Source organism: Rissa tridactyla, chromosome Z, assembly GCF_028500815.1.
Source record: "Rissa tridactyla isolate bRisTri1 chromosome Z, bRisTri1.patW.cur.20221130, whole genome shotgun sequence".
NCBI classification, from domain to species: domain Eukaryota; kingdom Metazoa; phylum Chordata; class Aves; order Charadriiformes; family Laridae; genus Rissa; species Rissa tridactyla.
In genome coordinates this window covers 52,162,508-52,450,865 of record NC_071497.1, presented here as the reverse complement: position 1 = coordinate 52,450,865, position 288,358 = coordinate 52,162,508, and the positions used below count along the sequence as shown (strand labels likewise).

The following is a 288,358-nucleotide window of genomic DNA, read 5'->3' as shown; positions in this document are numbered from 1 at the left end:
CTTCCCTGCATTCAGAAAGTACAGAAGCAATCACAAGTAGCAAACATAATTTAAATTAAATACTCCCTGCAGGTATGACACCCTCACTGAAGGCACGTATCAACATCCACCTTTGAGAAGATAATGAAGTCCGTGCAAAGCAGTGTAGGAAGGCAGTTATAATCAGAAAGCTGCCTTCTGTCCAGGCACTGGGACGTGCTATTCACTGGTGCTCCCCAGACCCACCGCCCAAGAATAAAGTGCCTATTGTCTCAGCACTGTACTAATTCTGAAAAAGCAGCCCATGCAGTAAGCATAATAATTATCCGGACAAACAAGCAAAGGCAATCAATGAAGGAATGAAAAGGGTAAAAATACACGACCAGACAAAGCAACCCAAGAATGAAATTAATATTCATAATGGAATGCTAGCCAGCAGAAGGTCCCTTTCATGGCATGGCTATTGCATACAAGAGACCATTGTCCACACGCAACAAAATCAGTATATGGAGAAAACTTCACGTGGCTCTGCTGAGGAGAAAAGCTTTTCGTTCCCAAAACACTTGCTCCTGGTCCCAATGTTTTGAAATAAAGTTTTGGGCTCCTTTGCCCAGCAACATTAAAAAAGTTGTCTCCCAGGGTCCACCCTTCCCTGAGCTCTGTAAGCTTTCTTTTTTTTTCCACCTCCCCGCTTTCATTTGCAGCTGTATAAATATGAACAAAAAAGCCATGCTCGTACAAACAAAGAAAAAATGGACTGAATATGCATATCCTCATTAACTAAATTTAATTATGACAAGCGGCATATTAATCAGTAGTTGCTCCAGTTACTGCATTCATTGGAAGGGAGGAGGACTCCAAATTAAGGGGAAGCGTGGGGGACAATTGCATACTGATTAGGAGGCTGCTCACAACATGATACAATACACTTTCTAAATAATTATTCAGAGGAAACAGAATAAAGAGGCAGATTGCTCTATTTTTAAGACCAACTCAAGAACAATTAGCCAAGAGCATGATGACAAGGCTGCTTGCTTTTTTCCCGTGACTGCTTCCACCTCCACATTCTCACACCAACTAGCTTGGCAAGCACTGCAAAATTTGCATTTCACAGGGGAGAGAAACAAAAAAAAAAAAAAAAAGACGACAGAGACAGAGGAAGAAGAAGAAAAAGGAGAAAGAAAAACCCCACGCTGTCCTTGCTACTGTTTTAAAAAGATGGCCCATGCCACTACAACAGCGGAGAAACCCTATCTATCTGAGCATGGTGTTTAGGAGCTCCACGGAGCCACTGAGACGGAGCTGGAAACTTTGCATGCTCTGAACTTTGCAGCACGTGCACTGCAACAGTGAAGGAGGAGTTCAGAAAGGGGAAAAGGAAGAAAAAAAAAAAGCTTCCAGGGAGTGGGGAAAGAAAAAAAGTTATCACACCAACTTACCATCCACCAGGTCCTGGCTGACATGTCATAGCAAAGCTGCCATTTTATGGAGCTGTCGGATGCTTTCCCTGCCATTACGCTGTCAGCAACCTTCATCAGATGCAGCTCAATGGAAGATAAGACACCTAATCAAGAAAACATCAGCAGTGGCTTGCTGGGCTACATGTAGGCCAATCCTTATCACACTGCATCATGGGAAAAGCTCCTTTATTAGCAAGAACTCCAACCTCACTGATATAAAGACAAGGATCAGGTTTTTTCCCCTTTTTTTTTTCTTTTTTTTTTTTTTTCCTTTTTGTCTGAAGGGATTGGTGAAACTAGCCAGCGTTCTCCGTGTATCATGTGTACACCAGTTTAGTATCTCGCAAGTGGGCGGCTAGCTGCATTGCCGGGCTACGCAGCCTTAAGTTTATTTGCATTCTTCTGGGTTGTGTATTGTTTGACATGGTTCGTGGTCAGCTAAGAAAGGAGGGGAAGGAAACTGCTGTGAATTAGTATCTCCCCCCAACAAGGGTGGACGGGGTTTCGGAGGGGGGGCATGGTCCCAATGGCAGGAGCACACGTGCGTGTGCAGGGGCACCCACGCACACCCCCACACATGCACCCACGGCCACACACACCCCCACACACCCCCACCCACACCCCCACAGCCACGCCAGCACCGGCGGACACCCCCGGGAACACACAGGTAGCAGCTGCAGCTGGGTGCAGCAGGGGTTGCCAAAGGCTACAAACTCCATTCTGGAACTGGACATATGGAAACAGTTTTAACTCTTCGCAAGCAGCCGTTAAGGAGGAATAGGAAGGCTGGTAAGTCGGCAGGAGGAGCAGGGGAGGGGGTGCCGTTACGATTTCAGTGCCACAGACTTTTCCTCCTGCCTCTGCGTCCCTTCCCATGGATGCTCACTATCTCCTCTGCTCTGGATGGTCTAGCTGGGAAGGGGGAGGCAAGGGGGTGGGGAACTATCTCAGTCCCTGCTTCCTTCTGCTCCATAGCTTTGGGTCATCTGCCTGTTGTACCTACCACCAGCAGGGAGAGAAGGCATTCCTCCTCCTGCAAGGTTTTTCCACGCAAGGCTTTTTCCCCAATGGAAGATTTGTGATTCCCTGAAGGAAGGGCTGGCTTAGAAGAACAAATAATTCTGACTTTATTTTAAGCGGCAGAAAAAAATGAAAAGTATGTATATAAGCGCATAGAGGAAATCAATAAACCCTGGCTCACATTAAAGGGGATAGACAGAAAGAACAGGATTCGCTCGTCCGGGCTGAAGCGATCAACATGAGTTTTACCGCTGCGTTGCGGATTCTATGTGTGCTTTAGCTACAAGTCCCCTCTTTAGCAAAAAAACCAGCCACAATTCAGAAACTGTCTTTTTAAAATTATCACATTAAAATAGCAACTGTAAACAAGCAAGTATTTCACAAACTTTGAATCTCTCTACTGTTTGTGTTTTCGGTTCATGATCTTCCAAATTTGCTCTGTATTTTACACTTGAAAAGTCTTTGCAATTGGCAGGCTCCTCACGCCTATTTGCCATGCGCCGTAAGTAAGAATCCAGGACTGCTGCCAGAGGGAGGTGCCACACTATGGCACACACAGCCCCCACCAGTTCTTTCCCATGGCTGTGTTTGCCTCTCCTTCCACTCTCTCCAACCCTTTTCCCTTCCATGAAGACCACCTCCAGAGTTTATCACTGCTGCAGCTGAGAGCCCACCGTAGCTGCCCCCACCGCAGCAGTGCAGCATTGATGGCACTGATGAATGGGGGTACCCAGGCATGCACCCCGTTGCTGTGGGATGGGCAGCAGGACTCTGGCATGGACCTACCGCCTTCAGCTAACTGTCAGAGCTGGCATGCATGGCCCGTTTAATTAGGTCCTGAAACAATGACAGCACCTAAAGAAATGACTCTCTGAGCAAGTCCAGAGCTCCGGCAACAGAACAGCCCCGTAGCAACACCAGGTGCATCAAAAGATTAAAATTGTTTTCCCTTCTCCATGAGCTTGCTGCCTCAGTTTCTTGTTTTAAATACACTGATGAGGCCAGCATCAAAAAAGCCAGGCACTGAATTAGTGGAGGCTCCGGACCTCCTAGTCGCCTAAATTTATATAACCCTTTTTCTAGAAAAAACTCTGTACAACAGATGAGGATGTTTCCTTCTTTCTCGCTTCAGCTAGGTCACAGTGATGAATAGGAAACTGAGAAAAATTTGGATTATCGGAAGTTCTGCCTATGGTCAGGTGCTGTGGGATGGCTCAGCACACTTACAGAGCACAGGAGGTGCTCACTCCCTCTGGCTCAGTCCCTGGTTTGACATCCTGGTCAAACAGCCTGGCTTTGTGGTAAACGTTATAAGGTATGGAGAGCACCAGCAGCAGAGTTTTATCCAGTTGTCGGTAGGCAGTGTACAGTCAGATGTCCTAAATGGTCCCAGCCTGAATCCCACTAACCGGCTCCTCATCATGGTGGGACTGCACACAGCAGTCAACTGCCGGTGTGAGATAAACCTCGGACAAGAAGGGAACTACTGTTCTCTTTCACACAATAACCCCTAGCCCCAGCTAACAAACTGCAAGGAAGCCTGGGACTACTGCGAAGAGGTGGATTTTCTGTGGTTTCTCATCCACTGAAGTCTGATCGCAGGTGAAGAGGCCAACTGCTTCAGCCGCTAATCTGCCTTACCAGGGCAATTCACAAATCCCCAGCAGCACTGTGACGGCTGGGAGTGGGAGCCCACGCTTTAGGTAATCATGAGCCAGTTCGCGGCGCTTAAAAGAGGATAAAAGTTTTATCGCGCTTATAGCTAGCTGAGAGATCCCAGGATGCTCTCAGACGCCCAGCCCACAGCAGATCCGATCTTGCAGCATCCGCTTCCACCAAGCCCCACGCGATCAGTGGAGCCGCTCCATCCCAGAGGAACACAGCTTCCCGAAGCTTCAGGAAGATTATGGTGCACCTCCTGTAGGCACAAACACCACATGGATATTCTCTTCTTGCGCAGCCAGGGAAGACAGAGTTAACGATGAGCCCTCCCTTCTGTTGCTGCCTGTTGCCTACTTGCATTAGCTGAGGGCAGAAGGGGGGTTTCTGGCACCCAGAAGAAGAACCTGCAGGGCTGGTCCGTGTGTGCCTCCTGTATGGAAGTGCAGCTCCCGTGCCTCCTCCTGCCTGCCGGGAGGTCTGCCTTTCTCCCGGCCATGCCTGTTTCACGGATGGGATTTTTTTAAATGCTGTAACGTGTAGGAAGAGATCCCATTTCCTACGCAGCTTGAAGACAACAGTCATACACAACACAGGGAGGAATAAGTAATTGGACAAAATTTTTCAGATGACCTTTTTTTTATCCTGTCAGGAAAAGACAAATTTGTGAGGAAAGCGTATGGTATTGCTCGTTACATAATAGCAATGCATTTCAAGGTTATTCAAACTTCCATTTTGGAAGAAGGTGTGGGGGGGGGGTTAACTGGAATAAATTAAATTTTTGAAGTGAATTAGATCTTTCAAGTGAATTTTTCAAGTGAATTTGAATGAACTATTTGCTCTGTCTGACACCATTTTTTTTGGGGTAAGCATCTTTTCACACATTTTCAATGGAACAAAAGAAGACATCAAAATCTAAAATTTCATAGAACAAAAATCTGGTTCTTATTTACGTAAGATCAGATGCAAGCAAGCTCATCCATTTCTAGATACCCGTCTTCATAACACATTAAGAAAATAATTGCCCGCCTGACTTTTCCACAAGGGTTTCAGTTTTTGTCAGGTTTGTTTTCTCCAGACTGGCTCAGATTTTGACTCTACTCAAGGGGACATTCCCATTTCATATCCAGGAGGGAGCTAATGAAGACCACCACACATAATGAGCCCTCAGGAATCAATTAGTTTCTTTCCATAAGGTCCCGACACCTACTAACACAGAGGCTCAAACAAAGAACTCACAGTACGCTGCTCTGGAGGATACGCAGTGCTGGCATAGCGAGACCCAAACCGGTAATGTAGATTTAAATAATTACAGAGAACAGGATCAATGTTCGGCTTTTGGGATGATCCTGAAATTTTTGCTTTTTGGGGTTTTTTGTTTGTTCGGTTGGTTGGTTGGGTTTTTTTAATCCACTACTAGAGAAGTCCTTAATTGTCTTTAAAAAGAAAATAAAACAACCCAGTGGTTATGAAAAACTCCTCCTGTTACGGTAATTCTAGAGCAGCATTTTTTTCTCTGGTGGATAGAGACAGCTTAGTGTCCTGAGGCTATCCACGGCATGCAGAGACCCTTCCAGTGCTGGCAATTCCCTTCCCACGACAGTCAACACGCCTGTGGGCAGACACAGATCACGGCTCGTATTTCCTAGGAAACTTTTTATTAAGCCAGCCATTAGTGGAGCCAAGCCGTTGGTATTAACAGCAGACCACAGCTATAACCACAGACCACGTTCGCCCACTGCCTCCCGCACTTGCACGCAGGCATCGCTGCCGGGCTGAGGCTGGGAGACCATCCCCAGATCTTTACTCAGGCGTGGGACGTTGCACTGACGCACCAGAGGTTTTTCGGGTAGGTTTGGGAATCCCCTCCAGTGATCCCTTTTTTCACCAGGTGCGCATATGGCCCTGCCTCAGCCCTTCATGGGAGCCCAAAAGGACTGCTGGTCTCCAGAGTCTAACAGCTCTCGGGAGACTTTCACACACTGCCCCGCACCACGTACATTTCCTCTCTCCTCAGCTGTTTTCAGGTAAATATTTTCCGTCCATAGTCATTGGCACCTACAGAACCCATTCGCATAAACTTACACAGAGAGGTCCTTTATGGCACCAGGATTTTTCATTTCTGTTAAGGGAGCAGTACGTGGCTTCAGAAGCCTGACAATCCACTGCTTCCCACTGAGTTATGTCCCCCGGAAAACAACAATTCGATGATTCCTTCGTAATGTGGCAGTGGTGGTGGTGGGGAATAATTGCTATTAACTTTGCTTAGCCTTTCTATTTTTCACATTAGTAAAGAGACAAATAAGGCTTTTTAAAATGAAAAAAATTCAAATAATAAAACCATGGCAGCATTTGTCCAAGAAACTTCTTTGCTGACAGCTAGAGTGATGAAAGCCAGTGTTCTGGTGAACTCCTTTACTGGGCATTTTATAGCCAGACATTTCCACCTTAGGACCTTCCTTCTTGTGGATAGACATACTTCCTCTCTTCTGGTGCTCTAGAGTACCCAAGAAGTGGCAGGGTACCTCCAGGAATGTGGAGATCTCCATAGGCAAATCACAAACAGTCCTGGCTAAGAGGAGCCAGCAGCAGCAGCAGCAGCAGCAGCAGTGGCTTCACTGAAAGTAATAAAAAAAAGGCTGACATGGGCGCTGACTGGTAGTGTCTTTCCAGTATCCCTCCTTTTGCTCCCATCATGAGTGCCTAGTAGTCTTCCAGGCAGAACACAACACTTTTTGGGAGAGGCAGAAAACGGCAGGTGGCAGGTGCCACCTGGGGGTGGACAAGCTGGCTTCCAAAAGGCCAAAGACCCGGTTCCCAGGCTGGTGACGTTCGGGAAAGAAACTAATGCTAAACCATTGTTTGCAAGTAACTTTTTGAAGTCATAAATGCTAAGTGGCAACTAGCAAAGCAGATATTGCAAAACGGTTAAGTGAAAACTACTTTCTAAAAGCACACATCAGTCAAACTCAGAGGCAAATGTAATGGTATGATTTCAATATGTCCACAAAACTGCTGCAGCTTGGGTGTACACTTGTGTGCTATCATAACTTGCAACATGGGCAGGAGACAGCCAGTGGTGGAGACATGCCCAAAACTGGAGGGTTCAATTGTTCATTCTAAATCAGCCCCAGACAATGCTTCATTTGCATTATTGCCATTGAAGTAATTAATGCACAATAATGGAGCCAAGGCACAATAAATCAAAATGCTAAAATTCTAGCATTCTGTTAAATTTATTTTTAAAAATAGCTTATGAAATTCAATATATGACTTTTTTTCATTTCTAAAAATCTTCCCCATAGTAAAAGCATTATTCAAAGATGGAGGTGAAGTTACGCTTGCCGCTTTCAAGAAAAAAATTGTTTGATATTTAAGAATTGCGTGTCTCACACAAGTGTTCTTTATTTGCTAAGTGCCCTGTTTCATGAGGAGGGTGGCCATTAGTGTTTGTAGGATAACACTGCATCCATCTCATTTGTGGATTGCATTTCATCCCCATGAGCCATGCAAGAATCATGGAAATCTGAATTGTATCCCCTGAGATTCAGTGCTATGAAGCCCAGTAATAAATGGAAGTCATTATGCTGCTTGTTCACAGTCTCCTTAGAAGAAGGGACAGATTCTTTTCACCGTCTCTTTGAAGGGAGGGGCATACTGATAGGCTTCATCAAATACACTGCACTTTTGTAATTGGATGTGGAGCAAGCACTTTGCTTGCAGCACCTCTCCAGATCAGGGCCTGCAGAAACAACCTTATCTGCCAGGACCAAACCCCCGACTTGGTGCTCACTGTGAGCCGGCAAGAACAGTACAATCCAGAGGTCTCTAGGGAAATCAGTGCCCTTCCCCCAGACTTCACTGCAAATCTGGCCAAAAGCAAAAAAAAAAAAAAAAAAAAAAGAACAAACCTGATTGCTCCCCTTTCTTAGGGCGTCTTAGGGGTGATGGGGACGCTGCTACCCCTCAAAGCCAGCACCCACCTCTAGGGCAGGCATGCCGCTTGTCCTAGTCAGAAACCTTATATGCCACACAAATATCATTTCCCAGCTGGCACAACTGCCGCTGTTGTCTCAACTAGCTCTATCCCATTTCTTGCACATCTCACAATTTTTAACCAGTTCTTGACTTCTCCAGCATAACGCAGTTTATTACTGGACATATCAAATGCTATAAAGAAGTCTAGATGGTTTTCCTTTATTTCACATGCCTTGGAAATCAACTATCTGAGTTGGCTAAGAGGCTAAAAGTAGCTAAGAGATCTTCTTGCTTTGACACATCCCCATTGCGTTTTAGTTCCGTTTTGCATTCACTTTCACAGCATTAATTGTTCACAATGTATCTTTTTACATTTAGCATAAGTAGTGGTTTGACACTGTCCCACCTTGTGAGACCCCACGTGGAGCATTGTGTACAGCTTTGGAGTCCTCAGCACAAGAAGGACATGGACCTGTTGGAACAGGTCCAGAGGAGGGCCATGAAGATGATCAAAGGGCTGGAGCAACTCTCCTATGAAGATAGGCTGAGAGAGTTGAGGCTGTGCAGCCTGGAGAAGGCTCCAGGGAGACCTTATAGTGGCCTTCCAGTACCTGAAGGGCGTCTACAGGAAAGATGGGGAGGGACTCTTTATCAGGGAGTGTAGTGATAGGACGAGGGGTAACGGTTTACAACTGAAAGAGGGGAGATTTAGATTAGATATGAGGAAGAAATTCTTTACTGTGAGGGTGGTGAGGCACTGGAACATGTTGCCCAGGGAAGTTGCAGATGCCCCATCCCTGGAAGCGTTACAGTGCAGGCTGGATGAGGCTTTGAGCAGCCTGGTCTAGTGGGAGGTGTCCCTGCCCATGGCAGGGGGGTTGGAACTAGATGATTTTTAAGGTCCCTTCCAACCCAAACCATTCTGTGATTCTATGACGTGAGAGGAGGCTAGCTCCGAGACCTTTGCTGCCTTTTCTTCCCTTTTAACTGAGGTGTTCCCTTTGGTTGTAACCAGTCAGAGGTGGCAACCTTTTGCTCCCAGTTTGATAGGCTTAAGAACATTGCTACTCATTTTGCAATTCTGTGTGTGGGCTTCAGGGGCAGCTCTCCCTAAAGCAAGCAGGTCTGACCCTGAATCCATAGTCACCACATATGTTGCTGCTTTTCTTCTATCAGATGGTTAGGTGTGACAACTACTTATTCTTGGGTAAAGAGATGTGGGGTTCATTCAGGACCAGCAATCACTACTCCTTATCTAGGGATCGTCCAGCTATCCTCGTGGTACGGCAGACCATAACTGGGATGGGAAGAACAAGATGGGCAACTGGCTGAAGGACAGGGATATTCCCATGTTGCTGCGCACCAGCTCCCGGCCCTGACAGCAAATGCTCGGTGCTCCCAGGGCAGATGGATTGGATGTGGTGGGTGTCTTGGTTTGAGTGCTGGGCAGTGACTGGTGAGGGCACAGCTGGAGCAGGGAATATAGTCTCCGCCAGTTTTACTTGATGAAACAAAACTCCTCAGGAAACAAAAGACAGAGAAAGGAGAAGACACTGTTCCACCTTCCATCTGGTTTCTTCCAAGAATATTTTTATTTAGATTCTGTATTTCATTCCAATGTTTTTGCTGAAATGACATAAAATGGGTTTGATTTTGGTTAGATCTGTGACACAGATAATAGAGTCTCCTTCATCTGGGGGGCTTCATGTAACTGCGTGGCTGAGAATAACCTAGGGATATTACTGTAGCTACTGGCTTATGTCTGAGTAAGATTTATGATTATCTTCATTCCACCTGGCTGCGCGGGTAGTAATGGTTAATGATTTCCCCATGATGATCATTTTCATGCTCTTTCACATCCTCCTGCAGTTCACAGTCTGAAAGCCTGTTTTGGTTGCAAAGAGAAAACTACAGAGGCGGGGGTTCAGCTGTATGTAGCGTTTGGCATCATTGCATGGCTGCAATTGACCTCACCCAGTTATATTACATAGTAGAGGTGAGAAAAAGGGGAGAATAAGCCAGGACTGGGAGAAAAATCTCATATGTGAAAGATCTAGGAGTTCCATTTTCTACTAATTCCCCTGGACTGATTAATGTTCTTGACAGCATCTTCCAGCGAAACAGTCACAGAGGTTGTGCTATTCAGGAACTGAGCACATACGCCTTCCTCAGCATAAGGATGATTCTTCTTTGGTCCCCCAGTAGATCACTACTATCCCATGCAGGAGGTATAGAAGCAATCTCTGTGCATGAATTTTGCTTGCAGTGTCTTGGCAGGTTTTTTTTGTGCCAAAGTGTCTGCCCAGTTGTTAAAAGGTTTGCACCTGCCATGATCCTCTCTTCAATGGGGTGGGTGCCAACACATTCCCTCCTCCTCACTTCTGGTCAGCAGCTGGTAGGTTGGCACAGTCCTGCCTGACAGACAAGCTGACTTTAGCCTGCTGGAGCCTGCGGTAGGCAAGCCAGGTGAGCAAGGGTCAACGCAGATGTATTTTGCCTGGAGTTTTGGTGCAGGATCACTGGACCTCAGTTACCTGTCTCGTGCCAGAGGGGAGGGCTGAGCTTTCCCAAAGCAAGCACTACCTGGACTGAGTAGTCTTCAGTATACCCCGTGACTACAGGCATGTGATTTATGTACCCATCCATATCTGCTGAATGTCAGCAAGGCCTGGTACTGTACTATTGTGATCTGATCCAAGTTTTGGACTGCTTGGTTTTTTGTTTTGTTTTGTTTTCCCTTATGCATGTGTTTCTGTGTCTTTCTTTCGTCCAGTTTTACCATAGAAAAGTTAGCAAACTGTGGAGAGAGCATGAAGTCACCCAACAAATTGAAAAATCCACTGCTGCCGTATTAGATACCCCAAACCTGCAGGAATCAGCACAAATGGTGGATGAGAAGTTCACAGGGAGCTCAGCAAGCCAGCATTAGGAGAAGCTAGCCTCATTTCTTTCCGTTCATCATCCTTCCGTGCCCCAGTGGAGCACAAAACTGCAAGCTATGACAGAGAACAGCAAGCTATGCATAAACGGAAAGAAGTGTAAAACTTAACTCAGTTCCCACCTGGGAAAATTATTATCTGTCTGCAAACGGCTCTGGGGTGTCAGCAGAGACTATTTTTTAAAGCTTTTTTCTGAAAGGCCTTTATGTAATAATGCAGCTCTATTGACCTACACAACTTACAATTCCAAGGACTTATTAGACAAATTGGATGAATCATTTCAACCACCTAGCCAGCACCTGTGGGTGATAAATGATACAGATTCTTGCCTTCAAATGCCCATTGGCCTTTGTGAAATAATTACACAAAACGTATAGATAGAGACAGCATATCCTGCAAAGAGCTCACCAAACTAGTGGAACTGCAGTTGCTGTCCTCCTCACATACTAAATTTCCAGCGCTTTTTTGCCATCTATTTTATATGAGAAATAAACAGAGATCAGATTACATAGCGCTGGTTTTCTGCTCAACTCAACCATTGTAATACAACACAGACCTTCACATTAAAAAACTTTTAGAATTATACCTGAGAGTCCATTTAAGATACATTTGCCAAAACCTTTATGAGACCCAACAATGACAAGTGGACATGTGGAGTAATAGAACAGCCTCATCAGATTTCTCCTAGATGTAGTCATACTGCCTTCCCTTCTGCCACCTTTTAAGTCATACATTAATGTTGTTTATCCCATGTCTTCTATAAGCAAGCAAATTTCTCTTCCACGCACAGTCCTAATTTTTCTCCTAAAATGTGAACTGAAACAATATGCAAAAAAACCAATGATTTCTTCCTTTACTCAGAATCAGCCACAAATTACTGTAAGAAAACCTGCTGTTGTTGACTTTCTCAAACAAAAGAGACGTAATCCTTGAGATAGTGTTTTGACTAATACTACTCTGTATCATCTGCCTTTCAGCCTAAGTCAAGATCTACTTGGAAGAGTAGAGGTTTTGTGTCAGACTTCTCCAACACTGTGGAAGTGTTCATATGCATCCATACATGCACACTAATTTCAAGTGTGGCAGAGAATTTTTTCTAATTCTTTTTCTAAACACTTAAAATAGGGTATCTAGAGAGTGACACATCTTAGATGTAACATTAACCTCTGCTTTTTCAATTGTCTTTGAGTTCATTTTTAAGAAAACAGCAGCTACAGTTTAATGGGAAGACTCTCTGCAGTGTACAGATACCAATTTGGCTTGCTAGTACATTCAAACAAAGAAATTAACAAAGAAAGGCTGAGGGACTTGGATCTTTTTAGCCTGGAAAAAAGAAGACTGAGGGGGGATCTTATCAGTGCTTACAAATACTTAAAGGGTGGGTGTCAGGAGGATGGCGCCAGGCTCTTTTCAGTGGTGCCCAGTGACAGGGCAAGAGGTAATGGGCACAAACTTGAGCATAGGAAGTTCCACCTAAACATGAGGAGGAACTTCTTTACTTTGAGGGTTACAGAGCACTGGAACAGGCTGCCCAGAGAGGTGGTGGAGTCTCCGTCTCTGGAGACATTCAAAACCCGCCTGGACGCGTTCCTGTGCAACCTGCTCTGGGTGACCCTGCTCTGGCAGGGGGGTTGGACTAGATGATCTCCAGAGGTCCCTTCCAACCCTACCATTCTGTGATTCAGTGACTCTGTGTAATAGTCTTGCTGTTTTGAAAAAGGCACACATGGGAAATCTGATCAATCGGACACAACTGTGGCTGAAGTTCAGAAATTCCATCAACGATCTTTTAATTTCATTCACCAATCTTTTTCTTTTAAGTATCTGTAGTTTTGCCTGACTTGAAATGTCTAGTTTTTGAAAATTCAGATCTCTAGGGATTTTGCAGGAAGACTTGGGAAAAGTGGACTGCACCCATTCATAACTCAGCGATTCCATGGGGAACCTCCAAGGAGTTGTGCTTAACAGAACAAAAGCACCTGAACTGACAGTAGCAGAAAGGATGAAGGGACTAATCTTCACATGAAGGCTTGCCAACTATGCCACTGATTCTTGCATCTCTCATTACCACTCTGAACAAGAGTCCTTTTGATTTGGAAAGAATTCGGAGTCACACCTTGGAGGAACATCTCTTTATGTCTCACTCAGGAAAATGAAATCAAACTAGACATGCACCTTCATCCCTCATGTATCTAAATTCCTATCCAGATTTACTTTTATGGTTGCTATGAATATATGGCTAGCCTGCACACCTTCCTGCCATGTTTTGGGAAGGATTTATCAAAACTTCTTCTGTAATAATGCTGCACTTTCTTCTTTCTTACATACTGCAGGGAACAGTACAAGAACCAACACCACTGATAGAAAGTTTTTGGTAATATGTTTGCCCTCAGTTGAAATGTATAGTCAGAATTCTGGCTTCAAGTGCCAAAATCAAAATGGGGCGGACAAGACACTTCACATTTTGAAATCTTTCTTTGCCAATTATTAGGGTTTACGCAGGTAATTTCAAGCAATCCTGTTACAACAGATTAAATATATGCTATTTGCTTCCTGACCTCCAGTAGTGGACCGTGATCCTAATCTAGCCCGTGTCTGAAGTAATGACATTCCTGCCAGTTTTGGACATCTCACCACTTTTATGGTTACTTTTCATTTTAAATATAAACTAATATCCGCACATAAATAAATTTCTTACTTGAATAGCATTATATTATCTCCCTTTACATTTGACTGATTAGAAACAAAACGTTACTCCTTTCATAAATCAATGCATCATTTAAAAGGTTAGTGGAAACTGATGCACTATTTTTAATAGCTTTATTCCTTACAAACAACTTAGTGAATATGAATCTTTTTTAACCAAAACTGCTGGTGCTTGCAAGTGACAAAAAGATGAATTTAGTCACAAAAAGATCACTGTTTTTACCAATAAATAGCTTTTACAGAAAAATCATTCTAACATATTTCATTGTGGCCTGCTATTAACTTGACAAACCTATCCCGTGGCACTAAGTTATTGACTTTCATGCCCCATGCAATACCACCGGAGACAAACTAATAAAGAGACAGGGAGTATCAGTGATAGTGAAGACAAAGGCGTACTGAAATAACACAAGCATGGCTGCAGCGCTGTTGAAAACAATGGATTTTGGCAACTTGAGATCTGTGGGCTGCAAAAATGTCATTTCAGAACTCTTTGCCAACAGCAGAGCCATGTGCCTAAGTAAAGATTCAAAAAAAATACCGAACAGAAAGTCACTTTCAGTGAGAAACCAGAGTGAAATGGCCTTGATTAAAAAATGTGAAAAATATTGTGTTGAAAAATTTTTCAAAACCAAACATTTTCTTGTAAAAAAAAGTCCAATTTAAGCTCTCATTTTCTAATGAAAAGGCCTATTGTTTATACTTTCCATCTAGAGCGAATCAGCACAAAATTTAGATGTTCAATAGCATTCTGATTTCACTGAATAGTCATAAATCAGGTCCTGAAAAATTATTTATTTAATTCACTTACTGAGTGAATATTTAATTCACTTACTGAGGTTCAGAGGTATCTTTACCCTGGAGAGCTGCAAGTAAACCCATGTTTATACAGCAGATACTCAGAGAGACACTTATGTTGCTGACATGCCAAATTAGTCCTAAGTTCTCATTAAAAAGGTGCATGATGCTCACATGGTCACATTCCTTCTCCTTTGTCTTTTTCTGAGAAGCTGTAGAAGTTGTTGAATTGATCCCATAGGACTTCTCCATCCAAGTGCTCAGTAGAACACCAGCAAAATTGTGTTAGCATTTCACGAACGAATATATTATGTGAATCTTTCAGAAAGGTATCTCTTTTAGAAGAGATTTCACAATCCTTCAGTTAACAACTATTGCTTGTCTTTTGATATCTGCCACTCTAATCACCTGCTGCCTAACTGGAAGATGACAGAAACGTGGAGTGCTTGAGTTTCACCTGACATCAAGCATTTGTTTCAAGTGACAAAAATTAAGAGTCCTTTGCCCTCAGAGGACTTCACAGAGTCTGTCAGAGAAAAGAGAAACTCCTGCTCAGGTATCTCACCTGGAGAAGCAGATCAAGCTTCCTACAGGGGAAACAATTCCCACCTCTGTGACTTCCACTGTGTACGGAGCCCTTTTCTCTCTTCCCCTTACCAGCGTGGGAGCCAGCTCCACCACGCTCCGCGGCCCAACTGCTTCCTCTGTCGTTATGGTGGCGGTGATAAATTTTATCTCCCTGACTTCACGAGACCCCCTCCCATCTCCAGCTACAAGGAGAGGCTGCTCTGAGGTATGGAGGATGGTGCTAGATCTCTCCGTTTGTAGGGAAGAGTGAGCAAGAAGGAAGAAGGGGCGCAGAGCCACGCTGCCACTCATCGACTCCTCCAGAGCCCCATCCCCACCTGCTGTGCCGTGGCTCACCGTGCTGTGACTGCCTCTACCTGAATGCAACACTGGGGTAAAAAAACACGCTTTTTCCCTCAAACAAGGTTCCTGACTCTTCAGGATGCAAAATAAAGAACACTCGTACTGGTGGAAAATGCATCGCATCTCCTTTCCCAGTCCACACATGTTGCGGTGCCTTCTCCCTCCCCAAGGATCTGAAGATACCACCTGTTGTATTTTCCCCCTGTAAGACCACTTTTTCAGAGTTACCAGGGTGCGAGATGCTTTGACTTGTCTCAGAAAAAATACATTCTCAACTGCCGCGTTCTGGGAGTATTAAGGTAGGAGGACAGGGAAAGCATAACCTGATTTTTCAGTGTCAGGATTTAATACACTGAAGTAAAGCTGGAGAGCTGATCCTTCTTGCCCACAAGAATTCTTACCCTTTCTGTTTGATGAAGATGTTGTGCTACTGGTGACACATAAGGTTAAAATTTCCAGTCCTGGCTGTTAGTGACAAATAAGCAGAATTCTTCCCCACCCATACACATGCTGCATGTCTGGGTTTTTGTAGAAATAAGCCCTGAATATGCAACTTCTTAGGCTAGCCAATTTGGATGCAAAAAGGTATTTTCAATTTCCCTACAAGTAGTTTCTATATTAAAGGTGCATACATAAAACTCCAATATTTGAAAATGAAATAAATTTAAATATCAACATGATCAAGTAAGGCATACTCATCAGTTACTCTTTTTTTAAATTTTAGTCCAAGTTCAAAGGCAGAAAACTAAATACAGTTTCTTAGATTATTTTTCTCCTTGGTCTAGTTGTGCATCATCAGTGTGTCCAAAAACTTTGTCAGCGTGAGCTGAAAAACACATATACTCCAAATTCTCGTCACCTATGCAGTCCTGGATGTCAGGCAGCCCAAATTCCTTATCTGGCCTGTGGGATATGGCCATTTCTCCTGAAGTGGATTATCCAGGCTTCTGTAAGGGAAGGGACAGTACTCGAAAAGCGTTCAGCATGCGATAACTCAGACGGTAAGATTAACAATAAAGAGCACGTACTGCACATTGTCTGTCAGGGGCCTCGATGACAGAGTTTGCATCCATTTCGGAGACGAGCTGGGACGGCACAGCCGACACGGCTGTTAGGCGCAGCCAGAGGAGGCGTGGGAGTGCAGAGGAGTGACGCCGGTCTCTCAACTTGTGTCATTTTAGGTGCTGTCACCACCCTGCCTGACTTCCAGCTGCTGATCCAGAAGAGGAGTGGCATCCCATAAAGGCTGCCATGAACTTGCTGGACCCACCCTGTTGTCCCGGCCACGTTTAGGCGTCTGTAACAGCAAAAAGCACCAGCGTCAGCCTTCGCTTTTCCCTGCTTCTAGGCAGTCTGGCGCTGGGCCTCCAAAACCTGCTGTGCCTTGGGATGGGCCCCGAGGGCCGACCACTGGGACAAAGAGCAGAGGGTTTACCAGTGACTAAGACAAATGCTTAGTCAAAGACTAAGACAACCTGACCGCAGTTTGAATGCTGCCACGCTAAATAATTTTCAAGCAAAAGTCTGTAAAAAGTTGCCTGATGAGCAGCAAGAAAAACAAGAGGAAAAGGCGCGTCAATGAATCACGAGTGAAAGGATTCACCACAGCACTTGCTCTAATCTAAACAGGAACATAAATACAAATATTTACAGACCTAATTGTATCCTCCAATGAGAATAAAAGGTTTGTAACAAAGATTATTGCACAGTTCTGATCTGCTTATATTTTGGGAGGTACTCTGCACTGTCTTCTCTTAATGGTTCTCAGGACCAGTACCAGTTTAAAGCCAGGACAACAAATCACAGAAAGTACCTGTCTGTAAGGAATCAAAACTGAGGGGGGATAGTGCTAACTGGGACTCATAAGAAGCAGTATTAGGATTCATATCATCCAACACATGAACAAACACACTCTAAAAAAATAATTTTCTGGTAAAATTTTCTGAACACAGTGATAAGGGAACAGCTGATACAGTTAATAAGCTGGACCTAATTCAAAAGAATTTGCCTTGTTAGAGCTAAATGCAAAGTTACACAAGGGGACAAAGAATGCAGCTAAGTCTGGGGAACCATACCTTGAATTTAGAAATACAGTCGGCAAAATCCCAGAATGATACTGCTGCAAAAAAAGACTAAAACCATCACTGAGTGAAATAATCAGCAGATCAAGCTGAAGTAGGAAGAGGATTGTACTTCTGTGGGTGGCACTGACCACAATAAAGCGCTACATAAAATGTTATGTGTGTAAATTTCTTTCAAATGCCATCACACGGCAATAAAACTGCTTCTACAGTCACGCCCTTCAGCAAGATGGTAAGCGCATGTTCACTTAGTTTATAAAATAAATGTACGGCTAAAAGGCAATTTCATTTTATTTTACAAGTAAGTTTCGGTAAAGAAAATGCTAACTGCATGCTAACTTTCTGACTGATTCTTCCAGTCAGAAAGAACAGCACAAGTCCCACACATTCAAAGGAAAAGATTAAAATTAAACTAACTGAAGGATCCGGCTCCCAAGGTAAGTGACGGATTTCCAGTTGCTTGACACCGTCAAGAATACTCTTCTAGGAGACTGAAGAGGAGTTGAGTGAAATCACATTGTCTATTTTTTCATAAGCTGGTTAAGATCTTGAATTTACAATGTATTTATGCACCTGTTGTGACAGGTGAGCAAAGACTACAAAAAGTTATTTCCAGAAAGGAGTTCTGCAAGACACTGCAAACGTGGCCTTGATGTCTGAACAGATGCACTCTGGGTCATTGGTCCACCAGTCTGAGTTCTTGAAAGGAAAAACAGCTGGAAAGAGAGACGGTAGAAATTTTACAGTTATCTTGGAAAACCAATTGTCTGTACTACGATTGATTTCCACCTTTCATCTTCTCTCCCCAAAGAATAGCAACTCCTTACAAATCTATGATGCAACTAACTAGCGCGGGAGGCAGAAGATACATTTCTGTCAGTAAAGGAGTATAAATGAAGTATTTGGAGAAAGGCAGAAAGACTACTTCTCAGCAACAAATACCTGTCACAGTACCTTAATCAAACTTTACTTTTTTCTTCTGAGATTGCAATGTTCTACTCTGTGTGTGTGAAACGGCACACTTACATGCTACTTGAATGGTCTTTTTGGTGTATATAAGCTAAAAATACGAAATCCTACACAATTATTAACACAAGATAGCTCCCTCCTCCCTTCTTTAAATGCCTCTACAAATGACGCTGCTGGAAAAAGAGCCGATGAGTACTTCCAAGGGATAATTGTTTACTCCTCAGTGTCGTAGGCTGCTGCACTTGAGCGCCCACCTTACCCCCTCAAAGGTCCCCCCTTCCCAACAGCTCACTGCTCTGCTGGTGGGATCTCCGTACCTGCCCGCCAGACCCTGCCAAACCGACCAGCAAATTTCCCATTCCCTGCCCACACAAATCGTTCTTCGTTTTCTCTTAGACACAGACTCCCCCTGCCCCCTCACCGACGGCGAGCGGGAGAGCTGCCAGTCCGGCCGGGGGCACGAGGCTTCCGCTGCTCCTCCCTTTGCAGGAGCACAGTGTGCTGCTGGAGAAAAAAGCTCTGCCTTTCTCTTCAGAACAAGATTTATCTCCCCTAACAGGCCTCTCCCCTTTTCACTCAGCAATCAGAACACGCACCAAATGTGCTTTACAGAACATTCTTTTTCAACTCGCTCCAATAATTTCTGATTTTACTATCTGAGAACAATAATGACATTATATGGATTAAAGAAATGAGGAAAATTTAATCGAAATATTTTCTGCAATCACAGTATTTGAAAATAACTTTTCCTAGGCTTCAAAATTTTTGTTTTAAATGCAGCAAAATATAATAAGATTAATTAAAGACACATGTGCATGTGTCAACTCTAAAAAGCAAACAAGACATGAATAATGAAGGCTGACAGAGGCGCAGGAAGCTGGGAGGTTGACAGACGTTATCTGCATGTCAAAATAAAGTTTCATGAATTAAAAAAAACCAAAGTAACATACCTGTCTGTCAACATTTCCCTTTCTACAGTCACACCTCAAGAAGTGCGTCTCAGAATATAACGCCAAAAATACAGGAGAACTTTTTTTCAGAATAGGGTTATTTTTGTTTGTTAACAGCACTTCCAAAGTGACTTTAAAAAATGGGATCCCATTTTCCCAGAATATAATTTTGCAATTTTATGCTTCTGTATAGATGGCATAAATTTTATGGCCTGAAATTAGATAAAAAATATTCTTTTTAAAAAGCAAAAAGTCAAAAGATAGAAATACTTCTGGAACTAGGTTAGTTGATGAAATCTCTGACACGTGGCTTTCCTTGTACCTTATTACCAGAGGTAAGTAAGGTACACTCCAGTTGCTGTCTGTCCTTCAGTTATGATATGACTAAAATTGTACACCTGGATACTTATTTTCACAGACATCGTGGAAAATTATTCTCTGAGATAGTCACATATCCATCAGATTACTGAGCACCAACTCAGAGCCTGGAGAAATCTTGGTCTTTAGGAAACCCAACCAAAATGAGTGTTAGATTCGCTAGTCAGACTCCTCAACCTTGAATTTTGTGGAAAAACAGTCTGATTTAAATATGTGATCAACATCAGCATAGCAAGTTGAACTTAGTTATCCACAGTAGGTAGAAACCTAACCTATGTTCAATCGCACTTGCAGATATTACTTGCATTTAATATTCAACGAAAAAAGCACAATACTTGTACTTTTACTTAAAGTCCCCGAGTGTCACTGAGGTGTATTTTTTTTTGACTGGTCCTCCCTTGTTCATTTAATCAGACATTGCTGCCAGAGAGCTGCCGTGTAAAATTTTCTGAGAAGTGTGTTACTTAGTGTCTTGTTAAAATACACTCAAATCCATTTCCTCTTCACAAGACAAATTACTACCTTTTTAATGAAGTGTGAAATACGAGGAAACTTATTTTCTGATACTTCTAATACTTCTACCTTCCTTTTGGCAGTATGAGGATGAAAAGTAAAATTATTTTATTATTAGAAGACATTTGGTGACCTGTCTTAACTGGAAATAATGACAGAAAATCAATTTAGCAGATCAACTTTTTGGATTCTCTGCTTCTCCATCCTTAGCCTCACTGCAGAAGCATTATTACATGACAAAGCCTCATCAGGCATAAACATATGGAACAATAAATCTCTTTTTTTACCATGTTGTTTCATTCACTCTAAAGCTGGAAGGTTTTTGTTACACAGCTATGTATTCCTCCTCCAACTGTAATGATGCCATTGCAGACCTTAAATTTCTTTCATATTTATCACAATATTGCAAATGATAGCAAGTATCAAGTTTGCAAAATTACACAAGGTTATCTTCCACACTTGTGATTTTCAGCATCATTCAAAAATCTTTGCATCTCCTTTGTCAGAATATTTCGTGGAAATAAAAAAGTGATGGCACCAAAACTTTTGTCACCTTTAACAATGTTCGCCTTGGCATAACTCAGGGGCAGAGAGCACTTGTAGTCCTACTCTGCATAAAGGCAAAAAGAAATGGAGACTGGACACAACAAAAACCTGCTACCTGGTCCCTAGAGAAGGATGTTACAGCAGTGAATAGTGGAGTTTTGACCTCCAGTGAATTCACCGTGGGAGCGTGGACTTTGTGAACGGCAATCGCGAGCACCCAAGATGTGCTGGAATTACTCAGAGCCGGCGGGAGCTCCCAATACCCCGGGGAACTGCTCTGACTGCAATTCTCTGCTCAAAGATCCGCACGACCACGTGCTACAGCCCATAATGTATCGATGGCTGCTCCTGTATCCCACCCACGCACCCCAGCTGTGTCTGGGCTGCGTCATTTGAAGGCTTCAGGGAAGGATCCCGAGCGTCCTGCTGGAGGGCAGCAAGTGTGCATCTCCTGGGGGCAGTGGGGACACACGGCTCGGGTTGTCCTGGGAGCTCTGGAAATCCAGTGTGGGGTTACAGCCTCGGCTTCTGTGCCAGGGGATGTGGCAGGGCGGCATGTGTTACCAAAGACAGGCCTCTGCTTTGTTTATAACAATATGCTAAGTAAAATGTTGTTTGCTTCCTATTAACCTTCTTACTGTGTGAGAAAATGGCTAGTCACTGAGATAATGGTACAGATAGTGATAATGAGGAGACAGCCAGAAATAGCTAATCACAAGGATGGGATAACAAGAAGTAGTTAATCACTTCAAGGTTCTTTTATGTGTCAAGTGTGTACTCCTATACCAATTAGGACAGAGCTGTGGCTACTTCAAGGAACATCCTTATCATCCTCAAGAAGTTGGCAGACTCACAGTAAACTTCTACTGTCCTGAGATGACTCAGTACCTTAAAAGGATAATGTGAGGAAGGGTCTCCTTACCCAAACGACCACCGAGACACTCATGCTAGCACAGAAGTGTTTTGCTGATGCAGCAAAATTTGATACGCATGTGCAAAAAGACTGTTTGGTCATCCTAATGAATATGTCAGTCTAGGTGGAGTTATGTGTTAGGTAGGCGGAATTATGAGAATCTTTTGTGTATAAGTAATGGGTGAACATCCCCAGTAAGGTGTGCTAGATTTGTGGGTTTTCCCCCTAGCACCCGACGTCGAATAAAGCAATTACTCCTCACTGAACTAATTTTGGTTTCGAGAGCTTTTATTCCAGGTGACACGGGCATGCACGGCAGCGCCCCAGCAGGGTATGGCACCTTTCCCCTCGGGCATTGCAGCTCCACCCAAGAAAACCAGAGGTCACGCAGAGAACCGAAGGCAGATCCTGCCAGTCCCAGACGTGCGGCCTGACCCCGTGGGGTAGCGCCCATCACCTAGCAAAAGAAATTATCACATTTCACCTCTGTCGGGCTCGAATCACTGCATTGTCTGCACCCACACCACGTGGGGGAAAAAAAAAAAAAAAAAAAAAGAAAAAAGCAGAGCCACTGTCCCAAATGGCAGCCAACAGGCTGGGGAAGCAGGGATTTTGGGCGCAGCCTACAGGAAAGTCCCAGCTTCGTGGGATAAAATAAGTGAGGTTGTGAAGCATATCCTAAACAGCAAGATCATGCTGTATTTGGGGATAAATTATTACTCAGGCTTGAAAGAGCCGTTACTCCTCAGCAGCACCTGTCCAGTTTGTGTTATGTTCAGCTCTGTGTGACTGAAATACAGTTTTTTGGCTTACTGCATACAAAGCCTACTGCTGCATGCGTCTGATCTTAAACTAATCCTTCAGCAAAGGGCATGTTTTTGAGAAGGGAAGCCTAATGAGAAAAATATTGTGAAACTAGAGGACACACAAAGAATGTGCTGTGACTGATACAAATTCTGGCCTGTTTTTTTTCAAATTAGCTTAGCTGTATTTTATTCAGACTAACACATCCTCCATCCTTCCTCGAGCCTGTTTACTCAGCTGGATATCCACAGGGTCCAATTTTCCCTCCAATTGCCCTTGCACACTAATATAGCTGCGGCTCGTATGGGTAATTGGTCAGCCTACAGCAGTGTTCACATGCATTCGTTCATCTGCACTACCTGGCAGCCTCTTAAAATGAATTTATAGACTCAAAGTACTGTTGAATACTTTGTTTCATTCAGTTTATAAAAGGGCAAAACACATCAAGAAATACTTCCAGAAGCTTTAGGCACTAAAAATACTGCAGTGTACACATTAAAATTATTTTTATGGGCAAGCAGGAATAGATCTCTGTTCCCACACATCAAAAAGAAGGCACACACACACACAAGTAAGTTGTATCTAATTTGTAAATACTAAACTAAATAAATTTCATAGCAGAGACCAACCGGATTTGAAATTATTACATGGGGAAAAGAGGCCCATTGAAACTTCAGACAAGAGAAACTGAAATTGTTGGTAGCAGGCAAGAACATTTTTTTTCCTGAATACACACAGAACACAGAATTTTACAGGTCGGTTTTACGCTGTTGTGGAAGGATCAGTATGGAAGTGATTTTTATTACTGTTATTACCAGAATCCGGTTCTCGGGCTGAAACAGAAGACGCAAATTCTGTGCCACAAACCGTCATCATGTAGTTTGCGCTCCCTTATTCATGAAGTGCCACAATTCAGCTATTTTAATCACTTCCTTGCAGGCATAACTGCTGGCTTTTTTCTTTGGCTCATCATTCTTGCAGTGGATCTTCCCAGGTGTCTAAAATCTTCCCTTTCTTTCTTCTACAGCTGAGACTACTGCTCACACCATACCCAGCAGCTTCTACTTAAGTCCTCTCTGCTACATTTGACTGTGGCCACTAATACCTCTGCACTTCTTTTTACGTGTCTGAATTCAGTATCTCATTTGAAAGAGACCAAAAATGTGCAAAACACTCTGCATTGAAATCTGACATAGATTCACGTGCACACCGAACAGAAGAGTTGCTGATTCAGATGATACATTTAACTGTCTCAAAAAGTGTTCCAAGAATGATTATGTATGATAAAATACAGTGAATAAAAACATACAAGACAAAGACTAAAAAAAACTAAAAAAAAAACCCTTCGGTTTTTGCAATCTGAAAAACGGCGATTTATGTAACTTTTAGTTTATACATACATCAGAGGCTCCTATTCTGGTTGGGCTTATGGAGAACGGTAAACTCTGTCGTGGCATAAATACGCGAGAAGATGCCTGAGTCTCCTGTGCTTGTACCTGCCAATCAGCACACTTTAGAGATTTTATTGTTTTTACCTTATGTAACAAGAGCAAAGAAAAAAAAAGGGGGGGGGCGGGGAAGGGGTGTTAATGCATCAGTATAGTTGCACACACATAATTTAATTATTTAGGCAAGAAATCTAACCAATATTGTAACTAGTGGTGTTTTACAAACAGATAGACCTAACAGAGAAAGTTATCAATGCGTCAGACAACACTCAGTTGTTCTCTTAAAAACAAACAACAAAGCTCAGATAATAAATACCTCACTAACTATTCAGTGATTTTTAACAGTTCAGTTTTCCAAAACTATAATTTGGGATTCTAGCTTAATCTTGTCACAATAAAAAATATTGAGTAATGAGAGTGATTTATAAAAGAATTAGGAAAATCTAAAAACTGATTTGGAAAATATTAGCAAAGTATTTACACAATTTTAAACCAACATAAATGAAATCCAGAGGAGAGAAAGAAACTTTTATTTATTTTTATTTAAAAATAATGTTTTTCAAAAATACAGTACATAAGAAATCTCAATAGGAATGAAAAAATAATCTGTAATTTAAATCAATCCAAAAGAAAAAACAGAAATATTACATGAATAAAAAAAAGAAAGATAAATAAGAGACAATTCATTGTTTCTCAGCTGGACATACTCTTGCACTTTTAGATCTGATTAAAGGAATACCAGAGTAAGTTTCCCTATTTTGATATTATTCAGCCATTCACCTCATACATTATCCATTCAGGCACAACCAGTGCTAGACCTCATAACTTTCGACAAGTCCAGTATAAACATTTTTCAGTATTGTCTGAAAACAGTCAAGATGAAACAAAGACCAATTTAGTAAAAGTCAATCACATGCCCATGTGTGAACTACAAAATTCAGAATGCCAGTTTACAAAGATCAGTGCTATTTTGCTACCTGGCACTCAGATTGAAGCTGTTAAGGAGACAGAGTGATAATTTTCTATCTATAAACTACACTGTGATCTACAGTATATCAGTCTTGGGAATGTGCACAGAAATACTCATTGACCCAGAAACACACATAGATTATAATTTGTTTCATATTTTCTAACTCGAAAAGCACAGGTTCTATGGTACATCTGAATTATTCTAACAGTTATACAGCCGACTCTTAGATGGCAACAACTTTGTTGCAACAACCGACTTTAATCACTCCACCTTAGTTTGGCAAGCCACAAGATGCCACTGAGCAATTTCAGCAGAACTGAAGTCACAGGCGTAACGCAGGTGCTTCAGTACTTCAATGAATCTTGAAGTTCAAATGCTCAGCCACTGAGAAAGTAGTCAAAAAATCTTTTGAAAAACACTTTCAGAAGTTTTCGTTCATGCAGTGTGTTGCGTAAGTACAGACACTGTATTTAGAGTTACCAATTCTTCCCAAAAGCGACACAGTGCATCACTCGACATCACTCAAACAGTTTTGAAGTCCCGGTATTTAGACTAATTTAGAATTAGATTCAACTAATTATTGTAAGAGAAGTAATTAAATTTAACTTTACTAATGCAGGAGACAACTCCCAGTGTATTTTCTGCGCTCTTATGTATTAAAATTATTAATCTTAAAACCCACATATATAAAACAGTCAACATGAAAATTAGGTGCCTGACACACTGTGTAGTAGTAACAATTATTTGTGCTATATTATATATATACTAATTATATTTTGATATAAACAGCATACCAAGCAGGAGTTTGTCACATGTCATGTTTTAAATAACTTTAAACAGCACTGAAATAATCCTTTGTAATGCCTGTGTATTTTCAAATACGCACGTTCACTGAATCAAAGATTTTTAATAATTTGTATAGACAAATATTACTAGCATTGTATTTTACATATAACATTTACTAATGACTGTAAAGCAAAAGATTGCATCTATATTTCAACTGACATATCATTACTTGTTTTTTCCTGAATACAATATGTGAATGTGAATCCTGAATTATCCTGAATGTGAATAACAATGTGATTTGCCATGACATCCCACCAGAACTTGGTGTTTTATTAACAATGTGTTTATAAAGTAATGAGTAAAAATAAATTATCAGGAATATCTGAAGAACAACTCAGAACATACATTTTAAAACAGTTACGTCTGTTAAGAAAGCCTGACCTATGGAAGACTAGGTTTATTCTTAAAATTCCAAGTATGCGAGAATTCAAGTCTTGCAAATGGACCAATTTAAGGAAGGTATTTTTTGGCACAAGAGACATGGATCTTCAGCTGCTAAATGTGCCTGTGGCAGCACCAGAGCATTGCATGTACTGGCTTAGGTCAGGAGATACTGACTTGGGCAACAACAAAGTAAAAATAGCTTGAATTATATACAAAATAATGCTTAAGGTTACAAAAAGATCCAGCTGTGCTTTATTAGAACTAAAAAAGGCAGCACTTGTTCAAAACCCATAAAGAGGTGTGACTTCCTTCTGCATATTTCTGTGTACAGAATCCATAACAGATTTCAAATCTTTTAAGCAACTGACTGCTTGCTCTCAACCCAAACTCAAATGGAACCAGAGAACTTGCATATCAAAAATTACAATTTTTTTTTTTAAATTAAGCCAATATTCCGTATCTCCACACCTTCCCAGGCTACTCTACCACAGTGTCCATTCAGGCCAAGACAACATGAACATGACTGCAGGTAGGACTCTACGCTGCTGTGTGCTCACTGAGACGACATGAAAAGAGCCATCAAAGTTGAAAGTGAGCAGAGGAATGAACAGAACTCATTCAAGGCAGTAACTGTTATGGTACAGAATTCACGACAACAGAAATTATTTTGTCTGGGTAAATGAGACCCGAGTACCCCCAAGAAAGGTTTGATCTCTTACATATATCACGATGGTAATTGCTCACAAGCACTATGTCTTCCTAGGTCAAGGAAATGCTTCTTGAAAACATTCTCATTTGCATTCTGTATTGACCCTTCCTACCATGTAGACATATTACTGAAATACCGAGTGTCAAAAAGCAAAATACCTTGGACAAAAGATCCAGAGCTGAATGAGAAGTCATTATCATCCTGATTTTATGGAAGACGCTATTTGCAGCTTCAACCTCTGAGTTACCAACTAAAGTTATTTTTAAATCTAACTCCCTCTTTTTCAAACACAAAAATTCATCAGGACATTAATGCCAAGAATCAACTACTCAGCAGTAAAACTAAGTTAGCCAAACTTGAGCAAGTCATCTGCTTAAAACAAAGTGCAAAGTAAACTTCTAGAGATCTGGGACCTCTTGTTTCAAAGGTCCTTCAAGGATTCACACTAGTTAGCACACCACAAAATCTAAGGGCAATCAAGGGATAATCTCAAAGTGTGATAAAACGCGCCTCTACCTCTTACCTGACCACTAACGTGATGTCGTTGGGAGATAACAAGTTGAGGCCTACCAGGACTTGAAAAAGCACACACACTACTCATTCAACCTAGTCAAGAGCTAGTAGAGAGCACAAAGTGGCTATCAAGTATGACTAACACCAATTTATATTGAGGGCAGAAAAGAAAAATCCTTTCAGAGGGAAATGGTCTGACTGAGAAGGGACAGGCCCTGAGAAATGTATACAATGGGCTTATGCTATTTATATAAAAACCCATCTAAGATCATTTTTGTCAGTGCTGCCAGACAGCTACAATGCTCAGTTAGATCACTTCATTAGAGTCAAGCCTTTGTCCGCAGACTTTAACATCAGACATGAGATTTTGCGTTGAAACAAAAGCTAGTAATTTCCTGAAGTGCAAAAACCAAAACAGTACCCTTTGTCTCGTGACAGATAACTTTCAATCGGTTACAAGACTATGAATAAAAGTGTATTTCTTATACACAATGCTAAAAAAATCAATTTATTATGCTTGCACACACAACACAACAGTAGAAGTACAAGACTAATGAGAAATACTAGGTGGTGCTAAGTAAGATCCACATTGTTTACTCAACTCTTACTCTTCAGAAAGTACACTTAGTTTTTATTTTAGGAATAGCTTAGAAGTGCTAATACAGTACCATTGATGGGAATATATGTAGAATAAGGAACAATTTTTGTCCACAAAGATCAAGACACCACCATACAAAGAAAACACTTTTAAGGAACGCAATGATATTTCCAGTTGGGATATTGAGATGAGCCAGTCAACATTATTTGTCTTAGTGATATGGTCGTTCCAACAAAGCTACACTGGCTTCTTTTTTATGAGCTGCAGCAAAATCGAGTGTGTGGTGAAGACAAAGGGTGGAGATAGCCAAGTTAAATAATACATCTAAGTGACAGCATCCTCAAGTACGTGACAGGAACACTCTGCTATAAGTGAGGTATTGCTGGCAGGAAGGCTGGCCAAATATGGTAAATAATGCACTACAAAAAAAGTGTTTCACATTAACTATTTCAGGTTACCAGAAAACTCATCTTATTATCATGGTTCATCTGAATGCAAAGTTGACTTCAGAAAGATTCTCTCTCACATTACTGTAGAAATGCTGTCTTTGCCACCTACATTCCTGACATTGGCATACAATGGCCAAAAAAACAAAGCATGAATTCATAATTTCTGAAAAGTATCATTTACTGACTAAAACTGGACGACTGTAAAATGAACATTGAAAAACATCATAAAATGTGGCATGTGTATTTAACTGTGTAACTCCTGCTCTTTGCAATCTCACTTCATTTGGTAAACTTTGGTAACGAATCAAAACAATTCTTCTGGCCCCATCTCCATTTTCTCGGTGGTTTTATGAATCTTCCCTTCACATTAGCCCACTATAGATTCAAAACAAGGAGGAAGCTGCCTCGTTCAAAATCCATCCTACCCCTTGGTTCTTAGACAGTTTCTTACTTGTGAATCCTCCTCAAGACTGAAAATGATCTCAGCTACTCTACCAGCTGTTCGATGGAACCTGTCCTTCAAACCAAAAGATCAGAGGATCAGTTGGTAAACATTATTTAATGTAGAATCTTTTATTTTAGACATCAGGATTCTTCAAATGAAATCTCAAATCTCTGATATTACAAGAAGACAGCAAGGGAGCATTCTTTGGCCCTTTGGTACCCCGTAGTGCAAATAAACCAATTATTTTCAAATGTTTTCAGGATGTTTTTCATTAGTGTTTTGACTTCTCTTTGTATCCCTCAGGAAATCAAATATTGTTAACTTCATAGCCAATATCCACCATGCTTAATAAAGCATTTGTAGTTCTGATGTGATATTAAGATGAAATTCATTAATACTGTCTATGAAATTTTTTAAACGAGTAACAATGACAAGCACAAATTAGTCTTGGGAATGCAGTTTCTTCTAAAACCAAAAATCATGAAGGAGAGCTAGAGGGAAGGAAGTGGGATTTCAAAGTAAAGGTTTGAAGGATTTCAAGGATCACAAGGTTTAAAAGATTTCAAATTAGATCGTAAAAGTCTACCTGATCTTTCCCTGCTGCAACAACTCTGAGAATCAGTTTCAGAAACATTACTCTAATAAACTAATAACATGATAGGGTCATTGGCTAAAAGTTTAAAAAATATTTTGATTAGTTTTACACTTTTGGAGGCCTGTTGTTCAAAGAATAAAGCTCAGTGCCTCCTAAACAAATTCTCCCTTCTCTCCTCCACGTTCTCGGAAATGGGACAAAAGATAAACTAGCTGCCTTAATCAGATTCCATATTGATTCCTAATGTTAAGGATGAATGGGAGACTGAGAAAAAATATATCTACAAAAAAAATTCAACAGTAAGAATACATTTGAGAAATTGTGAATCTGCGAAATTACCATGTTCCCTTGAGAGGATCTTCGTGTGCATCATTTACTTAAACGTATACTTGACACTTCAGCCTCAAGGTTTGTCTTCTGGCCATTTAAGTAAGCGCCTTAGAATTTACAGATTTGTAATTTATAATGGGTTGTTTGAGAGTGGAATGGTTCTGAAGATTTTCTAGACAAACCCGTCGCGCTGCACTACCACCTGCGGCAGCCCTGGGTCTGGCTCCGCTCACCCAAGACGCTCCCCATCTCCGAGACCCCAACCCCACGGCCAGCCCAAACCCACCCAATTCTTCCTCCCGTCACCCACCGCGTCATCACTGACGTAGGCAGGCGGCCACGCGCGCGCGCGCTACCGCTGCGCACCGTTGGCCGACAGAGGGCGCTGTGAGAGCGGGGGAGCACGCCCTGCAGCCTGCCGTGCGCCCCCACGGGGGGCACAATCCCCGCACCCCATCCCACCCCGTCCCAGGCGGGGAGGTTTGCGCCCACGGCCCGCGGTGCGTTGAGATGAGTGTTCGATCCCAACTGGCTTCTCTGTGGGGCTGGTACCGCCTTCCGCTGGAGAATAGCGGAATGTAGCGCCGCGGGATGACATCATCTTGGGCTGCTTGAAGGTTTTTATCCCCACAAAGCAAGTAAAAATTAACGGCCCCATGATTTCACCGGATGTCATGTACAAAAATTAATTACATGGCTTATAACTGAGGTTCCTGCCGTCAAGCAGATTCTGTATTACAGATTTGGTTCTGCATTCACAGTTAAATTAACTGAAACAATGATATCAGAAAACAGAAAGAATAATCATATGCCCCCACAGGGAATGTATCAAGAATAGTTAAATTCTTGATCCTCTTTCTTAATAAGCTTCAGAAAAGTACGATCTGCTAACTATGATAATTGATTAAAACAGATAGTATGTTTTGCTCATGAAACAGACTTAAATATTGGCACATAAAACGAAACTGCTGCTATTCTCCTAGGTGTTTCACAGGGATTATAGTAGTGGAATTCCTTAAAAAAAGAATACTGCCATTACTTTATAATGTATATGCACATTTTTTTTAATTTCAAGCACTGCTTCAGCCTTTCCATCCACTTTCCTCAATATTCCTTTTGTTTAAATATTGCTGCCAATACCATCCTAAAGACAGTCTAAACTCATGTCCAAAAATGCTGTGAAAAAAAATGGTTGAATATTAGGCCTCAAATTTAAATGATGAGAATATTGCATCTATTTTTATAAGGACTGGAAAAGTAAAGTCGGTTCAAATGTTAGAGGTTTACAAAAGCTGAAAATTTAAGTGATTTTTAAGATGTATCTTTTGGAAGTTTCAATGAATCACCAAAACCTTTTAATTCAATGCAGGGACACCAACATTGGCAGTGACCATGTTAAGATTTTAAGACAGCTGATTTAAAAATCCACTATGAATACCACTCATGACAACTCTAGCCCTTCTTTTTGAATGAACCGTTCACAAACGAACTATTACTCTCTCCAAACACAACCTACATAAATTACATCCTGCTTTTGTGCCTTTCATTGTCCTGTTGCATGACTGTCATTTAAGGTGGATCCTAGTCCTGTTAGACCGGACAACAAACACAGAAAACAGCATAAGGGAAAACGCTGAAGTTGTGAATTTCTCATAAAAATTCACAGAACTTTCAAAAATTATCTCATGCCCGTATTTGCATAGATACAGAGGGCTATAATAAATTACATAGTTTTTCCAGATACAGCAAAGCTGAGCCAGTACTTTGGGAATCGTCATTTTACCAGCTGTAATCTTAAGGATGCTTTCTTTGGTTAACTACTTCCACACATAAAGGGCCCAAAACAAGCTATCGTACATCAATGTAGTACCCTATTAAAACAGTTCACATTCTTTACATGTTAGTAGCAAATATCTGTATTTAAGTATAAATATTTTTAAATATTTTCACATATATTTCCAACATACTAACAGACCAATTCCAGCTAATCATGAATGCACAAAAATTTATAACTTTATTGACAATATACTCTTCTTTATGGTACATTATACTAATTAATTGAATCTACTTTTTTTAAAATTAAATCATTCTAATATTTGCACCATAAAACTTCTTTGTTGAATTATTGCAAAGAAATCCTTGGAATATAGGGAAAACATGCTTTCTACCTGCATATTTTACCCTGGAACATTTCATCGCTTTTGTTGACATAAAGACATGAATACTTTCCACTAAGATCACATCTATGTAGAAAGGTAGCTGTAAGATGTAAGATTTCTCTATATAAACACATACATTTATGTTTATTCATAAAAACCTTTCTGAGGAAGGCTTAGGAAGAAGTCTGCCTCAGTTTTAAATGTTACCTTTTACAGTGCAGTTGCTGCAGGATAAATAAATGGCAGTATCAGTGAATTTTAAATGCATGTAGCTAAAAAAAGACATGAACATTATCTAGACAGACCTACTGATAAAAAACACTTAAAAAAATTCAAGGCAGAATAAGACACTTAGTGGGAAAGCTAACAATCAATGTAAACTTCAGTGTTTCCTACCAAAAAAAAAAATCAAAATAGGCAGTATCAAACAAATAGTGTAAGAGTGCATTCCAGTCATTTGGTTTTGGTATTAAGCTCAAAGACAAAAGAAATCCCTTTGGAAAGCTAATGTGAAAGCAGATATGCCTAAAGTTAAACATACAACTTGTATTAATCTCAGAACAGAATCAAGACCACTATTAAAATAAAGCCTGGGGCACATTGTGATACCTACGATTGGTGGGAGGATTTTAATTGACTTGAAGACTGTCACAGTCCCCATTATCATAAAACCTGTAACGCGCTTCCAGCATGGAGGACCCATCTGTGCCCACCATCCATCTGTTCAGACGTGATTGGCAAAGTGGTAGGGAACTCGTAGTGGTTGCCTCTGCCTGAAAGGAATAAACCACAGGATCTTCCAGTGGGTGCCAAAAACTTCTGAGAAGGTCTGCTGCCATGGCTTTCGGGGCCTTGATCTACAGAAGACAGCATTATTAGTGAAAGACAGCACGCCCACGGTGCACTTCAGTCAGCTAGAACAATGCAGGTTGGCTGGGGATCCATTACTGGACTCTGATGAATTGTGTCCCAGCATCACAAATACAGCTTTTCTCTCATTACGGCACGCAGCTGAGACTTAACTTTGGAGAACAGAAACTATCTGTGTCATCAATCAACTGAAGGCAACTTTTGAAGCAGAGGAGAACCTCAGAATCAATGAAATGTATGTCAAGACACAGCAGAAAGTGTCTTTTGATCTGTACTTTTGAAAGAAAATACAGTCCCACTGGCTTTGGGTAGGGAAGGAATGGGAATAACATGAGGCTACTTTATGCACAACCAATATTAAAAGATTAGTGAGCTGCTGCTAGGGATAAAAAGTACAGGGCACAGTACCGTGCAAAATGATCTTAACAAAGTGCCTTCAGTTCCTTTTCTTTCTCACACAGTTAAAAAAAAAAAAAAACAACCAGCTACTCCTTTAGCTTGTCAGCAAATAAATGTAGAAATTTTACAGCACTTACATGTCTTCACAACAGTTTGACATTTTTTCTATACTTGTAGTGTCCTGTTGAAGAAAAGAAAACACAATGAAAAAGTATTTACATTCCTAACTGTTAAAACGTCATTATGAAAGCAACTAAATAAAGCAGGGAATCAATTCTTAGCTTACACTGCTTTGGCATTAGTCCAGTGGGTTACATATTACTCATATACTGTATTAGTTGTAAACAGCTGTGAGATTATATGCACAAATTTACTCAGTCTGTTAAATGACTTTTACAAACATGATATGAAACTATACTGTGTAGTTTTACTATGACAGCACATGACACAGAAGGTCAACAAAAACTTACAGCATTATTACAGCTAAAATTAATTCAGATATTACAATTAATTCATGCGACATTTAGGAGTAATGTAAGGTAGATTCTTGCTATACTTTTCACAAGCACCCATTCCAGACAAGTAGTCCGCTGAGATAACCACAGGAAAGTTTAGTAAAATGCAACTATTAACAGATGTAGTATTTTGAAAAGCAGGAGATACTAAGAAGTTTTAGAATAGTTATTATCATGAGTATTATAATGCAAACAGTGCCACTAGGAATATACCATCAGTTTCCATAGTCTCTACAGGTAAATACCAAATATAGAAATTATTCTCTTAAAATGTAACAAAAACTAAATACTATGCAGAGTGAAGGTACCCCTGCAGCTTACGGTAAATTAAATTCATATTTTTCTGAACATGATTAATCTAATTAATCACAAGGTTTTATAATTAACAAATCAATTTAAGCTTAGCTTGTCCCCAAATAAAACTTTTAAAACTACCAGTAATAGTACTTTTTTCTCACTTTCGCACTATATATTAAAAAAAGTTTGCTTTGCAACCATCACTTCAACTCCACAGTTTTTGGCATTTTCAATGCACATTCACAGGTCATTATATCCCAAAATCACTCATGAGGTCCAAAATACAGTAATTGAAATATTTCTCATGGTTCCATCTCCTTTTCGTGGCAGCTTGATATTTCCCATTGCTGTTCATCAATTTAGGCATGCACATAATGCACCTGTCAGATTAGACTAGCATTTGAATGAAACCAAGAGCTAGTCTCTATTGTCCCAGCCATACAGAGACACAAGGGCTGTGGTTTAATTAGGCTGTGACTTCATTGTCATCTGGAAGCACTACCTAGCGATAAAACCATACTGTGTTCCCTGATTGTTCCTGCCATCAGTGCATCCAATTCAGTGCAGGCACTGCTGGGATTCTGCCACCATCTTTCAGAAAGTTTTGAAGGGGAAGGGTGAAACGTGAGTGGGAAATAATGCACAGGAAGCTGCTTCCCTGCTTCGCCAGACATGGGTGGCCTCAACTCCCCTCCCAAATTTGGTCCTTCTGTATCCACTTCCTGGCTCTGATGAGTTTTGGAACAGGATCCCTTACCACATGCTAAACAGCAAAAATCTCAATTCTGTCCGCGACCTACCCAGCTGAATTCCAGACGCACTATGGCAAAGGAGAGGCATCCCCTCTTCTCACAACAACCCACCAGGAGGCACAAATTCTTCCCTCTTTGTGCAGAGCAGGCATGCCCACCACAGACCACATAAATCATTCTGGCCCCATCATTAGGTGGATTTGAACAACCCCTCAATAGTGAGAGAGGACAGGACTGGAGGCAGCAGACTGTAAACACTCTCTGTTGCTTCGATTCCCATAGATAAGCTGCTTCTCCTCTGCACCTTATGGGCCTGTCTAGTGCGTTGCCCCTCACCTGCCACAGGTGGCAGGGAAGCAACACAAGGCACAAGCCATTCTCCTTGTTGGGGCAGGACCTGACTCCACAGCCCAGGGACGCTCCGCTTCCTTGGGCCCACTTTTTGTCCAACTCCGGTCAGGGAAAACACCACCTTTGCTGACAACAGAAAATCACACACAGCTTTCTGAATAAAAAAGGACTAAGTAAGCACAGATACTACTTCCATGACAGTTCCGTGAGGTTGTGACAGCATTTTCATGAAATGCCATAGCTCCTTCCGTAACCGCAAAAATATCTCAGCTCTCGGAATTATCCTCCAGTCAACTTAAAGCCGTCTACCTGATAGTACAAAACAATATTGGTATGTCTGAAAGCAATGATTGCTAATGATTTTTCGTACATTGGTAGCATGCTAGTCCAGACTATAATTGATTTCTATCTATCAAAGATTTATGCCATCGTTTCACAAAAGCAGCCTTAAAACAACTTTCAGTGCAGAAGTAACATAGCAAAACAGTACCTTAAATATGGCTTTTTGCCTTGTTTCTCCATTGTTGATTCATTAAAACGTTTGTACTCGTCCCTAAAATACTGAATTTGAGATTTTTGGAGGAATTCCCAGGTTGGGAACTGGGGGTTGTATTTCATTTAATTGTTATCATGGCATGTTATCAAGACCTGAAAGATGCTCATCAGGGTCTGCTGCCCTCAGAAATGTAACCCATTACATTAATGAACAAAGCAAAAGCGCCAAAACAGGAACTGCAGAAAATGGCTGTAAGAAAAGACTGTGAAGCTTCCACGCCTTTAAAACATACTAAGGATTTTAGTTAGTTAGGAAGTCAAAGGAAATCCTCCCTTCCTTCCTTCTTCCTTCTTCCATTAAAATGCCAACATCTACTCTAGAATACTTCTGCTTTACAGTAAAGGAATTGGGACCAAGCAGTGAATCCTTCACTTCTGGGATACTTTTTCAGAATTAAAAAAACTTTACAGCCACATTTTAAAAGCTGTGAACTAGGGCTGGAGGGAATGGGAGCAAACATCTCTCTGAAGTTGAGCTGCTTAACAAGTCCTGGCGACTGAATTTAAGAAACCAAATTCCCCTCACAGCTTCCCTCCCCCAACACTGCTGCCAAACAGCTGGGCTCATTCAAAATGTACTTTCATTTCAGAGCGAAACAATTTACCTTTTTGCATGAGAGTGAAACTTCACAGCACCTCAGGAAAACTTGGTAGCCCCTCTGGAGACAGGAGAGGAAGAAAAGGGAGAGGGCCACAGCTGAACTTTTGGCCTATTATTTAAGGCATTCTTCTCAGGAAAATTATTTTTTCTTCTTTTTGAGACAGGAGGACCAGAATAACCACTACTCTTCCAAATGACAAGGTGTTCTGTTGATTAACACATCTCACAAATGGCTTTCAACCAGAATATCATCTCTCTTAATTATGCATTTGATGTATACCAAGGTTTTGCTACAACATCAGTATTACTGTGTTGAGCCTAAGAGGCTTTGGCTGTCTGCATCTACTATCAGCTTGGATTACTATTAATACAAATAGAACTCTGCTAAGATTTTTTTTTTCCCCCAGACTCACAGCTAATGCTGATGTTAAAATCTTTTGGAGAATTGGCAGTCATTCAAAAATTGAAAATAACTTGGTATGAGCAAACATGGCATATCTATTGAGTCCTAGTAATCTCTATCTCCAAAAATCCTGTATAATTCACAATTGCATAGAAGACAAATTTGACTAACCCACAATTGATTAATTTCACGTGATAGGTCTTCTGGACCCCCAAAGTCATCATCCAGATGGAAAACAACTATTGTTCGTCCACCTGTTTATTCGGAGATACATACCCACTGATAAACATCTTAAAGCAATGAGGGGAAAAAAAATCATACCTTAGTAAGAAAGGCAAAAGAAATTAGAGGAAATAAACACAGCAATCACTAAAAACGTATCACCTTAAAACAAGAAGAAAAGGGCAACGGGTTCAGATTCTGCTGAGGGGATGAGGAATGTTCTTTTGCTTTGAGGACTTACTACAAGTCTGTAAGAGCAGCTTGTCCACGTTAAGTAAAGTAAGCTACTGCCACAGCTAAGACTGTTACGAGAGACATGGAGAGACATAGCTAAGAGCACGGACTGAACTCTACGTACCAACTTCAGATTCATTTGCAGATGAATGCACCTGTGTTAGCTACTAAGAGGAATGTATCTTTCACATCTATATTTTTAACTAGCATAACCAACTGCCTGAAAAAAACAGGCTTTTTAAAAAAATCACATGCACTGTTTGACAAAATGTGCTATAGGATGGCATTCATCATGAACTAATTTATCATGGAAGGAGCACATGGAAAGAATATTTTCCTGTTACTGCTTCATGTTTTCCAAAGGAGAAGCTGTTAATTTGTAACTCACAGGACTAACTCCAGAGCATGCAGACACAATCTCTGGTTCATTTTTTCTTCTGTATTTGCTTAATGTGACATGTAATCGATACAGCTCTATTTAATACTTGCAACAGAAGAATGTAAGCATTATGCCACGCTTCCTAGCATTTGAAAATACTCAGTATATAAGAATCAGCAGGAAAGTATTATAAAGCAGAAAGAGAAAAATCTAACAAAACTTGCAAGCCTTCCTGGATTTGCAGCCATTGCTTTTATCAGAAACTGCAAGACAACATATCCTCTATCTGCACAATTTGTTTTTTCATTCCTTTCATTGTGTGTATGTAAATGGCAGGTGAGCAGTAACACTGAACATCTCATAGAAAGAATACTACGTATTTCAGAAATTCTCCTTTTTGGCATTAAGTACATTTTCAGTTTATATTTGGCCACTTTTAACATTGTTTTCTTAATCTAGACTTCTCACATAAGATCACACGTTTAACTTTATCAATTACAATTAGGTTCAGCCTGAAAATTACTAGTTCAGTTTTAACTTTAAATGCCTAAATCAGAGAATTGTGTGCAAAATGAAAAATGAAGCTACCCTATGTTACATCTAGGGAATACTCCTACACTCCTCTATGCTCTGATGAACTTAGTTTAAAAGATTTCCAATGTATTTGTCAGATATTAGAAAATGATTCAATGAAAAGAAAACCTCTGATAACAAATGAGGAACACATCTACAAAGAAGATGATATAAACTGATCTTGTTTCTTCAGTCTGTTTCAAATCCATGGTGTCTTAGGTGCAGATAGCTGCAGGACACCAAGACACGTGACAAAACATATTATTTTTCTTCATACTTACAAATACCTTCTTAAGAAAAAAATATTAAGAAAAAAATGTTCAGGAAGGCTGGCTGTTGAGCTCCCTCACACAAGCCATTTTAGTGGTCTGACGTATAAATTTGACGAGAAACATTTAAATAAAGTGTACTCAGTCCCCAGAACACTCAAATGTGATTATTATAGTTACTGATTTCCAATTGGCTAAAGGTACTTCCTTTACTGTTTAGAAAAATAAATGAGCTGTAAAAGGACTTCCTCCTTGAGTGAACAGGGGATATTTTTGGCATGATTATTTTTGTCTCTCTGCACAGGATAAAATATCTTTGATTAAGTTTTCTAACTTATGCATTTCCTTAATAATATTGTAAATCATTAATTTCAATAAAAGTACTCCCACTTTACCTGAAACCTTGTAGTGACCTAAATAAAACAGATGAGATCTTTTGCCACTTAGTGTGTCTTACACTTAAATTTATTCTCACATTTTAAATAGCTCATGAAAGAGTTTTTTTAAATAAACCAAAATTTTATTTTGATGGTAAGTAGGTTTTTGAGACTGTCAGGATACATTCATTAAAAATGTTAAATAAACTGCTAGTCTATTCTAAAAAAAACAAGGTAAAGTTACAAAAGACTTTTACACAGTTAACAAAATCCCACTCAAAGACCAGGACATCACTAATTCCTGACAATTTAATTTATAGGACTTTATGCAGTCTTCTAGTAGGAGATTTACCTATAGATAGACTAAAGGTGGAGATGGGAAAAGACGACGGGATAAGAATAACGGGGAAGATACAGATAGACAACGTTAACATGAACTTATTTTCTGTTGCATCTCTAATTTTGAATTACTATTTGGGTTTATAGTTTGTAGACTTTTGCTCTTCCTCACAATTATTTTATATCTTAAACTTTAGTATAGCCAGGTAAAAAATACGTTTGCCTGGGAACTCTAATTTCCCCTTCCAATCCTAATTTCTTCTCTGCTAAACTTAATTATGAGGATTAATAGTTCCTTGATTACATTTCTGCCATGTTTGAAAAAACAGGAAAAGCCCTTAGTATTTCACTAATTAAAACCGTCTTTAATAGATTATCTGATTAAAGATATGATTACAAATATTTTTAATTATAAGATACTTATTTTTAAAGACAAAAAGCATTTTAGCACAGCTAGATCACTTGTGCACTCTCTATATTAAAACAGCAATGGATCAACACTACACAATATGCAAAGAATTAAAAAGCCTTTGGTTTTATTAGTAGAATAACTACAGTTACCTTTTCATTATTTAGATTTTCAACCTCTGTAAAACTTTGCCTGCCTGATTAAAGAAAGAATTTTAAATATTTCACTGGCATTTTTATTGTTTAAATTTCATTTTTGCATTATACTATTAAATGAAATGATACTCCTAAAGAAAATTAACTGCTTGAAAATATTCCTTTGGGACAAATATACGAGAAAATTAATTTGTCCAATTTCCTTAAAAGGAAGTTTTTGTCCTTTTGAGAAGAAGTGAAGCCCTGAGCAAAATGAATGATGTTCCTTACTACGTGCTCACTGTAAGTATCAGATGCACTAAGTAAAATAGTTAAAATATATGGATCAGTAAGTTCACGACGTTCCTGTGGAGACGGATCTGTTTGCCAGAACAACAATAAAAGCTAGTGAAATGAAGGTGAAAAGGAGAAACACTGCGACAATAATAAAACATAGCACTTAACAAATATCAACATTTTAAGATGCTTCTAAGGGGAAAAATTTCTGTGGTAGGCATCACATTGTGCACCGGACAGACCGCTGAACACCACCTGGTAAACTGTTTTCCCTTCCATCCTCCCCAAAGCAAGTAAAGGGAAGTTTCTCTCTACCCCATCCACACAGTACTGATACACCAGGATATTGGCATATCACTGTACACCATTCAAACAGTTAATTAACAGGAAACCCCGGCAGCATTAATTAAATTAATAAAGTCACTGTCCACTTAGTTTATGATAATACATCCACTACCTTGCACAAAGACCACATGGTATCTGTTAAATTTATAAAAGCCCATCCATTACATAGGTCTGCCCCAGAGAAACAAGATAATTGCTAAATGATTTTAATGAAAAGTTTTTCTCTGCAACGCTAACGCACAAAAATCACACAAAATCATATCTGATAGACTATAGTGGAAAAATGAAGAAAATGTCTTTAATTCCATGTAAATACTTTGTTTGAACATATGGAAAAATGAAAACACAAACTGTTTAGTGTTTGAAATAAAAAACAATCAAAGGTAATCCTTTAAAATTAGGGTTCAGATTAGTCTCTGCAAAGGATGCTGTTTAACAGAAACATCTGGTAGTGTTACGTTGAGAGACAAGCCTTTTTCAACTTTGGAAATGAGATTAGTAGATCAGTTATTTCTAAGTGTCCAAGTAATTTCTAATTATTTTATCTGGGTCACAGATAATCCGCTTTTACAGGGCTCCCACAATGACATCAGAGGATCACTGCTGAACTGATTATCCTGTTACCTTCCACCATCCATGGGAAGACGGGATTTTCCTTTTGTACAGAGGAAGAGAAAGAAGTGTCTGATTGCTTCAGACAGGTGGCAGCCAACAAAATAAAGAACAACACAGATCTTGAGAGCAAGAAAACCTCACATATGCAAAAAGTACTAACCTTAAAAAAGGTCAGCAAACTGAATACTTCTTAGTAGTGTCTGGTGCAATTTAAAACCTCACTAGATAGGAACAAATCTCAAAATAATCAGACAAGCCATTGTTTAAAAAAACATGCCATATTATTTATTACTTATTCTACAGTAATGCCTTGCAGATCAAACATAACCAATGTCAGAATCTTACTGTATGAATAGAAAAAGTTGGTTTTAAAACATCATAAGTGACGTGAAAGACATACAGAAGTCCTTTCTTAAAGCAAAAATGGAACATGATTGAGAGAAATGCAATTGCCAGGGCTAGTCTTGCACTAATATATACTCAAGCATTCTGACAGTTCTACCTTTTTAAAAGAGCCTGAATTGCAGCTCTTCACCTCCTACAATTATAAATCAGAAGCAATCTGTAGTTGATAAAAGAGATTTTCTTTTTCTAGGTGAATTTATGCCTTTTCCTATGAATAAATTAATAGACTAGTCATGCATTTTTTAGGAAAACAAACATCTGTTACATATTAAAATACCAAATGAGACAGGACTTCTTAAAAAACACATGTCAAGAAAATATGTCTTGAGAAAACAAGCAAGTTTCTGGATACCACTTGTTTTAATTCAAATTAAATTTTATTATTTGATATAAGGATAACTACAGAAAAAAAAGTAATTGGAAATAAAATTGAGTAACACGGATATGTCCTCAAGATTTTCTTCTAGGTTAAGTGCAAAATATTATTTTCTAGATAAACTTTGCATTTGCCATTGCAATACAATGTCATTAGTAGGTATAGGCAGTAGTGGCACAAGACAGTGGATGTTTTGGATTTTTTTTTTTGAAAGTTTAAAAACTTTCTGAAATGGAACTGTCCACCCCAAGCAAAATTATAATTTATCTATGAATAGTATTTTTAGTATTTATGACAAACCACCAAATAAAAAACCACCTCTCTATCTTCATGGAGTTTGAAAGTGCCTATATGAGAGCTATCTTGTTATCCTGTAGTCGTTAAGGCAAAAGAGGAATAATTGCTTGCAGGAGTACAAGCAGCTACAAATAGTCTGATGCAAGGGGTACCAATAATAGTTTTAAAAAAAAAAAAGTGTTACTCTCAGTAGAACATTTAGTTTTTCTAGGGTGCACCTGATAAAAATATTTTTTGTTGTGTTTTTTTTTTCCTTATTGTTTTATGCTAAGCTTGCTTTTACTTCTCAAGCAGTGTCATTAAAAAACATTCTGCTTACTGGGAATATAAGAATAGAGGCTCATTTCCAGTTAAAGAACATAAAATTCAAATTTGCACTACAAGCAATGTCAGGGAATAGAGGACTAGAAAAGCAAGCACCAGGCATAGAAGATAAGCAGGCCTTCAATATAAATATATGATCATTTTGGAAATTACATCAGACAGTGCTTTCTCCATGGGTGAAACTGATTTCCTTCACCCATTCTCTAGAAACATGAAAATTCTAAGAAGAATAATTGTTATACTGAGATTTTAAGAAGAGTACCTTCTTAGGATCCTAAGCTTCCTAAATTTAGGATTTTAAATTTCAGAGACTTCTGAATTAGAGATAACTTAGATACCTCTATTTCCAACGTTTCCAAATAAAAGTTCCCCAAGAGCGATCTCAGGTACATGCTGCAAGAAGTGTTAAAATTCAGGATGATGATGAGAGTAAAGGCAAACAGAGCTTGGGGAAAGCAACTGGAGAAGGAGGATGAAAGGAACCACGTGCCCCTTCTGCTAGAAGTGTGTTTCACATATGCTAGTTTCTAGGGAGAAAGCACTAATCTCATATACAGAGGCCACCTCAGCTGCTCCCCTCTTCATCAGAACAATTCATGTCAAAAGTTCCTCTAAGGACAGTTTTTGCTAACCAGCTGTTCTCTCATTGTAGGAAGTCACCTCCCTTGCTCTTTGGCTTCCTGGACCTCCAGATGAGATAGGAGTAGCCTTGTGCTACTGATGCCCTAACAGTGATACCACCATAAGAGAGGTGGTAAACATACTCGGAGGAATTACTGCGCATTAGGGAACTTGGTCTATTAATCTATTAATCACCTTCTCAAGCAGTACAGCCTTAAGAACATTCTCTCTGCAAGAGACAAATTTGAGTACAGAAGTTACAAAGTTTTCATTTTTACCAGAGAGCACATTTTTTTCCAGGCATTTTAGTATCTGTTGAACACCCAACGAAACAGGGTAACAGCGGATTACAAGCCTTTTTTTCTTAAAGAACTTTTACATAACTAGTGTACTGTTATAACCAATGAGAGTTATGCAATGATAGGCACAGAAGATCAGTCAACTGTACACCACCACTGAATTCTGGAAAGTGCCAGCCCACATGGCAGAATATTCACCTGCACTGTTCATAATGTGCTGCTTTGCTTGCCTGTTTCAGCTACTACCCTGTTCCAGAAACGTGCTGGAGTACATCAGATACATCATTTCCATCACATGTTCAGTTGGATAACATTTTTTGACTTTGGAAAAAATTCATCAAAGAGGAGAAAATGCCAGTATTTCTCCTTTAAGTCCTATTAAAAAACTTCTGCTCAATTCTTATGGCTTGTCGAGCTATCACTTAACTCTAGTAAAGAGCAACTCTGCTTATAAAAATGCTGTATACGAAGGTCAATTTATATATCTTGCTGCAGTGGCAAAAGGATAAACTTCTGTAAATATGAAGAATCAGCACGAGTGCTCTGAACAAGGGTACGTATCATGCTTCATAATGCACACTACATTCCAATCATTTACATCTAAGCAGAGCTATCAGACTGTGGAAATCAACCATAAACAACAGCCATTTCAGCGCCTAGTTCCTTATTATGGATAATGCTAAAAAAGACATACAACTTTGCCGTTTCTTTATCCCATGTTGCTTCTGTGAGGCTGACAGTAAGCAGAGCACATTCTGTGTATGCAGAAGATACTGAAAGATGGAGAACTGGGGATTTTTTTAATATGCACATCCAATATTCCTGGGAAAAATTAGTCTTGGCTTTAGATTACTTAGACAACATGGAAACTATTGGCTTGACTTCTGGAAAATTATATGATGGTCAAGCACATTTACATTATGGAAAATCAGGAAGTTTTGCTACAAAAGGGTCAAAGTTTGATAAATCTTGAGTTTATTTTTCTTTACAAAAATACAATTTTGGCAGCATTTGAAATACAGGTAAATAGTAACTTTAAACCCCAAGAAACCTGAACTTGCTGGAATAATTTTGTAACAGTACGCATCAGTAAAAGCTTAGATCTCAGCGCTGCAATGCTGATTGTCTCTATTATTTAAAAATACATTTTATCTAGGAGCTGTGGAACTAATCTCAACTTGATGTTAAACTGTAAACACAGGCATGGAGCATGAACTAGGGAAATGTTTATTATCTGTTTTCCTGTACAAGCACAAGAAAGAGCTGCTCTGCTTCACCTTTTTCAGAAGGTCCATGCTCTTGTACACTTCTCTTGCACACATCTCTGGGTGACTTCAGCAATCACTGAAATTAATGGTCTCAAAAATAGCTATGGAGCAATTAATACAAAATTAATGCTTTAACTGTGTGTATCTATGCCTTCAAGTGTTTTTCTTTTAAATTAACCTCAGGTCTGCACTATCACATTTCAATGATTGTGTTCTGCTGTTAAATAAATTTTGATCCATACCTTATACTAAGTTAAGATATGCATAATAGGCTGACTTTGGGGTGCCTGCGGAGAAACTGGTCACTCACCTGCTGCCCTCTCCTCTGCCTTTTCCATTTGCTAGCCAAAGCTGTCAGTAAGTGCTTATGGAGGAAGCAAATCCCCACACTACAATGCTGACAATCAAAAACCATTTGTACAGAAATATTTTCTGATACAATTTGCAAACTAAGCACAAAGCACAACCTCCCTGAACAGATCTGGCTTTGTTCATTTGAAGTCTGACTAGTTGCTCCCAAGCAGATTTCCTCAAAGTGACTGTATTGTTCATTCTTGCCAATTCTACACTCATGAAGAAAGGAAGAAGACAATTGTACTGCTGGTATGCAAATACTAGGAGTGGGGGATGGACTAGGTGACATACGTTCTTCCATGAGTCAATGCAACAGCATCCACATGGTGTGAACGAATTAAAGATCCCAGTGATGGGTTTCTATTTCCCCAGAAATCCTAACCCAACAATCCCAAACCTAAAAACTTGTCCATATGAGGCAAGAACAATAGCCCCTTTGCTATAGGTAGCGTCTAGTGAAAGGTCCTAATGCAGATCTGAACTTTCCAGCATCTGCCTCTCATAGTCCATCCATATCCACTATTACTGTGGTGTGTGTGTTTCACAAAGTTTGGCAAAGAGGACAAAAGAGAGTATCCAGGCATACTGCAGCTCAGCCATCCACAGAATTATGATTTGAGCACATAAAAGGAGGTTGGACTTGAAAATGCTATTAGCCCACATCTGTTCCAGGGTAGCGGCCAGCTCAGTAAGTGCAATGGGATGTACTTCACAGTACATTATACAACTGACATAGAATAAACAGTCTTTAGAACACTTTATAAGAGTTTGCAGTGGTGGTGGCAGTCGGACAGTGTTAAGGCTCAGAACAGTGAAGGAACATACTGGGAATTCATGCCTGTCGCAGAGGAAGCACAGTTGGTATCCTATGTCAGAAAAGAGATGTCCCAAGATTCACACGTATCTGACAGAATCAAGTTCACTCTGAGAGCTTTTACTTCATGTATACTCATAGTATCTGAATGGACGCTGACAGCCACTGCCAAAATCTAGTCCAACTTCCAGCAGCACAGAGAACAGAATGGTAGACTTAGGTTTTGCCCCTTGTTTTCTTCTGTATCATTTCTGTGTTTTAGTGTAGTACCAATCACAAGGCTTTTTGTTTCTTCTCCATTTAAGAGAGACTAAAAAGACGTCCATATTTCAGCACCTGAACTCTAAGGCTCCCTGAGTTTCTGTCTCTCCCACTACTGGGAGCGAGGGTGAGCAGAATTCAGATGTCTGCACTACTTCAGCTGGACACCCAGCAAGGCACAGTATCAGATTAGAAAAAAAGTCCAAACTCTACAGGACACGGACACAAATGTTGTGTGCCAGCATTTAAACAGAGAGCTGAGAACCTGTCAGCAAGACCCTGGAACAGAAATTAGGCACACAGTAAAGGGGCACGAAGATACATTGGTAGACCTGGGGGCCGACAGCGCAGAATGCAGTCTGGCAGAGCAGCTGGAGGATGACAAAAATAACACACAGCATAGCTACAGTCATACAAAGCGCAGAAGGCAGTAAACGTATGTAAAGGTAATACAGTAAAAATAATAAGCAATATTATTGTTTTATCTAGCATAAGGAAAAAACTATACAATAATTTTTGTCCTTTATTCCATACAAAGGCATTAAGAATACATAGTACAGTTAGGGGGTTTTCCATTATGCACCTACAAAGATTAAAACTGCGTAAACCCTCATAATCCCGAACTGAAATCTCAGGCAGATCTCAATCAGTTGTAGTCACAAAGACGCTGTCATTTTGTACATTATTGTCTTTAAAAAGAAGTTTTGCAGACCAGGTCATACAGCCTTTCAGACATGTACAGATCCAACTAATGTACTCTCTCTGTTCAACACTGCAGTACTTCAAACACTTCTATGGATTCTTAAGATAACTTTAAAGAATTCACTGGCAGTGATTAACTCCTAATGTCCAGAACAGCATGTTACAGCAACAAAAGCTTGGTTTTTGTAGATACTTATCCACACAGTGGATACACACACTTATAAATCCACACAGAGGATTTTTTTCCCGTACCTTTAAATACAGAATATGCATTTGGACTGTAAATTGTACATGATCCCATTCCACAGCTTAGTAACTGGAGAGATATAAATGTAAGCATATTTATTAAAATACTTAACAAAAAGTCTGTGTTCTCAGAATGTATGATTTATCAGTGGGCCCCACTGTCACAAAGTATAATTGAGACCAGGGCACATAAGAGTTTAAAATAAAAACAAAAATCAGAAACCACAAATATGTACCTTGTACACTGCACAATTCCAGGACAATGTATGGTTTTATTTTACTAATACAAATCAGGAAATTGCCTTGATAGGTGAATTATTAGACACTTGTTTGTTAGAAGATTTCGTAAGACTTCCCTGGGGACGAGAGTCTTAACAAAGCACATACCAAATAGGTGCCTCATACTGCAAGTGTTTCTCTGTTCTTCCCTTAAATACAATGCGCTTTTTTGCTTTTATTAATTTTATTGAAAATAAAACTAATATATACTTCTAAAATTAGATACTTACAGTGAAAATACCCATTAGCTGAGTGTAAAAGAGTCCACTTATTCCACCTAATATTATGAGACCCATGAAGGCAGATATTCTTAGGAGAGCAAGTTCATGTCTAAATATAAAAACATCCTAGAACAAGACAGAAAGAAGAGAGAGACTTTAGCACTTAGAAATTAATTTAAGTCTTTGAATCAAATGGAAACACTAGATTAAGAGCTGTTCACGAAGACTTACAGCTAAAGGCAAATACTGGATTTTTGATCTACGTTCCAAATCACTGATACATTTATGTACTAAAATTATAAACCTATAATCTTTTTTTTTTTTTTTTTATACATGTTAGCAGTCGTGTTTCTTTGCCAGACTGTTAAAAAAACTCATTCAGATATTTGGGTTTGGGAATAGATAAAGCTCAAATGGGTTATTCCTGAATCTTCCATCTCAAACTGTGCCAAATTGCTACACACCAGCTCCAAAGCGTAAGAAACTCATTCTGTTCAACAGTCTGATTTGTAAGACTCCTGCACCTCAACTCCTAGCCGTAGCAATTTCATTTTAACATCACCTCTTTTGTAATAAACGTAACAGCATTCCTAGCTTGACTCTTGAAGATGGTACGTACAAAAGCCAAATCTCAGTATTGGATTGGTCTCACTGTAATTCTGTCTATTATCCAACATAAATTTGGGCCTAAAGTAGATTATATAGATATGGGGACAAAACCAAGTTGCCTCAGGGTACAGCAGCATATGAATTTACTGTATCAGCTGCTCTGGAAACCCTGCTTTCACCCAGTAGAAAATATGAAAAGTGTAAGAGAGTTTTATAGATCTTTTTCAAAGGATAAAACACCTTATATTTATCATAGGAGAACATTTGTACATGGCAGTTACTGTAGATGTACTGCAAGTTCACACCCCATCTTACCCTTTGATAATGAGTTAACACACCCATTCTCTTATTTATAAGTTACGACTATGTTCTCAAGGCTGTCTTTTGAATGTACACATCTGTTTTTCTACTTAGAAAAGCCAGATCACAGCAGGAAACTATTAAAACCTTTCAAGTAAACTTTAAATTACAACCAGAACATAAAAGTGAACCAAATGAAACAAAACAAAACAAAACACCAAAAAAAACAAAACACCAAAAAAGCAACCACTGCTTTTGATCTTTCCTTCTTTACATTCAACCAGTAGGACTTAAGGTAGATGAATTCTCAGATTCAGGAATAGTGGGTTTTAATTAAACAAATAATAGTTAAAGCAAATTGTATTTAGTAGAGAAGTCTGATTTTAGATTTAAATTATCTCCATGAAGGTTCAAAATATAAACTCAGGAAAAAAGTTTATACTGGCTACTAAACATGTGAAGAAAGTCAGTATTTAATGAACAAGAAGAAATCACTAGTTAGCCAGCTAAAACAAAAAGCAAGCCCCACCAGTCTTTTCTGAACTGGTAAGCAAGCTCTTGTTAGTATTGGCCTTTCTTGCTGCTGTAGAAAATACATGCTTCATTTTAATTTTTTTTTAAACTCTTCTTACTCAGTTAATGAGTTAATTCAAAGTTAAATCAACTCAAAATAAAGGCATTCATATTAATCTTTATTCCCCTTTCCACCAGCCCATCAAAGCTTTAAAGAAAAGCAAGGTAAGACACAAGTTCTACTAGCTGTAAAATAGTTTCTCTTCATATCTTCATAGGTATGTTGTTTTATTATATCATAAATGTTTTAACATATTCAAACTCCACTTGACAGAAAACAGTGAAATGTAAGAATGCCAACAGTGAAGTCACATTCTGGATCTAGCATCACACTCCTCCGTTAGAAAAAAAGTTTATAATACAGCTCTTAGCATCCCACACACACTCTAATTAGAAGAGTTCCTTCTCTTGAGCATCATCTTCAGCAGGAAAAAGAGACATCGCCCAACACATAACATCAGAAAATCCTATCGTAAAGAAGGCAGGCTGCATTTTGCATTTGGCCCTTCTAACCAATGTTAAAACTAGAGGTACAGAAAGGGAAGGACCTTTCATACTGAAGTGAAGACCCAGGAATACTATTCTGTCTTTCCTTCCTTCCTTCCTTCAGGATGTAAGCATCTACTGCAAAAGGCTGGGGGTTGCTGAATAACTAGTGAGAAGAGGTGACACTACCAATGTTTTTTCCAGCCACTACGCAGCCCTAGGGGAATCAAAGTCTCTGAGGCAATGATGACCTGGAAATCAATACTGGGCCTTCACCTAGCAAAGGTGTCCAGAAAGAACAGCATTTTTCTACAGAAAACCAAAGTATATGCAGGCATAGTGTGTTTTGGTAATCAGACCTTAATAACAGAGCTACTTTCACAATTCTACATTGAAACAGAAACATGTGACTCCATAAAAATTTAAGAAAAGACCATTTAAAAAAATCCATTTAAATCACAGTAATAATAATAATCATCATAAATAATTTAGGATGTTGCTGCTTTGTGTAAAACCTCAATGCAATTTGTTTTTATTATTCTTTCTCAGAACTGACAAAAACAATTTTTCCCAGCTAAGAAAACCAATCAAAACTGTAACAAATCAACGCCCAAGACTAGTCAATAATTAATCAATCCCTCTTTCAATGTATTTTGAACAGATCCTCTTCTTCAAACACCATTTAGGACTCACCAATCTCAGTGCAGTGTGAGTACTGAGACAGCCTGCTCCCCCACAACCTCCAAAATCACACTATCTGTGCTAAGACAAAGAACCGGACAGCCTGAGCCACAAAGCATAAGCACACGTAAGATAACATCACCAACAGATGAACTCTTTCTCATGGCACAATAGGGATTTGTCCCATAGCAGCTTTTTTCCACTTTGTGACAGGCTGACATACATGGCCTTAGCACAGATGTTAAATGCAGAGTTTAACAATGCCAGAGCTGCCCTTCAGGTAGCCCCTTTCTCCTCTGTCAACATCACAGCCTAACTGCTCTGTCAAAACTTCAGTTCACATGTGTTGCTGCCATCACCTTTCTACTTAGCATTTCTTACACAGCTCAGATGTGCCCGCCCCCTGGGCTGTTGCCTGTTCTAAAGGTTTTTAAGTTCCCTTCAGCCACTATTTCTACCCACCCAGTCAAAATGCAAGGATTCTTGGCAACTTATAAAAATGCATAGAAATGTATAAAATAGAAATTATCACAGAATAAGAAAAAAAGTGCAGGCCCGTAGGATTACCTTGAGGAATGGATTACAAACCATGAGCTCTGGCATCTTTACCTAAATAGGCAATACTAAAACATTCCATAGAAAGCCAATATCCATGACAGATCCACATGACACTTCCCCAAGCCCACTGCAGAACACATGCCATGTTTTTCATTTGTGAGCATCGACTATTAGGGATGATCCCTATGATGAATGCTACCACTAACTAGGAAAACAGCTATTACAGCTTTATGCTATCACACAGGAGAGAGGTTAAAAATAATGATGGGTCCAGCTCAAAATCGTATTCAATGACACGACCACTGCTTCCAAATTCAACTTTCTGAAAAAAAAAAATAAAAATATGAAAACATTTAATGGGTCCCTGCCATTTGCAGTATTGGGTTATTATTTTCAAGGGTTTACAGTATTCCTTTAAAAACAGCACACTCTGTACAGAGGACAGAGCTTTCAAGAGGACCAGCACAGGACTATTGTATGTTACAGAAGAGACAAAGTGAAAAACAATCTTCATAAATCTTCATTTACAATGTAAGATTCGTTTATTCAATCTTGATTCTTTATTGAAATATGATATACACAGAAATTAATATACTAAAAAAATATATTAAGATACTTCATCTTTCTCTTGGGGAAGGGACACCTCATGTAACATATGCTAACCTGCTTGTCTATTCTCAGTTGCAAATGCCCAGGATGTCTGTCCCAGTCTGGTGATGAAGTCAGTCTATCAACTTGGCTATCATAAAAACAGTGCAGAATACAGAACAAAGCCAGGCTGTCGGATTCAAAGAAGCAAAACAAAAAATACAGACTGCAGGTTTTGCAGGATGAAAGAGGAAGGAGAAGTACAAGAGAGAAAATTCACTCATGTTAAAAAAAAAAAAAAAGGAAATTAATTCACAGAACACAAGCTGCATTCTAATAAGCCCTTTAGTAGAGATATTTATTATTAATAACAACTGATGTTTATGTAAAGAACTTTTTGATTCAGGACTATTTCAGGTCTACTAAATGAGTAATACGGGAGGAGAGCAGGGTTAGGTCAGTTTTGCAGAACACTGAGAAGGAAAATTTTGATGTATTTTCATTTTTCTAAAAACTCTCACATCCTGTAGGTCATTTCATGACCTTAAGAGAAAAGGTTCCCTTTAAATTCTCTTTACAGTATAAATGGACTTTGGATGATATGTATTTCCAGATTTTAATTAATATTAGTTAATACATAATATTGAAATAAGCATCACTGTTAATAATCTTCTCAAAAAATCTAATGAATATTTCCCAACACCTTTAATTTGGAACTGGGAAGGCTGAGTCCCAGACAGAGCAGACTGATATTCCCACAACACTTCCTCCATGATGTTCCTCCCCTTCAACCAATAGAGCTCAGAACACTTCAAAAATTAGATAAGTAACAACATTTTCATAATATACAATAGATAACTGGAGAACAAGGAAAAAAATAAAACTAAACCAGACCAAAGGGGTTTAGCTTTTTATATGTCAGTGTTTTTTGCTATGACAATCATGCTAGCAACATTTTTAGCAAATAGAACGTATCAGCAAAATTTCTTTTGCAGGAAAGATAAAAAGCCGCCTATGAATCAGGTAAAATATACTGCCAAAGCATTTATTTTTGCTTCTATTTGAACAGCTGTGTTTAGAATCTGTGCCAGCACAGCCATATAGGGAGCAACTAGGTAGTTATTAGAAGACTAGTATTATTCTCACTTCACTATCCACAAGATCGAATACTTCCTAAAAGATACAGCAGTCCTGACCTTGATGTTTTTTAATAAAGATGCAAAATTAAGGACTTAGCCTTTAAAAATTACCAAAGCCAGCAGAGGAACCCATATGCTGTTTTATTTAAAATACCCGTTTTTCTTCTGCTAGGTTCTCACATAGACAATTTAATCACCATTTCCTTCATTTCTAGCAGTAATCGTACTCCTCCTGCTGGACAAACAGTAGCAATAACCAATTTCTGACTGTATCAATTACAAGAGCCAAGAATACTATGAAGCAATATTCTGTTTTAAGACCTGAAGCTGAAAGATTGCATCTCTATTGAAATGGCTTCCTCCATTAGCTTTATGGCTATCACCCTTACCTTAGTATACTTAATTAAAAATGTTTGGGTTTTTCTTACTTAACCCTTTAAAAGATAAGAGCTTTAAAAAAAACAAGTAAATTTTTCAATCAAAAGGTAATACTAACATGCATACAATGATCATATTTTCATAGTGCTTTTAATAGCGTGATAAAATGATTATTTCACAACAGCATGAAAAGAAATTTTAATTCTACAGCTTCTGTGTCATGTACTATTTTATATCCAAAGAATAAAAATTAAGATGAAGGCACACTGCCAAAAAATTCACAAGTATTTTTAATGAGCAAGAAGTAAGCTAATTCCAGATGGCTGTTTAGAAAAAATTATCCAGTTTTCTGAATCTGTGCTAAACACTAGCCCCTGTCAATTCAGAAAACGTAAGCTCTTGGTTACAGACAAAATTTCAACAAAGAATAGCGCTTCTGTGAAAGGTAAAAGGTACTGCAGCCTCTGGAATGCTGTGGTACTTCAGCTTTAATCAATAGACAAAAACGAAAAGAATCTTGCACGATGCTTTCCTAAAAAACTAATAGTAAGCAAATCTTCTCACTGGTCCTGTCAAAATTACATAATTCTGACAAATTATTCTACAGTACAAAGTTATATGGCATCATTTTTAAAAAATCCGCTGAACGGGGCTCTGATGTCATCTTCCAGGCAGATATATTCCAGGTGGATGAAAAGCTGGACACGAGCTGACAATGGGCACTCACACAAAGCCAAACACATCCTGGGCTACATCAAAAGAAGCATGGCCAGCAGGTCAAGGGAGGCAATTCTGCCCCTCTACTGCTGTCTAGAGAAACCCCACCTGAAGTACTGTGTCCAGCTCTGGAGTCCTCAGCACAGGAAAGACATGGACCTGTTGGAGCAGGTCCAGAGGAGGGCCACAAAAATGAGCAGCAGGCTGCAGCACCTCTCCTGTTCAGGGCAGGTTGAGAGAGTTGGCTCCAGGGAGAAGGCTCCAGGGAGAAGGCTCCAGGGAGGCCTTTTTGCAGCCTTTCAGTACTTAAAACAGGCGTTGTAAGAAGGATGGGGAAAGAGGGTAGATTTAGACTGATATAAGGAAGAAATTTTTTACAATGAGAATGGTGAAACACTGGCACAGGTTGCCCAGAGAGGTGGTAGATGCACCATCCAAGGAAACATTCAAGGTCAGGTTGGACGGGGCTCTGAGCAACCTGATCTAGTGGAAGATGTCCCTGCTCACTGCAGGGTGGTTGGACTAGATGACCTTTTCAAGTCCCTTCCAACCCAAACTGTTCTATGATTCTATGATATACTGACTAGACACCCAAACAAATTATTCTTAATTTTCTGTACTTCATTGTGTGTTCCCCAGTCCTGCAGGTGAAAAACTGAGAAAGCTAAATACTATTCAGTGTAACACGAGACTTAACAAAGGTCTGAGCAGACCAGACCTGCTGTGTCTACTAAGTTTTTCTATATAGTGTAAACATATTTATCTCTCCGGGGCACAGAATGTTATATACTGTAACACAGATCCACTTTTTCAAAAGGAAGTGTCATTTGAAGTGTCCATATCTGCAAGTCGATAAAGCCAAAAAACCCACAGCTGAAACAAACCAGAACCGAACAGAAAAAAGTATTCCATTTTTTCTATGACTCTCTCTAAATTTTGGCAGCCAAACATGTGAACCTGATCCACTCTTCAGGCAATTACATTAAACTGGGTTAAAATAATTATTGCCTATGTATTTGGCCTCCTAACCTGTCACATCTTCTAAAGGGTTGATATTAAAAGTAGGCCTCTCTCCAGAAGATTTGAAATTAACTCAGTTAAATCATCAAGAACAAAGTTTTATATATATTCATTTTTTGAACTATTATTATTAATAACTATTTATTATCACCTCTTTAGATGTTGTAAACCATCCAAAGTAAACATGATTTCCCTTTTCCTCTCTTGCTCAAACCAAGCAAATAATTTGGTTCCCTTTCATCATGTTTTTAAAAAGCAACGCTAACAAACTGAACTTGGGTTCGTTATCTCAACACAGTATAATTACTTAAAGTAAGATACAGCATTCAGGGGACTCTCACAATAAAAAGGAAATATCCTACCATGAAATTATACTATTAGAGAAGCAGCGCCAGTTCAGACAAAGATTTTATCTTTGAAAAATAACACTCCTCCTAAAAGCACTGCAATACCCAATCCAGTATTCAGATCAGTATCACTGAGAAGCCACTGCGCTTGAAACTTGCAAACCCTGTGCACAGGAAGCCTACAGAATACAGAAAGCATAGAAGACTACTCTGTCCAGAAATGCAGTAGGTTAACTTAGTTTATAAATTAAAAAGAAGTTTACAAAGCCATTGAAACTAGAAGCAAAGGCATTTACAGTTAGTTACCTTTCAAAAACATTAAATTTCAAAAAAATCCAAAATGCAACGTATCCATAAGAAATTTTACTTAGACAACAGACTTCTTGACTAATACAGAAAGACTGCAATTTCATATCCCTTTTAACTTGAATGCAGTTACAAATCAAAGCAACTCCCTTAAATCTCACAATGCCTGTAAAACAGGGTGAATATCAAAAGCCCACCCGCAAAAAACTGGAAAGAAGGTGAAAAATGTACATACTCCATTTTAAGAGACACATTTTACAGGTCTGTCTCAGTTTACAGGACAGTGTCTATGGAAAGATGCTCCAAGCAGACAGCAAAGTTGTCTCTTTTCCATATTCTAGAGTTCCTTAAACCATTTAAATGGAAATATTCATATGGATGAACAAATTAAAAAATGAAACTCCTTTAGAATAGAAGCTATTTTAAGAGAGATTTGCAAAACTCCTCAACTCCAGTACATTCCATATAATAAGAAGTTGCTATCTATCAACTTGAATATAGCACTTTTTTCAGTTCTGGATGATCCAAGTCTTCCTACATTGTCAGCTCTCCTTTGACACAACATCTTCACATACACTACAGACTGATATGGGAGCAAATAACCTTGGAAGGCTACGCCCCATTCTTTTCCAGATGTAATATTTTTCAGGAAGTTTATTATTTTTGGTTTACACCATTTAGGATAAAAAATAACATAACAAACTTAAGTTGTTCACCAAAATGGAAAACAGGACTTGCCTTACCCATAACCAAGGCCAGTCTCCAACAGCCTTGACAGATGGGTGTGATGTCACCAGCAGAGAGTGTGCTGGAGTGTCACATCAACATGAAATAAAAAAAATCTGTGGCACTTCAGTACTTGGAAAAAATCTCAACAAAATTTACAGTAAACTACCAATTTCTGGGATGGTCTTATTCTCTTCACTTAGGACATCTGGAATGTTATCTGATTTTGAGTATATTTTAAACTTGTTTTTTAGGTTTTTCTCTTTAATGCGCTTATATTTGTTATAGTCCAGTACAAATACAATGTCCATTTCAGATTTTGGGCAGAAGTTTTTGTCTTTCTTTATGAGCAAGACTTCATAACTTTTTCTTCCAAAGAAAGAGTATCAGCTTTGCTATTCTAGCACTTTCAAGCATTCAGCAATTTTCAAGCAAACATCTTGAATATTCTGAACATTACAGAGAATAGACATAAATGAGCACACAGACTTTACAATTTCGGTTCCATAATGGAAGAAATTCCATATTTTTTTACTCTATTCCAATCCGTGAGTCCATTTTATCTGTTTGTGTATTCAACTGCATTTTGCTCATGACAAGATGTTGAAATATGATAATGGCATAGAGTCCAAGTAAAACAAATCAAACTTAATTCTCCCTTAACCCACATCACCTTTTCAAAGCAACATGAGATATTGCTTCAAAACCAATGTACAATTTTCTCCTTTCAGAATGATTGTATGTTTTTTTCTCATTTTTCTGTCAATATCATCATTTTTAAATAGGGACTTAGGATAGATATATACTCTGCATAGATTTACTTTGGAGAAAGTAAAAAGAAATTTGAATACGCCTAAAGTAGTCACCTTGCTTCTTCCCAGTATTCACTAATCACTTCTAAAGGAACCTAACTGGTTCTGTCCTCCTTTCCTAGATTTCTAAGAAAACTAACGTTGTGTTTTTAACATATAGAAATCATATACCCTTTAAGAATGATATTTTGTTACTTACCATAAATCAGTTTGCTCACTTGATAACATACATCTAGATAAACTCTCCACTGTCAATCAACTGAGCCAGCAGAAATGTGTAGTAACTAGGTACCACAATAAATTACATTGCAGTACTAGCTATTTATTCACTTTGTAGAGAAAACAGATTCTTACCCAGTTTTCTTTTTTCAGAGGGAAAAAGTAGTAGTAATGGCAGAAATCAAGTATCAGCGTATAGGAACTAAGGATCTGAGTGTAGAAACACAGCTGTAAAAACAGCCAGTGATTGTCTTCACCAACGCAATTATTAATCCTGCAGAGAAACAAAGTGTACATATAAAGACAGAAACATAATGACCTTAACACTGCAGTTATGATACTGTGAATAAGAGCAGTTACGATTATTTATGGAAAAACATACGAATTACTGATTAATCACTCCATTTTTAATCAAAGTGATGGTCTGTATGTCGGAGATGGCAGTTACTGTAAAGGGTGGTTTCCTTTCACTGCCACTTAAAGTGCAGATTGCATTACTGAGGTCACTGCTTAGAACACGACACTTATTTCTCCATATCTTCACGTAGCAAAGAAACATTTATAATGTTAAGTAAACTCAACAAAATTATTTCTTAAAACTCTCTGAAATTTCATAGTAATATTTATCATGTTCTGCTACTCAACATAATTCACTACTTGTGAACTGCGTAGAGTCCAAAAACTGTAAACGCAAAAAAATGTTTGAAATAAATGTGATCACAGGGTACCCCGATGACAACTAAGCATGACTTTAGGAAGGAGCCTAAGAAACAGAAGACAGAACAGGCATCTCTATTCAGAAACTCCTTCTGCACACTCCAACATAAAGGAGTAAAAGAATCACATGGGTTCTGGAAACATTGAGTATGAGATTCGAAACCCTTGAAATCTAGGTCTATTCTGCTACACAGAAGTTACACTGATGCAAAAAATGTGGTCAGGTTGCAATTTCATGCAAGCATTGGCACAGACATCAATACAAAGCTAAGCCATAATGACAAATGTACTATACTGGCACTATTTTCTGAAGCAATGATTAACAAAAAGGGTACTTTGAAAAACGGATAAATCAACATAGGAGGATCCTGATGTCAATTCTGTCCTCTGCAGTTCATCATTGCTGTCTTCCTGGAAGTGATACCACACAACTACTGACAGAAATTTTTATTTTCCTTTTAAGCTACAAACAATTAGTTTAAATAGAGATTTTTAGCCAGATTAGTTCATTTTGACTGAAACTAGTTAGAGAACACCAAAATAAGTGATTTCACTACAAAACCAGAGAGGCTATGGCAAGTGTGGTATGGTATGATTCAACAACATTTTCTACTCAGCACAGCCATTTGGTAAACTAAAAACCAAAAACTGCCTGAAACCATAATCTATTATTATTATTAAGAGCATCCGCCCCCTTATGCTGAAATTGTAATCTTTTCTTCCAATCCAAGAAACATAAATATTGTTTAATTTCCTACAAAAAATATTTTTGTCCAGCATCAGAAAATAAGTTGCAACAAATGAAATAAATCTGCAATGTACAAATTAATTTTGTTGAGATCAGTTTTAGGAATAAATATTTCAGTCATCTTTAAACAAAATATATGAATTTTCCAAAACTATATGGCATGTAACAATTTGACAATGATAAAATGTTACATTGCAACAGTGCTTACTTGGCAATTTTACTTGCAGACATAAGAATGTCTCAAAGCTGTTCCTTCCCTGCTCTAAATGCCTAAATGATTAAGCACTACTGGGAAAGCAATGCGACAAATGAGCAATAGTCAAGCCCATGAGATTTGAGATGATTCACTAAAATAACAGTAGATTGTTAGAACGAATGTCCTGGTCTTACCATGGGCAGTGGTGATCCATTCTCCTCACACAATGTCCACAACGACTGCAATGATGTGAACGCTTTGGTCTCATCATATTGCACTTGTTACATAATTCCCAATATTCTCGTTCTAGGTGAAAATGTAAAGACACCTTAGAGAGATTTAAACTCAGTACAGCACGCTCATGATAAATCTATATGGTAGTGATTCAAAGAGAAAAAAATCTTACTATGATCTGAGAAAGGCAAGCAGTCATATAAAAAACTTTTTTTTCCATTGTCACCTTAACTAAACTGGAAAATATTACTGACACTCTGTGCCAGTTTTCTTCTCCAAAATCCTCTCTCCTCCTATATATTTCTAGGGAGTAATTATTACAGTACAAAAAGTGTCACTCAAACAAGGAAGGCTGTAATTCAATTCTTTTCTTACATGTCTATGTGATAAAACATATCTGCTAGACAGAACCATCGTACAATCACCCTGCCATTCCAAAACCTCCCAAGGAAATATTGCTACTTGAATTTGTCACAGATAGCTAACTAAAATAAAACACACAATGAACGCCTCAGTAGCACCTCCCATTTCAAAGAATTCTAAGGCATCTATCTCACAACATGCACTTTCACACATAAGATGACCAAAGAACAGACAGAGGATAGGCTTGTATTTAAAAATATACACTGTTTTTGGATGCCCAACATGAAATTCTTTAAGCTGATCTCCAGAGACACTGAGTAGATGAAACTATCAGGAGCTACTATTGCTCAGCTTAGCTATTATTTATGTCAAATTGCACCACCCAAACTAGAGGAAAACTTTGAAAATGAGAATTCAAGTTACATATTCAGAAAGTTCACCTTCACATGGGAAACAAACCACACCAATACTGTAATGCTTCCCTTCATAAAACCATTTATTTTCTGTCTCTAAGGAAAATAGGTGCATGACACAGTCTTAAATACTCTGACCAGTTGTTTTAACCTAAATAGAACTTTTTTGATGCAAAGCAATTTCTTAAATCCCATGGGGAAAATAAATAAGCTTAGTTTTTAGAGTAGGACATTCTGAAGTTTTACATGGTAAAGCATTATCCCTGTGTAAACAAAATAAAGTTAAATTTAGCACTTCTGAGGCACCTGCAGGCAACTCTAGCCTTGTCTTTCTTGCTGCAAAATAACATTTGGACACTGGACGTAAAGAAACCCAATATCTAAGATCATTAAACTAGTAATAATGACAGATGGGAAGTGATTTACAATCTGTTGCCATAAATCCCATGTCACAAAGGTGTCACTCCCTAACAGGGTAGCTACCAGCAGAGTTCAGAAACACCCCAACTTCATTTTTGAATACAATTTATACCGTGCAAAAACATATCTTCCTGTCAACCTAGAGAATAACAGAGAACTGTAGTGCTACTTTAGAAAGTACAATATCTCTGATATAGCACACACCAAATCATAGTATCGATGTCACAGTGAAACCTAAGTGTTCCATCTTCAGAGGTATCTATAAAGTATCATTGACGTACGAAATGAATGGAGCATGGAGAGGTTGGACGGGCATTCAAAGGCATCCCTTAAAAGAGAAAGAAACATTTGCGCACAAAGGGAATTTGTACTGGTCCTGGCACTTTGCAGGTAGATGAATGTTCAGTCATAAATGTAATTTTCCGTAACTGTACTGAGCGTCTTCATTCTCCAGCTCAGGTTGCAGGAACCATGTTATTCTTCCTGCAGCAAGAACTCTGCAGGACTCAAGTCTGAGCCACCTTTGTTTTTACTGGATCAAAGGCTCAGTTACCAGGAGCAGAAAGAACACTGACAGAAGATTTTCCGCAATCAGTGTTTCACATCTGAATCCCAGAGAGATACATCCTTTCCTACTATCTGCTGTCTATTTTGTGCACAGCTTAACATCAGTGCTGAGGCTAAACAGATCGTGTTTCCAAACACACCACCTTGAATTCTCACTAACATTAGGAAGACAGAGCAAAATGTTACCCCTGGCACCCACCACATTGCAAGAGAAGACTGAAATATTCACCCTTCACTGCATTTGATACATTTTCTACATTCAGAAAGTATTTTCTGTTAATGTGACAAAGCTCATGCTGTTTAATAGCCCTAGTACATTTTAAACCACTATGTAAAAGCTCTATGCATTAGACAAGCACTTTAATAGCATCAAGTAGTTCACAAAAGTACTGGCTTTCTCTGTGCAGAATTATTGAGGTTTCAAATTCCCCCTAATGTTTGCAGCATCAAATACCATACAAGAATTTTGTGACAAATTCACAAGGACAGAAGGGAATTCTCATGTTAAGTTGCTACTCTACAGCAATGCAATGTGATCAACATCACATTTGTTTAGCTAACAGCCCATACAAACATAAGTCACTGAAAAAAACGTGTAAAAAAAGCACAGGTAAATCCAGCGTAAGAGTACCTTCTACAACCACCTTCAATATGTTATAAATTTACTTGGACAAAAGCTGTAGATTTAAAATGACTAATCATCTCTAAACATTTTTTATTAAATATTATCAAGTTAGAAGTATATGCAATATGTTTGAAGCCTACAATGCAAAAAGATTCTTCCCATGGAAAAATTTCCTAGCAGAAGTTCCTACATAACTAAACTTCTGATGGAATACAAGTTTTGAAAAAGAAGTCTGGAGTCTACACAAGGGAAAGTGCTAGAACTTTACAAGTTAAAAACAGTGACATACCGATTTTAATTTCATTAACAATACAGGCTTCAGAAACAGCTCGTGGTTTCCATCAAATCTTACAAAATCAAATAAATTCCTAAATATTTTGAGGACATTAAAATAACTTTTATTCAATTATACAGAAACAACTTAATGTACCTGTAATTGGTATCTTTGGGTTTTCAGGTAGCTTTCCTGGATCAGCTACTGAGGCTCTTAGTAATGAAGCTATACAGAACAATGAGCAGAAGTAATAACCTGGAAAAATAAATAACCATTTGTTAGTCTTTTTCAAGTGTACAAAATATCTACTGCACGCTGCATCAAAAATATAGATGCTCCAGCACTGAGCTGGAAATTACTCAGCCTTCTCATTCAGTTCCAGATATATTTTTGGTACTATACAGTCTACAATATTAAGTGCTCCCCAGTCTTAAAAAGGGAAAGGAAAAGGTAGCAGTGAACACTGTTTTGATAGCACCAGCAGGATGCCACTATGGCCTTACTACTGTATTTAAAAAGTTCCTCCACTGTCTTATCAAATAAGCACCAATCATTCTACACTTCAAAGCCTCTATGTGAAAGGACATTCCCAATAGTCCTTCTTCACTTTCAAGTTGGTTCCAGTTATAATTCAAGCCTTTTCCACAGCAAAACCTATTAGCATAACTCATATTAGCTGACCCATCCAGGGATTTATGACAAAACTAACAAAACTCAGTTCATCAACCATCAGTTCTACCGCCCCAAATTCTGACACGCAGTAAGAGTTGTGGGCCTGAAATTCTGTCAACAAGGTCTAGCTACAGGATCTGAAAGCCATATTAATGCTTTTCCCCAGTTTCCACACAAACAAGTTTTACTTTAACACCTCTGAAATTAATGAAGTGCCTCAACTTCTTAGAACAGAAAAATGTAGACTGCATCCCAGTACTCTTATCCTTTATCTTATTGTTTATCTTTATCCTTCACCTTATTCTGTATTTTCTGACCTTTCTCATATATGTTAACTACTGCCCAAAGACGCTATTTTTACTAGTAGAAAAAAAGGCTAAGTTAAATTGACTTACACAAAATTGCCACAACTGAAATGTGTCCCTCTTCATAGTGAGGAAAAAGGATGACTTTTGGAATGAATATTGTATTGTATAGCCAGACAAAGATAATAAGGCCCATGCAGCACCAACCCTGGGGGTCAACCACAAAGTGAATTCGTCGTCCCATTGAACACAAAAGTTAACAATCTGTCACGACCCAGGAAGAAAGGATTATCCTAGAGAGACAAATAAATAATAATAATAAAAGAGTAAATTAACTGTCCTACAGGGTTCCACATACATTAAAACACCAAAAAAAAAGCAGTCAGCTATTGACTTACGGAATTACATGAAAATTTACAGACATTTCACATACACTGCTCAAGTACCAGGAAGGGAACTATTTTATGATTTCATTAGTAAGTTATATCTCACTAAAAAGTATCATTTATCATCAAGATGCAAGTAAAACTTCTAAGGGAAAACTTTTGAGTAATAGGTAAAGCAAGCACTGCAAGCCAGCTGGCGGCCACAAAGGATATAAACACTGAAGAAAAGTCTTCCATCAAAATAAAAAGGTTGCAAAGCAAACAAGAAATACAGAGAATGATTTACTTTATACAAGGATTCATCCCACCTACCTATTGTAGTCTCCCAATTATGTGTCAAGATTTTTTAACAGCTTGTATGCTAAAATAGTCACAAGCTCCCCTAGGAATCTGTCATTTTTCCCTGCTTAAAAAAATCTCCTTTGTGGCATTTATAGCAAAGCAATAGAGAAAGGAACCACAGTTCCCTAACATCTTTCATGTAGATCATTAAGGGGTATCATACAACAGTAAGCTTTCTCACTATTACTCACACTTAAAACATCAAGGTTTCCATTCTGACAGTTTAGTGTGCTGGGTTCTTCTTTGTTTTAGATTGAAGAGACCCTACCAAGTCCTACAGTATGAACTTCAGAGCTTCACAAACCAATCTTCACAAAAACACATCGCTAAATCATAAGCACTATTCAGCAGAACCTTTAAGGGAAGGATTACTACTGTTACATTTTTTGTCGGGTTGCCTCCATACACATGTCTTAATATTGCAACACACACACAGATCCCAAGCTACTCTCCTACCCATTAGTTTCCTTGATTTCTGGGCTTCAGGGAACTTGTCCATTTCAGACGGATTTCTTTCCATTCCTTTCAGCTTCTAGTTGTTCCATTGAAATTTCATCTTGTTTATCAGTCAGACTTCGCTGTTTCCAGGGGTTTTGCCTACTTGTTTCAATTTTATCTATCCTCACTTGCATTCACAATTTCTCTGCTTGTTATCATTCACAGATTTCATTAACGTATCTTTCTTTTTCTGGATCTCTAATCGGAATCAGACTCAAATGAACTATCTGACATTTTCCACACTTATCCTATTTATCATAACCCTTTGTTTGCTGCCTTCTAGTATAATAGTGTTCCCGTTCAAGTATAGCAGAGTACTGTGCTTACTTTTATCTGAAAAATTCATCAAACTTGCTAATACTTGTTTTATAAGCCCATGTTGCATACTGAATACAGCTACTGCAACCTTAAAACTGTTTTTAAGTTCATAATCATAAAAACTACTTAGGCCAATATTTACTAGTCTTTTTAAATTTTACTGTATGTAGCATGCATGCACTGAAGTCTGTTGTTTACATGGTATTAATATACTACACACATATGTTCAGTCTCTAGACATATAAACGATGTAATATTATACTCCTGAATCTGCCAGTTCTTAATGTGCCTCTGTTGAAAGTTAGCTTTGGCCACCAGCAGGTTTAGAACTGCTGTTTTATATATATATATATACACTAAACAGTATATATCATGCTAAGCGTGCACTGATGGAGGCTCTGCCTCAACAAGCAGAGAAGCTGAGGGAGAAGGTGAGCACACTGTACAACATCAGGGATGCTGAAAAGCAGATGGACCACATCCCCTCCAAGACCCTGCAGCCACAGGAACCTGAAGCCCCACTGCACCGAGGAGAAGGGGGCAGAGCCTTAGCTTGTCAGGCTGGGCATGGAGGTGTGGAGTCTAGTGACGCCTGGGAGCTTGTGAGCTCTGGCACCAGGAGGACAGTTCCTGCTCCACTTGCAGTTCCAATCTACAGAGCAGGTTCTGCGCCTTGGCAGCACGCAAAGACAGGGAGCTCTGTCCAGTGAAGCCTCTGAGGTGGCTGTGCCGGAGTCCTGTGGCAGTGCAGGCAGGACAGGGTGGGAAACTCCCTGCTGCTGGGACAGAGACACCTCTGTCAGCCCAACGTGGCATCTGGCAAGGTTTGATGCTTGCCAGGGGCTTGGGTCCTGGATACTATGGACAGGCTATTGCTGAGGCTGGTAGTAGTCTGGCCCTCAGGCTATTACCCTCAAATGCTCTTCCATATGGGCACCACAGACATAGCTAGGGTAGACTGAAAGCATATCAAGCATGACTACATGGAGTGTGAGGGCCAGGGCCTGGGGACCAGGTGGTGTGTCCTTCATCCTACTGCTAAAGGGGAAGGACTTGAGGAGGAGGAGATGCATCCTGCAGACCAACAAGTAGTTGGCCAGCTTGTGTCAAAAGCTGGGACTCAGCTTTTACATCCAAAGGACCTTCTCTGAGGGTCAAGAACTACGGGAAAAGAGGGACAGGGTCCACCTGACACTATGTGGCGTACAAATATCATTGGCAACAGGCTAGTTAATCTGCTAAGGGAAGGCTTAGACTAGGAATGATGAGAGAGGGAGGTGATGACCTACGATCCAGTCAGGAAGCGGTGGTCAGGGTTTCCAAGCAAAGGATGCACAAGATGCGGAAAATAGAGATCTTTTAATCAATATAACAGAGATGAAGTGGAGCCACATCCAGTGTGTGCACACACTTGATCCAGAAACACCGCCTGGGTGTACTAGGATGTGGTTAGGAAAGTGGAAGCTCACCTACAGTTGAATCTAGTGAGGGATACAACGGTCAAAAGGAAAAGCTTGTACAGGTACACAAGCAGCGTAAGGAAGACTAGGGGAAATGTGGACCTGCTGCTGAATGGGGTGGTGAAAGGATACAAAAAGGTCAAAGTGCTTTCTTCACCTTGCTCTTTACGGGTAAAAACTGCTTTCTGGAATCCCAGGCCACTGAGACCAGTGGAAAAGTGTGGGGCAAGGAAGACCTCCTTTGAGTGAGGGAGGATCAGATTAAGAAACCTTTAAACAACTGGACATAACACTTCCATGGGACCTGAGGAGATGCCACCATGAGTGCTGAGAGAGCTGGTCCTGTCATTGTGAGGCCACTCTCAATTATGTTTCAAAGTTTTAAGCTTATGGGTGAAGTTACAAAGGACTGAAGAAATCAAGCGTCAACCCTGTTTTCAAGGGCAGGAAGGAGGACCCAGGCAACTAAAGGCCTGTTAGCCTCACCCTGATCCCTAGGAAGGTGGAGCAAATAATCCTGGAAACTGTTTCCAAACACATGAAGCACAAGAAGATGACTGGAAGTAGTTAGCGTGGGTTTACATAGGGGAAATCATGCAGACTGACAGAAATAGAGAGGCCAAAAAAACTAGAGACAGCTAGAAACACTGCTGACTGCTGAGGAATCCATCTGTTTTCCATCTTACCAAAGCAGCCGAGATTCTATGACTTCACAGCATTTCCTCAGAAGGGGAAATAACAGCTCAACAAACAAAAAAAAGAGAGGTCTAAGTAGTGAAATACTTGTTTCCAAGTGACCTACCAAGTATAACGTGTGAGCAACAAGCAGTGAGAGAGATCTGGAGAAAACAGTAAGAATGCCTATAATGGAAATATATCCCAAATTTTTATAACTCAATGACTAACTTTTGCCTGCACGACATTATTCACTTTCATAATCACAAAACCAAACCAAACCAAAACCAAACACACACACACCTGCCTCAAGCCCATACCTTTGATGGCAAGTTTCACAATTAAGTTATAACTCTGCAAAACAAGGACCCATTCTCAAGAAAGGGAGACTTTTCATCATCATCTTCTGTAACGTTTCTGAAAGAGACAGAAAACAGTGTGATACTCAAACAATCACCATCACTGGTTTGAAAGGCAGCATATAATAGATTACCTTCTATTCTGTTCTTAACACCTCACCTCACTAAGCAGAGTTTCCTTTCAAGCTATTCAGAGAGACGCGCAGATCCTTTGCCAACCCAGCCCAAATCACAACACCATGTCTGAAATGACATGCTGATTCTAAATAGTGTTCCTCAAATTTCAGTTCTAGGAACTGGATTTTAATACAGATTTAACAATTTTAAAATTTTTTGTAGATGTTACAATTTTACAGTTTTAATATAGATTTAAAAGGATCAGAGCGGTCAGAGAAAGGTCTAAAAATTGCACTACTGCTACTATACTTTAGTTACTTTAAATTGTGATACATTTGCTTCCTGCATGCCTATTATAATGAGCAATTAAGTTTTATATTTTTCATTATACTTTTGTGAGCAGTACTGCATAAACAATGTCAATACATTGACTTCCTCCAGCAAAGTGAGCTTTCTCCCCTCTCCCTTTTGGTTTGTGTACCATACATAAATATGTAAGGGGTGGGGGGTGGGGAAATAATGAAAACCTAACCTGCACATTGTGATGATTAAGTAGGAAGTACCAGATTCCAATTTAACTCACAGACAACGTGAATTTATAGTCTTCTCTTTTTAAACATGCCTTAAAACCCCTCTATATTTACTCTTTCAAATACAAGGAAGAATGATCTCAAATAATTCTGTTCTTTAGGATACATCATTTCTGACAAGAATAACTACAATACGTAGATGAAAAAAGTCTATGAGCAGGTTTACAACAAATCAGTTGAAAAAAACACTTTAGTGATTTATATCCATATACACTCAGTATTCATACACGCAATGGCTAAAATTTTCCAATGAAATAACTTAGGATAAACTATCCTAATGTTGGAGGTTTTGTGGGTTTCTTCCCTCTTACCCTAACTTACAGCCATTTTTTCTAAATAAACATCTCAAACACAAAGCATTTGAGAGCAAGCAGTAGCTGTGGCTGTGAAAAGCTTCAGATTTACCAAAACGCGACTGACTCTTTCCTATATGATCAAGAATTGCTCTTGCCTTTCCAAAAAATACTTTTACTACGGGATGAGTGGACAGCATTTTTTCCTAACCCTTTTCAATTCAATTGATGGTATCCCCAATTGATTGAACCCCCCAATTCAATTAATGGTATCATAAGCTCAGTATTTGTCACCTCCAATATGACTTCTGATGTGACATCCACTGAATAACGAGACCACAGAATGAGTTAGGCAGGAAGAAAGTCAATTCCGAGAAATGAGAAAGCTGTGCAATAACCAGAAATGTTAGCATGAAATAAAGATTGGATTAATAGGCTCATTTGAATGCAAACTTCAAAAAAAGTATACAATTTTGCACCAAGACTGTCCCATCTGTTTCATAAAGAAACCCAATACAAGCACTACTCAATTTCTCATCTTAAGAAGCATGACAACCAGCTCTGGTGACATCCTGCTCCTTGCACTTTTACATCTGTTCCATTGATACGTAACTAGAAACCAAGATCCTATACATTCTGCCTCAATTTAGCCCTGGACTTCTACTTTAGTAAAAAAAGTTAAGACTGTGAAATCTGACTTCCAGAACTTTTTTCACAAACACTTAAATGAATCCAGAATGACAGAGATCAATAATTCACAATATTGTTCACTGTGAAACGCAGTTTTAAGACCCCACACAAACTGAACAAATTCTATGCTCCATAAAATACACTTCTAGAATCAGGAAAACACCACTTTCTAAAAAGGCTGTATTCTAAGCAATTCAAGCAGAAAAAGGAACAGGGAGTAGAAACACGAGAGATACACTTGCTGTAATTTTTGTGCCAGCTAGGGCAAGGCCATAACAATCAACAGCCTCCATCAATTTGTGGATCCAGCTCTGGTTTTAGATCTATGACTTTCTGAAATCTTAAGAATTACTGCCAAAAATTACTGATATAAAACTAAAACAACACTTGGCCAGAAAAAAAAAAAGTGGACTTGAATCAATCAACTACATTTTAAAGAAGTCACTTACGTGATGTTATCAAGTGTCAGAACAGAATCACCATTTTGCCTTTTGCAACTCTTCCGTTTAACAAAACTAGTATCTGAATAAACAGTTAATACAAGCAGCAACATATTTTTGCCATGACAAAACCCCATGTACCCAGCATTGCACAAAAGACAGCTGTCAGTAGAGACCTTGGCACTACACAGTTGTTAGGTGGCTGTTGACAGGTTGGTTGAGGTAGGCAAGGCATTCCCACCCAATTCTTTTTTATAGATAGGATGTCGCAAGGCATACCTGTAAACATGTACTGCATTCATGAAAGATGCCATATGGGCTTGGACTGGGAGGTGGCTTTACATTAACGTATACACACAATATCCTCATTGATCACAAATCCATGAAAACTATCTTCACCTCCCGCTGACCAAACAGCCACTTGCAGACAGATAATGTTAACTTAAGCGCACCACTGGATCTTCAGAGCGAAGGGCACAAAGAGCTACAAGTTCACTTTACTAACTGCTGGAGGTGGAAAATGAAAGCGTGAAGCGAAGAAAGCTCAGGGGACATTGTACTTCCTTGTGCTGCGCTGCTGGAGCACGCAGCCAGCAAAACCCACGCACGCCTTCCACGACCACCTCCCGGCAGCAAGCGCCCTCCTCACCCCGCAGCGAGAAAGGCAGCCTTGCGGGGCTTCGTGAAAATCACAACAGCATTTCTTTATTTTGCAGACAAGGACATACTCACGAAATCAGAATTCTAAGGATTCCACCCCACCCCCCAACCCTCTACACAGCAAGTAGCATTCCTGAAGTTAAAGTTAAGAGGAAAGCGGTACACCCAAGACTGGTAACGCAGTATAACACGGGCACAGCTGACGTCCGAGACGGGCGATGCGGAGGCCCCTAGCGCACCGCCCTGCCCCGGGCCATGCCCGAGCGCGCCCGGCGGGGCAGCCGGCGCTCCCCACCCTGCCGCCGCATCAAGACCGGCAGCGGCCTCCCCTCTCCTATCGACCCCCCCACCCCCCCCGCCTCAAGAGCGGGTCTGAGCCCTGGGGTCCCGGGGCGGCCTGCCTGACGCTGCTCCCCTCACGCCGGCGGCCTCCATCCCCTCCCCACTCGGCGCCTGCATCCCCCCCCCCCGACCCGGGGCACGAGGCGGAACCAACCGTTGGGCGAGGCCGGGAGGAGAAGGGGAGGGGGGGGAGGAAAGAGGAGGGGGACCACGGTCACGCGCCCCGCGCTCCCCCGTTCTCCATAGCAACCGCGCGGGCCGCCCCGGCCGCACGCGCGCAACCCCTGCCGCTGCCGCCGCCGGAGGCGCGCACGCGCGCTGGCCGCGGGGCGGGGCCGGCGGCTGTGAGGGAGGGCGGCGGTGCACGGTCCCGTCGCGGCCGCCCCTGCGGGGAACCGGTGTCGCCTCGCCTCGCCTCGCCTCCTACTGATAGACTCACCCGCCTGTGGGGTGTCTGCGCCTTGCCCTCCCCGCGGAGGCCTACCCTCCCCGGCGGTCGGGAAACCTTTTTGCCCAACCCGCCTCTGAGCTTGCAGGCGTTTTTGTTTCGGTGCTGGAGCCCACTGGCGCGGGCCCGTTCCCGTTCTCAAGATGAGTCTTTCTCTGTCCTCCATCTCTGTGGTGTCCCTCTGCTATTCCCGACAAAACATAAGCGCAGCAGGCAAGGCCTCTGCCCTGGTCTCCAGGTTCCCAGTAGGAGAATCCCATTTCCTCACTATTGTGCCAGTTGGTCTTTATGGTATGAAATTGTATGAACTTTCATAATGTGAAATCGTATTGGCTTTCTTAAGATATATATATATTCTAGCTTGTTTACTGCATAATCATGGTTAAGTCAGCTTAACTGAAGGGCAGCAGCTCACTGGAAGGAGAACCGATCATGCACACTGGGTAAATGATCCCACTTCTGGGACAATAGTGGGACAGCCCCTACCTTCAAGTTAAGGATCTTTTGTTTCTTGGAAGATTAAAGCCACCCACGAGCAAGAAAGGATACCCCTGGACTGCCAAGATAATGCCAGCATCCCAGCCCTTCCAACACCTCTGTGAAACCCTCTCGTTATCTGGCATCTTAGATAAGTAGTTAGCAAGACCAACTCCAGGGATGCGTAGATCAAGAAAGACACAGATGGAGCCACAGAATTATAGTTGCTTTTCAAAATAGTAGTATGTGTGTGTTAAGTAGTGAGTAGTCAAATCATGTTGTATCTGAATGCTTGAAAGGTGTAAGAACCATGTATAAAACCACGTTCGGTGTGACCCAGTTTGAATGGGGCGCCTCACGTGCATGAATGAATAATTACTCTTGTAATTCTATACTTTTCATCCTAGCCTCTCTTCTCAGTCAGCCCAGGCCAGTTGTGAAATTTTTGTGACGCTTGGGTCCCCTGCTGTGCTGTGCCCCTTGGTCACAGAATGGTACATGGGCACGGAAGCCAGTCTTTGTTTTTAAAAAATAATTCTGACCCGCAAGGGATTAGCAGTGGCTAAAAGCCACAGACAGCTTGTAACAGACAGCGTTTTCAGTGTTCCAGCCGAGAATCATGCCTTGAGCACCCATTGTTGATGCACATACATGATCTTTCAGCCACCTAAAGGTATCCCCATCTGTCTGAGTGGCATGGTTCCCGCCGTAAATGGATGGGCTCTTGCCCTGGAGCACTTTTCCTACAGAATGATGGATGAAATGGTGATCATCACCCATACAGAAAACCGTTCTTTATTACTGATAATATTATTCCCTAAAACTTAAATCATAGTATGATTGTTCTGAAAAGAGAGTACCCAAAAAGTTAAGTTAGTGTTTAGGTGGATTTCAAGCTTTTGTTCAAGACTTCTGGACTTTGTCCTGATTTATTTTTTAGTGTCCAGACTCTTCTGTTATACAGGGCAATTGTTAACATTTCAAGCTAAAGTTGCTCTGACCTGAAAATGCATATTTGTAGCAGGAACTGAAGGTTGTGTGGAAGGAGAATGAAGCATGTTCCAGGTGAACCAGAAGATACCATTTCCTCAGGAACAACCTACATACCTCCCGAGGAACAGGTAACAGTGAAAATAACAGACATCTTAATTGGACAATTAAAAAACATGGACCACTGGAAGGTTGTTGTAATATAAAACAGTCTCTGCCTCTGTTCCATGACGAATTTCACATATCAGTTTATGCTTTTATGTGAAGACATAGTAAGCCGTGAAAATACTGATTTGAAGAATATATGTAGATGAAAAATAAAACAAAAAAACCCAACAACCAAGGAGTGGAAAGGAAACCAAGGATTTGCGAAATAAAATAGAAAGATAAACAAAGAGGGATAGTATGATCAATGAAGGTTTCTTGTAGAATGAAAAGGAATCAGTCAAATGTCATCTTCTAGTCAAATACCAGGTAGTTGCGTTTCTGTAGCGGTAGCACTGATAATGGCCAGTCGTTAGATCTCGAGTCTTGTCAAACAGATTGTATTTTACTCTTTTCTGCTCGTGGGTGTGCAGAGTAAACACAGTTTATGGAACAAGGGCAGCAATCTATTCTGGCTCGGTCATCAGTGCAGCAGCTCCCATTTGCTAATATTTCTTTTTGGGAAGCACAGTGCAGGAGTAAAAGCAGGCAGTCATGTGCTGGCCTTCCCAGTTGAATGTGCAAAGGCTCAGACTGTAGAAATTACCTGACACTTTCCAGAATATCAAATCCAGATAGATAATGAGTCTTTGTGGTGACCTCCATTCTGAAGGAAAAAACATACCTGGGGGAAATACTAACTTTGCATAATACTTTACATAAAGTCCAATATGGATGTATTACACAAAGATTATTAAAAGTCTGCAAAATTAGAAAAATACCCACATTCTTCTCTGCTGAATCTTGCACAATAGTGTAGAATTCCTCTTGGAGTTTCTGATGTCTGTGTTGTGTTGTTGTTGCTGTTTATAAATTACCACAGGAGCCACCAGCTGTCATCATATAAATTTTATTGGCACTCTGTAAATATTAAATCAGCATGCTAAAATCAAGCCATGTGCAGTAACAGCTGATGCTCTGTTATGGAGAGCACATGCAAGAGAGAGGTGATGCACTTCAACTCCCATGGTTCTTGCTGCTCACAAGCCCCTTGCTTCATGAGACTGTTTTCCCGGATTCATTTTGAGCCCAGTTGTGCCCCTTGATCGATGTGCACAGGTGTTTCCTGGGTTGACAAATCAGCCGGTTCAACAGTACTCATCTTCCTGGGTCCTTCGCAGTTGTGCGTGTTTGTTACTGCTTCTTCTTTTCTGCAGCACTGTTGGCATTGTTCACTTCCTTGTAAACCTTGCTGGTGTGCACAGGACACACTTGTTAACTGTAGAATGGAAGCATGGAAGCAAAATTCTTCATGTCTTGAAGACGGAGGTCTGTGTTAATGACATGCTGTGCTGCAACAAAACCTGTCCTGGCCTAGAAGTCTTGTCAGCCACAATGTCACATGCTGAGGATGAGGCAATAGATGTTAAAGTAAAGGAAAATGTCTCTTGGGCTCCATTTTCTCTCAGACCTAATCAACAGAAAAATCGAAGGCAAGATATGTTTTCCGATCTGTCTGCCTCGGTAGCAAGCACCGTGAAATCTACTGGTCCCCAGCCCAGATAGGTTACATGGGGGCTGAGCCAGACAAGGCAGTAGTCTAATTTGGGGAGTTAATTTTCACCCAAGGCACTTCAGTGGTGTGAGGAGCTCTGCTCAGATAATGTCCAGCTGCAGATACCCTAGCACTGGCTCTTCTAACGCCTCTCTCCCTCCAGGCGCTGCTGTCTGATCTCCCTCCAGGCACTGCTGTCTGAAATCCAGGCAAGGCAGCAGACTGCTTGAATGCTTCCCTATCTATTGCAGCGCGAGGTGAGTTTGAACCAGCTTCAGCAGAGGGTTAAGCTGAGATCCTTGCTTAGGAAGGCAGCTGAGGAGCATGCCTGCTCTGTTTGAACACCCTGACTGCAGGCTGCAGCCACCAGCAGAACGTCAGACTAAATGGCTGGTAACAAGCCGCCTGGTGGAGGACCTAAAGAAGCCTCAACCCCAGGCCTTTTCACATGCACCAACCTGCACAGCACATGCTCCCAGATGTGATGTGATTATGCAGCTGTGCAGACTGGCAGGGAGCATCTCTCCGTGTAGGGAATCTTGTCATCTTGCTATTGCAGCGAGGAGCTGGTACATTTATGAGAAGGTACTGTAAGTACCTGCCAGTAAATCATGCTAAAGCTTGTTAGCTGACAGCTGTGAGGTTAGTTGTGAATATTTCATAAATGGTGTTCAAAGTACCAAGCACAGCATGAAGTACTGAGTGCAAATTCAGAGGCTTTTCCCTGGAATATATGGTTGCACGGAATTTGATAAGAGTCTGATGTAATTCTAGTGTTTGATGTAATTACAGGCATTAAAACTGGTTGCATAAAATCCTTCTTTAGGAGAATAGCCTATACTAAAGATTTATTTTGCTTAAGGAATTTGAATAAACAGCACTTTTCTCCGATTTTTTCAAGGTAAAGCACACCCACTTAGAAAAGATGCAGTAGGTGAAATAAAATAGCCAAAGTGTGCAAACTCCATTTGAGATTGAGCTGAATTTTCAGAGAGCTCTGCAACTATGGCTTAGTCTTGTTCTGTAAGATAGGTTTGCACAAGGAGTGCTCTGAAATAGAAGAGGTCACGTTAACAGCCCTTCCGTTGTAAGCATAGTTACATTGGAAAAGGTTTCATTACAGAAAGCATGCAACCTCTGAATGGACACAACTAAATTAAAGCCATGCAGGTTTGCTGCTGTAATGGCATTACTCCTGGGAGCGTCCGTATATCGATATGGATCACACCCCCTCACCTCTCTGACCCACATCATTATACTAGTACAGGCCATCACAGTTGTGCTGAGAGAGCAAAAATCCTGTTAGCCCCTGGGCACAACTTATTCCTAATACGGAATTTTTAAAGGCTGAGAAATCTGATCCAATTAACACATTCTTGATTTTGTAGAATACGGTGCTAATTACATGCAACCAGTCATTGCTGGGTTAATTAAACATTCATCCAGAAAACCTACAGCACTAATCTAATTAGCAATTACTACAGCTGTCATTACCTCTTTTCACCTACTTTTAAGCTGTGCAAATTCACACTAAGAATCTGGTCCTGCAGACTCTTTAAATGAATAGCTTTCTTTGACTGCAGTAATGCTTCAGCACACAGAAGGAACTTTAAAAATTAGGCTGAATACTTTACAGACCACAATATAGCTTCAGTTCTGCCATCCTTACATGCAAAGGTCACAGTTTAGCAGTCAGTCATCTCAAAATTACAAGACTGGAAGATTTTTCTTCTTAATTGACTTGTGAACTTAGTGTATGGAGGTCCTACCTTCAAATGGTTCTCTGCAAGCTTGCATTTCAGAAAAAAAAAAAAGGAAATGCAAACATTCACACAGCTTTAAAACATTAGTGGTTAGAAGCTCAGAAGATTTAGCTTTTTCAGATTAAAAAATAAAGTTGCAAATAAAGAGAAAAAAGTTGGGAACTTTGATGCTTTGTGTGCCTTTCTTTCTTAGGCCTGATAAAAAAGTAACAATAATATTTACAATAACTCACAAAGGTTTGAACCTCATGGTAAGGCAGGGAGTTGTTTTTTAGCTTTTCCACTTGCATAAAGCCTGCTTTAACAAAGCACGAGTCGTTAGGGCTGACTTTGCAATTGGACATGCTCAGTGAGGAGGAATCCCTACTGAAAAAAGCATGAGTCGTAAAGGATTACTTTGTTGTCTGAAACTGTACGGTTGCTAGCTGGTGCTACTTTGCTCGTTAGAAAAGCTTTTCTTTCTTTGTTCATAGCCTGAGCCCATGCTCAATGCAGCCTAACACATGAAGGTGAATTTCTGAATCTGGGTGCTAGTTCATTGCACTAGCATCCTGAGAATACTGATGAGCATTATAAAACTAGAATAAATATTAAGTTAAAATAAGTATTATCTTTATTGCATTCAATACAGGGATGATAAGACCTTGACAGCTTGTTACTTGGAATGACTTCATATATCATGCCACAACATACAAACAGCTGTACACAAGTTTGCATATCAGTCCTTAGTGTTAAAGGACAGAAAGAAGCCTTTGTTTAGTATACAATTTTTATTATTTAAAATCAGGTTTACATATGACAAAAAATAACTATACATTACTCTTTAGTTGGCTTACTGCAAGTGACCTGCAGGAGCAACGAGCAATAGCAGCAGTGCAGAGCCAATATCAGAATATCATTCAGATGCAATTTTCATTAAACACACCTTGCACTCCAGAATCATATTTTTTGACAGGATATTAGAGACTTCTGATCACAGTGCAGTTCAAGTACAAGGAATCATTTACCCAACCCTTGAATCGACCAGCTATATCAATACTGATTTCCAATACCCCAAAAAAAGAGCCGTGGCTAGTTCAACAACAGGGCCCCAGATCTGAGGGTTTGGCAATAGCAGTGGAGCAGATTTCCAGAGGACTGAAGGAGCTGGGTTATAAACAGGCTGAGGTCTAGTTGCTGGAAGCTGATCACTGTCTGATGTGCCAGGTCTGCAAGACAAATCCAGGGAGAAGCAGCTGGAGAGAGCAGAGAAGCCCACAGTTTGTCTGACAGCTGCTGGTGTTGTGTTGGACTCACACCTTTCCTAACAGAGTTTTCTCGTATGTTTCTGTAAAGCTGTGCAGGTATTGCCATGCTAATAAAATCCTTCTGCAGATTTTCTATCACATGAATGCCTTTTCTGCTGTAGTTTAGGTGTTGAGAACGCTATTTAAACTTTATCTTGGTGTCATTGACAATGTTAAAATTCATCAGACTGGAAAATGTGCATTGTCTTTCTGTAATGAACTTTAATAATAATAACAGCAATCAATTAATTTATGATGTTTTCTGTGAGTGTATCCAATTTTATCTTTTTTTTCTACTTTCAATTAAAAAAACCTGCAGAGCAAATGCAGGCATGTAGTAGGAGAGTAATTGGTTTCCATGGCAAAATATCCTTTGCAACCACTATGTAAATGTGTAAATTATGAGGTATAGTAGTTTTCACGGGGAACTGAACTCCAGCTGGGAGCAATCAGAATGACCTTAAGTAGTCACAGCTCTCTATCTGCCTAATGTCCATTTATATTTTACACTCTCCAGCCACTATCTTGATGTAAAAGTAGACATGTTTTTGCAAGGAAGAGACTAAAGCCTCATCTGTGTTGCCAATAGATCTATATTGGCAGTCCCTGCAAGCAAAGGCAACGTAAACCAGCCAATACATCAGGGTTTTGCACAGATAAATCATGCTAGTTCTTCAGCTGTTGTTTACTAGCATTCTATAGACAGTGATAGGAAGGGTGGAAAAAAATTTAAAGGTTTCCCTTGTTAAAGTAGGAAGTCTACACTTAAGTCCAGTAATTTCATCTCCATTTCTTTAACAGCTGCAGAGAAACATCTGTTACATCCTAGGTAAAGTTATCGTTGAAGCAGAGAAGCATTTCAAGTAGAAAGTCTACATCTTTAATATTTTTGTACACCAGTGTGATGAAAGCTTTAGTTCTTTGGGTTTTTTTCCTTGGCAAATTCTTATGATGAAGGAGCTAAGAAGTACTTTGCACTGGATTAGTTGTGCTCATGTACATTTGCATGCAAATCTGACAGTAGAGATCCAGTCGCAGCATCTTTGATCTTCTGAGTCTCACATTTACACTCTTCTACAATCATGACTTCTTTGACCACTGGGACAGAACTGGTGCAGTTGAGATCCAGGCGCTTCATGGAGAACTTGCTGGGCAAGCAATGAGAACAAAAGGTATAAAGACGATCTTCTGGACCAGGAACATGAAAGGAACTACATTTTCCAAAACACAGATTATTCTGTACCACCACCTTCTCACAGCTCTCATGAGTAACAGCCTGAAACAGAAAGCAGTTTGAAGTTCCTGGTAGATGAAAAGCCCATGGACTTTGCTACAAGGCATGAAAGCAAAAAAAGAAAAAAAACACTCCAAAACCAAAGTACTATATTTTTTCTTATCAGAACATTTATATTGAACATTTTTTATGTCAAGCAAATGGTAAAACATAAGAGCTTGTAAAAACAAACTTTAGCACTCCTATTGGCAATTCTTGGACTGAACAATGAAAGCAAAATCTGCTTCATTCAGAGCCTTTGCAAGCTGATAGGGGAAAATCCGACAGGTGGGTTTGTCATATTTACCTTTTAATTGCTCTTTGAGTCCTACACTTCTGACATGGTTAAGCAGTCTTACCCACTTAGCAGGACTTAAAACGTTATTTTGGCCCAATGTTCTTATATATAAACCACAAGCTAGACTCCACTGTAATCTTTAAGATTAGTCTCCTTGTGGAAGAGGCATAATATTCTTTGGCAGGCTTTTTTAAATGAAAATCTTAAAAGTGCAGTGGAAGTTCTGCAATTTCTTGGTTTGTAAGAATAACAGTTCCTTGTATCAGCAGAGCCTGTGTCAACTCCCAAGCCATAAAAAGCTAGACTGAAGTTAGCACTTTCATATTGGCCTAACTGCAGCCATCCTGGAGAAAGCTTGCCATAGTACATGGCACAAAATACAAAGTGGTACAAGTTTCTAGGTCCGATGTGTCTGCCAGTGAGATAAATTTAGTGAGGGACGTGAAAAAAACATGGTCCTTGACAGGCTGTGATTACAGAAACACTGAGCAGAGGTGTTGCTTTATGAAGAATACTGCACCTTTATCTATACTATTTGCTTGTCTTGATGTTACAATATGACAGAATGGCTTCATCTGTGCATGGGACAATTTACCAGTTCTCCAGCATTCTTAGCACAGAATTAGATGTATGCATCAATCCCCCAATTAATACAGCAAAAAGGAATCCTTGCTTAGCTCTAAGAAAACAACCAGCTTCTCCTGCAAATACTTGCCCTGGAACTCTTTTTGTATATATGCATATGTGTATATATATATAGGTAATTCATGCATACAAACTCTTTAGATGTATATTCATTGAATAGATAATTATTCACCACTGCCTTGCTCGCTTAGGCTAGGTCAGAACATCTTTGCATTAAAAAAAAACAACAAACCAATAACTCTCTGAAATTGCACATGTGGCTTTCCAGTGCTGCAATTTAGCAGCTTGCCTCATCAGACTAAAGCTTTTTCAGCCTTTTTCAGCAGGGGTTTTCAGCCGCTTATCATCTGTGGGCGTTCTGAAGTGGCACTGTGGCTTAGCAAATGAACTAACCCTTATGTCTTTAGGTACTAATTACAAGAGGCAGGGGAAAGGACACATTTATTGATCTTGGACACCTGTTCTTACCTGGGAAAAAGGCAGGGTTCTGCAGTTTTCTTGGTGCATTTCATTGGTCTTGATTGGCAGGACAACCTCTTCAGATGCTGAATTTTTCTTTAACATGAAGTGGTCCCAAAATTTCTTGGCATCTTTTCTATAGGGAGGTTCAGCCTCCCTCTTGGTGGAATAGTGGGATGGAGAGAGGTTTTCCACAGGAGAGAGCTCTCTGGGTGCTGCCCAGGTTCTCAGGTCTTGCTCTGCCTGGAGTTCTGCATTGGGAAGGATGAATCTGGACATTTTTTTCTTCTCTGGCTTCTGACTTTCAGATGCCGTTTGTGGAATTGCTACAAAAAAGCTTGGTTCTCCCAGGGTTTCCTCAACACCTACTGGGTTTTCCCCTACCAGCTCACGAAAACTTTGACTTTCAAGCAGATTTTTGTCCAGATAGAAAAGATGCTGAAACGGCCTTCTGCTTTTCCTTTGCAATGAATCAGCCTGTGGCTCTGTGGCTCCAAGACATGAGAGCACTAACAGCTCAAGGAGAAGTGGTGACATGATCTCATAAAGTGCAACCCTGTAAGACCTGCTGCTATTGCAGTGACCGTAGTGTGCTAGCTTTATACGAGAGCCTGGTGTCAGGTTATGGCTGCTGCCTGTGTGCAGAGGAGGGGAGGGCTCAGGGGAGACCCTGGTGTGGCTAATTGCATTCATTTACTGTAGATTACAATTATGATAGGGGAGTTTGTGCTAATGAAACTCTGCTTTCAATCTGCAATATGTGTATTAGAACTTGCTATCTAAAATCTAGTAACCCAGGATGGTGTGGGGGACAGGAGGAGTCAGCAGGAGGAAATGTTTGGATAAGCTGTCTAGTTTAGGCCTAGGAATTAAGGAAACATTTGAGGTTGTGTATTAGCATGTTCAATGTGGGCTTCATTGTTTATTTTATTTTGACTCTCCATTCCACAAAGCCTGAGACTGTCAAAACAGGGAGTGTTATTTCATCACAACAGGAAAAGGCAAGCTGATTAAAATTTGCTAAAACATGAAGCTGTATCTGTTGACACCAAATCAGCCCATGTTTTCAAAAGATGAGTCTAATTTTGGTCTTTCAGATTTGGGATATGACCCAAGGCCTGCAGCAGCACCGCTGCAAATGGGCAGACTGGTGCTCGCATGCCCAGAGGAATCTGGCAGATTTGCCCAAGACTAGCCCTTGCTTCACCTCCTTCACAGCAGGTTACCAGCTGCTGGAGTGCAGACATGTCACTAGCTCAGAATAAAAGGTCCCAGGGTGAAGAAACTCTGCGCCCCAGTTTCTCTAAAGTTTAACTAACACTGCTACAACCTCTTCAGACACCAAAGCTGGCAAACTATGGCATCCTATAAAGTCGGTAAACAAAATGAGGATTTAAGCAAAACATGTTAGAACTGACATATTTTAGATTTAAACATCAATATCTAAAGACTACTAGACCCTAAACAAGAGGTCTCTTTTGCAAAATTATCATGCTATGCGACATGTAAGAAAAAATATCTGATAGAACAACATAAGAGGAAAGTTTTGGCAGAAGGAAAATATATTTTCAATAAACATCACAAACATTGATCCTAATCTGAAAATACTAAAAGGAAATTCTGCTTCAGATAATTTTCCATTTAGGTATTCTAACCTCTACACACTTCTGTTTCTACCAGAAAGAGTCTATCAATAGACTTTTAAATTTGTAGCTAATCTGTTCAACAAACTTAGGTTGTCTGTACTGGATGTATGGAGTTATTTGACTTTCATTTCTAGGGAATTAGTTTATTGCCTGATAAACGAAGTAAACTAATTGACTAGCAACATCCGCATGAGGCACTGACTTATAACTTTAGCACAAAGTTGGTGGAGATCTAGACCTTTTCCTTACTGCATAATTCACTGGAGTTTAAATTTGTTCTAATGCTGAGGTCCATCCTGAGACAGAAGTGTGTGGAGCTCTATCAAGAATGGGGTTCACACACCAACATCAGAGTGTATTTGTGCCATGACCTCAGTGGGATGATCTCGTTAAGGGAAGCACAGCTGTCACGCACAAGCTTTGTTGCTCTGTAATTTCAACTGAGAGCAGTTTAATTCTGCCACTGGTTTGGTGCCTTCCTGAAGTGTCAAGCGTGCCCGGGGAGGGCAGATTCTCCCACAGTCATCAGGAGTGAAATCACAGAAAATACCAGCATCAGCAACAAGATTGACACTGCGGTGTGCCTGCAAACAGTCCTTGCATCATACTTATACAAGCTTTTGCAGCATTATAGTGGAGCAACACTGAGTCAAGAGGATTAATTTGATTAAGTGATTAATTAAGTAGCCTAAAAGTGCAATTTGAATTCTCTTTATTGGCCAAAAAGTTAAACTCAAGCAGTTGACCTTTGGAACTAAAGTTCCTTGTATCAGGTTCATGTTGGTAGTAGTCATTCAAAATTATTCAGCAAAGTTAAGGACATTACATTTTGAGTTTTCCTTCTTCTTTTCCTCTTTATTGTAGTTGCTCAGAGAGCTACAAGGCTGGGCTGATACTCAGACTTATGTATTGTATTGTATTATAATGACACAGAATAATGTCTGACGCATTTGGCAATGTCTTTCAAACACAAGATTTGACTGTTTGAAGCAACATATACTTTTGCAGCTCTTTGCTTCAGAATTTAAAAATACAATGCTAACTTAAACAATTTAAAAATTATTCCTTTTGGATTATAGCAACACAATAGAGGTGTTCTTTCTGTGTTTTTATCTGTTTCAGCTATTTTTCACTTCCTTTGCCAGCAAGTGCCTCTTCTCAAAGTCTAGACCAGTGTTCTACCACCTCTTTCTGTTTGAAAGTTCCAGCTGTGGTCTTGGTCCTGTCATGTCTGTATTTAACTTTATCCATATGAGCAAAATTGCATTAAATTACTCACATGTATGTTTACAGAATTGAAAATTAAGTGCCTGAAAGGCCCAATTTACCTCCCTTCAAAGCCTTCTTTAAAAAAGCCTCCTTTCTTTTACCACCTTCAAGGTAAAAGAAAAAAGGCTTTTAAGTCTCAGTTAAAATTTACCCGAGTCTGCCCTGAAAGAAAGAAACGTGCGTATGTATGAAGGGGTGTTCTGCCCTTCTCATCTGATGTGGCTGAAGCATGCTTTGGTGCCCGGATAGCATCTTAGTTTCTGCCAAAGGGTTCTCTTCTTTGTAGCAAGAATATAAGCAAAATAATTTTATTACTGCTGTTTACAGAGGGTCCTTTCTGCAGCTCTCCACAAAGAATAAATGGTGTTGCAAGCAGCGAATATGGGGCAAATTATTTAAGGATGTCTGTGTCAATGCACAGATAAAAATTAGGTAAATTATGGTACTGGAATGACTGGTCTGTGCAGAAACTTCTATCTGACCTAAACTGGTCTGGGTTATTGGTGTCATGCAAATATTAGCACGGAACATATAAAAACCGTTGTTTTGGCATATATGTATATATGCTCAGATACTTGCAGTGCAATGGAACTGAAAAAAACCTGTTCAAGTTCAGCATCCATTCATGGTATGTACAGTTTTATCCTCTAACGTACAGCAAGAAAAAAGGCCTGCCCTACAGGGCTTGAGATGTAAAAGCATGTAATATAATTTACAGAAGGAGGAAAGGAGGCTAAAGCAAAGCGGTGTCAGCAACTCACTCCACAAGTCACTCTGCCACCCAAAGGCGGAAACCAGAGCTCTCTTCTCTTCCAAGAGACAAGTTGGTAAGAAATGGGACCTGTTACATCTGGGCACAGTTTGTTCTGTATTTACACGCAGTCTAAATCTTTTTTGGAGCCTGCTGCCTGTATCACCGTGCACAGGTAGCAGATCTATCCTCAGCCTCTCAGCTCAGCCAGGAGCCTGCCTGCATCACAGGAAGGCATCCCAGCTCAGAGAGCGAGTTTGGAGAATCATTCGGATGTTAAAAATAGTAAGTATTCGTGAGTCTCTTTGTGGTGACATCAACTGCATAGACTAATAATTGACAACAGATTGGACTGGGCACATCATCATTATGTCCCAAATACAGCTAATCTCAGATTTCTACAAAAAGCAATGCTTTATCTTTTATAAAAACTTGTTTTCCTGCCTGATTACCCTTTCATATAAGCATAGCACATGTTTTCACTGTATTTTGGTTGTTAAATCTTGTGGCTAAACGCAGCGGTGTCTTTCATGCAGGCTTTGATTTGCCTTCATAGTAGCAATTTATTTGGGACATTCTGTTTTCACTAGAAATAGTCACCGTGAATGTTTGCCCATCCTTTTAAAACTGTCAGGTCTACAGATGACAAGTGCTATGCAAATGCAAAGTGGTATTATTCATTTGTTTCAGATCCATAGTTTATTCAGTCATTATGGACATAAACTGAGTAATTAGTTACACTGCCAGTTGATGCCTAAAAATAATTCTTAGGCAGTGCTTGAATTACTTGCCTTCTGTTGAGCTAAATAGTCTCATCATAGCATGATTGATGATTAAATCATTAAAATGGATTTTATATATTACAGCCCAATTCAATATCCTATCATTTTCAACACACATCCTATGTAGACAAACTTGTATCCAGATATATCTTTTACAGAACCCATGTGAAGACCTCAGAACTAATGAATTAGCACTATGCAGTTTATTCTCCAATTATTGTACTTATCAAAGAAAGCCATCTGTGGTCTTTGTTTTACTGAGTTTTGGGGAAACAGATCACATACAGGCCTCGTGGGAAAGTTATAATTATGAAACCAAAAGGCTTTTTACAAGGTATGATATGAAAGAACAGACAATAAATCTGTTTAGTTTTGTACTTTCAACATTAGATACTGTACATCATTAATCCCCCCCTTCACTATTCACTTTCAAGACTTCTCTTGCATTGTTTCTTTCTTCACTCATTTATACCTTCCTGTTCACATTTCTCTGTTTCTTTTCTCTGTGCTGTAGCAGCAGAACTGGAGTCTTAAGTTTCAAATTGCTGCCAAAATGTAGATGCTCACACTCGAAAATATTTGGGAGTGCGTGTCCAGCAGGGTAGAGTTAAGTGTCCCTTCATGTGTATTGGCCCATGTTCTCGTGGATGTAGGTATGAACACACGACGCAGTGGATGGTTTTCTCTCTATTATAATTCTCAGGCTGGTAGATTTTGGACGGGTGTCCACCTCCTGATACATCTCCTGAATGGTACTGGCACATATGTACTGCCTAATTGAGAGTGTACCCAATTCCAGACCCAGCCTGAGGAGCTGTGTTGGTTATGTGCTTGACTGCTTCAGCTTGTTAAACTGTGGGACAGTGAGCCAGGGGAGACAGTCTGGGCAAAGAGGCATTTCAATCTTCATAAAGACACCTGTTTCTTAGATCGCCCTGAATAATTTGAGAGAGCAGTGGTGATTCACTGAAGAGTTTGACAACACTAAGGAAATGTTGTAGTGTAATCCAAGAAAGAAGATGCAGATAAAGCTTCTTTTATTAAAGTAAAAAATACATTTAGACTTACCTGAAAATTTCATCTATGTGAATAAAATTATATATTTTTGCTTCCTGTGCCTATATCCAGTACTTCAGATTCCTATTCATTAGGACTACTTCAGACCAAAAAAAAATACATTATCTCAACACTATAAAAATAAACTAATCCTACTGAGTTCTTGTTTTTTAACTTTATACTGCTAATGTAGAGGATGGTAGTTAAGCAATGGAATTAGAGTAGCAGAGGTCTCCATATTACAATCAGCACAGCTTCTTAAAGGTAATAAGAAAGGAGAACTGACCTGCATCTCTTCCACGACTATGACTGAGGTTACTGAGGGACAATGACTGTTTTCTCACATTCTGCTTTAAATCAAGAGTCATATTAAAATTCGGTTTTATGGACTGACAGTCTTTCTTGAATTCATTCTTCTTCTTGTATATCTGTTTTGCAGATCTGTAACTTTTCTTAAATTTACTTCTCAAAATAAAATGTTTTCTCTTTTAAAAATGGTTTGCTAACAATGCAAATGTCCTTATAGTATTAATTCAGGAACAGGCTCATGCAGAAGAAGAAACAGAATTCAGAAACTGCATACAGTAAACAGCAGGTATATTATGCTTCACTATAAGTACATTTCTACTATACCCAACATTATGGTTTTTATCACTAGAAAAAAAGCTTTTGTGAGATTATGAAACTGAAGAAATATGTATTTACCAAAATACATTTCAGTTTTGTATTAACACATATTACAAAGCTAGGAATAACAATATACATAGTGTTCTGAATACAAGCATTACAATAGCACCAGTCTTGTGATGTAAATAATGTAGAATCACAGTATTCACTGAATTATATATATAATTCTCTCAAAGCTATTACTATAATTTTAGAATGAGTGAATAAAGACTTCAAGGCATTCAGTGAGTTTCAGTGAGTACAAAAGAGATGTGGAAAACTTTTCTGATTTTTTTCAGATTAAACACTTGACGTCCATGAAGTTAATAACAACACAAATGTTCTTGAGTATTTTGGTTTGGAAGAAGTGCTCCTGTGGCCAGTTGCCTATCATTTTTTTCATAACTTTTGCCTTTCAGGCAATTATTTCTCTGTCAAATTTGTTTCAAATAGGTCAAAAGGTACTTTGCAGGGAAAGACGGTGGTTAAAAGTGACAGGCACACAAAGAAGTTATGTTGCCCACGCTTTTATAGAAATCTAGGCTAACCACTGGGTTCTTTTTACTGAGTTATTGCATCTTGGTTCTGTTGCTCTTAAAAGGCATATGGATAGTTCAGGTGGAATAAATCGTCTGTTTATCCAGAAAGTGTAACATCCATAGGTGAACACCAGAATTTACATGCTCCTTGTTCTTACTTTCAGCCTCTTCAAATTCCCCTGCTGATGCTGATCCTCTGAATACTGATTTTCCCCTGGCTTTACTCAGAGTCTAATTCAAAAGTATTGAAGACTGGAGAAATTCCCTATGACTTCTCAGGATTTTAGGCCTCTTCTTTACTAAACCTCTTAAAGACAACAACTTCCTATGACAACAGAAATAGTGATTTATTTGTGCTTTCCCTGATTGGAGTATGTCGCATTCTTTGAACTCCAGTATTCTAATAAAAGCTGTAAAAATCTGTAAAAAAATACTTCATTTTTAATGACAGACACATTAAAAATTATGAATATATGTTTGGAACAGTTCATTGTATTAAAAAAAAATTCAGCAGCCTTTCAGGGCAGAAATATCCTCGCACTGCAATGTAAGAATTTTAGCTTCATTAACGTATAGTATTAGATTCAATGAAAAGAGTAAACACACACAGTTCGCACAACTAACAGTCTATTGTGTGCTGAAATCTCCATACTCTTCAATCACTTTAAAGTAGTTCAAGTGAGATACAGAAAAGGGAATTTCTCCCCTCTTCTCACGAAAGCAAGCTTCTGAGATCACTGTTGTCTCAGACGAGGCATGAATCATTTATTAGTTACTGATCAAGTAACAAGCACCTTGGTCAAAATTCCCTCTCTGTTGATGTCATTCATTTATTAAATAATTAAGAGAGGTATTTAAATAATCTCAACAGGTTTTATCAAGATAGCACCAATAAATTCTGCATTTTTTTATAAAAAGAAGGCCCTAAAGAAATAAAAGTTTATGTTTATGTCTAAACAAGCTCTCTTAGTCAATTTTCCCTGGAATTCCAGAAGACAACAGCAAGAGATCCCAAGAGAGCTTTTATAGATCCATTTTCTTTCTTTTTTTTTTTTTCCAGTGAAAACTATCAGAAGTAAAAACAGGGCTAGATGAGTACTCAGAGGTACTTAGTTTGGGGAATTCTTGAAACAATTAGCCTATCTAGCTAGATGTTGATCTAGAAAACTTCTTAAGCAAAAGCGTTAGTGTCTAGCAAAAATGTCTAGAAGCTTGGCATAAAGAGTACCATGACAAAAAAAAAAAAAAAAAAGAAATCCTGGAGATATTTTTGTCTCTATCTGTTAATACCAATAATAAGGGTGATGAAGTACTGTCCACAGTATTTTTCCTCTAATTTTGCAGTGCACTCGTTCTTATCTGCAACAGTCCTTTCCTATACATAAAGACTGTCCAGCTACTCACATGCATATTCATTTAACATGTCACAGGCAAGGAGGAAGGATAAATAACCCACGCATGCCAAAGGCAAGGAGGAGAGATGAATAATCCCTGCAACAGCATCTCTCAGCCCGGAGAGGAGAGGTGATTCTGCTGCACCTGTCCCTCACAGGACTGAGGAATTGCTGCGAGGAACCCCAGAAGGAGGGTTTTTTTCCATCCAGAAGGGTGGAATAGTGTACAGATGCAATTGATCCAGAGGACAGGGGACAAGGGGAGAATCAGCCGCTGACAGCAGGCAGGCAGATGGGGTGGGGGTGAGGGCTCGTAAGGTACAGGGCACATTCACCCTACGCAGTGCCACACCAACTGTCACACACTCATCATGGGCAGAGGGAGGATTTGAGAGGAGCTTTAATTTTATTTTTTTTTGGTGGGGGAAGCTTATGGCTTGTTTCTTTTTTTAGTTTTAAGGCCGTCAGTAAGAAGGTCCTAAAGAAAGATTTTTGACAGGTCAAATATAAATTTACTGTAATATTACGAAACGGTAACACCACAACTGCATATGTTTAAAGCAAGTCCAAATTAAGTTATGGGCAGCTGGTTTTTCCTACTAAATGCTGATTTTTAAGCTTTTCTCAGAACTAAATCTGGATTTTTTATTATTATTTTTAAAAACCGCAAATCCCTAATAAGGACTTAGATTAATACTTTTCAAAAGCCATAGCTGCTTTAGTACAAAATATGTCTCACGATTACATTGGTTTATACACACATATAAATCCTATTGATGTTCATGTATCACTGAATATCCCAAGATAATATTCTAGGATTAACCTTCAGTATTAATTTTTTTTTGTGGAAATCATCCTTTGATATAGCATTAGATTTACAGAGGTCCCGTTATTTAATTACACTAAAAAATTACAGCACCATCCTGCAACTCCAAAAAAACATTGAACAATTTTGGGTAGGAATGCGAAACAACATGCAGCTCTGTGTGAGCAGACCCACTAGGATCTGGAGCTGGCCTTGGGAGGTAGAAAAAGAAAAACAAGGCTTTGCTCCTCTTAGTACTCTGTCACTAAATCCTGCCGTTCTTATTTTTGTACTAGGGCATCCCCCAGAGAAGCCCCAGTCTCCTGATGTAATGTCCCTCCCCTCCTCACCCAAGAGGACCTGTTTTCAGTCATCAAGAGTTTGCCCTCATTTCCACCCCAAGCAGTCTTCCTCTTTTTGTGACTGCAGGGTAAAACTGCAGTTTTTATTGCAAACGAATTAAAGCAACAGCCAACTCACAACCCCTCTGAAGAGCAAAGAGAATCAACTGATATGCTACCTAATTATTATTTTTTTAAAAGGTACTTTTACACAGAAATGTGATGAAAGCCTTTAGGCCTCGCTCTTTGGTGTAAAAATACATAGGAGCATGTGACAGATCTAAGTCTTTGGGAAGAGTTCACAACATTAACCTGGACTTAATCTTTGCAACTGACCTCTGTTCCTTGGTTGGAGTCCAGTGCTTTTGCACCTCTGGCATCATATAGAATAAACCTTCCTGATAATTAGGAGCGTTTTCTAACTGTGTACCCTCACACGTCTGCAGATAAATAAAACTGAAACATGAACGTCCACTGCTTTCACAGAGATCCTCCATTCTTTACAGCTTTCTTGAACATATATAGCTGTTCCGTTTGACCTTCCTGCAGTCAGTTGCTTGCCATTTTCCTCGCTTCTGCACCAATACGCAATTTCTGCCTCTCTTTGGGAAGCGGTAGGAGCCTCTTCTCCAGTTTATGTAGGTTACAGGTTCTCCTCCATTCCACTCCCAATGTCCCGGATTGACTTGGTCATTCAAGCCTGTGTGAAATCGGTAAGACCAAATCAGTAATGTTTATCGTCTCTGGAGCCTGATGCCAAAAGAAGCATGTTACATATCCCTTTGTTAAAAAATGCATACAATATTGTGCTGAGAGAAAAAACCCATCTGTAAGAATACAAGTGAAATACAAATTAATATTTCATAAGGCAATTAATGCCATCTGAATAAGGGAAAATATACTTTTCCTCATTATTGCTGATCTAAAATGTTTTCTCTCTTTCCATCTAATGCATGTCTATCACCTCCCAGGTTTCCCTTTTGATACCTAAGATGCCAAGCAGAATGTTGTATTCAAGTCTGGGCAGCCTCAGATGCCTTCAGATTTCTTCAAAAATAAATTCCTGCAGATCTTTGTATACCTTGTTTACACTGTTGGAATTAACAGTTGTAAGATTAGGTTGTGTTAACTAATACAAACTAAATCATGTCTTTTCACTTAGCCTCTGAGTTACTAAGACCAACATGGGTGGCGTATTTCCAGACATGACCTGTCTTTTTAGTTAGAAGAGACCAAGATCAGAAAATAGGCACAATGGTCTTGTAGTCTTTATTCTTATCAGAGGAGTTTATTTCTCTCAGGTTAACACAATCGTGATACCATTAAATATGATCTCAAACTAACTGTAGTTTTTAAAGTTAATTTAGTATAGCTAGTAAATCCATCACAGAAAATTACTAAGAGTTGAAAATGGCAGCTCACAATTGGGAAGAAGAACCTAAAACGTGGACAGGATATCAGAAACAAGATGAGTTAGAAGAAAGCAATAGCACTGGTCCATGAGCTAAGGCAGTCATTCACAGAAAGGGATCAGGAGGCACAGAGAAGGCCTGTCTGAGTTCTTTCCATTTCTTATGAAGTAAAAAGTGCATAATAAGAAATAGCTGAATCTAAAATAATGTGATGAAATCTTCTTTACCTAATCATCTAGTTAATACACAAGCTTTCTGATACAACACCATTAAATTAGCAGTAAACATAAATAATTATTTTAAGTTAAAAAAAGGGTAAATTAGAGATAAATAAAGTAACAGTCAAAAGAAAGATGAGGTAAACAAAAGAGTAGGAGCTCCACCAGAAATTATTCTCCCAGCTAGTATTAAAATAGGAAAGGTTGCAAGGCAGAAACAACCCACCAATAAACATGATAAACTCCTCTTTTTGATAAAAACTTATAAAATTAGCCATCTAAATTACAGCTTTCAGCTTTGTGCCTTGCTCTGAAATAATAAAAGCAGCAGAAACTTGAGGACAATGCAACATTTGAAAACTGGGCTGGAACTGCTGCAGCAGTTTCTGCTTTCCAGGGTCCACAGGAACTCTAATCCTCGGAGGGCACAGGCAGCTGATGTACTTACCTATCCAAAAGGGCTTCCTCCCACTGAAGTCCCACAGCCACTGCATGTGTTGTTCATTAGCCACACTTGCTAGACTCCCCAGGTATCTAGGCTCAAGGAGAGAGAACACAGTAATTAGCATTTCACAGAGTGACAGACATCTCCCATCAACTTATCAACAAGGGGCACTGATTCTAGTATAAAGCATGTAACTACCGTTCTACTGGAAAACCACTACTTACTGGCATGCAAGAATAATTACAGGAAGATAAAGTCTTAAAATTCTGGATTACTTGGAGAAGAACCAAAGTCCTAGTCTGATTCTTCTACCAGAAAAATTAAATCAGCTGGGCAAAGAAGAGTATACAGGAAACGTGTATCTCATACTCGCAAACTGTGTTTTAAACCATTGACACAATCATTGATACATTCCTTTCCTTGAAATAATAATCTGCCCACACTAAAATCCGGGCTACGGAAAGATACAGCTTCGCTCATTTGGTAGTAGAGCAGACTGTATCTTTTTAAAATCATGTTTTCACAAAACTAAAGCTTTGAATAATACAGTTAAAATCTTGGCCATGTTTCAAAACAGTACTAAGTGCATGTAATTTAGGTGGTCTGGCTTAGAGTGGTAATGTAGTTCTGAGAGGTAAGGTCTGCCATGACTACGCTTTAGTTCTGATCAGAGAGCAGCTGTGGTCTGTATTAACCAGACTATTTCAGGATGAAGCCAGTGTATAAGCTCTGCTCTGTGTCTGTACTCCACAGTACAAACTGTGGAGTCTTCCAACTAGTACCACGCATGCAAGCACCACCAGCCTGCTCTTAAGGCATTTAGAGATCAGGCTAAATCCTGAAGCATTGAGAGACAAATGGAGTCCTTCACATTTGCCAGGAAGTATCAGACATCAGTGGCTTCACTTTCTTATTTATCCATCTTTTTGCCTGCCTTGATACCATGTCACACACCTGCTGTTGCCTTCCCTGCGATGCTGAGCCTCTGTCATTTCTGTTGTCCCATATTTCTGCCACTCAGTCTAACAGTGATCCCAACCCCTACAGCCTCCCCCAACATCCTGGGCGATGGCGCCCAAGCAAACAACACTGCTCATCAAAATATGTTTTAAGGGAGCAAAAACTTTTCTAGCAGCAAAATAATCATAGAATCATAGAATGTGTTGGGTTGGAAGGGACCTTTAAAGGTCATCTAGTCCAACCCCCCTGCAGTAAGCAGGGACATCTTCAACTAGATCAGGTTGCTCAGAGCCTCATCAAGCCTGGCCTTGAATGTCTCCAGGGATGGGGCCTCCACCACCTCTCTGGGCAACCTGTGCCAGTGTCTCACCACCCTCAGTGTAAAGAACTTCTTCCTAATGTCTAATCTAAACCTACCCTGCTGTAGTTTAAAACCATTGCCCCTCGTCCTATCGCTACATGCCCTTGCAAACAGCGCTTCTCCAGGCTGAACAACCCCAACTCTCTCAGCCCTTCTTCATAGCATAGGTGCTCCAGCCCTCTGATCATCTTCGTGGCCCTCCCCTGGACCTGCTCCAACAGGTCCATATCCTTCTTGTGCTGAGGGCTCCACAGCTGGAGACAGTACTCCAGGTGGGGTGTCACGAGAGCAGAGTAGAGGGGGAGAATCACCTCTCTGGATCTGCTGGCCACGGTTCTTTTGATGCAGGCCAGTATGCGACTGGCCTTCTGGGCTGCTAGTGCACAATCAATGGCATTATGATGATTTTGCTGATTTCATGACTGTTGCCAGATAACAGAGACAGAAGACTGGTATTGCTCCAAAGGAGATAAAGACTGTCTTCTTTAAGAGCTGGGACAACAACCAGATATCAAGGGTGGCATGGCAGACTTGAATCCACTACAGAGACCATGACCAGATCTTGGGGTGCAAGCCCACCACCAGCCCTACTGCCCAGTTAGAGACCCATGCCTGGAGCTCCTTGCCTGTTTCCTGCCTTGTATCTCTTCTAACAGTACTGATCCCATGGAATCCATATCATAACACCACACAAGATAGGGAAGCAGGCAAATTTTACATCAGGAGGAATTCAGAGTAGTAGCCCACAATAGCCCACAGTCCCTACTGCACAAAATCTGGACAATTCCTTAATCCAGGCAAACAGGGGCATGGCATGGAACAGATTCACTGTAATGCTGATGGGAGGCTCCTGATGGAAAGGCCTCCTCCATTACCCCTGAAGTCAACAAAAGCAGCAGTGGCTTCGCCCTCTGCTCCGCTTTGCACGCCAGGCCCGCAGGACAGCTGGGTGCTAGCCCTCACGGTCGGTGTGATCATGGCTGCCCTAGACCAACCACTGCACAGCAACGTAGGTCCCACCAAGGACCCCCGAAGTTCAGGGGCTGCCAAAGTGTAGAGGGTGCCATTGACATCTGTGTACACTCCCCTCAGGCAGAGGTGTGTCAGGATGGCCTCAGAAACACCAATCATGGCTCTACAAATGCAGAGTGTCCCAGCGCAAAGTAGTTAGCAGGTGTCTCGTCAGGGTCAGGATTGTGGGCCTGCTTATGGTACAGGCTCCCAAAACTTCACCAGGGAAGCTCCCAGCAGAGGCTCTGACTGTGCTTCTCATCAGGGTGAAGTTTCATGCATGGTGTTGGTGCCTGTATGTCCCCAGGGTGACATGCTTCCACACCTCTGGGCCCACCTACCAAATCTGCAGTGAACAAGGAACAAAGCTGTTACACTGACAAAAGCTCTCAGAAAGTTTTGTACTCCATCTTCTTCGTCAGACAAAAGGCCCAGGAAAGCAGGCTCAGTTAATTCAGAGTGTCCTCCCAGGGCAACTGATTCCGCGGCAGGATGCCATTCCCCCTCACTGGCCACTGTGGTTGGCCAGTGACCAAACCTGGAGCTCAGAAGAGATTTGGGCAGCAGTCTCTGTGGTATCACTACTAGATGAGCAAGAACAAAAATACGGCATTTTTTCTGGCTTCTGCTTAAGGACAATCAAAGCCCTGGAACTAAGTCATTTACTTTAAGTAAGCACAGCTTACTCCTGTTGTTTCAATTGTTTTAGAAAATGTGAAAACAAAAAACATCAATGTGTATCAGTAACTGCTATATCATTTATGACAATCAGTAACTGCTGTATCATTTATGACATAGAGGGGTGGTCTGAGCAATAACAGTTCCAGGCTTTTGCTTCAATCCAAGAACCAGGGAGAGACCTCAGCGCTGTGAAAGGAAAGCACTGCAATAATTATAACATTATCTAATCTTTTCTCCGTAGGAGTGCTTTCTAAATACAGTCTGAGAAACACACATGACTGAAGAGAGAGCAACCGTTCTAATTGTTACACCTAGTCAGGGATTTTAATGTATTGTAAGGAAATGAGAACAGTCCTGAAGGAACATACCACTTACAATAATATTGCTAACTGTACCTCTAGGCAGAACACCAGACACAGGAAATGACGAGATAATGTTATTTACCGAGTTATGTAAATCCAACACTTCCTAATTTAAATGAGTCTAGAGAAGGAGTCATAATGCCTTATTGAAAAAGAAAAAAAAAAAAAACAAAACCAAAACCAAACAAATCAAACCACACATCACGGACTTCTGTGCTAAATAAGTCCATTCAAAATTATTCCTGTGTGCTTTAAAATTTTTGCTATCACGTCAAGACCATCTATCATCTTAGAGCAGTTGCCCAGCTAAGGAAACATTTTGGGTAGCCATTGACCTTGAAGTATTATATGCCACACACTTAGCACAAAGACTTTCCTGATTTTACATGAAATTATCAAATACATTTAAAGGAGCTTTGTACCATTCTGATAGATTTAACTTCAGCAAAAGCACACTTGACTAGCTATTAAGGTCTCCGCAGCACAGGAGAACATTTGATTTGAACCACTGTAGGAAATCTATGTCCCATACTGACAGTGAAGGGGGAGGTCAGTGAGAGGCTCTGCTTATCCCAGGCTTTTGTTTGATCACCTAGGGAGTAATCCTGGTGCCTTGAAATAGGTGTCTGGTGTTGCTTACAACGCCTCGCGGTATTCACAACATTCAGATGAGGCTGGCAGACATGATGCAGAGCTTACAGGAGCCCTGCGCTTCCAGAGTGGCCGTTGAAAGTCAGACAAGATACTCTGGGCCTTTGAAGTGACTCTAGGTACCTGAATCTCTATGCTGGAGTCATTAGCAGTAATATAAGTTAATGCAGTCACTTACAAAACTAGCGCAGCATTAGGAGAGGAGGGCAGCAGGGTCCATCCTGCTTTGTGCTAGGCAACACTGAGCCATCACGCAGGATCTAACCTATTATTTTGGATGTGGTTCTGCCTGCGACTCCCAAGGACTGAAGCCACATGCTGCTAATACACAAAAACTTAACAAAATAAGAGCCCCTGCCTTACAAAGCTGGAAGCTGGCAGTAAAGGATCTGAAATCTGACCATGTTCAGGCTCTAATTAAATATTCAGCTTCAAGAAGATGAAGGTATAATCTGACAAACAGAGCAAAAGATTGAACTGTGGGTTCTGTCCATCCAGTGGAGAGTCCCTTCAGTGGCAGCAGTGAAACCATCTCATACGCAAGTAAGCCTGGCTGCACTTACCCTTGGGGGAGACGTGTTCCTATGGGATAAACAGGAACCGTAACATAAATCACCAAAATTGCTGCTAAATCAGGCTGCTGTGGGATCACTCAGCCGTAATATCCCCCAGATGCTTCTCTTCATGTTGCCAAGGGCCTCTTCATGCATACAAAACAAAGCTAGAGAAATGAGTTCTTAAACCACCTTTCTCTCCAGTGTATTGCAGAAGGGTTAGAAATGGTGCAAGATTTTCACACCAATTAGCTGAGATGTTTTCCACCCACGTTATCACCGTGGCATACAGCAACTTGTGTCAAGAGAAGCACATTTTTGTGTCTGCTTTTATCCCTGCACATGGAAACTGAAGAAAAGGTCGATATGCCAGCTGCAACAAATGGGTGCAATGTATGTTGAAACTCATTAGAAGCCCAAACAGGTTTGCATAAGCCCATGTACATATAGTTACGTCCAGATAGCAGTTGCTTCCGCAATAAACTGATAGCACTGTTTTGATGGAATAGCTTGGTCTCAAGTCCATCATCTCAGGATAACAGTGTTTTTCTCTAAGAGGTTAGGAGGTTGGTTAGTTGGAGACTGTTAATGAATCAACTTTAACAATGCTTGTGCTTTTTTCCTGTTCTATAAAAAAGTGTAGCAAGAAAATTGAATAAAAGTTTAAAATAATGACACTTTTTTAGTAATAAAATGGATTCTTATTTTTCAGTGAAATTGTCTAATTTACTGAAAGTCAATTCTAATATTTTCATTTAATATCTAAGGTTTATTTGATCTATTAAAAAAATGAGGATGGACCCCTGTGCTGGTTTTATTTGCTTGTTGGAAATATAGGCTATTTAAATGTCAACAGTGACAATACTAATAACAGAAATACCACAATTGGCGGTGATGGTGATTGCCGGTGGGGAACTGGGCAAAAGCACAAAATAAAAATTATTAAGTTATCTTCTTGTACCACTTTTAAGTGTGTGCCTGGGGTCGTGCTTTTGTAAATCAGTTCCAGATGGAGGCCAGGAGTACTCCAGTTGCCAGGATAAAGCTTCCTTAGTCTATGGTAGTCTGACATTAATTGAATCATCATTGCCCTATCATTCATTTACTTGTGGATTCAGTGATATGCCGTGACTTTTTGTGTAGGCGTTTAACACTGTCATTAATTTACTGCTATTCAGTTTAACTACTACATTGCACAGCGTAGCCTTCTGCAAGAAGTTACTGCCTACAAATAATATGGGTCACCAGGAGCACACCGTTTTATGAAACGGGGAACACCTCCCAGCAGTGATAAACCTTCCCAAGGGATCAATCGAATGTTGAAGCCTTCAGAAAAAAAATATTAGAATATTCACAACTTAACATCTTTGTTTGGATAAGTAACAAAATAAAAGCCGGTGTAGGAAACCATTTCAGGACCTGAAATTTTAAGTCAACCTAGTAACAATGTGAAATTTGTGGTGAGCTCACAAGAGCAGGTAACATTTATGTTTTAGGAAAGAGTAACTTCCATCACCTGGGAGGTACTAAGACTTCCCTTTTGTGTGTTACCAAGACAACATAATCTGGCATATATGAGTGGAATGAATCAAGGTTTGTTATGCATGCTCGTCCATGTTTCATGTTTCCTGCATGTCCTTCAACCACTTCTTGAATATATTCTGTTTATTTCATCTCTTCCGTGTTTCAATTTGCATTTCATGGAGTAATGGAGGTGTCTGTTAAACCCCCTCCTATTGTTTAACTTAGTCTTCAACCTGGTGGTCAGAATTCAACACCAGGTACAGAACATACGCGATTCCAGGGCAAACTCCATGTTACCATGGCTAGCTTTTCTTCCAGTCCTAAGCTACCACTACCTAAAACCAAAATCACAAACAAGGCCCCCAAAGAGCAAGACTGGTGGATTTCCTATTTGTCTCCTACTTTGGGACACCTATTATTATTTAGCTTTTATCTATCCTTAAGAGTCAGATATTTACTGTTAAACTGAACGTTAAAGTTTTTGAGTTGTTACAGATTCTGCAGGGCTGCATCTTCAGAAGAATATGGTGAGACACACAGGAGCTGGCAATATGGTACAGTCACTATATCAAGTGAAGGTAAAGCCAGGGAGTGGTGGGTCAGAGAGGATGAAAGGCTGCGTCTTTGCTCTATTTCCCTTCTCCCAAACTAGCTCTCCCATTAGGAAAGCATCCTCACTGCAGATGGACAATTTCAGGAATTCACATTGTGAATAAGGTAGTATCAGCACCTGAAACATTATGAGACTAATAATATTTCTGTCCTCCACAGGGTCTGAATCCCAGGGCTTGTTCTATGTTTTGGGGAGCTGTGCAGGACAACCAAAGTGGGTCTTATCTGAATGAACATGGCCTCGAGAGCAGCATGCAGTTCGGGGCAGGAGCAGTGCACAACAAAGACATTCACTTGGAGAAGTCTCTTACTGTTCTCTGCAAGCCCGAGCAGCGGTGTTCCAGGTGACCTTGTGATTCACTACCAGGAAGTAGCAGCTGCCCTCATGATGACTCCATCCAGAGGGACATTTCTTTGTGCTTGCCTCCTAAAATAAAAGAGCAAAAGGCAAAACAGACTCCTGCTCATAGTGATCCAAGTCTGTGCACCAATAATCAGACTGGAGGCTGGAGGTGCTGCTTGTGGCCTACCCAGAATTAAATTGAACATGAACTTTGGTGTGTACCAATAAAGCTACAGCATTGTTTAAAAGACGTAAAGAAATAAATGCCTGCCAGAGAAGCCTACCATTTATAATGAGTAGCTTTAAAGGTGACATGAGGTTCCAGTTCCAAATACCATCTTAAGAGACCATATTAGTTTGGACACCATTTTCTGTCTCCTGCAGCCTGTGTAGGGAATGCAGGGCAACAAAATTCAGCATGAGATCTTACATGATGGAGGGGATGTATGTTTACAGAATACCTAAGTGAGCTAATTTTACTCCCACTCGCTCTCTCAGACTTCATTCACTGACTGTCTCGTGCCCACATCGCCACAAGCACCAAGACATCAGTGCTTGTGTCCTTTGTCCAGGAGCGCCTGTGGGTGACAGAAAGGAAAGGCAACCCCAGCAATCAAGCCCTTATCATGTCTCTGGGAATCTTTTTTTCTGGTGGCAGCAAACTTGACTCTGGACAACTCTTTTATTCCTTGTATGAGTCAATAGTTGTTACAGGAAGGTCCTTTGCTTGAGAGTCTCATTCATCGTAGACTCCAAGCTCGGATTTAGGTGCATACTCAAGGTGACATTTTTACCTTGCTTTGGGAATTCCAGAATTTCCATATTATCCCATCACACTGAAATAACTTTTGAATGCTTTCTTCATAATGCAAGAGCCCCTTTAAATCTGGTGTACAGGCCTTTGGAAAAGAGTAAAAGTCCTGGAAAGAGAAATGTCATTTGAAGATTTGAAGGAAAATAATTGCACAAAACAAACAAGCTACATGAAATAGATTAAATGGCTCTTATATTAAAATTTTATGACATGAAAACTCTTCAAGGGCTGAGTTGTTAATTTGTCTGTGTATTGGTTAAACTCAGCTTTGGAGTGGGAAGGGTTAGGTGGCAGATCTCAGAGGTGTTAAACCATTTTGGAAAACAGCATGACTGAAAACAGATGGTGAAAATGCCTATGAAACAAAAGGTCTCCTACCTGATGTCTTGAGCTTGCTTCAGATGCCAGTTCTGCCTTATCAGCTTGTGGGATTTCTGTCTTCCTGGAGGAGACGACATTTATCTGTGGTTCTGCTTGGCTAATTACTGACACTTGAGCCTTCTTGTTTGCTTTAGCTGATGAGGTGTCATCCTCTATTTTGAGTGATACCATCCCATGATACTTCATTTTACAGTATCGCATGCACACAGGCAGAACAGGAGAGGGAAAAGAGAGGGTTAGCCCATACAAGCAACTCTTAAATAAACTCCACAAAAAAAAAAGGCATTGTAATACAAATTGTTGCAAATCAAGGGGAAGTGACACCAAAGAAAAAGAAAGATACATAGGAAAATAAAGTATTGGTCATAATGAATTATTAACAGTGATAAGCCTGGAAAGAACAGAATCGGAAAGAAATCACAGAAATGCCTGAACAATACTCGTAACACCCTTACTTTGAAAACCACATCAGTTCCATTTCTAAATACAGATGAAGGATGAACCTGAAAAAGGTAGAATAGCAGAATGAGGTGGGCATATTTATGCATTATAGAAAAAAAAAAGAATTGATGCAAGATTTACCACACGACCTAGGTTACAAATCATGCAGAATGTATCTTGGGTTTAGTTCTTTCTCTTTCAGAATGGAAACTGATCACCTCTGAAAACAGCCGTTAAAAATCACATATTACAAGTGTATTTATAAACAGCTTCCATTAACTTGTAAGATCACAATAGCAGAATGTTACTAAACCACCTAGTTAAACCGATGTAGCTTAAGCAGGGAAAGCAATGGGCAAGTTTTAATTAACTCTTCCCTATTTAAGCTAACAGTATTTTCAGCTTCACAACTTCAGGACCAGATGCACAGCTTCTATACATTGGCCTGGCTCTAGTGACTTCTTTCTTCTAGCTGACCCGTAATTTAGACAAGATTAGAAACTGCATAATTGCTGAAGTTGCTCGATGCATGTTTCCTCCCACAACTCTGTTTTATTTCCTTTCTTGCATATACAGATATTCAAAATCAGGAATTTTAATTTTTTTTTTCCTCCCTAGTATTCTTAAATAGTTCTCAGGTCTGATTCAAAGCAAACTCAGGTAGATTATGGTTATTGTACGGTCAGGAAGGATCACTACAAAAATATGACAACTGAATGAAGACATCAAATCCCAGTGATTTCACAAATTGGTCCATCACCACATTACAGAAATGTCTTACTATTCTGCCATTTCCAGTCACTTTCAGCCTGGTCCTTGACTGATTCGCCAAGCTGTGTTCCTGCCGTGGGTCCTCTCCGTGCTCTCTCATCCCTTTGGAAGGAAGCGGTGGGATCCCTTCCAAGGGAGCATTGCCAGGCCTGGGAGGTGATGGGGAGCCCGAGGAAACTGGAAACAGCGTGCCTCTCCCCGAGAAGTCCTGCTTGCTTTGGCCAGAAGAATGGGAATAGCTGCACTGACCTGAAAGCATAAAAAATGGCAGATGGTCAGTTCTAACTGTGTGAGCAGATAACTGGTCACGTTGACATGGGCACATAAATAGCTTGTCATTAGAAGCTGGATGATTCTTTCCCCTGATGGCGTTGATTTGTTGTTCATTCAGTCGTCCTCATTTGCAGGGTTTGCTGTGACTATGACTGCAACTACTACATGTGTACGTACGCTTTTATATGAAATGCATCTGTCTACCCACAGATCAGAATTTCAGTCAAGGATCTGCTGAAAATACCTGTTTTCATGCATAGATTGGGTTTGAAGTGCTGGTTTTTTGGTCATGGATAGACAGGTATCTTTAAATAATATTGGTGATACTTCCATTACGCCCAGACAATTTTCTCTTCAGAAATCCAGAACAATCTTTTTCCTACAAACTAGTTGCATCCATTAATTCCTAGTTTACATTATGAATGTTACAGTGAAAACAGATCTGAAATTTTAAAAAGAATTTTTGTAAAATGAAGCCTAATTCATTGCAACACAGGTATTTAAAATACTGTTTCACTAAGGACCAGAGGAAAAAAACACTCTTCAGGTTTCAGAGGACCCAGCTGCTTTGCTAGTTATTTGTATTTTTGTACAGTTGCTTCCTTTTTGGTGTGATTTTAGGCACACCACATTTGATCCCTGAAAAACACAATAATAATGCAGACATAAAAGCCTAATCTCTGTAGTGATCACTGCTGTGTGCTGTAATGTTACGAACTGCGTTTGTTAAGCATTAGAAAATGTATTTCTTAAGAGCTGGGTTTAGTTGTTAGGTTCCTTTTTTTTTCTTTTTTTTTGAGAGGAAAATAAATCTCTTCCAGAGATGTATAACAACTGTTCTACAATAACTGGGAAAAAAATTCTAATGGACGTAAAAAACATTTTTTTCCCACTTAAATAAATGAGAACTGAACTCGTGTTGTTATGAAAAGTGGTTTCTTTCCTTGAACCCTCCTCATTTTGTACTTGTTGCTTTCTCCATGCTGTGTTTCCTAAGAGGATGAATATGGCTGTGTGAGAGTATAAAGGGTCTGCAACTGTCAAGCCTGTTTTCTCTAAAAAGAAATTAAGCATTTTGATCTGAAGGTGAGTGTTAGGAACTACTTGTGGTTGAAAATAAGCAGCTACTCAGCCAAGATTGTCCCACCTTCTTAATGATGAAGATCAAAAGAGAATACCTCCTTTTGAGTCCAAAATTTTCACTACAGCTTTTGTCCGGGTGCCAAGAACGGCATTCACAGGGGAGTTCAGAACTACTTCAAAGACTTCATCATCTTCCTCTAATCCATCATAGGTAATTGCTATATTCCACGTCTTGGTTGACATTCCTAACAGAAATAAACATTTTAATTACTCTTTAAGTGCTATTTCAATCAATCAGGGTGCCAAAGAAATATATTAATTAACCTGTCTGCAGCTAGAATGGAGTAGCTGGCGTATGCTATTGTGCTCCTACCATACGGCTGGACTCCTGCTGTTCTCCCAAATAACACGAAGTTCGAATTTGTTCCTGGGCAATGATGATTCAGTTCAAGTGCATACATTGTAACAAAAACCTGCTGTAGATGTGGGAAATGACACTACAATACATGGATTTCAGACTTCCATTGCAATTTTTTAAAGAAAATGTATCATGTGCTATTTATCTTGAAATCTTAATTTTAGAGACAGAACAGTTATTTAAAATACCTGCAAATGGATCAAAGGCTATGTTAGATTCGAGTACACCCTTTTAGGCAGATTTTATATTTGGTTAGAAAATTTTTACTAGGTTTCTTGCCTTTACTGGGTAACTTCAGTCTTGCATTGTGGGGAATGAGAAAAGATCATTCCAAGATAAAGGACTAGGCTGGTTATTACCTGAAAGGCTACAAAATTCGTTGAGGAAAGTCAGAGGCAGCAGGACAGAAACAGATCTCAACGTGCACGTTGCTGTCAACAGAACATCTTGGGAACGGTTTCTGCATCACAAAGTGCTAACATCCAAAATGAATATCAAAGCTACATGCGCAACATTGTCAAAAAAATACGTATGTCCTTATGGCACTTCATATAACCTCTATTTCCTTGCTCCTTTCTGGTATGAATCCTCTAGCCAAGAGAAGCTGTCAGTACAGAGCCATAAACTTGGACAGGACCTTCCTCTGCTCCTTTCCACTACAGTTTATCGATTGCAGTCTAATGTGCCAATCTGCCCAGTCAATTAGCATAGTTGAGGTTTGTTTTTAAAACAAACCTATCAGCCTTACTAAATAATTAATAAATACGACTAATGAATACGTGTCACACATCTTGAATTCCGAGCTAAGAAACCGATGCCTTGAATGTATATAGTTTGGAGGGTCCTTCCCTAAGGGTAAGCCTAAGCAAAGGACTTCTGAAGAGTCAAAAAAGACCATGTGAGGGAGCTCAACTGGCTTAACTGAGAAGCTGGCCAGAAAGGGGGAGCAGTGTGCATCTCCCCTGTCCACCTTCACAGTTACTTTTCACGTGGCTTACCACCATAATCAGAAAGACAATAGCAGTTACTCCAAATTGTCCATGCTTGGAGAATCTGCATGGACCAGCAGAAAAGGAAAATTCTAGTAAAGGGTCTTGCACTAAAAACCTCTTTGCAATGATCTCTAGCCACTTCCGTTCAGAGGATGGTAAACTTGACTGCATAGAGGAAAGAGAGCTGGAATCCTGGGCAGCGCAGCATGAAGGACTTGTTACACTGATTTCTCAAATCTTTCTTCCATCTTCTAATTTAAAACTAAAAAACGACAAAAATCTAACGCTAGATAAAGGGTTTCAGAGAGTGGCTCAGTGGTTCCAGAGGGTTCATGTGTGTTACAGAAACACTGGGAATTAGGGTAAATTTCCACATTTACACCCAGTTGGGTTTTTTTTACTGCTGTCTTCTGGGTTCCCTCCCTTATCCACCTCTGAAAACCAGCCTGCACTTGCTCATTCTACACCTTTACATAAAATTTGCCTTTGTCAAGATGGACTGTAGTGGCACATTTCCAAAATAACCAGATTTGTGACTCTAACCGAACTTAAAACTATGAGTTTTCCTATAGAATAGACAAACAAGGCTGGGGTATATATGAGTTCATCCATGGGATGCAGTGATACACATTCTCTATAGCATGCAATGCCTTTTATTTAATTTAAAAAGAAAAAAAAAAAAAGCTAAATCCTAAAGTAAAAATGCCCAGGCTTTGGCTGGAACTGACTTCTTATACTCCTCATACCTGTTTTTCAAATGCAGGTAACCACTTAGCCTAGTTCTTGCCATCAAATACATGCCATTTATTTCAGCCTTTCACAGATGATGTATTTTGTCTCCTCTGTAGTCACTGTGACTTTCTGCCATTGAAATCTTACTGCTGGCAGTCTCGGGATAACCTCTGCTGGCACTGCAGGCAACATCCTGGGAGGCCTCAGCAGACCCTATTTTCTAATCTCAAATAAATCCTGGACTATGCCAACAGGATGTGTTCCAAAATGCCTCACACCTGCATATTTTGAAAGTGATTTGGAAGTGATTTTGATAGCAAATGGGTTTTCATTCCCAGATAATCTATTTATATGGGCAAAACCAAGTTTTTCAGGTGAAGCTGAATTTCTGAATGGCAAATTGTGAAAGTCTCACATTTTTTCCCTAGACCCAGGGAGATACCCAAAGCATAATAATAAATTGTGCAGAACAGAGGAAGCTTTTTTTCAGTATCTTCACATTTGTATTCATTTTTACTATTGATTTCCCCCAGCAAAAAAAAAAAATTTTAAAAAAACTAAGCTCCTTTTGATAATACAGTTACTATCATTTCTTGCTGTTTACAGCCTCAGCCAACGTCAGACTGCTGTTATGATTACAGTGCAAGCAGAGATGAGGTCCAACAGTTTTCAGGTTCTTTTGCACCTTTCTGGTCTTGGATACATTGCATAATTTAAGATGTACTCAGTTTTGTCTAAATTTGACCAGCGTCCCGGTCAAATCTTTAAAGCATCTCACAGCTCAGCTCAGGGTGAGTCCTCCCCAGCCGAGCTGTGAGGAGATTAGGAGACATCATTTCAGCACTTTTGATATTTTAAATGATGTAAAGGGACTATATGCCATCTCATCCTAAGTAATAAGGATACTAATTCAAAAAGGAAGCACACTGCCCTTCCAGAAAATAAGCCCAAGTGTATTTAATCCTGTTCAGCTCTTCTAGCTACAGAAACATTTAAAATTATTCAGTGCACTGGTTCATACCTGGATCAAACTGAACAAGCTTGGAGGGAGTCACTGTAAAGTCTTTTCCCAGCATAGCAGATATTTCATTGACCTGAGAAGAAATCAAACAATAAATGCCACGCTGTGACATATTTCACCAAACTGCTACATTCTGCAGTGTGCTGAAGCTACTGTGTGCCTCTCCATGGAGTCTCAAAAAGGCATGCCAACCCATACATGTGCTTAGGCTGAAAAAAAAAGATAAAGGCCTAAAGAGTGAACCTTGTGATGTGCAACTGCCATTCTGTCCTTGCTCATTGTTTAATTCTCATAATCAAAAAAATTTGGTCATCTTAAAATTTTGCCTCATCCCCTCTCAGATTGCTACTTGACATCACCATATAACACTGCTGTTCACTGTGCCTGGGGACCCAGCCATACCTGGGGACATCATGGCATCCCGAAAGAGCAGCAGCAGCCTGGCCACATTTGCCCATTTAGCCCTTTTTTGAGGTCTTGGAAGAAGCATTTGTGCACAGAGCTGTCTGTCGTCCCCAAAGACTCGTTGGGATAGGCATGAACATAAGAAAGTATGGGGACTCCAGCGACTCCCTGAATTTTCACAGGAGACCGGCAGAGGACAGCAGCTTCCACACTGCGTTCTTGATGCTGGGATCAATTTCACTGGTCTTTTTTATCCAAGTGACAACCAGAGTAGAGCCACTGGAGTCCATGAAGGACAGGGCAGGATGGCCTCTGATGAAGTCAATAGCGAAATTTCCAATGACTTCAGTGGAAGAAAAATCAAAACTATGTTTCCAGTAAGGGCTATAATCCTGAGAAACTGTGAGGGAAACTTTTAGTATTTTTCTAACAAGGGGGGCTGGTAAAATCCTGGAATTTCCATTTTACAAGGAAAGATAAAATTTATAAAGGCAAGTTGCACGCAATTATGATCTGCAGCTTTCAGTCTAATTTTTCTGACGTAAGACTGAAAATACAGGGTGTTCCTTGGGCTATTTCCTAGCTGATGGCAGCTGATGCAGAAATGGGGGAGGCTGCCGTGACTGGGGAGTTGAAGCTCCCATAGCTCCTGGGCTCCTCCAGCCTAAGCAGGGAAATGAGAAGTCCCGTGGCCCCAGGTTGCCCAAAGCCTGGATTTTAAAGTGGCAAACCCTGGAAACCCAGCTTCTGAGCACAGCGACAGAGGAAACTGCCTGCTCTGTCACAGGAGGTCATCAAAACTGAAATACAGCTCCAGAACATTCCAGTTTTGGTTAATCAGCATTTACATTTAAAAATCAGAAAGTTTTGTCAGAAATTTTTCAACCATCTGTGCTAGCGAGGAGAATGTCCCGCTAAATCTGTTTTGAATTGCATGGCTTCTTTGCTGATTGCTGAAATACCTTTTAAGTCTGAGGAAGAAGTTAACGGGCTTTGCTATTTATTGTTAAGTTTCCAGTTAGGAGCTTGGCTTTAACTTTACCTTGACGGCAATAAAGGCGGACTCCGCAGAATGTCCTGCCCTGGTGATTTTCAGAGACACTACTCCCACGCTCTCACATACTTCATATTCAGTCTGTTGCATTTCAATCCGAGACCACCGTAGCTCCAGCCTGTGGGAGGGAAGGGAAAGCCCCTGTGAAGCAACTCCACCTCCCCTGCTGCCCCCCACCCCCTGCTGTGCAGGTTCAGTGAGGAGACATTTCTCTCCTGAACGCTGATTTAGCCAATACACATACTGAGTCTTTGTTTCCGAATCAACATATCTGTGTTTTGATTTGGCTGATTAGAAAGAGCTAGAGGTGGTTAATAAATCTTCTGGTTGAGCCCTGGTCTACCCCAAACCAAGCCTCAACCTTGTTTCAGAACCAGAGGGGTTCTGCAGCAACTTTGAGAGGAGCAGAGTTTGCCCCTAACACCAAATAGGCCAAGACAAACTATCACTGTTTATTCCTGGTTTCCTTTATCCTTGTAGTTTTATTTTAAACTCATTCCCCTGTATCTTCCCACCTTCCTTCATCTATCCTCTGACGCTCCTCCTCTAGCGTACAGGGCATGCTCCAGGACTTCACCGCCTCTGCACAAGTGCCCTCCCCACTCCCTTTACTCTAATACTCTGCGTACTTTGCTCTTCAGCCATAGAAGTGGCTGAGTCATTGTCTCATATGCTGAATTTTAGAACTGTTGATAGGGGATGTGACCAAACCTTGGAGGATTGCATGCTGCACAGGATAGATGCTCACCTTTTTAAAAGCTGTGATAAAAATTAGTGAGAGACAGAGAGGAATGGAAGAGAGCAAAAAGAAGGAAAATCAGCTGTGGTACTTACAAAACAATTCAAACTTTTCTAAAACAAACTTTTAGACCTTTCAGGGTTGACTAGCTCTAACACTAGTGGAAGTTTCCTCCTGTCCTCCAACGTCTTCTGATACTCATGGTGTGGGCAACCCATTTAGCAGCTGATTTGCTCTCTTTTTCGTACAGAGGATGCGTGTGCCAGATATAGTCCAGCAGCATTCAGATAAAAGCTGGGATTCAATTTTAATAATATCAACATGCAAATCAAACTTGCGTTTTGAACCAATGAGCATTAAGTGATAAATTTTTTAAAAGAAAAATCTCAAAAGCTTTTAAATCCAACATTAAAAATACTATTTTTTCTTAAAAGCCAAATTATCCTTTGTTCCGAGGTCCAGCACATCTAACAGATGAATTCGACTTCTCTGAAACTCCTGCTTTCCATACAAAAAGTGGCATCTCTTCGTAAAGCTCCGACGTTATGCGTTGCACTTTATGCACAAGAACCCACGCTTTCCCACCAGGAGCGAAAGCGTCAGCGTTTTGACGGTGTTTTTACTGCCAGTGCCCCTGCGAGGCGGCACGGGGCCGGGGCTGGCTGCCTGCAGATGTGCTTGTCTGTGGGGACATCTTTTGGCACAGCTCATAACTGCCGAATCGCTGTCGCTGCCCTGTCCCCGTCCTCGGATGGAAGCCCTCTGCTCCTTTTCCCTCCCCACGAGTCCTGGTTTGCGAGTAGCCAGTTTAGCCCAGGAAAACAGCGTTGGTTATTATTCTCAGTTACTGCAGATTATAAAGTGGTTGAACATTCAGCCCTTATTTTCAGAAATAAATAGAAATGTTGCCCCTGCTGTAGAGCTGCTCCCACTTCTGGCTTTTATCATCAAAGCACAGTTCGGATAATACCCCAGTCTCTAAATTTTGTACATTAGGCTTACCATGTGTCACAAGGAAATTCTGGTAATACACCTAGTATAAATTTTGGTAGTGGATGACAAAGAACACGCTGTGTGCCCTGCACCTTCTTTCAGTTCAGTGCGTTTTTGCAGAAGGATGGCCCTCATGTAGCTTTTACTGCTTGAGAGCATCCCCTCCATTGTGATCTCAAGCTTGTGAAAAAAGCATTGCCATCAGCACAGGGCAAGAGTGACCTCCAGCTGCAGGACCATGTACATGAAGCAACAGTCCTGTCCCTCAGCACCCAGTATCTCAGGTCTCCAAATGCCCAGCTCCCACTTAGAGTAAACTCCATTATGTTTTTCTGTGAGGCCCTGCAGGCCCTCAAGAACTGTTCCACAGCCTGACCTGGAGCTAGCCCTTTGTACTTCACCTCCCTGAGGGGAAGAAACCTTCTCTACGCTTCAACAAAAGAAATGTCACAGTTTGAGTCATAGCTATGTTCACATCGGCACGGCTTCAAGCCCAGCATGTTCATTCACCCCAGGGGAGAGCATGCACTACAACACACTACACCACGCACTGCCGAGGGTCCCGGTCACCTTTGGGGCACTGCAGAGTTTCCACTGGCATCTGTGACTTGAAACTCCAAATCGTCTGAATTCACCTCCTGCGATGGATTGATGACATACAGTATGATTTTGTTGTTTAAATCCTTTTGGGTAAACCCTTCTTGAATAAATCCACCTGGGAAAGAAGAGAAACGTTCAGGTGAATCAAAAGCCTCTTAATAAGAATCACATAGCTCATATGGAATGTTTTCAACTTTTCTTTTTATTGGACACTTAGAAAATTTGAACTTACAGAAATTTGGTTTTAGCTATAAAACAGCAACATCCCAGCTCGTTATAAGCCCCAGCCAATTTCTTCCCATGTGACCTGTTTATCAAATGGCCAAGTTCAATATTCATCTTTTTTTTTTTCTTGACACAAATAAAAAATAGTTTCTCAACAGCAGCTATTAACAATCATCTCAAACTCTTTGAGGATTCATGATGAACATGAGTTTCAGGCTTTAGTGTAAAAACTTTCTTACTACATTCAAAGCTTGCCCAAATTTTGCTAAGAAATTTTGGTTTCCTCTATCGAGCAAACATTAACAAGATAGGTTGTGGAATCTGGCCTGGTACATCCCGAAATACAGAGATTATACAAGACAGCACCTGTTGTTATATTTTCCAGGTAGCCATAATGAGGACCTCGTAAGATCTTAAAAAATATTTTGTCATCTTCTGTATTGGGGTCAGATGCCTTCAGGGACCTGGTGGTAATATAGATCCCATAATTGCCATTCTTCAGCAGTTCCACATCAGAAAAACAACGGAGATGAATAATTTTTGGTGCCACTTTGTCCAAATGATCCACCTAAATCAAAGTTAGACAAAGGTATATTCATTTTACAGCATCAGGATATTCTCTGTCTTACTTTTGCTAAAAGCACAGTAGCCTGCTCATGACAGCAATAGCCACTTTGACTCGCAGTCTGCTCCGGAAGAAGTCTGATCTCCAGTTAAGTACTACTTCCCATGGTTCCAGGCCCAGATTGCCCAGTTGCTTGCTGCATTCAGCGGGATGCAGCAAACACTGGGGAGGGCAGCATAAACTCTGTGCATCTCTGCCCTGTTGACTCACATTCCCCTTCTTCTTTTTGATGTAATTTTCTTCATAGCAAATGAAGACTCCAGCAAAGGTTTCTCTCACCTCTGCTTTACAATAACAAGCATGGAAACCTAAGGTTTATGATAATCACAGTCATAGACCTGGTCTCCTCGAATCCGTGCTACCTTTCACAACTTTTGATGAATCTTCTGGCACTCAGCAGCAGCTGTTGCTATTTCTCTATCTCTCATCTTCTGTTGAAATGGCACTCCTTGCTCATCATATAGCTTCAAACTTTGTCATCAGGAAAAGTTAGGAGTATCAGTGTTTTGAAACATACAGAATTTTGACATACAATGCAACCAGGTGTACTTTGCATACTGAAACCTGCCAGATAGATACATACAAGAAGTCACAGCAGAGGTGTCTGAGCCTATGACACAGTGGAAAGAACGTGGAAATGAGGGAAATGGGATGTAAACAGAAAGATACTAGTAAAGGAAGGAAGAATCAGAGCAGGCATCTTACAAAGACTCCCAGAAGGAAGAATCTGTCCTGTTGTGGGAGCGAAGTGGCTGTAATTTGAGATTGCTGTGACATGAAGATCAACAGTCATCCCAGCATCCCTCACGTGCAAATCAGCGGGTCAGGTACCAAGTGGGAAAGCTGAGCAGCAGGAAGCTCAATCCTCCCCATAGCTGGGCTCAACTTTAGCAAGTGTAAGTACAGCAGCACTATATACTGGCTTATATTTATATGAGCAGGATGTCTGTCTTCTCTTAAATGCAGCCTCTCTCTTTGCACTCTGTAAAATCCTTTGCCTAAGTAACGCATTGTGACAAGTAGTTAATTCTCCAGGTTAATTATTCATGGAACACAGAAAGGAAACATTTTAGCTGATAAATATCTCAGTTAAATTATAAACTGCAGCAAGCACCAGTTCTCATCAAAATTACTACATTTTCCACCTTATCATGCTATATATCTCTTTTAAGTAGGCCTGTGGTCACACTTGCCTGAATGGTGAATGCCACTGGCTCGCTCTGCACCCTGCCATTCACGATGAAGCCTTGATTAGTCCTATCTGTTGCAACAAATGTAAATCTGTCAATCTGGGAATCCCCACCTCGGTGCTTGTACGCAACATCCCTGTTGTCCACATCTTGCTGGGTGAAATTGTACTGCAGTAGCACAGCCCCTCGATAATAGAGATGACCGTACTGGGGGAGCTGAGCCAAGAGGAAGGTAAGGTTTTCTTTGGCAGTGTCTGGGTCTGAAAGCTGCAGGACATCAGGAGAAAGGAGTGCCATAGCGCCTTCCACTAGTCTTAACCCTGCGTTCCTAGACAGTGTGGGCAAAGCTTGGTCGACTGCCTCCAAGGAGATCATGAATGTCCCATGCTTAGTCCTCAGTCCATTGCTGATGACGAATCTGGCAAAGAGAGGCAAGGTAGTCTTCAGCATGTGTTCTTGATTCACCATGTACTGAAATGAAATGATAATACACACCTTTACTACAGGACTTGCCTGTGTTGATACTGCAAAAGTAGTAGAGATGGTTTGAACTCAAACCCAGACTGTGGGTGAGGTGGATACATAACTTAAAAACCTCAAAACAGAGGGGCAGGTATATGGCAAGAGTTACAGTGCATCTTCAGGAATCTGAGCAGATGCCAGAGGGATGGCTTTAAGGATGTACCCATCAGTCTCAGCAGTGATTAACAGAGCCAGTCTAACCTTCTTGCTCACATACAGATGGAGCAGATCTAAAATGACGGGCTGGCTGGGGGGCTTATTGCACCCTCCGGCATACATACACCAGTTTGTATGCATCCTTAAGTATATCTTCGCTTGGTTACCTGGCAGTGGCAACTGCCAGTGAAAGTGCTGGCTTTGGCTACAGCTTACGGAAAGAGGTGTGTAAAATGCCTACACAATGTTTTTTTCTGTTCACTTGTACAAGCCTTTTGTACCCAATAGCCTCAAAACTATCTAAAAAAGCAAGCTGGAAAAAGACCCATCCTCATCTCACTTTATGGGTTTGTTTAGGTACTAACTGTGTCTGTAAATTTCTGTATATTCAGAGGAACTGATTTATGTTTCTTCACAAAACTCAAGCAAGATTTCACTGAAATACTAAGATTCTGTGGGAGATATTGAACAGAACTATACAAGTTGCTAGGGTAATTTTAAAAATTTAGGTGTCCATACCATGTATTTATCAAAGGGTCAGATCTGTAAAGTTCTTATTCCATGCTGGGCATTTCTAGCAGCATCGTTTCTTAGAGTTCTCTCTCAGGCAGTAATATTTCTTTAGATATATTAAAGAGTACTAAATTATGCTCTATTTCTTTAGATATACTAAAGAATACTAAATTATGCTCTACAGTTAATTTTCCTTTCCTAAACAAGAGAAGGATAAAGGTGCCCAAGGCTGGAGAGAAAATCTATTGGAAACCTACCAACCTGGTATGGGCTTCTGTCATACAAATGACAGCATATTCTGCAGAAATTTATTATCAAATTTAGTTATGGGTAAAAATAAAGAGAAAAACAGTCTTTTAGCCTCCAAAATTCATCCTAGCTTTCTTTGCCAAGATTATTACTTAAGTAATTTTTGTGAAAGCAATTACATTGCATATTGTCATGCCTGTAACAAAAACTTTGAGATTATATGAAACTAAAAACTGCTTTGAAATGTCTCATGATCTTTCATGTCATATCACCATATCGTACGTAAGAGTCACCTTTCTTTCTACACAAGTTTCTTTGGTTATGCTGCATAGTACATGCAGAAGCATCATGGAGAGTGGTTTTCACCCAGGTTAGTTCTGCCTGCACCAGAACAGAGTCTGCTTTGCAAAGAAATTTGGCTGTGGTAGACTATTCACATTCCCTGACCTTTCTTTTTCTCCCACCCTCCAATGCCCAGTGCTTTGAATTGCACATACAGCTGCACTTACGCAGTTGATCTTGTATGGGACAGTATCATGGCATGGTTGTTTCAGATAATATGAGGGCCAGCCTAGCTGGCTTCTTTCCACCTAGCAGGCTTCTACCATACATAAGTGAAATGGGGACTGGTTGACATTTAGATTATCTGCCTCCTCTTGCTCTCTTGACTGCAGACCTCAGCGAAGTATTTAAATAATTACAAGGTCAGAACCTGGCCTGTTGTTGCGTGCCTTGAATGTAAGTGACTTTCAGTAGGTCATGGAGTAGCGTACTGTGTCACACAGACTGTCCATCTAAAACTCCTCACTGCCTTCACCAATGCTAGATGATTAGGGCTTGATCAACTTGTAAACTGGCAGTATGCCATGAAACAGATGGGAATGAGCATAGGCAGACCAGGGACTATATAGCAGTTAGAAATATGTTTACTGAGGATGGTATTCCCAGCTGGGAACCTAGAGACATCTGTCTGCACTGACCTAATGCTATTGTGCCAATGGTAAAAGGGTTGTGCTATTAGTATCTAACTGAAATCAAATAAAAAACTGGAATAATGATGATTAATACTATGCTAAGGAAAAAAAAAAAAGGCAAAATGTTCAGCCAAGACCTTATCTGTCTCTCAAAAAGTCTGGAAGATTGCAGCGTAAGTGAGTTTCCTCTGGTTCTTGTGATGGCTGTAAAATCATTTGGATGATGTGTCAAACAATACTTAAGTGAAAGACTTAAATAATTCAGTTCATGAAACTGATGATTCTTCCAGTCTTCTGCAGAATACCAGATAGGAGCAAACCTCCTGGTTATATACATCATACTGACGTTTATGATGCAAATGTCATACACCACTTGATTTCACAGGTGATGAAGCTGCCTGTGTCCAAGACGTCCTTTTTTCTTGCACTTTGGGAGATTTTGGTTGTTGTTTATTTCTGGTTTATGGCTGTTTCATCTTTCCCTTAGGAATGGAGAGCAGCCAATATTCTCCTCACTCTGATGAAATTTAGGGGACAACTCTCAGGCACAGTTAGGAGGACATGTTGCATGGTTTGATTTCACCATTACCAACATTTCATGCTTTCTGCAGTTTGATGGCAACAGAGTTGGCTGTAGGACCTACCATCTGTCATGGCATTTAAAAGATAAAAATGGAATCATAAATAGTGCCAGCTCATTACAAAATCGAGCCAGCGTGTCAAAATGGAGGACATTAGCATGTTCTCCTAGTATCCTGCTGCCAGCATCTGATGTCAGGTTGCTAATCACTTGAAGTCATCTGTCCAAACAAGCACTGCCAAATCTTTCTTCCGGGCCAGCAGCACCAAACAATACAGGCAAATTTATGTCTGAAGAAAGTACTTCAGTGGAAAGTAAAAATCTGATCAGTTAATCCCCCCCCCCCCAATAATTACCCATATAATTAATGTAACCATTCCTTGTTTAAATAATAACAATATTCTGCCACAATATTTATACATCTACACAAAACCAAATTCTTTTCCAAATTATAACATCAAGAAAGATCAATTATTGTGATTAAAATAGTTAGTGAATATCAATATTTATTAAAGCATCATAACCTTACTTTTATAAGGCTGACTTTCTAGATTTGTTCTAAGCCATTGGCCTAAACAGGAGACATTGGGTTTATCCACACACAGTTTCCCTAGAATTGTTTGGTCTGCTTTCATTAGCGTGGTATAGAAACCATACTGATGCGAGTAACTCCTACACTGCCTAACCTAGGGTTGGCATGACTGCAGCTTTACTTGTCTAAGCTAATCTAGTTTTGGTCATAGAGTTTCACGACGGAGAAACATAAAGCCAGAGAATATTTGTTCACTTTTTGTGTTATGACCGCAAATGCATCAGACAAGCCTCCTAACTAGAATTTTCACCACATTGAATTTAGTGGAAGAGATAGTTTAAAATGTTTCAGCCGAGGAAAGGCCCAAAATTACTTTTGCTTTATCGCTAGATAATGTCACCTGGGCTGTCCTGGTGTCATAGGGCAGTTCATTTGATGCCTTCATGCCCTGCTTGCTTGACTTCCCCGCAAAAAAGCTCTCAAACTGCATGACTCAACATGTCCTTGAATCTTCATCATGTATAATGGAAAATGTTGTTCAGATCAGGAGTCTATTTATAATAGACTGTAAAAAGGGGTCTTTTCTGAATTTCAGCTCTTGAGAGCTAAATTCTTCATTTTTGTTAGTCACAAATGAAAAAACAATAAGCTTTTATTTTTGTGTGGAACATTTGAATTTTACAGAAAGTCTGTTTTCTGTCAAAAGCTATTTTCAGAGGAAATTGCCAATGCTAGCAAGAAGTTAGCGTTCTTCCTTTAAAATATGAATTTCCTGAATTTGCTCTCTTTTACAAAACTGTTCCGGAGACTTTGATGAAGAACACATCTGTTCTGTCTTTACCTGATGATAGCTTATTACACCTTTCTACTCTATAGCCAAGGGAGGTTCATTTAAGAACAAAATAAGGAAATATTCACTTTAGGAGTGCACTTAGTCTAAGCTGGTCTGAGACGAAGGTTCAGAGCCAGGTGAAAGTAAATTTAAATATCACTAGGCTAGTGAACTGGGCCTATAGGTAATCTGGTTTTCCCCAAAAAATCCAATCGTCTACACGAATTTCTGAGCTATTGTGGTGTCAGAATAGGTAAGTGGACTGGTTTTCAGTATGTTCAAGAAGTACTTACGGATTCAAAAAAGCCTGGAACCAAATGAATATGATAAATAAGAATAGACAAGAAAGCAGTTATTTAATACCTGGATGGACCAGTTTTACCACATCCAGCTGTAGCAAGACACCAAAGGAAAATTCCACAAAGTATGTCATTAGTCCTTCTCCCCTATTAAATCTTAACAGCTGTGCATGTTTGGGTGCTATAACAATATTGAAGCTAGTATCATTAAGTGAATGTGGCTCTGGCTACAGTTTCAGCATCAATTAGAAAATGCGTTTATTACCAAAGCAGTCACAACTGTGTGTATTATAGCAGAAATATCCTTGCTATATAAATATTGAGAATTCCCACGGAGCTTCCACCTCTTTTTAATAATTTGTTTGGGGGAGGGGGGGGGGTTGTTTTGTATTGTATTATGGGGGCTTTTTAATACCCAAGAAATCCAAGGGGAAAATTTTTGTGGGTGAAGTGTTATGCCTTACCTGAATGCATCTTCAGGAACAACTGCTTTAGTGTTGTGAACATAGCAGACTATCTGTCTTGCTACATCCATTTGACTGAAGCTCGTAATGGGGATGCCAGGATAGCTGACATATTCTATTTGCCCGTACTGGGGTGGGGAGGTTATCACATAGAGGAGTTCCTCTGGCTTGTCAGTACCATCCAGTGCAAGGAGGACATTGGTTGTAATGTAGCCCCGATCCCCTTTTGGCACTCTAAGAGGCTTTCTGAAAACAGCAATGTCTCCTGCAGGGTAGACAAAACAATGCTGAAATAGTTATATTGAATTGTAAGTTGATGTCTTATGCATTACTTAGCCACGTGCAAGTCATCACCACTAGAAAAAACATAGGACTGTAGGGAAATTCAGGCTGGAAGGGACTTTGGGATGTCTCTAGTCCAACCTTCTGCTCAAAGCAGTGTCCACCATGAGATCAGGCATAACCAGGTTGCTCAGGGCTTTATCCCATCAGGGCTTGAAAACTCCCAAGGATGGAGACAGCACAACCTGTCTGGACCCTTGTTCCAATCTTAGCAGTGTCAGGTTAACTTGGTCTAATTTGGTTTCTAATAGGGATGCAATAAAGGAAGAGAGACTGTAAGACTAGAGCATAAACCTGGAAGACAGAGCTGTTCTTGAACAGTATTTTGCCTACCTTCTTACATTCTTGCCATTTTTCCGTGCTTTGATTTACTCAGACATAAAGCTAGTTTCAGAAGGATATCTTCAACTCTATTTTAAAACTAGCTGTGAGTCCTGGGAGGCAAGGTGCAACGCATTGCCTTAGGCAGAGCCTTTACAAATCCCAGGACCACTTCTTCACCAGTGGGAACATCAGGGCTCTGGCCAGCAGTGAAGTCCAAGCAGACAGACTTTTGCGGTCTGCAGGGAGACTTGCCAAGGGCCTACATAGTGCTCAGGGAAGGATCAGGACATGTACTCAGATCATCTTTGTTTCAGAAACAGGCAGTGTAAAATGTCAAGTCTGGCAGGTCTTTACCCTTTTCCATGTCCTTGATATTTATGTAGAAGTCCACAGCTGGTGATCTGTTGTACCCATCCCACAGATAAAATGTGAAGCTGTCTTGGTTCTTGGATCCTATAGCTCCTGTATGGACGTATCTCACAAGGTTCATATCCAGTTCTTCCTGAGTGCACTTCATTCCAGTTTGGATAGTCGTCCAGCCTTGGCCTACCTAGAAAGAATAAACATCCTTCACTAAACAGTCTCCCATGCATCCTCCCCAGTTAATTGCTTTTATTTGCAGTTACGCAGACTGTTAGTGGCAGCTACCTGCCTCCCCTTCTAAGCTATAGACTTTTTCCTCATAGTATGTTTTGAAGGGCAGTAAATAGCTGGAGTTGTTCCCAAGCAGCTATAAAGCTGGAGAAGATATAGTGATCGTGAATAAAATGGAGTAAATGGAGTTTAGCCACTTTTACTCCAGGAAATACATTTCTGCACGCTTCTCAATGAGACAACAACAAGATGAAAATGAAATGGTTCCTGACCCAGCTTATGTTTTCTATTTCTCAATTTCACAAAGCTGCTCTTGGTTCTATCCAAAACCATACCTAAAGGGATATCAGAAATGATAACCTGTGAGGAAGTTCAGAGAAGCACAGAAATTCAGAGCCTCAGGGGTCCTCTGGTGGAAAAATGTTAATTGCCCAATAAAATTTCCTGCTTTTCAGAAGATAGCATAGTAGTCTATATTGGACTGATCTGTGTGTTTGACATTTAGCCTGCAGTAACAGTGCCGGTGCAAACTGGCTTTGGAGATAGGTTATCAAAGACAGAGCAGGTTATCAAATACATGTGGATACCCTACATGCTCAAACTGTCAGACTCCAGCCAGTAGCTGTCTCTCGTCCCAGTGCATGGGACCCGCTTAATTCACAAGTCTCACGTGATCCACAAATTCTTGCAGGGATGCAGTACTGAAATACTTTCCAGCCTCACAGGTCTTAGAAACTGATTTATTTTTTTTTCTATTATATATGTGTGCAAGTAAAAAGAGACCTTTTTTCTATCTTTGTTCCTGTAGCTTATCTTTGGTCAATAGATGGTCATCTTTCCTTCCATTTGTAGTATTATTTTCTGTCTTTCCTCTTGCTATATCCTTTTCCATCTTCTTCCTTTTTTCCCTTCCTTCTCCCCATATTGGTCTTCTAACTCATGATTTCTTACTCACCCTTTCATAGACATCTCTCTCCATTCTTTCCAAACCCTGAAGTAACTGAAGTAATGGCTTACATGTCACTTTTTTTTGATCAAGGACTTCCTCCCCTCCCCCTCCCAGCTTTGACAGTTGATTTTCCCCCGCCATGGGCTGATTCTCCCAGCATCTCTCTCCATTGTCACCTCAGATGATCTGCCATGTTTTTCACCCTCCTTCTCCTCCTGTTGATGATCTTTTGCCTTTAGTGTCAAAACCTCTGGGACAGCATCATTGTTTGGTTCAAACACTCTTCCACAATTAAACTGGCCACAGCCGTCTACTTCAAAACATGACAGATGAACTTCATTCTAACCTAAACAGACAGAGTTCTTTGCATGCCTGTTTTTTGTTGAAGTACAAAGACTAACCTTGAGCTGAAGCTGACCATTTTCTGGAAGTCTTTCAAATAAGTAGTAAATTCTCTCCCTGGGGGTATCTTTATCTTTCGCTGACAGAACAGCACTAGAAATTATTCGAGCTTCACCCATGTTCACCTCTAAATCATCCTTCCTGCAAAAAATTAGAAGTCATGTATTGATGCAATAAAAGAAAAGTAACCTTTCCAACATATAATTTCTCTGCCAGGAATATGGATTACCCAGATGCTGACAGAAATGATAACTGCAGAAAGAATGGAAGGAGGGTGCCTATTTCTGTTGAAAACAGAAAAAAAAAAGCAAACAGAGTAGACCCCCTTCTCCTTACAATGGTGAAAAACAACAAAGCAGATACCTACAACAACCTGGGATTTACCACGTCTGTCTTCTTTCCCTGGGCCCTATTCCAATTACCTTCATACATTTTATAAGAAGAGGACAGTGTAAACCAATAGGCTGTATTATATGTTCCTGCTACTATAGACCATAGTAATACTGGTTCTAATGAACTGATCATTGAATAGAGAAAAGACTGCCTTTCAAATGACTAGGTTGTCACTGCTAACCTTAATCTTTAATAAGAGACACTACCAATACCTAACTGGCTTCTTCTCTATGCTCCCCATTGCAGAATATTCCTGGGCTCTTGATTCATATGAGTACGTTAAGGCCACCTTTTCCTTATCAGAAATGGCCATCACTAGCCACAAATAAGATTTGAGGCAGCTCTGTGGGAAAAAATTCCACATAGTTTGAAATTCTTGAGGAATCTTGATGATGATTCTCCAGGATGATTCTCATGTTATGTCTCCTCTGTTTCCGTTCTCAGCTAGTAACCATCCTCCGGTGTGCCTCTGCACACCCTACTTCATGATTTTGCTGTTAGCAGTCCTACGTTTTCACAGTGTAGCACCCAAACAGTATTATTAGACTATACGAAAGTTTCAAGGAGATTGGGGAGGATTCAGCATATTCAGTCACACCAGGGATGGGACCTGCTCAAGCTAATCTGCCCAGGGGCCACAGAGCAGGCTGGGAAACGACAGACTCCTTAGGCATTTGGGCAGCTATGCTCTGGCAGGATGCAACTGGGCATGTGCAAGCCATGCCATTTTAAAGGCCAAATACAGATAGATTTTTACAAGAATTGCTAAAGGCACATTCTTCATATAACAGGCCTTTCCTCTGCCAAGCTTAAGAGCCTGCTCCAAAGCAGAGCAACAATTGAGATTTCCAAAGAAGTAGTTGTCACAATTGCTTAGGGACTTTGCAAAATACGTTTATTATTCTCAGAAAGAGTGGATATTTTTTTCCTGAAGTTTCATATTCAAACTGATATGGATATGAAGCATAGAAATTTTGTGTTTTGGCAAAATGAGAAGCAAAGAAAATGGAGTCATATGACAAAGTATATCAAGTCATATTAATGACAGATCAAGCAACCTTAATGATTTGCTCATACCAGCAATAATCGTTCAGGGACTATGCAAACAGAAAGAGCAGGTGTGTGACCCAAGTACTGTATGAGCTAGGAAGAGAAGATTCAAACAACAAAAAAAATGAAGATAAACACATTTAGCTACACCTTGAATGCTGTCTAATCCCAACTTGTTTTTCTGTGTAGTAGTTATCTGGTTAAGTCCGTCTAGCACCCACACATCTCATCTTAAGAAGAAGCTTTCAAGGGGAATGTGTGAGGGCCTTACATTCCCCAAGGGCATTCCTTGCTACAGGACGCAATCCAAGAGGTGACAGATTGAGTTTTTGGCAATCACTGTGAATGAGAGCCAGCCAAAAACATCCCATCCCAGATTCTTCAGTCTGTTGACCATAGCTAATGGAGATGAGAACTGGAACTCCCTGGGATGGAAAGGTGCCCCCAGATTAAAACGTGAGAACAAGCTTACAGGTATTGTCAGATGTCCACCTGTAAAACCCTACAGTGGCATAAGGGAGCTCCTACCCCACAGCAAAGATGTGGTGACTGAATGTGGCAGCTAAATCACTTCAGTTCCAAACTAGACATGTTTCCTGGTTAACCGCTGGCAGCATACTGCATCTCAGTGGAAGAGTAACAGGCAGAAAGCACTAGTTTCTTATAACGAAATAGCTATTTTGCAAGTAGATGGCTCACGATGTGCTGCAGTTCACCACAGGAATGGTGAATGGTGGGATCTAACATCACCAGACAAGGCAGCAACAGTTTCTGGATCCAGTTGGCCAAAGGTAAAAAGTTCTTGCACTCCATCATCTTCCTTCAGAGAGAATGGGTGGGAAATGACATAGCAATCTTACCATGTGGGGAACAAATAGGCAATTATCAGCAATTATCAGTACCTGGTATGAATACATAAACTATACCCTTTATTCTAACTAAAAATGGAATTTCTCTCTTGTTAAGCATTATGTGGTCCTTGATAATCTTTCAACTGTAAAGCTAACATTTGTTAATGCAGGAAGCTCTACATGATAAACAAAACATTCAGAATTCTCTGCAATGGGAAATGTAGGTCTGATCTGAAGGCAGGCCAAATACCCTGAGGGATCAGAAATTCCCACTTCAGTGGCAGCCTGTTTAACAGGCTGTGAGCTGTTTCTGAAATGCAAACTTTAGAGGTTTGGAGCTATACCCCCAAAGCCTTCAGGCCCCCAGCTCCCCATCTGCCTGCCTGGGAGCAGCCAGCACGACAGAGACCTTGATGCTCTGTGGCAGGTCGTCTGCTAAAAAATGGAGATCCCCAGGGACAAGCTCCTCATTAAAATGTCCAGGGGATTTGGCTCTCTCGCAGCCAGCTGCCTGTCTGCAAATGGCCATTTATGACCATGTCTAATTCACTTATGACTCCTAGTTTTGGACTGTAAGGAAAGTTAGTGTGTGCCTTTTCAGAAGTTGAATTATGGGTGAGCAATAGAGTTTTTTTAGCAGAAAAGAAGACAATCTTTAACCTGAAAGGCTGTGCCTTGGGAGGCAAGGAGGCATCAACCTTGTGGATTCTCTCATGCCGAAATTCAGAGCTGCTCTCAGAGAGGTGTTTTAGACAGGCGGTTGCCCCAGGGAAGGGGAAAGCAAAGTGACTGCACTCAATACCATGGTACACAGTGGCCAGCAGAGGCGTGCAAAAGTCACAGTTCTCTGGCAAACATCTTGAAGTAAGTTGTGAAAGACAAAATAAGCACGTTCCCCACTCCCCCTTTCTTTTTCCCTATTCTTTTAATACTGAGCAGCATTAACGCATGGCCTACTTTCACTATAAATGGTTTTATTAAACAGGCTGACAGAGACCCACATGGAAACATCTGTATTGACATTGATCTGTGACTAGTTATGGCATCCTCTCCCCATCAGTCACGGATTTGCTGTTTTGATCACTTTTGGATCATTTTGTCTGAACTCATCCCTCTGTCAGAAACAGGAACATGTGGCTTACTTGCTCAGCACTGGTTTCTCGTCATTAACTGGAATGACCTTTACTGAAATGGTTCTGAGGACTTTGTGTTTCCCATCTGATAGCTGGATTTTAAAGCTGTCAGTGAGGTTTTCCGAATTGTCATGCATGTACATCAGCTTCATTCCTATGCAGGGGATGGGGGGGAAGAAAAATAAGAGAGAGAAAGCGAAATTGAAAGAAAAATAAATCTGACTCCTGCAAAAATCTCTGGTATCATTTCACTCTGCTTCCATCACCCCTCTTCCATCTCTCCTCCCCATATGCCCTGGTCACAGCAAGCTTGTTTCAGCTACTAGAAGACGAGCTTGGTGAGCACTGCTGTTCATTAATCTAACAACATAGTATTGATTCAAAGACACCAGCCTAACCTGAGTAAGGAGTGACTCCCTTCACAAAAGGGTCTCTGTCAGTCTGAAAAAGGCACATTTCTTCTCCTCTCCTCATCCCAATGCATTTTAACAGTGATCATATAAAGGGTGAGACTATCGGGCAACACTTTTCTGTGTCAGGAGGACACAGGACAGCTGGCCTTGTGGCTATGACCATGGACAATCAGAAGATCTGGGCTGGAGGTGGCTCGGTCACCGTGGTGGACAGGAAAAGAGAAAAGCCAAGCAATTGGAAGACAGTCAGAATCAGGACTTGGAAAAGCTGACGAATTTGAGGTGGGGACATGATATTTCTGAAGGTTCATGTTAGAGAGAAAAATCTTTCCTCAGGTTTTGAGGGTTGAACTGCACCTGAGTGGCAGGATTGAATTCATGTCCCTCTTTATATTGATAGATCACATCCTTCACTAAATGGGCACAGTCTGAAAGAATCCACCATGCTCTTGGCAGTGTTAAATACACTTTTTGATTACAGGTACTTGAAAGAGCTTTGCTGCTTCAAAGCAGGTTAACTGATCACGCTAAGCTATAGACCCCAGTTCATACCTTTATCATTAGGTGTATATACATATATATATATATATATATATATAGCAGCCTTCTGATATATAAAGGGGGCTTATAGGAAAGGTGGACAGAGACTTTTTACTAATGCCTTTAGTGACAGGACAAAGGGCAAGGGTTTTAAACTGAAAGAGGGTAAGTTAGATTGGACATAAGGAAAAAATGTTTTACAATAAGGGTGGTGAGGCACTGGAACAGGTTGCCCAGAGAAGCTGTGTATGCCCTATGCCTGGAAGTGTTCAAGGCCAGGGTGGATGGGGCTTTGAGCAGCCTGGTCTAGTGGGAGGTGTCCAGCTCATGGCAGGGGGGTTGGACTAGATGACCCTTAAAGGCCCCTTCCAACCCAAACTGTTCTATGATTCTATGATTTTATGATCATTTAGAGCAATATTTAACCCCATGATCAGTTAATGTGTTTTAAAATCAGTCTCTCTGTCTCTGTTCTAGGTGCTGTCAAATATTTTGAAATCTGTTTGCTGATGCGTTAAAATATTCCCTTTGTTTTTTCAGGGCAGATGTCCTCCCTAGTCATATTACTACCCTTTCTGACATCTAGGCCTCTCAGGGTGATTTTATTGACAGTTGCTAAAAACAATATATAACATTAGCATTAAATAGGTTCACTTCTATGCCTAAACATTGTCTGGGAAATACACATACAACAAGTGAATAAATAAGTGGTGAAGGTTTCTTACTGTGCCCCCTTGCCTCATTAAAGAAATGAAAGACTGAGGTAAGAAGAATGCTGCACCTACCGTTCTTCAGTAGCTCCATGGAAAAGTCACGAACAAGCAACCCATGGCTGTGGTGGTTGTGGTTAATTAACTGTTTATAGTGTAGAATATCATTGCCATGAATTCCATTAATAAGGAATCCGTGCGAGGGCCTCTGCACAACCCCAAATACCAAACGGTCTTGAGGCACATCCAGATCAACTGCATTGATAACAGAGAGATCCAGCTCTTTCATCTGCCCCTCTTGAACCTGAACATGAAAGAAAAAAATGTCCCATTCTTTTATATACAAAGAAGTTATAGAATTTTAGCATGGTTTCCTAAGCAGGGTATTTTTGTGTATATCTCTTTGTTTCCTCTACCCCTTCCCCAATAGCTTTGGAACCAGCTACTAATTTCAAGCAGTTTGAGAGGCAAACAGTAGTAAATAGTTACAATGATGAAAAGAAGGTGAGATAAGGAGTTCAGATCTGACCCAAATAATAGAAAAGCTGTTAGATGAGTAAACTTCAGATTAAGTGCTAGGGAATGCACAGGGGAGAAAGCTTTTAGATACACAAATATATATAAAAATATGGATGCATATATATTTATACACATACATGCGCTTTTTACTTTATGGTAAGATAAGCTTATACTGCCCTAGCATGGTAGTCACAGAATTATTATTTATATTAAAAGTGGTCTTCAGAAAGGGGAGAGGCTATGCCAGGAACACAAAAAAACTCTACAAAAAATTATGAAAGGCTCTTGAGAAACCAGAAGAGGCATAAAGATCCTTCTGCTTTCTAGATGACTCATTTGTTTAAAAATTTGAGCCTTTTTTTTTACTTAACTGCAAGTTACCAAGCAGAGCTGTGTACTGCACCAGTCCCACTGAAGCTCCATCTTACAGGTTTACATGGGATTTAACTGGGCTGTTTCCTGAACTAGGCTGAACTACACAAAGTAAGGGAAAGATGCAGAGGAACATGGGTCAGAACAATGTTCTTGTTTATATTAAAGAGTGTTTTCTGGTATAAAATAATTCTATGACAGGCATTTTGATTCTTTCCTTACAGTAATATTCCTTGCTATGAATTCTGGGACTTCATCATTGATGGGGTTGATCAGCACGAAAAATGGAGTCTCTGCTGAGCGATGCAGCCCATCGGTGACATAAAGTACGAAGCAGTCTGCTGTTGGCTCCATTCGCACGTGCCTGGCTTGTACGTAGTTTATGTTCAGAGCTTTCAGGTGCTTCAGCTGAAACGAAGCTAGAGATTTTAAAGAGATAATGAGTTAGCACAATTTTTTCCTTCCTTCTGGTCTGATGTATCATAAAAAACCTTGAAACTATGTCTTTCTTCAAAGAACAAATAACTTGGACTTCTTAAGTTCTCTGTCCTTTTTTGGCTGAAAGAGTTACACTGCATGTGTTACCACAGGACACATGCCCTTCCCCCAAAACAAAAACGCAGCCTCCTGTTTCTTGTGGGACTGTGCAACTTCACACTTCTCAGTTCAGTCTGCGGAACTGAGCCCAAACAGAAAGACCCAAATAACAGGTGGGAAAAGATCCGAGATCTAAGTAATTACATTGATTGTTATTTGACTGACAGAGCAGGAAAATGTCGACCAAAACGCTCAGCGATTCTCGGTGCCCAACTGGAGACAGGAGTAAAAGCTGGTGGCATTACAGAGCGTGCCAGAGTCTGTTCTGAAGAGGATGAAACTGCCTTACAACGTTTGAAGGTGGACAAGGGAAGAGACCTGGGTCAGCCACCATCTCCATCACTTCTGTAGCTTTGCCTTGGACACTAACAAGGGACCCGGGCTTTTCAAATCGTCAGCTAAAGCATTTAATTGTCAGAAGTGGTGGTGAAGGGGACCCTTGCCTGGGAGAGCAAAGGGGGAGGCAGAGAGAGCACGCTGATGTCTCATATCGCTACTTCTAATAGATTGCAGCTGGAATGCATAAAACAAGGATTGGTTTGTTTGCTTCAAGTGCCAATTCTTCACATTTGCAGAGCTGTGGTCTCCCTTTGAACTCCTCCCACGCAGTCCCACTGCTCTTCATTTGCTCATCAGCACCTGCCTTCCTCAATAAGCCCGTATTAATGCACACACCTGCAGCTACTTCACCAGAGCCCACCCCACAGCCCTCTGCATTTCATCGGCTTGATTACCATACCTCGTTTAGGCTTACCTACGCTTATACCAATGTTGCTCTTCTCAAACCCAGGAGAAGGCAGTATATTCTCAATGTAACCAAACTGGGGAGGAGAAACCAAGACAAACTCTAAGTCATCTGCAGTGGTGTCAGGGTCAGTGGCAAGCAAATGGTTGGTGGTAAGGGCTGCTGAGGAGCCCTCCTCCACCACAAACCTTGCACCTGCACACAAACAACACGATAAGCATTATTGCTTATGTAGCTCATTTTACTGTTGTTTTTGTTAACAAGAATGGAAATAATAACTAAGGGGGGGAAGGACAATAAATACTGTGTTACTGGAGGGGTTCTGGTTTAGTTATTTTTTTCTCTGCTTACACCATCACCCCTATTTTTGCCATCATGTAAGTAGAGAGGAACAGGAACCTTAAATTATTTTACTGGTAAGTTATTAGGTACGGTTTATGTGCTGCGCAACATCAGTTGTTACCTCTGTTTGTCAGAGCATTAATTACACAAGAGCTGTTACGAATTGCTCATAATGAACAATTTTTCATGCATCGCTGCCTAATTTCCCTGCTGGGACAATGCTTCGTTTCCAGAACATTACTTGGGTGAGAGCCTGCAAATTACAAAACTACTCATACATATGCTTAAATATTCCCTGAGATACATAGCATATATGTGATACTTACAAACAAATGACATTGAAAAAGACAAGCATACAGAAAGCATACCTTTGATATGTATATTACAGACCTCATCCAAAGCCCAGGAAGTCAATGGAAAGTTCACACAATGGGCTGTTGTTTGACTAAATGTACATTACAAACCATTTCCATTTTAGCTGAGTATTTTTGATCCTGCAGAGTACTAGTGAAAATGTGGCTTCACATCTGTTTATTTGATCTGTTACACAGATAGCCTAGATTTGTCTTTATTCGCCAACAGAATTGAAGAGCGGTAATAAAAGATTCTCTCCCATCATATAAGGGCTGGAGTCTAAATTTCTGTTGTATACTTTGCATGCAAAGGTAGACAGACATTTATGTTTATGTTTTTACACTGTATAAACCTGACAATTGTCTGGTTCAGGGACAAGATACGTATCCCTTTCACTCAGACATAGGTTACGTATACTGCAACAGACATCTATAGAGGGAGAGGAGCAGATTTGAGCACTCTCATCTCAAACCACATGATGTAAACATGCAGCTGAAGAGCCACTAACAGTTACTCATACTTGCACCTGCAGCTGAATTTGATGGTTGCACCAGCAGAAAAAAAATTGATGGAAATTCTGGTCTAAAACTGTTGTATGCTGATCTCAGCTGATTCTTTCTGATGCTAAAAAAACAAATAAACAAAACCCCTGAGCCTTTAGCCATTACAGTACTGCATAGCCCACATTATAATCCTGTAGTGAGAGGAAGCTTTCACCAGTTGCAATTGATGGAGGCTGGTTGTCCACTGGAAATACAGTGATGTTAAGATCATATACTGGAAATGGATCATGAAGCGGAACTGGAGGAGGAAGAGGTCCATCATAACAGCAGTCCTTCACATCAAGGCCAGCCTCACCGTCAGAGACAACGAAGGTTAAGATCTCAATGGAAGGTGTCAGGCCAATCTCCCCACCTGGAAAAAATGTTGCAGTGCAGAAAAAATGTTTTTCCAAAACTTCATGCAGAATAATTTTGTACCCTGCAAGGACAGTCTGTTGTATTCAAGGTCAGAAGATGAAGACAGACCAAAATGACTAGAATCCTTAATTGTGGCTAGTGGGGGTGCTGTTTGGTTAGGGATTTTCTTTGTTGTTTGCAGTTCATTTTGACCAGCTTACTTTAATTCTAGAAGAAAAGGTTTTAGAAAAGTATATAACTAAGTTAATATTACTTATAATATTATTATTGCAATGTTATACTGTTATATTGTAATAAAATTGCTGATAGTTCTTATGATTCTGTTCTTTGTGCGCTAAGGCATGTGCAAAATGTATGTTTGTGCAGAAAGGGAGGATTTTTCTGCATTCCTTTTTGAAGAATGTAGGAAACTATCTTTGTTTTACATATATAGTCTCTCTATGACAAGTGGTACTATCCATGTGCTTCCAGAAGAAGACATTTTTGCGCACCGAGAAATGCACGTATTCCTATATGCCTCTTATCCCTAAAAAATGGACAGTAACAAGGGCTGTGCTTTGTTACTATACTGTATATTATGCCTATACGTAATCAAGTTCAAAACATAGGCTGATACAGCACAGGACTGGGAACTGCCACCCCTTGCAAGAAGCATCTGTGGCTGAATGTATTCCAGTTCTCAGCACTTCTGTGTCTTGCATTTCTGCAAGATATTACTAATAAGCTGCCTGCAAAGGAAAGGCAGTGACTCCCACCCTCTCTTGCAATATCTCCCGGCAGCACATTTAGCGGGTAGAAATTTGGGAATGGAAAACACAGGCACTGCACTCTTCTGCCCTTCACTGCTGCTGCAAAACACTGCCATTGAAATAATGCTCCCAATATCTTTAGGATGCTGAAGAAAAGTTTGTTATGGATGGCCATAATCAAGGACTTCCTTCTCTTCTCAAATACCAGCTGTTCATTTTAGACAGTGCCAAGCCTGAAAATATCCCATATATTCTCTATGCTCACACAAAATTACAGACTAATTACACAGAAACCCAGAGCCTTTGAAAAAAAAAGACTAAAGCTGCCATCAGAGATGTAGAAAACAGAACCTCTTTAATGCTAATGAAAAGACCAAATTAAGTAGAAAAGGGGGTTAACCAGTCCTTGATTTCTGTGAGTAATTAAAAAAAAAAAAGGGATTTTTGGATTTTAAAGATAAAACCACAAAATAACATCTTTTAGCACCGTGGTTCTCTTGAAGAAAATCTGAACATCGTTTATCTTGTAGAGAAAGACTATAAGCCGTCCAAAAGTGGATATCCGTCTAGATTGGAGAGGCAAGCAAGAAGTACGTTAGGTTGTTAGCAATTTTCTATTAAAACTAGGCATCCTCATTAACAGTGTTATGTGATTTTATCCAAACATGACTATGGAAAAAGGTCTAAGGTTTTTTTTAATGTCATGAATCAAATAAAAGACTATTTTGTACCTAATTTAATTGTAATTTTGCCAAAAAAGCCCAAGTTATTTTGTCAGCAACAGTGAAAGAGATCCTCCACAATTATCATACTCTCATCTACTTGTTCTATTATAATTTTGAGTTCAAACAGGGATTTGGAGAACACATAAAAACATTTGGTAGTCGTGTATCATCATCCCTATTTTGAAGGCAGCTTACTTTTTTCCCCAGTCACACCACTTGTGGGTTTTGAGCAGTTCCCACTGAGTTTCTGCGAAGATTTTACGGATTCAGGTTAAGATTTTCTGCCAGAAACTCTCTGACCACCTCCCAGTCTAATTCTGTCCTTAACTCACTTACCAGTGTGCTTATACGTAACTAAGCCAGAGATGACATCGGCTTGGGAGAAACGATCCACAGGAATGCCAGCTTTCCTCACGATGCCGTGGTAGGGCTGGCGAGCCAGCATAAACATCAGTTTCATGTCATCACTGTCTGCATCCGTGGCATAAATGTACTCTGAGGAGAGGACCACTTCTTCACCCTCCAGGCAGTGGAGCACAGGAACAAGGCCTGTTCGCATAACAGGTGGCTCATCATTCACAGGCAATACCTAATCAGAAAAAAAATAATTCAGATCCTTTATTTTTCATTTTGGTGTAAACCTGTTGTTTTTAATATATTGCTTTCCAGCCCAAACCAGAAGCGTGGTGTCATTGCCTGAGTACATTGAGTTCTCTCTGTGAACAAAATGAAACCAGCTGAATTAGGGTCACTCTTAAAATTCAAAGACAAAAGTAAACCAAAGTAGATAATTACAGCTTGAGAAAGAAAATTCACTCCCCATATTTAAGTACAGAAAGAATAATTCCACAGAAGAACCCAAGCTAAAGAAAGCACAAATGCCTTTCAGCTAGTACAAGCTCCTCTCAACTTTGCCACATAAACCCAAAAGCTAGGGTAGAAATAGAAGTCTGGCAAGTCCATTATCTTGCAATTTACAAAGAAATGCAAAGACTTTCAGAAGTCAAGCTTTGCGCTCTTCTACATATGCTGTTTTTCTCAGAAACATGCAACACACTGACCTTGACCTGCAGGATGAACTCTACAAAGTGGATGCCATCTGTGGCTGCGAAGAGGACATCATCAGTGAGAGTCTCAGATCCATCATGCCGATATCTGGGGGGGGGGGGGGGGGGGGGGGGAAGGGAGAAAAAAAAAAGCGAGCTACACAGATTTCACGCAGACAAAGAAGTTGTGCTTTCTGGTCACACCAGAGACAAGGAGGATCCCTCCCAATATAAAAAGGCGATCCCTGTCTATCTAAGACTGTGGGTTGTGCATCAGAGTGTCTTCAGAGGGCTTGTGGGGTCTCCTACAAGAAGAAAACCCGCAAGATAAACCAGACATCAGCTGGAAAAAAGGTTTCACTGAAGCTTTGTCATCTGTGTTCTGGCTGGTTGTCAGGTATCTACCAAACATGTATGTCCTTGCTGTGACAGGTGCCCTCTTTGACAAACAGATTTAAACAGAGTCAGGGAGCTCTAATTCTGCATGCATGCAGAAAGTCAAGTCTTGTTCTTGCCACAAATATAGCAGCAAAATTTTCATCTCCAGGTTAAACACTGTCAATAAAAGTTTTGTTGTAAACTAAGCAGGTTTAATAAACAACTTCCTTAACAGAGAAAAGCTGGCAACCATTGCCTTCTTCACAGGAACCGCATGGCTGAATACAGAATTTGCCTCCTCGTGTGCATGGGGCAGTGCTTTAATAGAGACACCTATCTACATCAGACATGGTCACTAGCTCCCACCTCCTGGCCACACAACAGCTTGGTTTCCACAGTGACCATTGCGGTCCCAAGGCTCAGCTGGCCACCATGTTCTGGAGGAGCTCTGCCAGAGCCACACAGTGGTGAGCGTGGCTGGCTGTAGCCTCTGAGCCTGACACCACTTCATCGCAGGGCTTTCACTCATGCAACTGAGAGACTCAGCCAGCCAGCACAAGAGGAGAAGGCAGACACTCTTCTAACCTGACGGCCAGGGTACGCAGGTCCCCACAGGAAAGCCTCTCGCCTTCATTCATGGGAATGCCATCCAGCTCCACCGCCCCGTGCTGAGGCTGTCTCTGCAGGAGGAGGAGGAGATGCTCCCGTTTCGTGTCCACATCAGAGATGAGAATGTGTCCCTCTGTGACAGGGCTCAGGCCACCCTCTTCCACTCTCAAATGGCTTGTAAAAACCTGCACAGAGGAGAAATGCTGAACTCTCTTTTCTACTGCACCTCCAAACATACACTGAACAGGGCAATTTCAATTTGCTCTGGTATAAGGACGTGTGACACCTTAAAAATCAAAATGCCAAAGGCTGTACTCTTTTCTCCTGTGTTAGGAAAACCTAAGAAAATTATTAATAGTAGGCCCTAATACATGTAGTCTAGTCCTGATCCCGTTCACGGAGGCAACAGGCAACACAAACAGGAGGGATGCAGTTTTGTTAACCAGGATGTGACATACGTTATTTTTGTACAGCCACTCAGACACTGAAGGTAGCCCTCAGCTTATTTAGCACAAAAAAATCACCTTGCACGCACACCAGACTTCGCCTTCCACTTCAGTTCCAATGCAGGCTGCGTGCAAGACACTGAAACCCTCATCCCGTGAAAGATTTATTTTTTATTTCAGTCAGATCAAGACATCTCTGCATTTGTGTTTTTACCCAAAGCCACTTCCAAGTCCTTCCCTCTCGCCCTCACCACCACCTTACCTCTGGGGCTTGATTGTCCACAGGAAGAATTGTAATATTGAAGCAGATCCCATACAAAGTGCCACCATGCTGATTGCTGACGGAAAAAATAAACTGGACTTGCTGAGGTTCAGACCCGATGTCCTGCAGTGGCGGCATGTAGGCAACTTTCATGTAGTTCACAGCATGCTGCAAAAAGAGAGGAGGGGTGCATGTAAGAAGAGATAATGGGAGTAGCCATGATTCAGGGCATTAGGGACCTTTCTCATCCCCTGATTAGACATTATTCAAACAATCAAAATTAATTGTAGAAACTTTGCATGTACTCGTTAGCTACTGGCATTAACCTTGATTAAGTGCATCTTTAGCTCCAAATCAGGTGAGTACAGGTTCAAATACTCAAACCTGTAGCAAAAAATACAGACTTGGTTTATAAGTGATAACACAGGCAATGGCCTTACCTTCTTGAAGGAGTCCTTTAAGAATTCTGGTTCCAGGGCCTTTTCTAACAGTGACTTTAAAATAAACGATTCACCAAAGCATAGCTTTTGATGTAACATCTCCCATAGCAGCTGAATTTGCCCTCAGCAGAATGAATAAACTGAATACACTGTCCCCCCAGGTGAGGGCAGGCCAGTGGAAGAGACTAAAATAATCACCAAAATCTTGAACCCAGACACCCACATTAGGCACATGATTAAAGATTTGTAGGCTCAGAGCTCTCATTATGGTACTGCAATGAAACCTTAACCATACAGCAGGATATAAAATGGGGCACTTTACTAATATTTGTAAGATATCCATCAAACTATAGAAGCATGAAAACTGAAAAACAAAATCCTGAAAAAGGCCTGTTCCAGCCTGTACCAAGTCAATCAGTGGAGACACCAAAAAAAAGCAAGAAACTGTCACGGCCTCATTTCCACATTTTTGTACTTTTTCCTTCCTCTTAACATCATACTGGAGATAAATTGAGCCTACCCTAAGCAACTGCAGCCCCTGCTGGTTTCAGAAGGAGAGCTGTGTTTACACATTACAGAACAGAAGCATGATGCAAATTTGCTTCAAAAGCTAGAATTGAATTAGCAAGGTTTTGAGCTTCTTAAGCAGAGCTCATGGTAGAACTGCTCCTCATTTTTCACCTCTTTTCCTGTCAAAAGGAAGCTGTTCACTTGTAACTTTTAAAAATTGTGCAGAACTGGTTACGATATCAGGTAACAACAAACCTGAGTAAATGACCGCAGTGCCAGAGCAGCGGGATCCTTGACCAGCTTGGGGATGGTGTCCACCATAAATAACTTCCCAGCATCTGAATGGCTGTACAAAAATATGTTATGTCACATCCTGGTTAGCAATACTGAAGAACAGGAAAAACAACAGTCAAATAGCTCAGTCATACATTTCAAATTAACTTCCCGCTCCCAACTGCGTTGAAAAAAAAAACATTTTTCTTTCTTCTGTCCTTGCTGTTCATCTAAAAATTTGATCACAATAAATGTTTTTCAGGTTGGCCATGAAAAATCATTACGTACCTTGTAAGACAGCTCTGGGTTTCCTACAATTGTGTCTCTGCACACCCCAGATACCATTTACGCCACCTGCAAGTCTAGTCCATCACATTCTTATTACTTACACACCTGCATACTTACACATCTTTACGTAGAAAAAGAATTATTTCTGGGTTTTGTGCATCTTCTAAACTTCTGAAATGAACCAGTCTCCATCAAGAAGCCAGCTTTCCCACAGCAGTAACCGGCAAACTGGATAACCATGTGGCTATTTGACTGAATAAGGGAACAGCCTAAACATCCTTCTCCCCCTGCTGCATACTGATCCTCGGTTGCTTGAGGTTAGAATTGAAAGTGTTGATCTTCATCTTAAACCATACAATGGCTGGATTTTAAACTTTTATATTTAGCAAACTGTTGCTGATGCTGCCATGAATTCACCGAACGGTGAAACAGCATCATTGACATGTAAACTGCTACTACACCCCTTCATCCCATACTCCTATTGCCCCCAAAACCTGTTCTGCCTGCATTCTGCTCCACAGGTTCCTGGTCTAGGACCAGGAGCCATTTCACAGTGCCATGGTAATAATACATAGCCTAGAAAAAGCTGTAGCACCTCATCTTCTGAGCCTGGGGCGGGCTCAGGTCAGCCCAACTCCATCAGTGAGGAGAGGCGCTGTGACTTGTGCTCAAGGCTGCACGGGATCCCACAGGCCAGTGTAAAATGCAAGTCCAAGAAACGGAAAGAAAAGAGTACAGGTGCTTTCCTCCTTCTTACTTCTTGCTGAACTATGCATTATTTTTTTATCACTCTGTGTATCATTCTGCTGCTTTCAGCTCTAGCTCACCCTTATCATAAATGGGAGAGCTGCACCCATCTAGTGTCACCTGCACTTTGAGCAACAGATGATGAATCTGAGACACGAGCATGCTGCTGCCGCCAAGGCTGCTCCTTGTACACGGGTCATTGCCCCGTCCCACGTGGACGGTACGACAGGTCACACCTACCCGTGCATGCAAGAGAAAAATGGGGAAGTGGTTATGGTGTACGTGAGTTCCCTGTCTTCCTCTTCCACATCGATGAAGTGGAGATGTTTCTTAGTTAGGTGAGCAATCTCAGTCTCCTTAACAACCAGATGACGGGTCACTCCTGGGGCTTCCCTGGGTAGCTGATCATCCACAGGGATAATGTGCACCATCATCACCTGAAATTAGGAAGACAGTAAAATCAGCAGCCATTCCTCTCAACAAGAGAAACACGCACACACAGAAGTACCCGGATCACTGAAATATGAGGTATAGGATGTGGCTGTCATGACATATCATGAATACAAGAGTAATGGAGATATAAAACAGTTAAATGCAACGCCTGTGAATCTTAGTGGTTTCCCTTTAAATTTAAAGCAGCATTAAATTCAGTATGTTGGACTCCTGGGTGAAATAAAAGGTCTCTTCTCAGCTGACTTTAGTAGGGCTGTTTAGTTTGTTTGTACCGTCTCCAAATCTAATCTGCTTTCAACATTTAATTTTACAGTGCAGGAAATAGTATTCGCAGTGGACTTGCCTCTCTGCAGCCAGGCAGAGAGAATTACCACATGGAAAGCAAGAACAAGAGCTAGCTCTGAAGAACATTATTTGTGGTGATGACCGTGGTAATGGCAAGCAGAAAAGATCTATCCCAATTTGATTTGAAAGTCTGTCAGAAGTTGTAAAATCATCATCCATTCGAAGGAAAACCACAGGACTCTGACAAAGCTGCTTCAGTTTCATACCTGTGGCTCTGAGAGATTGGGGGGGTCATGGCTATCACACAGCACAAACTCAAGGGAATCTTCAAATACTTCTCCTCCCAAATGATGGTAATAAATTATTCCATTAAATAGATCCCTCTGAAGAAAACTGCTGACAGTATATCCTGTTGAATTGAAGAAAATATCTTCTATTTAACAGTGCACAATTTTAGTAATTCATAAAAACTATCCATTAGCGGTGCAAGTAAGTGGTGAACAATAATGTCCTGTTCCTCACCCTAACTAGGGCAAGCCCTTTGAAACTTTATCTCACTGTCTTCCATGTTTCCTGAAGATCACTGACGACTTCTCAATGTCACTTAAAGGTCATTCCAAAAAATGAAGCAACACGGCAAATGGGCCTAAAGCCCTGTTCAGAGGACAAAAGAGAATTTGCTGGACTAGCAGCCTCTGCAGTCTAGCATGGGGATTTCTGAATTCAGTAAAATGAAGAGAGAACTTTTTTTCTCTTTTAGCATCATTATTGTCATCTACTAGTTTGAACTCTTTAGAGATCCTTGCAGATAAAATAACTCCTGACTAGCCCAACTTTTCTGGAGGAGAAAAGTACAGTAGGGAAACAGACTCAGAATTTTAAATAAATAAAGTGGGATAAATTGTGTTCACAAGTATAGTTATCCTGATGCAGAGCCCAACATTAATTAATTATACTATCATGAAAGAAGTCCAAATTTGCCGTGATTTGTCCTGAGCCAAAATAAATTGTCTAATTGTAACTTCTAATGTGGTTAAAAAAGGGAGGACAAAGAACAGAGGGCTATTGTGGATGTATTTCATTACCTATCAGGTTTGGTCCTGGTTTCTTCATGATTTCTCCAGCCTGTGGTGGCTTGGTAATATTGAATAGTATGTAGTCATCACTGGAATCCATGTCAGAAGCATGAAGCATGGAGCCCTCAATCAGGATCGTCTGTCCCTCATGAACTTCAATGACCACATTGCTGATAAGAAATGGAGGGCTGTCATCTTTAGGGAGGATATTGATTGGAAACTTATGGCGAATACTGTGGTGGCCATCAAAAATCCTAAATACCACAAAGTCCTTAGTAGAATCACTGTCATCATGATGGTAGCGAACAACTCCAGCCTGAATGTCAGAGACTGCGAACATGAATCCCTTCCCTCCTGTCAAAACAGTGGAAGAAAGTGCATCAAAAACGTGCTGTTCAGCCCAGAAGAGAATCCTTCCACCAATATGAATGTTATTAAGGGAGAGAGAATGAGAATGCATTTCTAACTAGAAAAATCAAACATAACTTCATCTACTGGGAACAAGTTTGTAGAAATTGGAATAGTAAATAAGAATGCAGAATTTGCAGCTGTGGTAGCAGAGAAAATCCTCCAAATGTCCACTGCGCTAAAGATAATTGGAGATATTAAAGATTTTTAATTGCGACTCTTTCCACTTTAATTTCAAACTCTGCTTTCTTATCAGAACATTTTAATGTATTTTAAGCATCAAAGTGAATACGCTTTATTATTACAGCTCAGCGTTTTGTTGCAGTAACATTTGTGGGTCATATTTTTCCTGCATATGGAGGTTACTGTCTGTAATCAGACCATTTCACACCTTTGCTTCACTAGCCATGTTATGCACACACAAATATTCAGGCAGGTTGAAGGTTTCGAGAACTGCAGGCTGGTACTGGAAGAGATGATCTCCCCAGGGCTTCCAAGGAAAATATTTTCCCCTCCATGCTGTGGAACATCAGCAGAGACACCCACAGCTAGAGGTGTACTCCCACTCCCTTTGCTCCTTACTCGAAGAGAAACATAGGCAAAATTTAGGATGGAGAAATAACTGCCTCACCACCAAACACCAACCTGCTAAAGGTGACAGAAGGCAGGGAACACCACCATACATACTTCTTTCTTTCAAGGCTTTCCTTTAGCTCTAGGACTGGCATTACCAAGCCTGACAAAAGAACATTCAAAACATCGGGTTGATTCATCGTTCCCTGCAGTTAACGGGAAACCCTCCACTGGTTCAGTGGGCAGTGGCTTGGACCGTTTGCCAGCAGCACTAGGGTTATGGTGCAGCTGGAGGGCTAAACCCAAGCTTTCCTTTAAAGTTTGAACATCAGTTGGTGCTTGCTAGACAAAAAAGGCAATTGCCAAAAAATTGTGGTTATGGTTTCCTTTGCGTGTGCCTATGCAGACACGTAAAAGAGAATGAGGCATGGTCACTGGAGAAAAAATAACCACCCATGGGAAGCTGAGAAACCCCAGTGGGCTGCGTGCGGGGATGGGACTGCCACCAGGAGATGGGGGCCTGGGCTCTGCAGGCACAGGCGCGCTGCTGCTCTACCTATGGCCGGCAGCCTGCTCCCTGCCTGGCTGCACAGGGAGCCACCCCGTAACACCATCTCTGGGTCTGAGCCCGTCTTAACACCACTCACACCGATGAGTTTCTGTTCCTAGCATTACAGGAGGATGATCGTGCAGGCACTGAACTCCTTGGCAGCGGTTTCCTGAGATGAAACATACTTCTGAATAGTTTCTCTTTCCACAAAGTTTCAAATACCACCTTCCCCTTTTCTTTAAATACTTGCTTTTTGTCTCCAGGCTATGCATTTTACATAAATATATTTAACTGTCAAAAAATCCAGCATTGATAGTGACAGCATCTTTCCACCCTGCCAACAGCAGAGGGTCTTTTTCACCTAATAATCTTCCCAAAGAGAGCAGCACCTGTGCTGACTCATGAGATTGCAAAGCAAAATTAGTAACATTTACAGCACAGAAGGCTAATGAATCAGAAGTCTAACTTAATTGCCACTTTTTGAAATAAACCTTAAAGCTGCCAGTAAATATCCAAACATTGCCTGTATTTGCCAACAAATCAAAATCACTCAGCATTCCTTAACATCATCAAACAAAAATTTAAGAAGTGAAAATATAGTGACTGCATTTTGCCTAGGTCGTGCCTGCTCAATGAAAGCATATCCGATATCTTTAAAATTTCAGCTTTGGGATGTAAATGTACGTTAAGAAGGTAAAAGTTTAGATACTGAATTTTTCAATACTCTTGCTTTAGTCACCGGTTGTAGCAGGGGAAGCCGGTCAGCAGAGGGAGCAGAGCTCGCCTCTGTGCCAGTTTCCATCGCTGCGGTGGGGAAACTTCCAGGAGATGCATTCTCATGCCCCGGGTTGTCTTTTTTCCTTTGAGCAACACAGACCAAGTGGTGTGCAGGCAAAATGTCGAGTACCTCCCATTTAAGGATCTGGACAGCATAAATACACTATTTCTAAAAGTGTCTAAGCTGTGCAATCGACTTTCTTTATGAGCCTGTGATTTTTTAAATCTCTCACTGTGCATCCAGGTATTTCGTTCTGCGCTTTCATTCAGTTTTGAGCCCCTCGCTACAAGAAAGACATTGAGATACAGGAGACTGTTCAGAGAAGGGCAACGAAGCTGGTGAAGGGTCCAGAGCACAAGTCTTATGAGGAGCAGCTGAGGGAGCTGGGGTTGTTCAGCCTGGACAAAAGGAGGCTGAGGGGAGACCTTATCCCTCCCTACAACTACCTGAAAGGGAGGTTGTAGAGAGGTGGAGGGTCTGTTCTTCTCCCAAGTAACAGGCGATAGGACAAAAGGACATGGCCTCAAGTTGCACCAGGGGCATTAGGTTGGATAGATTAGATTGGATATTAGGAAAAATTTCTTCACCAAAGGAGTTATCAAGCATTGGAACACGGTGCCCGGGGAAGCTGCTGAGTCACCATCCCTGGAGGTATATAAAAGACATGTAGATGTAGTGCTGAGGGACACAGTTTACTGGTAATTTGGCAGTGCTAGGTTAATTGTTGGACCTGATGACCTTAAAGGTCTCTTCCAACCAAAACGATTCTGTGATTCTATGCTTCTCTCGTAAATCTCTCTTATGCTGTCAGCCCTCAGCAAGGAGTGACATATGACAGACTCTATCAGCGTCTTACTGTCTGTCTATAATGACTGTCACGTTATCATAACTAGTTATCACTGGAGAATATGTTTCCAGGCCCTCAGGTTGAAATGATTTACCTCTTACTGTGAGCCGCCCATGCTGTAAACCGTCTACTGTGACCAAGCGAACATTTTGGATGTCATCGTTGTCTACAATTTGGAAGTGTTGCCATGTGATTGGTCGGGATTGCCCTTCCAGGAGGTTGAGGCCTGCAAAGAACAGAGCATTATTTCACCAAAGCATCTGCGACATTAAAGGCTGTCAGCATCTAACCCTTCTAAAGGTTTTTGCAGTGAGGAAAAAAAGGCACGTTTAATTCCATCTACATACCTACCTGTGACAGAGCTTTCAAGGCCAGCTTAAATGCTTGATATCAGCTTTTATGATGACATACTTGCCTTACTCAACTGTCTTTAAGGAATTTTTTTCAGAGAAATAATGTATTCTGGTTCCCAGTGATCTGATAGACTAGACAAGCACATTTCTGGAAGTTTGTACAATCTAGAGTGGTGAACTTGCAATCTCACAATCACAGACTCATAGAATCTTCAAGGTTGGAAAGGACCTTTGAGATCACTGAGTCCAACCATACATACACAACACCCCCCCCCTACAATCTCTGCCAGTAGAGCATGCCCTGAAATGCCACATCTACATGTTTCTTAAATACCTCTAGGGATGATGACTCAACCACCTCCCTGGGCAGGCTGTTCCAGTGCCTGACCACTCTTTCAGTAAAGTAATTCTTCCTAATATCTAATCTAAACCTCCCCTGCCACAACTTCAGACCATTTCCTCTGGTCCTGTCATTAGTCACCTGGGAGAAGAGGCCAACACCCACCTCTCTCCAACCTCCTTTCAGGTAGTTGTAGAGGGCAATGAGGTCTCCCCTCAGCCTCCTCTTCTCCAAACTAAACATGCCCAGCTCCCTCAGCCTCTCCCCATATGACCTGGTCTCCAGACCCCTCCCCAGCCTGGTAGCTCTCCTCTGGACACGCTCCAGCACTTCAATGTCCCTCTTGTACAGAGGGGCCCAGAACTGAACACAGCACTCGAGGTGAGGCCTCACCAGTGCCAAGTACAGAGGCACAGTCACTTCCCTGCTCCTGCTGGCCACGCTATTCCTGAGACAAGCCAGAATGCTGCTGGCCTTCTTGGCCACCTGGGCACACTGCTGGCTCATGTTAAGCTGGCCGTCCACCAGCACCCCCAGGTCCTTTTCTGCTGGGCACCTTTCCAGCCACTCTTCCCCAAGCCTGTCACGTTGCTTCGGGTTGTTGTGACCAAAATGCAGGACCCGGCACTTGGCCTTATTAAACCTCATACAGTTGGCCTTGGCCCATTGATCCAGCCTGTCCAGGTCCCTCTGTAGAGCCTTCCTACCCTCAAGGAGATCAACACTCCCACCTAGTTTGGTGTCGTCTGCAAACTTACTGAGGGTGCACTCAATCCCCTCATCCAGATCATTGATAAAGATATTAAACAAAACTGGCCCCAAAACTGAGCCCTGAGGGACACCACTGGTGACCGGCCACCAAGAGGATTTCACCCCATTAATCACAGCTCAGACATTAACCCAGTGTCTGAAGTGACTCAGCTTCCTTAGTGAGTCTGCATTTAAAAATATATACTGATCTTCATGACAGAGGATGGTATTTCTTCTATTTACTCAGACAGTCAATTCAGGTGGGACTTCTTATGTGGATGCCCCATCCCTGGAAGTGTTCAAGGCCAGGCTTGACAGGGCTTTGAGCAGCCTGGTCTAGTGGGAGGTGTCCCTGCCCATGGCAGGGGGGTGGAACTAGACAGTCTTTCAGGTCCTTTCCAACTCTAATTGTTCTATGATTCTCTGGGAGACATGAGGCCTCTGCTTCTCAGTTCCTTCCCTTTTCTCCTGTGAGGAAACTGCTCTTTCTCTGGCTTTACCTTCAAGAGTTGTTTGACCTTATACCTTTGCGTTTTGATGATTAAATATCAAAGTATGTTGCACTCTAGAGGGGGGAACCTGTCCCCTCTTCAGTGCAGGCATTACAAATCTTTCTGAACTAGCCGTAACCCTGTAAGGTTTCCAGACTTCCAATGGCTAGTGGTGTGTAATGCTCCCGTTTTCTAGTTGTTCATTTCTGCAGACTTCCACTTTAAACAACACCAACAAGCCTCGGTCTTTTCCTCACACTACCCTAACACTCATTCCATTACGTATTTGCCTTTACTATTTATGTTCTTTTATGTGCCATTCATTCTTGAAGAAAATGCTATACACAGAAATCCCGATTTTCCTGTAACTCCTTTTTTTCTTTATTTTTCATTACAGTTAAAACTTAAGATTTTTTCAAGTTGTTGTAACATGTTCCCCCCCAAAATGGATAAAGGGAAAAAATAGATTTACCATCCCTCGGTTTAATGATCACTAAACGCTGGGTGTAAATCTGAATTTTAGAGCTTTGTCAAATGTCTGTGTCAAAGCATTATAAATTCTTTGGCAAAAAAAAACTGAGGAAAAGAGGTCTCACCCGTGTTCCATGAAACTCGAGGAGCATTTGTATCTGTTGTTCTGATAGAAAGATGCACAGTAATCGGTAAACTCCTTTCAAAGTAGAAGTCATGAACCTCAAACTCCACCTGTTGTGAAAACAGACAAAGTGTTTACTGAAAAAAAAAGAGCCTGAAAACCAGCTGTACCTCAAAACACATATAGCATTTTCTTACCTGAGAGATCTAATATGTTGACAAATGAAAACATGATTTAGCTTCTAAAAAGAGCCTTTGAGGTTCTGCACTAAATTAAGCATCTGCCTTCTATGCTTGTCACAGTCAATGCTGGGAAAGTTAGTTTGTGATGTGTGGAAATTAAGGAAAGATAAGCATTTTCACTGTTGCTTGGGGTACAATTAACTCAGCAATTAACTTAGGGCTTTTTTTATAGTAATAATAAGAGGGGGAAGGGGCACTTCCCTCTCTTATAACCTATGTAGGACAAAAATAATTATGAAAGAATCACAGAATCACGGAATCACGGAATCTTCAGAGTTGGAAGGGACCTCTAGAGATCATCTAGTCCAACTCCCCTGCTAGAGCAGGGTTGCCTAAAGCACATCCCTCAGGGCTGCATCCAGGCGGGTCTTGAAAATCTCCAGAGAAGGGGACTCCACGACCTCCCTGGGCAGCCTGTTCCAGTGCTCTGTCACCCTCACTGTAAAGAAGTTTTTCCGTGTATTTGAACGGAACTTCCTATGTTCTAGCTTGTGCCCAAGAAAAGATATAGATTTGCACAGAAAAAAAAAAGAAAGAAAATTTCAAACTCTTGAATTGTGAAACTCTTGAATTGTGAAACTCTTGAACTGTCAGATTCTTGAACCTATGATCAAACAGTGCTGAAAACAAACCAGAGAAGAGGCATTTAAGGAGCAGGCGGTTTGGTAGGGTGACTGATTCTCATACTCAGGAAACAAAAAGAAAGGAGGTTCCTGTGACAGCCAAGGTTAAGAAAAGACAAGCCTTGTCTGTGTCATGTTCCTCTGCTTCCCAGTCCACCCTTTTCTCAGCTTACCTTGCTCTGATTTTCTGTCTCTTCGGTTTCATTACTTTACTACCTACCATTTTGTTTTGTTTGGGTTATTGCTAACTATCTTATCAGATATTTAATATCAGTTATCGTTATTTTATAACTATCAGCATATTATATACTGCTTTACCTCACTTCTCTTCCTCTTGTATTTTCTTTTTTAAGGCTATTGCTTATTTCTCAGCGTGCTGGCAGACTACTGAATTACATAAAATACCTAGCAGTACTGGTTACTGAAAAAATAAAGTAACACTGTACCTAAAATAGGAGACATTCGCCACCAGCAGTCTGTGGCAGATCTGAAGGGAGAAACGTTGCAAACAACCAAGAGGGAAAAGATAGAAGTGGTGTTCTATTTGCTCTCATGAAACATATTCCCATATTCCTGCAGCCTTGGCCTTATAGATTGACACTGTTTATTTGCTCACTTACTCCAGAGCCTGCAGATACCAGCCTGCTCTCATCATCTGCATCACGTTCTCTGTGTTAGTGACGTGCTTCTACTTCTCCCAGAAGGAACTGTTGGGAGTCCCTTTTTGTTATTCCTACACCACCATTGCCTCAGTAGGCAGGCTGCAAGATCTGATGGCAATCCTGACATTTAGCTGCTCTGTCATTCATGGCTTTAGGTATGTCACCTGTCCACAGGTCACCGGGATCAGTACTGTCACAGGGGGGTAAAAGCTATGTGGAAAAGGCACTACTGATCCCTCCAAAGGCTCTTGTGTGGGTCTACGAGTAGTGTTATTCCTCTGTTCCCCTCATAAAAATAAAAATAATTTAAAAAAAAATAAAAGAACCAAAAGATCCTGTTTAGATATTCTCAGTCAGAGGGGGAAAAAAAATCTTTCAGTGCGAAGAAATTCTTACGTAGTGAGCAACAAATATCTGATTTATGCTAGACAATTAAGCTGATGAGTCATAGGAGAAAGTGGCAAAAGTTTTTACCTCTGCCCCTGCATTGCATATAGTTACAGAAACTTTTTTTCCCCCTGAAAAATATCCATTAAAAATGAATGCATTTATATATAGCTTACTGAATCTTAAGGAGATGAAACCCAGCAAATGGTCATAGATAACACTGTTACCTCATAATTCCTCCTCTCTGTGTAGCTGTTATTTGGAGGCTGATAAGCAATGAGCATATCACTGAGATCCTTCCACGTGAAGGAGCCAACAGGTTTTGTGTGGTCAGACAGATGAGTGATGAAGCCCCGTGGAGGCGGCTTGGTAATGTTGAATACAAGCAGGGACTTCGGAGTTTCATCGTCTTCAGCATCAACAGTTGTGGTTGTAATGGGAGTTAAAATGAACTGATCTACTTCCAGGGTGAACTTAGCCACCGGGGCAGCTTTGGGTATTTGGTTTGGAATAGCGCCTTTAATCTGAACAGGGAGCCACGCGTACTCAGTCTACAACAGGAAGAAATGAGACAACTGAAAGGACAAAGTGAAGCAAACAAAATAAATCCAATTTCCATTAGCTTCGTGCATCTAATTGGGGTACATGTTAAAGCAATGGTTATTTTGAAAAGCAAAATGGAAACATTTTAATGGAAAATGACTAAAGTAAATATTCAGACCTCATGAAAAGGTCTTCCAGGTTCACTAGTCTTATTTGTGTTCTTAATTTTGGGCTGAAACAACTTTCTTAATTTGATGCGAGTTTAATGAATAACTTCACCTGACAGAAACATGCACAAGCCATTATTAACTGAATATGTTCACACAGCTCTTATTAATTACTATATACATTGAAGTCAGTGCAACTCATGCTCTATAAAAAATGTGGAATCATGACAGAATTTATTTTGCTCTCAGTCTAAACTACTTACGTCTGCCAGTAAGCAACCAGAGGTGCTTCTCTATAGCCATAATGGTCTAAGCATAGAGGCATGCAGACCGTGTGCTTCATTTGCCCAGCCAGCAATGCTCTAACAACTGAACAAACTTTCAGGATCACTACCTCTCTTCAAATGTGACAAGGATCAATTTAAGTTTTTTTTGAAAATCAGGAAGACAATCAGACATTGTACAGTTGTGTAAAATTCTACCTTGTGCAGAGTTTTGCTTCTGCTGTCTGTGAGATCCAACCTCAGAGGAATGTAGTCGGTGTCAGGCGAGGGAGGGTCAAGGTGCTGATACCGAATCCCCATCCTCAGAAATTCTTCACAGCTCATTTTTGTGTTGGGAATGACTCCCAGCCTCAGCACACAGCTCCCGTTTCTGCACTGCTGGCCCAGGCTGTGCTCTGCAACCCAAAAGAAGTGATCACAAGTCAGTTACCGGAGCAGAAACCGACATGGGAAGCCTGTCTATACAGCTAAACTAACTGTGATAAAAAGCCAGTGTGACGAGAATTAGGACTCCTTTCCTGACTTAACTTTTCCTACAGGATTTTGTTTTCAGCTGACATCTTCCAACTCCAGCATCCTGTGGTCTCTTGGGTAGGTGCTGCCGCCAGCAACTCCCTGTGCTGTTTCTACCAAGTCTTGGCACTCCCAAAGCCATCACATTGGCCTGCATGTTTAGGAGCCAAAAACAGGCTCAAACTGGGGGATTACTGACCCAGACCTGTGATCTGCGTTGTGCCCCACACAAACTTCACGTCTCTTTCAGTTTCCATGATAACTCAGGCAGTTCATTAAACTTCACATGACCCACTCTTACCCAGCACATCTGAAACAACCCACTGCTGCAGACTTAATCTGCTGGGTATCTTTGAACCAGTGCATACAAATAACTGAAGCACATCATACTAGGGCCAGGGAAGAAGCTCTGTGGCTGATCTCCACGAAGCTGCTCTCGCTGCACTTCCCCGGTGATAAGCTGGCCATAAGCAGGCAGGTGGGTTTCCGAAGAGGCAATAGAAATGGTGCAATCCAGATTTATCTTCCTGTCATAGTCAAAAGTGAGGACATTCTTGTCAATCGCCCTGGACAGCCCATAGTGCTCAGGGACCTCCAGGGCATGGGAGCGCATTTTGATGATGTTACAGTCTGGCTCAAGTAACTGCACACGGAGGGTGAACTTTTCTACAAACGTTTCAGTTTCTGTAAACCTGCAGGTGATAGAAGGAAATTAATCATGCTTCATCCCATCTTCTGTCGCTCTGTGAGGTTAGTGTTGGCCTCACCTTCTAAACTGAATTACTCAAACCCCTTTCTCTCATGTGCCCTCAAACCCCAGATCGCCAGAGACCACGAGGTGCCAGACACTGCTGCCCACCTCCTCATACTTGTAGGAAGGGTGTTTGTGCAAAGGAAGGGATTACTCGCTGAGTGTGTGCAAGGGAACAGGACAGCAGGACAGCACAGAAAATACTGTGCTCTGAAAGCATCATATTGAGTAATAAAAAGAAAAATCTGTAACAAACAAGCAATAGATAATATTTACTAGTACTATTGAGCGTATCTGAAATACATTGTGACAAATGTTTCTGTACACAGATAGTCACTTGTTGACTAATGATGCTGCCACTGGATCTAAGTAGTTACAACATGTACAGGAGAACATGCTTTTACCATGAAAAATGGACTGCTTGCTCTTCCGGAGGGCAGCTGTGCTCCTGGTAACAATGAAGTGCCATGTCCTGCTGCTGCTTACCTGTACAGCCTAAGCATGACCACGTCTTCATCTAAAATGGGACAGCCGTTGTGGGTATATTTGACTTCATTCGGAAGGAAGCAACAGTCAAAAACCTAGGAAGGAGAAAGAAAAGGCTAGTACAACGCTCTCAAGGATGTTAACTTCAGGCTTCTGTTCCACTTCTCTCCAGCTGTCAGGAATGCATCAGACTTGGGAAATTTTTAATCTGTAGTTTATTTCTATGAATAGGTATTCATCCATTCTGTGGTCTCCCAGTGAGAGCCACAGCAGCCACTTTAATGTCAGGCTGCTGGCACTCTACAATTTGAAAGGGAACAGGCATATAAATGTGATTGTTTTCGGCTGCCAAGTCCCTCCTCCCGCACCACAAACAGTTTGAGCACGCACTTCTCTACCGCCGCAACCTGCGGACTTATGGATGCCATTGCATTCAGTGGGACAACTGCAGTGGATCTGACAAGCCAGCGGTTCCTGCAGTATAATGTTAGATTTATTCGCTTTTAAAATTGCTCATGGCAGTAGCTTGATTATATAGTAAATCCAGCTTTATGGCCACTACCATTGGACTACAAAAGTATGATCCTGTGAAACCTCTCTGCTGGAAACTTTGCTAGCTCAGGTTTGTTACGTGTTCTTTGAACACTGACTTTGTACCAGTACCCTTTTACCAGATCAGATGTCACCTCTGTGCCATACCAACACCCAGCCCCAATGTCAGTGTAATCCTGCAACATAAAAGTAAAAGCAAGATTTCTATATCATGTCCACCAGCTAATTCAAAAGAAACGAATTCTTATGACATACCTGATGCAGGTCAGATTTGCAAAGCTGGCTGGCCACAGTTTAACCTTCTAAGCCAGACACTTGTTTCTGGCTGATTGTTTTGTTTAATGGTTTGTTCTCTTGTGAAAGTAAGGCAATGAGGAAAAATGCCTGACCCAAATGGAAAAAAGATTGCTTTGGAGAGTTCTGACATACCCCTTCTTTGGTGCAGGGATTTGGCTTCTGGGGCATATGATTTTCCTGTCCCTACATATGCCAATTTGCAAGTCTGGAAAACTACAATTCCCATGTAGCTATATTTCTTTACAGAGTTTAAGAGTTGAAAGCTCCTACCATTGATAAGACCACGTCTGTGCTATCCTTCTGATAACAGGGAACCCCTATACAGCCAATATGTAGATGGAGGAAACTCATGTTTCACATCTACAGAAAGTCAGGGCATATTCCTGTCAGCAAGAAGGCAAAAGCTAATCATTGCGTTTCCTGAGTGTCTTACTGTGAAACTAAGTGTGGGTTTGATTTAGTTTTTATGGGCAGCATTCACACGATTAGTTTTTCTATGGACTAAAATAAAACCTGTTCAGCATTCATTAATAGACCTGACAAGGCCATAACTAAGGATTAATGTATATATGAGACTGACTGACAAACGATATATTTTTGTAGAAAGAAGAGGTTATTTCTCACTACCAGTCATTTCTGGAATAAAATATACCAAAAGAATCATAAAAATTAAGTGGCTTGCCTGAATTACCTGCATCTCCCCAACAACTTTGGAGGATGGTGAAATGGAAGGGGGCTTTTAGTGAGGTTCTGAAATGGTGACAGGAAATGCAGTGTATAGAGAAAGTCTTTGGATGTTCTGACTTTCAATATAAAAATAAAGTGGGGCTTTAATTCCTAAATTAGTTGTTAATGCTGAAGAGCATCATGACCGCTTTGTGGATTTACACTAAAGGATAGAAGAACTAGTGACCTTTGTTTCCTTCTAGCCATTACACAGAATTAGAACTTTCATCTTTATATAATGGAAAAACAATTAGAGTTTATCAGCTTTCATTATTATTGGCAGTGTCCATTTCCACTCAAGTCATTCTCAGACACTCAAGCTGTGTGGCAGTTGTTCTATATTCCTAGTGATTTTTAAATGTATTGCCTGCTTTTAACTTTCATCAAGAAGCACATTGTACAAAATCTTTCTTTTTTTTTTAAGTAAGCAGTTAGTTGATTATCAAATACATCTACATGGATTTACCATTCTGTTCCTATTGGATAAAATAATCTTGGAATATTCCATAATATATCCTGTTATGGAAAGTATGATTGATTTTATTCATCGGGACTGCTTAAAAAGGAAGGACAAGAGCAGTTTGTGAAAAACAAAACTGCTTCTCACGTGATGAAAGTTTTGACTATGTTGTGGCTGTTCTGTTGTGTATTGTTTTCAAAGGTCACAGAAATATGTGTTTCATTATTTTTCAGAATTTAAAAAACAACAAATATGTCTTTTTCTTACTTAATGTCTTTTCTTTCTCAGTACAAGCTAACATAAAGGAAAGTGATAGGTAATTAATTAGAGAGCCCTAAGTGCAAAAAAGAAAAAAAAATCAGAGAAGTAGTTAGGTGGTGTGTTATGTTAAAGAAAAAAACCCTTCATTTGATACAAAAGCCACTCATATTATAGCTTCAGGTAGTTTAATGTAGTACACCAGTTTTTCACTGATGTAAAGCAGTGTAGAGACTTCAAAATCAGTGGGGTTTTTGGTGACACGCAGATTGGGTTGCACCTGACTATCAGATACTGCTCAGATGACACATCCCTGTTCATATCAGAAGGGACTGCCTACAGCAGAGGAGATGGTTTATCATATCAAATAATTCATTTTGTTCTTTCTAAGACATCATTAGTTCCATCTCTTAATTGATAACAAGGGGATGGAAAATGAAGGACCTTTCCGCAAAGGTCTGTTACCACTAACTGACAGTCATTTCATACATGTATAAAGCACAATCTGCTTTGCAAAAAGAAACATCTGTTTTATGTTTCCTAATATGTTTTCCTTTTATATGAACAGGCAACTCTAATTGTCTATAAATTTGCTGGGTAAGACAAAGGAGATCTAAATCTTTTCCTAATTACTGTCGAGCTTTGTTTTTTTCCACTTCAACTGCTTTTCAATTACAATTTATAATTAAATTGTCATACATTCCTAGGACATTACTCACTTTAATGGCAGTAAAACAGATCAGACCAGAGACATTTTCTCACTGCAGATTTTCCTGGTAGAAAGAGCAGGAGTGGCACCGGCAGGGCTGGGCTCTGGCCCCTCTTTTCAGGAACTGTGAAAGCTCAGGTAGCACTTTTCAGTGTCTGGCTCAGGATTTTGTCATGTAAAACAGAAGCCCTCAACTTACAAATGCTGTTCTTGTTCTTTCCCAGCAAGAAAATATGACTTGAGATAACCAGACTGCCTGTCTCGCTGGCAGTCTCCTGAGGGGACCCTGCGTGGTGGTGTGTCTCTGGCAATCCCAACCTCCCCACGGCTGTGGAGGGGAGGAGAAAGAACCTTTCCAAGCAGGATGGCACCCAGGCCAGGAGCCCTCCAGGGGAGGTGTCATCCCGGGCACCACGAGCATCCACGGCCCCTCTCCAGCCTCGTATCCCAGGGACACCTGCCCAGCAGAGCTCACCCCTCCAGCTCGGCTGCCTGGGCTCACATGGGGGCCATGAAAGGACAGGCACTTAATGGTGGTGTGGTTGGGACTGGGGAAAGGCAAGGACCCTACGTATTTTGGAAGATAAGTTATGGTGAATACACATCTCCTGGGGTCTTTGGAAAACTGCCCCTGACCTTGGCTTTTTCTAAATACCTGGGTCCTGTTGCATGTAGAGGTTGAGGCAGAAATTGAAAGCAAAGTCACGCCTTCAGCCAGCCAGCTTGCCTACAGAAGAGGTTTGCCAGCGATGAGACATGTAAGTCTCTCTTTTTCTCCTCATGGGCCAAACTCGACTGGGGAAGTAGAGAGGGGGGACTACAGTCAGAGCCCCTGTGCCGACGGAGAGCAAGCCCTGGGGAAGTCTCAGCAGAGGCACTCCACATCTTGGGGCTGGTCTCCAGGGAAGATCGCACACGGCTCTGCTCATCACCTCTTGTTTTCCCTGGCGTGCCTCTGCTCCTTCCAAGTGCTGGTTCAGCGGAAGTACTCCTCAGTGGTCTACAAAAATAACGATGATGATGACCAAGCCAGAAGCTTTGAAAAATCTACGGGAGACTGTGCTCCTGCATCCGCCTTCACAGAGACCACGAGAAACCTCCAAGACATTGTTCAAAACAATATACAAACACATAGAATTGCGTGCTGCATAGTGCAATTAACAAAACTTTTCTAAAAGAGACAAAAACTGTTTGGTTATGGTTCATTACAACTATTCATCCTCTATCTCTACCGTTACATCTTCATGTCAATTACTTCCAACTCCTTCCTGCTGTGACTCAGGTGGGAAGATTTGTAAGGCAAATGAGTATGAGAACGGTGATATGTGGAATACATTTCATTATTCCTACAAGCTTGAAATTTTAACAGAAAACATTTTTTTTTCCAATGTACTTGCCATCTGCTAGCAATTTAGCTGTTGCAGAGCAGAGCAAATAACAGTGTACACAATGTGCTTATTGTATGTGATGATTTTTTTTCTTAATTGCTCCCTGAGTAGCGGCTGCGTGACTAAAATGCAAAATGCTCTAGCGGTCTATGCATTACCCGAGGGGCACTGGTTACCCTCATGGTACAAAAACAAGCAGCTGAGACACCGGGGGAGACCTCCTAACTGAAAGTTTTGAAATACCCATTGTCTGCCTGTGAAAGGAGACCCTGACGGAGCTCACTTTTACATACTCGTGTTACTGAGCTCAGCTTTTGGATTTCAGGGGTGCCATTCTCTGTCAGCTGGCTACTTTCAGCAAAAGGCTGAATCTCAGGACCATTCAGTTTCATGCTTTTTAGTCAACACCCAAAAAAAAAATATATATATATTCAATAAAGCAGCTCTTCCTAGTTGCCCCCACGCCTGCACACATGTGGACACTAAGAGCAGCACAACAGAGCCCAAATACCTCTGGAGTTAGTTTCCCAACCCGCTGAGTTATTGGCTCATTAATCACAACTTCTACTTTGCAGACATCCTTCTCCCTGGGGATGGAAAACTTGAGGTCATCTTCTGACAGGAAGACAGACTGTCCCTTCATCACCTTCAGCCCAAGGTTGACACTAATAAAGGAGGAGCAGACAACTCTTAGCAGAAGAGGCAGCAGTAGAAACAACCAGCTTTTCTCAAAGGGCTTCATATTATGAGGGGACGCCAGCTCTTTTCCTCCCGTGAATATGTTCTTAACAGAAGAAGTCTTCCCTTTCTCCACCAGCAGATTTTCACCACATAATGAAAGACCAAAATGTTAGTCGCAGGTAACGATGTACCACATGTTTTCTATTAAGACGCATTCCTTGACTGAAATTCAGACAGGGGCCTTTCAAAATATCCTTGGGTTTTTATAGAATTCATTGGTCAAGCCTGACAAAATGATGAATGTGTTCTCAGAGTACTTTTAAGGTTTGATAATCCTAAAAAAAAAAAAAGAAAGAAAGACAATTGACATAAGGCATTGAGCAACTATTGGTAAAAAAAAAAGAAACCACACACAAAAACCTTCCGCCATTTCTTACAATTGCAGTTCATTTCAAGCAGCAGATTAACTTCACCTTTGAATACTATTAAATGCATACATGCTCATAAAATTAGCTAGGTACCAGTGAGACTTCTCCCTCAATGGATCAGCACTCAATATGAATTCCAGGCACCTTTGATGCATATGCACATGCAAGCACTTGCTATGTAGAATCCTTTGTTAATCACCTTTTTTACTGCTGGAGTGAGTAGGTATTAATAAAAGGGTATAAGCATCCAAGTAATTTGAAAGTGCAGCAGAAGGCATTCATCAGATTCAATATATCTGAAAGTGGGATAGAGAGAGAGTGGCCTTTTGTTAAATCTATTTTTGCTTTGCCGTTGAATGTAGGGAAAAAAATTCAACGTTTAGTTGAAAACACCTTGCCAGTCCCTCCCTATTCTTCCTGCTCTAGAGAGTAACCATGCCAGGATGTCAACACTGAAACATATGACATGGCATGACAAAGCTGAATTTTTTTCTTTTTCACAAAAAAAAGGATAATAATTCTGAGGCAAATTTGGTGAAAACAAGGAAGAAAAGACAATATAGAAAATAAAATTACACAAACCCCTCATGCTCTCCGTTACAGTTAATTTTCAACTTCCATGTTTATAAATTCGTAAGAAAAGCATAGTTCTTCTGATATTGAAGAAGCACTGTTGAAATCCTTATGACACCCTAATTTCTACAACCCTCCAAAGTAACTGAATCTGTGGCCCAAAGAATAAGCATTGATTCAATGAAATCTGATAAGATTGTAAGTAATTTCAAGCTAGTAAAGCCGCAATGTGACTACTTATTTGCACTGTCTAATTTAACCACAACCCTACCACCAACAGTGAGCTTTCCTGAAAGTGCATAAAAAAATAAATCCATGTATCTCTTTATTTCCTTCATTATTGTTAACAGGTTAAGTGTTCACTCTACTGTTTCTGGCAAGATGACCTTCTGAGCAGCCTACAGCTGTATGCACGTATCTGCCCGGTTTTATATTTAACTGACCAACGAACAGCAGCTAAGAATTTCTTTTAAATTATTCACTTCCTAAAGTAACACAAAATAGATCAACTCACTTCAGCCCAGACTCAAGATTGAAGATGTTGGGACTAATGTAAGTTTAAAGTTAGACGTATGTTGACTATGTAGTCCGGACTGCAAATCTTAACTCTGGATTTTTAGCTTTTTATCTGAAAATTTTTCCATTTTGGTCTAAAATTACGCAGCCAGATCAGTCTGAACAAAATCTGACAGAAAATGTAGATTTCTAGCCAGAGGAAAGGGAATTAAATTCATGGCTGAAAATCTTTTAATGTGTTCCAGAAACAAATCAAAACCTCAATTGATTTTTTAAAACAAAAAGTTCACTTACACAGACAGCTTTTACTTAAATCTAGATATCTAAATGTATTTGCTAATTTTTGTTTCTTTCTACTGGGATGGGTATGCATGGCACTTCACTGAAATAAGCACATCTGGGACAGCACTCCACTTCCTGAAATTCACAGTTTTGAAACACAGTCTGCAATCCTATAAAGCACAACTTGGAAAGAGGGGGAGGAAAACAGATTACACTTCAGCCTCCAAGTGAGAAAGTATGGTTTGCAGCAAGCACACCCTTTTAACCTGAATATCTGACTGGCATTTATCACATAGTGCACAGATTGCTAGCATTTATCAAATATAATCTGTGTTTCCTTAAAATACCAGCTGCAAAGCATGGGGAGATGTTCTGAGTGAAAATCTTCTCTGTGGCTGTGCCCTCTTCCCACTTCCTGACTCTAACAAAGTGAAGACTGGACGGGAGGGAAGTGAAACAACTTCCTTGGCATATGTCTCAAGAAGATGCTCTGCCTACCGTCTCCTCCGACTTCAGGCATGTCGGGATCCTTGGCCAGCAAGAAGCTCCTGGCACAGGGACTTCAATGGATTTTAAATCCGTTAACTCCAGCCCCTGATGAAGCAGCCACACACAAGTAAGTCACAGCTAGTTTCAGAGAAGATCCAGTTTCTCAAGCCATAGAGGAGCTGAGATAAGAAGAAAATAATTAGGAATTTTAGACTCTGACTGAGACCCGGCAAAGTGCTAAGGGGCAGTCATTGACTCTGAAGCACAGAACCAGTGATTTACTGCTCATGACAATGCCAGTAACTTCGTGCTCCATAATACCGGTCTGGGGCATGGATTTACAGTTCAAAATGCCTTTATTCACAGAGCACTGGGTACCTTATAAGAAATGATAAAATTGAAGCTTGGACAGCTTTTTCTTCTTCCACCTGGATATCTACCACAAAAAGTCGCTGTAGTTCAGAGACAGCCTAATGCCAGTTCAGAAATGGCACTGGTCAGGAAGGGTCAGGAAGGAAAGTGCCCCTTAGCACTTTGCCGGGTCTCAGTCAGAGTCTAAAATTCCTAATTATTTTCTTCTTATCTCAGCTCCTCTATGGCTTGAGAAACTGGATCTTCTCTGAAACTAGCTGTGACTTACTTGTGTGTGGCTGCTTCATCATTGTTCTCTTTCAACCTTAATATGCTCTTACAAGAAGGGAAAGCCAGCTGTCTCTCTCCAGCAGGCCCTGCCAGGGTCCTTCACGCGGAGACACCTGCACCTCAACTCTGATGAAGCCCAGGTCTATCTGTCGTCTGGTGCCTGCCCCATAAACCCCTGCACCAGGTGCAGGTATAAACCTGAGGCACAGGCGGTGGTTTCTTTCCTGCCTTTTCTTACTCTGCATCAAACGCTAAGGGCAGAAAGGTTCCAAGAGGAGCCATTTTGGCCAATTTCACGTTGTCTGTGTGAGCCCTTCTCTGCTACAAAGTTGGTCCCACTGTGTATTGCAGCCTTGCTTTGACTGCTTTTGCTGGTAGGTACTGCTCCTGTGTCACTAAACATGTTTGCCCCATATGTTCCAGCAGTTGGCCTCTACTTGTCAGAGCAGGGCTGTCTTCTTACGTGGCCAAGTGAAGATCTTGGGAAGGACAACCTCGCTTTCTCAAACACTTATCCAATGATAGCAAAAAGAAATGTCAACATCCTTTTCAGCGCACAATGGCAATAAAATTAGAAGGTTTGGGAGTGAATGCCACCAGATCAGCATTTTCCCCTGTGCGTGAAGACGACTGTTGCTTCAGCAAATTCGCGTATGTGTACCACACGGGATTTATGCTGATCCACAGTGACAGTGCATTGCTCTCCAGCGGCTCTACAACTGCTGGTGGTGCCGCTGGCATATTTTGTAGCTGCTTCGGACTTCCTTAGAGTCTCTGGACTTCTCTGCCCTGAATATCACAGCTGAGCCTGATCCATCCTTGGCATGGCATCTGTGTAGCCATGAATGACTAAGCAAATGAACAATGACTGAGTCACTATTTAATTCCAAATGCACGACAATATTTCAGATATACTTAGAGGTTTAAAAAAATAATGGTGCTCATGAACAGTATGTTAGGCGAATCAGTGTTTTTAAACTAAGCTGTTTCCACATTGACTTTCTAAGGGTTTGTCTACATGGCAAAACACCTGAACCAACTCCAGGTGCACTGTGCGCCTACAAGCTCACAGAAAGGTATCAGATTCGGTCCCGGAAGCAAAACAGCCATGTCAGTTCAGTGAGATATCATATATTAGCTGTTATCCCTCAGTGGGGATGGAGCACAGGATTTATGAGGAGAGGCTGAGACAGCTGGGTTTGTTCAGACTGAAGAAGAACGGGCTTATTGCTATTTTTAGACATCCAACAGAAGGGTGCCAGGGAGCCTGGAGGTGCACAGTGAAGGGACAAGATGCAACTCACAAAATTCACTACAAGGGAAATCCACATTAGATATTAGAAAAAAAAAAAAAAGCCACAGTAAGCATGGTCAGTGGAAAAGGTTTCCCAGGGACGCAGTGGAGTCTCCATCCTCAGAGATATTTAAAATACAACTAATAGGGCCTGAGCAACCTGATGTAACTTTGGAGTTGCCATAAAAGCTGGCTGTGCTGAGACCAAGGGGTGGGAGAAGTTACCTGCAGCGGTTGTTTACAGCCTAATTGATGTGATAACTCTAAGCTGAAATGACTGAGCTGTCTGGCTCCCAGAACCCAAGTTAATTACCTGGTCTATTTTTGCAAAACACTGCATTGTGCCCCACAAACCATCCAGTAATTCCCATGAGATCCAACATAAAACCATACTAGTATAAAAAATGTGGCAACAAAGAAAGAGACCTCCTTTCACATAATTAGAGGTAGGCTGGCCAAGCTGACCCTGAGATTTGGTAGCATAGAAGAGTCTACCTCTGGTTATTTGGAGAATGGATATTCTTCATGGCCCCTGACATCACCCCAAAGACATGTCCAGGGCACTGCAAAAGGGACACCCAGCAAGGAGCTCCTCATCTGCTGGCAGACCCCTGCCCCGCTCTGTAGACGAGCCCAGGGGAGAAGGCAGAAGGCGAAGTGCCCTCTGAAGAGGCTGTGGATGTGACTCTGAAGAGTTAACAGAGGGACAAACCAGACTGGGGACAATTTAGGGGAGGGTTACTAAGAACTTCAGATGTGGTTTGTTAAAAATTTTCTCCAAATACCAGAAGAAGTAGATTTCCCCCAGGGCTGCCCACACACATGTGAGAAACAATGCAATGGCTAATTACAAACACTAGCATTCTCACCAAAGGCAACTGGTTTTCAAGATTTAAAAAAAAAAAAAAGCAGAGGAAAGAAATACCTGACAAAACTTCCCAATTTGTCAAGTGTTCATTGCACCATTCAGGAATCTGGAAACTGTCTTAAGTCCCTAAAAGCATCCATGAGTTATTGAAAGTAAGATGTCCTTCAAACAGCAGATTCTGGAGAAAATATATACCTGTGCAGGACCCATCCAGAGGTATATGTAGAAACTCTCAGTTGTGTGTCTCGAGATCCATGTCACAGAATCACAGAATGATGTCAAGTAGATCTGCTTTTTTAGATAAGTTTTGTAATTTTTTTTGTCATTACAACTCCTGCATGAATGAAATTGGCTTAAAAGAATATTAATGTGCAAATATTAATACACTGGTGGGAAGGCTTACAGCACTTCTTTATTTAGAAGTTATAAAGGTACAGATCCCTGAGTCTGATTCTGAGGGCTAATGTGATGCAAACAAAAACTAATCCCAATGATTTAGATAGCTATCTACCAGTGAAGAACAACTGAAAATAAGATCAGAAACAGCACAAGGAACTCTCAGTTGTAATAAGTAAAACCTGACTAAAAATCTGTAATCACTAGTGACCTTGAGCCAAGTCTCAATGACATCCAAAGTCTTCAATGGGATTTGGATGAGACCTTAATCGTTTCTCTATGTGTCACAAAATTTCTGGTTACCTGGGAGATTTCACTGCACAATTGGATTCAAAATTGCCCTCTTCTTTTGCAAAGTTTGAAGGGGATTATGGAGGATGATTGTTGTGGTCTGGGAGTTGGACTGATTTATTTCAATGAACACCAGAAAAAGTTTACAAGAAACAGAAAGAACATAGGATTTGTTTTTTAGAGGATGGGATTAAAGAAAACAAATAGCAGCCTTCCACAACTTCTAGGAGAAAAGATGAATATTATTACAGCAATTAAAACTTAGCCCAGGGCAATGAGAGGATCGTAGGCTATTAAATTAGGGGGCTGTCACTTCAGAATGTGCAATTAACACATGCCCCTTGGACCATTTGCTATTTGCTGTTTTTGTTCCGTGCACTACAAACAAGGATTGTAGGTCACATAAAAACTAAGTATTCAGCAAGGTATTTGCTGAGTTAAGGAATGGTAGATAACAGTTCCCTTCGTTTTTTCCTTTCTCAGTTTTGGTCTGTGAACAGAAGTCCTGTGCACTTTTTGACAAAAGTAAGGAAACAATAAGTGTTCCGTTGCATGGTCACTGAATAGACCTTTCTTCATAGAAAACAGTGAAGGATGTGAAGAACATCAGATATATCCAGGTTGTTAACATTTCTTTGTCGTCCTTTGTTTCTTTCAGAATACTATAAGGTAGAAAAATCCCTGTTTTTCTTCATTCTACGCCCTTTCGCATTACAGCTATTTTAACAGTGATTATGAGATTCACACTTAATACAGTTTCAATTTAGAGAGATTATTTCTGACTTCAATGTTCATTCTCAGCATGATATTGTCACTGTTGTACACTAAGTTACGATTCACCCAAGCTCAGGGATATTAGGTAGTGGAAACTAAGTGCAGAAGTATCCCCATATGCTGACCGGCCAATATAAGACTGAAAGCATATCTGACATTACACAAAGGCAGACAGGTAGTAGAGGAGAAAAAGCTGAATATAACACGATAAATATTATTGCACTTTAATGCCAAGTGTTGCAGCTTAGTGGGAGGCTGACAACTGAAATATTCTTTTCCATGGGATTCCTCGGTAGCCCTTGCTGAACCCTTTTAGTTTCTGCTCCTTCTGAGACCCCCTTCCACATCAACCAGAATTTGTAAGGCCAGAGGGAATTCTGTCTAAAGAGTAGATAACAGTTCCCTTCTTTTTGCTCCACTCTTTCATAGAATCATAGAATGGTTTGTCTTGGAAGATTATCTAGTTCCAACCCCCCTGCCATGGGCACGGACACCTCAAACCAGACCAGGTTGCCCAAAGCCCCATCCAGCCTGGTCCTGAACACTTCCAGGGATGGGGCAGCCACAACTTCCCTGGGCAACCTGTGCCAGTGCCTCACCACCCTCACAGTAAAGAATTTCCTCCTAATATCTAATCTAAATCTCCCCCATTAAACAGAGCTAAAACGTAGGGGGGACGCAGGTGGCGGGGCTCAGGCAGTGATGGACAAGAAAATAAAGGGACAGAGGAGCACTGAGAGGAAGACTTTCAATCAATCAAGACCAGGGATACTTAACAGCTTGGCCTTCAACCGTTACACAACATACTTTTAAAAAGGCAGTGCACTTCAGAGTCCCAGACTGAGACTAAAAAAAAAGGAGCTATTGACTGTGTTTGCCTCTTAAAGACCATCTTGAAGACAATGCATTGTTCCCTTTTAAGTGTTAAACAGATCTGCTTATATTGTTAGAAGTACTTTTCAGAGAAATTCAAAGAATTTTCAGGTAGAGATCGAGATCGAACTGTTAGCAGATGCCTATTATACAGAAGATAATTACAAAAGCAAATAAAATCAAGTCTTGGCTTGATAAGAGGTAAGATACTAAGAGATAAAAGGTAAGAGACTAACAGCTAAACTGCATTTTCTGAACAGGTAAGTATTTTCTCCTCAAAAGACCAATGAAAACATCTTTGCCCTCTACTCTTCTAAGCCCAGAAAGCTGTCTCACAGAACATAACTTGACAAGATAAAGACGAAGTGACTTTTTTTCTCTTAGTTGGCCTTTATGTGTTTTTAAGATCATTACACAAATAGGAACTGCTACCCTCTGACTATCCATTCGCCATCAGACATGAATGCTGAATTGGAACAGAGTGCAGTGCAGAAATCACTCTGAAAAAGAAATAATTATTTTATTTCTTTTTTACACCTATCTGAGGAAGTCCATAAAACACTCCAGCTTCCAGTAAGGTTCTTCCACTGATGCTATCCATAGGTTGCTATCCTGCACGTGACCCTCATCCTCCTGGGTCTCAGTACTCACTGATTTCCCATCTTCCCTTTGGGAGTATAAAGCTATAGGGGACATCAGTTTGCAAGAAAAGTCAAGCCAGCCTAGGAGAATCACAGACTGAACCAACTTCTTTGCCATTTGCAGGACTAATTAACTTTTCAGAAGGTTTGAATATTTCCACTTAGAATTTTCTTTCGACTATTCAAATAGAGCAAAAGGTTGGGTTTTGGCAGTCAAAGGAAGCAGGGTACTTCTCAGTGTAAATGTTAATACCAACCACTATATATTTTACTGACATGGTTTTCTAGTTCAATGTCATACTGGTACCCTCCTAAGACCATGACACAATTGTAAAGGTTAGAAGCATACTTAATCTCTCTTCTTTTCTCCTTTTCCTGTATGAGAAGGGAGAGAGGGATCCTGGAGATTCTCAGTTAAGGGGGGAGGGGAGGAGAGATATAAACTAGGGGAAAACTGTTGAAAACAGTAAAGTAAAAGGACTAGATTGGCCATCCTTTTTATTTCATGTGTAATTATATGCACTGCAGAGAGGTAGTAAGACCTATTCTTCTTAAGAGAAGAGCAGTCTGTAACAACACGTGGGTAGCAAAGTGGCTTCCCCAACCACACCCAGAGAATGACTCAAAAATAAAAATGAAAACTACCCCAATAATGGAAACTGTGGATGGGTGAAGGGAATGTAGTGGATAGAGAATGTTCTCAAGACAATTGACTTTGAAAAGACATTCCATTTTAGCAAGTAACTAGTAACGGACAGAAAAGAAACTCGTGAAACTCAGCAAGGAGCCTAGGATTAGTCAAGTCACAATCATGCTGTGTTACAAGGACAAAATTGTTAGCTTCACCTTGATCAATAACTTTGGTGAGTGAAGACAGAAACGACAGCATTGCATTCAGTACCTAACATGACAACACCCGGCTTCCAGCTCTGGAGCCCCATGTTTTTCCATGCCCTTTGCTGGCTATGGTCAGATCTCATGCATGAGGTGCCAGACGAGCTTGACTTACGCCAGGGCAGCTCTGCCAGAGACTGAATACATGTCTGACCCACAAGTGTGAGGACGTCAAAACCCATAGAAAAGAAGCAGGAAAACCCTCATGCACAAGGTAGGGCAAGGAGAGGAGGCAGGGACAAGGAACCTGTGGCCAGCTGCCCAGCAGTGACATTATTTCATTACAACATGAACAGCAAGGTCTGGTATTTCTGCGAAACAGTAGTCGGGCCATGGTGGTGAAACACAGTACCACTGACACACTGCACCTCCCGAGTGTTACGCATCTGCTCATGTACTCAGTAAGTTGCATGTGATAACACCCAACCCTGTTCTACATGGAACCACAGGGCGACAAAATGGCAGTGGACTTCCATCTCTAGCAGACTCCCTCTTACAGGTAGAAAGCTACCTGAAGAATTATTTTTAGAATAATTTCTTCATGCACTGCTGTTGGTTGGCAGGTTAACTGTGCGTCAGGGAGAAGGCTGAGCTTTGAACTGATGAGCCTTGAGGGTAATGGAAAAGGTTCTGACTTTTTGAGAAGGAAGACTTTGCAGACTCTTCTTCACAAAAACAAGCTCTCTCAAGGGTGTGCTGCATTTCACAGTGCTAAACAAAAGAAGACTTGAGATCTGCTGCACGTGCTACACAGAGGATTTTTTTGAACGCTTAAAATATAACAGGTGGTAGATGGTACGGATTACACTTCCCCACAAACACACTGGCTTTGTTCATCTTTTTGCACCTTAGATATGTGAAACTTAGATGCTCATTTGAGCTTTTTGCCAGGATATTCCGCGAGCAAAAGACATGCCTCCAAAGAGCAATTCCTTCCTGTTTATCTAGCTATCTAAGGGAAAGAGGACAGATTTAGCCTAGACACAAATGTAGGTTTCCAAAGGTATGTGAGTTGACTCCACTGGGAGTTTGATGTTCCCTACATACAAATGAAAAGAGATTTGAGGTTCTTCTGTGAAATATGTAAGTTACTTGGATGTGGTATGATTGCCTTCTTTGAACTCTGTTGCAGGCTTCACAACTTCAGAATAGGAACTAGAGACAGAAACAACACATTAGGGATTGTTCAACAACTTCCAAAATGTATTCTGTTCAGTTTTTTTTTACCCAACTGCACAAAAGGCAGCTGAATCATCCTGAGGATCTCATGTTGCAAGTTGTGAAAGCATGAAGTTGTGTACAGACACCCTAGCTACAGTAACTGTAGCCCACAGAGCCCTTAGCATGAGAGAAAAAAGTTAATCTGGGTTGACAGTCTAACTGCCACAGAATCTCAAAAAGTGAGAGAAGCAAAATTAAAGTATTGATGACGATGATCTGCTCAGTCTCTCTTTACTGAACATGTAGAGTCAAGTGGGTTGCACTTCTATTGTATGGTTATTTGACTAGCATGTGCTATTTTACCATCATGATTTTACTACACATCTAAATTCACTCTTAGATTGAAGTCTGTGATAATTTCTTTTCCCCATGAATGCATTAATTCCTGTTGTAGTGTAATTAATATTATCATAGACATGTATTATCAAGACCATGTGCACTGTAACCAATATTACCATAGACTAATATTATCAAGACCACTTCAAGGACTGCAGAAAATGAATGTAATGAATGAACAGGCATGAGGTGCTTCCATTTAAAAATCAAGGCATTGTCCAGCAACTTGTCCTATGCTGGAAAAAATGCTCAAAATCTAAAGGTGCCCAGATCCAAACCAACCCATTCCCTAGGTCAAAACGATCTGCATGGAGTCGTGTTGCATGCAAAACAAAGCCTATAGAAGAATCATGAAGAAAATGCTGGCAGGCCCACAGCAGTAACACTGGAGTAAGAGAAGAGATGGGACAGCATCAATGAGTACGTGCTCATTTACTGTGAAAGCAACTGGTGATTTACAGCGCCAATGCCTCCCACAGACACCTTGGACACATGTCAACGGCGGAGATGCATTCTGCCTAGGGTAATATGCAGTCCTGAGTTAGCTGGGATGATGAACTAGTAGAATTCTCTAACTAGCAAAAACGTAACTTGCAGAATCCCCTTTTTAATAAGTGTTTCAAAAAACTGTGTATAATTATCTAAAGGATTTGTCGAAGTGCCTCAGCACAACACAGCGACAGCAACTGATCTCTCAGAGGTGATGTTTTAGAGTTTGGTTCTAGGTAAATGTACAGAAAGCGGTTAGAAATGTAAAAGCTGTGCAAGCATGTATGTGTGTGTTCAGTAACACACATAAACATTTACGCATACATTAGACCAAAAAACTTCTGTCTCATTCAGACGAATGAAGCCAGCTGCCTGAATGTACATGAAAATGTGAAACCCCTCAAAGATCCCTGCTGCAAAACAAAAGTCTGCAATTTTAAAACATGCATTTAAATACCAAATTCTCCCAGCTAAACAAAATATATCCTTTAGGAAGACTTAATAATATTTGAAGTTTTCATGATGTTTTCCGGAGTTTTTAATCACATTTCTATCTCCCACTGTCTTACTAAAAAGACAATTTTAAAAAAAGAAATCTTGCTTATTGCTTCTGAGATTTTTATAAAAGATAAACCCACAAAGTTTTGCTAGAGCTGATGGAAGAAAGCCAGCATAGCTGAGAAATCTCTGTAACCTTGAACATTAAGATAAACTAAGTTGCTTGGAATCCTTAACTTGCAAGTTAAGTTTTACTAAACTACTGGCAAGAAGCAGTGCCTCTTTTCCTCCAAAGTTAGAACTGAGCTTTCATCCATGCCGAGTACAAAAATCACTGTCTGACTGCTTTGCTGCAACACTCATTAAGCTGTTAAACACTCTTACAACCCCAAACACAACGGCATTCAGTGCATGGAAAGAATGTGAAGCAGATACTTACAGGTAGCAGTGTTTCTCCAGGAGGCTGAACGCGAGATCATAAAAGGAATAATGAATGTCACTGACCCAGTAATCTCTGGTTTAAAAGGCTGGCAGAGAAAGAAATCCAATGAGTGGGCGACAGGGAGAAAGACAGAGGGGGCGGGGGTGGGGGTGTGGAGAGAGAGAGAGAAATGAAATTCCAGTCTTTCTGGTCAGCTTGGCTGTGGTTTTCTCCGTACTAAAAATCCACAATTAACAGCCTTTGCTTGCAAGACTGCTCCTTGCTGCAGAGTCCCCGAGTACAAACACTTTCAGGCTCCCTATGATAAGGGCATTCTGAGATGCCTTGGCGTGTTTACGCTCAGCAATGCTTCTCTGGCAGCCAGCCACAGATCTTCACTCCCCCTTCTGCTACTTAAGTCTGTTGGGACTAAAAACTGAGCTCCTGTTAATAAGGCTTGCTCATTTTGTTTTCTCCCCACTTCTGCTAGTTTATTTCCTTCAACACACACACACACGCTCGTTTATGTATTAAAGATTCACAGACAAAGAGGTGACCTAAAATCTTTTCAGATCAATCAGTTTGCCCCCACAAGAAGGGAAAAAGAGTCTTTCTTGAAATACAGACGTGACTGATTTTCTCCATAAGATAATAGTGAAGCAGGCTTGATCCTATTATAAGGTGTCTGATGAAATTAAAATCAAGCGAATTATCAGTTTAATAGTAATGCATATTGCCTGCTCATAAATGTAATACTTTCTACAAGCTGAAATGTACAGTTGACTGCTGTTCAAAAACTTGTTGCATGTTAGAGTATTAAGTATTCAAAGTAACATATATTCATTTTACTGACTAATTGCAGTTACAACAAAGGAAAAACTGGGAGTATTAAATTTATTTATTTATTTATTTATTTCCATTCAGGACAGCAGGAAAAAGGAAGGGCACAGGCCAAATCACACCAATTATTTAGCACCTCGTAGAATTCAAGCTATCTCTCCACCCTGCTGTCACAAAATTCACATGAGATTTGCAGATTTGCCTGCCTGGTGCGAGTCCACGTAAAATTTGCCACCACACAGTGGCTCGTTGGTGCATCCTGAAGAGTAAAATTGACAGCCCTCATTTTCAGAGCACAGAGGCTATATTGCAGAGCCCCAATGCAGGGACAGAATTACCAGGGACAGCCCACCCTACGCCCGTCTCAGCACAGGGACCACCAAAACCATTTCGAAGCGTAGAGGACAAACGTCCTTTCAGCCCAGCCCATTTGCTGCAAGTGGAAGAGGGACAGCACGGGAAGAGCTACTGACTCTCAGGTTCGTGGTGTAAGCAGGGGCCAAATCCAGCACGGCTGTAATTCTGTGGCATGTTACCTCGCCTTGCCCCTTTTTGAGCAAGCAAGCTGACTTTGACCCTCATATGGAAACAAACCACACCACAAAAATGCAAAAACAAAGTCAATAGTATGAAAGAAAAGAACCAGCAGATGTTCCTGTGGCATGACTGAAAGGCAGATGAAGAAAACAGATGACTGTTAAAAATTAAAATTAACTCAAAGCCACACCACGTGTAATATGATACAATCTGGGTTATATTTGCTTATGAAAAAAACACTAGGCAGAAAAATGTAATTCCTTGGGTACAAAACTAGTATCAGAGTGGCATACTTTCCTGAGTTTCAGACCTGCAGTTGGCCTCAGATTTTACCAAGTTTCAGAAAAACTTGGAATGAGTATTTATATCCTCTGGGTCATGTAGATGGCTCTGGGTCAGCTTGTGTGTTAGTGTTTGTGCTTGCTTCTGATTCACCATGATGAATGACCTGTTTGTACCATACAGTGGTCTGGTTAGGATCATCAGCATAACTGTACTAACAGGCTGATTAAAAAAGTGGCAGCTAATTTTAAAGCATAATGTCTCTGAACCATTAATCCATAACAGAATTGCAGAAGCTCCTTTCAAACCAGTTTGATTATTCCAGCAATGAACTTGGTATCTCATTTCTTATTGTACTCCTTAACTACAATTAATTTTTGCAATCCATCTATCAAGGTTATGTTATCTAAAGGACAGACTAAAATTACCAAAGCTTTTCTTCAGGAATTCCAGAGCACCAAAGAGAAGACATGCCTTTTGTACACATATTCACTCTTTATTTCAACGTTTGTCCACACAGGAAAGAAAATAGTTCAGTTTCCTGTGAATGAAACTTTAGCATGGTATATATTCCTTCTTAATTATTAGCTAAAATCGTGAAGCCCAGACAGTTGATATGAAGGTTTTATGAAAGCTTTCTTTAATAAGGTATACTCATAATCAGTCCCTTCTCCCCATCTCACACACGCAACCCTCCCCCCATCTCTTCTCTTTCATTTCGACTCACATTGATAAGCAATGGCCTAAAACACACATTGTCTGTCATCCGCACGTTCAATCAACACTTCTGTAAGGAGGATGCGGTTCTCAGAGTAACAAAAGACTCATGCTCATTCTGAACCTGAAGGCAGTACACAGGACGATCTGCTGAGCTGTGGGGGGAAAAAAGATACATTTCCCAGGTATTTTCTACATGGCAGAAATTTTATTCTGAGAGCAAGAGTAACAGGCTGCAGCAGTCTACTCTTCAGTCTCTAATGCAGGCTGAGGAGACGGGGTGAAAGATGATGTTTGAAAGGAGAAGTATTAAATCTACAACCTTCTCCTTCCCCAGCCTGTATATGCTCTGTCTATAAAGATTCACTGTCCTCCTGGCTACCATGAATATGGGAAAGCCCTTGAGGGCACTAAGTTATGTTCTTTCTAAAGATAAAAATGCAAGATCAGCAACGCAAGGTCAGATGTTCAACAGCAGAATATGGGTAGATGTGTTTACAGAGAGCTTCTCCCGCAAGGGGCTGTCAATCTGCAAGGCTTGCATGGAGACTCACCTAGTGGTTCCCACGATCAAGTTCATAAGAACATGATAATCATGTTCATGCCATCAAAAAAACAGCAGACTTCCTATGGAAGAAAGAGAACCTGGGACTACTGCATGCTTGTGGCTGGAGTCACTGTCTGGGGCTTCTTTGCCGTCCTGTGCACCGCCACCACAACTAGGAGGGTAATGCTGCTTCTCCAGCCTGTCTTCGTCCACAATAACCCAGAGTTTACAAGCAAGAAGTCGATATTGAAATTCACAACAAAACGGTGTGTTGGTTATTTCCCCTCCTCATCCAAAAGTGTTTTGTGGAGCAAGTACTACGCAAGATATTCCGGTGAATTCTGTCACAGGAGACTGGGTGTCTGTTGGTTTTCAGGTACAGCCAAGCAAGGAGCATGCTCCGTCTTCACAGTACAAAACAATTACTGTATATAACAGAACAGAGGAGGTGGTCCTTGCTGCAGGGAGTACATTCTTTTACTCTTCCAATTCTGAGGCACTGAAAAGCCACATCCAAAGACAAGACACAAGACACTGAGCAGCAGTGATGCTCTGGAAAGGTTGCTGCAGTAGCAAAATGAATGGAGAGAGATGCCTACACAGAGACGGTAGAGTCTGCAGACTCCTTGTAACACAAGTGCTACATATAGTCATAGTTTGGAACAAAGTCCTGGGGAGTTTTGGTGACTTTCACAAAGAACCCAATGGTTTGTGGCCTGGCAGGCAGGAGATCTGGGTGCTGATGACACCTACCCCCTTGGACATGTGATGAATCCGCCCTTCAGATTTGGTAGTACAGCTGCACGAGTGAACAGCATTGGTTTTGGCTGTATTCCACAAAACTGTTCCTGTCCTTGGGAAAGAAGACGAGTGGAAATTACATTTTATAAGTGCTACTGAGTTTTATGTGGCATAGGTTTAACTCTCCTGCAATCAACAATAGGAATGTCAAGTGACACTCCAAACAGTGTGGCAAAGGTCTCTATGCTAATGAGCCCAAAATGATAAGGCATCATGCTGTTGACATTTCTTCCCTGATAAGTATCAGAAAACATTATTTTCAAAGGACCATTGTCATAGAAACTTGCCAGCATCTTAAAGAGTCTCTCAGAGGCCTAACCTTTAGGGAGGTATTTTCAGCTCCAGTGACAAACTGTTGACTTCTTAATTTATGAACCATGACATTGCTGTGTTGCCTGAAAAAAAGAAGCTGTGACCTAAAGGGAGTTTTAACCAGCACACACTTCCACTAAAGGCAAGCTGTTAATCTTCAGGGAACGAAGGACATTACCCAGATCCAATCCACTGACAACGGCCACTTACTGAATACGATGAAACCTGTATTTACCCTGCTGCAAAGTCTCAAACCAGCAGAAAAATTACTGTTGTTTACTTCAGATTACATTTAGAGGTTTAGTTTGGGTTAAGTAGCAGGGAGGATCTCCCTGCAAGCACAGCTGCCCTTCAATTTATGTCTAACAGGCAGTGAACATGTCGGAGCCATGCCAGCACGTCAAAATGCACACCAGATTGGGCATAACATGTAAAGCTAGAAACTCTGGATACTGGTTTCAACTCAAAAGCTTTAGTCCATCTTCCTGGAAAGCATTTTTTGTCTCTGTTTTCCTATCAAATGAAAACTCCACTCACCTCAGTCACGTTAAATGACGTGATCCATTGATGCCCGAGTCATATCAAAGCATTTGAAGGCATGATTGCTCTTAAGGAATCAAGGTGGGTGCTTGTAAAACACGGATTCTCAACTGGGACATATTGTGGAGAATAACAATGTGGTTTATTTCACATATCATGGAAAATGGTTTATTTATGTTTACTAAAATTGCTCTCTAAAATAGTGTAGTCTTTTGGCGAAAAACATAGGAGAGAAAGAGAGCCACGATGCTATTTTTGCACGTTACAACAAATAAAAGGTGGGATTTTTTTCATAAAGCTGGAAATCTAGATGAATCATTCTTTGGGCATGAAAATACCTGCAAAGCCTTCCTGTCCCAAACTGTCTACATCTGTGTCCTTAACAGCTGAGATTATTAAAGGAGGCCTGGTACAGCACGTAACTCATCTTTACAGTAAGCCCTGGGTGATCAAATGAGGACACATTACTTGCTTTTGTGGAGTTTATTCTAAAATTATATGACATATAACCTTGCACAACTAACATTTTTCCTCATTTGGTGCAGATAGCCTCATTAGGAGCTCTTTCAGTATTTGTTTAAAATATTCACTGCAATAATGTAAATACTCTTCAAGAGTGTTGAGTCTCATAGACAGTCACTGTAACAGTCTGCTATAGGCTATGTCCCCGTTACCAAATTCTCAGCAATGCAGATTTGAAAACGTTGGTGTGTGGTTCCCTTTGCTTCTCCGTGAGAAAAATGGAGCACAGCTCTGTAACGGTGGCCTGCAGGCAAGTGGGCTGGAAATTGTGATCACTTATTTGGTATTGATACAATAGGAAAGCGCATGAGGAATAAAAGTCAAGCGCATGCTGAATGCATAGTCAGTAAGTGACATTGTTTTTTGAAATCTCTATTTTTAGTAATTGCCACTCAATATATGCACTGTTTGTGAAAGAAATATGTCTGAAATTTCAAATAAAAGCAAACAAAGCATTGTGTCACGGATCCATGGATGATAAATAAAGGAAATAACTATTAATTGAGCATCATGTAATGTCAAGCAGTGAGTCTAAAAATGATCCACTTCAGGTTTGGATACAGCTCCAGGGAATAAAGCCATGTATTGCAATGCAACAAGCGTTAGCGTTATAGTCTTTATTAATCTCACACACTTCTAAAGAAAATACTTTAATGCATCAGTGTCTTACTTGGAGCACAGCTGTCAGGAGATCAAACGCACTGTGTCACTGACAGCTGCTTCACTGGAAAATACAAGCAGCTTATGTGTAATAGCAAAACCCTTGACCACAAAGACAAAATATTCAAATTTTTGATTGCAGAAGGCACTAATTGTGAAGTTAAGAATGGTGTTCTGGAAAATTAAACAAATACCTACAACAAAAGCCCTACAACAAGACAGTACAAAAATATTTGCCTTGCATCAAGCAGATCCAAAAATCAGAATGTTATCTGAAATGGAAGTTTGAGACAAAGGTGAGTAGCATTTTCAGTAAAATGAGTAGCTTCATTGAGAAATCTGTACTTGAGGCTATTCTCTCCATTTTTAAACAGTTTGATTTTTCTCAGAATTCTTTGTATCTTGGACTAGATCCTCTCTTGTTGCAGAGGGATAGTGAATGGACATCTTTAAGGACTTCAGCATCTCCGCAGCCCCTGCAGTCCCTGGCCTGTATGCACCCACAGCGCGTCACTGCTTTTAAGGCTTATTCCAATTATACAGCCATAAGGGTCAGCATATATACTGCTGTATCACAAAAACACTTCTTTGTAGCCATGGCTTTCTTTTCGGAAATGTGAGAGGGACTAGGCACAGCTGGCTGCACAGCAACAGAGAATTGCCGTTTCTCCAAGCCCTCTGAGCAGCCTCACTACAGGGTGTAAAGCCACTCTCTACCTAGAGGGACTATGTGACCATTGGGGGCGGCTGTCCCTCATTGGATCAGGACAGTAAAGCTACATAACAATGCAGTAGGAAGAGAAATTCAGGCTACCACTGTTCTTGCAGAGCATCTTCTGCAGAGTTAAAAGGCATGGTTCAGTGTTTAAGCTTCATCACAGAATTTAAGTTCCAGAAATTGTAGTTGAGAATATTTGTACTTGTGCTTCCATCATCTGTAAAGGTATTGATTCTTCCTATTTCCCTTCCAGGCTGCTGCCGTACACTGCTTGTCTAGAGTAAAAAGACAGAGGTTGGGTTTTTCAGATCTTCAGGAGGCATAGCAGGAAATGGTCGGCAGCAGCTAAGATGACCATCAGCATTTCTGGCTTTTGAGGGTGGGGACAGTCTGGTCTGTCACACAGATATCACACATGAGGCTCAGGATGAACCCTTTTCCATCCCTTCCTGAGGCAACCAGTATGCTCACAGAGGGCATAGACAGCTCTTGAGCACCACAAAAGTAATGAATTTGGCACAGTTGGAGACAGGAACTTAATGAAGGCACTGGAGGAGCAGCAGTGTCCCCATAATAGAGTAAATAATTAGATTCCAGCTTGTGAAGGGCTGGCTTATTCTTTAATGTACCTAACAAGGGAGAGAAAAAACATTTTTTTTCACATCAAGAAGTGCAGGAGAGAAAGGGTAAAGACTACATGTTCAAAATGTAGTCAGACACCAGTGGCCAAAAAAAACCCCAAACCTACATGAAGACAGTTGCATGTTGGCAGTCTGCCCACTCCTTGTAACAACTCACAACTAGGCTTTAAAATAGGTGTTCAAAATGTCCCCGTTTTCCCTCCGTTTCTTTAAAGTCTGTTGTTCCTGCTCCAATCATTCCACCAAAATCCCCAGACTGCACGGCCCCGTTAATGTCGATGGGAAACTGTTCTCATAGCTCAATGACTGTCCGATTTACTACAAACTGAAAGGCTTTTAGGAACATTACTGTATTGCCATTAAAATAATATCAGTGCACTTGGAAAACGTTCCTTAGTTGTTTTAATTGAGATCAATCAAAGTGAACTTAATGAGGCCCTGAACATTTTTACCCAGAGTCTTTGAAAACTGAGCCTTTTTGAGGGGGGACAGGGCCTTTATTTTGGCTTCCATGGGTTTAGACCACAGCTGGCACAATGGGATTTTCATCTCAGTTAAAGCTTCTGAAGTTTCACTGGCTTTCCTTTTTTAGCTTACACTGCCACTGACTATGAAAGATCTGCAAAAAAAAGTTTTCCCAACAATATCGTCTATTTTATTTCGTTTTCTGCAGAAAGTTGCAAGTTCTGCAAAGGCAGAATGCTTCCTGGGAGCAGAATCAGGTAGAACTGACATGTAGCAGATACCACTCCTGACTTCAACCTACTGGTTGAATTTTAGTATATTGAAACCATCCCGTGCTTGCCCTTGCATGTGCTACACACAGCATCCAGACTGAAAACCAAGAATGCTAACCTTCATAAAGAATTTGCCTTCCCTCTGGAGTCTACATTTTTACTTACAGCAATGCTTTAATGTGTAACAACATACTCTGAAACCATTGCAATCCCTAACTGTTCAGAAGGTATGCTGAAGTCTTTAAGCACAAGTACAGGATGGTGCTTTAATCTGCTATAATCCTCTAAAAAGATTATTTTCTGAAGAATTTTCATATCTTGGCATTCAGCCAAGGTATTATTAAGATGAGAGTTTAATTAGAGAAAATTGAAGGAGTCCTCTGAGATACAGGAAGAAAAGAAACCCCGCTTGTATGCACCTGGAAAGGGCTTGGGGAAATCTAGGAAGGTGTATTATTTTAATTATAATGGTACCAGATCTGATCCTTGCTTGCAATGAATGGAATTAGCAACTGGAAAAGGGAAGTTCGGACTTCTCCAGAAAATCCCCACTGCACGTGTGCGTACTTGTGTGGTCCTTCTACTCTTAACACCAAAGCCCAGCTGTATCCACTGTTGTGTGGGCAGATGCAGACCTAAGGATGGGAAGTACGCAGGAAGGTAGGAGAGAACGGGCAACCAGGGAGGTTTGAAAGATAAAGCCAAAAAGAAAAGAAGAGGGGTGCAGAACAAAGACTACATTAGAAAAGGAGAGCCTGAAACCCCAGTACCAGGTACAGCCTACAGCTCCATCTCATACAGCCGAGGGCACGCCTTTGTTTTGCTGTTCTTACTGAATAACGTGTTAGTGTTGAGCCATGATCTGTTGAGGCCAAAGAAACACTCCCCCAGCCTGACACAGATGTACAGACAGATAAAACCCCGCAAGAATTTGATAAGAAATTAAGCAAGTACTGCAATTAAGTCAGGTCAGTAGGAGCAAGGAATGATTTTTTTCCTTTTTTTATTTTTAGAGTAGCTCTTAGGATGACAGGAGATAATATAGAGAGAAGGTGAAAGTTCTTAAGCCAGAATTTCTGAATTCCTGACAAAGGGTCCTGAGTAAGTGTTTTGATCTGTGTTAACTTCATGATCTTTCATCTCTAGAAAGGGAAATAGTAAAACACTCATCACAAAACACCTGGACAAGTTACCAAGAGCAGAGACTTTTCTAAAAATTCAACATGTAGTCACATCTGTAGCTGGTAGCATTTTTTTATTATGTTCTCTTTTTTTTTTTTTAATAAAGCCAATTATGTCTTCTCTTCTTCTTTCATTGCTTTTTTCAAGTCTTTGTCTTTCCAAGTCTTTAAATGAGCAGATGTAGCTCCATTTCAGTCTCTCCTGGAAGTGCCTTTTTATTCTCAGTGTCTGTTTCTCACTTGAGCCATTCCTGGACTTTTACTTTGTACAGTGGCTAGATAATATCTTGGTTTCCTAAAACTCTATGCTAAAATTTGGAAGCTCAGATGCTTTGTCCGTAAGTTGGATCAACATCTACTGCTAGTTCTGTTTTCTTTTTTTAGTTCGTCTTTTTCAAAATTTCAACTAGGCCAGGATTCAAAAGTCATTCAGCTTCCTCCCGGCATTGTCCAGAGTGTGAGTCCAGTAAAAAAAAATTAAGGGAAATAAGTCTACTTCATTTAAAGCCTCTTTCCAGCTGAGGTTCTTTACAGAATACCAGTGAATGATACTGTGAGGTGTCTTTTCCCTTGGAAGTTTGTCCAAGCAGAATTTTAAATTAGCCAGACTAGGTCTGAGTAAAAAAGCGCAAAGGAAGCCTCTTGAGGACTGCAGTGTGTTGGCCAGAAACACTGGTGTTTCCAGAGAGAGATGGGTGTTGTGAAAGAACAGAAATATCAACGCGTGACAAAGAAAATTCTATCATTTTGTGACCTTCCCCTCCCAACGGCCAAGGTTAGACTCAAATAGTGAGAGCAACAGATCACAGGAACTGAGACAGCTGTGAAATCTGAAGGCTACCAACAGACATAATGGAATCACAGAACCACAGAATGGTTTGGTTTGGAAGCGACCTTTAAAGATCATCTATCCCAACCCCCCTGGCATGGGGAGGAAGGTCTTTTACTTGATCAGGTTGCTCAGAGTCTCATCCAACTTCATCTTGGTGTGGATTTCACAGGATGGGTTGGGGGCATATCTCAAGTGTCGGTGTTAGACTGAAACATCCATTTTATTCATCCATCCACGCAGGCAGAGAGAAGAGGAAGCATTTCCCCCAGAGTCTGGGCAGAGCAATTAGAGATCTACTCAGCCTCAACAGTAGTACAACGTGCAGGGATGCAGCTATGAAAGTAAAGGATGTATGCACCTAAATTTGAATTTCCCATCTCAGTCCCTCACAGCTTTGAAAATGGCACTTTCCAGAATGAGTTCGGAGTCAAACTGAATGATCTCAAAAAAAAATAACCTACTTAAAAGTCAAGGCTGCTCAGTTATTTGGAGGTATCTGTGTGCACAAAGGAAGCTTTCCCTGTGGGCACCACCATGCTGAGCAAACAGTCCCTGACTGGTGCTGAGTGAGTTCACTTGGCACACGCTGATCTGCAGCCGTGTCAACATGGAGCTTTGCCCTGGGGGATATACCCTGCTTTAAGCAGAAATAAGGAGCTGAGGCGTTGCACTAACACTCACTGAGAGCTGCAGTGGCATTATTTGTCCCCACCTCCCAGCAGCTTGTGACAAGCCTTGTCCAGAGGTCACTGCCTCCGGAGCAGGGTCAACAGAAGAGATGGCCTTGGTGCTCCTCAGCAACTTCAGCACAAGAACCAAGATAGTCACCAGGCTATTTTCAGGATGCAGCCAAAACAGCTATGGGTTTAGAACTGAAAACCAGCATGAACTGAGCTTTTATTAAAAGCAGGCAGCTCTAATCCACAAAAAAACCCCCAGGGCTTTGATCTGACATGATTAAAAACTTAACAAACAAACAAAAAAAAAGTTGCATTGTGAGCATATACAGAGTTTTCCAATGGTTGGTTGGTTCATTCATTTACAGAAAGATTTGCTCTTTAGCCATCCAGAAGAAAGACAGTACCCAGTGAGATGGAAGTTCTGTAAAACTGAACTTTTTTATAGGTTTTGAGAAGAGAGAATCCTTTCGTCTATAGATGTCAGAATTTACAACTCCTCTTCGTAACAGTTTAGCCTGTCATCACCCATAGCGACATCATTGGATATTTAAGGAGACTTCAAAACCTGAAAAGGACATTTTGTTAACTACTATTTTGATTTTAAAAAAAAAATAGTTTTAATACCACAAAGATGTAGGCTGCACTTGAAATTGTTTGGGAAGAGCAGAAATTTAAATGTGCATCATTGGACCACCATGATGAAGTGTACCAAGCTCCTCTTCACTAATGCTGAAAGTTTGAACCAAGACAAGCCAAAAGCCTCACCACTGGAATTTACTGAACTATTCAGTCTTGCAGCCAGTAACTGTATTAAAACCAACCAATGCAGACAACAACAAAAAACCCTATTAAAGGCCTAGCCAAAGACTGTAGTTTGATCCTCTTAAATCACAGACTCAGGTCACGTATGTAATTACATGGAAGGGAATTACACAGGCAGTATTAAGGGCCTCTTACTTGTGGTGACAGATACAATCTTGGCTCATGGTCTTTATAACATACCGAATTTCATTACTTTGATGCTCTTGTCTTCTGCTAATTGCTATTTCACCCTAAGAAAGGTAGAAAGAACGGTTTCTTAAAAACTAATTGAGGTAAATGAGATTGAAAGCACAACCCAAGAGAAGTTTGCCTTTTTTGCCTTTTTTTTAAAAAAACAAACAAACAAACGAACAAATATTTTCTGTATTTCCATGCATGCAACATGAGAGATTTGAGCCTGGCTACTGTGTTGGGGAGAGGGGAGATATGTTTATAAGTGAGGATATTCCCCAGTTGGAGACATTTAAATGGGAACCAAGTTTACAGGGAAAGCCATCCAAACGTTGCTTGAGCATCCTTCTCTTACTGACTGTTTAGACCAAATGCATGCAACTGTAGCATACATCCCCCTAACATAGCCTTCAGAAGGAAGTAGCACTGTTGGAAGACACTTCATGCACTGCCTATGTCCTGGGAAAGGCCAGATAGCAGCTGCTAGCGCAGCACGCAGCTCACGCAAACCAGCATCACGCAGACGTACTCTCCCCACATGTACTGCGTTGTCCCCAGACCATGTTGCCATACAACACCACAGTGGGAGGCTCTGGACCTCCACTTGGATGCACCAGCTTGGGTGCACAAGGAGCTGAAATGCGGTGGTAAATATGAACATGGTGGGAGGTAGGTGGGACCTTGGGGAGCTCAAGGCTGAGGAGCAGGTGCCAGCAGGGATCGCAGCCTTAGCAGACCCAGCCCCTGTGGACATCTGCAAACATCACTCCTTCCTCAGGTACGATGTGGGCTGGGCTGGCTTCCCAGTACGAGAGGAAACGAGAGGTTTCCTGTGAACTGATAGGTCTGACTGGGATGGGGGTGGAGGATGAGGGAACAGCTGACAGTGAGTGGTTTTTTCCTTTTACCAAGCCTTCTCCCTTTGTTCACAACCCTGCCATAGCACTTTTACGGAGAATTAAGGTGTCAGCTAAACTTCATCCTTCAAATGCTTAGTTTAGATGTACAACAAAGCATATGGCGTTTTGCTTGTGGCTGAAGGAGGCAATGACTTACATCTGCTCTTAACTTGCCTGTGCATCTGGGCTGAAAAAAATAACTGTGTGGCTTTTAGAAGAAAAAAACAAAACAAAACAAAACAAAACAAACCTATTGGAATTGTCAACTTCAGTATTCAATACAAGCTATAGCGGGCCAGAAAATCCTCCTTGCTTCCCCTGCCTGCCGTTCCCTTTTTTCTCCAGCACTATGAGTGATACTGACCAACAGGATACCAGGCAAAAGATATTATCTGAGTGAAAACGCTATTTATTTTTTTTTTTGTCTCTAATACTGTGCCTTTATTTCCAAAGCTGACCTGAATTACATACAGGACAGCTGAGACACTTAACATGAATGCTATAAACAAGGATGCAGGCAAGCTACAAAACCTCAGAGTTCTGGTCAGGTTTGGGGTAGAAGACCATCCTCACTAAAGCCAGCGAGAGCTGTGACAACAATATTAGTGATTTTTTTACCGTTTAGGACCAGGCTTTACCCCTTAGGATTAATAGGTTTTGATTGAATATGGAGAAGACAATCAATCATATCAAATAGATGAAAGGACCTGTAGCTTAACCACTGCTCTTTTTTAACCTATGTATAAACCAACATTCTCAGCCAAAACACATTTTGGACTTCTATTTCCAGAGTTTTTATTTTGAGTAACCTAAACAGGTTGTACCAATAACAGAAAGTTACTCTATTTCAAGGAAAAAGGAGAGGGGAGAGATCTCACTGAAGTTATAATAAAAAAAAAAATCTTAGCCCAAGACAATTCTTATCCTGTTTCTTCTGTATTACCATGTTCAGCCCACGTTTTCTCATTCCCAATCTTCCATAGTAGTATGAAGTCATGTAGTCATAGATGTAAACCTCTGGCATCTGGTTTCTACCAGTTCTGAACCCATCTCCTGACAATTTTTAGCACCTTCCTCTTTGCAGGAATCTCACATAGTAAATCTCCCTCAATTTTGTCAGTACCAGACGGGACTGTGAAAGTCCCATGTACAGGGTAATTTGCAGTCCTGTGTTTGGATGTCATCCTGACATATTCTGATTTGCAGAGGTGCTGAGCTTCTGGCACCTCCCAACTGCTGGCACTAGGCGTTAAGGGTTTCAGGGGACAATGTCACACCAACAGAGACTTGACTATAAGATCAGTATTTTAACAGTCTCTACATTTGAAACCATTTACTGCCAATGTGCATTGAAACTAAAAAAATTTCAGGTGCCTTCATCTTAAACACCAGCCAAACAGCTGCCGATGCTGTGGGCCAAGTGCACAGCCTTCAGTCCTGCAGTGAATTTTGTCTTGGTGCGTCTTTGCACTCTCATGGAGCCTCACTGAAACAAGTCTCGTTCCGCCCGTTCAAAGTTCATCAGGGGACCCAAGCCTCATCATTTGTCAACAATTCAATAGAAATACTATTAGCAGTACCTTGTTTTGCAAGCAAAGCAGAAATCCTACCGGGGCCACAAGGCCTGCCAAATGCATTGTTAATTGCATTTAAGAATTAGGTGCAACTGCACAGTCCTGTCATATAGAAATGCCTGCTTTCATTTTGCCCTGCATGTTGAGGCATCGCCCCTATGCTAGCTAGCATTCAGCCAGGATACGGCTACACAAGAGCGCTTCCACATCTCTCTCATTCCCTCGGCTGACTCGGGCAGGCAAGAACGGGAAACCAGAAAGGCCACCCCTTTCCGAGTCTGTTTTACAACAGATGGTTACAATCAGCTTTTACCGGTAAGCACAAACGAACAGCGATGTTTAAATTCTTAGCATCCTCCAGATAACATCTCATGTAAACAGAAGTAAATTGCATATAAGAAATGTCTTTCAATGTATTTCAGCATTCCTCTCTGAAACTGAGAGCATGACTTCTTGAGTATCCACAGTTCGAGGGGCCCCAAGTTTGCATCCTGCTGGATTAACCAAACCAGTTCTCACTAAGAGCACTGCCAAAATTCTGGAGATGACAGGATATGGAGCATGTATATCGCCCTCCATAAACAAACTAACTGCCAGAGTAACTATTCATGCTGGCTCTGCACAATATATTTCAATTCTATAATGAGAACAAGCTTTTTTCCCTCCCTGTAGCAAATATATTCATAAGATTAGGAGGCCTGTGTTACCATCCATATGACTAATTGGCATGCCATTCTCAGCCTTGCTAAAACAAGATACAGGTATGCCAAAAGCGTATTTCTGAAAGATGGGGGGTGGGAGGAGCAGGACAGGAAAGTTCCCTAAAAAAACCAAACTGCTAATAACTGCAAGTGTTAACAGAGTTGACACCTGTTGCATCATTTACAGTTCAACAGCAAAAGAAATTGATTGTTCAGGAAACTAAACACTACTTACTGCAAAGAAACACATCTGTTTTGCTAAAGCTGCATCGTAACCCTTCCCTGCTTCCACTGCTGAAGCATTTGCTTACTTTGGAAGAAATTTACCCCTTCCTCATGAGAAAACTGTTTCCCATAATTTTTGCCATGAGCAGAAGGAGCTCAGGGGTCAAGGGCCAGCCCAGAATTTTTTTTGTAGGAATGCCAAAGTACTATTTTGTTTGTTAGCTTGCAATCTTATTTTCCCTGCTTCTTTGTTCTCGTCCTTCCACTCCCATTTCCTTTAGGGGGATGTGGGGGAAAAAAAAAAAGCATAGGAAGTTCAAAGTTTTGGATTTCCTTTAAAGAATTCTGCAAAGATGCAAGTGTGCAAGGGAGAGAGAAACTGGGGATGAAAGAGGTCTACTGCAGCAGAAACTCTTTTCCTCTTTGGTCAGAACATCAGGTCTTGGTTGCTACAAATTGCTTTAAGGTATATAGGGAACTAGCAAAATTATTTTCTCGCTAGAATCAAGAAAGTGAAAACCCAGGCAAAAGGGGTGTTAAAAATAGAGTTTTGTGAAGTTTTCAGCTTTTTTTAAGCTTTTGTTAGCAGCTTTTTATCCTGAATTGTAATAATGGTTTGACTAACACTTTGAAATTTCTGCCTGTCAATCAAAGAATACATGCTGACAACACACGTGAGCCTTCACCCGCGCCACGAAATCCTTCACCAAATCAAGCGCAGTGCAGAGCAACTACTCCTGATGCTTGTTAGGTAGGGAAACAACTAAAGAGGTAGGTTGAGAAGAAGAGGTCAACTTTTTTTAAAAGCCAGGAAAGCTGAAAAATAGATTACAAAGCTAATTTGAAAGCTCTTTTATGTCTTATATTTCAGTCCCCCCCGAAGTAATGTAATAATGTTAGCACCAAAGCTTTTGTTTCCTATGCAAAACAATTAAATGTTTACTACTCAGATATTTCACTGCATAAACCCCTTTCAGTGCACGGCTGCTCGTGGACATGCAAAATCTCACTTGAGTGGAAGAGGTTTGTTTTGGAGGAAGAGGAATGTAGGCTGATAAAGTGACATGTTGATAATGTGGCATGATAAAGTAAACATGCTTATAGTCCTCCTTTGTATTCCTGAGCAGTGGATGGATCTCTTCTCCCACACAATAGCAAGGACAGTTCTGTTAATTCAATACCAATGCGTAGTATCGTCTTGAAGAAAAAGCACTGGATATCCAATTTAAGTTTCACACAGGCTAATCATCTCAACAATATTCTGCCTTTAAAAAACACTCCACAAAGTACCTTCACGGTTTTGTCTCTTTTTTGAAAATCACTAGTAGATTTTTTTTCCAGAGTTGAAGGAGTCACCAGATTCAGTTCCTTATTTTTACAGTAGCCCTGGAAGTTAGAGCAAAATAAGCAGGGAGACAAACCTAAATGTAGGCAGAAAAGCACATACATTTCACTTGTGGCAATGCAATTAATCCTTGCATTTTTCTGAATCAATTTACTGTGACTGGAACATTAATTTCCTGTTGTACAAAAAAAGTCCTCCCATTTTTTCAAGTCACATGCAGTTGGTGTGATGGCCATAGCTGGTCCTCTCCAGGACTGTGGTCTCTGCCCATTGTACTGGTTGCCATATCTACCTCTTGTGAGATGTCTTCTTAGAAATGAAGTCTGAATGTGTTACGTGACTTACCTTGCCAGAAGATCAAACCGTGAGAAGTCACATTATCTAGTCTGAGCTAATAAGACTACTCTGTGATTACAATAGCCTGAGCCAGGTCGAGTTACAGAAACTGCACTGAGACATCCTCTCTCCACAGACAGGTAGTAGAGTATAATTATAGTGTGTCCCAGACTCACAGATAACCATGAAATATCAGGCACATCTCCCTTAGATCGTATCTTAATATACTTTAATTGTTTTAATGAAAACTAGGATTTTTCTCAGGGTGACTGAACGTGCAGGTTCTCAAACCACCCAGTGTATGACTTCCCTCCATCATTTTTACCGCGTTGCTCATTCACCATTTTCTCCAGAGGTAGATGAAAAGGCAGGCATTTGGTAACAGTGACAAAGAAATAGTGTTAGGACCTCTGGTGTAACTCTCAGCATACAGACGCTTAGGAGAGTAAAAAACCATAAAATTCCTGTGTTTCTTCTGCAGACGCTTAAGCCCCCAAGATAGCCAGAAAACATACTGAGTAAAGGCTCCATTAATCATTTCCAGTGCATTGCACTTTATTAATTGAAGTTTTACCCTGGACAAGCATTTAAGTGCTGCAAAACATTCCACATTGTGTAAGGCTTAACAATATTTATTCTGAGCTTTGTGCACAGAATAAGGCCCAACAGGTACTCAAATAAGCCACATTCTGTGCTCTCAGCTAGACATTAAGCAGGCAGCATTAGCTTGATTTTTAATCCTACATTAATGAAATACTGAAAGGAAGGACAAGCCAACAGTGATTAAAATAACTACAATATTTGGCAGACTTACAGAATACAATTAGGGACACAAGTGTGTTAATATAGAACACATACATGTGTAAACTGCTATTTATTAAAAGTAAGCCACAGGTAACGGAGAGACAACACCGTAGCCTTAGTGTTGCCAGAAGCTGGTGTTCAACAGGTGCTGAATGCCAATACATGTGCTATTCAATACATGGTGTGGTCATATCGGTGCTCGGACACCCTCACCAAGAGGATCCTTGGACTCCGTCAGCCTGTGTGGATGATTGTGTCTCTCCTCAAACCTCTGTTGCCGTTAAACAGGAGTCTGGTATAATGGCTAGTGGGTTTTCTGCTAAACCCACTGCTGTTTCACTTCTGAAACGTTAGCGTTTTTAGCATGCAGATGTAAGGATTATTTTTTTAGTCTTAGGACTTTGATTCCATGGAAATAGCACAGGCCCCTAGCAATGACAGCTCCAAGTCATGGGAGGGGGTGTGGATCTGAGTCTGGGCTTGGAGAAGCGCAGAGTTCCTGCAAAAGGGCAAAGTTCCTGGGGTGCTCCCCCCGGCAGTCTCCGGCTTACGGGGCACAGCTTCAGAAAACCAGCAGAACAGGGAATGAATTGTCTGCTCTTCTTTCCTTGGGGGCTTCATATCAGTTCTGGAGGCAACAGCTGCTTTCCATGGCAGTGACGAAATCAATTCACATGCAACGATTTTCTTTTTACTTCCATGCATCACATTTTTAGTCCACTAAAGCTTAAAAGAGGGAGAGAAGAAATGCAACAGAAGCTTCTCGCTCATCACTGGGAAATGTATTGCAGACAATTCAGAATTTGTAAAATCAGAGAATACCAATACCAGAGATGTGGTTTTAAGTGGCTGATGTGTTCCTGCCCTGAGGACACCACCATTCAGGAACTAGGACAAAGGCCATGTTCTGACATCAAAAACTGCTAAGCTACTTTGCTCATGTGGGGTCTCATTGTCTTTGGTGGGTCTCCTGTCCAGGGGTTTTATGCAGTACTACATATAGATTTTGTCAAAAGGTTAGAGAAAGTTTCTGCTTGTACAGAAATGCAATTTTTCTTGAAACAAAATAGTTGGGATGTTGCCAGCGAGTTTTAGTAGTTCAGTTTATTCTGACCCAGAATTACCTTCTTCAAAATGAACAACAACAAATACTACCCATTCTATTACTAAAATTCATCACTGTGGAAAAAAAAAATTGGACACAGGCTTCTCATTAATAATAAAAAAATCTGAGTAAGCACCCTACTGCATTCTACGTTTAATGATTCTGAAGGTCATTAAATAAATCCTGTGAACTGATGAATTTCATTCCTCTTTTCCCCAAACTTAGAATAAACAAAACACTAAGAACACCACAGAGTGAACCCAACCTCATGGTAGTAAATTGTCTTAAAGGGTTGTCTTTTCTTACCCATTCAGATGAATCTATATACATACTAAAGAGCTTTCAAGCAGGGACTGTGCAAGGGCATATCAGGTTCACATCGCTGCCCACAGCTTGTCTGGTGCAGTGGTAAAGCAATTTGTTCTGTGTCAGTAACAGCGTTCATGGTGTTGTGCTGATAAGGAGGCCTAGGATGTGATTTATTCCTAGAGAAGCTGAAGATGAAATTCCAGCTGTGTTACATCCCCTTCGTTAAACCAGCTGTAAGTTACACCCAGATCCCTGCAAAAGGCAGGGAGATACTGAAAGGATGAAAAAGGAAAACATCTCCAGAAACACAGCACCTCACAGGCTCCAGGGCACTTGGCTTGGCTAATGGTCTTCTGTGTGACAAGGAACATATGGCTTTCGAAGTTCTCGAAAAAACATGTCAGGGAAGGGAACATTAAACCTCAGGCAGCTTCATCTGGTGAAGGGCAAAGGGAGGTAAAGGCAATATCTTACCTGACAAGAGCTAAAACAACCCCCAGAGTTCTTACTGGATATGGAAACTGAAAATTACAGCTAATAGAAAAAAAAATATATGTTATTGTATTAAGCCATAGGCTCCCATCCATGGAGAAATTCTTCCAGAGTCATACAGCTGACAGGAAGAAAAAAACAGCCACCCCTCAAAATAACCCACCTTTGGTGGATTTCCACACCTCCTCAACCTATTGAATCTAGGAAAAAAGGACTCCAGGGCATATAATGGTAGTCTATTTAGAAGCAGTACATGGCCACAGTGCCTTTGGGAGCTGCTAGATATAACCTTGAATTTGCAGTTGTCAATTGTCTGTGTACAGCCTGCAGACTCAGGTAGGAACCAGTCTGCACTTCCAATCTGATGTTAAAGAAAGTAATAGCATAGGCAATGAGAGTTTTAATTCAAATGCAAGTCTCGGCCGTAAGAAAACACACCACTGTGATATAACTCCATAACCAGTGGAGTCGGTGTACTGACCATTGGCCTCTTTAGTGTTTTTTCTCAAAGAAACAGATGAGCCAGAGCTTCTCAAAGCAAGAAGCATTGCCAAAACAATGCACTTGACCTAAACCCATAACCAGAAATGGGTAAGACACAGTGGATGGAACTCACCACCCTAACAAAACTTTAGTCCAACTTTGGTACCATATATCAAAAATTTCAAGCCCAGCAGCTAAAATCGGTCAAAGTTTTCAGCAAAAGTTAACAAGGTCCTCTTTTGGGCTCTCCCTTCACTGAGCATTGCTAGCAGATATGTCTATGATATACACATACCCCTTCACACAAACACAAAATTCAGTTTGATCAATAATGTTTTACACAGTGAAATAACGATGCACATACCAACGCAGATCCTAATAAAACCAGTTCATTCTAGACGTACACCTGAGAAGAAAGGTAAGTCCCTATCACCTTCAGAAAGAAGCGGGGACCAGCAAGCAAACCTAGCAGGTGTGGGGGTTGTGGCAAGCGCGGGTAGTTAGGCTGTGGAACTCCTCACCGCAGGGCGATATGGACCATAACATTTTCTATATGTTGAAGGGGAGCCTGTGCAAGTTAATGGAGAAGAAATCCACTGAGGTACAAAGTATACAGAAACCACTTCTGGTTCAGCAAGATGTGAATGGTAAAGACCAAAGGGTTGGACAGCATGGAGGGCAGGAAGGGGAACAAAAACGCTGAAATGTCATGTAGTTTTCTCTCTGTTTCTACCCTCTTTCCTCAGCATCCACTTTTGGCACTGTGGAAGGCAGAGCCTGGGATGGAGGCCCTGAACAGATACAATGCATATTCATTATATTTTTGCCATCTTTTGAAAAATATGGTGTTAAGATGAAAATGAGGAGAAAAAGTAGCTTCCCACAAAGTCACTAATAACAGGATTTTAGTTCCTTTTTTTATTAGTTGGATGTTGTGTACCTAGCCTTTAGCAAAGCCTTGACACGGTTTCCTGCAGCATTTTCCTGGAGAAACTGGCTGCTCACAGTTTAGATGGGCACATGTTTAACTGGGTGAAAAACTGGCTGGGTGGCTGGGCCCAGAGAGTGGGGTGAATGGAATTAAATCCAGTTGGTGGCCAGTCACCAGTGGTGTTCCCCAGGGCTCAGTACTGGGGCCAGTTCTTTTTAATATCTTTATCAATGATCTGGATGAGGGGATTGAGTGCACCCTCAGTAAGTTTGCAGATGACACCAAACTAGGTGGGAGTGTTGATCTCCTTGAGGGTAGGAAGGCTCTACAGAGGGACCTGGACAGGCTGGATCGATGGGCCAAGGCCAACTGTATGAGGTTTAGTAAGGCCAAGTGCCGGTCCTGCATTTCGGTCACAACAACCCCAAGCAACGCTACAGGCTTGGGGAAGAGTGGCTGGAAAGCTGCCCGGCAGAAAAGGACCTGGGGGTGCTGGTGGACGGCCAGCTTAACATGAGCCAGCAGTGTGCCCAGGTGGCCAAGAAGGCCAACAGCATTCTGGCTTGTCTCAGGAACAGCGTGGCCAGCAGGAGCAGGGAATTGATGGTGCCTCTGTACTCGGCACTGGTGAGGCCCCACCTCGAATCCTGTGTTCAGTTCTGGGCCCCTCTGCACAAGAGGGACATTGAAGTGCTGGAGCGTGTCCAGAGGAGAGCTACCAGGCTGGGGAGGGGTGTGGAGACCAGGTCATATGAGGAGAGGCTGAGGGAGCTGGGCATGTTTAGTTTGGAGAAGAGGAGGCTGAGGGGAGACCTCATTGCCCTCTACAACTACCTGAAAGGAGGTTGGAGAGAGGTGTGAGTTGGTCTCTTCTCCCAAGTAAAAAGTGACAGGACAAGAGGAAATGCCAGCGAAGGTTTAGATTGGATATTAGGACAAATTTCTTCACCAAAAGCATTGTCAGGCATTGGAGCAGGCTGCCGAGGGAAGTGGTTGAATCACCATCCCTGGAGGTATGTAAAAGATGGGTAGATGTAGCGCTGAGGGACATGTAGTGGTAACATGACAGTGTTAGGTTAATGGTTGGACTTAATGATCTTAAAGGTCCTTTCCAACCTAAGGGTTCTATGATTCTAGTGCCAGTGTTTACTCTGTTCTAGAAAGAGCAGCTTTAGCTAGTGCCTTTTCTGAATAAATCTTTTTGGTTTTATGTGGACATTTTACATCTGGAGATAATAAATAAAATATAAAAAAAAAAGCAAAGTCCCATAAACATAGCATTGTCCAGTTGCAGTAAATTTCCATCACAGCACCACTTAGGAACCTCTTCTACTCTCTGAAGTTAAAAGATTTAAAAAGAAACAACAGCAAACAAACACACACAACAAAAAAGAACAACACAAAAAAAACACCTTAAATGATTTGCAGCTGCTCTTGGCAGTGTTCAGCTGATCACCCCCATTTTCAAGTTGCTCTTAGAAAGAGACAACAGTTTCTTTCTCCATTTCTTGGTAATCTGCTTGCCTTCATTCTTCAGGTCCTGTTTAGTTTCAAAATATATCCACTAAAGGTAATCATAAGCAAAAACAAACTGATAGACAAAAATCACAGCTAAAAATAACTATAGAAAGTTACACTTTTTCATACCAACTACAGTACCATACCTTTTCTCTGCCCATCACATGACCTCTCTGAGTAAATGTACAGCTGACAGAGCCGTGGAACATTGGACCAACGCTTCTCCAGACCACGAAGGGTGCAGGAAGCAACTGCAAAAGAAGATTCCTGGAACATCAACCCCACCCCACTCTTGTTCTGCTTTTTGTGGGCAAGTCCAAACTAGGCTGCAAATCCAGTTCCGTGATAGTTAAGGGTGGTGTTTGTCCTACAATGGATCCAAACAACCCTGACTTTTGTAATAAGAAGAAAATGTTATTGCCTTAAATATTTCTGGACTTTTCCAGATGGGTGTCACAGGCCACAGGCTATGAATGTGGAAATACCTCCAAAAGTCCTATGTTCAGAGAAAACCAAGAAGTTCCTACTGGAAATCTTATTCTTCTGAAAATTTCTGCGTGAAAACTCCAGTTTTGACATTGGCTTCTTAAGTCATTAATGCATAGTGAAAGTATATGCCATAAAAAGGGCACCCATTTGTGACAGACCTTGAAATCGATGTGTTTTACTTGGCTTATAGCCACAATGAATTTTGGTAGGCCCAATAACACTTCCTGCAAAAGTATCTCTGTTGGAAGAAGCAGCTGCACTATGCAGCATGGACTTCATCAGCTGCGGGACAAATCCAAACAAGATTACAGTGTAGCTGCAGCGCTCGCTATAGACATGTAACGAACAAAGCAAGAACTCCCACAGAGAGGGCAGCAATTCCCACCTAACACTGGAATTGGGAAAATGTGTGAGAGAATAACATCTGCATGCTCTAATGGAAGAACAATACCGACAACACCTCCTCCTCCGCTCTGCAGACCAAAAAAGGTCTAACCAGCAAGACCTCCAGGCAGTGGGAACTGAGGGAGTGAAAGCTGGAAGATGATGTTGCCAGTCTTCCTGGGTGACTGGTGTGTGACTGCTTAATAGAAAATGCAATTCTGACGAGAATGAACCAAAGACTGATGGGTGAACAGGACAAACCCTGGCTAAATACAGGGCTTGCAGGCTGTAAGTTTTCTCTTTCCTATCAGATTCCGGGAAGCATTAAGGCAACTCAGTGGCAGGAGGTCAGAAAACTATAAGTAGTCAAAATTTACAAAGTCATTATCCTGCATTTTAATTGTGGTAACTGGGTGCATCTTTTTTCCTCCGTGGCAAATTTAGAGTAAAATACACTGGCCAAAATCAGGAAGATGAATATCACTAAAACATTTTACCTCACCAAGGTGTGCAGGTTAAGAGCTCCAACAGAAATCTCATATATCAAGTGTTAATTTGTGAAACTGAAATTGAGAAATTGTTTCTTGCAATAACTTCTCAGAATTGAAGGTGAAGCAAGGTCAGTCAAACGAATACCATAAGGCACCAACACCCGTTTTACAATTCCTCCCAGAAAAGGATCTGTACAAGTCTGCCTTTGAAGTAGTGAGCCCTAGTGTACCTCTTGTTATAAATATAACATTGACTCTGTTCCTCAGGTGTTTCCATGAATAACTGTATATATTTTGAAGAATTACTAATTACAAAAAATTATTGCAAATGGCCTATATAATCCTAATCTATATAATCCTATAATCCACAAGAACCGATGGAGAGAAGTCCCACAAAGGTAAACATCAAAGAATGCAGCTCAGCAGTGGAAAACTGAGGTTTTTTTACAGAATGTGTGTTGAACAAAGCCATTCCAGAGAAATTAAAAACAGTTGTTAGACTGCCTCTTCCCACTGGAGAAATTACTGGCATTCATGGGAATATAAACCTATTTAGTGATATTCCTGCTAAACCTATACAGGATGCTTGATTCCTCTACAGATTTTCTGAAAAGCAACTTTTTCTGGTCTTTGGAGGAGAGAATTCAATAACCAAATCCCTCAGGCAGCTAAAAATGTTGTTTGCCAGCCTTCCAGCTTATAAATGACTGGCCAGGTGCCTTGCGAATAGTTTCATTACCTGAAAGATGCATCTCTATTACTAATGGATGAAGAGCAGCCAATTGAGCCATGAATAATAACTACAATGCACAAGAGAAATTACAACCAGACTAGCAATAAGTTGTCTGCAATTGGGCTTTTGCACTTTAAATTCCAACAACGAAACCAGATAAGATATCCAAGAGAGAGCGGAAACAGGATCATGAAATCCCAGGAATGGCACAACTAAGGACAGGAAGCATAGTAAATTCTCAAAAGGAAAACTGGCAATCAGTTGATTGCTACTCAGAGTTTGCAGAGATTGCACAGCTAATAGATGAACTGAATGATGCGGATTATCCATTTAAGAAAAAAAAAAAAAGGCACAATAAGCCAAACAAAACATAACAGAGCTTCTGAAAAACATCTAAAATAAGAACGTTACTTTGACATATATTCAAAGCAACAGCACAGCTGGCAAAAGGCAATCGCAGGTGAAGACTTATGAAAATATTAGCCTTGATGAATTCTCTCAGACAGAGGAAGAGGAGACTCAAATACCTGGGTATCACTGAGACGTACCTGAAAATACTCAGTATTTGCATTACGGTCAACATTCAGATTACAGATGGGGCCACACCAGAGCAGGTCATTGCAACCACCACGGAGCCCCTCCACCCTGATTGTGGGTTTCTAATCCTGCTGCCGCCCCAGGCCTGTCCTCGATCCTGAGACTCTGGGGTTGCAGGTGCAAAAAAGATCACAGCACAGCAGAAGATGAACTCACCTGATTTCAAATTTTACATCTGCGAGCAGATGGGGAATTAGGCCTGAGCTGAAGTCTACTAAGGGCTATTAAGAGCTTTTACAGGATAACTTTCATTGCTGAGATCTTGCTGGTTTTCAGGGGTCCCTGATCACTAAGGGCTTGCCCTTTAAATTGCATTACTCAGCTGCCTGTGTGGTCCTTTGCTAGATGCTTGATTAAAAAAACATGGCCAGGATTAACTGTTAAATTACATGCCTTTGTAAAGTGTTTTTTGGTTCGTGAAAGCTGTGGAACATATCAGGGAACACACCGAATAAGACGTTGCAACCTTTTTTGTTATATTTAACATGATAAAGGCCAGAATTTTTCATATTTTTAAAAGAATTTGCACTTATATTATGCTGCAACAAAACAACTTGCAGGCAGTGGAGAAGCTTTGCTAAGGATTTTAGCTAAATATATAGGCCAGTTCTCTACTTTACGATAGGTACTCCATTCCCCTCACCACAGCTGTGAGAGGTTGCCACAGTGGTTGAGCTCTGACGGAAGCTGGAAAGCTGTGTTGTTTCTTGGGCATGAATCTGAACGGTTACAGAGCATTTAAATCATGCACTGCGTGGAGAAGCTAAAAACCCAGGGGCAGCCTATCTGTGCTAAGCTGGCTATGCTTGCTCTGGGTTCATGAACCCGCTTTCTTTTCACTGTGACTGCCTTGGGCTCCGCTGTGTGGTGCAGGCATGAGTCCCGCCAAGCTGGCTGGTCAGTCCTAACCAGCTCACCTCGTTCCTTCTCGTACCTCCATTTCTCCACCTGTGAAATGGGAAGACTAATATTTTTCACCGCAGTCCTCCACCATCTACAGAAGAAAGAGCAAGGCATGAAAACTAGGACCTTGCTATCAGCACAGGTTCTTGTAAAGCTCAGTGGTTATCTTTGTCACTAGCTGTGTATTTTCATTCAAATGTAACCGGAAAATATTTATGGAAACGGAGGACATGGGAGAAGGGACAGCAGATGGGTCAGCAGTTCATTCTTACTCTGTAAGCAAGTACATTTGCTTACAAAGCTAAAGCGGTTCTTTGCCACACTTTCAGCTTACAAATGACTGGCCAGGTGCCTTGCAAATAGTTTCTACAGGTTAGTGAGGCACAGTAAATAAAAACAAGACTGTTTAGGAGGTGACTTTTCAGAAAATAAGATTGTAGCTCGTTGCACATATCCTTTCAAATGGCACGTTCCTGTCCCTGTATTCTTCCTTTTTAGTCTAAAATATTTGTTGGGGAAACATCAAGGCAAAATTAGCCTTCTTGGACTCCCACACCAAGCTTTGAAAAGCTGTTTTATCACAACTCAGGACAGCAAAGACCAAGTTTCCAGGTTTTTAGCACTCAGGGGTGGTAGCAGAATCAGTCCTGTGAAAGACAGGAACAAAAATGTATTTCAATACAGCAGCATCAGGGTTCGTTTTTGCAGACCGTTAAATACTTCCTTGAAAGATTTGGAGATGAGGAGGTGTTAGAGAGATTTCCTAGATGAAAAGGAAATGTGCAGGTCTGAGAGCGGGTGGTGCACATCTAGGATAACCATACCGACGCAAATGTCAACATCACGGGAATGTGATACTGGGGATTAAAAGCCCATGAAACAGACACACTGAGTGGGGCATCAACACAAAATCAGCTCCATGCCCACAACCATCCCTGAAGTGAGGATAAAGTGAAAGGTTTTTGCAGGGCTAAGCCCTTAAACGCACTCTGGGTATATTAAAGCATTTAGTCTAGATGGTTAATTCCACTGATAGACTGCAAGGGTTTGATTCATGCAAGTACAGAGGTCTTTTTTCTATTGCACTAACATCAAGAATTTAAGAACCATTAAAAATCAGGAAATAAGATATGGCATATAAACTCACATATTACAAAAATGAAGGAACATAATCTGTCTTTATTAATAAAAAGGCATTAACTTCACGTACGTACTAAAGGAGAAGGATTTCGAGAGGAATGTAGTGATGTACCTCATTAGTAGTGAAAAGAAAAAGCTATACTCAAGCATCAAGAAAATATATTTTGAAGAGAAGTCAGAATAATCAGTACCCTGTGGGACTGAAGCCCAAGGAATTATACACAGTTAAAATCACAATAATGAACCAAAGAATATAGCAAAAGATTTTAAAATGTCTGGAGCTGGGGAGCGTTGCTCAGACATTCCAGACAAAATGCTCCAAAAAAGGCATCAGGCAGTTTTTTATGGTCTCTACAAAGAGAATATTTGAGCTTTTTTTTCTACTCCTGAGACTAGGATCCTCTTACAGGCATTTTTGTTATCAGATATTTTACAGTCCGCAAAAGCTGAAACAGAATGGTCAGGGGGCAGGGATTAGAAGAGAGACAAGCAAAAGCTGAAAAAGCAAATAGCAATTCAGTAGTCAAAGCAGAGAAAGACAATGGGGGCTCCCTTAATGTTTTTTATCACATTTCAATTTGTTTGTTAGCTAAGAAAAGTGATGACATGTGACAGTATTCATCAATGAGCTTTTGGAAAATGAAGGGATAACTAAAAATTAAAGCAGGAAGGTGTTCTGTGCATAAAATGGGCATTGCAATGGGCAAAAGCATGCAGACAAAATTGTGTGAAAAAAGTTACAAAAGACATACCCAGTCAAGCCTGTAGACTCTGCTCAGGAGCTGATGGCATTGAGAGAAAGCACTGCTGGAGACCCTAAAATTAAGGGACATGGTTAAATTCGATGCAGTGAAAAGGAAAACTGTTGAAGATGAGAGATAAAAAGTACCACGATGTGTTTAGGGTGGGAGGGGATAAGAAGGCAACGTTTGCAGATGCCGGCATGGCCAAAGACAAAGCTAGAGTGCTCATGATGGTGGTGAAAGAGCCGTGAACAACATTTAAGGTCCAGTCAGTACTTTGATACACTGTGGAGCAGAAAAGAATGCAAAGGACAAAAGAGGATGAAGTCAGAAGCCCTCACTAGTCTAGCAAGACAAAAGATGGTAGATGTTACATTTCTGGGAGTAAAACTGGTCTGACAGAACAAGTAGAACCCGTGATACAATGGTGTAACTACATGTCTCACTTCACTGACCGACAAGCCACAAGCATGCTGAGGGGCACGGCATTGGAAAGGACAGAACTTGTGGCTGCTCTTCCTGCCTTTGAGACACTGGCTGTTCTACAGAGCTACAAGCTTCAGGGGGAGCAAGACACAGCTATGATTTGTACACAGAAGTTCAATTTTAGGGTCAGAAATAAATACCAGGAGATGAAACAGAGAAGAAAACAGCTGCAAGGTAAGTTGTCAAAGAGAGCAATTAGATGGGAAGAGTGGGCGGTTTTTCTGAAGTACAATTCAGCAGATTAGAGGATAGTTCTCAGCAAAGCAGAATGAGTATGTGCTTTCTGTCTCACGGATGCCAAAAGTCAGAGATGTGATCAGAAGGGGGTAAAACACCCACTCATTGTTACCAAAAGTACATAGGATTAATATGGAGGAAAGCCTGATACAATCAAGAATAACTTCAGGAACCTGAGGAGGCATCTAAATACATACACTATCCAGGTAATTTTCTACAGATTCCCTTTCTAGTGCATTGAAGCAAGAAAGAAATTATTAGAAAACAAGATTAATTCTGGAGCTACAACAGGGGAAAATGTGATGAGTTAAAGGGTGGGAGCCCAAGTTCCTAGAAGGGAGCATCCACAACTTTTCTGGGCAACCTGTTCCAGTGCCTCACCACCCTCACAGTAAAGAATTTCTTCCCAATATCTAATCTAAATCTACCCTCTTTCAGTTTGAAACCATTACCCCTCATCCTGTGACTACACTCCCTGATAAAGAGTCCCTCCCCACCTTTCCTGTAGGCCCCCTCTAAGTACTGGGAGGCCACTATAAGGTAGTGTAAATCACAAATGACAATTTGGTATGCAGCTTCAGGAAAGGCACAAAGCAGAGTTGGTTTTGGTGGGCTTTGCATTTTCCGTGCACAGGTTGAGCCACACATGTCAAACACAACCTGTACTTTTAACCTGACCGCGTGTTCTGAAAGAACATCGGTGTGCCAAAATCCAGAGATCACCCAGCCTCTGTGTGGATTAGAGTATTTTTCAGCTGCGTGTGACATTACGTACTGCAGACCACATGGCCGCAAAGGGGCAGAGAAAGTCTCCACTCCACTGCTACATGCAATTTTTGGGTCCTGACCTACCAGTACAGATAGCTTCAATTTTTTCCACCAACAGGCACAGGCTGTTGAGGTGAAGGAATGGCACTATTGATGTTAGCTGTAAAAGTCAACCCAAAGCCTGTGCAACAGAGGGTGAGAGGCCCAGCTGAGGCAGCCCCTTGTGAACTACCAGTTGTCTTGGCCAGCAGAGCAGATCATGGTCTTTCTTCTTTTCCTTTTCATTGGTATCGTATATATCCCTGTGAAAAGTCCCTCAGTGGGACTTTGCATTTTCCTTAAATATGCAGCGATGGTTCTTTGTATTTTAACTTTTTGGTGTTTAGTTAAAATGAATCAAGGGGAAAGTTATTTAGTTATTAGTTATTTTAGTTTTTGACACCGCGTTGCCCCTTTAGGAATATTTAAAAGCCCTTTTCTTGAAGAGGCACTCATTAGTCAGCTGCTTCTTAAAAGCACAGGGTATGTGTGCTGCTAGAGATATCACAGGCTGTGTAACCATGCAAAGACCTCTGAGCTGGACCCAGAACAGCCGTTTGCCTGTTCTGGGTTAGCAGATGGAGAAAAATCCATCCTCTCTATAACAAAGGCAAGAAGAAACCTCAACGCATTTAAGAAAAATAGTCTTCGAAGACAATTCTCTCCCCTTTTTTAGACTTTTAAGCTTTTGGTTGGACGTCAATGGCCAGATAAGTATATTTCAGCTAAACCCTCAGGAAAGTATTTTAAGCCATGTTCAGTCTCTCTTCCTCCCACGATCCACACCGTCTCCTTACACCCTATAAGTCATACTGCATTTCCCAAGACACGCCACTACTTGGCTTTCCAAGAGACACAGTTCTCCTCAGCATGAGCTCCACAATGGATGTGGCTCCTTACCGGCTTCTTTCTCTGCACTCAGCTTGGCACATGCAACCCAAACTGCTTACACCCTTTCCTGAATGTCATCCCCAACGTTTTTGCAACTCTCTGGCTTTGATACCCATTTTCCTCGTGCCTTTAAGTATTTGCTTCAACTTGCTTGACAACCTGACTGCATTAGCCAGGTAGCAGTGAGGTGGCTCCCCTTCTTCTTTCTTCTGCAAGGAATCACTCTGAAAGGACACAGTCTCTCTCCTGGCTTGTGTCCCAGATGCTTGCAGACGTGACAAACCATGATATCCAGGCACCATCTTTGCTCTCTACTTTTCCCCCAATTGATGAGTTATACAGTTCACTCTTTTTCTTTCTTCTTATAAGGACAGTCAGAGGCAGACCTTGAGGACTGACCACCATTTAAAAACCTTTCTCCACATGCTGTGTTTTGACCTCCTCTCATTGATTAGGAGACGCACATTTTCCTCCCAGTGCTACACTGGACTTGTCTTCCCACATATGGTAATATTTTTTTCTTACTGAAATGAGACTTAGTCTCTCATTTTAGCCCCAGTGAGGCTAAGATAAAGATGCCTATGCCTACTCAGGAATGCTATGAGCTCCTACTGCTTTGCTTTGCTTTGTTAGGAGCCAGTTTACCCCCAGGAAAGATGGCTGCCACATCACAAACTGGGGGCGTAGATGAAAAAATGAGGAGGTGGGTGCATGCAGAGACCACATGGAAAAAAAGAGGAGGAAACAACAGGGAGAGAGTATGGAGAGGAAATCTCATCTTAAACCTTGGGAGATAACAGGATTAAGAGGAACACAAGTTCAGACAGGCTCAATAGGTTTTATGGGAACATGCAGGGCAAGAGTAGTGGGATAGCAGAAAAAGGAGATCGGAAACCAGGGTTTGTATTGTGAAAATGATCACACCAGGTGCTTATGTTAACAGATTGGCTGAGGATGCAGATGGGAGGATGAAGGAATACAAGGGGAGGCACAGCTTGTCATCATGACCACTCAGAAGAGCAAATTCCAGTTCAGACAACAGTACCTTACCAATCCAACTGGTTTCAGTTTTCTCGCCCGACACACTTCATTCTTGCTAATGAGCAAGCAAGACCCAGAAACATTCCCACAGAGGACTTACTTGCTGTGGAATAGAGGGGCTTTGTTCTTTGACTAAATTCAGTATCGTTAAAAGTAAGCCTAACAGCTGCAAAAACAGTTTCAACTGAACTGTCCTCCCAACTACTGAAGCTCTCCAGTTCTTTTCAAATCTTATATCAAAATCTCTCTGTTGCTCCTTATGTTTATTTATCCAGTTTTCTTCACGCTGTCTCGTGCGAAACATTACCGAACAAGTCTCTATACAAAATAATATGCAAATTAAGTGCACAATATCTTATACTGTAAATGTGATAACAAATATTTCTAGAGATTCTAATAAGAGTCAGGCCAACACGCCACAGCCCCTTACGCTTTAAACTCTTTTCTTAATGTCCTTGTGCATCAGACATCCATTTTGTTTCCTTGCAAATGCCTCCTGAGACACCATTCCCTCTGCAGAGCCCGCCGATGCTTAGTAGAAAGGACACCCGCTGGTCCATGAGTGAAAACAAAAACCTGCTGGGATCCCAAGGCAGATCCTGCTCTCTGTACCACCCAGCTACTTACTATCACTACTTGAAATCAGATTATAGAGTTGCTGAAACACGGGACTCATTCTAGTTACATGCTGGAGGGACCTCTTGTTTCTTGAGGATCACCCTTGTTTCTAAGGTATGAAGAATTCCAACTGCTCTGCCCACACTTTAAATTATACTAAACAAATGGTAGCACCAGAGGATATTTATTGTACAGAAAGAAACGGCAGTGCTTTTTTTTATTTTACCTAATGATTGTTCTATGGTATCAACAAACCAGGCCTGTTTTTCAAGGATGGCGTTGATGTGAGGTGTTTCTTTTTTCAATAGCAAAAAAGGGGCATTTTCCTTGTTGTTTACTCAACAAGCTCAAAGAGCACTACACGCAAAGTAAATACTCCATTGCAGCAGCTATAGCCTTTTCACAGATCAACCCAGAAAAGAAAATGATTGAATTAGGAGCAATAATGGCTCCTTTTTTGCAAGTGAAAGAAAGCAAATATTATTTGGATGAGGTCCAAGCACAGCTTTCCCAGTGCACGGTATTTTATTTGAGGTATAAAGGCCTGCAAAAAAATATCCAGCCAGCTACAGCTTGTGAAGTTTGCCACCTACTGAGGAAAGCACAGCACAGCACAGCAACGCCAGGAAGAAAAAGGGAAAAAATAAAAAAAAAAATTGTGCGGAAGCTGTTATATCCATATATAGCCATATTTTTTTTATATATATATATATACACACATATACATATAGCCATATATATAGCCATATTTGTTCTTGGAGGCTATGGCCATAAAGGCTTCTGGACTCCTCTAGACAGCTGACAATGGATCAATTAAACAATAGAAATACTTCTCATCCTCCTCCTTTATACACAATATCTTACAGACAGTGTTTTATCCTGAGTCAGTCCCAGATTCTGGCTTACAAACCTAGAAATGACCGGGAAAAGGACTCCCAGCTTCTGCAGGGAACATATAATTTCCTAAAGATCCAAGGTGTTGAGATGTCCTAAGTCACAAACTGCTAGGTAATAAAAAGTCACACTGTAGCCATTTCAAAAATTGTATTGGTAATTTTTATTCACCTCCAAGGCCTATAAGAAGTACTCTAAAGAAGCTAAGAGTCTGTCTTTACAACAGGGGGCATATGAGAAATACTACCTGTTAAAGTCTAGAAATACCTGTTAGAATTTAGAAAGCTTCTTTAAAATGCTTTAAAATTTAGAAAATTTAAAAATGCTGTTTTGCGAAACGCATGGCATATACACAGCCTTAGAGCAAGGCATAGGGTCCTTACACAGGTCATGGAGACACCATTGACCATGAGAAGGTTGCTCTCATTTCAAATTCACATAGTCAAGATATGTATAAAACTAAAAATGCTATTAAAACCTTTAATGGAACCATAAAAGAAAAAAAAAATCAGAATGCAAAAGCTTCAGAAGACTTCAAGCCCAGATTCCTTTGCATCTGGTCATCAGGGTATAAATAAAGCCTCATCAAAATAATACTCCTCATCTGCAGATGAGGTTGCTGCCTGGCACAGTAGAGAGCAACAGTTCCACAGCGGAGCTCATCTCCTCCCATTGGAGCAGAAATCATCTGCCCTGGCTGCTCCCAGGGGGGGCTCCCGTTTGAATTTGGAAGGCCTTAAGGACCACCAGAGCTACCAGGGACATCTTGCACCACAAGCAGCTGCACCACATCTGTGGCAGATGCATATGGCAGTGACCTTGTGGCCATCTGAGGGGAGGGATGCTCAGACTCCAGAGGCAGCTGTACTTCCCTCCTGCAAAAAATCTCCCTGTGTTAGTGCCAGTTAGCAGGCTTCCAGTACCTGACGGGGGCCTACAGGAAAGCTGGGCAGGGGCTGTTTGCAAGGGCACGTAGCGATAGGACGAGCTGTTTGCAATGGTTTTAAACTAGAGCAGGTAGGTCAAGTTTAGACATTCAGAAGAAGTTCTTTACAATGAGGGTGGTGAGACACTGGCACAGGTTGCCCAGAGAGGTGGTGGAGGCCCCATCCCTGGAGACATTCAAGGCCAGGCTTGATGAGGCTCTGAGCAACCTGATCTAGTTAAAGAAGTCCCTGCTCACTGCAGGGGGTTGGACTAGATGGCCTTTAAAGGTCCCTTCCAACCCAACACATTCTATGATACATACATATATATGCATACACATTTAAATGTATGTATGTATCCTTATGAATGTGTGTGTGTATAGATAGATATATATAGACATATATATATACACACACACACCACGGCAGCTGATACCATGTAAATACATGTTAACACAAAGATGTAGATGAAATACATCCACAACAAAAGTGCTGAACAATGACCCGAATTCTGGTAACTGGGTAACGTCATTTGAAAACATCACTTTTGATACAAATGATTCTGCAGGCTATCACCCACACGGATATATATGCAGATATATTGTATCTCACACAGACAGAAAATCCATGTTTGACTGGCACAACCTAAAACCCAGAAGTACTTCTTGGCAATAAGTCATGATTAGTATTGCAAGGCACTGAGAACAGTGCATGCCGCTCTACCCAGATTTCTGCACACACGTACTTCTAGCTCCGCACAAAGGGCATAATTCCCTACAGACTGAGCCGGCGTACGCTGCTGTGAACAGCTGTGTCAGCACTTTCAGAGCCCCTCACCGGCGCTGACGGGGCTGTGTGCATGCAAGGCAAGAGAGTGCTCCGCTTCCAGAGTGGCAGCGGGAACGGGCAGTCGCCACTCTTCCAGTGTATGGGTTGGGAGAGTGACTGGCTGAGTGGGTGGCTTCCTTTTTCAGGAGGTGAATTGAATCCCCTGCTGAGATACTCCTGGACAACCAAATTGTCATGCTATGGCAAACCTCATATGTTCACTTTATGCTGTGATTAAGAGAGCAGTGGCTTCTAGCAAACTTGTCCTGGGAAAATCATAAAACGTTGGGCCCTAACCTAATAGCAATGACTTTTAAAATTATCGTAGTCAACGCAAGATAATTAAATAGATTTGTAGACTCTACACTTCTTTGGCTTTCTTCCTGGTGGGCTAAATTAATTTAGAGGAAATTTTGTTTCTTAAGTGCATTAACAAACTTCATTTGCAATTGGAAGTAATTTGTCTCAGAATGTCCCATAAAATCAGCTGCACACCCATCTGGCCCTGGTGCTTTATTATCTAATATTTCTAATGTGCAGGTCTACTTTATTTCTTCCACATCACACAGTTCCATTAACTCTCTTGGTTCTGGTGCAAGGCAGCAAGCACAGCAAGGCGCTGGCAGTCAGGAGATGTCGCCCCTCTGGGTTCTGCTGTGCTGCCCTCCGTGGTCACAGCACGCACAGCTGTCTTCTCAGTAGACCCTCTTTTACATTCCTTTCTCATCTGGGGCACCTACCTGGAATCCCATGGTAGGAAAATGGCAGATTTTCAAAGCTTTGCAGCACTTGCTTTCTCTCCTGTGGGTGGAGCAGGATGTCAATGCATCAGGACCCTAAGCCCAGTGCTGGCATCAGGCTCGGCATCTACGTGCCCGCCTCAGTCCTGCTCCTGCTCTGCTCCAAAATGGGCACAGACCCCAAGTGTGAATTGCATGAGATCCAAATGAGCAATGCACAAGACAGACTGAGAAGTCTGAAAACAATTAATCTCCATCTGTCTCAACCACCCCCTCTGATGTAATTTCAGATACGTCGTTACCCTTCACACCCTCAATGTACAAAGAAGCCCATCCAGCCCCATACGGCAGCTGGATATCATGTCTATGGGCTGCAGACCTCCATGTCAAAGTGTCCACTCAGCTGGTATTTTGGCTGTACCCCCCATCACGTCCTCATGCGTCTGCAGCCAACGCAGCCAACAAGGCAATGGCCAGTTCACAGATGCGGGACCATGAATGCACAACACCAGTTTTTAAAGATGTTTTATCTTGGAGATGCCCAGAGGACTTTTATTATGCCTCTAGTCTCCAGATCGTGCTTTCTGCTCTCCTCTGTGAATAGTGTTTCTCTGTAACCTGCAGCTGTATGCATTCAGTCCTCCAACTGATGCTCCAATGATTAGAATGTTGTCTCCAATTACACTGCACACATTTCTCAGCTTTTGCTGATCTTGTTAGGGCTACAGCCATTTCTTTCATATCCTGAGAAATAAATCCCACAGCATCTTGTATTCCCAATTTCAATTAGCTCCTGTAAAGAGCAACCCCTTTTTTCTTGGCAATTTCAGTGTCCTCCTTTGTTGTTCGCGTCGATAACGGTGAGGGTAACTCCTGGCAGCCATTGCCCTCCCTGGGGAGCAGAGCCTTTCTCTTCTGGGAAGTGCTGATCTGATCAGCTAAGTTATTTACTTGGGTTGAGGTAAGGACAATTGGAGGTGGCGGGCGGGGGGGGGGACTTAGAAGAGGGAAAGAAAAATCAAATGGGAGAGGCTGCAAATCACCTGATAGGTGTTGGTCCAGGGTCCCTGCCCAGGAGCTGCTGCCCAGCCACCACAGATCCGGGCAGCAAAAAAAGCCCGCAGTTTCTGCTGTATTCACGTCGATCTTGCCTCCACCACTGTCAGGGAGATGGGGGTGTTTTCCCTGGCGTTGGTGAGGGAGCCTGGGCAGCACTGTGCAGCCCTGGCAGGGCACCAGCTGGTGGAACCACCTGGAACCGCCTCTCCCCCAGCATCCTGCAGCAGGAGCATCACTGGAGGCTCTTCCAGGAGCTTAATCGGATTTTGTCTGACTGGTCATAAAACTCTCCTAGAGCTCCTCTGGATCAAAAAGCTTCCTTCCTTTTAGAAATACGTGGTTCGTATGTTTTTTTTCTTCTCTCTGACCATTGATGAGACACCACTTTTATAAAACTTAAAATAAATGGTTTAACTAGTTTTTGAAGTTGCCTGCCCATCCAAGGCCTAGCCTTTGGTAAAGATGCAACCATCCACACCCCCATGGTAGGAGACAAATCAGCCTCCCTCACCCCTGACATCTTTCTGGTGACTGGTTGGAAGACAAAGCCATTTCAACATTAAGCTCAAGCTTAATTACTAATCAGCTCAATTTCAACACCTGCATCTGTCACTGGAAAAGTGCCACATCATCACAAGCCCCGCCAGGAAAGCCCTCTCACATGTTATAAATAGTACTTGCTGTGCAGGTTTTTTTAGTAGGAAAGTTTGAAGCTGTAATTTTCTTTACGTTGTCTACCCTGTTTAATTTCCCTGCTCAATAAGTGTGGGGTGGCATCCATACCACCTGTATGAATAATGCCTGCAGGATGTTAAGAGGTCTGGAAATTTATGGAAGAGGCTCAAGGCCCTGTTTTCGCACACACAGTGAGCGTGCTTGCTAATTTCACATGAAGGGGCAGTAAGCGTCCTGGTCATGACCAGCTCCACCTGCAAAGCTTGAGTGGGAAACAGCAGGAAGGACGTTGTGTCCTTGCTGGTCCTGGGCACTCTTTGGGACTGGGATGGCCCTGGGCTCTGCTGCTGGGTTTCCTTGCCCTAGACACAGAGGTGGGGGACTGTCACTAGGTTATTCTTACTGGTGGTGGCTTGCCCCGCATTCAACAGAAAAGATGGCTTCCTCTTCTGGCCCCCAGGCTGGTTCTGTCCATCCGTTATCTCTTGCTGTGCAGCTGAGCAGGCTCACAATATCATTTTTGCTACTGCTGTCTCAGCTTAAATGCTCCGAGTGCAAGAGAGATGGCTAATACAATGCCTGCCGGCAGAACACCTCACATCCAGCTAGGTGCCAAGGCTGCAGTTCAAGCCTGGAAAGACTGCAAGCCTGGGGTGCTCTGCTTAGAGGAAAACCTCACCTGAGAAACTGCTTGGGAGGTCCTCCACTTCTCCAGTTCCCAGTGTGAGCTCCCTGACCAGCAGACGTGATCGTGATTGCCCAGCTTTGAGAAGGCTCACTCCATATTACCTTTGTGCAGCAACCTACCTGGTAGACTAAGCCTGAGGTCTGGGGAGCCTGAGGTCTCCTGAAAATGTGTTGCTGCCAAAAGCAGGTCTGGGATAGATGGATGGATGAATGGGAGGGAGAAAGGAAGGAAAGGAAGGAAGGGAGGGAGGAAGGAAGGAAAGGAAGGAAGGAAGGCAGGCAGGAAGGAAGGAAGGAGAAATGCATCAGGAGAAGGAATAGGATATTATTTTTTTCCTAGCTGGAGCAAACATTTCTTGGCTAAAGCTGTATTTTTTGTTACCTTTCTTTTAATTTTGCAGATTCAGTGATTTGCTGCTCATACTCCTAGCAGTTCATCCTACTGCTTTGAGGTGCTGTGATGGGACAAAGCAGCAAGGAGCCTCGCCTAAGCCAAGCACATGTCAGCTTTTATCATGAGAACAGGGCACAGCCTGTTATCAGGTGTCCAGCCTCTAGGTTTTGTAATCACGTTCTCATCTAACGCCCTCTAACAACAACATTGCAATTTAATAAAATGTGATTTGTGCAAGCTACAACAACAGGAACTGAAGGGAAGTAATGTAGCTTAAAATGGGAGAATTGCCAGAACATTGGCAACTAAAAAAATCTCATGTTGCAACAAAATAATCCATTTTCTTTCAAAGAAAATAAGGAGTTCAATGCCCTTCCATCTGGCTTTCTTCAAAACCTTATCCTTTGACAAATCAGCCACTTACTGAGTTAAGAGATTGAACAGACCTTCAAAAACCCTGAAGTATACACAAACTTGAGTTCAGATAATCAGTTTCTGCTTGATTGTCAGCTGGTTTTGTACCGTAAAATGTTTTCCCGATTTTTCTCCAACATCCAGAAACTGGTACTTCAGGGTGGCCATGGCTTCATCTTTCTTAACTGGAATTGTCCCACAAGGCCTCCTGAACTTCTTCTGAGAAGACAGCTTCATCCAGGCTCTGTAACAGAAATGTTCACAGCCCCTTAATGGCTCAAAGAAACGTTACATGAAATGAAGACTTTAATGAGAAAATACGTACACTTCTTGAACCACCGCTAGCTTTTTATGCCTTAAAAATTTCAGCCGTTTCTGGATGAAACTGCCTCTGGTGTCACAGTTGCCAGGCTCCCTGGAAGCCCAGTTTTCCAGCAAGATTTGAGAGATGTTGGGTTGTGGGGATTTTTTGTTTTGCTTTGCTTTTAAAACCAACACTGTTCGAGGTAAACTGATCTAAACAAGCTTTTACTGATGGGAAACTCCAGGCAGTGCTGCTGCGGCACTAGAAACTCCTGTTTTCCTCACAAGGTGTTGCAAGACACTTCTAAAGCCTCTTCAGTAATGTAAACCACACCAGTGTTCTACAGTGCTCCGGTAGCAGCTGGTGATAGGAGACCAATTAGTACGATCAGATACTATCTGATCAGGTCACACCAAGCACACCGGAATCTATATGGATGCTTTGGGTGGATAGTGGTCGATTATTTGGCATTTAAAGTATGAGTTACAATGCAAAGTCCCTTCTTGTGAGATACGACTGGGCTACTGCCCCAGGCTGCTGCCATGCAATTTGGGTAGCAGCTGCCAACATTTAGGTAGAACAGGACAGTTTAAATATTACTTGAGCGTTCACCCAGAAATAGCTGAGGGACAGAGAACACAGTAACGTTCATCCAAGGAGCTTATTTTCTGAGAAACAATGGTTTTAATTATAGTAATTTACAATACAATGGATTCGCACCCAGGAAACTCCTGCATATTCCTGCTGTAAACTACCAGCTGGCTCCTTGCACATTTGCAGTCACCCCGTTACAACTTTTACCTTGCCTAGCTGTATTGCAGCAGTAAACGGGATTAACAGAGGCTAGTACTAATCCTATTAACTTCTCACTCAAAAGTGTCTTGGAACATCATCTTTTTTGTTTTTTTGAATTTGTGAAAACTCATTTAACGTACTTCTAGGTATAAATATAGAAAGACATGTTACTTGACCTGTCCCGAGCTAAAACACTATTTAAGTACTCCATTCATCCAAGATGCCTTAACTGCATGTTTATGGCCACCTCAGGACAGCATAAAATTTACCAAATGCAGAACGCGTGTCTGCGGGGGCAACAAGATGACAGGATAGGATGCTGGAAACACCCTCGGTTTATGGATGAGCCCACTTCACTCTTCATGTGGTAGGTCAGGCCTTCCACCCACCTCTCAGCATTGCTTCTGCTTCAGCACAGGTATGACACAGCAGACTCTCTCTGGCAGAAAGAGCACTGGACTAGAAACAGAATAGTCCAGCCCCACTCAGTTTTTTTTAGTATAAATCATCAGCTCCTTCAATGGTGTCACAGCAACACACACCAGTTTAAAATTTGCCCCCAATCTGTTATTTCAGTGTTATGATTTAATTGCATGCTTTAAATTGGTCAAAACAAAGTTTTCTTATTCCAAATGAAATCCAGCTTCAGATTTAAGACTTTGCTTGAAGATCCCACAGTGTCTCCCCAGAAATAATCCCCTGTTAATGTGAGGCACTTATTCAGATCTTGTGACTGAAAGTTGGGAATTCTGTGCATGTAAACCGATAGCTCATGAAAATCGAATTGATTTACTAATTGCTAAAAATTTTCACCTATTGGCAGAGTTGTCAAATTCACGCTACAAAAACAATCTTGTCATTTAACAAGTTTCAGAGTAAAGAGCTAGACTTTTTACGAAAGTACCACAAGCTACAATTAAAACTTAGAACACGATGAGATGAATTTGCATACAACATGTTCTTCAGGAAAACTTTCGAATTCACAAGGCAGCATGTTACTGCAACACATCCTGATCTCCTCTTGCCACGATTACTAGTCAATATTATGGCTCTCTCCAGGGGTACCTCTTCAGGGACACTTTTTTTACAAATGCATTGCCTTTTTAAATACCTCTTGGGAAGGGGCAGGGATTATACTCCAAACAACTCAAAGAATTACATAGGAAAAAAATGTTAATAAGATGTTGCCTATCCAGTAGCAATTACTTCCACTAGCATTGTTTACTCTGCTCCTTTATGGTTTTCTTTAAAGACATCATGCAATGTAAAACTTCCCTGTGGCCATTGCACTACCACATCCTGTTTTCGTAGTGACTGTTGTTACATAAATTGATCCATTGAATTGATCCAAGAGGCTCTCTTCCTAGGAAGAAGTATGCACTTTACTGTGTAGCTAATTATTTAATGGACTACAAAATATATTTCAGAAGGTGAAATTTAGTTAAATTATTCCATACCACAAGCTGACTAAAGCTATATGAGCTTTCATTAAATAAATAGCAATGAAGAATGGAGTTTTCCCAGTTATTTCTGAAATTGTGTAATATCCCTGCTCATTCTGGGGTCCCTGGTGCAAAGTTACCACTGGGGCTTTTTTTGTTTTGGTTTGGGTTTTTTGGGGTGGTTTTTGGGTAGGGTTTCTGTTGTTGTTTTGTTTGGAATGTTCTTGGTTTTGTTTTTTAATGTGCACCTAAAATAGGTAACACAGATGATACCTTTCCACCCATCATAACTGTATTACCACACACAAAGAACGAATTACTTAATAAACAGACCAAACTGGAAGGGAAGACCCCCAACTCCCCATTCCCCCAGCACATAGATGCTGGTCAAACATAGATTTATCAGGCAAAGTAGAAAGAAAAATTTGTAGTCTGCCTTCCCCTCCTTCCCCCTATGCACCATCTAGATTAACAATAAGGGCTTAAAACTCTTTCTTAGCCTGTAAAACGGAAAACCTCTTTGGTTGGATTGTATTGGTAAACCATTCCCCTCAAAGTGCCAGACAATCACCTCCAAATAGATAGTACACGTTTGGATAGAAACAATTTATTATGTAGTGAAAAATACAATTGCTGTAGTCTTATTAGCTTCTATGTCAAAAAAAAAACTACAACTCACAGAACAGCTTCAAAATCAAGTGTAAAGGTCCACAAACATTACAGATTTCACAGGAAATTCAACGGCAAGAGCTTATAGGACCATTGATAGAATGTTAACTAGAACAGTTGTTCAAAAATTTGTAAAAGAGCATTTTATTAGCATTATGAAAAAAGCTGTACTCTAATATCAATTCTTTTATAGCTTTTTCTACTAGGAGATAGGCTCTGTCCTCTATATCCTCTACTGAAATTGTTATTGCTATTATTTCACTAAGTTAGTTAGTTTTATCCCCCCAAAATGAGTTCAGGCATTAAGCTGTGCTACAGCGGAGAACAGACGGTTGCTATGAAGTCTACATAAACCCTGTTTTAAGGAGAGTGCTCTTGGTAAAGCTGCTTATTCTAGGAAAGCAGTGCACTGGCCATGGCTAGAGCTGGTGTCCATAACACAACTGGACTGGGCTGAGCAGTGTTTCAGACTGTTAAGGAGGTCTGTAGCTGCCAGAACTCACCTATAGTAGGATCCCTACTGCAGTTAAAATCAGTGAAGCTGAAGCATCTTAAGAGGGGGTGGACAGGTGCCTCTCCCACCCTCTAATTTTACACTGAAGACAAACCAAGTAACAATTTAAGACCAACTATTTTCATATTAGTTGATTTAATTTAATCTAATTTAGCCATTAAGCCTGGTCAGTATTGATCCTCACTTGAGAAAACTGCCCTAAACTTTTTCTCTCTGGAGTCCTCTGAGGAAACCTGCAATAGACACCCCAAAGTTCAGATGGATATGTGAATCCCACTTCACGTTTCTCCATAGATAACTGTCTAGTTCTAACCCAGAATGAACAACAATTAATTTTCAATAAAGCCTTGCCAAGACAGTCAGCAATTCATAGAATCATAGAATCTTCATGGTTGGAAAGGACCTTTGAGATCACTGAGTCAAACCATACACACACAAAAACAAACAAACAAACAAACCCCCCTACAATCTCTGCCATTAGAGCATGCCCTGAAGTGCCACATCTAGACGTTTCTTAAACACCTCTAGGGATGGTGACTCAACCACCTCCCTGGGCAGGCTGTTCCAGTGCCTGACCACTCTTTCAGTAAAGTAATTTTTCCTAATATCTAATCTAAACTTCCCCTGCCACAACTTCAGACCATTTCCTCTGGCCCTGTCATTATTCACCTGGGAGAAGAGGCCAACACCCACCTCTCTACAGCCTCCTTTCAGGCAGTTGTAGAGGGCAAGGAGGTCTCCCCTCAGCCTCCTCTTCTCCAAGCTAAACATGCCCAGCTCCCTCAGCCTCTCCTCACCTGACCTGGTCTCCAGACCCCTCCCCAGCCTGGTAGCTCTCCTCTGGACACGATTCATAAACATAAAAGCAAACTTTCTCAAATTAACTTGGAAAAAACCTAAAATCATTAAATGTTTAAGATTTGGCATTACAAAACTTCCATGTTTTTTCACCAACTTAGTAGGTTTGGGTTTTTTTCAGACATGTCATTCTAAGGAATGGCCATTAGTCATAGTTCTGCAAGGTTTTCACACAGGCAGACTCCTGTTCAGGATGTACTAATGGCGGAGAGAAAGCCTCCACAGAGGCACTCAGAACACCCTTTCCCTGCAATTACCAACAAGGAACTCCAAGTACACGAAATCAGCAACTGCTTAGATTTCCGGAGTTGGAAGGATTCAGAGACTTCCAAAATAACTATCAACTTTGGTTTGCAATTTGTACACTGTTTCTTTGAATATATTCCCTGTAAGAGCAGAACTCGTTCTCCATAGCCCCCTCAGGAGCACAGCTCCTTCTCCCTCACGGCAGGTCTATCCTCATCAGCTCTCCTCTTAAGCAGAAAAAAATCTGTTTGGTTCTGCATTACCTCTGCATCATGCTGCCAGCTTTTAGCCAGCAGGTCGTTACTCTGCACTGCAAGTTTTCTTACTTGACACCTTTCTATCACAATCACATTTGCTTTATCCTTTCACATTATTCTGTTTGGTCCCACAGTCTAATGTGACAATGGCTCGGGTGCTATGGAAATCCCTATCCAATATCCTACTTCTACCCCACTCATATCCTTCACACCCAAATTTCTCCTGCGTTTTCTCCCTTGACCCTTTCCTAATGGCTATCCCTTTTTCCATCTGAACGGGAGCAGCTATCTCAGTTCCACATTATTCCAGGGAAGCACAGAGCACAGACAGTGACAACAGACAAAAGATTTTTTCTTTGAAGGCTCTGCTACCAGTTTCAGACAGTCAGGCAGACAGGTAAGTATAAGATTCCAACCCAGCTTGTCCTAGGCAAGTAATGAAAAAGTCAAGGAAGAAAAGTAAAAGTGAAGTGAAGGATGGCTCTTGTTTTTGCATTTTAGCTTCAGAAGTGTCCAGAAGGAAAACAGGTGCTGACAAACTTCTGACCGCTACAGCTAGGTTTTACAGACTGGAAATGCTGGGCATGTAACAGTTTTCAAAGTTCACCCAGACAAAATTTCCAGACGACACACTGGAGGGCATTCAGACTGGTAGACCTAATCTCATTTAGGTGCATAGGTAAGGTTCCTGAAGTTAAGCAAAACTTGCTTGTATCAGAGGTTAACTGAAGCAGGAGTTAACTGTCCATTTTTGTCCTGCCAATGCCAGTCAGCTAAAATTTAAGTTCAAGTCGTATCTCTACTGCAACATACCGTTTGAGTAGTTTATCAAATAAGAACCACAGGAGTTTTAATATAGGTTAACTGAAAAAGATAGAAAATGGAATATTCATAATGTAAGGTCCACCAATTTATTGAAGACTATCCACTGGAACTGTTGAGACAAGAAAAAATATAATTTAATTCTAATCAGATTGCATGAGTCCAGAAATTCCAGAGATACCAACGCAGTAACTATTCACTTACAACATGTAACCAGCATGTGAAGCTAGCTTATTTGGCTCTTCTTCAGATTTACTTAAAAGAGGATGACTTCTTCAATAAGCAGCACTGTTATTACTCAAAAGCATACAGTATTCCAGTTGCAGATTCTAATTTTCAGGCAAGGTTTGTTTTTCTTCTGCTTAAACTAACATCTCAGTTTGAAGAAAGAGAGACACAACATATTCTGCAAGTTGTTTCATATTCACTAGATGCTAAAACATACGGATTGTCATTGGTCTCCAGCGTATACTGCATTTTAAGTAGCATTCTTTTTAAGTGTTCATATTCTATAGAGACCATAAACTCCCCACAACACATCTCACTTTCAGCCCTCTTTTAGCTCACATGAATCTGATTCAAAGTAGCTACCACTTCAAAGATTCATTATGCAATAGACATAATGATTATTGTATTATTTGTATTTTTGACTAGAATAAATTCAATTAATTGCTTCCACAGAATATTGGCAGTCTAGTAAAATTAATCTAAAATAGAGGAGGAGCACTTTCCATTTGGGTTGTGAAAAGAAATGGATCTTGAACTTTATTTGTATCATACATAAAACAAGAGTAAACTTTTTTCAATCTGTCTTCTATCCAAGTGTATAAAACAATGAATAGTAGGTGAAAAAACATCTAACACTTTCCCATTGTCAGTCATGATAGGAAGTTTTGAATGTTCCTATATGAAAACTAATGCAAACTGATTTGAAGCAATTATATCAATGTGACTGTAGAGTTTGTGAGGAGATTAAGGCAAGCATCTTGTCAAAGTTAAGCTTGAGCATGCACATTCCAAACCATATAAAATCTTAAACTACAGCTGGATTCCTTTGTATGGTATTGTTTAAGTAGGTTCATCAATGCATGCAATACAGAACCTCTTTTAAAAGAGAGATAAATAATCTAATCAAGGTGGGTTGGGTGTTTTGGATGGAAGTTTTATACCTGTACCTCAGCATAATTTAGACATTGTGTTTTGCCTGGACATAAGCTCTATCCCCTTGACTACAACTGTATTAAAAATAAAACCATACTTAAATTCATACTGCCCTCTTTTCTACATCAAGTTTATTTCTGAAGATCTCCTAATGCTCTGAAACAAGTTAAGCCGAACGTAAGCTATATAAGTAGCATTAACCTAATTTTACATATCCCTCCACCCTGATTTTAGATACTGAAATAAGAGCAGGTCATTTAAGCATCTCAAAAAAAGTTATCTTAATATAGTCCTACACGCATTTTACAGTAACAAAATTAAGCTTTGAGATCCACATTTACATGCTCAGGTACGTAAGTATATTAACCTCACAAGTGGGATTTCAGTAAAACCTTAATAGTTTTCCCACACAGTGGCATGTCATCAACACTGAGTATTCTTCATCCTATGGCTTCAGATGAGGTATGTGTTGGATCTGGCCCACCCAGCTTGGATGCTCTAACTACAATTGTTATGGTACAAAAGCATGGCACAAACAGACACCTCCTACTGCTAATGGATTTGAAGAAGCTCTCTCTTTAAATGAGTAACTAAATCTAGGAGGGTATTCCTACCTGTGATTACTAGCTGACATGTGCTTCCCTGTAGACCAGAACTGCATACTTACATGTCTACAAAAAGGAGAATATTTAATTTTATATTCATTAAACATTGAATTTGCTATGCTAACCATAGGGTCAGACATTTTCCAGAGGCTATTCTACAAACTGCAAAGTTTATAGCCACAACGCTTTAATTTCTTTATGAAGCTGTCTACAGATTTATAAAAAATGAGTAAGTGACGAGACCAGATTAAAAAAAAAAAAAAAAAAAAAGGGGCAAAACAAAACCACAACCAACCAATTAAAAAAAAAAAAACCAGCACCACAAAACTAAACCCAAATAAACAACAAAAACCCCACAAACAATCAAACTGAGCTAAGGTCCCAGCACCACTTCCCCTGGCTGGAATAAGGGAAGTCCAAGGGTTGAGCTGAGTATAGTTTAGACTTATAAATGTGACATAACTTCTGCCAAATTCTTGCACAAACGCAGGTGTAGTTCCTATTTTTGGTGTTACATCTTTCTTCAGTGTGTCTTCGTTTGCTTCTTCTATTCAATGTACTTCCATTATTCAATACTCTGCAAACACTGTAATCTACCTACAAAGATTTTATTCTGGACTATGGTATGTCTAATAATTAAGAGTAAATTAGCATCTTCCAGAGAGCAGCAAACATACAGGAGCATCTCCATTCCTTTGCCTTTCTGTGAGCTAAGTTACCTATTATCTCTGTTCTTACGATAACCATAATCCCCATTCTTATCATTCAGACCATAGTAATTAAGTTGACCTATTTGCTGGGAAGCATCAGGTAAAATTGTATGGAACTAAAAAAGTGTTTAACCATGCCACATTAAAAAATAACTTTGAACATTTACTTTTCTAAATGTTACTAAAACCAAGCCCTGCACCACATGAAAAAACATAATTTTTTCCCTGTTTTTAATGTTGGGATTTTAAAAGCAGGCTAGCAGTACATTATGGCTATTCCTCACTGAATTTAATGATATAACTGGTAACAGAATGAGTTAATTATTAATCACCCCCATATTTTATACCATTCAAAGGTATTATTTGATCTCTGGTGAGAAATTAAGACTAAAGTAGTTTATTTTATATTTGCTATCCACGTTTCAGAAGATCCTTTATTCTCTCCTAGACCTTGATAGCTTTTTACAACCTCTCAGCCTAGACAGGTTGTATAGAAGAGCTATACGCCCAAGCCAGCATGTTTAAACTTGAGACCGGGCCTTTTCTGTTGGTATTACTTTGATAAATCTCAGCTGAAGGTTCTTTATGCACAAGTAGAATATAGTGCCAAACTCGGCATTCAGTAGCACAAACGTGAAACGTGATTTATTGCTCTGAAGTGAGAATCCATTCCAATGCATCACAGTGAATGTTTCTACATGCTCTTAAAACCAGAACATACTTCATCACCCCTCATCCTCCATTATTCTGACCTTGGTTCTACGCAGGTACCAGATATGAACATGTGCAAGCCTCAATAGTTTAGAAGCAAATAAACCGCACCACCAGTGCAAATATAAACATTCTTTGTTGAACTATGCAGTGTAGGAACACACAGAAACAAAAGGACATTAAACATTAAGATTAGTAATAAAATAATTGCAAAGTCTAAGCTGGATTTGTTACAAGAAATTACTTCTTTCATACATTAGTTGGCAATTAGTTGTACATTTTTCTGGCCATAAGGTGCTAAATACAGCTGCCACACATATGTATTGGAACAGATATAAAACAATCTTTAATCAAGTTTCTTTTAACATGTATTTTCTTTCAATTTTTGTTAAAAAGTGCTGAGCTAGGACTTAAAAACCATAATACAATGAACATTCACCAAGAGACTAAATATTTGCATGATATGCACAGACAAGAAGGTTTTTTGTAATATTTTCTAAGTAGACAATTCTTAATCAAAGAGAAGCTTTGTCTTATAACCAGGCTACTTTACTATTCCTCACCTTAAAAAAAATTATACATTATCAGAAAGATCAGAACAACATTTTGTCATAACATAACTATGTAAGTTTAGCCTTACTTGCTTAAACTACGGACTTAGCTCGCTCTTGTATATATTGCAGTTCCTACAATTATCCATGGAGATTATAGTATCATAGGTAAATGCTCAGCTTTGCTCAAAGTTTCAGCACGTTATTTAAAATTCCCATGGGACACGAGCAAGCAAGGTGAAGATAATGAAGCGCCCTATGATTAAATCGGAGTTGTATTTAAGGCCCGGTACAGTATACAGCAGGTAAAAAAAAAAAGCCATGAACTTTTCATCCAAACTCTTAGCCACAAATCACTTAACTTAGACATAATGTACTAAATAATAGTGGATCAATGACACGACATGCGATTCTTCTGCAGTGTTTGGAAGACAAAGCATCCCTACAGCTCTACTGAGACCTACCTTAAGTGAAGGGTTACAAATCGCTCTCACACATTTATATTTCCACTGCGAATAAATTGGCAAAAAAAAAATATCCAGAATAAAGCTAAGAATCTCAATCAATCGGGCTAACAAACAAGTCTGGAAGAGCAGGGCAGAAAAGGAGACAAGCTGTAAATAGTACTTATGCTGGGGGCCTCAGGGCATCAAAACACTACAGAGGGTATTGCAAATTTGTGTTGATACGCCTGCTTCTCTGCATGAGCACAAAAAGGCAGATCCCAAAAGAGATGAAATGTAACATACACAGGGTGTTAATATTGACATGGGAAAGCTGAACTGAAGAAAACAAAGTTCTCTTGGCGGCAGTCAGTATCATTATCCCTGAAAAAAAGGACACTACTACATGACACTCTGTACTAAACTTTCAAAAAAAATCAGCTTCTAAGGAAGGTCATTGTTTACTTTTTTGTTAATTTTGATTTCTATTCCAAATCACCTATAAAATAGTAACTGTAAGACACTCCCCACAAAATCAAGAGATCAGCGACTACTTCATGCTCCATCCTGAGAGTCTGTAGTCCCTGATTTAACTTTTCCACAGAGTGAATTACTATTTGGAACACAAATTATAGAAGTTTTACTGGAAGTTGTTTCCATCACCTTTCACAAGAAAATTGATTGCTACAACCCAATAATCAGATTAAGCCAAAATAATCCTAAACTGAACATGTAAATACACAAAGAGGTATTAGAAGTATTGTCTGAAAATTTCACACGCAGACTTTTATTTTTGTTGTCTACAGCTTATAATCAGATATGTATAAATGGGCAAGTAATTAGAGAAGTCAGTTGGCAGCATATGCTAATAATCTCTGTTGACAGACACAAATATCGTTTTTACTTTAGCTGTAGTCAATAGAATATATTTTAAAATAAGCATGCTGCAATTTATCAGTGATTCAGTCTCTCAGGTATCTAAGCTTCAAACCTACATGTGTCTAATTTTACACAATAATTTAGTTACGCATTTACAATAGGCACAAATCCAAACCAGTGAAGACAGCAGACTTTTGGATTGGTTTTCCACTTTGAAAGACCTGTTATGTTTATTTAGATATTTTTAAACTCCTGCTTCACCTGTAAGTATGCCACTGTATTACAGATTTGTATGCAATTAAATGAATCAGTTATTGATAAAGTCATAGAAGAAAGCCGTGCTCTCAGTCACCTGAGCAGAATAACTGTAGCATTTACATTATATTGGCTGTTTAATTAGAAACTTTTCAGTTACTCATTTACTGATGCCACATTTTTCAGCTGTTTCTTTTGTTGTCTTTTTTTTAGGCGGGACTTAAAGACAGAGAATCATTTACAGGAGAATAGTTACTATTAATTTACTGTGCAGAGTAAATATACGGGCATTAATAAAATACGGAAATGGGCAAGTTTTGCAATAATTAGCAAGAACATCTGTTGGGTGTATACTTAAATAAAAAAACCAAGTATATTCTTATTTTTAAGACTAGACGGCTAGCAGAATCTGCATATATAATGAATCAGGAAGTCAATTTGATACTGCTGTTCACATATTAATGTGAAACTATATGCACTTACAAACGTAACTCAATTTTACTACGTGTTTTGTGTAGAAAGTTGTGATCAGAATATGCACATTATCTTAAGTCCACGTTCATAAGTGGATTCACTTTTTGACGCACAATCAACTTGCAATAATATGAGTTATTGCCATTATTAGGAAAATAAGTTCTACAAATATTTCTTTTGCTTGGAATTCAAAAACAGAGAATACCAAGAAAGGAGTCAGTCTTCAAATCTTAAAAGACTGCTTCAAAAAAGAAAAAGAGCAATCCTTTCTCCAGATCCACAACAGAGAAGATGGGAAGCAATCAGTTTCTGTTGCGTCAAGAATGATTTGGGGTTGACATCAGAAAGAATTTCCCAGTCTTTTTCCAGTGGGATAGACATCCTGTGTAAGTACCAAAATCTCTCTTGGTACAAGTTTGAGGGTTTTTTTAAAAAACAGGTTAAAAAGTATCTGTCAGGAACAACATAAGACTGATTTTGCTTTCGGGCAAAAATACAGAATACGCGATCTCTTAATGTCCCTAGTAGCCCTGCTTTTCTATGACTGAAAAATATCCCCTGTCACCACTTATTTTGAGTGAAAGAGATCTGCAAAGACATTATAACTGTAGACCCACTTAACTTTATCTGACAGTGTAAAAATAGTGCACTTCAGACAGGTTCATTTTGTTCCCAAAATGAAATTAAGTCAAAGATGATAAATTTTTTCCCTCTGGAAAACAAGTTTCAGTATATGGTATGCCAAATGAGGGTAAAGGTTCTCTGCAGACACTTTGCATCTTTTTGAGGCAAAAAGGTCTCAAGCACACTGCAGAAAATCAAACCTTCACAAAATGCAGAAATTATCACCAGTTCCACTGCATAACCTGCATCTGGTTTCATATAAAAAAATAAAGTGTTTGCATTAAACTTTATTGCACAACATTTTTTTTTTAAAATATCCCCCATTCAAGTCAAATATTAAATTATTTTTATCAAACAAAATATAAGGTCTTCTTTAAAGTATCAAGTAGATATAGTGTATGTGCTATACAGAAAAAAGAACATTCTAAAGGAATGACAAACATCAAGCCAGAGGTGACAGAAAACAATCATCAGGTTGTTTCTTTTCTGTGATTAAAAAAAGATTGCAAAAAGATTCTGTAGGCTATTGTATGCATTGTATGCATGAAAAGCATCCCTCTTCATTCAAGGTGTTGAAGCAGGCGACACCTTCAAGCTGTCAAGTGCTGCATGAATTCTGAAGTGCAACCTGGACTCCATAGAGTATTCTTTGTAGTTGTTTCTGCAAATAATAAAGTTATTTTAAGAAAAATATTTTTGGCCTGGATTGTTTCTACATCATACATGCACTGAAGTACCAAAGTTAACAGCCTTCATCTCTTCAACAAGAAATAGAGATTAATGAGTTCTAAGACATTTAAAGCTACCTCCACAAACTGAGCAGACACTTCTCCAGTACTAACAATCAAATGTCCTGATAAATTGAATCCATGTGTTAGCATCTCTTTCACTTATTAGGATCCTTTCACATTACTGAAATTTTCTGTGAAAAGACAAGGTAGAAGACTACAGAAAAGAAAGGCTGTTAGCTGAAAGCGTACGTTCAGCTTCAAAACGTAACTCAGTAATAAAACATATGGAAATCATATTATGTAACAAAAAAAGGCAAAAAACCTACTATGTTTCTAGAACAAGGTTTAACACAACTCACATTTACAACACTATTGCATGGTTGGTATATTTCTCTGTACACACAAGGGGCAAATTCTAGAAATTCTGCTCTACAATCTACAGGTGACGCGAACATGCTATGCTGTTCGACAGCAAATTTATCTCTCTGCTGCTCTGCCGTGACAGGATGTGAAAGGAAAAAGGGAGGTGATCAGAGGTCTACTGGCTTTTAACCTACTCTCACTAACACCTTTACTGTAGCAGATGTAAGCCCCCCCATCTGCGCTCTGGGACAGAGGTGGTATAGATTCTTTGTCTTGACTCTCCAGCTCCATCCCACGCATGCAGCTGGAGCCTCAGCAGCTCTGAAGCCTAAATGAAAAGGAGATATTTTCCCTTCGTACTCTGTCTTGTTTGATATTGTCTACTACACCGTATGTCTGAAGAACAGAGTTTCTTGAAATTATAAAATGCAACTATATCGGACAACCTTTTCAAATCAAGAACACAGATTTATAATTACTTGTATTTTGCAAAGGCTCTGGCAGGAAAAACACACACATACATGCCTTCACTGCTAAAGTTACTCAGTTATTCTTAATCTACAGGCTGATACAAATTAAAAAAAATAAATCTACTCACTTTGCAGTTTCTATGTATCTTATTGCTTTTTCTCTTTCATCCTGTTGCTTGTACAGAAGACCCAATTCATACAGAGTGAACGGCACCAAATAACTGTCGTATTTTATTTGCTTCTCACTAGAAAACCAGAAAAATATGGAAGTGATTAATTACAACCTTTCCTCGAGCAACCAGTTAAGTGCAATCACTGCCTGTAAAAGCACATGGCCAGAGAAAACACTCTGGAACCTTTTTACTGGTTAACCCTGTGCACATTAATTATACCTGTAAAGAGTGGACATAAAATACTTCCAACATGACCTAGAAGTAAAAATTTATTCCTTCCTACTTCCTATTTGTATCGTGATATGTTACCCAAGCTACCATGAACACAATTCCGAGACTGGAACCCTATTGTGTGACTTACAGTTCAAAAAAAGCCAACCATCCAAAAAGATGACTTGAGATAGAAACAACGTTAATTAGGTTAGACAGAATAATACAAATACTTCTTTCCCAGTCACAGATCTGAGAGCCCTTTACCCTAGCTTGCCTGAACAAATCAGCAGTGAAGTAAGAAAACTCAACTTTTCCTCAATACAAGAAATTCTCAGAATCACTGTGGCTGGAAGGCACCTCTGGAGATCATCTAGTCCAATCTCCTGCTCAAAGCAAAGTCAACGGCAGCAGCCTGTCCCAGTCTGTATGCACCTAGGCTTCAAATACTCCCCAGGATGAAGACTCTGCAGTCTCACTGGGCAACCTGTGCCAGCATTTGACCAACTTGACAATAAAAAGAAAAGTTCTCCTTATGCTTAAACAGTATTTCCTGTATTTCAGTTTGTGCTGATTACTTCTGGTTCTAGCACTGGTTCTGGCACCATTGGGAAGAGCCTGGCTTTTTTAAAAAAAAAAAAAACCAACCAACACCATACTCCCTTCAAATAACCCTTTCAGGTCTTCTTCAGGCTGAACACTCCCAGCTCTCTCTGCTTCTTACATAACAGATGCTTCAAGCCTTTAATCGTCTTGGTGACCCTTAGTTACACTTGCTCCAGTATGTCCATGTCTCCTCGTACCAGTGAATCCAGGACTAGACACAGTACCCCAGATCTGGTGCCTCCAGCGCTGAGAGGGGAGGAAGGATCACCACCCTTGACTTGCTGATGACACTCTTCCTAACGCAACTCAGGACATTGTTGGCCACCTTTGTTGCAAAGACACGTTGCTGGCCCATGGTCAACTTGGTTGATGGGATCATGATGCCCAGGATTCCCAGGGCATTTTCTGACAAGCTGCTTTCCATCCAGTTGGACCCCAGCCTATGCTAGTGCATGGGGTTATTCCTCCCCAGAGGCAGGGACTGGCACTTCCCTTTGTTGAACTTCATGAGGTTGCTATCAGCCCATTTCTTCAGCCTGTCCAGCTTCCTCTGAATGACAGTACACCCATCTGGCATATCAACTACTCCTCCCACTTTGTATCACCTGCATATGTGCTGAGGTCGCATTCTGTCCCATCACGCCAGTCCTTAATGAAGATTTTTAAAACTATTGGCCCCAGCATCGCACTCTGCATTATTCTACTGTTGACTGGCCTCCAGCTGACTTCATGCTGATGATCACAGCCTTCTGAACCCAGCAGTTCAACCAGCTTTCTATTCACCCCACTGCCTGCTTATCTTGTCAAGACTTCATCAGTTTGTCTGTGATGACTGCAGGAGACAGTGTCAAAAACCTTTCTAAACTCAAGATAAAGAACATCCACTGCTGTCCCCTTATCTACTGAGCCAGTCATCTCATAGTAAAAGACTGTAAGGATGGTTAAGCATGATTTCCCCTTCATAAATCCATGCTGACTACTCCTGATCACCTTCAGGCATTTGGAAATGGTTTCCAGAATTATTTAGTCGACCTTCCCAGGGACTGATGAGAAGGTGACTGGCCTGCAATTCCCCAGATCCTCCTCTTGCCCTTATTGAAGATAGGAGTGACATTTGCTTTCTTCCAGTCCTCAGGAGCTTCCCCTAATTGCCATGACCTTTCAAATATAATGGAGTGTTACAATGATGCTGGCTGGCTCCCTCAGCACTTGTGATTATATACACTGGTGTCCCATGTACTTAAGTATGTTGAGTTGCCATGGACATATGTATGCCTAGTCTGTTCGCACTTTTCCCAACCTGACCCTCCTCCGACAAGGGTAATTCTTGCATGTTCCAGACTTTCCCACAGGCTTGCTTCATGGATCTGGAATCCCTGAAGGCTGATCTTGCCACTACAGAATGAAGTGAAGAAGGCATCTCATATCTTCGCACGTTCTGTGTCTTTTACAATCAACTCTTTGATTCTTATCTGAACAGGGTAACATCAGTCAATACTGCAGAATGAAAAAATTTGCAACAAGCACTGCAGAAGCTCTCAATGTTTGGAGAGCAACACTTCTACAGAGGCACCTCATCTGCCAGGACAAGCCTTGATGCACTGAAGGGTGTCTTAAAGCAGGGAGACTGCTTATATCATAAAGAGCATTCTTTTAACTTGTAACCAATCAAGCCCCACTGCCCTGAAACTTGAAAAGTGCTTGACTAAATTCATTTGGGATCTCAGAAATGGCAAGAGAAGGCAAGATGGCAAGAAAATTATAAGCAGCATTAGAATTATACGTAACAAATTACCCTTAAATACTATTTTTCTAAATTATTTAGTAGAAAATCTGCATGTGTAAAAACTGCTTTTTCAGCCTGATTTCTCTACAAATTCTTAAAAGTTTGTAGCTATGATCAGTACACGACTCAATGTTATGTAAAGTTATTACAGTAGACATGGATCTGACACCTAAAGTATTTGATGAATCCACAACACAGGAAACTCAAGTTTTCCACTGAAACAAGTAACAACCATTTCTCATCTACAAAGAGAAGCATTAACTACTGAAATAATAAATCCTGAAAAAACACCAAAACAGGAAATCCATGTGAATTATCTTTACTTACATTAATAGTTCTGTAAATACAAAAATACTAATTCCAAATGTATTCAGATAAATTCATTACCCATCAGTTTGATTTATTTGATCTAAAACATCACATTTATATAAAGCTATATAATGTTAATATGCTATAGAAAAATACTAGCTAAGTTTTGTAGTTCCCCAACTACTTTTAGAGGGATTTTAATTCCAGCTCCTTAACAGGAGGTTGAAGTTTAATTATTCAAAATTCTAACTGATAGCTTCTACAGAAGTATCAGAAATTTCACCCAAAGCTACAAAAGGTAAGGGTAAAAAGTCTGTTTATGTTATTTTTACCTCTGAACTACTTTACTGAAACACAGTTCAGCTTGCATGAGTCTTCCCAAGTGTTTCAGGCAGAGGCCCTTCAGTAACTGCAACATGCACACATCATCCATATAGTATTCATTGCGATCTAAAAGCAAAAGCAAGATACATCAAAAAATTTGAAGACATCATGAAAAGGAAAATTAGATCTTCAGTAGGGAATATGTATTCAGACTCAGGACTTGGCTTCTCAGATTTTATACCTCAAAACATACATAACCTTCAGGCACAATTTTAAACACTAAGATGCGGGCATAACATCTGTATCTTTCTCTGTAAAGATACAGGCTAAGAAGAAATTGAAACATCCAGATATTCCCCAGTCGTTTGTATCTGTAAGTCAGTACAAAGCAGGCACAAACTGGGGTCAGTTAAAGATTTCTGTACTTGTAGCATCTAAAACAGGAAGCAAAACCTACAGTGAGACTGAAACACCCTTCACACTACATTATCTTAATAGCTTCCCCTGTTGCAGAGCACTGGCAGACCTCCAGTACGATCAGTAACATGAAAAGCACAAGAACACACTAGGACTCTGTCCCACAGAACTTTTCGGAAGCATTATTTGGCAGTACAAATTCGAGAAAACAAGTTTATTAGTATTCCCCATAATCTCTAACAATTAAGAAGCTTCACTAGTAGTGTAGAACATTTTGAAAATTCAAGAAAGTTTTATATTCAATAGGACTAAAAATATCAGATGAAAGAGCTTTTGTGAAGCGATTCAGAAATATAATCTTAACGAGCGTGGTCCTTTTTTGTTGCCTTGGTTTATAGCATTTGCTGGGTGCAGGGAAGGAAAAGAAAGGAGCGAAAACACATACGGATAGACAGATGGTAGCACATATATTAACAATTCAGGAAGCAAAACACTCACCCTTCAGATCATGTTGTTTACAACTAATTACCAGCTCTCTAAGGTCACATTATTTTTTTTTTTTCTTAATAGTCTGCCAAAAAAGTCCTACGTAAACAGTTCTGAAACACGCAAGACTAAGGCATCTTAGGATTCAGCACAGTGTTTTGCCACTACATTCAGGCTTATTTCTGCCTGTGTTTAAACCCAGAAAATCTTGATAAATACTAAGTGACAGACTGCGCTTTTAGTGACAGGTAGAAGCGCAGTGGGTGAGTATTTTGCATTCCCTCTAGCCTGTTTTGCTAGGCTAAGGAATTGCATTCATGTGACTGTCTCCTAAAGGACTCATTCACTGAAATTACGGGGGGCAAGCACTGATGTCAGTAAAAGCTTGCCAGTCTTTAACAACTTCAACTAGTATCTCCCTGGTATTTCCCACAGGAAGAAAAGCTATTACGCCAAAACACTGTCAGTAAATGACAGTAAATGCACAGGCCAATCTAATACAGGCAACCTTGCAATACATGTGGGAGAACAATCTTCCTGCAGTCCTCTACACCGGAGGAAATATCATTATCGGGATTATAAAACACACAAAAAAATTTCAATTTTTTCTTGAAGTTACCAATTACTTTTTTATATCTTGGAGATGACACAACTGTGGAAAAATAAGATTTCCAGAAATCCTGAGGAAAAAAAATAAAATAATTTCTAATGCCTTTCATCTGTTCATTCTATCATCTCTATTTTCAGCTTGGTATAAAGTAAAACCACTTTCAATCCCTGACAGATTCCTTGCTGTGCCTGTTCACTTGAGGGAAATGAAGTATCAACAGCTCTCTCTAAGAAGTCTCAATCCCTAAATGACCTCTGCATATAATTAACACACTTTTTTACAGCACCTTAGCAGTCCTTTAAAGCTATCTAGTACTGACAGCTCTCTCTTAAAATAATACTGTATCCTTGCCACACTCTGCTAATAGCCTTAATCACTTTCTTTGGGTCTCAATTCAGCAGCAATTCTGGTAATCAGAGTCTTTATCTTGTCTGAGTCCACATCTTTAAAAGCAAAAAAGCAAATCAGGGTCACAGATACAAAGTCCAGAACAAAACTACACTTGACTGCAGTTATTACTAAAAAAGATACAGAAAGCATAACAACCAAATACGCTACCAGATTACATCCTATTTGTAAACTGCATATTTCAAATAAAAAAAAATACTGGTTTTATTTCTGTTTCTTTTATTTTGGTACCTTGTGCATCTTTGCTTAGGAACTGGACAGGAAGTTTACTTCACTGTTACAACGAATTAGCACTTGCAGTACAAGCCTCTGCACAATACAGCACTGGATCCCCAACAGCTTCTGCCAGAACACTCTGCACAAAATTCATGGGAACACGACTTTATTTGCACATCTTGCATATTGCTACCTTTTGGTTTTAATATGATAACAAAAAAAGGAAAACACTTGAGATTTAAGAGGCATACTACCGACTTTGCAGAGATGTGAACAGAATAAAAAAAAAATCAAGGGACTCAATTCAGTCTTGGCCTTGCAAGTTACTCTCATTTAGCTTATTATACCATCAAGATTTTACCACTATGCAGTTCTTGTATGTCCTTGTATAGCTTCTGATGCATCACTTCAGTTTACATGTAAACCGTAATTAGATGTACTCCCATGTTTCATAATTAATGTTTTAATGATGTAGCAAAACTAACTTTTGCTCAACTGCTGATAGGTGTGATTAAAATCTAGGTTCAATAGAAATTATTTTTAGTGAACTACCCATAAAAACAGTTTCATGTGCAAAAAGATAGTATTTATTTATTCACTGTAGAAGAATGCAAAAGAGAAGTCTACCAAGAAGTTCACAGGATAGATGACAGCAGCTACCTGATAAAACCAGGTACACCTGGCTGCAGCAAACCTGTTGTAATAATGGAACTTAAGTTCCTCTACTCCTAAAGACTGATTCTCCAACCATTACCTTGAACATCTATGCTTCAAATACATCACTATCTAAAATCACAGTCAAGTTTATTTGTTAAAAACATGTTTCAGTCTACAACTAGCAAGCACCTTTTATTTTGCCAGAATAAAAAAAACTAGAGAGTCTCATGCATAGTACTTCATTATTTCTTTTATACTGAGTCATGGTCTGCTCAGTATGTGTCCTCTGTAGTAAGGTAAAAGCATGGTGTAAATTGGTTTAGAAAAAGTATTTTTCAGACCCATAAGAAATTAGCAGATTAGGCTCCGAGAACGCTCCGAGACTGGAACGTCTTAGGAAGATTGTCCTCAGCACAAGAAGGACATGGACCTGTTGGAACAAGTGCAGAGGAGGGCCACAAAGACGATCAGAGGCTGGAGCACCTCTCCTATGCAGACTGGCTGAGAGAGTTGGGGTTGTTCAGCCTGCAGAAGAGAAGGCTCTGGGGAGATCTTATAGCGCCTTCCAGTACCTAAAGGGGGCCTACAGGAAAGATAGGGAGGGACTCTTTATCAGGGAGTGTAGTGATAGATAGAATGAGGGGTAACGGTTTCAAACTGAAAGAGGGGAGATTTAGATTAGATATGAGGAAGGAATTCTTTATTGTGAAGGTGGTGAGGCACTGGAACAGGCTGCGCAGAGAAGTTGTGGATGGAAGTGTTCAAGACCAGGAAGTGTTCATCCCTGTTCACATCCCTGGAAGTGTTCGAGGCCAGGCTGCATGCGGCTTTGAGCAGCCTGGTCTTGCGGGAGGTGTCCCTGCCCACGCCAGACATGTTGGAACTTGATGATCTTTAAGGTCCCTTCCAACCCAAACCATTCTATGATTCTATGAAGATTCAGTTAAGTTCTGTAACTAATGATCTCACATCCCTAAGTTTTTCTGTAGTCTTCTGCAGCACCAGTCAAACTGTATAATCACAGAATCACAGAATCTTAGTGGCTGGAAGGGACCTCCGAGATCATCGAGTCCAACCACATAAAAAAAAAAAACCACACACAAAAAAACCCAACACACCACACACAAAAAAAAAAAAAAGCACCCACCTACTAAACTCCACACCCACAACCCCACACACAACACCCCACCACAAACCAATAATCTTGGGCACTAGAGCATGCCCTGAAGAGCCATGTCTACACGTTTCTTAAATACCTCCAGGGATGGTGACTCCACCACCTCCCTGGGCAGGCTGTTCCAGTGCCTGACCACTCTTTCAGTAAAGTAATTCTTCCTAATATCCAATCTAAACCTCCCCCGCCGCAACTTCAGACCATTTCCTCTGGTCCTGTCATTATTCACCTGGGAGAAGAGGCCAACACCCACCTCTCTCCAACCTCCTTTCAGGTAGTTGTAGAGGGCAATGAGGTCTCCCCTCAGCCTCCTCTTCTCCAAGCTAAACGTGCCCAGTTCCCTCAGCCTCACCTCATAGGACTTGTTCTCCAGACCCCTCACCAGCTTGGTGGCTCTCCTCTGGACACGCTCCAGCACTTCAATGTTCAATAACGAATGTATTGAAGAACCACTGCTAATTTTCATGTGGCTCCAAAGTTTCCATACTCAGATTTAATAGCACATTGCCTGAGGCAAAACTTACCTCACAGAACATTAGTGGACAGAAGCAAAGAAAGATGTCAGCATTTCTTACCAGCTTATTAATTCCATTTTAACTAATCACTTACTAGTTTCATTTTGCAGAGCAGTTTCTTCTTTTTCAATTGTCACCAGTAAGCTTTCAGTGAGGTCTGCTCTTTTGCCCACAATTGCAAAGCCATTCCAAACATACATCATTTCCTGAAAAAAAAAGAAAACCAAAAACACTGGAATTCATGGAATTGCATAAATATTTAACTGAAGATTATCTCTTGGAAGGCTGTTATGGAACATTTTGAGCACATGAAAATACTGCCTACAAAGACCTGTTTAAAACAATATGAAATGTTTCAAAGCCAAAACACTCACGGTTGAGAAGCCCGTAGATAAAAGTATCTGTATGACTTCAAATAACCACCCACAATGAGTACAGGACATTCTGTCAGTTCCATGCAAGTTTACAAAGACAATCACGTTTATCTAAATAATCATTCAATTAAAGTTGTATAAGAGTACTTATGTATAGGGGTTGCAAGATGACATTGAATGGGTGTGGGCAAAGTTAACCTGGGTTTCTAAGTTTTGAAAGTTTTGACACCTTTTTAATGGTTTCTATCATGTGTTTTCACAGATCTTTAAAAACAAAACTGAACAGATTTTATCACACGATAGTCTACCATCACACATGTAATACATCAGCAACTGGTTATTTTAGGTTCAATTTGTGGCCTCTGCCATACAAACTGAAGAAGGAGCTGAAAGTAGTTACTTCTACAGGATTATAGATAAATTTGTGTGTGTATGTAAATACAGTATACACATATACACGTGCACCCAAACACACACTCATGCGTGTGTTTATATATAGATGCTGTAATCTATAGGCTGTTACCTTCCGTATTGAGGAACACTGGAAGTCGATACAACTTTCCAGATAAAAATGTGGTTTCAATACACACATCCAACATATGCTTCCAATGTAATTCCTACAAAATCTGATTTTTTAAAAAAAATAAAAATGCAGGCAAATCCTGGCACAAAGGTTCCCAGATGCTTCAGTACAATAGTAAGCAATGCCGGTTACGATGCCTTAAGTATTATCACATTGTAACACAAAGAGAATGAGAGAATAGACACGCAGAGTTAATGCTAATCAATACGAAACTTTGCCCAGATCTTTACTGAATAATTGCAAACACAAGAGTATCATTTGTTCTACTATATTTGAATTGTAATTAAACTTCTGAAATATGAAACCTGATGTCATTCTGAAGCTGATATAATACATTACTGAAATATTTCCACTTCTGTTTGTGCTGTAATGTTGTGGGTTTCAGAGGGAGAAAAAAAAATGGTTCTGTTGGTGCCTGAAATAGCGTTATGGACACTATCAAGTATGTTATTCGATTCGTTTTAACTCTCTAGTCCTGTCTAATTTATGCTTACTGCATTAACACTTATGTTTATTTTAGCTTAACCCATGACGGAAAAATTCTTAAATTAAAATATACTGATTTGACAGCAAGACCAAAGATACATATACTCACAACTGAATAGCATTGTGCTGTACAAGCCCAGGACAACTTTATTACTTAGGTCTTTATATGTAATTGAGTATACAATGAATTTTAGAACTGATGGATTAATGTTTTTTTGACTCCTCTTTCTGTGTCAATGAGCTCTAATGTAAGAAATTTCTTCTCAAATTATGTTTTTCATCTTCAGTTGTTCCTAAATTATCCATGTACAAAAATTGTAGCCTCACATATACAAAGTACCACTGCTGTGCAAACATAAACAGACTGTGCAAGACTAATGCCTCTGAAGTTAAAAGCATGGGAAATTAGAATAGCATAAGTTACCATTAATTTCACCTTTTACTTTGATTCAATATACAGGAAAAAAAAAAAAAAAAAACAAACCACACCAAACACCCAAAAAAACCCCACACCCCACCACTCTTCATTTTCACAAGGAGAACAGAAAGTGCTGAAGTGCTCCTTAACTGGAGGACAAGGACTGAAATCCTGCCAAAGTAATGAACATGAAAACATATGCTAGAAACCCATGCAGGTTATTAGCTGAAAGGTGACTTTCAGCCTCATGTGGCAAGAGCAGTCATTCTCTGTATGTTTGAACTTTCACATGGAAAATCTGACTCTGGTGTTGGACCGCTAATAGTTGGTAGCATGGTCCAGTCCCCAGTACACTTCACAAAAATCTCATCGTATAAATGCAGTAATTCTTAAAAAAATAATTAAAAAAAAAAGCAGACACATACTACCGGATAATATTATTATTTCCCTGTATAATTAATTATACTTATTTCTTTTCTATTTGAAAAGGACAAAAAGAAAGCAAGCATAAATACCAAGGCGGGTAATATCAGCTTCACTGGTTGAGAACTTGCATAGCGTCGAGCTTTTCTTACTGCAAACTTCTCAGTTGGGATAGATTTACCTGCAATTCTCTGTTTTAGGCCATCCACTTGTCTACAAGGAGGGAAAATAGAAAACAAAAGTTGCTTTATGTAATTTTTATTTCATTTTATTTCATTTACTAAGATTTGCTGTTCTCCTCTGAAGTATAATGTCTTAAATTGTTTCACACCACTGAGACTGCAGCTGCAGAATGTTTGTTTGCTGATAAAAGCAGCATTTTAAATATTCTGACACTAAAAGCAAAGAGAAAAACTGAAAAGTTGTTGGTTATAAGTAGGAAGTTAGTCATACAAGACAAAGATACTCCAGTCAAAAACTTCTCTATGGGAGAATAAGACTGCATGCCTAGTTGCTTTATAAATGTTTACCTGAATAAAGATACAATGTCCTCACCAGTCCTTTTCAAATCATCCTCTGGAAGCATACATAGAATTGCTGCCTTCTGGAATACGTATATTGCCTATTTAAAAAAGAAATAGCAACATATTACCACATCTAATTTGTTGTGTTCAGTCAATATACTAAGAACTCAAATCTCTAAGCCCACTTGCTGCAGCAAAGTGTTTCCAGTAATTCTCAGGCAGGTGGAACTATAACATTTTATCTTTTTTTGTCACATAGTTTATGCTATGATTTTATTTTCAACATATTTCTTACTATTCGAAGTAAGTTAGAATGCTAAAGGTGTCTCCTGCAAATAATAGGACAGTTTATTACGCAAATCACTATTAAAAAGGTGAGGTTAAATGACACAACTATTTTAAAGTCAATTAATGTTATTATATGATCTGTTATGTGTAGAGACATGCCTGAAAAAAACAGAAGAAAATATCTGAGTACTAATTCAAGGAAGGTTCAATAACTGGACTTTGCAGAGGAAAAAAGGAAACATCCATAATTCTATTCAAGACATTTGTACTTCACGTTGAACATACTATTCTTTTCCTCTTTTGTCAAGAATTGGATATACCCCCTTTTCCACCAAGCATAATAAAACAGTAATCTAGAAAGGAACAAACAAAAGTGATGTATCAAAAATTATTTGCATTTTGTGCTTGGTTCATACTTTGAGAAATGTTTTTACACAGGAAAGGTAGATAGCCCAAACTTTTCTTGTGAGACCCTGTCTCCAGCAGCCTTCCAATTTCATGTCGCAAGACATCTGTTGAGTAGGTCTGCTCTCATCTGTTTATAATTAACAAACACAGTTTCTTCAGCCAAGTTTTATTAGTGAATGTTAGAACTTGACTTGAGATGCAAGTTAACAGTTTTACTCTCCCTCTTCTTTCACCACAGCTATGGTAAGTACACCTGTTTTAAGAAGGCCTCAAACATTGCTATTTATGGCTCTGATGCTTCAGAACATGCAATGAAAATTCCTCCTTAACCACCCAGTTAAACTTACCATTTTGGTGCCATTGTCCCTTTGCTTATGGATTTCATAAGAAAGCAAAAGTTACAGTTATTGTGTGAATTGAAATGCAAATTTATCTCTGGAGAGGCTACTGGTACATTATAACAACGTCCACCTGCCCATTTACCTTAGACCACCTGCTCTCTTTGCTGAGCAGGTCTGCATACCGATATGCCTGAAGCCAGTTCTGCTGGAAGGTGCAGCACCACATCAATTCCCAGTAACAGAGATGATGAATCTGTTTCCACTCTTGCTGGGATGCTATGCATTCTTGGAACCTCAACTGCGCCTACGATGTAGTTAAGTAAGAATGATGAAAATTGGCTCAATTACTGCTCCACATGAGAGTCATGTCTAATTACAAATTCTTTCCTAGCATGTAAGTGGAGAACATTCGACTAGTAAAATGAGATAAACTTCCCCTTCAGTCTCACTTACAGAGACTGAGAGAGAGATGGAATCAATATTGACACTGAATATGACCAGGGATATAAGCATAATTTTCAGTCCAACTAGAATAATTTACTCAGATGAATCAAATATTTTTTCCCCAAATTGAGCACTGAACAAATAAAAACCTTAAAAAAATAAATTGATTTACCTTTTCAAAATTTCCTTTCAGTATATCTATTCTGGCAGCATAAAATAGAATAATGGAACCCTTGAAAAGATATAAGAAAAATACCCAGTTACTATTTTAAGCTTAGGTAATTATATTGCTGTTATAAAATTTATTGAGAATACACACATTTGGAAATTTATGGAGGTAGGGTTCGAGGAGACTGTCTGCTTCCTGAAGGTTAGCTTCCCCCGTGCCTAGAAAACATAACAAACCAACCTCAATGTACTTACGAAAAAAAGTTTCATAGATTAAGCTTTTCATTTCCCAATCATATTGTGGCTTGAATAGATTAACGGACGATTGCTTTTATGCAAAAGCAGAATTACTTTATCATATTGTGTTTCTATAAAAATGAATTTTTGTCCTGAAGGTACTAAGTGCTTTTAAGATAGTAAATGCCTGTAAGTAGAAACAGAATAGAATATACGAATATTCTTTAAACTGTTCCATTATAGATCCTAGTTATATTTTTAAATCCCTTTAATTGTTTTAGCAAGTTAGGAAAACATTCCTCAGCTGCCTCCTTCACTAATTTTGAGCTCAGTAATGAAGTACAGGTGACACTGAAAGAAATGAAGTTCTCCTTAATTTCGTGATGAGCCTGAAGGATAAGGACTAAAATACTTCCAAACTAAAGAATGTGAAAATATGTCAAAGATGCATACAGAATTAATGGTGACTTTTAGCCGCATGTAGCAAAAGTAATTAATTCTCCACATGTTTGAACTTCCAAGTAAATTGTTTGGGAGTACAGAATTATTTCTGGAGATAGTTTTCATAATATCTGACGTTAATTTATGGGTAAGAACTTGTCTGAACTAAAAATATTTTGTGATATTTTGCTGTTGCATGTTGAGACAGGCCTTGAAATGGAACAAGATGTTGGTATATGGTATCCACCCTCACCGTTTCTGCAGACATAGCTTTGTCAGAGATACTCGTTTCAGATCATAATTAAGTATACAGCAATCTCCTGTTACAAAGCTAATTGGCCACAGTTTTGAAGTTCAGTTTAAAAACAAAAAATCACAATAGCTATCATAATGCGTAGCATGACTGAACAGCTACACAGTGGGTCTCACCAAGGATTAAGGAGACGTAAGTATGATAAACCAACAGGGTGAAAGTACACAGAATGGCCCTCAAACTGCTGCCAGACGCGCCTTCACGTAGTTGACAGAGGCCCAACTCCTAAGAAACATCACAAACACATGCAGAATTAACTATCAGTATACAGAGTTACTTTTAATAGTTTCTGGCTCCCCCAAATCCACTTTTCCTTTCAGATTTCGTAATTCAGCACTTAGTTATCTCAGATCCATGCAACCTCCTACCAAAACAGTTCTGTCACAGCTGACAGCACTCAGCGAGGAGAAGATTAAGCTAACACTGAGTAAAATAACACATGCATTTCAGTGCTCTAGTGAAATGGGAACACCACACAGACCATGCAGACACACAGGTCTACATCCCTTCCCCACTATTTCCTGGCTATGAGCCTTTCAGAGTAAAGTCTTTTAAGTCTACGTTTGGTGAGAACCTCTCTCAACCGTTCCAGTGCTATTTGTCAGCAAGAGCCTTCCTTTGCAGAAATCCTGTTATCCTCAATTCTCCTCCAGCAAGCCAGGCACCATTTTGAGGTTCTGATCAAAATATGTCCTCTGCTGACACACCAACTTCTAGCCACCATTTCCAGAAGCTACAATGGAATTTGTGTGTGCTGACAAAAGGAATCCAGATTCATGTAGACTTATTCAGCTCTCAACACATGAAACTTCTTCCCATCCTTCCCAGTTTACGCCCATTACATATCAGCTTGACTGCCTGGGGGATTGCCGAGACGAGCTCAGAGCTTGCCTGCTCAAGAGCAGTGGCTCTTCACAATAGTATCAGATTTTAACCTTTTTGCCCCCAAACAAATATTAACCTAACAGGAGTTTTATTGCACAGCAACTTGAGGAGTTATAGGAGAATTAAAAAAAATGAAACCATACAAAAAATTGTGGTGATACTCCAAAATTGGTTGATCTTTTCCTTTCAGCTTTTATTGCCTTTTCAGTCAGGGCAAAAATGTCTATTTTAGAAGAGCTTCAGCATGAACCAGGTCTTTCACAGGAAGAAACAGAATGAACAGGTCTCTACTGAAGTCTAATTTTACACAAGCAGAATCATATTTGTGGACAAACTAACAGCAATAAAACCATATGGTGACCCATTGTCTCAATAATAAACTTGAATTTTAGTTTTGTACAGTTCTGTGTGTTGATTGGTTTGTTGTTTGGGGTTGGTTTTTTTTATTTCTTACGGGTGGCAAAAAGTTTTAAAGGGCTGTAAGATACTTACAAAACAAGGCTACGTTTACAAAAACAAGGCTATGATGACAAATACTTTCCTCATCCATGAGAAAAAGATGTATTAAGATTCCACATTGACATATGATATTCAGAAATTCCTTCTCCCAAAGAAATGGGCTTTGTGGGTGGAAAAATGTAGAACTGTGACTCTCCCCTCAGTTACTGGTATGAGGAACATTAATTTCTGACTGCATAGGCTAGAAAAGAAAGCTGATACCCTCTCCTTAAGGATCAGCAAAAGGAAAGAAAATTGCAATTTGAAAACCCCCTCTGAAGCAAACTCATCATTCCCCATGTTGTTCAAGATCAGGATATCACTATATGTGCTTTTACGCCTATCATCTAGCCCACTTCTCATCTTTTTAACCACACTAAAATACTGATAAACAATACAGATCATCATATTTTTAGTGTGAAATATATGATGTTAAATCCACCCAGTCTTTATCTGACAAAAGACTAATTTAAAAAGACAAATATCAGATCCAATACCCTATTGCCAGAAAATCCAATGAATTCTAAAAGTCGAAGGATCCTTCCTGGTAAAAGCGACAGCATCTGAAATACATTTCAAACAAAAATAAGATAACGGAAAACTTCTGTACATTCTTTAAAAAGAAGTATAAGCACAATAAACTTGAACCAAAAGTGACAGCTACTGTATTAAATGCCATTATACATTAGTGAAAAAGTAAACCACAAAAGAACTCAAAAATAGACATGCATGATCAACAACATACTGAAGTTTGCAGCTTCAGGGAAATTCAGACTTTTGATGATTATCCATCGTGGAAGCAGCAAGACAGAGTCCAGCTGTGCTTCTTCAGATAATGACAGATTTTTCTGTCTTCAGCTGATCAGAATTGTTTGAGAATTGTGGGTCATTTGGAATGGAAGTATTATCTATTTTGGTAGTACTTACAACCTACAATTGTCATTTTCCTTTACTCCCAATCAAAGGACACAATGGTATCACAAAAGTTCTACTTGTTCCTACTTTGGGAGTGCTGAATTAGCAGAGTAGCAAGCATACCTATTTTAGAAACGCTAGCTATTGCTACCATCTTTTAGCCCTCTATTACATGCACTTTTTGTTCCCCTTGTAACTGCTCTCTCCACATCCTACACAACAGACAACTTACAAAAATCACAACCACCTTTTCAACAAGCATTACAAGAAAGTCTATTTGACGGTCAGTGTTCGAAAGCTCCATTCACCCTAACAGATTCTGCCCAGCAGAGACCTTTTCTGTTAAGCTTCCTACTGAGGAGACTTCATGAAGAAAAGGAAAGGTCAGAACACAGACATCTACCAGTTGCTTGGGTTTTGAAGACTGACCAGGTACAGACAGACCTGAATTATTCTGACCATACTCAGAACTACCCAGCTCCAGTCTGGAATGATACAGAAATTAGTATACCAGCAGAAATAACTCTCACCACTGCCACAACAGATGTGAAAAGGTAACTGTAGTAAATTGTAAAAAAACCCCAAAACACTAGTGGATGTACCTAGTTTTCATTTGCACAGACTCAGTAAACTTCTGCTTATTCTTCTGAATTTGTAATTATCTATACCACTGACGCAAAAGTATGGTATATATGGGGATGTTAGGAAAAGCAGCCACTCCAGGTATCCTGTAACCAACAGCATAAGCACCTTAAAAATTCCTGCTACACACAGGTAGATGTGTGTAGCTGCTTTCCCTCTCAAAAAATATATATATAAATTAGTCCAAGATAATTAAACACAATTCAGAACAAATTTGTAGAAAGATCCTAGAAGGCACGCATGCAAAAAGCCACTGCTGTTTTCATATTGCATAAAACCTTCAAAGCATGTGCAATTTTAAAAACAGGATTACAGTACTGTAACTGCAAAGAATCCTACAAAATTATCCCAATAGCCTTTCTGTAGTCTGAAAAAGTCATACCAAGTTGAATGCTCCAATTCCAAGTTTTACTCCACCTTCAAACTGGTAGTAAGTTTCAGTTTTGCTTTTGTTCCCCTGAGTCATCTGTACCACCTGATGACATTCTCTTTTGATGCAGAAAAAAAAAAAAAGGAGAGAAGAGGAAACATGACTTAGAAATTATATGAAATATAATCATTACAATTGCTATAAAAATATTTCTTTTTATTTTGGAGGCATTAAGGCAACTGCACCAACATTGAATCTAAATGCTTTCTAATGGCTTACTTGTATATTTGGTAACTCGTCCTAATTTTGAGGCCACCTTTGATAAAGTTGATCATGTTTTCATCCTGGAAGAAAAAAAATTAACTGTACAAAAATGTGTATTCAGCTATTACATATAACACATACACAAAAATCCTCCAGTAAAATTTATATTTGTTTATAACTTAATAGTCACTGGAAATACTAAAAAAGGTTTTTCAGTTATTAGACTCATCTCTAAGACTGAAGTTAACACTTGCTTTAAGTTGTCAGGGAAACATTTCTCTGGTGCATGTTACACATCTTAAAACTTAAAAGGGGAGTGAAAAAAAAGTAAGAGTCACTTTCAACAGAATTTCCAACGCATATAAATGAAACAAGAAAGCTCTCCACCAGATGGTGCTGTAGGACCTTTCAGAAAGCTTTGAAATGCCAATTCTGACACACACAAGCAAGCCTAGGACCTGGCAGAAGACAAACCAAAGAATCCTCTGAACATATGAATTCCCATTGCTGATCAACAGTAATCACATGTACTACCCAACATATGCGCTTGTTAACCTCTAGAAAAATCAAAGTAAAGCCACAATGCACTAACCAAAAATAAATTCCCAAAAAAGCGAGATGGCTAACAGCTCCACAGGATAGAATTTTTTCTCTTAGAATTCACATAGAAGGGAAACATGTAGGCATTTCAGAAATGCACATTTGAATACTTGAATACTGCATATATGATGTGTAAAGTGAAAAATCACACACACAAAAAAGCCTCAGAACCATTAACCAACAGAAGTTCTGGCTTCCATAAAAGGGTCATCTCAATCAAGACCTCAATTGTTTTCTCTGCAAGACCGAACACACAAACTCAAGTGTTTCAGTACAAGCATTTTTGCTACCTGTTTCTGAATGGCTACATTATCATCATCATCCTCAGATGAATCAAGGTCAGTCAAAGATGAAAAATATGGGGCATGACAGCAATCAGCAGAGCAGGGTATTGTAGTCAACAGCAATGGATCTCTGACATGATGGATAGCGAGGTGCTGCTTTAGAGAAAGTACTCCTCTAAGGTTGGTTTTTCTTTCATTTTACACTGTCATAATTTGAAAACATAGTAGCACAAAGTCCCTGAACCAGAAGCTAAACAAGAAGTTCCACACAGTGTTAAACAGCAGATCTTTCTGTGAACTATATTATTACCTCAGTAAAGCTAAGGAACGCTCATTTTATAACCATTCATTACTATTCTGCTCCTGACAACATGTGAGAAGTGCATGGAGAGTGACACTGAATGGGAGATAAGTGTGCATGAGTTGAAGTTTTGTTAGTTGGGAAACATTCTATCCTTTCTGCGTGAAAAGAGACTTGCACTTTCAAACAAGACATATCCTCATACTTGAACATCTTTTTAAACAAGTACTGGACGCTGTCAGATGTGATGTAAGTCAATTAAACATACCACCTGTGTAAGGCTGCAATATACCTTAGGTTTTTGATTCCTGGGTATCAGTAACATCACTGGTTATTCACATAAACAAAGAGAAGAATTACTATACTTTCAGTCACTGCCACGAAATAACACTCATTTACTAGGAGAAAATCTGTTTTTTAAATAGCATACCTAGTGTGGGAATGGTGTTTTACAAGTACTAACATACTTTCCTTTAAACTGCTATACAGAAATACAGAATAAACTATGAACTTTACCTGTACGAAGGTGAGAGCTGCTTTCTGTAGTAAGCATTCAGCATAGCAGATTTCAGCATGCATTTCCTCTATATAAGAAAGAAAAGTTATTTACTGTCAACAAAGTTATTGTCAATATTCTCTTTTTGGAATAAATGGAACAAATAAAATGTTGCCAAGAAAAGAAAAAAAAAAAAAAAAGCAAGATTCTGCTGTTGCTGTTTTAATAACTGCTGAATAATAGCTGCAATACACAAATCCCAGTAGAAGTAGTAATTGGAAAGCTAAAAATAATCTTCTATTTCACTTCTCCTCAGACAACACTTTTGATCTTTCCAGACTTGACTTCAGACTACGGCAAAAGCTACTTGTCATTCTGGTGGCTGCTCTCCTGTACTTCCCATTGATCCTGAGTTGAAATATCAGCCTACAGCAACTAGGTCTTCCAACCCTCCTTCCATGTCTTAGAAAAAACTTTTACAGGTGAATGCTAACGCTCACTGCGGCTCAGGCTTTTTCGAAGTCTGGTAAGACACTATTAATGGGTTTTCAACCTGCTTCATGCTCAGCAAAACGGAAGCACCAGGTGGACTTTCTGTCCTCATGCAGCACTAAAGTATTTGACTTAACACATGACATGAGTTACTCTGCACTCATGCTGCAAGACCAGCCACATGCACAAGGCTGCTCTACGTAGAGTACACGCGTGGTGAGTTTGACATGTCCAGTATTAGAGAGGATTCTTTTGTGTCAGGTTAGAAAAAAAAAAGCATACTTAAGCATCTTAATTCATGCATGCTCAGAGCCAAAAAAATAACAACATTATGCTGAATCCCGCATTTTGAGAAGCTTTGCATTCAAATTCAAAAAAACTACCATGTAGGCGGTTAAGTATATTAGTACATGTTGGTCGGATGTTTTTGAGCTTTTTTCACTTTGTTATTTTAATTTTATTATAAACCACTTACCTTCGCTCAACTGATCTGCTGACTGTTTAGAAACTAGATTGGACAAGGATTCCACCACCGTGTTTCTTTTTCTGAATCTAAATCAGTTGTACACAGAAGAAAAAAAAAACACACAGCATGAGCAACATTTCAACACAAATTTGAACTTAATTATTTACAGCTCTTAAACATTTCAAACCACAACTTAGAGGGACTCTTAGTAAAGGGATGATTTGCCAGTAGTTGCAATTCTTTGAGTAGTCTAATTGTGGACACTGGTATGTATCTAGGCTCAGAAGCCTATCCAACCTTGATTATGTTCCAAGCATGCATTTAATCTACTTTAAGTGTACAATAGCTTCCACCCGACTTCCACCCACCAGCTCCGGAGGTCTCTCTGACGCTGGGCAAGCCACCTGAACTGCACTTCAAAGTTTTATGAATTATTTTTTTCCATTTCTTAAATTTGTGCTCAGAATTAGAATGAAAAATCAAAAGGAGCTCTAATACTTCAGTATCTTTTGGCATTTTATGCCAGATATGATGCCAAGGTCACATATTCTACTTTCAACAGATCTCAACTGTCCATGTTATAAATTACTAGTTTATTTTAGTATGACATTCAAAAAATAAATTTGTTACTATTTACAAACAACTCGGCTTTATGAAGAAGCTAAAGAAACAATTCTACATTCAGAAAAGCAATGTATTTTCTAAGTCAGGAAGTCATTAATTACAAATACTGAGCATTAGCTTATCGTTTGTTCACAGTATTCTGCACATTGAAAAGCACAGGATCCTGACGACAAGATTACGACACTACAGATTAATGTAACACCAAAAACATGCTCAATTAAGGCACATGTAGTTCTGGCAATTCTTCACCTTTGAGTGTTTGATTGCCTTTATCTCACATTTTTATGAGTTTTGTGACAGACTAAAGCAGAGCATTTATGCATAGAAGTTTGTACCCTGCTGAGATGGCAGCCCTTATTTGAAACTATCTGAAGTACAAAGAGGCACCTAATTTTCAGACATACTAAACATCATAGTTCAGATGAAACTGTGAATCAATAGCAAACCTGAAAAAGAGGCAGAAACTGCTGACCCTTTGTTTTCTTCAGGGAGTACCTGATAATTTCGTCCCATTTCCTTTTCTTTTGACATTGTTAAAGAGGTCATGTTAAATGTCTAAACATTTGGAGGCAATTTCTTTGGAAACCATTCATGATAAATTATGGTAAACCAACATGATAAAGAACCAGCACAGCAGAATAAAGCACTCGTTTCTGTTTCTGTTGGAGGCTTGTTAAGCACTTTAGCTTTGACAATCCATTTTGTAAGTTTCTTTAATTAAAAAAAATAAAGGTCACTAATAACTTCTACTTTCTACCGTATTTCATTGCTGTTCCAAGTAAGACCAGAAGGAAAAGGTTTGCATCATTCTTGATGGGGATAACAGCCCTTTAATTTAAAGGTAACAAAACACTTCTAGTCGTAACAATAATATTAAAATTGCATGGTTTTAGAAGAAACTTCAGTACAAGCTAACGAGCTATTAAACTACTAGGGTCCGCCTTTGAAAACAATTTTTTTTTTTTTAAATTATTTTCATGATGAAAGGGAAAATTCAAAATACGGAGTTTTTAAATTCTTGATCCCCATGGAAAACAAAAAGTCACAAGCTGAAATAGCTCAGGTAGTTCAATCATGTAGTGTCAGCTCATATGTAGGTCTACAAAGCCAACCAGCCACTTACCAACTTCAGAGGCTACACACGCCCAGACAGAAAAAGTCTTTTTTTCCCCCCCAATCCTAGGAAATACACCCTTACAAATAATTGGACAGCAACAATCACTCTGCCTTTCCAGATTTACATCGCTATCACACTGACAATAGCCTGCTTTGAGAACATACAGACAGCTGGGATATCTTACAAAGAACATTTACTGTGTTAAGTACCTCATAAATGTTCATTGCTTGGGCTTACCTTTGGCATGTTTGCAATGCTTCCTTCATTGTAGAAATTCCCATTTGTATATCCTGCTGTTCAAAGGTCATAGCAGCTTGCATAACTAAAATAGTGCTGTACCCAAGGGCATGGTACATACTATCTTTAGACCTAGGGCAAACATATAAGTCTTGTGCATTTAAGCAAAACTTTAAATTTCAATACAAAATTAAACGCTGAGACACTTGCCTTAACTTGTGAAAAGAAGGAATAAAGTAGGAAAGTAATGAACATGAGAATATAACCTAGCAAGTATCATCATCCACTGGATGCTACACATCTGCCTCCACAGGATACTGTCACAGCAAGTTCCAGAAAATAGCCAAACTGGGTTATGCAAACATTTGCATCTAATTATATGCCATTTATAGTCCGCTGGTATATCTATTTAATTTAGCTAATTAAGCCTTGATATAAATACTCATCTGTCTGCTTTCACTTAACATAAGAATTAAGGACATCCTCTAAACATTACTACTTGATCCAAAGATACAAAAATCTGCATTTGTGTCACAGAAAAGCCAGTACACGTATGCTCAGTCCTGCATAAAAGGCTACACTGAACCAGCCTGGATTTCACAACATAATTACATGATTAAAAAAAAAGATTGCTGTTGGAAAGTGGCTACTGGAGGTCATAGCCAAGCCTACCATCTGCAGTAGCACAATTGCCAACTTGACATCAGGTGAACTCAGGTTTTGTCTAACCAAGTTTCAGAAGTTCAAGAAAACGATGACTGCATACCCCTCTGGCGGCTTCTCTGGTAGTACTGTACTATCAACGTACCTTTTCCTAATGTCCAGTTTGAACCTCCTAAGCCTCAGCTTGTGGTGACTGCCTCTTGTTTTACTGTTTGCCACTGTGGAGAAGGATGTCTCTGTCTTTGCGATTTTCCCTCAATAGCTCCAGACCACTATTAGATTAATCACCAAGTCTCCTTTTTGCCAAACTAAAACAAACCCAGCTCTCACAATCTCAATGAGTCATATGTTCTAGTCTTCTAGCCACGCTGCTAGCACTCTGTCGGACCCTCTCCAGTTTCCTCAACTTTTTTCTTCCCCCTAAACCATGAAGCCACCCGGCAAATGTAATTTTCAAAGACAGAAAATTTAGGCAGAGTCAAGGAAGATAGACCCTTGGGCTAAGTGTTTATTTCTTAAATATATCAAATTTTTACATTATTTAAGGACTTAAGTTTAACTTTCACTAACAGGCTATTTTCCAGTAAAACAATTGGGCTTGTTCTTTTTTAAAGGTGGCTTTTTGTTTCCTTGCTAGGTTAGGTCCTCTTTGCAGATTAGCTGAATATGCCATATAATAAACTCAAGTCTGTTAGGCAACTGGGACTCAAAGCATCAAAACCATGGAGTTTAGAATACTTTTTTTTTTTCTCTGTAGCAAACGTTAACTAAAACAAATACTTCACTTTACATAAAAACACTATTGTATGAAACAAGTGGTTTTTTGTTCTACAACGCAAAATTAAATACATAAGAAACATACAAAAATATTTGGGTAATATGTGTGTATTTAGCAATACGCACATGCACAACCCTTGCATGTAAAACTTAGTATTTTGCTATACTACCCAAAAATAGTTTTGGCATACACAAGTGCAGGTGGACATTCTCAAAGCATTGCTCTGTTACAAATAACACTGCACAACGCTCAATGAAAAAAGCTTGGGTGTTAAGTATAGCTAATTTTTAAACGTGTTATTCCTGCCTACCTTCTCTACACTTGAGCTCTGCATACCACTCCACTAAATGCAAACACTTGATAGCTGTGTCATCTTCTCAAGGTTTTTTTTAACGTTGTTCTTCAACCTGTCTGTCGACTGGCCTAACAACACCAACCCATCACTCTTAATCCAATCTTACTATCCCCAAACTGCAGAGCTAGAACTTTACCTTGCTCTACTAACACAAGCTACAAATCCCTCTCACTGACACATCCCTTGACAAGATATGCATCTTTGAAAGAAAGAAAGGAGATGAACAGTGAATAGGATTCAGATCTGAGACCTAAATAACAGCCTCCCAGACTGCCTCCCCATGCAGTCACAGGTAAACTAGGTTTATCCTATGAACCTTTCACCATTCTTTAATTCCCTGCATATGCAGTGCCATGCTTTTCTTCTCAGTGGAGCAAAGGCAACAGGGGGACAGGAAGGATTAGTCAGAATATCAAAAGGTGGGCTTTTAGGGTAAACACTACTATGACTCAAATGTAACATAAAAAGCAACAAGAAGTATTCTGGAGTTTTCTTCCAGCTCTGTTGTCTTGTCAAAAGCAGTTCCATTGTACAAATTCTCAAAAAGATACACTGGATAAGGTCTTGCTCCCCTGCTTTTTCCCTCTGCATGAGGAAAGACAGCTTAAACTCTTACAGAAAAAAATCAATGCTTCATTAACAGGTTTTGCAGTCATCTTAAGGAGAAACAAGTGCACTAATAAAACCCAAAGATACTGAGAAATGCCTACAGACAAAAGGGAATAAATAAAAACTACTATCTTCAGAGGCCTTAAACTAATCTTCAGCTACCAGATAGCATACTTCACACTGTCTGATTACAGTGACTTCAGCAAATATCAGGACCTTACCATGGCCGAAGTAGTTCCAGGGCTTCAGAGAACTTATTGTTTAGAAATAAGTTCAGTGCCATTGAACATTCTTCCAGAGCACACTTGAGATCCATCTTAGATGCCCTAAAAATAAAAGATTCTTAGTTTCGTCAAACTGTAAATATAAACAAAAAATGAAAAGATTTTTTTCCTTATACAACACACACAGCTTCACAGCAATTTTATTACTCATTTTTAAAATCTAGCTTTACAAAAACAAGTCCTATGCTTAACAACCTTTGCTTATTCAAGTGACATTTATGGCTTTGTTCTCCTTTTTTCACCAGTCAATATGCAGCGGAGTCATTTTTACTGCCACTTATATAACATAAATAATGAAAACTTATCACTGCGTCCAAGCTCTCAATTCTCCCTATCTGTACAAATGCAGTTTCAGACTTTGTATTCAGGTCTAAATCTCTAGAGAGATGACAAAATAATATTTTCATCAAAAAAAGCAGTAAACAGACGCTCACTCTGCTAACAGCTATGCCAAAAATAGTCCTGTCAGAAGCCTGCAGCTATGCCAAAAGCTTTTGGTCTTCCTAATTCACTTCAAGTAAAATCACTCACGCTTGCTTAAGAAGAAGCCACCGAACAAAACTGCTACCTCTGCCAGTTTTGTCTGAAAGACTCAGGAGCACTCACAAATTGCTCCTTCAGTAGAACTGGTGACAAACTGGACATTCGTGGTCATGACGAATAACTAGAAGCTACATAGCCTTCAACGTGCACAGCTGGATTGGGAAAAAATAATCTGTCTACAGCTTTAAAACAACAGGTTTAGGCTCTACAATGGGTTTTATCCAAGTAAGGTTAAGCAGTAGTAAGCAACAGATCACGTCAGTGAGATGAATATTTAAGTGCTGACCAGAACAGAAGAACCCTGAAGGAGGAATTTAAGAGAAACAAACGAGGAGCACAGCTGCTCTAAAACTGACAGTAACACACACACACACAAAACAAACCAAGTAAAAGGGGGACACAAAAATATGACTGGACAGGTTTTTACACAGAATTATCAGCTTCCGATACCCTCCTCCTCTCTCCATCACCCAAATGCTTTAAACACATTGGCCCTGGTTTTTATAACGCTTCTGGGGCAGAAAACTTGGGTAAAGCTGGATGACATCCCAAAACTCTTTCTCAGCTTTATTTTCTGTCATTTTTTTAGTGGCAGTACTTGAAAAGTTCACCTTGTGTAGAAAGTCTCTAATTCAATACTTGGCAACTCTAGATATTTATTATTGAACATACCAAGAGGCAAAGCCTGCCCTTCATAATGAAGTCGTGAACTGTCCCAGCAGTTGAAATCCGGTAGTTTTACCACCAGACTGTTACTAACAATTTTAAAGACAATTTAAATACCTTTATTTTCTCCCTTACTGGGATGCAACTTGATTATGACCCATGCCATTTTAAGATTTATGTAGTTTTACATAGCAAAACCCTACAGTTCTTAAAAGCCAAAGCATTTGCAGCTCATTACTGTTAGACGCTCACTAAGCCTTCAGGTCCTTCGGCTGTGCACACGCTGCAGGAGAGGTGGTATTCTCAATGCAACCTGCTGCCCTGATCTTCAGCTCTCCAACAGACGCGCCACTGTCACACCAGCAGAGAAGGGGCACCATGGCGAGCCAGTCACCCAGAACAAGTCTTGCCAGCAAAGCGGCCACCTCTCTTCCCAGGTGCGCAAGGATCCAGCCAGCCCATCACCCGGCAAGTTTCACCCAAACATCTGGTCCTCCGTGAGGGCCTGGGGAACGAGCACTGCAACGTGGCCCACAATTGCCCAACTACACAGGGTATAGGTACCAAAGTCTTCATTAGCCTGTACTGATTAGTACTGCACAGCTACTGGAGAGCAAATCTATGACATTTGTGTTCTCTTCATTGCTGGCCTATCACCAACAACATACTGTGCCATTGCCACTATCAGTTTATGTTCTCTCACTTAAATACCCTTAAGCCAGATATCTAAATTGCCTTCCAATTTTCTTAAAAGTATTTCAGGGAAGTTATTGTACCACAAGTTAACGTAGGTCTATGTATAAACACATAACCCCCAACAACAAATAAAATCCATCAGATAAAGCAATAGCATTATCTTTTCTCCTCCTGCAGGGAGACAAAAAAAGTTAGGATTTTGTTGTTGTTTATATACCACTCTTTATATCCTAGACTGCACTGGAAAATATAGAACATAAAGGTACACTTTATAATTCAGACTACCCCAGCTAATCTTACTTAACCTGTTATCTAGACAATCATTTTTTACAAGGCTGTTCCATTAATTATAGGAATATATTATGGTATTTTATTTTTATTCAGCAAGCTTCACATTGTGTATTTAAATGTAAACACGTTAGTTCTATTATAAACCTTAGCTTTGAGACTTTAACTGAAGTGTTACAATTGAACTGTAAAAAAAGTGGAGGTGGTTGTTTTGGTTTGGGTTTTGTTTTTTTTTTTCATTTTCAAAGTCCTAAATCTTTTTGTATATAAGCCTGCGTGATTCATCTTTGCAAGACAGTTGATAATCAAGGCTACTCAATGACAGAAATATATCAGATTAAACCCATAGGTTTATTTTTCAAATTTCCCCCACTACACATACTACCTCAAAAGTTTCTGAAACACACTCTCAATGAAAAACTGAGAAAAGGGAAAAAAAAAAAATAGTAGCAGCGTTGTTCCATGATGGTCACAAAATGAGACACCGTTTTCACTATGAATTCAGGATCATGCACAATTTTTGGTTTCCCTTTTAATACAGTTTGCTTAATCTCTTTGATTTTTCCTTTCTCCCCGTCTCTCAAATACCGCAATTAGTTCCTTCCATTTGGCTCCTCCTTGATAAGGTGAAAAGGAAAGCGTTAGGAAGCATATCAATTTTTATCAGAAAGCAGCAGTTCGCTGTAGGTCACATAGGGTTTATGAACTTTCTTCTTCATGGTTCAGTGGACACAGCTTTTTATCTTTATGATGCTACTTGTGCTGAAATTAACAGGGGACTTCGCACTTCTCAGATCTAACTTCAACAATCTTTGAAAAAGTATAACATCTGACATTAAACTGTAAATGAAAATCATCACTTCATGCTCACGTCTTGCATTGGTTTGCAGGCTAAAATGCAAATTGCCTTACAATTCTAACACAGAGACGCCTTCCACCATTCCTTCCTGAAAAATGAACTCAAAGATCAAGAAAGCCATGTAGGTGACACACAGAATATCTCTATCACCTCACATCGCAAATCCACACCTTCTATTCTTTCGTTTCAAAAAAAAAAAAAAAAACCCAAAAAACAAACACCCAACTTATCAAAGCCACCCACAAACTCATTTTGCACATTCTAGCTTCTAAATTCAGAAGACAAAATAACCTGGCTGAGCAGTTAGTTCGTATACCTGCTGAAGCCTCAGCCTGTAACACCTCTTCATACCCCCAAATTAAAGTTCTTTCCAAAGCCTGGATCAAGAGAACCACAGACTAAATCACAAAACATCCCACCTATTTGGCAAAAAAATGGACTCAGCAGTTCACACTAAATCTGCTCAACTAGTTAAAGGTTTCCTGTTAACAACAATCATCAGAAATAAGTGTTATTAAGATCCTACATTTCCTGCTCAGTAAAACAAAATTAAGACACTTATCAAAACACAAACGAAGTGAGCAATTGTATTTTACTGCATTCAGAATCTGAATATGTAAACAAATCTGTCCAAATTAAAATATTTATGCAACCAGTAGAGAAATGTACACATTTACATGTTCCTCTTCAAATGTCTTAAATACTATGCCCTCCAAAGAACAGTGGTAAGAAATAAAAAAAAAAAAAAGATTAATTTATAATGACTGAAAGTTTTTTTTAAACCACTTGATTTTATTAGCTAATTCCATGAATACCATCTGCTAACAAATAATTTTCAAAAAAAAATTTCATTTTTAGCTAGTTAGAGGCTGGTTTGTTTTTTTCTGATACAGAGGCAAAGACCTGAGTTAAACCCTCAATAACTTGCCATCACCACCACTGTGTGTTCCCATGCTTCTATATCCTCATTCCACATTTGCTTTGCAGGAAACTACATTTCAGTACATGCTGGTTTGATTACATATTCCATTTACTCTGTTTTTCCCACTAGAAAAAATGGCTAGTTGCTTTCAAATAACTTCTCAAGAAAGGAGAAAAACAAGGGGAGGCTATTCCTTTTTAAATAGCAAATTTGCAGTGATTGCCTTAAAAAAAAAACATAATCCAGTAATCAAAGTTGAGATCTACTAGACCGGAAGAATGAGTTTTCACTCTGTCATACTTGCTCACCACAACTTTTTTGTGACTACCACTGAAGGAGTGCCCTGTTCCTGCAGCCATATAAGTGGTGGTGGGGAAATCTTCAAGCTTGCAGAGGACAGATGGACCTTCTGGTTCTCTCCGCTCACAGCATTTTTGCTAACTTCGAGGTGGGCGAAGAACTCTGTGAACTGTTGGAACAGAAAAGCCCAACAGGAGGCAATGACCTGCTACACAGAGTATGGAGGAACTATGAATGGTAATCTGAAGTATGAGAGATAAGAGAATCGCAAGTGAGACACATATAATCACACAGGTCATAAAGGAATCTGAAGGGAAGGTGGATCATTCATAATGGCAGGTAATTTAACAACTGATCTCTACTTTATTCACGTAGTTGTGAAATACTTGCGTTCAGCCTACAAAGAGTGAGAAAGTTTCCTACCACTTCACATGAAAAGTAACAGCAAATAAATAGATTAAAGTATTACAGTGCCCCACTGCTGTAACATTCTTCTGTTGGATCATGGAAGGATCAAGATGAAAGGGCAATGTCCCATTTCCACTGCTTCACTAGGCCTCATCTCAGTGAAAAGAAACACTTTCTGTATTTGTACGCTGCAAATCTGCACACTTCCTACCCTGCAATCAGTAACTGCTGGACTTCCTTTGGAAGGAAAAAATCTGATCTTTATTTTACAGAACATAGCCATGGACATGTTGGCTTTTTAGCTATTATCGGAGAGGACTGTTAGCCATCAGGCTCCCAAATGCCATCATACCACTGACTCTAGCATCACCAGGGTACGTACCAATATTTGTGAAACAATTCCATAAACAAGGTTCTTAAAACATAGTCCCTACACCTTGTCAAAACTATCTTTTCCAACTGAATGGATAAGCAGCAGATTGCCCCAGCACGTTGCTGTCATGTTCTTTTCCTGCATTACAGACTAGTGCACATTCTGCTGCCTTTATGTGTGACCAAAGCCTGCAGACAATGCAAACAGTATTCCTTACGTCAAGCAAGCTTATGAAATTATTCTGCAACCTCAGATAGAAAATTTGGGAAGCCAGTTTTCTCAGACTCTTTTTTCTGACAAGTGAATCATAGCCTCTACCAAAGAGTCTCACTCCTATTTAATTACTCTTTGCATATATTTTTTACTGTTTTCCTACATCCTGCAGCAGAGGAACATAACCAGAAGGAATCACTGCAACTCAAATTCATAACTTGATACCACAACAGTCAGAAGAAAGCAGCATACTGACCCAGAAGCAACTTGGCTATCTTCGCTGGCAGACAAGGAATACTTTTGTGCAGAGGCTCAGAACAAGCACATTTCCTCCTCTCCTCCCAAAACATCACAAAACAATTTCTTCAGCAAGTTAGCGGACTGATGTCTGTTCAGTGAGCAGTGCTGACTCACTCTCTCTTTCTCACTCATGTTTTTCTCCTGACTCAGTCTTATTTTGGCAATCTCAGTTTCTTCCCTACCTACACATACAGTTTCCTAGAATTGACAGAAACACAGCACATTTTATCACCTCAGATGAACATATGCCTTAATTTATACTGGAGTAGACTAAATTAACATCATCTCAGTGAAATTACTACGGATTTTACACACAGTGAACACAGTTCACTTCTACACAAAAAAAGGAAAAGAAAAATGTGCTATATTGGGCGTTACTCAAAGATAACAATGTCACATTACGAGGAGAATGAAACACCACTGTGTTACTGTCTAAATACTTTAAGGATACCTCTTGCCAACACAGAGAATTTTTTACAGTTATCTTCTCACTTCTATGTCAATCTTCTTTTACGAAAAAAGAATAAGTGTTTTGAATTCCAGAAATAGGCGATGTATCTTGGGCTTGGTGCTGAGCTACTCATTAAACTGTTCCAATACAGTGGGGATATACTGTCCATAAGGAAGTTATTGGCAGCTTTAAGTAGGTTCTTTAATCAACTACTTGGACCTGCCACAGAAACAAAGAATAAGAATACCAACTTGAAAACCCTGAGATGTGTTGGAATATTCACTATTAGTATGATAACCCTCAGGATATACGCAAAGCAAGAGCATTAGTCATTTAAATGTCAAAACACTTTACAGCTTATTACGCTGCTTTCCTTTCCCCGCCCCCTACAGACTAATTAAAAAAGGAGCATAACTACTAGCCTAAAACAAATGAAAAAAAAAAGTCATTGCTCTAGTATGTAAAAGAAAGTTATTTAAACACATAATGAGTTAAACAGTATCATCCACGTGAGTAGTCAGTGTAAGAGCATGCCTGAAAGGCAGTTATACAGCTAAAGTTAAGTATTAACTTGGTACCACTCTTCTGTCTGTATCTCCAAGAGATTTAGTCAGCTTTTAATACAATCGCCCCTAGTGCAATGATCTACCCACTCGTCTCTTGAAAAGCGATTCAGGAGCTAGAAACTGGAGAACTGCATTAGAGTCTACTTTTGATCTACCTGTATTTTCCACATTTTAAATCATATTTAGGACTGAGTTCCACATCACGGTATTAACATGAGTTGCACTTAAATGCGCAATCAGTACTTTGCACGAACAGGGATGCCAGAATTTAGTTTTTGAACTTCTAAACCCATTTGTTCTTGGCTCTTCTACAACACAGCCAAAATAATCAGCCTCATCTGCTAAACAACATTTCATTGCCAGTGACTTGGTTCTGTACAGCTACTGTTGTTGCTAACAAAAGTCTCACTGGGCTACAGTTACTGAAAATATTTGAAGCCATTAGTGGGACCAAATTAAAACTTCTTGAGAGGAAAAAAAACCACCACACAAAAAAGTGAAACTAGTGATAACAATTCAGTTTTAAAATACCCACATTAAGATGCACATCTGACAAACAAAAGGGGTGAAAATAAGGTCTTTAAAAATTGGGAGTACGCTATTTTGATGATAACGATCAAGAAAAAAACCATCACATCTAAGAGAACACTTTCCCAGGAAATAACTACTTCAGCAAAAATTGACTCTTAACACTTACAGAAGCTTCATCAGAAGACTCTTTTAGAGGCATTTATGTGCTTAAACTCAAACAAAAACGATTGTGGGTGTCAACCACAGTATCAACAGGTAGGGAAACAAGAAACCACTATCTGTAGCTCTCTTCTTGAGTAACGTATATGCAGGCATCTGCTAGAGTATTTACTTCCAAAGTTAATGCTGACAAAACAGCATTAAAATGTATTGTTCTCAGGCTGTTCTTATTACCATCTTCTCTGCTGGAATATAATGTCAAAATCAGATACTCACTGTCACTGTTCAGAATGTTTCTACACTTTCTGAAGTAGATCTTTCCCTTTGTACTAATGAATATCTGTTTATGTTCTATCATGTCAAAAAGAGTAATTATCTTGTCATGCATCTCAACTAGCCAGGACATGACTTCTTAATGGTAAATAGCAGCTGATCCTCACCAGAATCCACTCAATAGATCCATTTTCTTGCCTAGGTGGCTCAGGGTATTTTTGAACACTGCTCTACATAACTGTGTTGATCCTTCGCAATGTCCGAGAACAGTAGTGATTTTGATGCTTTCTGGCATTTGCTAGCACTTTTACCAATCCCTTGTACAGACACCAAGTTGCAACACAAGTATCAATCCCATCAGATAAACAGTGAGACACTTTGTAGGGGTACCACCTACCTACCACAGAGCCACAGGTGGCACCACTCCTTGTTACAAACACGCTCTAACAGTTCTATGGCATGAAGTGAAGGCTAACATAAAATAAGGTTATTGCCAAATCCTACTAAGATATTCTGTTAGGTGTACATTGTATGTTTAGGATAGTTCAGTGAAGGGTGGCTAAAGGCTTACATGGTCCTTGGCAGTAAAATACACAGACATACATACAGTGAACATTGGGAAGTGTTCATAAGACCACGGAGAGTAGCTTTCTAGTTATGTTGGATTCTCTTCTTACTGCAAGGGGCCACTCCTAAAACTCACAAGTGTGGGACTTCTGTCTGGCTTTGATTTGTGGTTTTGTTTTTGGTTTGGTGTGGTGTTTTTTTGTTTTGTTTTTTTGTTTTTTTTTTTTTAATAAATACAAGCAGAGATGCACCGCTTTCAGGAACAATTTCTGTATCAAGTTTGAATCTAAGGAACCCTCATGAAAGCAAAGCATGGACCATTCTCTTTGAGGACTGCTGACCTGAGTAAGGAACTGCACATACCCCTGACACCCACGCTATGCTAGTGCTGGCGACATGCCTTTCAGTATCTTGCTGGCCAGGTGCAGAAATCAGGCTCTGAAAAAGCAAGGTGCGTCAGGCAAGCCTCCATGAGGCTGAATTTTATTCTTCCATCTGTATGCATGCTGTGCTTTCCTCCCACCTGCAGAGCAATTCAGAAAGGTGGAATCAAACTGAGTAACCTTTCTTACATTTAGATGTTTCTTACAGCTAACAAATTAAAGCATGATAAATCCTTTACATTAAAGGGGTCATAGTGCTTTTAAATTGCCAATCACTTTCAGTTTATGAACAAAACGGATTCTTAACCTGATGTGTTAGTTTAAAAATAATCATGGAAAGATAGGACCACACGATCAATAGGTTTTTTTTATCATAAACAGAAAACTTCTGTTTTATCGTTTCATCTAAAACTCAAGACTTCAACACCACTTATAACCACACAAAAGAAAAACCTTAAGCCATAAGGTTAGAAGTTTGAAATTATTTCCAACTTAAATAAATTACTTCCTACCCTAGGCTATTATAATCATTAATATAGAAAGTCTACAAACTACAGCTATCTGATCAGTACAGCAAATGCTAATTATTTTTTTTACCCATATAGTAAATCAATTAGTCACAGTTTACCTTCACAGAAAATTCTGCATTTATTATGCACACATCCTTTTTTATAGGAAGCATGAATTTTATATAAATAAAATTGTATGTCTTATATATTCCTTAGAAATGCTACCAGCTTATGCGAAGCATTGAAAAAATTTCATGCTGATGCAAGACAGGCTTGATAAAATAATTCCTTTGAAGGCGTAGTGTCTTCACTGTTTCAGAACTTCACCAACGCATGCTGTAGTGTGTGTGCTAAACATTCATTTAAGGAAACCCAACTGGCAGCAAAACTATCCAGTGCTGTGCCAGCCAAATTTGCAAACAGGCAGAAATTACTCTAAAAGCTTACTATATTACAACCCATTCAACGACAGGCAGTTTTTCAAACACCAACCAACAAAAAGAGTCAAAAAGCCCCACCCAAAACCACACAATACACACACCTGCCCTAACAATGGTAATTTAATTTAAATGATATTAATCTACGCAGCTTGGTATTTTAGCAGAACTGTTAGGGCAACAGACTTTTTCCTCCCTTGGGACTTTCTTGCACACTGGATTTAAAAAACACATTCTAGGGCAGACAGAAGCAAATGTACTAGCTTTCACTTTAATTTTGGAGACACCTATCCACCCACAGAAATGGTAACAGCAAAGGATCGCGCTGCCACCCTATGAGGCAATTTCAGTTCAGTGAGGTTGCACCTTCCTCCTCAACACCACCTCATTATGAGACGGTAGCAGTTAGCTAGTTATTTGTAAATCCGTATCAGTGAATCCCTGGATTGTTGTTGCAATAACAAGGGATCTGCCTACATTATCCTTTGCATGATCAACCGATCTCATCACTAGTGCACCTTCCTTTTCTCTAATAGTGTTGGGGGCTTTGTTTGGTTGTTTTTTGTCTTTTTGTTTGTTGCTGGTTTTGGTCTTTTTTTTTTTTTTAAATTGAATTCTTTTTTCTCCCTCATCTTACAGCTGTGGCAGAAATGCTGATGCAGAGAGAAGAGAAGAAACGGTAGCTACCCAATACACGTATTTGTACACATCATAAAATAAAGACAAAGCATCAAAAACTGTATTCTCAAAATGAACTTCTGTAAAAAAGTAGTTGAGGTCTCAGGAAAATAGAGACAGCAAGAAGGGAAGAGGTAACTGAGTAGGAGGAAAAAAAACCAAGGCAGTTGCCCCTGTTGAAAAAAATCAACCATTATTAAAATGATATGCATGAAAAATAAGCTGAGAATGACTTTACGGTTTTTATCTCTACCTTACCATTGCCAAAAAAAGTTCAAACTGACAGCTCTTCATACACTATTGGAATTTCACTAAGAGAGCATTTTAATTGATCAATCATTATACTTTACCAGGCACATGTAATCTAACAACGAGGCAGACGGAAGGCGGATAAAGCTATTCCTCACAGAGCAAAAGCTGGGCAGGGGGAGGGTGTGTGCTTGCATTTCAGGAGGGGTGTTTCCCTCCCTTCCATTTTAGAAAAGCAAGTTCTAATTTTAGTTTTTCTAAATTTCACAGATACATATCTAGCCACAGGAGACAACTGCTTTATTTTACTGCTCACAGCAGTAGAAATATTTGTAATAACTGTCTTATGAATGAAATGCATTAAAAAACCCTCAAACACACCAAAAAATTTATATACAAACAAAATTCCTTCTTAAAAGTCTCATCTGACCTTAAACCTTAGATGCCGGACCACAACCTGTCAGGAGACCAATAATGTTTCTTTGCTTTGCATTCTGTATGTAAGTCTTATTTGTTATCTCAAATTTTGGGGGCATGCACAGGACAGTCTTTGTTCTAGTTAGAAAGCAATCCAGCAGCTACGGTGCAGCTTCATGAGAATCTGGTAATCAAATACAAGAAAGTGATTGAAAGGTTTTGCTTCCAAACATTTACTTTATGTCCAAGACTGAGAGGGCAGGGAGGGGTGACAAGATAAAGGAACTTTCCTGATGGCCATCTTTATTGAAAACATGGAATTTGCTTACCTATATATTTATCAATGCAGTATCTGAACACCACAAGAAAATACTGATTGCTGTATCCTTACATATTATTACTACTCCACAGATGCAACAAAGCAACTGAATAAGCACAAAGGAAGAAAGCCAAGGCAAAGTTGATCATCTGCTTGAGCCTCAGGTGCCACAAGAATTAGTGCCAAGAGTAAACGCATCGTACTAGCTGATGAGCACCTGCCATTGCCCACATCAGTTTGCCCCTCTGAAAAACACAGAGACAGGCTACATTTCTAGCCACTTTTTTTTTTTTTTTTAAGAAAAAAAAAAAACAAAACCATGAGCATTCACAAACGTGTCAGTTTTGGACTAACCATTAATCAGAATGAGTAACTCAATAATCAATTTTTTGCAAGTCAGGTGTTTTTACAGCCCAAGGGGAAAAAAAGAAACATCAGCAGCTTTATCAGACACCAAGTTCTTTAAGTTCAACAGCAAACTGCACTGCACATGCAGAGTAAGCAAGACGCAAATTTTCCATAATGAATCAGCCATATTCTGGGTGCAGAACAAATGACAACTACCTGCGTTACTTATTTACCCACCTGAATATGCATATATAGTTTATCTGATCACCGAAATGATTGTGAAATAATCCTATTCACGTGTATCAAGCTATTCTGGCATGAATTTGACGTGGCATTGCAAAATATATGCAGTCCTAAAAACAGTCAGCAAAACAATCCAATGACAGGTATTTAGAAGTGACCACAGTTCGACAGAGGGGAAAGGAAAAACACAGCAGTGTCAATGTCGATTGCAGGTAGGAGAAAAAATCTGCTTTACACTGTTCTGCTGGACACTAATGGAAATGCACAGCACTATAAGAGGTTGTTATCAGATTTATTAATAGAACTCAGTGATACAACAGCATTTTTAGATGTATGTTTTAACAGAAGATCTTTGCAAGTAAACTGAGAATCCACTATGTTTTAATACCTCGTATCAGACTAACAGTTTATATCAAATAATCCAGCTGAGGTCAATACAGGCAATACTGTGTAGAAAAATGAGCACCTGAATACGCCAGAGAACAATACTTAAAGACAAAACTTAATATACAATATGTAGATATAGATAAATGGAGGTTCAAAAAAAAAAAATAATCTGTTCAACATTTCCCTTGGAAAGTAGGTCCAAGTAAGACATGCTGATGAGAAAACAGGTTGAAAAATATCCTCCTGAAATAGCTAGCATAGATAAATAATAATGACAGCTTACTGACAGTTTTACACAAAACGAATAAAAATTCTACTTGTCTTGCTACAGAAAAAAAAGAAGAAATAAATCATGCAGCAAGTAGGACACCAGATCAGGCCAGATGTTTATGGGACTAACACTGCGTCACACAAATATTGGCTCAGATCCAAACAACTAGGACAGGGTGATCTTAAGTAAGACACTCTTCCTAAACTTCAAACCAATTTACTGGAATTTATTACACAGTGAACTTATAACTAGTGTTGAAGACCTTAAACTACTAAAACCTCTAAAAGCACACTGTATTTTACTTAACATTTAGTACTTAGAAACCACAGAACTGCATCCCATGAAATAAACATAAATTATTTAAGTCAAAAATTATATAACTTCAAATGGTTAAATCAGCACAGATACCAAGAGTAGAAGACATACTCTACAGATGAAGAAAATAACTACAAGTCTGATACTGTCCTTAAACTATCCCATTTTAAAGAATACCATTCCAAAATACACACCTTGCAGTGTTCTACAACCTACAGCATCCGAGCTGATTAAGCACTGACATCTGCAGAGAAGCTTCTGCTCTCTAAAAGCATTGTTCACCACTGCCATTATTTCATAAACCCATTGTGAATATATCATTTTTCCCTCCTCTTCAAGGAAATACATCTAAGAATTTTTTTTTGTAGTTTAATATACATGCCAAAGTAAATTTTCACAGATAAAACGCCATAAATCTAACTACCACGTTCATGATTTCAGGGACTAGTAGGCAGAGATAATATACTTACAGGATTAATTCAGTTAACTTCAGGTATGTAAATACAGTCCTTATGCAAAAATAAGTGCTGCTGCTTTCACTCTGTTATTTTTCCACTGCACACACACACGAAAAAGAAAAAAGCCAGAGAAGAAAAGCATAAAGAGAAAACTGATTCTGTTTTATTTCTCAATATCCATGAGGCTTCATTAATGAGTTATCAAGCAAAAAAAATTAGAGGGTAAAAGTTCACAAGCCGGCAGCTGGCATCACAGGCACTCTCCATAGCCGAATTCAAAAGAAATGTCAGTTAGAGTGGCAGCAGCTACAGTCAATGCTGGAAGCTGATGCCTCTGCGGGAAGAGGATGCTGGGAGATTTTCCCAATCTGTGCTGCAGCCTAATTCTAATCTATCACTCCTAACCGCAAGAAGAAAATGGAGACAGGAGGAACGGAAAGCGATTTGTGTTTAAAGGCAAAAAGGAAGTTACCTCAGGGAGTTACCTCCTGAATAAAAAATAAATAAATAAAAAGGATGCTGTAATTAAAGTCGGGCAGAAAAAGGAAAGTGTAATAATGCAGCTGCAGTGAAAACAGATCAAACACACAAGAGTTTGTAGCAAGCAGCAGTGAAGAAAGATAACTAGCTCATGTTTGATTTTCATTGTTTGACAGTACTCAAACAAGTCAACGCAATTTTTTATTAACCCTTTGAGGTTTTTCCCCCAGAAATCCAAATTTTTAGGTAGTCTCATGACCAAAATAAATCAATAGCACAGAGCCAGCTAATAAATAGTTGTCTTCATTAATATCAGCAGCAATAGAAGGAAGCAGGAGTCAGAAGCAAAACAGCTGCAACAGAGACAGTTTCATGCCCTTGGTCTAATCTCTCCAGATAAGGTATGGGAAAGCTCAGCACATGGGAGTTAAGCTGCAGAAAATTAAACTATGTCCTCCACCGTTCCCTTTGAAAAGTATTCTTTAAAGCTGTACCACCTGGGCTAATAGCACCCATTCCTAGCTATGTTTGCTGTCATGAACTGAGATTTACTCACAAAAAATGCCTCAAAAAAAGCCTTTAAAACACAATGTAGGAAACCACAGATTTGCATTTCCCCATTGCAGATGGGTGCCAAGTAATAAAAGCAGTATTACTTCAAACCTATCTATTTAAACAGTTTACTCTGTAAATTATGTTGTAAGAACGCAACATACTAGGAAAAAGTTGCACAGTATTTCCTAACACGCTCGAGGAAACCAAAGGCTATGATCAGGTAAGACAGGCTTTGCAGGACAAGACTGACAGCTGTAACTTATGGACAACAGCACCTTTAAAATCAGGATGCTTCTACCTTTGCCCAGAAATTGTGCCTGACAGTGTTAAAGTCCAAGGAATTCAGAGATATCCAAGTTCTCCACCACATGGCTTGGAAGCAGTGCTTACGTATATTGTCACTTATTATATTAACATTATTTGAGGCAGGGAGAGTCAAAAGTGCCATTATTTCTCTCATCCTGATTGTACATGAAAGGCAAATCAGTTTTGAAGCAAGACTGAGCAGTTACATAAAAATCAGCTCAGTTAACACACAAAACATACAACATCCTGTCTTTAACTCAGCATAAGTTGCAGACAGTCCACACCGAAGGCCTCAGAAAGTACTTCCCAGTAAAGGCTGAGAAAGAGTCAGGAGCACATTTCCACAAAACCGATGAAAGCAAGCTTTCGTCTGCAAATACCAACACATGCTCAAAAGATTTTGTCTGGATGGTCTTAAAGAAAAATCCACTAGTACACACACACAAACCACCCTCCACTCAGATTGTTTCCCCGAATGCAACAAACCAACAAAACAACTAAAACACAACACTGTTAAAAGAGGAGAGAGTTTTTTGTTTGTTTAATAGTTTAAAATAAAGAATGTGGCTAATCTGGTTTTCAATCCCCTTTCCCTAAAAACAGTCCTCCTTCTCAACATCTGAGCAAGTCATAGACTACAAGTTTGGGGCTTTTTGTATGTGAGTTAGAGCTCATCTTTTCATTTTCTTATCTAAAGCACTGATGACTTAAACATTGTACCACCAATTGAAAACATTAAGAGTCTACATCCCTTTCAAAGTCTCTGAAGTTATTCAGAGAAGGCAATTCTCAAGTTGCGTGACTCCAAATAACATTACACATTCTTTATTAAAGCACATTTATTAAAGCACATAAAGGATAAATATTAATTTCCTCAAAGAAATTTAAAGGTAGAAAACACAGATGTGATCAGTAGACCATGCATTCCAGCACATCAAGATTCCTGCGTGATAATTAATAGACTCCAGGAGTCTCCAGTAACCCCCACCCAAAAAATATTATGCAAGTTTACTGTCATGGTGTTAATTTATTTTTCATGGAAGTGTAAGCGACAATCAACAACCCAAATATACTTTGGTGGACACTGGATCACAGGAAAACAGGCTGTGGTACCTTTCTGTGTGCCAGCCTTTCAGTGAAGGTTTGCAAGAGAGTAGCATGGTGTGGAAGAGACGCAGAGTTTCTGCCAGTTCTGCACAGAATGTCCCCAAGATGTTCTGGTTGGGTGTTGTTTTTTTTTCTCCCCCCTCTCCTGTTCCCCACCACCCCCCACCCCTTGCTTTCTAAGAAGCTATGGACACAGGTTGAATTGCACATTTCAAAGTCAACAGAAAATACCAGTATAAAAACTTGCACAGTGTGACCTGAAGACTTCTACTCAAATACAAACACACCAGAGGGAAAAGGTGTAGTTGCAATAAATAAGCAAGAGTGAGGAATGACATAATTATTGCCCAAACTCCCTCAAACTTAAACAATTTATAATCCAATAACTGTTTTGGGGTAGAGAAGGATTAATGAGGTTAGGCTGGTATCTCACTACTGCTGTTCCAAATCTTGAGACTGACAATACACAGTGGCTACTCTGTCATATTTAGGTAGCTATGAAAATGTCATTTACTGGATACAAAAATCACGTTTACTGAACTTTTTTTTTTCTCCTTGACCTTGAGGACCAAACATAAGAAAATAAAACTTTGATCATTTAAAATTGTCACAGCTGTTTCTCACCATTTTAAGACAACCTCAGATTTTGAGTTCAAATTTATTGGGACAGGCACTGTTCCTAAAAGTTTCTGGCTCACTGAATTCAAACCTGAATTTACGGCCATTTCCTCAGCTGTTCAGTTTCATTCACTGACAAAAACACACACATGTGCAGGTATAACTGAAATCTTAACTACACTTGTGAGATTACAAGGATAACCTCCTCTAACTTTCTTAAACACTTCTGGCCCTTAATCTATCACCCCAGTAATACCACACAGAGCTGCTTTGGTAGGATCAAGGATTAGCAGTATCCAGCCTGGGGTACGAAAAGGAAATGCAAAAGAGGAGTGATAATACAGCAATGACATATGCCTCTTTCTGCTGAAATTGATAAAGATAGAAAGTCCTAGGAATTTCATTATTCATCAAAAAAATAATCTGTCTTGCTTTTCTACTGAATTCTAGCTTCCACATTTTCACTATCTTGTTTTTTAATTGTGTTTAAGTGACATCTCACTATCTTTCCACTGATGCTACAACTCTGGGTCTGGTGGCAGAAATTTCTATACAAATAGCACAACATGAAGTCTTCCTCTGCATATGAACTGTTTGCAGCAGTCACACAGGCTACTGTTCCTTACTAAGCACAACTACAAAGCATCTGCTATAAACATACTCAGGCAGCTACCATAACACAGTTACTCTACATATTGTTATTTATTTGCATAGGCCTCTGATAATGTGGTGGTAATTGAAAACACCATCTCACCTTTACCTCAAAGAAGATTGCATGACAACTCGTACCATGTAAAGGCATAACAACTTGATGGTAACTTATTCCTGTCACATACAGAAGACATTTTAAGGAACAGTAAGTAAAATGAGATGGAAGGAAATCCAAATACTATTGAAATTTCATATAAGTTCCTAACAAATTGAGACCTTCAGAGGATAAAATACATACAGAAATCAAAATAGGAGTGACAAGGTCAGTGCAGACTCGTCATAATATGGTGATGGTTAAAAATTATCGAGAACTCAAACCTCTTTTAATCATCTTCTTGTAAAACCAAAGAAGAGATAATTTACAAAATTATACTCTGGCAACAGAAAATATGGATCCCTGCATTCCACAAAAAAAACCCCTAATAATTTTGGGGAAAATCAAGGTAGTAGAAATACCTAGGGGGAAAAAAAAAAACTCATAGAAGTTGAGAATTATCTTGTTCAGTAAGACTGAAATTGAATTTCATAGTTTTCCCACGGTAAGATTCAGGTACTGATGAAGCATTTTTAGCAAGAATTAAATAAAAGAAGAAGAGACACATAAATCTTTTCCATCCATGTTTTTTGAACCTGTAGATGCTTGGCAGGTAACAGGTTACCTTGTGAAACAGATTTGCCCAAAACATAAAGTAAGCAGACACTCCAGTGTAAACCTGGGGAAATATCTGGCAAAAAGTAATTTATCATCACAAAACTTCTTGTCAGAGGCTTGAATTTCCAAAACAGAAAGAACCATTTGTCTCCAGTTACTTGGTTCCTTTTACAACAGAATACGCCAATCTGAAACCAGTTCTGAGTTAACACAACCATGTAATGGTAAATTTACTTTCACATACATCCCACCTATCCTCTTTGATAGGCTGTGGGTTTGCAAGGTTGAAGATGCTATATCAAAAGTTACCACCAAGGTTACTTGGAAAACTTAGTAACTGTCGTTGGTAGAGAAGACGCTAGGTGAAACACTACTGCTTACTTTAAGCAAAATGGCAGACTAACTTACTGTAATACTCTTTCTTTGGCTTCAGCACCAGTGAGTAAAGAATGGCATTTACAGGTGGAACTCCAACTAATGGTCCTTACACATTTACACAAAACAAATGTTTTGGGCTCATCACAAAAACTGTTTTGGAGTGGCTATGTATACTTACAGTAGCCACAACAAGTAGAAGATCACAAAAGAGTCTAGATAAAGAATCTAATCCATTTAGACAATCGGAGCAAAGACTGATTTCCTCCTGGACCTGTCCTCAGATACGACAGCCAGCACTAGAGATTTAGGGAAGGATTTTACCCTATTAACATAACTCATTGCCCTTTTAACAGCTAACCTGCACAATCTAGTAACTATAGTTAAGCAATAATATTCAGGGAATAAAGCCAGTTAAAGCCAAGTTAGATTAGCAAAACCATTTGCTAGCATATACTGGAGCAATATACACAGCAGTGTTACTCTATACATATTTTACATGAAGAATTACAACATGGTGTATGAAATACTATGAAGACATGGTTCCCACACATTCTTTTCAAATTCTTGAAACCAACAAGTTGATCTGACAGAATTGGAAGCAGCTCTGATCTCACAAGTAAACATCAACAGTCTTTGCAGACACAACTGTCTATAAAAAAGGTCTATTTCAGTTAAATTCAATTGGGTATAACCAAACTGCAGTAAGCCACTCAAATCGATGCCAGGCATGTCACCACAGAGCTGTAACAATGACACTTTCTTATCCAAAATAAAAGAAATTGAAACATCGATACATAGGAAAATGTTAAGATGAATGTTAACAAAATAAATAAAAAAAAAAAGATACAGCTTCCCATATGGTTGAATCTCTGGCAATTAATTTTTTCAATGTAGTAATGTTTCCAAATTTCTACTACTGTATTATTAATAGAAAAAAACTACCAATCATTCTAGACAGGGAAAGGTCAAGAATAACCCATGTGGCACTAGATTTGGGAAAGGCTTCCCCTCAGACAAACTACCAGCATCATTTGAAAACTAAAACTCAAGAGTTTCAAGGAAGATAAGATTGAGGACTTCCACAAGAAGTCCCAAGGTTTTTTTTTCAGTTCCTTAGGCACTTTTTTTAAATAGCTGTTCCTCTGAAGAATTTGAGTAAAGGAGAGAGTCTCATCAAGTGAAGAATCCTGCCCAGTTACAAAAGAATACACACATTTCCATGTAATTTCTGTAACTGAAGAGTAGCTAATTGTCTCAACACAGAGCAATTCATCAGCAGCAAGCACTCCTGCTGAGATTATCCTGCTCTTATTGCTCAAATACTCACAAACTGAACCGCCTCTCTATGAACATAATTTTCAAAGGAAACAACACAGACAATTACGCCGACTGTCCACTTGTGTCCCCAGGCTCTTAATATTCTAACCCATTAGCCAGTTTCAATCAGACTCATTTGACAGAGAAGCAGTCAACTCAGGAGACAACTGAAATCTGTAATTGGATAGTGCAGAAATACCTGAATGGGCACCTACAGAGGGAAGGGCCAAGTAACAATATTTAATTTTCTGTTTTCTGCTGAAAAATCAAGCTACCTGTTGACCATCCAGGAGTAAGGAGGACACAGGTGCAGCTAGGGGAAAGGAGAGGTTAGTAGGTCATGAGGACACGTGCAGGGAAAGCTTGAGTCATCTGGTGGGGGAAGGTGTAAGTTCGTAAAACAATAATCTCCATGAAATGGAGCTCAATTAGGTCAGTGCTCATGGCACATTCTACAGTGCACAGAGAAGAAAATACTGTCAGAAATACTCAAAATTTACTGTAGTCACTGATAATCAAAGTATTTAATCATAACGAGAAGATGACATTGTCAGTCATTAATGCTTTTGAGAATCTCGTGAAGCTTTCTCAATAAGAAATTTCCTTTTTCATTTGCTATCCAGGAGGGTCAAGAATTTACAGACCTTTTCTAAAGTTGACTAACAACCTCCCTACCTGAAAAATATTTGATGGAAGCTACTCAGGGTCAGTAACACTGTGTGAAAGTAACAAAGACCCCCCAATATCACAAGTTTTTTTAGTCCTATGATACAGATACACTCCAAATCCCATTTGGAAGAATGGTGCTGTTCAGAGTCATATTACTAATATCTTCTGCTGGTTTACTGCAATTGGATAATTCAAATGGGACAAGATGTAGATCAAAACCATCAAAACAGAGCTCCAAGTTTTTCTTCCAAAGAAAAAGGAAGAATTACAGTCAAAAAGCCCACAGAATTTCATAGGAATTTCTAAACTCATATCATAAGAGTTGGAATAACAGTAGAGACTATTGAAAAAAGCAGAGAAAACTAGAAATATTTTCCCTTGAATACTACTAGTGCCTTTATTAATACTTCAAGTCAGTCTTAAAAAATATAGTACTCAAATATATGCTCAAAAGATGAAAGCATCCAGAGTCTGATGCTGAGAAACTCATATTTGTTCTTTCCCTTATGCATCCCGTTGGGTTTCAGAGGCTTAATACTTTCCTCCTTTGGATCAACTAATACTAAAGCATCTCACTTTTGTAGTAAGTATTACTTAAATGGCCAACTGTTTTGAGGACTTACAACAAGTACGCCTGAGAAGGACGTGTGGAGTCATTTATGAGTCTGAACATTCAACATAACATTAAAGTAAGCTGCATTTTAGTAGATACAACACCATCCTGACGATTACAGAAAGTGAGATACTGTTCTTGACTGGTTTGATAGCCTGCCACTGAAGACACAGGTTAACCCCTAAATTATTTCAAGGTTAAATCTGCTGTCTTATATTCACATTACTCAACTAAATAAACAGGAGACAGGCTCCATGAAGAGCGTTTAGCACACGCTGCACGTCTCATGACAAGTCAATGTGCTAGGCTGCTAATGGGTTACAGATACTGCCTCTTCCATCTATGCAAGTTTTACTACATTTAGTGCAGCCTATTTTAACATATGCAGTCATCAGGTCAAGCCTTGCAAGGCATTTTCAGAGACTTGTTAAACACCATTCTCATGGATCTTATGTAATGCAAGTTGGGTTTTTTTGATGTAGCTGTTCCACAAAGTAAAACCGTTCCTGAGACACAAAAATGAATTTGTGTGTTTATTTTCTACATGAAAAACTGAAATAATCAGATTAATTATAATCACGTTATAAATTAAAAAAAAAAATTAGTAAGAGCTCAGGGAATGCAGTTATTCACACTGCTCTTTCTCCTAGGCTTGTGCAGGACCACCCGAATAAGAACTGTGGGTGGTCCTACGTTACTTAAATAGGCTGAACTAAAGGCAGTGAAACCTGAACAAATTGAGACTTAGTTTTAGAATACATATGTAACAGAATCAGTCAACAATATAACAGCACAGGCATAGTAATTTTGGCCAGTGGACAAGGACAGCAACCACAGTGACAGTTCAACTTGAGACATTAAGTAACAGCATGATTTCCGCTCTACTAATATTCTCTCTACCATCACACATTTACTCGTCTACTACATAATGGTTATCACACAGAGAAGCAATACAAGTCAGAATAAACTAACATCAGTCTAACTTCTCCACCACTATAAAAAGTGTCCCTGTATGACAGCTATGAACACAGAAGAGAGATTCACAAAGAACAAATCAAAGCTCTACACACCAGTAATAAACATCCATGCCGCCCAGCTCAGATATCAGTAAAAACAACAAAACAACCTTCTCATAGAAGAAATGGGTGTTGGATAAATATTCTCATAAAGTAAATATTACAGATAGACTTTATTCTGTCTCTCAAGGGAAGTAAGGGCCAGAGAGAGAAGTTATCTGATCATACATTAACTGCTAGGTAGTCAAAGGAAGAAGAAGTAGTCACTAACATGAAGAGTTCTCAACACAAATATATCAGATTCTTATTTCTTTCCTTCAGAGTATCAGGAAGCAATATGTTTAATTTTTCAACTATAGTTTTACACAGCGAGCAGACCTTACTACTCTAGGTGAGGTACAAACAGAGGGTCCAGCAGATCTGTAAAGTATAATTTGTCAAGCCCGTGGAAATTTTGACAATTAGATTCAGTCCAAAGCTACTGCTCCTGGCTCTAGAAGTGTTTTAGCAATCTGAGAATATCACTAGAATTCTCCTTCTCACGTGCTTCGTGGCACAAAAATGCAATAAAACCCTACAGAAAAACTAAAACCACTTATGAACAGCATCATCTATTTCCATCACAGTTTAAGTAAGGTGTTGCTTCAGCATGAAATCTACTGCCAGAGAAGTGACTATATCTCACTTCATTAGGGAAAAACATCTGTGCAGCAGTACATTACAAGGTGTAGCAATTTCCATTTGAAAATCTTGACTGGATGGCCTTGCGTAATGTGTGATTAAAGTTTTTCCACTAATGCTGAGCTATTGTTTTTACACCATGCAGAAATATCTAGAGCCATCAGTATGTAACTGTAACTAGTAACTTAACTAGAAGTTACTAAATTTGCTATTTTTAATTCTTTACAACTTTCAGATTTGTTGACAAATACTTCATCACATATATCAACCTAATTACACTTCCATTTCCCAACTCTTGGGGACCTTAACTGTTCTGGAAAATGTGAATGTAGTCAGTGCATATAGAATGATGCTTTCCTAGAATGGTGTCCACAATAAATCTACTTACACAGGGATATTTTCAAAGGCATCTTCAAAATTTTCCTGCAAAAGAAAAAAAAAACAAACAACTTTCAGTCAAATGTGCATGTGTTTTGGAACTCTTTCTGTAACACAGAAGAAAGTTACCATTACCAGACAGCACATAATTCTGCAACATACAATAATAGTCAGAATATTCAGTCTACTGGCTTTTTGTTATGCTTTCAGTGCAGACCATTACCCAGACAGACACATTTCCTATGGGCCTACTACATCAGGCCACAGTTAAGTTAAATCAAAGACCTCTTCCTTTTCAGACTCCCAAACTTCCACCACGTAAATCACAGAATGCAGTACAGATTTATGCCTCAGGAGTTTGTGCACCACATCTGATGTATCCGGAATGCATTGGCTGACCAGTATATCTACACATTAAAAAAAAAATAAAATGAAGCATCTTAAGCGTATAGCTGATACACAGGTTGGGCAGAGTATATGTACTAGGTCCAGGATTATAGATAGCGTGCATATACAGCCAGCTCATGCATTAGTAGCAGTTATGTGAACAGCTTCATCCAGACATCCGGAGGATACCTCTTTCCAACTAGATTCAAACCTCTTTGCACCTACGCTCAAATTCCAAATTAAAATAAAGGAAGAGATGCACAAACATAAAAATGATTGGAATGGTTCAACTCAAGGGTCATTTATTTCTGTATCCAGCTTCCACACTTGGTCTGTAGAAGTGTGTGGCTGAGACAACAGGTCAAACAGCCCTCCCTCCTTCCTACATCCTTCTCTCTACCCCACGCTTTGCAGCCTTTGGCAACTCAGAGACTCTATTCTAGACCTTGATGTGGTTTGTCCATCTGGTGATTTTCAGTAGATCTCTGCTCCAAATACCAGTCCAGTCTCCCCTCAATCCATGCAGACTTCTTTTTATTCATGAGGTCGTAACTTTGGTAAGGAATTTCACAAATCTGTCACCCATTTTGTGCAAAGTTGAAAGACAATGAACAATCAGTTCCTACTTTCTCTTTCCTTGACACTTCTGATTTTTAAAGCCTTTGTTATATCATCCACATTATCTCTTTTTCCAAGCCAAAGACTGCTACCTTACTCAGTCACTCCTCAAACAAAAACTATTTCCAGCTTACGACTGTCCTTTCTGCTCTTTCCATCGGGAAGAGCTGGAAGCATGATGGAACAGATTGTTCCAATTTTTAACATATCCGAGGAATAACACTGGCTTGGTGTGCAAAGGAGTAAGATAATACAAGTCTCACACAGCATTCTCAGTGTATGTAACAACCAATGACACAAGCACCACGGTGCTTGCATCAAATCTTCCAAAAAAAGTTTTCAAACCAAAACCAATCCTAATAAGAGAAACAGCTTAAGCGCCTTGCTAAAACACCAACTGCAGCTTACTTCAAGGCTGTCCACTCATTTAAGACAATGCACACCCTTAGAATACTGTTAGACTCACTGGCAGTGAGGTAGAGCATTAATGTTTTAGTGGTATTTACCTTAAGCATGACAACATGAGATTGAAGCTAACACTCAGCAGATAGACCTATGCTTCATGAATTTTGCATTTCTCAGCAAACGCAACAGAAAATGCAGCTGATAAATAATCAAACGTTGTAATGATCATTAGATCCTGCTTCTCTGCCACAGCACAAATTCAGCAATACGCTATGCGACTGTGATCCACTTTCCAGAAAATGTTACTTTACTTGTATTTTCAACTGAGGAAAAATTTCCGTTCAGAAGAAAAAAAAGAAACTGTTGCAAAAAGATAGGACTTATCATCCTTCACAGATAAAATATGCTACTATATCAATTTTGAACTATTGCAATTGCGTGTTCTTTATTGCCTGCAGCTCCCACTGTCAAGGAGTAACATGAATGTATTTAAATAAATGTCATTATCAGACTGCCCAAATGCTCTCTTTCAAGCTAAATTTACTAGCCAACAATCCTACAGCAGGCATAACAAGCTCTACTGTGAGGATTACAGTAATGAACTTAGAAGACGCCAATAAAACAAAGCCTGATCTGAAGAGAGCTGAACTGAGTTTTGAAAAGCTGAACAAAAACCAACAGGAACGAACACGGTGGACAGAAACCCTGCTACCCGTGTCTCACCCCGGACACTGGCGGTCTACTAGTAAAATCCTCTGAAGACTGTTTGCCTCCTTGAGCCACTTCTAGAGACAAGAGGAGAAATTCAGCAAAATAAATAAACAAACAAAACACGCTGACAGCTTTTTGAGCGCATGTCCATTTTTCCTACGAAAACAAACTTGACAAGCAAAAGACAAAGTACTTTTAACTGTCAGGTACTTTAAAGAACAGTAAAAATCAGAAGTTTACACCAAGATGTAAAAACACCTTGTGACATAAAATTCTTGTCTGCTCTTTCAAATCTGAGAGCAGCAGCTATGTGCAAGAAGAAAGGGAGAGACATCATAGAATATCAGGTTGGAAGGGACCTCATGGATCATCTGGTACAAAAGCACAGTCTAGACAAGGTGGCCCAGCACCTTATCTAGATGAATCTTAAAAGCGTCCAATGTTGGGGAACCCACCACTTCCCTGGGGAAATTATTTCAATGGCTGATTGTTCTCATTGTGAAAAATTTTCCTCTTGTGTCCAATTGGAATCTCCCCAGGAGTAACTTGGGCCCACTACCCCTTGTTTACCCCTAAGCCTCCTGCTCTCAAGACTGAACAAACCTAGTCCTCTCAGCCTTTTCTCAAACGGCAGGCTTCCTGGTCCTTTGATCATCTTGGTGGCCCTTCCCTGGACCCTCTCCAGCCTGTCCTTATGTTTTTTGTATAGCAGGGGCCCAAAACCGAACACAGGATTCCAGGTGTGGCCTGACAAGTGCTGAGAAAGTGGGATAACGACTTCTTTATCTTTGCTGGTGATGTCCTTGTTGATGCAGCCCAGCATCCTATTGGCCGCCTTTGCTGCAGCAGCACACTGTTTACTGATCTTGAGCTTGTTGTCCACCAGGACCCCCAGGTCCCTTTCCACAGAGATAATTCACATTCTGTCTAGATAAAGGCCTCCTCTGGCTCCTTCTGAATGGCTCCTACTGAATTTTGTTCCCTGCTATTCACACTGGTCAAATGCATGTACAAATATTTAGAAGATGAAGTATAACCTTGATATTTTCCCCCCACACCAAAGCACAGGAAATAATCAAGGCCTCTCCAGGAGATTCCTCAATGGAGCTAAAAACAACATTGCTGAAGGTGACTACTTCTAACATAACAAAAAAGTTGCATAGTTTTTCTGAAGTTCTCTGTGCCTTCCCATTCCCACTGCATGCAAACAGGTATTAGAATGCATTCGACACGTTGTTCTCATTTCCTTAACTGTCTCACACAAGTTTGTAGTTGGCTCTACAGACTCCCACAGATTCCCTATATATATAGGGAATATAGAAGAAAGTTGAAGGCACTAAAAGAGAAGCATGGCCATTTTCTACTGCATTCCATGCCTATGAAAAAAACAGTTGTATCATCCTAAAGTGTAAGGGAAAAGACTGCAATTGAAGTACGCAGAACAGCTCCTTCCAGATCAAGTTCTGGGATTCATCATGCTCCTACCAAGGTACAGAAGGCTTCAGCAATACTCAGAACATTAGCTTTTCTCCAATAGTCTGTTAAAATTGTAAATTAAGCCTATTCAAGAAGAGAAAAAAAATTAAGAGTGAAGTGTTACATAAAATACAGAGCATCTTGAAGACTTCAAGCCTTATATAATATACACATGTGTATAGGTTTATACATTATGTCAATTAAAAAAAAAAAATCAAGTGATTGATAAAGATTATCCATTCCTCAGAGTACAAAAGCAGCCCAAAAACATGGACAGACACATTCTTGCATGTTTGATTAAAGCCTAGTAAAGTTCTCAGCTTCACTGCAACTTCCAGCTGATAAAGCTGAAATGCCATAATCAATTTCCAGAGGTGCTTGTTCATTTCAGTCTGCAAAGCAGATTACTCAAATCAAACTAAACAGTTTTATTTAGCACCAACAACAGGCTGCACACAAGTTCCTTCAAGCCTGAAGTCGAGTGCAACTAAATCAGCCATATTTGTGACCTCTACACTTCAGCAGTGTTAGCGTAGGAACACAATTTCCTTTATTTACATGTCTGGAGAGACACTGAACAGAGACTGAGGTTAACGGAGTCCTTCATTCATTCCCTTCACCTGACCTGGATCGATCCTGCAGCAAGTCCCGAAGATCCTACTCTAGTATGTCTTTGTTATAACAGCCACACACATTCAGCAGAAATCCTCAGGAAATGCAAACTGCAGTTAAATCCATAAGAAGAGCAATACAGCTTTTTTTCAGACATTCTGCTCAGAAAAAGAAATTTATTAATATTTAAGTTTGTACCAGGAGAGGGAGTTTAACAACCAAGTCTCAGTACATAATGCTAGCTAATGCTGCAATCCACAGATTTTTATTGCACCTTTTCCAGAGAACGCGTCAATCCAAAAATTTAAAACTCATGAATGTAAAATAGAACTGCCACTAGATGGCATGAGAAACTGATTCAGAGTTTTCCACAAATTTGGGGGGGGGGGGGGGGAAATAGGAACAAGATTTGATAAAATCAAGCTGTCTCAAAATTATTTTTCTCTAATTACATCACCTTCATTTTTTTTTTCTGGTTGACCATTGTACTATTTCACATCTTTTTGATGCACGATTTTCAAGATGCGAGCAGGTTTGAAAAGAATTAAGTTTACACAACTTAGAGATACTCACATTTCGCAAATCCAAGGAAGTCAAAGTCAGACAGAGACACAAATGGACACAGTGTATTAATGCAGAAAAACTGACTGGAATTCCTGTACTCTTTAGCAGAAACTACTTGCAGCAGATCACAATTCACCTATAAAGCCTCATGAAAAACAATGTCCAAGTGAGACCCTTAAACTACTACAGGACGTTTATCAGTGACTGTACTTTTGTTCTAATACACCAGAAGAAAGTAGAAACAACTGCTTGCCTTGATTATTACAGAAATCCTAGCATCAAAAGTGAACTCTCCTTTCTTCCACATTCATCCTAAATGACTCAACTTTGAGCAACTTTTTGACTACATCCTGTGACTCTTTGTAAACTATTGTCTTAGCTTGACAAAATAATTAACAAACTTGAGTGTTTAAACACTTGTTCTTCTCAAAGTGAAGAAGGCAAATCTGGTCAGTGTAAACTATTCTTTTAAAATCCAGATTTATGACAAGATATCATTACTGACTGAGGTATCAACTATCTGGATTCTCCCCGCTAACAACAAAACTTCAGGAAACTAGGTACAGTAGTATCCACAAACACTAGGCGTGACTTGTAGTCTATCCTCGCTTGGGCAAAGGGTTGGATTCTATGTAACAAGGAAGAGGCTTCACCGAGAGGTCTAAAATTTCTCAACGCAATGGGAAAGATAACATGTTTTGTACTGTGTTAATATGAAAATTATAATTACTTATAGGGATTTATCTCACAGGACTTTAAGGAGTTTAAACAAAACTTAGCTGACAAGCTCAGACGCAGCTTTCTAAAATCACGGGAGATGCACCCTATTCTCTCTGGCTAAAGCTGTCCAGACCCAGCTGAAAGGGCAATAGCTTAGCCATAGCACGTAGGGGTATGGACTAAATCTCTTTTTCCTTGTTAATACTGAATACAGGAAAAAAGTGTGACTATGGCAAGAGAAAGGAGAAGAAACTGATCTACAGCACCCATACTATGGGCTGGGAGTGTGAAAAAGAGGCCTTCCATATGATCTTCATTTCTGCAACAGAACCAGTTTCCAGACAGTTTCTGTAAGTCAACAGTCACAAGGTTTTATTACCAAATGGGACAGAACATTAAAAAAACTACTTTCTATTACGCAACTTTATAAATATTCATTTCTCCTTAGCCAGGACTACATTAAAAATGATTCAAATAAACTGGCGGTTGAAAATTTTAAACTCCAGGCCCAGAGGAGTGACAACTTAAAATCACTGGGCATTTAAAACTTACTAGACATTATAGCAATATGCAAGCTCCTAAGAATATTACTCAAGGATATGAAATGACAAGATACCATCTGTCCCCTTAGTTGACTTGACTGAACTGAGAACTGCCAACAGAGGCCAGAAACTCTCCTGAGTAAACAGCAATGAAATTAACACAATTTCCAGATGTGCTGCTACATGGGAACGTGGCTGCCTTTAGCCAAAGAATTGCTAGAATAGCCTAGAGCAAGCAAGCAGCAAGTAACTCAGTTACTGTAAACTGGTTAACATGACAACAAACACAAAAAACACCACCAAAAAAACCCCAAAACAGAAACCCACAAAATTTAATTAATAAAGAACTAGAGCAGAGTTGACATGGTACAAAAAAAACCCCAAACAAATGAACAAAAAAAAAAGCAAGAAGGTGAGAAATTTGAGAATATTAAAAATCTCTCTCGGTTGAATGAACTATAAAGACAATCACTTTGGACTGGACAAGCCCTTTTTATACATGCTACGCTGATCTAGTTCTTAAAATGTACCTGATAAAACATGCATTATTTTAAGAATTAGCTGAGTAGACAAGAGGAAAAGCAGTTATCAGTAGAGGAACATAATTAAATTGTTTCTAACAAAATTTCTCCAAGGCTTCTCTCTGTTCAATAAAATTTTAAACCAATACTCTTGAAACAAACATAATACTAATGAAATGTTCAGCCATAAATAATTAATGGAATACAAATCAAAATAACAAAAAATACACTCCCTTAGAGTGACTGGGATCATTGAGTTAGTCTCAAATGAGAAGATGCACATGCAAAAAAATCAAAGAAATGATACGCGCAGATTCAGGCTGTATTATGAGAGAAAGTCATTTTGACAAGGAACTCAATGTGAACTCCTGCTATTAATGTGATCCTTAAATTAATTGGCAAACAGTAGAAAACAGGAAGTTTTAGCATCCAACTGTAAAACTTTCTACTTTCCTAGAGTTCAGCCTTCTTGAATGTTGATAAGTATGTAAGATAACAGAAAAGATCCCATGAAAAGTTCAAGAGATAGAACACATACTTATTTTTAAGAGCTACTTAAAAGTTTAATCTTTTGGATTCACCGAATGCAAGACAGCAGAAGTACTTACAGTCTCTAGCTCACACAAACAAACTCACAAAAAAAAAAACCAGTACCAGGCAAAACCTCTTCAATTTCTTGTAAACATTAGTTTTCATCATGCCTTTTTTTTTTTTCTGCAGCAGATTCACACTTTTCAGGCAGAGTGCTAACTACCAGAGCACACCAGGGAGAATAACCATGGACACTGCCTTTCTTATCTCCAAATTAAGAGCCTGAAAAGCACACAACATTACAGTTCAGCTAAGCACAAATTACTTGACTTGACATCAGCCAAGCTTCATGAAACTGATGGCTTTTGTTACACAAGGAGCAATTATCTGTAGTTCTGACACTACTCTATAGAGAATTTGTTCGAATCAACTCATAGGCAAGACTTGAGCCAAAGATGCTTTTATGCAATCGAATTTACTGACAGAATCCCTTTCATGGAATCAAAATGATAATGCATGTATAGACTCCTTTTCAAGTAGTTTCTGAATACTGCTCTTTCACAGCAAAAGTATGCTCATTCTCCCTATAACATAATCTTCTTCACGGATTACATGGATTTGGTCTTGTTGCTTTAACCAACACCTGCCCCCCTCCCTCCGCCAACCACTCCACTGAAGCATCAAGTATCAGACATGACCATTTAACAAGAAAAAATGATGGAGATGAACGACAGTGAAAGCTGTGAAAGTTGTGAAAGTTGAACCTGGAATACTGCTCAGCTAAAAATAAATGCATTCAGCTAAGGAAATTGGTGGGTTTTTGATTCACCTACAGTAAAAGAAGTAGGATAACATGTCTACACACATCTACAAACTTCAGATAGAAGATGCACAAACTAAAAAAGTAGTAATTCTGAGAACTCGACCTATAAAACATAATCTGTTGTGGACACCTTTTCTGCCTACTAACAATCGGATGTTTGTGTCACATAAGGACAGAATTCATCTGTTGCTTAAATGGGCAGTGGCATGAGAAAACATTACCTAGGACTGCATATTTTTCCAGATGTTAAGAAAGTAATTCCCAGCATTACTCAAAAGTCCAAGCAGGACTCAAAAGCTAACACATCATCTTGAGCTAACTCATAAAGTATTGATGTAAAGAATTAGTATTTTGATGACCCAAATAACAGTCAGATTTCTTTTCAATTTAAAAATACAGATGCTTTTGACTTCGTAATACTTATTCAGAACTGACAGTACTTTGTGCTATAAAGAGCTTAAAAATTGCAACCTTTTACGTACTACTTCATTATACTTGACCTAATAATTTCTTATAGAAAAGTGCAGTCCGCTTTACAAACTACAGCCTGGGAATTAAACTACATCTTCATGCTTATTGACAAAAAACCCCAAACGTATGAGAGAAAAGGCGTTTCAATGCTGTCTTAGCAGAGAAGCAACGTGGAGAAGTAGAGGGAGAAGAAGACGTCTCCAGTCCTTCTTCTCCATCACCTACACACACTTTATTTGCCACTGTGACCCTAGATCCTGGTATTAACAATTCATAGCCTAGGAACAGAAACACATGAAAAACACTCAGTTCAAAGGCGAAGGAGATGATGTAGCTGTTACAAAAGAGGAAAATGATTTCCCTTCACAGAGACAGAAATAGCCTTGAGGCAGAAAAGAACTGAATTGAAATGCACAAGTTCTGTTTAGTCAGTACAACCAATTTTTACATGAAAACTAAGAAACAGAATTCATTTCTCTAACAGAAAAAATGCGTGTATTTTTGTGTTTACGTATTATTTCAACCTTATTGTTTTGAACTATAAATATAACCCATCTGCTTTTTAAAAATTGTTCTCAAGAATATTTACATAAAATATCAGTGTTTTTCCAGAGAGCTGAGTGGACTCACACTGTGTTTGGAGGAGCTGTGTTTTGCTAGATGTTTTCAACTGCAGATGAAGAACCTCAGCTATCAGAAACCAAAGATCAAGCTCAGCACTTGAGACTTACTTATTCAATCTCACCCATGTAGAACAGTATGCCACATTCAAGATCTTTATGAGAGAGGGTGACTTGGTCGGGGGGTCATGCTTTAATGAAAAAAAAAAACTTCAGCGTCATTTAGCTCAAAAATTAGATGTCAGTACCCACAAGAACAAAGGTTTCTCTATTCTCCAGGCTGGAAAGTAGGGGGACCTTTTGATGCAGCTGGTCATCCCAAAATTACCAAAAGACATATGAAAATTGAGTCGTAAGAGAAGAGATCCACCCTCCTTTTTTTTTTTTATTTTTACAGAGAACAGATGTTAGTAATGAAAGTGCCTACCATAATTAAGTACAAGTAATCAACATGTTCTAAAGAGTGGACAATTCCTACTCTGCCTTGCTGCATGCAAGCCAGACAATTCTTAAACAGCATACCAGCCACACTGTATAAACCAGGGCAAGACTGAGAATGAACATTAATTGAAGGAACTACATTCAGCCATGTCATTTGTTATGAATCGGACAGGTTACTTGCCAGACAGAGCAACAAGATGAAAGTTTTTCTGAACCTAACAGTGGAAACTTCTAAACATGGGGCATAAAGCAGTCATACTCTAGTACATGGACATCAGTCTTGCTTGTTCTGAACACAACCAGATGAGCTTGTGCTGTTTAAACGATACGTCTCCCTCGTGACTGAAAAGTGGAAATAAGCAGATTCAGTTACACACTCAGCAAGTAAAGGATCACAACGTACTTCACTTTAATTGACATGCAAATGGCTGCTGTCAACAGTTATTCATGTTAGATTCATATTCAATATTTTGCAAAGAAAAGCAAGAGTACAGTTTCAGTTAAAGTTGGCTGAATCCCAAGCTGGCTTCCCTTACTGTTTACACTGGCTTCTTCCTGCTATTTGACGTGCATTTGTTAATTTTGACCTGCAGTTGTTTTTGCACAGAACACTTCTAAGAGGCAGAGAAACAGGGTAGCAGCGGAGAACTTCATTGCTGCAAGAAAGCTTTTTTTCTGCATTTTTAAATTAGTTGACCATCTTTCCTGTCTGTCTCACACACACACCAAAGTCCAAAGGAGTGTCACATAGGCATACGTTTGTTTGTGAGTGGTACCAGAAAAACAAAACAAACCACCAAACACAAAACCCACACAACAAAACAAACAAACCACGCTTTCAACTGGGAGTTCCCAGTACAGTACAAATGTACCAAAGTACACTCTTCATTGAAAATCTCTGCAGAGATTGCCTATGTCACTATTCTTGATCGATTTCATTGGACAAAACTGATTGCTAAGCAATTCTAAACTGAAGGGCGAATACAAACAGACACACATTGACTGGATACATCTTCCTTTTCATACTGTCGGAAGATTGGTTTGAGAAGAATGTGAAGGCAACTAAGGAGACTGGGAAAATGGGGACAATAGGCAACCATTCATCTCAAAACAGACACTACACAAGGGAAGATACTATAAGCTTGTCCCCTCTAGCCATAAGAAAGATTATTCAATCAAATTAATTCTTCTTGCAGCAGACAGTCCTCAGAGTCTTGCAAGAGCTTTGTGCCAAGCTCATTAAAGTTTTTGCAAAAACTTCAGTGCCATGATTCATTTCACGGAAGTTACATAAAAACTCATTAAAATCAAGAAGAGCTTCATATGCTATTTATTATGTCTACAGAGTTGGTAAGACCCTTGTTACATCTTTCTAGACCTAAGTCTTCTGACACATAACCACAACTAGTAAGTACCAGTACGCCCATATTTTCCAGGACACTGGACACAGCATGGATGAGAGACCGCTGCTGCAAGACAAAGCTGGTAAAGACTTTCCTATTTCCAGTCATCTGGATTAGCAACAAACATTTAGCAAAGTTCTGTCAGCTTCCAAGTAGACTCTTCAGTTAATTTTTTTGGTTCCATAGAAGACGTAAAGACACAACGAGAGGTTTCAGAGACACAAGCAGAGTGTACTTTCAGACACTAACTGAAAGCACAGCAGCAGGTAGAGCACCAGAAACAGAATAAGTTTCACTCTATTAATGTGCTTGTACACAGCCAAGGCATGCGCAACTTGAAAGTCACTAGCCTCCCTGCAACTCAAATCAAGAAGTTTGGTCTTATCAACTCTGGCATAGTGAGTATTTCATAGCTAGTGACATTTCGCCCATTCTAGTTCAGGACTGGCCATCTCTCAAGTTTAACTTTCCATGACTGGCTAACCTTCACAGGAACTTCAGCTCAGTCAGGACAAAGGATCACTAAACCATTTTCTGCTAACAAAATGGTATCACTTCAAGAGATATGACCCTAGTGCATAAGCAGGTAAGATGCCTGCTTGCACTCATTTGAGTCAACACAACCTACTAAATAAAATAAAAGTTACTGTGAAAAGGAAAGGAAAACACGGTTAGAAGATCGGTTGACAAACACCAGATTACAACACAGCTGTACTGGGCACACATTTGGAGCTGGAGAATCCAAATTCTTTTCCTCTCACCAGGACAGATATGTTCAGCAGTCATCTAACCTTCCCACCTTCATTCCCACATTTCACCGTTTCTGATATGGATAATGAGACAAAGCCTAAGAGTTTTCATCTAGGCTACCTTATGCATTATGTTACAGAGGAAAACTCAAAATAAAATTAAAAAAAAAACAACATAGTAGAATTGGAAGTTACAACAGACAATGTAGCAAGATGTCTAATCCACTGTTGAAAAGATTTTCAGTTTGCTGATTGCATTCAGTTTGCTGATCTTCCATCATCTGGAAAAGCAGCGACAACTGAACAAGAAAGAAAACAAATTCCTTAAATCACCTGTTCTGTACAAATGGCCTCAGACAGGAAAGAACAGTATATGGTTAACTTTACCCTCTTCCTACTTCCACATTAGATACATTGCCACTAGGACCTTTGATTGAACCATTTGGCAAGAGCAGTTTCTTTATGGAGAGTAAAAATATTTTCCATTGCTGTTTCTTTCATTATTTGGATGCTACAACTTCTGTTTTTGCCCTGCTACATTTCTTCATTAGTAAGCTTAAGTCCCTCCCCCAATCAAATACATACTTTTTCGTGGGAGTGCTGTTAGCTGCAACTGAACTGGGCTGTGGAGCCAGCTGATCAATATTAGAGACAGCAAAAACTACAACCAACCAGTACTCAAGAACAGGGGGCTTAAGAATTGGGAGGTAAAACAAAAAGCATTGAGAAGGTAGTAAACACACATATCTAATGCTGAAACAGATTACATATCAAGACCATTTCAAAGGTTTCAAGCCACCAGTCAAAACATGCTAGGAGAGAAAAGAAAAGCATTACCCTTCAGGCAATGTGGAAACATGCATATTTTCTTGACAGGCAAGGCTTAATGTTGCAATAAACAAGTGTGGGAAGTCACAAAGACCCTACAAATTGCATCAAAAAAAGAGAAAAAAAATAATCTTTTCTCTGGTTTTGTAAAAGCCATAAACTTCAGAGTTATCCTGAATTGAAAACCATCTTTTCAAAATAGCTGGCTTTCAAAACAAAGAATCGGTAGTTGATTTTCTCACAATTCAAATGCCCAGAAGAGAAACAAATGCCATTGCTTTCACTAGATGAAGGTGTATGAGCTATACTTTGATGGTGTCATGCTTGATGCCACGGCTATCGGCTCTGGAACTCTTCTAGTATAATTTTTTCAGGACAACTGGTGTCTCACCTACCATGAAAAGTTTCATAACTTATATAAGGAGGCATTCTAAAGATCTCATTTAAATGCAACTTCAGTTGTCATACTTCCACAGACTTCCTCATCTCTTTCACACAACAATGTGTTTTATGGGTTTTTAAAAAAAATAAAAAAAGCATCACCCAGAGATTAGTCCAGCCAGGAAAATAAAACTGCTCAAGTCACAGCTATACTGCAATCTGCTGTAAAAAAGGACTGCGTGATCAGCATAAGGTACTGCTGCTGCTAGAGCATTCACATACTTCACAGACAGGTTCTATTATTGTTGCTTGGTATCTGATACAACTGGAAGCCGTTCAAAAAAAAGCAGGACTCAAATAATTTATTTTCTAATATTAATAAACTTGCAGTTTTATCTTAGTGTTGTAACACACCAATAGTACAGCTGAACAGAACATGAGGTCTTTGAAGTAAAACATCAACTGTGTCGTACCATGAAAAGAAACAGTCACCTATGAAAGCGCAATCAGTGCTTTCCATCAGTCTGTCATTAGGTAAAAATCTGTAAAGTGTATCAGAATTGCTAGTAATATGTTCTCATCATTACAAGTGTTAGCAGCCAGTTCTGTCAGGCCTGGACGTAGAAGGTTTGTCACTTGTTTGGTGGTGGTTTTTCAGAAAAAAATTATGCTAAAAAAAGCATTTGCAGTTGATACTTAAATGGATTTACTAAATTTCCAAGCCCTTCTCCGGCAAAGATCGGGTTTTCAGCAGTTTTCAAACTTCGATGAGGTCTGTAATTCCACAATCAAGTTAATATTAAGCAATGTAATGGGTAGCTTTCAGCAGGATGCAGCAAAACTTCAGTTACAGTCTCTCTGTCCTTACCCCACAACATAACATTATGAAAAGTCGGGTATCTACTATGTTGGAGACAAAAAAATTCACATAATTTTTTCACCTTTTAAAAGAGAAAGTCTCACACATATCTGGATAGATCAAACAGAAAGGCATAGTGTAAATCAAGCTGCAACTACAAATTGAGAGTCAGTCTTGAATCAGAATAAGAAAGAAGCAGATGAAGTGAAGACCACTTCCCTGTAAAGGAAAAAAGGGTAAAATATAATTAGCTAAGAGGAAGAGCGTATTGTGTTGTCCTGAACTTTACCAGGCAATTCCAAAGACGCTCGATGCTCACTGTTTCTAAAGCTACCAAAAAAAATCCTAATTATTTCACAGGTTCACCACGCACTTACTACAGATTTACCCAGACAAAAGCATCACCTCTTATGAATTACAGCTCCCCTGGAGGGATATTTTGATAGTGTTCCAGAATGCTTACCAGTTACAATGTAATCAACAATCTTAACTAAGTCTCATTAGAGGGGCTCCACCTTGGAACTACTGTTATTAATACTTTTCAGAGATCACCCCAAACTGGGAAACAAATACGTTTACCTTATATTAAAGATGATTCAGTGCCTGTTTTGCCTATAACTAATAAAAAAAAATATGAAAAGGATATTAATATGAGCATCTTGAGTATTAACCTCCCCTTGTGTCCCTCAGGTTAAATGTCCTCTTGACTACACAGATGGTTACTCATTTGTATAGAATGCAACAGCATTTGCTGCATGTTTAGCACCACAAGGTTCTATTTTATAGTGAAAAGCAATTTAAGTGATTTTTCTTAACTGGTTCGTTTCCTTTAAAAGAAGGTCTTGCTGCAGTAACAGTAAATCCAACAACCCTATTTACAATAATGTTGTCCTCATTAGGGAACTTGAAAGTCTCTATGGATATCTTCTGATCTGCCAGCAGTACTAACTGCAACAACAAAACAACAGAGCTTTAGAAGCCAACATTATCTACAGTTAGAAGTGTAGATGTAATACAGGATTAAAGCAAGGACTTTTGTCCAGGGCACAGCTTGTTCCCCCAGTGCAAGGCAGACAGGCCACCTTCCATCTACCCTAGAAACAACCAGATTTTTTTAATTAATAGAAAAGCATCCCCTTAAGGACATAGAAATTTAATTTCATTACTAGCATAAAATTAACTAATTATTAGCTGATTTATACATGTGTTCTAGAGAGTTTATTGTCTTTCCACCCGAAAGAAAGCAAGACAAACAAATATCTAACACAGAAATATAGTGTCACATTCAGACCAATTGTCACACTAAATTACCCTAAGAAGAATCAGATCTTGACTTAACCACGCAGTAAGCTAAAGTGTTACTTTGTCCTAGGCTACTTACAGGCAAGCACAAACAGAACACTTTCTTATCTGAAGTTATAAGGATAACCTTACCAAAAAAATATCACAAGTAACATGTGCCCTCAAATTAACATAAAGTAAAAGTTAACCTATTAATGTCCTCCTTAAGTTTTGTTAATGTGCCAAGTGCCCATGGCTTTCCTGCTTCAGTCAAGACTCCCCCTGCTTTAATTCTTCATCCAGTCTACCCCCAAGGGGAGCATGGTGTTTCCTCAGGCAGTGCAGGATCCAGAAGAGAGGCACCGAACAGGCTACGCAGGTGCACTGAATGCAGCACGCATTTCCCCATATGGAAGTCGTATCGTTTACTTACACACTGAAGCTTGTCAGAAAGGTGCAGTTTTCCTACCCCCCACATGCACACTCTCCATGCAGCTTACTGATGTCATGAGGAATTTATAGCCTTTGGAAGTCATAGCTGGAGTGCAATAACAAGGACAGAGTAAATACACAGTTGTTACCAGATTCGTCACTGCTTCCGGGTCACTTTACCACAAAACTAAGGTTACAGCATGTCAATGCCCCTAGGCAACTGCTCGGGAGAGGGTCATAGCCCTCTTTTGGCGCTTTGCACTGCATACTCACGGGCAATCAGAGCACTGGTTCCTTTACACCAAGCCCACGTGGCAGCCAGTCCCCAGTGCACTGATCCTCATGACTGGCGTTGTGCAGAAGGAAATCCCACATGACCATAGGGTCCAATCTAAAGGACGGAACACCTCTGCGCACCACTTCCTCCCGTCAGCACCCAGAGACACAAAACAAGAAAAGCTGAACCCCTTACACAAGGCGTAGAGTACTTCTTCTAACTCTGGAAGGAGTAAATATCAGCCAGACAATTATTTCAGGCTGACAGGGAACTATTTATGTCACAACTGATCTCTGCCCACTGCTGGTGCCCATATCCATTTTCACTATAGCCCTCAGTCATTCTACACTAGAAAGGCTTTATTAATTTGTGGAGGCTGTTGCAAAAATTTTTTTTTTTAAATTTCACATATGACTTTTTAATTACTTCTTCAGACCATGCAAAAAACACTTACCAAAGGGCGAGATTCCAAAGTAAGAAAGATACAATTTAGGCCAATTTATGCAACTATAAAAACCTACGTTCAGTGGTTTTCCAGAACTCACCTACACAATTTAAAGAGGCCAACTGCTACTGTAAGGTATGATCTACACACACACAAAACTCATATGAAGTTTACTTTCCCAGCATAAAACCACACGCTCTGTTGCCCCTACAGCACAGACCAAAGCCAAAATACACACAAGAGACCAAACATGAAACTTTTGCATTTGACTTCAGCCAAGGGCAGGAGGAGCGTGCTTCAGTCAACTGAGAAGGCAAGCCCTGTATTCTGGGTTGTCATCAAAAGATGTAACCTCAGCCTGCCCTTCTTGCACTCCACCTGCCCTTGTAACAGCAGAGGACTTCCATAAGAACAAAGCAACACACAACAGGAAAGTTAAATGGGTTTAAAAAAAAAAAAAAAAAAAAATCAATCAAAACCAACCCAAAGCATGGTGGAAAAGTCAGCTTTTTCAGGGATGTCAGGCGTGTTCCCATCTCTAGCCCTTGTCCCCATGCTCCTTTTTTACTACTCCTTCAGTTGTGCCAGTACGGTCACTTTTGATAACACACCTGTAAGCTGAACTATTTAGTTGATTCAGCATGAAACCCAAAAAGCAAGGCACCATGGACACAGAGCTGTATAGTCTCCCCAGTAACTACTTGCCTACTTTTCCTTAGAGACACCAACATCCTCCTCTTCACTGAGGCACACCACTACTTAAAGCTGCAAGCTCACTTTTTGGCTACTCCAGTGTACAACTTCGAGACAAGTATAAATTCAGAAAGCAGTTAGGAGGAGTCCTCCACTGTGAACTGCAGAAGAAGAGAGTAATTACAGAACAGGACTTCCAGGTGGATCCTCCCATCCGGGACCTGATTTGTGACACTGGCATGACCCTATATTTCTGTTTCCAGTTCACAAAAGAGTACAAAGTTGGGATCACTTGCATTTACTTTGTACTTGCACTCCAAACTTATCTCTTAACCGACTCAAATGGAAGATAAAAATCCCACCATTCAAATAAGCGAAATGGACTTCCAAATAGCTCACCATAACCTTTTTTTTTTCCGCTTGGGCCTTAACACTGCTTTGGTGTTCACTTACTGAGAAACAGGTTCACTCTGAAACTCAACTACATAACTTTTGCCATCCCTTCTACTCTGCATGACTTGAATTTACATAGTTCACATGTAGCTAGGAGAAGTTGCAGCACTTTGGCAAAGCGTCAGACTAAGCATTCCCATCTTCTAGAAGTGACTGGCCATGAGCTACCCCGTATTTTCCACTGATAGAGGGAGCTATGGCCATATATAGCTCTTTAATCCAAATTACATTAAAAGACACAGACACTGAGCTGCTGCTGAATCTCTTTCCAAAGGTTTTAAAGAGACTTTGCTTAAGCTCAGTAGAACGCAGCTTAACAGAGCCAGCTACTTCAGTGGTGTCAAGTAGCAGTACACAGGCAGATATGTTTAACTGGATTTTCCAGAGTTGCACATGTTTTTCATGCTAAGATTCTCCATCTGGACAAGGCACAGATTTAGGTATTCTTTAATACTACATTTAAGCCACTGAGCCTTACCTTAAAGTTTTTCCTCTGGTCCAAGTCACACACTTAAATTTAGCTAAACTGCTTTGTCTCCAAAATTTAGCTCCTACGCTTTTCACACTTCCCCTGGCAAAGAACATAATAATTTACGTGATTAATACATGATAAAGATGTAAGGATATAATAATTACCTAAAAATGGCTCAAATAGCCTCCACCTGCTATTCTCCCTCAATGCAGTTAATAGGATTACTTTTCAAAATATTTTTCTTACTGTGAAGTCCCTAACAAACTGTACTTCATAAAGTATTCAGTTATGCTACAGTTCATTAAAAAAGAAGTCAAGAAGCACTTAAGCTTCTCATTGCGTACTATGACTCTTTTCAAAGTCATTATTTGTAACTGTTTTCAAGACAAATTATTGTCTCCCCAAATTAAAGTGGGAAAGTTTTGTAGAGAATGTAGAATATTTCCATTTTTGACATGTTTCTTCAGCACCTTTAGCCAGGTAAGCGACAAGAACCCTAAAGATTGGCATAAGTTTGACCCATATAAAAAGCCTCTTTACCAAAGCCACAACTGGCAAGTCTACATCTCCATAGTATTTTCAGCAGCAAGCTCAGGTTCTGCCACAGGACCTTAGAGTAGCCACTTAACAGCAAATTACTATTCATACTTCTTTCAAAAAAATGAAAATATTAAATAAAAAAAGGGATTTGATGCAGCCCTGGGAGCTTACTAAGCTTAACTTTTGCAGAAAAGAAAAAAAAACATGACATAGAGAGCACATTTAGCTAGCTGCCCCACTGGATTAGGTATCAACAGTCGTAAGAGAGAGAACCCAGATAATGCATCTTCTTCCCAGTACATAATTTCTTGGTGAAAATAAAAGTCACTGTGACATATTCTACCTTTATAATCACACTTCCCTCAAGTAAAGCTAATGTGAATATTTCTTTCTTCTTCTGACCATCTACTACTAGTTACAGCCAAGTATTACTACTCACTTACTAAACACTACGCTTCTTACAACACCCAGTATACTGCCAATAGGTGCCAAACACAGAAATTACTGTCTTCAGAAAAAAGCTTCCTCCAAACCTCCACTCTGTTTTGATGACAGACTGTCCTTGTACATCCTCCAATAAGAGGATTTCTGGAGAGCGAGAGCGCGCGTGATGCTGGCTCCTGGGGAGGAGAAATCAAAGCAGTGCTGCACACGCAAACACTGGCTTGCAAAGTTTATTTGTTACTTGTTTGCACAGCGAATGCATAAGACACGTGGAATAAAAACACGATACACTCACCGCATCGTAATAAAAAAAATATCACTGCTCCTAAGGTCTAAGGTATTAGATTATCTTGCCTTACTATGTGATAACAGCACTGCTTCCTTACTCTAGAATAAGATGACAAGCAAGTCTTCACTTGCTTGATACGAAAATCTTGCTTTTAGCACCTGATATTTAGGCATAAATCCACATGTCTGTGACATTTACATACTATTGACTTAGATTAAATGTTTTTTGAATGTTAGAGGGCTTAGAAAAGCAGAAATTTTTAGCACTCACACACAAATTTCTGACCACTTAAGCAGACACCTGACCACCTACAGCACAAGGACACATCCAGGCTCTAACCAGAACATACACCAACAGCAGCACACATCCACCTCTGAAAGCCAGTTCTCAGGTCTTCAGCTGCAAAACTTCTCTCTTTTCAAAATGAGTGCAGTGATCCACCATTTCTGCTCCCTCAAGTATAATACTGTTTCTATTAACCCCGAAGAAACAGCATGTGTGACAATCACTGCTCACCAGATGGACATGGCCTGTCAGGCTCTGTTCCGGCCAGCCTGATGCCATCAACTATGATCTTATCTCCACCTTCTGTGCTGGTGACACACAGGAAGAGAAAGCCCTATTCCGTATTTGAAATTTTCCTTGCTATTGCAAGTCCTTTTGGTTAGGTAAGCTATAGGACACTTACTTAACAAGACAGGAGGCATAATATCATACACGTTTAATCGCCTACTTGTACGCTGAGTCACCCTAGTCCACGCTGCTATGTACTGCGTGATCTGCCAAGAAGCAATTAAGTACCTTTTCTCTTTCAACACACAACCTCTTTGCCAAGAGAGGGGCCCAACAAGAACCTTTACCCAAGCCAAGTCATTGACCTGCAGCAGTTCCAACAAGCTCATCAGCTCTAGAGGTTTTTCCAAGCATACAGGCATCAAAATGTCAACAAAGGAAGAACATACATTTGCAGAATCAAACATGCTTCCACAAAGTCATCATTCTCACACAGATTTACTGGAACTCCAAGAAGCAATCCATCCCCCCTTTACATTTATGTATGAAGTAGAACTGTCTTTCCATATGGTGAATGGCAAGCATTTACCTACAATTACCAAGGCAGCTGTACCCATAAGGACAATAACTTCCACTGCTCAAAGTAAAGGGTTCATTAAAAGTTATGAGATGCTGGTTTCTACAACAGAATAGCAGCAGTTCAATATAATAGAAAACCCAAAACCTTAAGAAAAAAAGCTGGCTCTTCATTTTTGTTCTACCTTTTTTTCCATCCCTATATACACAACAAATATCACCACACCACCACCCCCCCAAAAAAAAAAAAGCCACACAGAAAAGAGAAGTAAAGGCAAATTGTAACAGGCAAATAAATTCAATTCATAGGTACTTAGCTCCCCCAGAAGTTTATCTGTTAGCTCTGTCTCCCTAAGAGGCATCCGGTGCTTTACATACCTTTTCCCATACCTGCTGTATCTTTTATCCCTCACTCTGAGGGGGAACAGCACACTAATTAACCAAAGTGAACATTAAATAAGAAAGTTTAATTGGAACACATTACATACATTTCTTTTTGCCCTCCAGGACACCAATAAAGACTTAAGCCACAATGTTTTTTTTATCTACCTGACTTTCAAATTCAGCCACAGTCAACCAAAGGTTTCGAACAAATGAATGAAGCAAGCTCAATGAAGCCAAATAAGAAATGGAATGATGTGAACAATAAAAAAATTAGCTATCTCAGAACAATGTAGGCAGTATAAAAATCAGAATACACATCCTTACTTTGAATAGGTTGTCACATGGAAAAATAAAACCTCTCAACAGGTACACCCACAGTTAAAGTTTTATTTGAAACAAAGAACTTCAGAACCTCGGAAGCAGAGACAGCAACCTGATTTTATTAAATGAAGAAGAAATTACTAGTCATGCTTGGTCTTCCCGTCGCCCTTTTCTCATCTGTGCTGCTCCTCGTCTTAAGATGTAGATGTGCTCTGACAGTAGGAGAGGCCAAAACAGGAAAAACAGATGAGCTATGTGCCAAAGCACAAGCTTTTGGAATAAGCTGACAAAGGAGTTCAAATTTTATGCTCTTCAGCTGAGCAAAATCTGCTTACCAAAGAGACAAAAACCATACAAGTCAGATTAGGATGTTTTCAAAACAATCACCCTTCATGAAAGGAATACCTCTTCCCGATACCAATAACGAATACATATACCTCTTCCCAACTTGATACTCCCAACGTATTCTTCACTTTTTAAGGTGAAAGAGGCACCATAGGGATTTGTTTCCAGCTCCTCAAAGTCTCCAGGGGAGTGCAGCTACTACTATTTCTCACCACTGAGATTCTTCTTCCAGGCTGGAAATACCAAACAAAAGTGGTGAAGAGTCCTCAGCGTAAACACAAAAGAGAGACTGGCCAGTGCTGCACAGTCATATTATTTATTCTAAAGTATGTTATTATATTAAGCTGCTGGTAGAAAGAAGCACACCACCAGCAAGTTCTTTGATCATAAGTGCAGCAGCTGCTGCAGCAGTGGACAAAAAGCATGAGTACTTAAACAGAGTACTGACCAGTACCAAACAGCTTTTGAGTTAAAGATGATGCTGGTTTCATTTTGAAATTAGCTCTGAAGATAAACTGTCCAAGCTGATAAAGCCGGCCTATACAGTGTTTGTCCTTGCTTGGGCAGTTCAAGAGAGTACAGCATGCATCATCAGACCATCATTACCTAAATTTTCCTTAATTGGTTAGTTTAGAGCGGAGGCACAGATTACCTGAATTGGCCAAGATGTCCTTAATACAAGTCTTAGAGTTAGCCATAATAAGGGCACCAAATCACTTTCAGATCTGTGTATAATCCTTAGTCTGTCTGACTGTGGCCAAACAAGGCATTTTTTTAGCATCTAGATACTTCTTGATCATGATCCTTTCTATCTGGCCACAACCCTCATATGCACAAAGGCCAAGGTTGGGTTTGGTTGTTTGTTTTTTTTTAATGGATAGGGAATCCCCAAGTAACCAATTAAGCTGGCTTTAAGACTTTGAAAAACCAGGGCAGCACAGAGTGAACTTAATGGGAAGCAGATCTGGCCCACTATTTTAAGTAATCTTTAGACAGTGAGGGGGGAGAAGGCTTTAAGTTTTGCTTGAAGACTCTGCAGTGGTTGGGAGTGCTATTTTGCCCTTAAAGTTAAGCATATTTGTCCTAGATTTGCAACCTGTTAAAAAAAAGAATACTAGTACATGAGTACTTTTAGTAGGTGAATTCAGTGTCATATAGTGGTTTAAGTGCTGATGGATGTCACACTCTGAGTTCACAACTGGGCATACCACAGGTGGGCACTTCCACTCTGATGGCGTAGCATCCAGGAAACTGCTTCCTCGTAGAGCATGACCACAGGGACTCCAACACCCAGGAAGCAACACTGAATAGGAAAATCCCAAGTTTACTAACCATTTGTTTTCCCAGATGAGCAATATAACACCATCTCATCAATATAGCTGCTCACATTTTGGTCTCAAATTCATGTCGGTGGTGGTGTTTAGTTTTTTTTTTCATTTAAAAAAAAAAAACAGCAACAACAAAAAACCCCAAAACAACCTGAGAATAAAACACCTGACTACTATACTTGCATTAGCTGGGGAAAAAACCCAAAGACTTATTTACGCTTCGTACCACTTCCTTGCCACGCCCACTGGAAAGCCACTGCTGCAGGATAATGAGGCATAAATCAACAAAAAATTTAAATATAGATAAACATGGTATCTAGCACTTCCTTGAGCTGCAAGAAGCGTAAGAAAACCAAGTTTTATTCACCAGGGACTACAGCAGGGGGCAGCTACCTGCTACCTTGAGCTTGGACTTCAGAAGCAGGGCTCTTGCTAGTCAATGTCCTGTTAAGTAGGAAACAACTTCAAGGTTAGCTTAGCATAGCCTTCTTCAAAGCTTCATAGATGAAGAAGTATTCACAAATCCCTGCAAAGCAAAATTCTATGCTAAAAGTTCCTATAGTACCAAGCATGTACGCTTAAATCAGGAAGCAGAGTTCCCATTTGCTGTGCTCCACATAAAAAACATTAGTTAGACACGTGCAGCTCTTAAGAATAAAGCTAATAGTAACTTTCCCCAACTTCAGTTTCATAACATAATAACCATTGCAAAGACTTAAAAAAAAAAAAAGCTAAGACACTTAGCCTCTGTCTGAAGACAACTGTCTTGTGCATGAAGTGCTGAAATCACATCTAGCTTATTAGTAAAGAGACTGTGGTGAACCTGTAGATACAGGCAGCCTACAGCAGTCTAGACAACTTCTGCTACAGAAGCTGTGACTTACCCCAAGATCAATGACCTGGACGAGGGAACAGAGTGTATGCTCAGCAAGTTCACTGATGATACCAAACTGGGTGGGGTGTCTGACACCCCAGAGGGCCGTGCTGCCATCCAGCATGACCTAGACAGGCTGGAGAGCTGGGCAGAGAAGAACCTAATGAGGTTCAACAAGGGCAAGTGTAGGGTCCTGCACCTGGGGAGGAAGAATGTCAGGCACCAGTATAGGTTAGGGGTGGACCCGCTGGAAAGCAGCTCTGAAGAAAAGGGTCTGGGGGTCTTGGTAGACAGTAAATTATCCGTGAGCAAGCAATGTGCCCTTGTTGCCAAGAAGGCTAACGGAATTCTGGGCTGCATAGGGAAGAGTGTGGCCAGCAGGTCAAGGGAGGTCATTCTCCCCCTCTACTCTGCCCTGGTGAGGCCACACCTGGAGCACTGTGTCCAGTTCTGGGCTCCCCAGTTCAAGACAGGGAACTGCTGGAGAGAGTCCAGCATAGGGCAACGAAGATGACTGAGGGACTGGAGCATCTGCCTTATGAGGAAAGGCTGAGAGAGCTGGGACTCTTTAGCCTGGAGAAGAGAAGACTGAGGGGAGACCTTACTAATGTTTACAAGTATCTAAAGGGTGGGTTTAAGGAGGATGGAGCCAGGCTTTTTTCAATGGTTCCCAGTGACAGGATGAGGGGTAACGGGCACAAGCTGGAACATAGGAAGTTCCATTCAAATATGAGAAAAAACTTCTTTACGGTGAGGGTGACAGAGCACTGGAACAGGCTGCCCAGGGAGGTTGTGGAGTCCCCTTCTCTGGAGACTTTCAAGACCCGTCTGGATGCAGACCTGAGTAATGTGCTCTAGGCAATCCTGCTCTAGCAGGGGAGTTGGACTAGATGATCTCTAGAGGTCCCTTCCAACTCTGAAAAATTCTATGATTCCATGATTCCATGATCAAGCCACCATCTGCACTCCCTTCCTGAACTCTGGGATCTCACCAGGAAAAATACAAGCACTTGTTCCATTACCAATCCTGATCCGTTTCAGCCTCCAGAAAATCAAGCACAAGTCTCTGTGAAAAGCACGAGGTCTTTCAAGCTCATCTGGAGAAAGCTTTTCATTTTTTGCACACTACTGCTCGAATAAAACCTCTTTCAAGTGCTTTTATGCCTACCTTTCCATTTGCTCACATGGCAGCATCTTTTCCTCTCATAAGGCACTGACACTTAACAGCAAACTCAGTGAAGAATTTTCTTCCCCATTGTTCACACTGGGCAGCTGGGATACAACTAAGTTGCTAAATACCTGTTTTAACAATTGTGAATTCCAACTACATTTTACTGAGAGCAGCAAGAGTTCATTAATGACTTGTTCTCACTGATACTACTCAGAAACAAAACTCAGCTCCACAGAGATCACTACGATTTTGCAGTGATTGACTCACATATACAATGAGATTTAAGCATTTCACATCCTCTTGACATTATGCCTCCACGTTATAACCTTAGGAAGCAGCAACTTTCATAGCATGCTCTGAAATACTATATATCCCCACCTTCCAAACAAGAAAAAGAACAAGCTGTTTTTTATTATCCCGTCCAAGAACGACTTCTGCAACTGCCGAATACAAAACACGAGGATTCAACCAAACTACACAGCATACCAAGTCCTACAGACGCGTTTGTCAGCTGCCCTGTGGGCTGAAACACTGCCTCACCTCAGAAACCGCGCGCGGGTTACGCGCCTGTTTCCAAAATTCATCCTAACAAGGTTTAATAAAATAAAATAAATAAATAAAAAACAACCAGAATCAAAGAGACAGCTATTACATAACCATGTGATTCATAAGTTTTCTTCAATTAAGTTCGGTCAGAGGCGTGCCTTGCAAATCCTTCTGAAGAAGCTGCTGAGTGTACGCAACATTGAAATCCTTCATTTGAGGCTGCACGGCCAGAAACCAAGCCAAATATTCCCACAGGTGCGTGCCAGGGCTGCGACCAAAAGCACCTTCCAGTTACAAAACCGCCTCGGATTTTTGGAGCACCCCTTCTCAAAAAGCCCGTCTGGGAGATCCCTCACTGCCACCGACTTTCCGAGAAGTGTTACCAATGGGGTTCCCTTTTCTGGACTGAGAGGACCCGAGGATAGCCTAAAAAGCTCGGGTGATCATTCCCAGGGATTCAGCGCTCGGGCTGCTCAAAGGACCTTTAGCGAAACGTCAGGGAAGGGATCAAACTCCTGACACCAACGGCCTCACCTTCCCGCCGGCCCCGCGTAGCCGGGCCTGCCACCGCCGATCCGCACCCTCCCGGGCCGCTAAGCGCCTTCCCGGCCACCCGCCTGCCCCCGCCCGGCGGCAAGGCTTGGGGTGGAGGGGGGAAGGGAATTAAAAAAAAAAAACAAAAAAAAAAACCAAAGGCGGGCGGCGGGGCGGGTGCGGACAGGGGCTGCCCGCGGCCCCGCGGCCGGCACAACTTTCCCCAACTCCCGGCGGCTGCTGGCTCCGCGCTGGGGCCGGGCCGGCCGCGGGAGGAGGCGGCTGTCCGCCCGCCCGGCCCCGCCGCGGGGCAGGTGGGGATGCTGGCTCCCGCCCGCGCCTCCTCCCCGCGCCTGGCCATTCGCTGTTTCCCTCCGGTTACCTCCTCTCCGCCGCCGCTGCTCTCCTCCGTGCCGTTCCCTACGCTCGCCATGTTCCCACTTCCCGCTCCGCCGCGCCGGGATGACTGCGGGCGCCGCGCCCCGTCCCGCTCCCCACTGCCCGGCACCGGTCCCCGCCCCCCGCGCTTCCCGGCCGCCCCCGCTCGGCCCGGCCCGGCCCGGCCCGGCCCGGCCCGGCCCGGCCCTGCCGCCTCCTCCGCCCCACCCCGGCCACCCCACAACTCCGGTGGCCGCGCCTCCTCCTTTGCATCGCAGGCCCCGCCCCCGCCGGTCGCGCCCTGTCGCTGTCGCGGCGACCCGGCCGCTCCTCGGCCCTCCCCGACCGGCCCCGGGCCGCCCGCCGGGGCTGCCTCACGGCCGGTGTGCCCCGGCACCGCCCCGGTTCCCCGGAGCCGTGGGAGGATGAGGTTGGCCGGCTGGGCCATCGGGGCGAGCGGAGCATCGTCCGGAACGTGTGCCGGGCCCTCCTTCCTGCGTGAGGCCATGCTCCCGCCTCACGTCCCACCACCCCACACCACGGCCAGAGCGCAGTGACGTTCCCTTCCGCCACCCCCACCGCCCCTCGGTGTCCCAGCCATTCTCTCAGTCACCCAAGGTGTTCCTGTGCAGTGGAACACCAGGCTGCAGCTTGTGGCGGACCTTGTCTGAAGGACCTTGTTCTGAAGGACTTTGTCCTGAAGGACCTCATTGGGGCACCCAATGAGCCCCCCTTTGTTGTCAGTCTGCTCCAGGTGTTCGCTACCCAAAGTCTGGGAGAAATTTGGACCGACAGTCCTTCAGCGCCCCGCGGCCAGCGCTGTGGAAGTGCTGCCTC

The 288,358-nt window shown here is 40.3% G+C and overlaps 4 protein-coding genes and 1 long non-coding RNA gene across 19 annotated transcripts; all 5 read right to left on the bottom strand.

Annotated features, from left to right (window-relative positions):
* Nucleotides 1-24,647: 24,647 nt before the first annotated feature.
* On the bottom strand, nt 24,648-69,932 carry ZDHHC21 (zinc finger DHHC-type palmitoyltransferase 21). 4 transcript variants are annotated; one of them, XM_054186550.1, is made up of 10 exons: nt 69,790-69,932; nt 66,465-66,561; nt 62,556-62,758; nt 61,645-61,743; nt 58,787-58,898; nt 57,067-57,205; nt 47,482-47,598; nt 44,605-44,696; nt 33,476-33,519; nt 32,852-32,926 (listed from the first exon to the last, which is right to left on the bottom strand). In XM_054186550.1, exons 3-8 carry the CDS (start codon nt 62,707-62,709, stop codon nt 44,610-44,612), a joined length of 708 nt encoding a protein of 235 aa, XP_054042525.1. In that variant the 5' UTR covers nt 62,710-62,758; nt 66,465-66,561; nt 69,790-69,932; the 3' UTR covers nt 32,852-32,926; nt 33,476-33,519; nt 44,605-44,609. The 4 variants fall into 4 exon arrangements, with proteins under 4 accessions (XP_054042521.1, XP_054042523.1, XP_054042525.1 ...); XM_054186546.1 differs by lacking the exon at nt 44,605-44,696 and having other exon boundaries at nt 24,648-32,926; XM_054186548.1 differs by lacking the exons at nt 44,605-44,696; nt 69,790-69,932 and adding an exon at nt 68,913-69,071 and having other exon boundaries at nt 24,648-32,926.
* Nucleotides 69,933-77,280: 7,348 nt separating this feature from the next.
* Nucleotides 77,281-79,510, bottom strand: CER1 (cerberus 1, DAN family BMP antagonist). Its single transcript, XM_054186545.1, has 2 exons — nt 78,983-79,510; nt 77,281-77,574 (listed from the first exon to the last, which is right to left on the bottom strand). Exons 1-2 carry the CDS (start codon nt 79,508-79,510, stop codon nt 77,281-77,283), a joined length of 822 nt encoding a protein of 273 aa, XP_054042520.1.
* A 4,944-nt stretch (nt 79,511-84,454) lies between these two features.
* On the bottom strand, nt 84,455-162,697 carry FREM1 (FRAS1 related extracellular matrix 1). 9 transcript variants are annotated; one of them, XM_054186531.1, is made up of 38 exons: nt 162,430-162,697; nt 152,783-152,952; nt 150,316-150,820; nt 145,415-145,509; nt 144,568-144,869; nt 143,863-144,059; nt 142,898-143,221; nt 140,758-140,866; nt 138,322-138,453; nt 135,081-135,425; nt 134,262-134,404; nt 133,498-133,694; nt 132,205-132,295; nt 131,000-131,167; nt 130,268-130,476; nt 129,320-129,413; nt 128,595-128,847; nt 126,582-126,779; nt 125,178-125,363; nt 124,049-124,245; nt 123,011-123,239; nt 121,282-121,426; nt 117,845-117,986; nt 116,255-116,450; nt 115,235-115,499; nt 110,117-110,531; nt 108,665-108,866; nt 108,044-108,188; nt 105,730-105,859; nt 104,283-104,355; nt 101,215-101,364; nt 99,774-100,012; nt 99,007-99,054; nt 98,549-98,731; nt 98,151-98,276; nt 97,325-97,440; nt 90,301-90,386; nt 84,455-88,922 (listed from the first exon to the last, which is right to left on the bottom strand). In XM_054186531.1, exons 3-38 carry the CDS (start codon nt 150,544-150,546, stop codon nt 88,723-88,725), a joined length of 6,561 nt encoding a protein of 2,186 aa, XP_054042506.1. In that variant the 5' UTR covers nt 150,547-150,820; nt 152,783-152,952; nt 162,430-162,697; the 3' UTR covers nt 84,455-88,722. The 9 variants fall into 9 exon arrangements, 7 of the variants coding, with proteins under 7 accessions (XP_054042506.1, XP_054042505.1, XP_054042507.1 ...); XM_054186530.1 differs by lacking the exon at nt 152,783-152,952; XR_008463898.1 differs by lacking the exon at nt 152,783-152,952 and having other exon boundaries at nt 88,785-88,922; nt 90,301-90,391.
* Nucleotides 162,698-187,626: 24,929 nt separating this feature from the next.
* On the bottom strand, nt 187,627-201,471 carry LOC128903053 (uncharacterized). The gene is made up of 3 exons (XR_008463957.1): nt 200,959-201,471; nt 190,163-190,226; nt 187,627-188,917 (listed from the first exon to the last, which is right to left on the bottom strand). It is a non-coding gene; the product is annotated as an uncharacterized LOC128903053 (long non-coding RNA).
* A 2,511-nt stretch (nt 201,472-203,982) lies between these two features.
* On the bottom strand, nt 203,983-287,643 carry TTC39B (tetratricopeptide repeat domain 39B). 4 transcript variants are annotated; one of them, XM_054185742.1, is made up of 19 exons: nt 287,526-287,643; nt 261,574-261,608; nt 238,891-238,995; nt 236,265-236,396; nt 234,296-234,372; nt 233,349-233,416; nt 231,663-231,727; nt 231,396-231,501; nt 229,954-230,019; nt 228,190-228,298; nt 227,234-227,301; nt 227,087-227,146; nt 226,613-226,774; nt 225,440-225,531; nt 225,002-225,122; nt 222,720-222,831; nt 218,151-218,268; nt 214,863-214,979; nt 203,983-213,831 (listed from the first exon to the last, which is right to left on the bottom strand). In XM_054185742.1, exons 1-19 carry the CDS (start codon nt 287,574-287,576, stop codon nt 213,735-213,737), a joined length of 1,761 nt encoding a protein of 586 aa, XP_054041717.1. In that variant the 5' UTR covers nt 287,577-287,643; the 3' UTR covers nt 203,983-213,734. The 4 variants fall into 4 exon arrangements, with proteins under 4 accessions (XP_054041717.1, XP_054041720.1, XP_054041718.1 ...); XM_054185745.1 differs by lacking the exon at nt 287,526-287,643 and adding an exon at nt 277,212-277,986; XM_054185743.1 differs by lacking the exon at nt 287,526-287,643 and adding an exon at nt 276,940-277,201.
* Nucleotides 287,644-288,358: the final 715 nt, after the last annotated feature.

Coding starts and splice junctions, on each gene's coding strand:
- CER1 (XM_054186545.1), bottom strand. CDS start 79,510: ATGTCACCACTTCTCCTTGAGCTGTTAGTGCTCTCATGTCTTGGAGCC. Junction 77,575..78,982: donor GAACCCTGCCTTTTTCCCAG/GTAAGAACAGGT, acceptor TTTCTGTTTCAG/GCTGTTACTCATGAGAGCTG.
- TTC39B (XM_054185742.1), bottom strand. CDS start 287,576: ATGGCGAGCGTAGGGAACGGCACGGAGGAGAGCAGCGGCGGCGGAGAG. Junction 261,609..287,525: donor GCAGCGGCGGCGGAGAGGAG/GTAACCGGAGGG, acceptor TTTCTTTTGCAG/GAAAATTTTGAAGATGCCTT. Junction 225,123..225,439: donor GACATTGTATCTTTATTCAG/GTAAACATTTAT, acceptor CCCTCCTTGTAG/ACAAGTGGATGGCCTAAAAC.
- ZDHHC21 (XM_054186546.1), bottom strand. CDS start 62,709: ATGGGACGACGAATTCACTTTGTGGTTGACCCCCAGGGTTGGTGCTGC. Junction 61,744..62,555: donor TTCAGTTGTGGCAATTTTGT/GTAAGTCAATTT, acceptor TTATTTTTCCAG/GTTATTACTTCTGCTCATTG. Junction 32,927..33,475: donor TCAAACTGTTGTGAAGACAT/GTAAGTGCTGTA, acceptor TGTCTTCTGTAG/ATCAAGGCCCCGAAAGCCAT.
- FREM1 (XM_054186531.1), bottom strand. CDS start 150,546: ATGAAGCCCTTTGAGAAAAGCTGGTTGTTTCTACTGCTGCCTCTTCTG. Junction 126,780..128,594: donor AGTTACGTATAAGCACACTG/GTAAGTGAGTTA, acceptor CATTTTTTCCAG/GTGGGGAGATTGGCCTGACA. Junction 121,427..123,010: donor CATGGAGCTACTGAAGAACG/GTAGGTGCAGCA, acceptor TCCCCTGCATAG/GAATGAAGCTGATGTACATG.